We start from the raw sequence: 288,358 nt of genomic DNA on the forward strand, positions 1-288,358 counted from the left end.
TTTCATTTAAGATGATGTCCTGAACACGGTTGAGGGCTTCGGTGGTGCTCCGCCCTTTAGTAAATCCGTATTGGGCTGAGTTCAGTAGTTTGTTTTTGACCAAGTAATACGTTATTCCCTGCGTAAGCATCTTGTAAAGAACTTTGTCCCACTTTGAGAGTAAGCAGATAGGTCTGTAAGTTCCCTCTTTCTGGAACAAGACCAGTTCTGCATTTTTCGATTCCTTTGAAAAATAACCTAATTCAAGGCACTTGTTAAAGATGGCTAGAATTTGTTCGTCGTCCGCGAGCCTAAGCTCTTCTATGGTTTTTCAATCGTGAGGCCATCCAGACCAGGAGCCTGAGTGTTGAGTTTATCGTACGTTGCATTTCTCGGAGTGTGAAAATCTGATCGTCTTCCGAGTTTGGAATCTCGGTTGATTGGGCGTGGATATCTGCGTGATATGTAGAGTCCTAGTTGGGGTCGTCTTCTGGAAAATGGAACCTCATTATTTCCCTAATTGTATCCTCAATTGTATTCGTCATTGTACCATCGTCTTTTTTAACCTGAACCTATCTGTAATGGATCCATGCTCTTCCCTTTAGCTAGATCGAAATATGTTCGGAACGGAGAGCTGACAGTGATTTTGTTCCATGTCATGTCCCATACTTTTTTCTTTTCTTTATACATCTTTTGCCGATATTGTGCATGTACCCTTTGGTAAAGCAGTCTGTATGGGCCCTTTTCTCTCCAGTGGTTTTTTGTAATCTCTTCCTTGTTGCTCTAACCTTTTTACTGATAAAGCAGGAGTGATGAAAAATGAGCAACGCTCTCTCTGGAAATCAAACCACGGACTTCAGGAATATGCGCCTAGAGTGCTGACTACTACACTAGGAAGGCATGCTAAGAAAGGTGGGAGAAATACCTTATAGGGTTATTACTATTATTTTTTTCACCAGCCTAATCTTATGTTTTGGATCTTTACTGTCACTTCTCGTTTCCATTTCCCGACTAGAATATCAATGAGGTAGAATTAGATAGTATTTAAAGGAAAAATCGGGAATTTTATTTCAGAACTTGTTTCTGCCTTTGTCGACGCACGTTACTTTTCTCCCAGTTCTGATATCTTCAATTTCTCGGCTTTGCATTAATTGCTGCCAATATTTCAATATCTACGTCGGTTAGGTTCGTGAGCCAACTTCGCGTTAAAATTAATTGTGTAATACCTGACTTTTATTTAAATTTAAATTACATTTGACTGTTAGTGTGGTGCAAACCACCACACTACGAAGGCGTACGAGGTCCGTGGTTCAAGTCCCGGCGAAAGCGTTGCTCATTTTTCACTTCTTCTTATTCCGAAAAATACTTAATGTCTCTACAAGTTTACTTAACGTTTATGTACAGTTTATGCTACCATAACAAGTCAAACTTCATAAATATTTATTTATATTATATTAAAATACTATTATTAAATATTCATTGCAAAATGTAAATATTTTTCCTCCTAATTGTCACGGATTACTCTCCTCAGTTTCCCAAATATGTGCTGCAACTATTGTTTAAAGCCTTTGAGTACTTGCCTTGTTAAAAGCTTCATCCACTTAATGCTCTGCGAACATACTTTTGGAATCATAATTATTCAGCATGACTCGAACGAAGTATTGCGGATAACATTCCTCTCGTCTGCAGTTTCAGCGGTATGATTATTAACATTCTAGTTTTAGTTATAATCTAATGCGTTTGAAAAGGAATCACACTCAAAGATTCTCACGTCTACTGTTCTGTTCTGATCAATGCAAAAAATCAGCTTTTATTAATACGAAACGTTAGATTTGTAAAAATTAGTGCAAATTTTTGCTTAAGCAAAAAGGCAATTAATCTAACGTGAAGTTGCTTTTATTAGTCACACAAAAACCAATACAAAAATTGATCCAAAATCAGCTAATTAACTGAAAAGGATTAAAAATTCAACTTGCTTCATCGAACCGATATATGGACTTAAGATTACATATAATAACAGCATAATTACTTTCTTTTTTAAGATAATTTCTTTTTTTTTTATATTTTAATTCTGATTGCAAGCCTCAGAGTATCTGTGCCATTTGTATTACTAGGCCACATTTGGATTACAAAAATTTAATAATGTTGATACGTAAAGTGTGTTCTCCGAACGTTATTTAAGGCAAATCCGAACGGTATTTAAGGCTAGATAAACATTATCTGTTCAATTGAAGGACTGATGTCACCTTCTTTGCTTTTTCGTAACAGTAAATGACTATGCTCGTGAGTTCACATTTTCTTTTCTAGCTAATATGTAGTTGTTGTCGCGTCCCTATCACATGGAACAATGATGTCAGAGTCTACACCAAAGAGAGGTTGGACTCCTATTTTCCACCTCAATTTTGAGAGAGTACACCCCGGTCGGTGGTCCGTCCGGGTTCTCTCATTCCTCTTTCACCAAACGACACGAAAGGACTTCTCGGCTCGCCGCATACTCAGAGTCTCCTCCCATGCCGTGCGGGTACTATAAATTTACGAACATCCATATCTTCTCCAGGATTCGAACCCTGGCCCTTCTGTACCGCAGAAGGTGCCCCTATCCACTATATCGTTAATATACATAAGATAATCTAAAATATCTACGAGGAGCATAAACTCATTCACATATTTATATATATTTACTCATATTTTACTTTATAAGTACTCTATTTGTTGGGACAAATTTAGTCTTCCCCAACTGTATGGAACGTCTGATCTTGGAATGTGCAGTTTCCTCCACAACAGTTACGAAAGCAGGTTTCAAATCAGTTACGCTTTCCTATTCAGAAGTGAATCATAAACATCTCTTTTACTCTCCAAATGGAAGGTGGGACTTTTTTGTGAAAATGGTCTAAATTTTTAGGATAGCTTTTCAAAACCACTACGACAAACTGGACATAATGGCTGCCTCCTAATCTGTAAACTGTAAGCGTGATTGTACCAAAATCATTTTCCTTTTCAATAACTTTTTATGGCTGTAGTACGCCCTTATAGCAGAACGTGAGCCCTGCTACGTTCGCCCTGAACGAATATCTTTTCTCAAACTGTAGAATGATTGTCTGTGCAAAAGCTATCTCCTCTTTGCAGCAATTTCTCTCTAGCCATAGCGAAAAGCATATTACGACTATCTTCTCTTCGAGGTATAAGTCATATCTTCCCTTCGAGGTATCAGTGGGATTTCGACTTGATGTATGCTCAGCCATGTGATCTCTAACTCATAAACATGCTAATATATGCAATACAGCAATATATCAATCCGTAAATAAGACTTCCATCAACGGAAGTGTCATAGACCACCCTTTTCTGAACATTTTCAAGTTTATTTTCATATTTTAGTTTACTTCATAGTTTGTTTTTTCTCATAAGTTTATCTTAAAAATCTACTTTTCAACTGCAGAAGAATTTTCTACGTATTATTAAACTGTCGCTGAAACATTTTGATAATTAAAAGAGTTCTATAGTGTTTGATGTCAAGATATAATTTTTGACAATGTGTATATACATCCCATGAATAAGCTTGGAAGAGGAATATATTTCTGAAATAAAATAGGCTTTTTAATCGCTGGATTTCATTCTAAAATCTCTCCTCGAAAGGTATACCAGCATAATTTGTATGCTGAGTTTTGGCAATCCAGTTCTTTTCTATCAGCAAAATTTGTTGCATTTACATACACAAAATTGGCAAGAAGCATTTTTCCAAAATAACATTCATTCTATTTTGTTGGGAGAAAGCTTTAAAAATTCTTCACATAGGTATTACACATTTTAATTCGTTGTCTAGGTGCACATCAGACCCATGTTTAAACTATCTTTCATTTGCTATTAATCTTATCATAGTGGATCCAGCAGAACTACTTCACAACCTTTAATAAACGTAAAATAACCATTTTAGCTAGTGTGCAGTATTGGAGATAATTATTTTTAATTTGTTTTTTTATTTTTATTTTATTTTAGTTTTATTTTAATTTTTTTTCCGTACAGTGCTGCCATTGTTTGCTTTGAAGTTGTTGAACTTGTTAACCAAATTTCATTAAAGTTTTACAAAATATGAAATAGATAATAAAATAAATTCGAAATTCCAAATTTGGGTTTCCAGATGCCCATATTCGGGTGGAAACGTTCAATATTCAAAATTTGATGACTCTAGGTACCTACGTTTCCTCACAATGCGAGAAACATACGCACATTTATGCAGACTCTTCATTACTTTATTTCTTTAAATATAATAGAGGGCTGTAATATTTGGTGGCAACGGTTTGAAAAGTGAACCGACATTTAAAGTTTTCAACGCAAAATGCCGAAACGAAATTAATAGTCCTTCAGAGCTAACGCCTTTTGTGCTAATAATCAGCATTATATCATGCAATATTTATTAACAAGCACGCTATATTAAGTAGGAAATTTTAGATTCTGGTATTTAATTTGAGGTGTTTTAAAAATTTATGACTTAAAACAACCAAGGAAACCCACAGTTCCTTTAGCTTAACTTAGAATTTTAAGGATATTAGTTATTCTGTTTTATCTTTCGATATGAAAGAACATTCTGTTGGCAGTGGCAAAGTATCTGCAACAGAAGCAGCCATTTTCCTGCAAATTGGCTCTTCCGCTTCAAAATGTGCTGGAATTTCATTTGCATTGCTGAGAAACTTTGTTCATCGTGAGCAAACAACAAATGAATTCAGGCAGCGAACGGTACATTTTAGTCGAAGATTATCATTTTAGTACGAACATTAACTCCAACACGACCTCTTTATAGCTAGCTCCCATTTTTTCCCCACACATCATTAATAATTTTTACCCCCCCCCCCAAGCGCAGCTGTAAAGAACAACCGTAAGAAATGACCTTTTATTCACGCGCCAGGATAACTCTCTTTTGTTGAACTTTCTCGAAGATGACTTTTGTGGTACTCAGACTGCAGTGAACGGAAAATAAAACATAAATATGAAGATGCTATATCTATTTTATTATTTCTGGTCAGCTGCGAGCAGTGATACAGGTGCACATTTATGTCACCTTTAATATACATGACATAATAATTATATTTAAATAGAATTAACATCAAGGATTTAGTAACGAGTAACATATTATAAACCATGTTTGAAACATCTTTTATTAATTACAATAAATCTACAAATAGCCGTAAAATATTAATCGGGTATTATATGAGATGCTTTAAATAATTTTTATTTATTTTCCCATTTATTAGATCAGTGCATTAGTTCGAAGTGTTTCGTTACGGGTTATATCTGATCATTGAACACTACTTTGAGTAAGTCATATTTCATAAGAGGTGCCAGCTCTTACGTTGTTTGGCAAAGGGTTTCGCGTGGATATTTGCTTAAGCAATTATCGGGTAAATTTGATGATTTTTATTGAAGACAGACTATCAGGTAAGTATAATCTCTTTCCGTGGAGCAAACATAACGATTTTCTTTTTGTACTTTCAGCAAAGACATGAATCCTGTACAAACTGTTTTCGTCGCTCCTCCTCCACTTAATCCTTCCTCTGTTAAGGAGACTTGGTACCTCAAAATCGATGAAATTACCAATTTTTCAATATTTTGCTAAAAAAAATACCTTAATATCCTTACCACACCGAAGAGAAATCTTTAAACTATCCAACGGTAATAAATGCTATAAAAAGGCTTTTAAAAATATTGACACTCCTTTAAATGACACACCTCCTCAATGTTTATTAGCCCAAAGGACCCAGAAGCCCAGAAGATAACCCAGAAGGGCTATTAATTTCGTTTTGGCAATTTGCGTATGTTCACTATAAATGACGATTCACTTTTTAAATTATTGCCACCAAATATTAGAGCCCTGTGTAATATTTAAAGAAATTAAATAATGCAGAATCTGCATAAATGCATATACGTATGTTTCTCGCAGTGTGATAAAACATTTTCAAAATAAGAGCTTCTTCTTTTAGAGATTTAAAATTATATTTTAAATTAAACAACATTCTTTATTACAGACGCCAATGAGACCTTGAAGATGTTTACGAACCGTACCTGTGCGAATTCTGCAGACAAAAATTATGAAATGATTTGCTTTGTTTAAAGAGAAATATGTAACTAAATGAAGTTTTTGTTCTACCGGGTTAGAAAAGGTTAAACTTTATATTATTCGTTTGATAGTTCTTTCATCTATCCTGTTGAAATAATTTTCTTCTGCCTTTATTAGTCCAAAGGGGCTGAGGGACTTTAATTTTCGTTTTGCAATTTTGGGTCGAATCACTCTGAATATCTGTTTCACTTTTCAAACTGTTGCCACCAAATATTATCGCCCTCGATTATATTTAAAGAAATTAAATAATGAAGAATCTGCATAAATCTATGCATTTTTCTTGCATTGTGATAAAACAAAGGTACCTAGAGCCATCCAATTTTGAATACCGTGATCTTCCACGGAATATGGGCGTCTGGAAGCCCAAATTTGGAATTTGGAATTTGTTTTATTATCGATTTCATATTTTGTAACACTTTAACGAATTTCTGATTAACAAACTCAACGATTTCAAAGCAAGCAATGGCAATACTATATAAAAAAAAAACATTTTTGTGTTCAGCGAGCAAGACTGTGTATTGGAAATCCTAAAGATATGCTCTTTTTAAATTATTTTGCAATATTGCTGTTGAACTGAATTTTATGGTTTAAATGCGAAGACCATGATATTTAATAAACAAGGGTAACACACAAAATGTTAAAAAACGCCCCTTTGAGCGTAATGTAAAATCTGAAAGCTTTCACGTTAATTTTTTTGTTATTCGTCATTCATTCCCATATTTCTATGCGCATTATCAGTCAATGCTGCTATCCAAAAATCCTTCTTCCAAAAATTTATTTATGATAAGACACGAACAAAAAAGGTGGCGTGATAAAAGTGATCAACTTCTTGACTGTATTATTATTGAAAATCGTTTTGAATCAAACATTAAACTCTTTAATTAATTAATATGCACCTAAATTAATTTAAAACGAGATTTATATACGAGACCAAATGGCTAAAAGAAGAGAAGAAATCATATAGATGCTGTTGAGTGGTTTTAAATAAAATGTTTTACGTCTGTTCAAATTTCAGATTTTACTTTTTTGAAAAAATGAATAAAACGACAGATTAATATTATTAATATTGATTATAAATGTTTTAATATTGATAATAAATGTTTAAGAAAATATATCAAAACTAATTCATGTATTAAAATTGTTTTTAACGTGTTTTGCAAAATAAACACATTTAAAGAAGAATTCTACTTGCATTTTATGAATTTATTTTGCAATATTTATGGCCAGATATGGTTTTAAATAATGGCTTATAATTTATATTTATATTAACCAATTGAACAGTACTATGTTTTACTTTATATATATATATATATATATATGTTTGTGTGTGTATTGAAATTCAGTAATTAAATTTTAAGAAATTTGAAATGATTTAATGACCATTTACACACTTTACATTCTTTAAACTGCGTTTTCTCAGTTTACATTTATTTGATAAATCCTTTTACTTTAAGTCCTAAAACTTATAAAGATATGCACTAAATTATTTACTATTTTGAATGATTGTTTAAAATTACATAGTTAATAAAAACAAGGATGGGTTTTGAAAAATTATGAAAAGAAAAATTATTGGATATGAAAATGTGATTGGGATAATTTTTTTTCAAAAATTTTTATAAAACTGTGCTTGTATTTTCTTTTCTTAGAAACTAGTCCATTAATTACAAAATTGATCCTTAAAGTTATAAATGCATTTTTGATAGCTTTTCAAAAAATAAAGAAAAAAATGAGTTCATAAGGAAATACTTTTATTTATTTAAAATCATTGAATGCGTTAAGGCAATGGAGTCTGATTAATTTCTTCCACTAATTAAAGATCATAAGTTTTGAAAAGTGGCCAAACTTAATATTGATTGTTTACGAACACCGATAATGTTACTAGTGAAGTTTCGGATTTCAGAAAACAATTAACTTCCAGTTCGGCTTATGACCTATCTTAATAAGTTTTCGAATTTCAATGTAGTATATTGAAATGAGATTGAAATCAATTCTGAAATTTCTTATTTCTAAAAACCAAAATCTTATTTTTAAAAACCATGTAATGGTGTTATTTTTAAAAACTTTTTTTAAAAACAACATTACATAGAACAGAAATTTAATATTAAAATGCAATATTAAATGACTGGAGAATTATTGTTATTCTATGACATATTAAGGTAATTAGAGATATTTTTCTGGAAGTATATAAATAAATTCTCAAATTGAAAATTGAATACCAAACGTTCACTGGAAAAATTTTGGTAAACATGCCAAAGAAATAAGACCTGTGTACTAATTATATGCATTCGAGTTAAATTCGAGTAAATTCGAATAAAATGCTCTTTTTTTTTTTTTTTTTTTTTTTTTTGAGCTCGTTAAATCATAAAATGGAAACAAAATATTTATTAACAGTAACAGTTCGTTGTGCTTTCCTTTTTTCAATTCAAAAAAGAACAAAGTAAAAAACGAAGCAAAAATAAATATTTTCGCTATTAAAAAAATAAAGTAAAATAAAAAAAAAATGGTGAAATTTGATCATAATTTTCACTTTAATCACTTAAAAAGTCCTCTTAACATTTTTTCTAGTAATTCATTTTTTGTATAAACTTTGGTAATTAACATAAAATAATATTTTTATCTTCAGTTAAAATTTTTTATATTATTTTGTTACAGAACATATACTCTAACATTAAGTAATGCGTGTTATTAAAACTTTATCAAGAGTCTATAGCAATTTAAGCGTAATAATTAAATTTCATACTTTTTCCCTTTAAATAAATAATCTAGCTTAAATCTAATCAGGTTTATTTATTTGTTTTTAAACAGAAAACGCGTGGAATTTTAAAGAGAAAAGTTATTTAAATTGGATGATTTCAGAACAAAGCTTCCGAAGTGATGTTAAGAAACATAAAATATTTCTGAACAACATTATTTTTGAAATAGGAGCATTTTATTGATAATGTTTGAGTAAATTTTGTTTTTCCCTTTGCTTTAAAAATCGGAGGAAATCAGCAAATGCATAGTTAAATAAGATTAATCTCAACCGCTTTTAGATATTGAAGTAGATTCTTCCTTTGCAGAGTGCACGAGGGAAGAAATTTTCCACCTTTGAGAGTCTGTTTGCGGAAAGTATTCTGAAAAGCTCTTAAAAACTGATATTGAATTTCAGACATCATAACAGAGTTTTGCACTTAAAAGAACTTATTTTTGCAATTTGCGTCTATGAAGTTCCGCTTTCTAAGTGCGTCTGCAGAATTTTATAATTCCCCTTTCGGAGCTTACAAAATCTTCTTCTCGGCAAAATATAATTTTATTTCGATATGACAGTGTTTCTTGGAGCAGCTTTTTGAGTAACATTCAGGATTTAGATTGTGAATTGGATTTTCTATAGAGCAGTTTACATCAAAAATAAAATTCAGGGAATGGCATACTTCTCCGAGATTAAAATATTACATTGTTTAGAAATAAAGTAAGATAAAAATGGTAAAGGAAAAGGAAGAAGAAGAAGAAATATAAAAAAAAATGTGTCCATCCAAAAGAAAAATAAGGTATTAAGCTTAGCTAACAGGTGTCTATTTTTCCACTACAGCGGGAAGTGAAGAACGTCACAATTTACTAGCTGTCCCAAGAAAAATAGCCCGAAGAAATAATGGGTGTTACCACAGCAGAAGAGAAAAGTTGTCTATTAAGAATAACAATATTCTTCTTAGTCAGTTTCTGTTTTATATAGTCTTAACACGGTACAGAATGTTTTTGTGCTATAAAAAATACAGAAAAAAAAAAAAAAAAAAAACAGTCATTTTACACGGAAATTGGAATAACTATTGACTGGTAATGAACACAAGGACAAGTCTTTAACCAGTTATCTCTCTAATTCAATGATAATAAGAATCTTATAAAATTTCTCTCTCTCTTGTTATTCATTTATCATTAAGTAAGTAGGGTATAAATGTATCTAATATGAGGGGAATATGTAAGTATATAAATGTATCTAATATGAGGGAAATCTGTAAGTATCTAAATGTATCTAATATGAGAGAAATATGTAAAAACATAAATGTATCTAATATAAGGGAAATATGTAAGTATATAAATGTATCTAATATGAGGGAAATATGTAAATACAAAAATGGATCTAATATGAGGGAAATATGTAAATATATAAATGTATCTAATATGAGGGAAATATGTAAATACATAAATTTATTTAATATGAGGGAAATATGTAAATATATAAATGTATTTAATACGAGGGAAATATTTAAGTATATAAATATATCTAATATGACGGAAATATGTCAGTATGATGGAAATGTGTAAATACATAAATGCATCTATTATGAGGGAAATATGTAAATATATAAATGTATCTAATATGAGGGAAATATGTAAATATATAAATGTATCTAATATGAGGAAAATATGTAAATATATAAATGTATTTAATATGAGGGAAATATGTAAATATATAAATGTATGTAATATGAGGGAAATATGTAAGTATATAAATGTATCTAATATGACGGAAATATGTAAGTATGAGGGAAATGTGTAAATACATAAATGCACCTAATATGAAGGAAATATGTAAATATATAAATGTATCTAATATGAGGGAAATATGTAAATATATAAATGTATCTAATATGAGGAAAATATGTAAATATATAAATGTATTTAATATGAGGGAAATATGTAAATATATAAATGTATGTAATATGAGGGAAATATGTAAGTATATAAATGTATCTAATATGACGGAAATATGTAAGTATGAGGGAAATGTGTAAATACGTAAATGCACCTAATATGAAGGAAATATGTAAATATATAAATGTATCTAATATGAGGGAAATATGTAAATATATAAATGTATCTAATATGAGGGAAATATGTAAGTATATAAATGCATCTAATATGAGGGAAATATGTAAATATATAAATGTATCTAAAATGAGGGAAATATGTAAATATATAAATGTATCTTATATGAGGGAAATATGTAAGTATATAAATGTATCTAATATGAGGGAAATATGTAAGTATATAAATGTATCTAATATGAGGGAAATATGTAAGTATATAATTGTATCTAATATGAGGGAAATATGTAAATATATAAATGTATCTAATATAAGGGAAATATGTAACTATATAAATGTATCTAATATGAGGGAAATATGTAAGTATATAAATGTATCTAATATGAGGGAAATATGTAAATACATAAATGTATCTAATATGAGGAAAATATGTAAATATATAAATGTATCTAATATGAGGAAAATATGTAAATATATAAATATATCTAATATGAGGGAAATATGTAAGTATATAAATGTATCTAATATGACGGAAATATGTAAGTATGAGGGCAATGGGCAAATGCATAAATGTATCTAATATGAGGGAAATGTGTAAATATATAAATGTATCTAATATGAGGGAAATATGTAAATATATAAATGTATCTAATATGAGGGAAATATGTAAGTATATAAATGCATCTAATATGAGGGAAATATGTAAATATATAAATGTATCTAAAATGAGGGAAATATGTAAATATATAAATGTATCTTATATGAGGGAAATATGTAAGTATATAAATGTATCTAATATGAGGGAAATATGTAAATACATAAATGTATCTAATATGAGGGAAATATGTAAGTATATAAATGTATCTAATATGAGAAAAGTAATTTTCTTGGCGATGGGGGAGGCACATGCACAAATTTCAATAATGTGTTCTTTTGTATTGCTCATTAATAAAAGTGGAGAGGGTGTTTGCGTACTTTTGAAATGATTTTTAAGCAGAGAAACAGTTAATTATGACACAAATATATTTTTTTATGTTTCAATTGTAACTGGGACAACTAGTCTTAAGATTTACTATCGGTTAATTTTATATTAATTTCTATCCTATTTCTTCTTCGTTCATCATAATACTCGCTTAAACCAGCGTTTTATGAAAATTGTATGGCAAGAGTTTAGAAATAGGATGTTAATCTTAACCATGACTTTAGTGGAGCATGCACTGTAATGCTGTCTCTTTGTTTGTGAAAGTCGTCTTCAGTAATTGTGAAGGGGATGCCGAGAGGTGTCTGTGTGCTCGACAAATCGATTAAAAAATAAGCTATTCCTTCCCGACCCCATGCAACTTGTAGATTTGAACTTGGGCTATTGTTGCAAACAATTTTTAATCTTAGTTAATAGGCCAATGAAGCCAAACTTTGTGATAGTAGGAGCCGCCTGTTAAGATTCAGAAAATTTCAAGAACACGACGAGATTTTCCAAAAGCATCAGTACCGTATTTATATCATTTAAAACGTAATGAAGCAGAATTTCGTGAAAAGAAACATCTGAAATAAATTAAAGATTTCGCGTTTGTCATTTAATTAATGTTGCTATGTATAAATGTAAATTAGAATTTCATTAATATGGTTACACATAAATAATGTTGGTGGGGTTGCATAAAAATATATTACATATTTTAATGCGTTTACTTTTAAATATAAATAAGAATTTCATAAATGTAAATAAGTATTTCATTTAATGCTCTGTATTAACGAATGTTTGATCATAGGGTATAGAGCTTTGAAAGTATTGTACAATACAAATGACTTTCGAACAGAAAGTTAAATGTTTTTCTTTTTTCAAACAGAAAGTAAAATATTTTCTATTAATTTTTCACCCGTTTATAATTATTGACTGATTTTACCCGAAATTAACTGAAATCGAAAGAACGTGTCCCAAAAGGCTTCGTGAGTGCAATAATGTACTAAGCGTTTCATTTTAATTAAGAATTATGCATTAAATATGAAAAAAAGTGACTTTTCTCTAATTTTAACTCACATGCAGTCCTCTGGGAAGAATAAAATATATTGAATTAAAAAGTATTAGAGCACAACAATGTTTCAAAATCTTTTTTTGATAATTAAATATTTAAGTTAAATAAGGAATACTTTTACGTATCATACCTTAGGGATAACGGATCGAAAAATCTTAAAAGTAACTAAAAATAATGTTAAATAAATATTAAATCATTCACTTGTGGTATACAAACGGAAAAGTAGTGGCCGAAAAAGTACCCGACACGTAAAGACATTTTTTAAAATAATATATTGACCGTATTCTAAGTAATGTGTTCTTGTTTAAAAATGCAACTGACTTGTGTATGTACGAGTATGTTTCTCTCACTGAAGTCTCACTGAAGTAAAACAAAGGTACCTAGAGTCATCAAATTTTGAATAAAGTACGTTTCCACCCGAATATGGGCATCTGGAGGCCCAAATTTGGAATTTGTTTTATCATTTATTTCATATTTTGTAAAACTCTAACGAAATTTTGATTGACAAACGCAACGCTTTTAAAGCGAGCAATGTACTAAAAAATATTTTTATCTCTAGCGCGCGAGACTGTGTATGGGAAATTCTGAAGACTTGCTCATTTAAAACTTATTTTGCGATATTGCTGTTGAATTGAATTTTATGGTTTAAGTGCTAATAACATGATATTTAATAAATAAAGGTAGCACACAAAGCGTTAAAATAAACTCCCCTTTGTACGTAATGGTAATCTGAAAGTTTTCAGATTTTTATTTATTTATTTATTTTTAATGGCGGGCACTTTCCTCTAACGGCATTGGGCTCTATCTACTAAGAGCAGAAGTGGTGGCCATTTTATTGTGGAGGCACCTAATAGGCGGTTTTATTAGTTATATTTCTCATTTACGCGTGCAAACGTGCAAAAAAAAGTTACAACGAGATAAGCCTAAGGCCCGGTCGTTCGGGCACTGCGCCAGATGGAAAGATAACTGAATTGCGTACTTTCGCAGTGAAGTGCTTTAAAGAAAAGAAATCAACAAAACGATCAATTCAATTTTTCATAATTTTGTGGGAAAGTCTTGTTATTATTATTTTTTTTTTCATCCTCAGTACTCTTATGAAAAATTTTAAAAACTACATGAGCCTCTGGTAAGAGCTATTTTGCGGTTTTCAGATCTCGAACAATAAAAACCCATGAATACAAATCACCCGTCGCGCTTCTTTACTTTCCCGAAAAAGTGCTTCGAGCAAATCATAAGCACCACCCCTCTTGCCAACGCTTCATCGTTTCTGCGTGCAGCCGCTAACCTCAGAAAATCCTCAGCTCCCTTTGTTGAGGAAGAAGGCACGGGGAAACGCGATATGCACCTTCCCGCACTTGCCTATTATAATTGACCTTGGGACATTTCATTCATATCTCTCCAATCGTTTTCGTGGATGGGGAAAGGTAAAAAAAAATTCGAACACGATAACAAGAATAAGAGACGGAGGGCCTAACAATAAAAACAGAATATATATGAAAATATTTCGTGTCTATGGTTTGCCGAAAATTCCCTTGCTCATATGCAGTATTATGTTAGGGTGAACAGGGATGGAAAGAAAATACGAACGACTGTTGTAGGGTGAAATTTTCCTATGACCCGGAAATCTTTTCAGAATCTTTTGCCTCAAGGTATGAGGGTAAGGAGTGAAGATAGCGGCAACCCCCCTTCCCGTCTATGACTTCAGGCTATTCTCCAATTTCCAAGCATGGCAGATAGCCTGTGCGGGAACATTTAGGGAAATTGTGAAAAGAAGTTTTGAATTAGCCTTATTATGGAAGCTAGTTACGGAGTGAATAAGGGAGGATAATAACATGTTTCCTTGCATAGGGGTTTTAACAAAACAGAAATGTTTCCACATTTCAGATATCGACAAATTTTAGTGACTTTTTTTTCATTCTCCCCTTTTAATTCCTCCAATTGTCGAGAGTCGAGTATTAAAGCGTTAAAATGAAAGTTATCAAATAAATTATACTTTTTTCAACAATTAATTAAATTTTAAATCTAAAAGTAGTTCTTTTTTTTTTTTTTTTTGGAATGGCAGGCACTAGCCATAATAAGCGTTGGCCACAACTACGGCCAGAAGTAGTGGTCGTTTTAGTATGGAGGCACCTAATAGGTGGGCCATCGTTGCCTCCTATTAAGGTACAGTAAGACCCCGCTTAACGCGGGGGATACGTTCCATCAAAGTAGAGCGTAATGCGAAACAGCGCTAAACGAGGCTATCTTTACATGTAAATATTGGGGTTATGGGAAGATGGCTAGGAAATTGGTTAGGTATTAAATTTAAAAAATATGTTTTTTTAATAAAAATAAAACCAAACATTTATTTCTTAAAGCCCAAATTAATACCACATTATTATTTCTTGCAAAAATAAAAACAAAATATAAATAACAAAACGAATATTCTTAAAAAAAAAACAAATAAAATTCTCAGTCAGTCATATTTAGTTAGCCTTCCGCGTTTTCAGTGTTCTGCCTTTTTGTGACAAAAGCATCTAATGTTGTTTGCCTTTTTCTTTTGCGTTGTTCTCTTAAAAGTTCTTCATAAACGGATAGAGCATCTCTAACACCACGCCTTACTTTTGAGCTCCTGTCAAAATTCGGATCATTTTCAATGAATTGATCCATTATTTCAGTTATGGTAGACTGCTTTTTACAAACGCCATCGAAAGTTCTTTTTGCTCTTCTTCTGAATCACTGTTGTCAACATTTTTGTTTTCTTCTTGTTCAGTTAATTTCTTGAGCTCATCATTAGAAAGACTAGCCGCTGCTTCTTGAATTATTTCTTCGACATCTTCCACATTTACCCCTTCAAAATATGTCTGTACAATACCGCACCAAACAAGAAATACAAGTACACTCTTTCGGATATGTATTTGAAACCTATCGCTGCATAATAGTATTTCGGGGAATCCCCGTATGCTGCGAGCGATTTCGTGGAATCCCCGGGTTGAAATAAAAGAGCGCTAAACGAAACAGCGTTAAGCGGGGTCTTACTGTACAAACAGTTCGCATCCATCAGGACTTAGAAGAGAAGGGCTAGCTCATAGAGCTTTTCCCCCTGAAGCAGAAAGTGAGAAGTGATGACGTAGCCATGATGACGCTGAGCGCGCCAATATAATTCACAGCTTGGAAATTAGCGTTTTTGAACCAGCGTTTAAAATGAGCTGTGTGTGAAAGATAGCTATAATTTGGAAGAGGCAATGTTACTGCTTTATGAATTTTAGACTGAACCATTAAAAAATTTAATAATGCTTACTCAATTTTAAAATAATAGATAAAATGTGCTACTCTTTTAACATAAAGTTCCGTGGTTTTTTTAAATTTTTATTTGCAGGTTTTTTTATTTAATGCACGTTTATTTCTAATCATTTCTTTATTTGCATGCTAACTGAGAGAATTTTTATGCTGCTTCTAAGATAACTATAATAGCAGCTATTTAAATTTACTCAAAAAACAACTTTACATTGACATAGGTTTAAACATATATGACATATATGGCAACATTTCTGCTAACCTACGTTTGATTTTTTGCCTAATTGTAAATTTTACATTGTTATAATTCTCTTCCGATTCAATATAATAGATATTTTTTAAATAATTTTGTAATTTATACTTATATCTATATTACAATTAAATAAATGTATATAAGATTGTTACCTTAATTTTGACAAAATAGCTTTATTCAGAGTACCTAAAATAGTTATTTAATTTTTCAAAAGTGTGAAAAAAAAAGTGTGAGGAAGCAGGTCTTTTTATGCCAATTACTTTGATGTTTTATACTATTATATTTTATCTAGAATGCTAATCTAGCACAAAATCTAATCAATAATTAGTTACAAAGGATACAATAAGAATAACTTTAACAAGTACTTTACAAAATTAGTTTGTTAAATACTTGTTATTCTTCTTGGTACTATTTTGGTACTATTCATAATACCGAAGAGGCCCACCAGCGGCCGAGCGGTAAAGTCGCTGAACACTGGTAGTTCGGTCCGAGGTTCGAATCCCGCAAACGGGCTGGCTGCATGGGTGTTTTCGTGGTTTTCCCCATGTGTAACGTGTATACGAGCCAGTTTCCCTTAGAAAGTCCTCCACGAAGGCATCCCTTCCCTTAGGCAGATAGCCCTAGTGTGCTTTGCCATAATTAAATACACACATACACATAATACCGAAGATATTATCGATTAACTCATAGAAGTCAGATGCTTTCTGATTTCCTGTGGGGTAGAGTATACCTTTTGCGGTACTTTTTGAAAATAATGTTTTCTCTGGAGAGACTTTTTGTCTCTCGTTTCCCTTGACCATTAAATAATTTGGTTTTAGTTTTTGACACAATTTGATTTCTTCTCAATCTCTGTTTAAAACCTCTTTAATAATATCAAAATTTAAAACAGATCCATCTTCTAAAACAAATCCTCTATCTAAAACGCGGTTTCTCAGTAATTTGAGGCAGAGCGCGAAATGAGACCTCTGATTAAAACAAACTGCACATTTTGAAAAGAACCAACTTAGTCCAGTTTAGAGTCATAGCAAAGTTTTCAATCTATATGCATTTCGTCGAAACTGAGAACGCATATTTTTTCTACAGAATACAAATATTCGCCTCCTTCCTTCTTTAGAGTAAGAACATTACTTTGAATTCTTTGACTACACTAAAATTTAGAAAACACTAAAAAATAAAATAAACACCATTTCTTTAATTTGATAATACCAGGTAAAGATATTCCAATTTTTTTTCTTTCCAAAAATCATAGCTTTAAGATGACAGAGCTCTTATGACGATGCTACGTGAAATATTTTCACTAGTCCACCTGATTTTTTTCTTCTTTTTCAGTAATGCATTAATCTGCGTCTTTATAAAAATAAGCTTTAGACATTTTTCAAAATTCTCCGATTTGTGCTTCCCCCCCCCCCCAAATTTCGCTATTTGAGATTTTAATTTCTGATACCAATTTCTGTCTAGATGTCGTCCACCTTCTTTGTCGCTGAACAAACATTCTAAAATTGTTCTTTTCTCTATTTTTCAATACTTTAATACAATTTAATACAATTTTCTAAGGATATTATTTTGTTCTTCAAATTATCAATGCATTCTTGTTTATCCTTAAACATTCAGGATGATCTACATTTTCATTTGTGATTTATTTATAGTTTTATTTCAAAATCATTAAAATTTGATTCATTATTGTCATCATCAATTTCGATTTATTATTGTCATCATCAATTTCGATTTATTATTGTCATCATCAATTTCGATTTATTATTGTCATCATAATTTACTTTCGGCACAGCATTCCATTCCAACAGTTTCTTTTTGTGGCTATCCAAACAAGCGATTTTTCATATCATCTTCATAAACACTGCATAGAAAATGTTCGCTGCAAATTTTTCCGCTCTTCACATTAATAGAATCTTCTCTTTGACATTTGTGTATCCATACTTTCTTCAAAAGCAAACTCTCATTTGGATCCTTTGGTCCCATGAAATAAAATATCTCATCCTTTCATACTTCTGTAAGTGCTACGGCACGTTACTGCAGCGCAAAAAGCCATATTACGTAAACGATACTTTACAATATAGAATTTAAAATAAAAACTGATTAAAATTACATATATATAAATATATACATTATTAGAAAACAGATATATATATTATTAAAATTAATTTGGGATACGTAACCCCTAGAAAATCGTCTCGCAGCTCAATGAAAATACTGTTTTAAACGCGGGAAATCAGGACAGGTGGCATCACAGTGACGTCAGATTATTGCCTGTTACGTCCCCCCATTAGGCTCGCGTCGGCGAGGAGTCGAACAAAGAAATGAGCTAGCCCTTCTATTTATCCCTGGCATCCATGCCTTCTCTGGGATTCGAACCTGATTCAGGTTCACCAACCACCACCTTATCTGGGAGGCAAATGTAAGAGTAGTAATGCTTTCAATTTGTATGATTAACTTGAAAGCAGTCTTTAAAGCTGTATTCAAACAAATTTTCCGTTCTATATTTCAGGGAAGATAATAATAATAATTTCATAGAATTTGGAATCATTACACTCTCCGTTTAGTTTTACATAGCGAACATATGAGCTCAATATATTTTTAGTGCTAATAATAGTAATTAAAAAGAAACTAAATCATATTCATAAGCAAATAGACCTTTCTATTGAATAAGTTGATTTTTAGATTGTTTCACTTAAAAATGCTAATGTCTCACTTTAAAACTACAAATTCACATCAGCTCGGGATTAAAATAACGGCCAGATGAAACAATTTGACAGAGTCTGGGCGATGTTTATGAGCAGTCTTCCTTGAATTTTCTATATGCAGAAATTAAGAATGTAACATTTATATGCTCGACTTTAAATTTTAAGAGATGTAATATATTGCAATTAAAAAATCGCCTTAGATACTGAAGAAAATTCAGTGTGAAAGACAATTATGTTAAAAAAAATACGGTGACAGCTTCTTCTTTTAAGAAATATATGATTTTGGGTTAAAACTAGATTTTGTTTAGTAGTTTCAAAACCGAAACTTACCAGACTGATTTGTGCATCACTGTATAGTTTTCTTTTGCAACTAAATATGAGAAAAAAAAAGGGGGCGGGGGGGGACATTTCTTACGGTAGTGCTTAATCTATTTTTCCAAATTCTCTTTCACTTTTTTATTCCTAGGATTTCAAATTTTTACTCGTAAGATTAGAAGTCCAGAATACTTTAGTTGCGATATCATCTATGTGCAATGTGTAACGTAAATACGAGTCAAGTTTTCCTTAGAAAGTCCTCTACGAAGGCATTCCTTCCCTTTGGCAGATAGCCCTAGTGTGCTTTGCCATAATATACCAAACCAAATAAAGCCAATCATGCAATGTTTATGTTCATTTTTCTGTATTTTTTTTTTAATGTGTTTACGGCAAAGACTCGAGGACCATCTGTCTGAGGTGAAAGATGCCTTTGTGGAGGATTCAAATTCATGGGGAAAAACAGGAAATAGCCCATGCAGTCAGCTCGCTCGTGGGATTCGAATCTCGGACCGAACTACCAGTGTTCAGCGACTTTACCGCTCGACCGCTAGTGGGCCTGATTTTCCTGTATGAGTGAAGAAGAATACCATTAAAATAAACAACGCCGTTGAAATTGCACTTAAAATAGCACACCGATAATGCATAAAATATTAGAAATGATTCTCACAGTTCTTTGCATACTATTAACTTCTGCTTTAAATATGACGTAAAAAAAGGATTATTTAAATTGCTCACCAATAATTTATGGTTTTTCTACATGACATGAAAACAATTATATGATGTATTCAACATCTCATTCATATAAAATATATAAAAGTTTGATTGATCTTTACAAAAACATACAATAGTGTTTATCATTTTTCGTTAGTAGCTAGGTTCCATTAACAATTTAAATGCTGCGCATTACTGAGCAAGATATATCTACGTACAAATTTCGAAGCAGTGTTATTTATTGTTTAAAAAAATATTTTATTGAGGAAAGATATTTTGTTGAGTTCAAATCTTTACACTAGGGGATGGGGAGTTCTATGAGTATTCTATGCATTCTGGGTTTGTATTAAATTTAAACGAATAAAATGAAAACTATGTAGACTGTATCTTTGTAAGAGTTTCTTTCACTGATGAAAAATGCCTAATAGAAACTGAGCATGGTAGTTTGAATTGATAGTGTTTCAAAATACTCTTTTTAATTGGATAGTGCTTGGAGAACATATGATTCAGTGTGTTTATAACCAGTTTGGAGCTAAAATGAGTCCATTGGTAATCGTAAGAAACCGTTCAGCATTTTATATTTTATTAAAAACCGCTGGCATGATCAATAAACGGTTTTTTTTTTCATTATTTGCCATAATTGCTAGTATGTACTTGAAAAATATATGATTCAGTGTTTTTATAACCAGAGTGGAGATGTGTCCATTGGTAATCCTGAAAAACCATTTAGCATTTTACATTCTGTGTTCCGTCAAAAACCGCTGGCATGATTAATAATTTTTTTTCATTATTTCCCATAATTGGTAGTATGTCTTTGAAAAATATATGATTCAGTGCGCTTATAACCAACTTGGAGCTAAAATGTGTTCATTGGTAATTCTAAAACACCATTCAGCATTTTATATTTTATTAAAAATGGCTGGCATGATTAATAAAAGTTTTTTTTTTCATTATTTCCCATAATTGGTAGTATGTACTTGAAAAATATATGATTTAGTGCGTTTATAAACAGCTTGGAACTAAAATGTGTCCATTGGTAATCCTAAAAAAAAAAACCATTCAGCATTTTATATTTTATTAAAAACGGCTGGCATGATTAATAAAAGCTTTTTTTTTTCATTATTTCCCATAATTGGTAGTATGTACTTGAAAAATATATGATTCAGTGCGTTTATAACCAACTTGGAGCTAAAATGTGTCCATTGGTAATCCTAAAAAGACATTCAGCATTTTATATTTTATTAAAAACGGCTGGCATGATTAATAAAAGTTTTTTTTTTCATTATTTCCCATAATTGGTAGTATGTACTTAAAAAATATATGATTCAGTGCGTTTATAACCAACTTGGAGCAAAAATGTGTCCGTTGGTGATCCTAAAAAGCCATTCAGCATTTTATATTTTATTAAAAACGGCTGGCATGATTAATAAAAGTTTTTTTTTCATTATTTCCCATAATTGGTAGTATGTATTTGAAAAATATATGATTCAGTGATTTTATAACCAGAGTGGAGATGTGTCCATTGGTAATCCTGAAAAACCATTTAGCACTTTACATTCTGTGTTCCGTCAAAAACCGCTGGCATGATTAATATTTTTTTTTTCATTATTTCCCATAATTGGTAGTATGTACTTGAAAAATATATGATTCAGTGCGTTTATAACCAACTTGGAGCTAAAATGTGTTCATTGGTAATCCTAAAAAACCATTCAGCATTTTATATTTTATTAAAAATGGCTGGCATGATTAATAAAAGTTTTTTTTTTCATGATTTCCCATAATTGGTAGTATGTACATGAAAAATATATGATTCAGTGCGTTTATAACCAACTTGGAGCTAAAATATGTCCATTGGTAATCCGAAAAAGCCATTCAGCATTTTATATTTTATTAAAAACGGCTGGCATGATTAATAAAAGTTTTTTTTTTTTTCCATTATTTCCCAAGCCCACCAGCGGCCGAGCGGTAAAGTCGCTGAACACTGGTAGTTCGGTCCGAGGTTCGAATCCCGCGAACGGGCTAGCTGCATGGGCGGTTTCGTGGTTTTCCCCATGTGTAACGTGTATAAGAGCCAGTTTCCCTTAGAAAGTCCTCCACGAAGGCATCCCTCCCCTGAGGCAGATAGCCCTCGAGGCTTTGCCATAATCACACTCACACTCACACACTCACACTCACACTCACACATTATTTCCCATAATTGGGAGTATGTACTTGAAAAATATATGATTCAGTGCGTTTATAACCAACTTGGAGCTAAAATATGTCCATTGGTAATCCTAAAAAGCCATTCAGCATTTTATATTTTATTAAAAACGGCTGGCATGATTAATAAAAGTTTTTTTTTCATTATTTCCCATAATTGGTAGTATGTACTTGAAAAATATATGATTCAGTGTGTTTATAACCAACTTGGAGCTAAAATGTGTCCATTGGTAATCCTAAAAAGCCATTCAGCATTTTATATTTTATTAAAAACGGCTGGCATGATTAATAAAAGTTTTTTTTTTCATTATTTCCCATAATTGGTAGTATGTACTTGAAAAATATATGATTCAGTGCGTTTATAACCAACTTGGAGCTAAAATGTGTCCATTGGTAATCCTAAAAAGCCATTCAGCATTTTATATTTTATTAAAAACGGCTGGCATGATTAATAAAAGTTTTTTTTTTCATTATTTCCCATAATTCGTAGTATGTATTTGAAAAATATATGATTCAGTGTTTTTATAACCAGAGTGGAGATGTGTCCATTGGTAATCCTGAAAAACCATTTAGCACTTTACATTCTGTGTTCCGTCAAAAACCGCTGGCATGATTAATAATTTTTTTTTCATTATTTCCCATAATTGGTAGTATGTACTTGAAAAATATATGATTTAGTGCGTTTATAACCAACTTGGAGCTAAAATATGTCCATTGGTAATCCTAAAAAGCCATTCAGCATTTTATATTTTATTAAAAACGGCTGGCATGATTAATAAAAGTTTTTTTTTTTTCATTATTTCCCATAATTGGTAGTATGTACTTGAAAAATATATGATTCAGTGCGTTTATAACCAACTTGGAGCTAAAATGTGTCCATTGGTAATCCTAAAAAGCCATTCAGCATTTTATATTTTATTAAAAACAGCTGGCATGATTAATAAAATTTTTTTTTTCATTATTTCCCATAATTGGTAGTATGTACTTGGAAAATAAATGATTTAGTGCGTTTATAAACAGCTTGGAACTAAAATGTGTCCATTGGTAATCCTAAAAAGCCATTCAGCATTTTATATTTTATTAAAAACGGCTGGCATGATTAATAAAAGTTTTTTTTTTTCATTATTTCCCATAATTGGTAGTATGTATTTGAAAAATATATGATTCAGTGATTTTATAACCAGAGTGGAGATGTGTCCATTGGTAATCCTGAAAAACCATTTAGCACTTTACATTCTGTGTTCCGTCAAAAACCGCTGGCATGATTAATATTTTTTTTTTCATTATTTCCCATAATTGGTAGTATGTACTTGAAAAATGTATGATTCAGTGCGTTTATAACCAACTTGGAGCTAAAATGTGTTCATTGGTAATCCTAAAAAACCATTCAGCATTTTATATTTTATTAAAAATGGCTGGCAATATTAATAAAAGTTTTTTTTTTCATTATTTCCCATAATTGGTAGTATGTACTTGAAAAATATATGATTCAGTGCGTTTATAACCAACTTGGAGCTAAAATATGTCCATTGGTAATCCTAAAAAGCCATTCAGCATTTTATATTTTATTAAAAACGGCTGGCATGATTAATAAAAGTTTTTTTTTTTTTTCATTATTTCCCAAGCCCACCAGCGGCCGAGCGGTAAAGTCGCTGAACACTGGTAGTTCGGTCCGAGGTTCGAATCCCGCGAACGGGCTAGCTGCATGGGCGGTTTCGTGGTTTTCCCCATGTGTAACGTGTATACGAGCCAGTTTCCCTTAGAAAGTCCTCCACGAAGGCATCCCTGCCCTGAGGCAGATAGCCCTCGAGGCTTTGCCATAATCACACTCACACTCACACTCACACATTATTTCCCATAATTGGTAGTATGTACTTGAAAAATATATGATTCAGTGCGTTTATAACCAACTTGGAGCTAAAATGTGTCCATTGGTAATCCTAAAAAGCCATTCAGCATTTTATATTTTATTAAAAACAGCTGGCATGATTAATAAAAGTTTTTTTTTTTCATTATTTCCCATAATTGGTAGTATGTACTTGGAAAATATATGATTTAGTGCGTTTATAAACAGCTTGGAACTAAAATGTGTCCATTGGTAATCCTAAAAAGCCGTTCAGCATTTTATATTTTATTAAAAACGGCTGGCATGATTAATAAAAGTTTTTTTTTTTCATTATTTCCCATAATTGGTAGTATGTATTTGAAAAATATATGATTCAGTGATTTTATAACCAGAGTGGAGATGTGTCCATTGGTAATCCTGAAAAACCATTTAGCACTTTACATTCTGTGTTCCGTCAAAAACCGCTGGCATGATTAATATTTTTTTTTCATTATTTCCCATAATTGGTAGTATGTACTTGAAAAATATATGATTCAGTGCGTTTATAACCAACTTGGAGCTAAAATGTGTTCATTGGTAATCCTAAAAAACCATTCAGCATTTTATATTTTATTAAAAATGGCTGGCATGATTAATAAAAGTTTTTTTTTTCATTATTTCCCATAATTGGTAGTATGTACTTGAAAAATATATGATTCAGTGCGTTTATAACCAACTTGGAGCTAAAATATGTCCATTGGTAATCCTAAAAAGCCATTCAGCATTTTATATTTTATTAAAAACGGCTGGCATGATTAATAAAAGTTTTTTTTTTTTTCATTATTTCCCAAGCCCACCAGCGGCCGAGCGGTAAAGTCGCTGAACACTGGTAGTTCGGTCCGAGGTTCGAATCCCGCGAACGGGCTAGCTGCATGGGCGGTTTCGTGGTTTTCCCCATGTGTAACGTGTATACGAGCCAGTTTCCCTTAGAAAGTCCTCCACGAAGGCATCCCTGCCCTGAGGCAGATAGCCCTCGAGGCTTTGCCATAATCACACTCACACTCACACTCACACATTATTTCCCATAATTGGTAGTATGTACTTGAAAAATATATGATTCAGTGCGTTTATCACCAACTTGGAGCTAAAATATGTCCATTGGTAATCCTAAAAAGCCATTCAGCATTTTATATTTTATTAAAAACGGCTGGCATGATTAATAAAAGTTTTTTTTTTCATTATTTCCCATAATTGGTAGTATGCACTTGAAAAATATATTATTTAGTGCGTTTATAAACAGCTTGGAACTAAAATTTGTCCATTGGTAATCCTAAAAAACCATTCAGCATTTTATATTTTATTAAAAACGGCTGGCATGATTAATAAAAGTTTTTTTTTTCATTATTTCCCATAATTGGTAGTATGTACTTGAAAAATATATGATTCAGTACGTTTATAAACAGCTTGGAACTAAAATGTGTCCATTTTTAATCCTAAAAAGCCATTCAGCATTTTATATTTTATTAAAAACGGCTGGCATGATTAATAAAAGTTTTTTTTTTTCATTATTTCCCATAATTGGTAGTATGTATTTGAAAAATATATGATTCAGTGTTTTTATAACCAGAGTGGAGATGTGTCCATTGGTAATCCTGAAAAACCATTTAGCACTTTACATTCTGTGTTCCGTCAAAAACCGCTGGCATGATTAATAATTTTTTTTTTCATTATTTCCCATAATTGGTAGTATGTACTTGAAAAATATATGATTTAGTGCGTTTATAACCAACTTCGAGCTAAAATATGTCCATTGGTAATCCTAAAAAGCCATTCAGCATTTTATATTTTATTAAAAATGGCTGGCATGATTAATAAAAGTTTTTTTTTCATTATTTCCCATAATTGGTAGTATGTACTTGAAAAATATATTATTTAGTGCGTTTATAAACAGCTTGGAACTAAAATTTGTCCATTGGTAATCCTAAAAAGCCATTCAGCATTTTATATTTTATTAAAAACGGCTGGCATGATTAATAAAAGTTTTTTTTTCATTATTTCCCATAATTGGTAGTATGTACTTGAAAAATATATGATTCAGTGTGTTTATAACCAACTTGGAGCTAAAATGTGTCCATTGGTAATCCTAAAAAGCCATTCAGCATTTTATATTTTATTAAAAACGGCTGGCATGATTAATAAAAGTTTTTTTTTTCATTATTTCCCATAATTGGTAGTATGTACTTGAAAAATATATGATTCAGTGCGTTTATAACCAACTTGGAGCTAAAATGTGTCCATTGGTAATCCTAAAAAGCCATTCAGCATTTTATATTTTATTAAAAACGGCTGGCATGATTAATAAAAGTTTTTTTTTTTTCATTATTTCCCATAATTCGTAGTATGTATTTGAAAAATATATGATTCAGTGTTTTTATAACCAGAGTGGAGATGTGTCCATTGGTAATCCTGAAAAACCATTTAGCACTTTACATTCTGTGTTCCGTCAAAAACCGCTGGCATGATTAATATTTTTTTTTCATTATTTCCCATAATTGGTAGTATGTACTTGAAAAATATATGATTCAGTGCGTTTATAACCAACTTGGAGCTAAAATGTGTTCATTGGTAATCCTAAAAAACCATTCAGCATTTTATATTTTATTAAAAATGGCTGGCATGATTAATAAAAGTTTTTTTTTTCATTATTTCCCATAATTGGTAGTATGTACTTGAAAAATATATGATTCAGTGCGTTTATAACCAACTTGGAGCTAAAATATGTCCATTGGTAATCCTAAAAAGCCATTCAGCATTTTATATTTTATTAAAAACGGCTGGCATGATTAATAAAAGTTTTTTTTTTTTCATTATTTCCCAAGCCCACCAGCGGCCGAGCGGTAAAGTCGCTGAACACTGGTAGTTCGGTCCGAGGTTCGAATCCCGCGAACGGGCTAGCTGCATGGGCGGTTTCGTGGTTTTCCCCATGTGTAACGTGTATACGAGCCAGTTTCCCTTAGAAAGTCCTCCACGAAGGCATCCCTGCCCTGAGGCAGATAGCCCTCGAGGCTTTGCCATAATCACACTCACACTCACACTCACACATTATTTCCCATAATTGGTAGTATGTACTTGAAAAATATATGATTCAGTGCGTTTATCACCAACTTGGAGCTAAAATATGTCCATTGGTAATCCTAAAAAGCCATTCAGCATTTTATATTTTATTAAAAACGGCTGGCATGATTAATAAAAGTTTTTTTTTTCATTATTTCCCATAATTGGTAGTATGCACTTGAAAAATATATTATTTAGTGCGTTTATAAACAGCTTGGAACTAAAATTTGTCCATTGGTAATCCTAAAAAACCATTCAGCATTTTATATTTTATTAAAAACGGCTGGCATGATTAATAAAAGTTTTTTTTTTCATTATTTCCCATAATTGGTAGTATGTACTTGAAAAATATATGATTCAGTACGTTTATAAACAGCTTGGAACTAAAATGTGTCCATTTTTAATCCTAAAAAGCCATTCAGCATTTTATATTTTATTAAAAACGGCTGGCATGATTAATAAAAGTTTTTTTTTTTCATTATTTCCCATAATTGGTAGTATGTATTTGAAAAATATATGATTCAGTGTTTTTATAACCAGAGTGGAGATGTGTCCATTGGTAATCCTGAAAAACCATTTAGCACTTTACATTCTGTGTTCCGTCAAAAACCGCTGGCATGATTAATAATTTTTTTTTTCATTATTTCCCATAATTGGTAGTATGTACTTGAAAAATATATGATTTAGTGCGTTTATAACCAACTTCGAGCTAAAATATGTCCATTGGTAATCCTAAAAAGCCATTCAGCATTTTATATTTTATTAAAAATGGCTGGCATGATTAATAAAAGTTTTTTTTTCATTATTTCCCATAATTGGTAGTATGTACTTGAAAAATATATTATTTAGTGCGTTTATAAACAGCTTGGAACTAAAATTTGTCCATTGGTAATCCTAAAAAGCCATTCAGCATTTTATATTTTATTAAAAACGGCTGGCATGATTAATAAAAGTTTTTTTTTCATTATTTCCCATAATTGGTAGTATGTACTTGAAAAATATATGATTCAGTGTGTTTATAACCAACTTGGAGCTAAAATGTGTCCATTGGTAATCCTAAAAAGCCATTCAGCATTTTATATTTTATTAAAAACGGCTGGCATGATTAATAAAAGTTTTTTTTTTCATTATTTCCCATAATTGGTAGTATGTACTTGAAAAATATATGATTCAGTGCGTTTATAACCAACTTGGAGCTAAAATGTGTCCATTGGTAATCCTAAAAAGCCATTCAGCATTTTATATTTTATTAAAAACGGCTGGCATGATTAATAAAAGTTTTTTTTTTTCATTATTTCCCATAATTCGTAGTATGTATTTGAAAAATATATGATTCAGTGTTTTTATAACCAGAGTGGAGATGTGTCCATTGGTAATCCTGAAAAACCATTTAGCACTTTACATTCTGTGTTCCGTCAAAAACCGCTGGCATGATTAATATTTTTTTTTTCATTATTTCCCATAATTGGTAGTATGTACTTGAAAAATATATGATTTAGTGCGTTTATAACCAACTTGGAGCTAAAATATGTCCATTGGTAATCCTAAAAAGCCATTCAGCATTTTATATTTTATTAAAAACGGCTGGCATGATTAATAAAAGTTTTTTTTTTCATTATTTCCCATAATTGGTAGTATGTACTTGAAAAGTATATGATTTAGTGCGTTTATAAACAGCTTGGAACTAAAATTCGTCCATTGGTAATCCTAAAAAAACCATTCAGCATTTTATATTTTATTAAAAACGTCTGACATGATTAATAAAAGTTTTTTTTTCATTATTTCCCATAATTGGTAGTATGTACTTGAAAAATATATGATTCAGTGCGTTTATAACCAACTTGGAGCTAAAATGTGTCCATTGGTAATCCTAAAAAGCCATTCAGCATTTTATATTTTATTAAAAACGGATGGCATGATTAATAAAAGTTTTTTTTTTCATTATTTCCCATAATTGGTAGTATGTACTTGGAAAATATATGATTTAGTGCGTTTATAAACAGCTTGGAACTAAAATTTGTCCATTGGTAATCCTAAAAAAACCATTCAGCATTTTATATTTTATTAAAAACGGCTGACATGATTAATAAAAGTTTTTTTTTTCATTATTTCCCATAATTGGTAGTATGTACTTGAAAAATATATGATTCAGTGCGTTTATAACCAACTTGGAGCTAAAATGTGTCCATTGGTAATCCTAAAAAGCCATTCAGCATTTTATATTTTATTAAAAACGGCTGGCATGATTAATAAAAGTTTTTTTTTTCATTATTTCCCATAATTGGTAGTATGTACTTGAAAAATATATGATTTAGTGCGTTTATAAACAGCTTGGAACTAAAATTTGTCCATTGGTAATCCTAAAAAAACCATTCAGCATTTTATATTTTATTAAAAACGGCTGACATGATTAATAAAAGTTTTTTTTTTCATTATTTCCCATAATTGGTAGTATGTACTTGAAAAATATATGATTCAGTGCGTTTATAACCAACTTGGAGCTAAAATGTGTCCATTGGTAATCCTAAAAAGCCATTCAGCATTTTATATTTTATTAAAAACAGCTGGCATGATTAATAAAAGTTTTTTTTTCATTATTTCCCATAATTGGTAGTATGTACTTGGAAAATATATGATTCAGTGCGTTTATAACCAACTGGAGCTAAAATGTGTTCATTGGTAATCCTAAAAAGCCATTCAGCATTTTATATTTTATTAAAAACGGCTGGCATGATTAATAAAAGTTTTTTTTTTCATTATTTCCCATAATTGGTAGTATGTACTTGAAAAATATATGATTTAGTGCGTTTATAAACAGCTTGGAACTAAAATTTGTCCATTGGTAATCCTAAAAAAACCATTCAGCATTTTATATTTTATTAAAAACGGCTGACATGATTAATAAAAGTTTTTTTTTTCATTATTTCCCATAATTGGTAGTATGTACTTGAAAAATATATGATTCAGTGCGTTTATAACCAACTTGGAGCTAAAATGTGTCCATTGGTAATCCTAAAAAGCCATTCAGCATTTTATATTTTATTAAAAACAGCTGGCATGATTAATAAAAGTTTTTTTTTCATTATTTCCCATAATTGGTAGTATGTACTTGGAAAATATATGATTTAGTGCGTTTATAAACAGCTTGGAACTAAAATGTGTCCATTGGTAATCCTAAAAAGCCATTCAGCATTTTATATTTTATTAAAAACGGCTGGCATGATTAATAAAAGTTTTTTTTTTTCATTATTTCCCATAATTGGTAGTATGTATTTGAAAAATATATGATTCAGTGATTTTATAACCAGAGTGGAGATGTGTCCATTGGTAATATTGAAAAACCATTTAGCACTTTACATTCTGTGTTCCGTCAAAAACCGCTGGCATGATTAATATTTTTTTTTCATTATTTCCCATAATTGGTAGTATGTACTTGAAAAATATATGATTCAGTGCGTTTATAACCAACTTGGAGCTAAAATGTGTTCATTGGTAATCCTAAAAAACCATTCAGCATTTTATATTTTATTAAAAATGGCTGGCAATATTAATAAAAGTTTTTTTTTTCATTATTTCCCATAATTGGTAGTATGTACTTGAAAAATATATGATTCAGTGCGTTTATAACCAACTTGGAGCTAAAATATGTCCATTGGTAATCCTAAAAAGCCATTCAGCATTTTATATTTTATTAAAAACGGCTGGCATGATTAATAAAAGTTTTTTTTTTTTCATTATTTCCCAAGCCCACCAGCGGCCGAGCGGTAAAGTCGCTGAACACTGGTAGTTCGGTCCGAGGTTCGAATCCCGCGAACGGGCTAGCTGCATGGGCGGTTTCGTGGTTTTCCCCATGTGTAACGTGTATACGAGCCAGTTTCCCTTAGAAAGTCCTCCACGAAGGCATCCCTGCCCTGAGGCAGATAGCCCTCGAGGCTTTGCCATAATCACACTCACACTCACACTCACACATTATTTCCCATAATTGGTAGTATGTACTTGAAAAATATATGATTCAGTGCGTTTATCACCAACTTGGAGCTAAAATATGTCCATTGGTAATCCTAAAAACCATTCAGCATTTTATATTTTATTAAAAACGGCTGGCATGATTAATAAAAGTTTTTTTTTTCATTATTTCCCATAATTGGTAGTATGCACTTGAAAAATATATTATTTAGTGCGTTTATAAACAGCTTGGAACTAAAATTTGTCCATTGGTAATCCTAAAAAACCATTCAGCATTTTATATTTTATTAAAAACGGCTGGCATGATTAATAAAAGTTTTTTTTTTTCATTATTTCCCATAATTGGTAGTATGTACTTGAAAAATATATGATTCAGTACGTTTATAACCAACTTGGAGCTAAAATGTGTCCATTGGTAATCCTAAAAAGCCATTCAGCATTTTATATTTTATTAAAAACGGCTGGCATGTTTAATAAAAGTTTTTTTTTTTTCATCATTCTCATAATTGGTAGTATGTACTTGGAAAATATATGATTTAGTGCGTTTATAAACAGCTTGGAACTAAAATGTGTCCATTTTTAATCCTAAAAAGCCATTCAGCATTTTATATTTTATTAAAAACGGCTGGCATGATTAATAAAAGTTTTTTTTTTTTCATTATTTCCCATAATTGGTAGTATGTATTTGAAAAATATATGATTCAGTGATTTTATAACCAGAGTGGAGATGTGTCCATTGGTAATCCTGAAAAACCATTTAGCACTTTACATTCTGTGTTCCGTCAAAAACCGCTGGCATGATTAATATTTTTTTTTCATTATTTCCCATAATTGGTAGTATGTACTTGAAAAATATATGATTCAGTGCGTTTATAACCAACTTCGAGCTAAAATGTGTTCATTGGTAATCCTGAAAAACCATTCAGCATTTTATATTTTATTAAAAATGGCTGGCATGATTAATAAAAGTTTTTTTTTCATTATTTCCCATAATTGGTAGTATGTACTTCAAAAATATATGATTCAGTGCGTTTATAACCAACTTGGAGCTAAAATATGTCCATTGGTAATCCTAAAAAGCCATTCAGCATTTTATATTTTATTAAAAACGGCTGGCATGATTAATAAAAGTTTTTTTTTTTTTCATTATTTCCCAAGCCCACCAGCGGCCGAGCGGTAAAGTCGCTGAACACTGGTAGTTCGGTCCGAGGTTCGAATCCCGCGAACGGGCTAGCTGCATGGGCGGTTTCGTGGTTTTCCCCATGTGTAACGTGTATACGAGCCAGTTTCCCTTAGAAAGTCCTCCACGAAGGCATCCCTGCCCTGAGGCAGATAGCCCTCGAGGCTTTGCCATAATCACACTCACACTCACACTCACACATTATTTCCCATAATTGGTAGTATGTACTTGAAAAATATATGATTCAGTGCGTTTATAACCAACTTGGAGCTAAAATGTGTCCATTGGTAATCCTAAAAAGCCATTCAGCATTTTATATTTTATTAAAAACAGCTGGCATGATTAATAAAAGTTTTTTTTTTCATTATTTCCCATAATTGGTAGTATGTACTTGGAAAATATATGATTTAGTGCGTTTATAAACAGCTTGGAACTAAAATGTGTCCATTGGTAATCCTAAAAAGCCATTCAGCATTTTATATTTTATTAAAAACGGCTGGCATGATTAATAAAAGTTTTTTTTTTTCATTATTTCCCATAATTGGTAGTATGTATTTGAAAAATATATGATTCAGTGATTTTATAACCAGAGTGGAGATGTGTCCATTGGTAATCCTGAAAAACCATTTAGCACTTTACATTCTGTGTTCCGTCAAAAACCGCTGGCATGATTAATATTTTTTTTTCATTATTTCCCATAATTGGTAGTATGTACTTGAAAAATATATGATTCAGTGCGTTTATAACCAACTTGGAGCTAAAATGTGTTCATTGGTAATCCTAAAAAACCATTCAGCATTTTATATTTTATTAAAAATGGCTGGCATGATTAATAAAAGTTTTTTTTTTCATTATTTCCCATAATTGGTAGTATGTACTTGAAAAATATATGATTCAGTGCGTTTATAACCAACTTGGAGCTAAAATATGTCCATTGGTAATCCTAAAAAGCCATTCAGCATTTTATATTTTATTAAAAACGGCTGGCATGATTAATAAAAGTTTTTTTTTTTTTCATTATTTCCCAAGCCCACCAGCGGCCGAGCGGTAAAGTCGCTGAACACTGGTAGTTCGGTCCGAGGTTCGAATCCCGCGAACGGGCTAGCTGCATGGGCGGTTTCGTGGTTTTCCCCATGTGTAACGTGTATACGAGCCAGTTTCCCTTAGAAAGTCCTCCACGAAGGCATCCCTGCCCTGAGGCAGATAGCCCTCGAGGCTTTGCCATAATCACACTCACACTCACACTCACACATTATTTCCCATAATTGGTAGTATGTACTTGAAAAATATATGATTCAGTGCGTTTATCACCAACTTGGAGCTAAAATATGTCCATTGGTAATCCTAAAAAGCCATTCAGCATTTTATATTTTATTAAAAACGGCTGGCATGATTAATAAAAGTTTTTTTTTTCATTATTTCCCATAATTGGTAGTATGCACTTGAAAAATATATTATTTAGTGCGTTTATAAACAGCTTGGAACTAAAATTTGTCCATTGGTAATCCTAAAAAACCATTCAGCATTTTATATTTTATTAAAAACGGCTGGCATGATTAATAAAAGTTTTTTTTTTTCATTATTTCCCATAATTGGTAGTATGTACTTGAAAAATATATGATTCAGTACGTTTATAAACAGCTTGGAACTAAAATGTGTCCATTTTTAATCCTAAAAAGCCATTCAGCATTTTATATTTTATTAAAAACGGCTGGCATGATTAATAAAAGTTTTTTTTTTTCATTATTTCCCATAATTGGTAGTATGTATTTGAAAAATATATGATTCAGTGTTTTTATAACCAGAGTGGAGATGTGTCCATTGGTAATCCTGAAAAACCATTTAGCACTTTACATTCTGTGTTCCGTCAAAAACCGCTGGCATGATTAATAATTTTTTTTTTCATTATTTCCCATAATTGGTAGTATGTACTTGAAAAATATATGATTTAGTGCGTTTATAACCAACTTGGAGCTAAAATATGTCCATTGGTAATCCTAAAAAGCCATTCAGCATTTTATATTTTATTAAAAATGGCTGGCATGATTAATAAAAGTTTTTTTTTTCATTATTTCCCATAATTGGTAGTATGTACTTGAAAAATATATTATTTAGTGCGTTTATAAACAGCTTGGAACTAAAATTTGTCCATTGGTAATCCTAAAAAGCCATTCAGCATTTTATATTTTATTAAAAACGGCTGGCATGATTAATAAAAGTTTTTTTTTCATTATTTCCCATAATTGGTAGTATGTACTTGAAAAATATATGATTCAGTGTGTTTATAACCAACTTGGAGCTAAAATGTGTCCATTGGTAATCCTAAAAAGCCATTCAGCATTTTATATTTTATTAAAAACGGCTGGCATGATTAATAAAAGTTTTTTTTTTCATTATTTCCCATAATTGGTAGTATGTACTTGAAAAATATATGATTCAGTGCGTTTATAACCAACTTGGAGCTAAAATGTGTCCATTGGTAATCCTAAAAAGCCATTCAGCATTTTATATTTTATTAAAAACGGCTGGCATGATTAATAAAAGTTTTTTTTTTCATTATTTCCCATAATTCGTAGTATGTATTTGAAAAATATATGATTCAGTGTTTTTATAACCAGAGTGGAGATGTGTCCATTGGTAATCCTGAAAAACCATTTAGCACTTTACATTCTGTGTTCCGTCAAAAACCGCTGGCATGATTAATATTTTTTTTTTCATTATTTCCCATAATTGGTAGTATGTACTTGAAAAATATATGATTTAGTGCGTTTATAACCAACTTGGAGCTAAAATATGTCCATTGGTAATCCTAAAAAGCCATTCAGCATTTTATATTTTATTAAAAACGGCTGGCATGATTAATAAAAGTTTTTTTTTTCATTATTTCCCATAATTGGTAGTATGTACTTGAAAAGTATATGATTTAGTGCGTTTATAAACAGCTTGGAACTAAAATTCGTCCATTGGTAATCCTAAAAAAACCATTCAGCATTTTATATTTTATTAAAAACGTCTGACATGATTAATAAAAGTTTTTTTTTCATTATTTCCCATAATTGGTAGTATGTACTTGAAAAATATATGATTCAGTGCGTTTATAACCAACTTGGAGCTAAAATGTGTCCATTGGTAATCCTAAAAAGCCATTCAGCATTTTATATTTTATTAAAAACGGCTGGCATGATTAATAAAAGTTTTTTTTTTCATTATTTCCCATAATTGGTAGTATGTACTTGGAAAATATATGATTTAGTGCGTTTATAAACAGCTTGGAACTAAAATGTGTCCATTGGTAATCCTAAAAAGCCATTCAGCATTTTATATTTTATTAAAAACGGCTGGCATGATTAATAAAAGTTTTTTTTTTCATTATTTCCCATAATTGGTAGTATGTATTTGAAAAATATATGATTCAGTGATTTTATAACCAGAGTGGAGATGTGTCCATTGGTAATCCTGAAAAACCATTTAGCACTTTACATTCTGTGTTCCGTCAAAAACCGCTGGCATGATTAATATTTTTTTTTCATTATTTCCCATAATTGGTAGTATGTACTTGAAAAATATATGATTCAGTGCGTTTATAACCAACTGGAGCTAAAATGTGTTCATTGGTAATCCTAAAAAGCCATTCAGCATTTTATATTTTATTAAAAACGGCTGGCATGATTAATAAAAGTTTTTTTTTTCATTATTTCCCATAATTGGTAGTATGTACTTGAAAAATATATGATTTAGTGCGTTTATAAACAGCTTGGAACTAAAATTTGTCCATTGGTAATCCTAAAAAAACCATTCAGCATTTTATATTTTATTAAAAACGGCTGACATGATTAATAAAAGTTTTTTTTTTCATTATTTCCCATAATTGGTAGTATGTACTTGAAAAATATATGATTCAGTGCGTTTATAACCAACTTGGAGCTAAAATGTGTCCATTGGTAATCCTAAAAAGCCATTCAGCATTTTATATTTTATTAAAAACAGCTGGCATGATTAATAAAAGTTTTTTTTTCATTATTTCCCATAATTGGTAGTATGTACTTGGAAAATATATGATTTAGTGCGTTTATAAACAGCTTGGAACTAAAATGTGTCCATTGGTAATCCTAAAAAGCCATTCAGCATTTTATATTTTATTAAAAACGGCTGGCATGATTAATAAAAGTTTTTTTTTTCATTATTTCCCATAATTGGTAGTATGTATTTGAAAAATATATGATTCAGTGATTTTATAACCAGAGTGGAGATGTGTCCATTGGTAATATTGAAAAACCATTTAGCACTTTACATTCTGTGTTCCGTCAAAAACCGCTGGCATGATTAATATTTTTTTTTCATTATTTCCCATAATTGGTAGTATGTACTTGAAAAATATATGATTCAGTGCGTTTATAACCAACTTGGAGCTAAAATGTGTTCATTGGTAATCCTAAAAAACCATTCAGCATTTTATATTTTATTAAAAATGGCTGGCAATATTAATAAAAGTTTTTTTTTTCATTATTTCCCATAATTGGTAGTATGTACTTGAAAAATATATGATTCAGTGCGTTTATAACCAACTTGGAGCTAAAATATGTCCATTGGTAATCCTAAAAAGCCATTCAGCATTTTATATTTTATTAAAAACGGCTGGCATGATTAATAAAAGTTTTTTTTTTTTTCATTATTTCCCAAGCCCACCAGCGGCCGAGCGGTAAAGTCGCTGAACACTGGTAGTTCGGTCCGAAGTTCGAATCCCGCGAACGGGCTAGCTGCATGGGCGGTTTCGTGGTTTTCCCCATGTGTAACGTGTATACGAGCCAGTTTCCCTTAGAAAGTCCTCCACGAAGGCATCCCTGCCCTGAGGCAGATAGCCCTCGAGGCTTTGCCATAATCACACTCACACTCACACTCACACATTATTTCCCATAATTGGTAGTATGTACTTGAAAAATATATGATTCAGTGCGTTTATAACCAACTTGGAGCTAAAATGTGTCCATTGGTAATCCTAAAAAGCCATTCAGCATTTTATATTTTATTAAAAACAGCTGGCATGATTAATAAAAGTTTTTTTTTTCATTATTTCCCATAATTGGTAGTATGTACTTGGAAAATATATGATTTAGTGCGTTTATAAACAGCTTGGAACTAAAATGTGTCCATTGGTAATCCTAAAAAGCCATTCAGCATTTTATATTTTATTAAAAACGGCTGGCATGATTAATAAAAGTTTTTTTTTTTCATTATTTCCCATAATTGGTAGTATGTATTTGAAAAATATATGATTCAGTGATTTTATAACCAGAGTGGAGATGTGTCCATTGGTAATCCTGAAAAACCATTTAGCACTTTACATTCTGTGTTCCGTCAAAAACCGCTGGCATGATTAATATTTTTTTTTCATTATTTCCCATAATTGGTAGTATGTACTTGAAAAATATATGATTCAGTGCGTTTATAACCAACTTGGAGCTAAAATGTGTTCATTGGTAATCCTAAAAAACCATTCAGCATTTTATATTTTATTAAAAATGGCTGGCATGATTAATAAAAGTTTTTTTTTCATTATTTCCCATAATTGGTAGTATGTACTTGAAAAATATATGATTCAGTGCGTTTATAACCAACTTGGAGCTAAAATATGTCCATTGGTAATCCTAAAAAGCCATTCAGCATTTTATATTTTATTAAAAACGGCTGGCATGATTAATAAAAGTTTTTTTTTTTTTCATTATTTCCCAAGCCCACCAGCGGCCGAGCGGTAAAGTCGCTGAACACTGGTAGTTCGGTCCGAGGTTCGAATCCCGCGAACGGGCTAGCTGCATGGGCGGTTTCGTGGTTTTCCCCATGTGTAACGTGTATACGAGCCAGTTTCCCTTAGAAAGTCCTCCACGAAGGCATCCCTGCCCTGAGGCAGATAGCCCTCGAGGCTTTGCCATAATCACACTCACACTCACACTCACACATTATTTCCCATAATTGGTAGTATGTACTGGAAAAATATATGATTCAGTGCGTTTATCACCAACTTGGAGCTAAAATATGTCCATTGGTAATCCTAAAAAGCCATTCAGCATTTTATATTTTATTAAAAACGGCTGGCATGATTAATAAAAGTTTTTTTTTTTTCATTATTTCCCATAATTGGTAGTATGCACTTGAAAAATATATTATTTAGTGCGTTTATAAACAGCTTGGAACTAAAATTTGTCCATTGGTAATCCTAAAAAACCATTCAGCATTTTATATTTTATTAAAAACGGCTGGCATGATTAATAAAAGTTTTTTTTTTCATTATTTCCCATAATTGGTAGTATGTACTTGAAAAATATATGATTCAGTACGTTTATAACCAACTTGGAGCTAAAATGTGTCCATTGGTAATCCTAAAAAGCCATTCAGCATTTTATATTTTATTAAAAACGGCTGGCATGTTTAATAAAAGTTTTTTTTTTTTCATCATTCTCATAATTGGTAGTATGTACTTGGAAAATATATGATTTAGTGCGTTTATAAACAGCTTGGAACTAAAATGTGTCCATTTTTAATCCTAAAAAGCCATTCAGCATTTTATATTTTATTAAAAACGGCTGGCATGATTAATAAAAGTTTTTTTTTTTCATTATTTCCCATAATTGGTAGTATGTATTTGAAAAATATATGATTCAGTGATTTTATAACCAGAGTGGAGATGTGTCCATTGGTAATCCTGAAAAACCATTTAGCACTTTACATTCTGTGTTCCGTCAAAAACCGCTGGCATGATTAATATTTTTTTTTCATTATTTCCCATAATTGGTAGTATGTACTTGAAAAATATATGATTCAGTGCGTTTATAACCAACTTGGAGCTAAAATGTGTTCATTGGTAATCCTAAAAAACCATTCAGCATTTTATATTTTATTAAAAATGGCTGGCATGATTAATAAAAGTTTTTTTTTTCATTATTTCCCATAATTGGTAGTATGTACTTGAAAAATATATGATTCAGTGCGTTTATAACCAACTTGGAGCTAAAATATGTCCATTGGTAATCCTAAAAAGCCATTCAGCATTTTATATTTTATTAAAAACGGCTGGCATGATTAATAAAAGTTTTTTTTTTTTTCATTATTTCCCAAGCCCACCAGCGGCCGAGCGGTAAAGTCGCTGAACACTGGTAGTTCGGTCCGAGGTTCGAATCCCGCGAACGGGCTAGCTGCATGGGCGGTTTCGTGGTTTTCCCCATGTGTAACGTGTATACGAGCCAGTTTCCCTTAGAAAGTCCTCCACGAAGGCATCCCTGCCCTGAGGCAGATAGCCCTCGAGGCTTTGCCATAATCACACTCACACTCACACTCACACATTATTTCCCATAATTGGTAGTATGTACTTGAAAAATATATGATTCAGTGCGTTTATCACCAACTTGGAGCTAAAATATGTCCATTGGTAATCCTAAAAAGCCATTCAGCATTTTATATTTTATTAAAAACGGCTGGCATGATTAATAAAAGTTTTTTTTTTCATTATTTCCCATAATTGGTAGTATGCACTTGAAAAATATATTATTTAGTGCGTTTATAAACAGCTTGGAACTAAAATTTGTCCATTGGTAATCCTAAAAAACCATTCAGCATTTTATATTTTATTAAAAACGGCTGGCATGATTAATAAAAGTTTTTTTTTTTTCATTATTTCCCATAATTGGTAGTATGTACTTGAAAAATATATGATTCAGTACGTTTATAACCAACTTGGAGCTAAAATGTGTCCATTGGTAATCCTAAAAAGCCATTCAGCATTTTATATTTTATTAAAAACGGCTGGCATGTTTAATAAATGTTTTTTTTTTTTTCATCATTCTCATAATTGGTAGTATGTACTTGGAAAATATATGATTTAGTGCGTTTATAAACAGCTTGGAACTAAAATGTGTCCATTTTTAATCCTAAAAAGCCATTCAGCATTTTATATTTTATTAAAAACGGCTGGCATGATTAATAAAAGTTTTTTTTTTCATTATTTCCCATAATTGGTAGTATGTATTTGAAAAATATATGATTCAGTGTTTTTATAACCAGAGTGGAGATGTGTCCATTGGTAATCCTGAAAAACCATTTAGCACTTTACATTCTGTGTTCCGTCAAAAACCGCTGGCATGATTAATAATTTTTTTTTTCATTATTTCCCATAATTGGTAGTATGTACTTGAAAAATATATGATTTAGTGCGTTTATAACCAACTTGGAGCTAAAATATGTCCATTGGTAATCCTAAAAAGCCATTCAGCATTTTATATTTTATTAAAAATGGCTGGCATGATTAATAAAAGTTTTTTTTTTCATTATTTCCCATAATTGGTAGTATGTACTTGAAAAATATATTATTTAGTGCGTTTATAAACAGCTTGGAACTAAAATTTGTCCATTGGTAATCCTAAAAAGCCATTCAGCATTTTATATTTTATTAAAAACGGCTGGCATGATTAATAAAAGTTTTTTTTTCATTATTTCCCATAATTGGTAGTATGTACTTGAAAAATATATGATTCAGTGTGTTTATAACCAACTTGGAGCTAAAATGTGTCCATTGGTAATCCTAAAAAGCCATTCAGCATTTTATATTTTATTAAAAACGGCTGGCATGATTAATAAAAGTTTTTTTTTTCATTATTTCCCATAATTGGTAGTATGTACTTGAAAAATATATGATTCAGTGCGTTTATAACCAACTTGGAGCTAAAATGTGTCCATTGGTAATCCTAAAAAGCCATTCAGCATTTTATATTTTATTAAAAACGGCTGGCATGATTAATAAAAGTTTTTTTTTTTTTCATTATTTCCCATAATTCGTAGTATGTATTTGAAAAATATATGATTCAGTGTTTTTATAACCAGAATGGAGATGTGTCCATTGGTAATCGTGAAAAACCATTTAGCACTTTACATTCTGTGTTCCGTCAAAAACCGCTGGCATGATTAATATTTTTTTTTTCATTATTTCCCATAATTGGTAGTATGTACTTGAAAAATATATGATTCAGTGCGTTTATAACCAACTGGAGCTAAAATGTGTTCATTGGTAATCCTAAAAAACCATTCAGCATTTTATATTTTATTAAAAATGGCTGGCATGATTAATAAAAGTTTTTTTTTTTCATTATTTCCCATAATTGGTAGTATGTACTTGAAAAATATATGATTCAGTGCGTTTATAACCAACTTGGAGCTAAAATATGTCCATTGGTAATCCTAAAAAGCCATTCAGCATTTTATATTTTATTAAAAACGGCTGGCATGATTAATAAAAGTTGTTTTTGTTTTTTTCATTATTTCCCAAGCCCACCAGCGGCCGAGCGGTAAAGTCGCTGAACACTGGTAGTTCGGTCCGAGGTTCGAATCCCGCGAACGGGCTAGTTGCATGGGCGGTTTCGTGGTTTTCCCCATGTGTAACGTGTATACGAGCCAGTTTCCCTTAGAAAGTCCTCCACGAAGGCATCCCTGCCCTGAGGCAGATAGCCCTCGAGGCTTTGCCATAATCACACTCACACATTATTTCCCATAATTGGTAGTATGTACTTGAAAAATATATGATTCAGTGCGTTTATCACCAACTTGGAGCTAAAATATGTCCATTGGTAATCCTAAAAAGCCATTCAGCATTTTATATTTTATTAAAAACGGCTGGCATGATTAATAAAAGTTTTTTTTTTTTCATTATTTCCCATAATTGGTAGTATGCACTTGAAAAATATATTATTTAGTGCGTTTATAAACAGCTTGGAACTAAAATTTGTCCATTGGTAATCCTAAAAAACCATTCAGCATTTTATATTTTATTAAAAACGGCTGGCATGATTAATAAAAGTTTTTTTTTTTCATTATTTCCCATAATTGGTAGTATGTACTTGAAAAATATATGATTCAGTACGTTTATAACCAACTTGGAGCTAAAATGTGTCCATTGGTAATCCTAAAAAGCCATTCAGCATTTTATATTTTATTAAAAACAGCTGGCATGATTAATAAAAGTTTTTTTTTTCATTATTTCCCATAATTGGTAGTATGTGCTTGGAAAATATATGATTTAGTGCGTTTATAAACAGCTTGGAACTAAAATGTGTCCATTGGTAATCCTAAAAAGCCATTCAGCATTTTATATTTTATTAAAAACGGCTGGCATGATTAATAAAAGTTTTTTTTTTTCATTATTTCCCATAATTGGTAGTATGTATTTGAAAAATATATGATTCAGTGATTTTATAACCAGAGTGGAGATGTGTCCATTGGTAATCCTGAAAAACCATTTAGCACTTTACATTCTGTGTTCCGTCAAAAACCGCTGGCATGATTAATATTTTTTTTTCATTATTTCCCATAATTGGTAGTATGTACTTGAAAAATATATGATTCAGTGCGTTTATAACCAACTTGGAGCTAAAATGTGTTCATTGGTAATCCTAAAAAACCATTCAGCATTTTATATTTTATTAAAAATGGCTGGCAATATTAATAAAAGTTTTTTTTTTCATTATTTCCCATAATTGGTAGTATGTACTTGAAAAATATATGATTCAGTGCGTTTATAACCAACTTGGAGCTAAAATATGTCCATTGGTAATCCTAAAAAGCCATTCAGCATTTTATATTTTATTAAAAACGGCTGGCATGATTAATAAAAGTTTTTTTTTTTTCATTATTTCCCAAGCCCACCAGCGGCCGAGCGGTAAAGTCGCTGAACACTGGTAGTTCGGTCCGAGGTTCGAATCCCGCGAACGGGCTAGCTGCATGGGCGGTTTCGTGGTTTTCCCCATGTGTAACGTGTATACGAGCCAGTTTCCCTTAGAAAGTCCTCCACGAAGGCATCCCTGCCCTGAGGCAGATAGCCCTCGAGGCTTTCCCATAATCACACTCACACTCACACTCACACATTATTTCCCATAATTGGTAGTATGTACTTGAAAAATATATGATTCAGTGCGTTTATAACCAACTTGGAGCTAAAATGTGTCCATTGGTAATCCTAAAAAGCCATTCAGCATTTTATATTTTATTAAAAACAGCTGGCATGATTAATAAAAGTTTTTTTTTTTCATTATTTCCCATAATTGGTAGTATGTACTTGGAAAATATATGATTTAGTGCGTTTATAAACAGCTTGGAACTAAAATGTGTCCATTGGTAATCCTAAAAAGCCATTCAGCATTTTATATTTTATTAAAAACGGCTGGCATGATTAATAAAAGTTTTTTTTTTTTTCATTATTTCCCATAATTGGTAGTATGTATTTGAAAAATATATGATTCAGTGATTTTATAACCAGAGTGGAGATGTGTCCATTGGTAATCCTGAAAAACCATTTAGCACTTTACATTCTGTGTTCCGTCAAAAACCGCTGGCATGATTAATATTTTTTTTTCATTATTTCCCATAATTGGTAGTATGTACTTGAAAAATATATGATTCAGTGCGTTTATAACCAACTTGGAGCTAAAATGTGTTCATTGGTAATCCTAAAAAACCATTCAGCATTTTATATTTTATTAAAAATGGCTGGCAATATTAATAAAAGTTTTTTTTTCATTATTTCCCATAATTGGTAGTATGTACTTGAAAAATATATGATTCAGTGCGTTTATAAACAACTTGGAGCTAAAATATGTCCATTGGTAATCCTAAAAAGCCATTCAGCATTTTATATTTTATTAAAAACGGCTGGCATGATTAATAAAAGTTTTTTTTTTTTTCATTATTTCCCAAGCCCACCAGCGGCCGAGCGGTAAAGTCGCTGAACACTGGTAGTTCGGTCCGAGGTTCGAATCCCGCGAACGGGCTAGCTGCATGGGCGGTTTCGTGGTTTTCCCCATGTGTAACGTGTATACGAGCCAGTTTCCCTTAGAAAGTCCTCCACGAAGGCATCCCTGCCCTGAGGCAGATAGCCCTCGAGGCTTTGCCATAATCACACTCACACTCACACATCATTTCCCATAATTGGTAGTATGTACTTGAAAAATATATGATTCAGTGCGTTTATAACCAACTTGGAGCTAAAATGTGTCCATTGGTAATCCTAAAAAGCCATTCAGCATTTTATATTTTATTAAAAACAGCTGGCATGATTAATAAAAGTTTTTTTTTTTCATTATTTCCCATAATTGGTAGTATGTACTTGGAAAATATATGATTTAGTGCGTTTATAAACAGCTTGGAACTAAAATGTGTCCATTGGTAATCCTAAAATGCCATTAAGCATTTTATATTTTATTAAAAACGGCTGGCATGATTAATAAAAGTTTTTTTTTTTCATTATTTCCCATAATTGGTAGTATGTATTTGAAAAATATATGATTCAGTGATTTTATAACCAGAGTGGAGATGTGTCCATTGGTAATCCTGAAAAACCATTTAGCACTTTACATTCTGTGTTCCGTCAAAAACCGCTGGCATGATTAATATTTTTTTTTCATTATTTCCCATAATTGGTAGTATGTACTTGAAAAATATATGATTCAGTGCGTTTATAACCAACTTGGAACTAAAATGTGTTCATTGGTAATCCTAAAAAACCATTCAGCATTTTATATTTTATTAAAAATGGCTGGCATGATTAATAAAAGTTTTTTTTTTTCATTATTTCCCATAATTGGTAGTATGTACTTGAAAAATATATGATTCAGTGCGTTTATAACCAACTTGGAGCTAAAATATGTCCATTGGTAATCCTAAAAAGCCATTCAGCATTTTATATTTTATTAAAAACGGCTGGCATGATTAATAAAAGTTTTTTTTTTTTTCATTATTTCCCAAGCCCACCAGCGGCCGAGCGGTAAAGTCGCTGAACACTGGTAGTTCGGTCCGAGGTTCGAATCCCGCGAACGGGCTAGCTGCATGGGCGGTTTCGTGGTTTTCCCCATGTGTAACGTGTATACCAGCCAGTTTCCCTTAGAAAGTCCTCCACGAAGGCATCCCTGCCCTGAGGCAGATAGCCCTCGAGGCTTTGCCATAATCACACTCACACTCACACATTATTTCCCATAATTGGTAGTATGTACTTGAAAAATATATGATTCAGTGCGTTTATCACCAACTTGGAGCTAAAATATGTCCATTGGTTATCCTAAAAAGCCATTCAGCATTTTATATTTTATTAAAAACGGCTGGCATGATTAATAAAAGTTTTTTTTTTCATTATTTCCCATAATTGGTAGTATGGACTTGAAAAATATATTATTTAGTGCGTTTATAAACAGCTTGGAACTAAAATTTGTCCATTGGTAATCCTAAAAAACCATTCAGCATTTTATATTTTATTAAAAACGGCTGGCATGATTAATAAAAGTTTTTTTTTTCATTATTTCCCATAATTGGTAGTATGTACTAGAAAAATATATGATTCAGTACGTTTATAACCAACTTGGAGCTAAAATGTGTCCATTGGTAATCCTAAAAAGCCATTCAGCATTTTATATTTTATTAAAAACGGCTGGCATGTTTAATAAAAGTTTTTTTTTTTCATCATTCTCATAATTGGTAGTATGTACTTGGAAAATATATGATTTAGTGCGTTTATAAACAGCTTGGAACTAAAATGTGTCCATTTTTAATCCTAAAAAGGCATTCAGCATTTTATATTTTATTAAAAACGGCTGGCATGATTAATAAAAGTTTTTTTTTTTCATTATTTCCCATAATTGGTAGCATGTATTTGAAAAATATATGATTCAGTGTTTTTATAACCAGAGTGGAGATGTGTCCATTGGTAATCCTGAAAAACCATTTAGCACTTTACATTCTGTGTTCCGTCAAAAACCGCTGGCATGATTAATATTTTTTTTTCATTATTTCCCATAATTGGTAGTATGTACTTGAAAAATATATGATTCAGTGCGTTTATAACCAACTTGGAGCTAAAATGTGTTCATTGGTAATCCTAAAAAACCATTCAGCATTTTATATTTTATTAAAAATGGCTGGCAATATTAATAAAAGTTTTTTTTTCATTATTTCCCATAATTGGTAGTATGTACTTGAAAAATATATGATTCAGTGCGTTTATAACCAACTTGGAGCTAAAATATGTCCATTGGTAATCCTAAAAAGCCATTCAGCATTTTATATTTTATTAAAAACGGCTGGCATGATTAATAAAAGTTTTTTTTTTTTTCATTATTTCCCAAGCCCACCAGCGGCCGAGCGGTAAAGTCGCTGAACACTGGTAGTTCGGTCCGAGGTTCGAATCCCGCGAACGGGCTAGCTGCATGGGCGGTTTCGTGGTTTTCCCCATGTGTAACGTGTATACGAGCCAGTTTCCCTTAGAAAGTCCTCCACGAAGGCATCCCTGCCCTGAGGCAGATAGCCCTCGAGGCTTTGCCATAATCACACTCACACTCACACATCATTTCCCATAATTGGTAGTATGTACTTGAAAAATATATGATTCAGTGCGTTTATAACCAACTTGGAGCTAAAATGTGTCCATTGGTAATCCTAAAAAGCCATTCAGCATTTTATATTTTATTAAAAACAGCTGGCATGATTAATAAAAGTTTTTTTTTTTCATTATTTCCCATAATTGGTAGTATGTACTTGGAAAATATATGATTTAGTGCGTTTATAAACAGCTTGGAACTAAAATGTGTCCATTGGTAATCCTAAAATGCCATTAAGCATTTTATATTTTATTAAAAACGGCTGGCATGATTAATAAAAGTTTTTTTTTTTCATTATTTCCCATAATTGGTAGTATGTATTTGAAAAATATATGATTCAGTGATTTTATAACCAGAGTGGAGATGTGTCCATTGGTAATCCTGAAAAACCATTTAGCACTTTACATTCTGTGTTCCGTCAAAAACCGCTGGCATGATTAATATTTTTTTTTCATTATTTCCCATAATTGGTAGTATGTACTTGAAAAATATATGATTCAGTGCGTTTATAACCAACTTGGAACTAAAATGTGTTCATTGGTAATCCTAAAAAACCATTCAGCATTTTATATTTTATTAAAAATGGCTGGCATGATTAATAAAAGTTTTTTTTTTTCATTATTTCCCATAATTGGTAGTATGTACTTGAAAAATATATGATTCAGTGCGTTTATAACCAACTTGGAGCTAAAATATGTCCATTGGTAATCCTAAAAAGCCATTCAGCATTTTATATTTTATTAAAAATGGCTGGCAATATTAATAAAAGTTTTTTTTTCATTATTTCCCATAATTGGTAGTATGTACTTGAAAAATATATGATTCAGTGCGTTTATAAACAACTTGGAGCTAAAATATGTCCATTGGTAATCCTAAAAAGCCATTCAGCATTTTATATTTTATTAAAAACGGCTGGCATGATTAATAAAAGTTTTTTTTTTTTTCATTATTTCCCAAGCCCACCAGCGGCCGAGCGGTAAAGTCGCTGAACACTGGTAGTTCGGTCCGAGGTTCGAATCCCGCGAACGGGCTAGCTGCATGGGCGGTTTCGTGGTTTTCCCCATGTGTAACGTGTATACGAGCCAGTTTCCCTTAGAAAGTCCTCCACGAAGGCATCCCTGCCCTGAGGCAGATAGCCCTCGAGGCTTTGCCATAATCACACTCACACTCACACATCATTTCCCATAATTGGTAGTATGTACTTGAAAAATATATGATTCAGTGCGTTTATAACCAACTTGGAGCTAAAATGTGTCCATTGGTAATCCTAAAAAGCCATTCAGCATTTTATATTTTATTAAAAACAGCTGGCATGATTAATAAAAGTTTTTTTTTTTCATTATTTCCCATAATTGGTAGTATGTACTTGGAAAATATATGATTTAGTGCGTTTATAAACAGCTTGGAACTAAAATGTGTCCATTGGTAATCCTAAAATGCCATTAAGCATTTTATATTTTATTAAAAACGGCTGGCATGATTAATAAAAGTTTTTTTTTTTCATTATTTCCCATAATTGGTAGTATGTATTTGAAAAATATATGATTCAGTGATTTTATAACCAGAGTGGAGATGTGTCCATTGGTAATCCTGAAAAACCATTTAGCACTTTACATTCTGTGTTCCGTCAAAAACCGCTGGCATGATTAATATTTTTTTTTCATTATTTCCCATAATTGGTAGTATGTACTTGAAAAATATATGATTCAGTGCGTTTATAACCAACTTGGAACTAAAATGTGTTCATTGGTAATCCTAAAAAACCATTCAGCATTTTATATTTTATTAAAAATGGCTGGCATGATTAATAAAAGTTTTTTTTTTTCATTATTTCCCATAATTGGTAGTATGTACTTGAAAAATATATGATTCAGTGCGTTTATAACCAACTTGGAGCTAAAATATGTCCATTGGTAATCCTAAAAAGCCATTCAGCATTTTATATTTTATTAAAAACGGCTGGCATGATTAATAAAAGTTTTTTTTTTTTTCATTATTTCCCAAGCCCACCAGCGGCCGAGCGGTAAAGTCGCTGAACACTGGTAGTTCGGTCCGAGGTTCGAATCCCGCGAACGGGCTAGCTGCATGGGCGGTTTCGTGGTTTTCCCCATGTGTAACGTGTATACGAGCCAGTTTCCCTTAGAAAGTCCTCCACGAAGGCATCCCTGCCCTGAGGCAGATAGCCCTCGAGGCTTTGCCATAATCACACTCACACTCACACATTATTTCCCATAATTGGTAGTATGTACTTGAAAAATATATGATTCAGTGCGTTTATCACCAACTTGGAGCTAAAATATGTCCATTGGTTATCCTAAAAAGCCATTCAGCATTTTATATTTTATTAAAAACGGCTGGCATGATTAATAAAAGTTTTTTTTTTCATTATTTCCCATAATTGGTAGTATGGACTTGAAAAATATATTATTTAGTGCGTTTATAAACAGCTTGGAACTAAAATTTGTCCATTGGTAATCCTAAAAAACCATTCAGCATTTTATATTTTATTAAAAACGGCTGGCATGATTAATAAAAGTTTTTTTTTTCATTATTTCCCATAATTGGTAGTATGTACTAGAAAAATATATGATTCAGTACGTTTATAACCAACTTGGAGCTAAAATGTGTCCATTGGTAATCCTAAAAAGCCATTCAGCATTTTATATTTTATTAAAAACGGCTGGCATGTTTAATAAAAGTTTTTTTTTTTCATCATTCTCATAATTGGTAGTATGTACTTGGAAAATATATGATTTAGTGCGTTTATAAACAGCTTGGAACTAAAATGTGTCCATTTTTAATCCTAAAAAGGCATTCAGCATTTTATATTTTATTAAAAACGGCTGGCATGATTAATAAAAGTTTTTTTTTTTCATTATTTCCCATAATTGGTAGCATGTATTTGAAAAATATATGATTCAGTGTTTTTATAACCAGAGTGGAGATGTGTCCATTGGTAATCCTGAAAAACCATTTAGCACTTTACATTCTGTGTTCCGTCAAAAACCGCTGGCATGATTAATATTTTTTTTTCATTATTTCCCATAATTGGTAGTATGTACTTGAAAAATATATGATTCAGTGCGTTTATAACCAACTTGGAGCTAAAATGTGTTCATTGGTAATCCTAAAAAACCATTCAGCATTTTATATTTTATTAAAAATGGCTGGCAATATTAATAAAAGTTTTTTTTTCATTATTTCCCATAATTGGTAGTATGTACTTGAAAAATATATGATTCAGTGCGTTTATAACCAACTTGGAGCTAAAATATGTCCATTGGTAATCCTAAAAAGCCATTCAGCATTTTATATTTTATTAAAAACGGCTGGCATGATTAATAAAAGTTTTTTTTTTTTCATTATTTCCCAAGCCCACCAGCGGCCGAGCGGTAAAGTCGCTGAACACTGGTAGTTCGGTCCGAGGTTCGAATCCCGCGAACGGGCTAGCTGCATGGGCGGTTTCGTGGTTTTCCCCATGTGTAACGTGTATACGAGCCAGTTTCCCTTAGAAAGTCCTCCACGAAGGCATCCCTGCCCTGAGGCAGATAGCCCTCGAGGCTTTGCCATAATCACACTCACACTCACACATCATTTCCCATAATTGGTAGTATGTACTTGAAAAATATATGATTCAGTGCGTTTATAACCAACTTGGAGCTAAAATGTGTCCATTGGTAATCCTAAAAAGCCATTCAGCATTTTATATTTTATTAAAAACAGCTGGCATGATTAATAAAAGTTTTTTTTTTTCATTATTTCCCATAATTGGTAGTATGTACTTGGAAAATATATGATTTAGTGCGTTTATAAACAGCTTGGAACTAAAATGTGTCCATTGGTAATCCTAAAATGCCATTAAGCATTTTATATTTTATTAAAAACGGCTGGCATGATTAATAAAAGTTTTTTTTTTTCATTATTTCCCATAATTGGTAGTATGTATTTGAAAAATATATGATTCAGTGATTTTATAACCAGAGTGGAGATGTGTCCATTGGTAATCCTGAAAAACCATTTAGCACTTTACATTCTGTGTTCCGTCAAAAACCGCTGGCATGATTAATATTTTTTTTTCATTATTTCCCATAATTGGTAGTATGTACTTGAAAAATATATGATTCAGTGCGTTTATAACCAACTTGGAACTAAAATGTGTTCATTGGTAATCCTAAAAAACCATTCAGCATTTTATATTTTATTAAAAATGGCTGGCATGATTAATAAAAGTTTTTTTTTTTCATTATTTCCCATAATTGGTAGTATGTACTTGAAAAATATATGATTCAGTGCGTTTATAACCAACTTGGAGCTAAAATATGTCCATTGGTAATCCTAAAAAGCCATTCAGCATTTTATATTTTATTAAAAACGGCTGGCATGATTAATAAAAGTTTTTTTTTTTTTTCATTATTTCCCAAGCCCACCAGCGGCCGAGCGGTAAAGTCGCTGAACACTGGTAGTTCGGTCCGAGGTTCGAATCCCGCGAACGGGCTAGCTGCATGGGCGGTTTCGTGGTTTTCCCCATGTGTAACGTGTATACGAGCCAGTTTCCCTTAGAAAGTCCTCCACGAAGGCATCCCTGCCCTGAGGCAGATAGCCCTCGAGGCTTTGCCATAATCACACTCACACTCACACTCACACATTATTTCCCATAATTGGTAGTATGTACTTGAAAAATATATGATTCAGTGCGTTTATCACCAACTTGGAGCTAAAATATGTCCATTGGTAATCCTAAAAAGCCATTCAGCATTTTATATTTTATTAAAAACGGCTGGCATGATTAATAAAAGTTTTTTTTTTCATTATTTCCCATATTTGGTAGTATGGACTTGAAAAATATATTATTTAGTGCGTTTATAAACAGCTTGGAACTAAAATTTGTCCATTGGTAATCCTAAAAAAACCATTCAGCATTTTATATTTTATTAAAAACGGCTGGCATGATTAATAAAAGTTTTTTTTTTTCATTATTTCCCATAATTGGTAGTATGTACTTGAAAAATATATGATTCAGTACGTTTATAACCAACTTGGAGCTAAAATGTGTCCATTGGTAATCCTAAAAAGCCATTCAGCATTTTATATTTTATTAAAAACGGCTGGCATGTTTAATAAAAGTTTTTTTTTTTCATCATTCTCATAATTGGTAGTATGTACTTGGAAAATATATGATTTAGTGCGTTTATAAACAGCTTGGAACTAAAATGTGTCCATTTTTAATCCTAAAAAGCCATTCAGCATTTTATATTTTATTAAAAACGGCTGGCATGATTAATAAAAGTTTTTTTTTTTCATTATTTCCCATAATTGGTAGTATGTATTTGAAAAATATATGATTCAGTGTTTTTATAACCAGAGTGGAGATGTGTCCATTGGTAATCCTGAAAAACCATTTAGCACTTTACATTCTGTGTTCCGTCAAAAACCGCTGGCATGGTTAATAATTTTTTTTTTCATTATTTCCCATAATTGGTAGTATGTACTTGAAAAATATATGATTTAGTGCGTTTATAACCAACTTGGAGCTAAAATATGTCCATTGGTAATCCTAAAAAGCCATTCAGCATTTTATATTTTATTAAAAATGGCTGGCATGATTAATAAAAGTTTTTTTTTTCATTATTTCCCATAATTGGTAGTATGTACTTGAAAAATATATTATTTAGTGCGTTTATAAACAGCTTGGAACTAAAATTTGTCCATTGGTAATCCTAAAAAGCCATTCAGCATTTTATATTTTATTAAAAACGGCTGGCATGATTAATAAAAGTTTTTTTTTTCATTATTTCCCATAATTGGTAGTATGTACTTGAAAAATATATGATTCAGTGCGTTTATAACCAACTTGGAGCTAAAATGTGTCCATTGGTAATCCTAAAAAGCCATTCAGCATTTTATATTTTATTAAAAACGGCTGGCATGATTAATAAAAGTTTTTTTTTTTCATTATTTCCCATAATTCGTAGTATGTATTTGAAAAATATATGATTCAGTGTTTTTATAACCAGAGTGGAGATGTGTCCATTGGTAATCCTGAAAAACCATTTAGCACTTTACATTCTGTGTTCCGTCAAAAACCGCTGGCATGATTAATATTTTTTTTTTCATTATTTCCCATAATTGGTAGTATGTACTTGAAAAATATATGATTTAGTGCGTTTATAACCAACTTGGAGCTAAAATATGTCCATTGGTAATCCTAAAAAGCCATTCAGCATTTTATATTTTATTAAAAACGGCTGGCATGATTAATAAAAGTTTTTTTTTTCATTATTTCCCATAATTGGTAGTATGTACTTGAAAAATATATGATTTAGTGCGTTTATAAACAGCTTGGAACTAAAATTTGTCCATTGGTAATCCTAAAAAAACCATTCAGCATTTTATATTTTATTAAAAACGGCTGACATGATTAATAAAAGTTTTTTTTTTTTCATTATTTCCCATAATTGGTAGTATGTACTTGAAAAATATATGATTCAGTGCGTTTATAACCAACTTGGAGCTAAAATGTGTCCATTGGTAATCCTAAAAAGCCATTCAGCATTTTATATTTTATTAAAAACGGCTGGCATGATTAATAAAATTTTTTTTTTCATTATTTCCCATAATTGGTAGTATGTACTTGGAAAATATATGATTTAGTGCGTTTATAAACAGCTTGGAACTAAAATGTGTCCATTGGTAATCCTAAAAAGCCATTCAGCATTTTATATTTTATTAAAAACGGCTGGCATGATTAATAAAAGTTTTTTTTTTCATTATTTCCCATAATTGGTAGTATGTATTTGAAAAATATATGATTCAGTGATTTTATAACCAGAGTGGAGATGTGTCCATTGGTAATCCTGAAAAACCATTTAGCACTTTACATTCTGTGTTCCGTCAAAAACCGCTGGCATGATTAATATTTTTTTTTCATTATTTCCCATAATTGGTAGTATGTACTTGAAAAATATATGATTCAGTGCGTTTATAACCAACTGGAGCTAAAATGTGTTCATTGGTAATCCTAAAAAACCATTCAGCATTTTATATTTTATTAAAAATGGCTGGCATGATTAATAAAAGTTTTTTTTTTCATTATTTCCCATAATTGGTAGTATGTACTTGAAAAATATATGATTCAGTGCGTTTATAACCAACTTGGAGCTAAAATATGTCCATTGGTAATCCTAAAAAGCCATTCAGCATTTTATATTTTATTAAAAACGGCTGGCATGATTAATAAAAGTTTTTTTTTTTTTTCATTATTTCCCAAGCACACCAGCGGCCGAGCGGTAAAGTCGCTGAACACTGGTAGTTCGGTTCGAGGTTCGAATCCCGCGAACGGGCTAGCTGCATGGGCGGTTTCGTGGTTTTCCCCATGTGTAACGTGTATACGAGCCAGTTTCCCTTAGAAAGTCCTCCACGAAGGCATCCCTGCCCTGAGGCAGATAGCCCTCGAGGCTTTGCCATAATCACACTCACACATTATTTCCCATAATTGGTAGTATGTACTTGAAAAATATATGATTCAGTGCGTTTATCACGAACTTGGAGCTAAAATATGTCCATTGGTAATCCTAAAAAGCCATTCAGCATTTTATATTTTATTAAAAACGGCTGGCATGATTAATAAAAGTTTTTTTTTTTTCATTATTTCCCATAATTGGTAGTATGCACTTGAAAAATATATTATTTAGTGCGTTTATAAACAGCTTGGAACTAAAATTTGTCCATTGGTAATCCTAAAAAACCATTCAGCATTTTATATTTTATTAAAAACGGCTGGCATGATTAATAAAAGTTTTTTTTTTTCATTATTTCCCATAATTGGTAGTATGTACTTGAAAAATATATGATTCAGTACGTTTATAACCAACTTGGAGATAAAATGTGTCCATTGGTAATCCTAAAAAGCCATTCAGCATTTTATATTTTATTAAAAACGGCTGGCATGTTTAATAAAAGTTTTTTTTTTTCATTATTTCTCATAATTGGTAGTATGTACTTGGAAAATATATGATTTAGTGCGTTTATAAACAGCTTGGAACTAAAATGTGTCCATTTTTAATCCTAAAAAGCCATTCAGCATTTTATATTTTATTAAAAACGGCTGGCATGATTAATAAAAGTTTTTTTTTTTTCATTATTTCCCATAATTGGTAGTATGTATTTGAAAAATATATGATTCAGTGTTTTTATAACCAGAGTGGAGATGTGTCCATTGGTAATCCTGAAAAACCATTTAGCACTTTACATTCTGTGTTCCGTCAAAAACCGCTGGCATGATTAATAATTTTTTTTTTCATTATTTCCCATAATTGGTAGTATGTACTTGAAAAATATATGATTTAGTGCGTTTATAACCAACTTGGAGCTAAAATATGTCCATTGGTAATCCTAAAAAGCCATTCAGCATTTTATATTTTATTAAAAACGGCTGGCATGATTAATAAAAGTTTTTTTTTTTTTTCATTATTTCCCAAGCCCACCAGCGGCCGAGCGGTAAAGTCGCTGAACACTGGTAGTTCGGTCCGAGGTTCGAATCCCGCGAACGGGCTAGCTGCATGGGCGGTTTCGTGGTTTTCCCCATGTGTAACGTGTATACGAGCCAGTTTCCCTTAGAAAGTCCTCCACGAAGGCATCCCTGCCCTGAGGCAGATAGCCCTCGAGGCTTTGCCATAATCACACTCACACTCACACTCACACATTATTTCCCATAATTGGTAGTATGTACTTGAAAAATATATGATTCAGTGCGTTTATCACCAACTTGGAGCTAAAATATGTCCATTGGTAATCCTAAAAAGCCATTCAGCATTTTATATTTTATTAAAAACGGCTGGCATGATTAATAAAAGTTTTTTTTTTCATTATTTCCCATAATTGGTAGTATGGACTTGAAAAATATATTATTTAGTGCGTTTATAAACAGCTTGGAACTAAAATTTGTCCATTGGTAATCCTAAAAAACCATTCAGCATTTTATATTTTATTAAAAACGGCTGGCATGATTAATAAAAGTTTTTTTTTTCATTATTTCCCATAATTGGTAGTATGTACTTGAAAAATATATGATTCAGTACGTTTATAACCAAGTTGGAGCTAAAATGTGTCCATTGGTAATCCTAAAAAGCCATTCAGCATTTTATATTTTATTAAAAACGGCTGGCATGTTTAATAAAAGTTTTTTTTTTCATCATTCTCATAATTGGTAGTATGTACTTGGAAAATATATGATTTAGTGCGTTTATAAACAGCTTGGAACTAAAATGTGTCCATTTTTAATCCTAAAAAGCCATTCAGCATTTTATATTTTATTAAAAACGGCTGGCATGATTAATAAAAGTTTTTTTTTTTCATTATTTCCCATAATTGGTAGTATGTATTTGAAAAATATATGATTCAGTGTTTTTATAACCAGAGTGGAGATGTGTCCATTGGTAATCCTGAAAAACCATTTAGCACTTTACATTCTGTGTTCCGTCAAAAACCGCTGGCATGGTTAATAATTTTTTTTTTCATTATTTCCCATAATTGGTAGTATGTACTTGAAAAATATATGATTTAGTGCGTTTATAACCAACTTGGAGCTAAAATATGTCCATTGGTAATCCTAAAAAGCCATTCAGCATTTTATATTTTATTAAAAATGGCTGGCATGATTAATAAAAGTTTTTTTTTTCATTATTTCCCATAATTGGTAGTATGTACTTGAAAAATATATTATTTAGTGCGTTTATAAACAGCTTGGAACTAAAATTTGTCCATTGGTAATCCTAAAAAGCCATTCAGCATTTTATATTTTATTAAAAACGGCTGGCATGATTAATAAAAGTTTTTTTTTTCATTATTTCCCATAATTGGTAGTATGTACTTGAAAAATATATGATTCAGTGCGTTTATAACCAACTTGGAGCTAAAATGTGTCCATTGGTAATCCTAAAAAGCCATTCAGCATTTTATATTTTATTAAAAACGGCTGGCATGATTAATAAAAGTTTTTTTTTTTTTCATTATTTCCCATAATTCGTAGTATGTATTTGAAAAATATATGATTCAGTGTTTTTATAACCAGAGTGGAGATGTGTCCATTGGTAATCCTGAAAAACCATTTAGCACTTTACATTCTGTGTTCCGTCAAAAACCGCTGGCATGATTAATATTTTTTTTTTCATTATTTCCCATAATTGGTAGTATGTACTTGAAAAATATATGATTTAGTGCGTTTATAACCAACTTGGAGCTAAAATATGTCCATTGGTAATCCTAAAAAGCCATTCAGCATTTTATATTTTATTAAAAACGGCTGGCATGATTAATAAAAGTTTTTTTTTTCATTATTTCCCATAATTGGTAGTATGTACTTGAAAAATATATGATTTAGTGCGTTTATAAACAGCTTGGAACTAAAATTTGTCCATTGGTAATCCTAAAAAAACCATTCAGCATTTTATATTTTATTAAAAACGGCTGACATGATTAATAAAAGTTTTTTTTTTTTCATTATTTCCCATAATTGGTAGTATGTACTTGAAAAATATATGATTCAGTGCGTTTATAACCAACTTGGAGCTAAAATGTGTCCATTGGTAATCCTAAAAAGCCATTCAGCATTTTATATTTTATTAAAAACGGCTGGCATGATTAATAAAATTTTTTTTTTCATTATTTCCCATAATTGGTAGTATGTACTTGGAAAATATATGATTTAGTGCGTTTATAAACAGCTTGGAACTAAAATGTGTCCATTGGTAATCCTAAAAAGCCATTCAGCATTTTATATTTTATTAAAAACGGCTGGCATGATTAATAAAAGTTTTTTTTTTCATTATTTCCCATAATTGGTAGTATGTATTTGAAAAATATATGATTCAGTGATTTTATAACCAGAGTGGAGATGTGTCCATTGGTAATCCTGAAAAACCATTTAGCACTTTACATTCTGTGTTCCGTCAAAAACCGCTGGCATGATTAATATTTTTTTTTCATTATTTCCCATAATTGGTAGTATGTACTTGAAAAATATATGATTCAGTGCGTTTATAACCAACTGGAGCTAAAATGTGTTCATTGGTAATCCTAAAAAACCATTCAGCATTTTATATTTTATTAAAAATGGCTGGCATGATTAATAAAAGTTTTTTTTTTCATTATTTCCCATAATTGGTAGTATGTACTTGAAAAATATATGATTCAGTGCGTTTATAACCAACTTGGAGCTAAAATATGTCCATTGGTAATCCTAAAAAGCCATTCAGCATTTTATATTTTATTAAAAACGGCTGGCATGATTAATAAAAGTTTTTTTTTTTTTTCATTATTTCCCAAGCACACCAGCGGCCGAGCGGTAAAGTCGCTGAACACTGGTAGTTCGGTTCGAGGTTCGAATCCCGCGAACGGGCTAGCTGCATGGGCGGTTTCGTGGTTTTCCCCATGTGTAACGTGTATACGAGCCAGTTTCCCTTAGAAAGTCCTCCACGAAGGCATCCCTGCCCTGAGGCAGATAGCCCTCGAGGCTTTGCCATAATCACACTCACACATTATTTCCCATAATTGGTAGTATGTACTTGAAAAATATATGATTCAGTGCGTTTATCACCAACTTGGAGCTAAAATATGTCCATTGGTAATCCTAAAAAGCCATTCAGCATTTTATATTTTATTAAAAACGGCTGGCATGATTAATAAAAGTTTTTTTTTTTTCATTATTTCCCATAATTGGTAGTATGCACTTGAAAAATATATTATTTAGTGCGTTTATAAACAGCTTGGAACTAAAATTTGTCCATTGGTAATCCTAAAAAACCATTCAGCATTTTATATTTTATTAAAAACGGCTGGCATGATTAATAAAAGTTTTTTTTTTTCATTATTTCCCATAATTGGTAGTATGTACTTGAAAAATATATGATTCAGTACGTTTATAACCAACTTGGAGCTAAAATGTGTCCATTGGTAATCCTAAAAAGCCATTCAGCATTTTATATTTTATTAAAAACGGCTGGCATGTTTAATAAAAGTTTTTTTTTTTCATTATTTCTCATAATTGGTAGTATGTACTTGGAAAATATATGATTTAGTGCGTTTATAAACAGCTTGGAACTAAAATGTGTCCATTTTTAATCCTAAAAAGCCATTCAGCATTTTATATTTTATTAAAAACGGCTGGCATGATTAATAAAAGTTTTTTTTTTTTCATTATTTCCCATAATTGGTAGTATGTATTTGAAAAATATATGATTCAGTGTTTTTATAACCAGAGTGGAGATGTGTCCATTGGTAATCCTGAAAAACCATTTAGCACTTTACATTCTGTGTTCCGTCAAAAACCGCTGGCATGATTAATAATTTTTTTTTTCATTATTTCCCATAATTGGTAGTATGTACTTGAAAAATATATGATTTAGTGCGTTTATAACCAACTTGGAGCTAAAATATGTCCATTGGTAATCCTAAAAAGCCATTCAGCATTTTATATTTTATTAAAAACGGCTGGCATGATTAATAAAAGTTTTTTTTTTCATTATTTCCCATAATTGGTAGTATGTACTTGAAAAATATATGATTTAGTGCGTTTATAAACAGCTTGGAACTAAAATTTGTCCATTGGTAATCCTAAAAAGCCATTCAGCATTTGATATTTTATTAAAAACGGCTGGCATGATTAATAAAAGTTTTTTTTTTTTTTCATTTTTTCCCATAATTGGTAGTATGTACTTGAAAAATATATGATTCAGTGCGTTTATAACCAACTTGGAGCTAAAATCTGTCCATTGGTAATCCTAAAAATCCATTCAGCATTTTGTATTTTATTAGAAACGGCTGGCATGATCAGTAAAAGTTTTTTTTTTTTTCATTATTTGCCATATGTACTTTAAAAATATATGATTCAATGTGTTTATAACCAGAATGGAGCTAAAATGTGTCCATTGGCAAACCCTTTATCATTTTACATTTTGTGTTTAATCAAAAATGGTTGCAATGATTAATAAAAGTTTTTTTTTTTTTTCTTTCATTATTTGCCCTAATTTCTAATATGTGATTCAGTGTTTTTATAACCAGCTTTTAGCTAAAATGTGTCCATTGGTAATCCTGAAAACTTTTTACCATTTCATATTTTATGTTTCACCAAAAATGGCTGGCATGATTATTATTTTTTTTCCACTTTCCTGCCATAATTGGTAATATCTACATAACTTGCGAGCTAAAGATACCATTTATAAAATAAACTCTGCCAGACGCAGCCTTAACATTCATCACTGCATTAAGAATTTAGATAAGAAGCACCTGGTTTACAGCATTTGGCGAATCACCTCATAACTTTCATGCAAGTCTTACAGCTGCGAACCACTCAACTGCATCACAAGTGGACGAAACGAAATCCCACCGTCCCCAACTGAAAACCCCACGGTGATGAAACGAGTGATCATACACCGCAGTGGACAAGAGCATCCAGGTGCATTGTAGAGAGGGTCTTTCGTATTGTATTCCAAGTCGGGGGGAGTATGTAACTGAGATTCACGAGATGCCCCCTTCGCCTTTCATTTTTCGGCCAGTGACTGAAAGGGGAAGAGAGAGAGAGAATAAAAAAAAAGAGCTGAAGAAGCTTAAAAACTGCTGCTGCAGGGGTTTAGCCGCTTACACCACAATAAAAAATTTGATGTGACCAGCATATGACTTCCTCCACTCTTCCTTTGCTGCGTAAAAATCACTGACCGTACTGAAAGGGTCATTTTATCTAGCCATAATCTCCAGATTTAGAATAAAAGAACTAGATAAAATCACCCGCTGCTGGTGAATAGAGCCTCAAGATGAGGGTTATATCATTTACGACGGTCGAAACGGTACTACTATTCCAACCAACTCTGTCAGTTTTAAGTTTTATAAAAGAACATCTGCTGAGATATATAGAAATGAAGTTAGTGAACTTTTAAATTTAAAATTAAGCAACATCCAACTTTAGAGTGATGTAGATTTCATGGAAAAGTTCTATATATATATTTCGAGTTAGACTAACACTGACCATTCTTCCTCAAGAAGCAAAAGCATTGAGCAATAATAGTTTGCTGTTTGAAGAAGTGGGACCCATTCCATTATCTTTTGAATATTATTTATTAAACAGGCGTGAGTCAACAGAGCTTGAGTGTTGATCTATTTTTAACTCATTCAAACGTACAAGCAATAGAGTTTCTTACTTCTATTTCTAAAAGAAACAAATGTGTCAAAACAGCATAATCTTTCCTTTTTACAGCAGTCTTGTGCTCGAAGTGACGCAACCGAAGATTAGAACATCATATAAAAAAAAATTGTTTTTCCGTTGACTTTTTGTATTAAAATAAAACACATAAACTTGATTTTTACTTTAAGGTGTGACGTTTAGACTATCTGCTTACTATTTACAGTATAACACATTAAACACATCATAAGCAAATATGTGACGCTAGATACATTTTCTCTCTTTCTAGTAGCTTCAGAAATGCATAGCCATATTTTATGCGAAGTATTGTGTTAGGCTAAATAAAACACAGTGCACAAAATCTGTTTCCTTCATATCTCTTCCCACGAAAAATGGCTACATTATATAAGGCCTATATAATAATTTTAAGCCTAAATAATGGCTTAAGCCGAAACAGGTTTGATTTTTTAATTAGCCTCGTTAAGCAGAATTGATTTTGCTTCCGAGTTTTCGCGAAACTACTATCAACGCCTGATATAAATTAATGTTTTTTGGGGGGAGTGCAAGGGGGTGGATAAAATGGCTACATGGAGTGCACTCTATGTTGCCAGACTGACAATATTTTAAAGTCAAGTCCTAGAAATTTGGTCTTTTCTTAGATTAACAGGAATTTTGGCCCTTTCACATTACAATAAAAATCACCTGAAATCATTTAAAATTGTTCCCTCAAAAAGTTTGTTTATTGCTTTACTAGATTCAAATCTCTTTGAAAACTGTGCGGATATCTCCATGAACATCTATTTAAATACAATTATATCTCATATTTTCACCCAGCAAAACTTAATATGAGTTGAAATTTTTAGCCCAAAAAGGGTTATTAACCTCAAAATGGGATTTTACGGCTATTCTCACCCTTTTCTCAGTTAAAACAAGATAAGTTCAACTCTCAATTAAAACAAGATAAGAAAGATAGTGCTCCTGTGTCACTCCTGTGTCCTGTGTCACTGAGAAAAGGACAAAACTGCTGTTCTGGTAAATATATACATTGTTAAAAACTTCACCAAGTTGCAAATTCCGTCCATTTCTCTGGTGGTTACAGCGAACATTTAAGCCTAAATTTTGATGTGACATATCTAAGTACTTCTGAATGTCTTCGGTTTTTATATTCAGTTTCATGGAATTTTTTTAAAAAGAAAACGCGTAAAACTAAATTTATGCCTTCATAACAAAAAGTTACATTCAAACAGCATAAAATTTAATACTGTCAGAAGTTACGACATAAGGCGCCCATCCGAGAGCAACCCAAAGAAAATATTCAGACGTTCTGGTAATAACACCCTGTCCTTCTTATAGGCATTTTCGAAAGAAAAAAAAAAAAAAAAAAAGGTGATTTATTTTTAATACCTTCCAGCAACTCAGGACCTGAAGGCTTAATATTCGGGCAGTGCATACATGTTCCTCACGTCTGTGATAATACCCTTCCACCCTTCGGTTCCACTACCATCAACTTATCAAGCACTTACCTAAATGAAGAAGGCCCGATACATGTATGGCGGGCTGCCACAAAAGCTGTCGATCGGCGAATCCATGTTTACCCATCACATTATTGGCGTCTTTTCTTTTCTTCAGGCGTGTCCAAACTTGTACCGGAAGGACAGTTTATTACGGAAGGCGAGGATCGAGGAGGTGGTAGGAAAGGCAATAGACGCAAGCCATGTTAAATATGGCGAAAAAAAACCACCGCTGCTTCCAATCTCTGTAAGTGGTGAGTTAGAAGCGTTAGTTTAAGGTCTTTCGAGCTTCAGAGAAAAATGTAATATGTGGGTTTTAGGGATATTAAAGTGAGAAATTTTATGCCCGTGTTTCGCCGATTTATTACGTGTTCCTCTTCTTCCGTATTATAGATCCATGCGTTAGTAAATGAAGTGCGTGGGAAAAAAGATATGACAGATATAAAAATTCGCATAAAAGATTGAATGCGTGTCGCTGTCGGGTGCTGATACTTTTATTAGCTCAGTTTCTTCAAGCTTCGGCTAGCAATAAGAAGTTACGGCATCAGAACCCTACCTGAATTATATTCGAAAAGAAAATAGCCTTGGTTTTTCGGATTCGATATGTACGCATCAGATATTTTTATGAATATGCTTCCCTCATGCGTTTGTTACATCTTGATATGACAGGAAATAAGATGTAATGATAAAAGAAAACTCCAACTCCGATACTTTAGAGAAAATACGAGTTAACCTAATATCGTTTATAACTTCTTTCATGCCGAAGACCTCATTCGTACGTAAAATCAGAATACTAGCTTAAAATCATGAGTTTGTGTTTAAACACGAAATATTTTCAAATGGATTCTTAACTGTATTAACTGCCACTTTGAGAGTAATATTTTTTCTATTGATATTTTAAATAAGAAATTAAGCTGCAAATGTTGTTGCTGGAGGTTTTATGTGTGTCTATTAATATATATTTAGCCTCTTTCAGATATGAATTACCTGGAAAAATACACAAGCATACTTTTCATAGAATAATTTTGCTCTATTTTGTACACAAAAGTGCATGACACACTAGAGTCCTTGTAGCGTGTACGTGCTACAAGGACTCTAATAACATTCTTTCACTTTTCCGCTTATTTTTACCATTGATTTGTTTTAAATTCACTATATATAATTATTGTTAGTCCAAAGGGATTTGAATCCCGAAGGACTATTAGTTTCGTTTTGGCATTTTGCGTCGGACTCATAAATGTCGGTTCACTTTTCAAACTGTTGCCACAAAATGTTAGAGTCCTGCATTATATTTGAAGAAATTAAATAATGAAAAATCTGCATAAATGTATGTATATTTCTCGTATTGTGATAAAACAACGGTACATAGAGTCATCGAATTTTGAATAACTTAATCCTCCAACGAATATGAGCATGTGGAAGACCAAATTTGAAATTTGAAATTTGTTTTATGATCGATTTCTTATTTTTTAAAACTTTGACGAATTTTTGATTAACAAACTCAAGGATTTCAAAGCGAGCAATGGCAACGTTGTGCAGAAAAAACATTTTTATCTCCAGCGCGTGAGTCTCTGTATCGGAAATTCTAAAGATATGCTCATTTTAAAACTATTTTGCGATATTGCTGTTGCACTGGATCTTATGGTTTAAGTGCGAGGAACATGATATTTAATAAAGAAAGGTAACACACAAAATGTTAAAAAACGCCCCTTTGGACGTAATTTAAAATCTGAAACATTCCAGATTTTTTTTTTTTTTTTTTTTTTTTTTTTTTTTTCGATTTTAGCTACAAGACAAATACAAAATATTTGTCGTACGTACGCACTTGCAGTGTTAATAATAAGCACTGTTTTCGTCAATAATAGGCAGCAACAATTTCACGTGGATTAAAAGTGAAGTTAACACTACCTTAAAATCAAAGCAAAAATAAATCTGAAAGGTTTCTTATTTTAACGGTTGCCCAAATGCATTTGTTGAGGTTGTTAACACTCTCGCTGAGGTCGCAAGTCTGCTTTTACACTCGCTCCTATTAACTCATTTGTTTTTTGTCTCTTTAGCTTTAATATTTATCATCATTTTCTTCGCCCTTACGCCATATACAATTCAACAGCAAAATTACAAAAAATTTAGAAAGCAGCACGTGTTTAAAATTTGGAATGAAGTGTTTAAGTGCTGGTATACATTTTTCTATTTTTTTTTTTTTTCAATCTTTTTCCGGTTTACCATATTGATGTACATGATTTTCAGTTTACCATTTGATGATTCTCTTACTATGATGGCTTTGCAAAACTTTTTTTTTTTGGTCTTCTATTTTTATTTTATGCTCACTTATTAACTAGCATCTTCTCGACGTTTGGACGGCATAAAAATCGATTCAATAGCAAAATCAGAAAATATTTAAAAACACTATATCCTTAGAATTTCCGACAGAAAGCCTCGAGTGCTGGAGACAGAAATGTTTTATTCTGTACGGTATTGCCATCGCGTATGAAATCGTTGAATTTTTTAATCAAAAATTCATTAAAACTTTACAAAATATGAAATAAATAAGGAAACCAATTCGAAATTTTAAATTCGGGTTTCCAGATGCCCATGCTCGGGTGAAGGACTGCATTATTCAAAATTTGTTGGCTCTAGGTACCGTTGTTTTGTCACAATGCGCGAAGCATACATATATTCATGCAGATTCTTCATTATTTAATTTCTTTAAAAATAATGCAGAGCTGTAATATTTGGTGGCAACAGTTTGAAAAGTGATACGTCGTTTATAGTAATTCGACGCAAAATTCCGTTTCGAGACTAATATCCCACTGGTAATTAACGTCGTTTTGGGCTAAAAAGATGTTGATTACTGTTACTGGAATTTTGCGCTTTGTTATTCGAAATCATTTTTAAAATTCTGCTTCTTCTCCTGTGATTAATGTTTAATAAAACAGAGAATAGGAAGAGAGAACTGTAAGAGAGAATGGGAATATTTTAAGAGAAACAATCTGAGAACACGAAAGACTACATTAGCGTGTACGGAAGCTACAAATAACTATTCTGAAGTTAATATAAAAGTCAGTAACATCATTTGTGTTGCAAATTCTCCTATCGTCTCATCGTCCCATCAGTGTATGCAATTTTCTTCGTCATTTATCGTAGAAAAACACTAATAATCTTAATGTAAATTTTAAAGCATCCAATGATACTTCAAAGGGGCAATTTGCCCTAAAGGACTATTAATTTCGTTTTGGCATTTTGAGGTCGGTTCACTTTTCAAATTGCTGCCACTAAATCTTATCGCCCTGTGTTATATTTAAAGAAATTAAATAATGAAGAATCTCCATAAATATATGTATGTTTCTCACATTGGGATAAAACAACGGTACCTAGAGCCATCAAATTTTGAATAAGGTAATCTTCTACCGAATATGGTCATCTGGGAGCGCAAATTCGAATTTGAAATTTGTTTTATCATCGATTTCATATTTATAACATTTTAACGAATTTTTGATTAACAAGCTCAATTAAAAAAAAAAAAAAAGCAAAGGCAACAACAACAAAAACAAAATCTCCAGCGCGCGAGACTGTGTATCAGAAATTTTAAAGCTTTGCTCATTTAAAAATTATTTTGCGATATTGCTGTTAAATTTAATTTTATGTTTTAAGTGCAAAGAACATAATATTTCATAAATAAAGGTAATACAGAAAACGTTACAAAAACGCCCCTCTGGGGGTAATGTAAAATCTGAAAGCTTTCGGATTTTTAATAAGTTCTATTATGATAAAGCTTAATACTATTTTAATTTTTTCCTTTGTAATGGGTATATGAAGCTTTCTTAAATTATTTTAACTAACTAGGACAAATCATGCTAACTGTCAAATGATATTAGAAATAGGAAAAAAAAGGAGGTGCGTAAAGTAGCTTTAAATATCTCTTTAGTTTCAGAACGTCAAAAAAGGAAACAAAAATGAAAAAAAGGAAAAAAGAATTAAGAGGATTTTTAAGAGGATATTTGAAAATTCATGATTGCCATTGTCGAACGTTATTCATCGGGACAGATGATTGGTGGTTTCCCGTTTCATTGTTTCCTGTTACATACTGCGGTCAAAGTTTCATATGTTCATTCTCTCAATGAAATCAAAGAAGAAAACTCTACTTTCCCCCTTCGTTATTAACTCCTACTGACGAAATCATTCTCTTTTTATCCTGTTCTCTTTAAATTATTAATTGATAAAGGAATATCATTGTATAAATGCTCAATGACAAGGAACTCAATTGCCCCATAGAAAACATCTCAAGCGAAGTTTCTGTTTTTAATATGTTATATCAAGGGATTCGCCAGTTCTTGGAATTCGATTTACACAGAGGGCAAACATTATATAGATTTCATTAGCAATATTATTTTAAAATATTAATTTTTTTTTTTTTTTTTTTTTTTTTTTTTTTTACATAATGATGCTTCTACTAGAAGCTTTTTGAACTTCAGAGTATCAAAAGTGTTTGGTGGAAATTTAAAATAAACGGCAAAAACAAAATGATGTTGTTGCCTAATTACATAATTTTTTTTAAGTTTTAATTTTATCTTTTTTCTCCCATCTTTATAATATGAACTGCTTAAAAAAGACCATGTAATGTCAAATATTCTTAATCTGATCTCGTTTTTAAATCACTTTGACGATGCTTTGACTTTCAGTCAATTTCCTTTGACTGCTCAGTGTTTATCTAACTTTCAACAATTTTGTCAAGTTCTGTACTAGTAAAGTGTTGATTAATTGCAATAATAAATTCATGAAAATCGGTAGATCTGATTAAAACTGTAGCAGACACACAGCTGCAGGCTACCAGCTGCATATATTTCTAACGATAGCCTACAGTTATCCGAATACAGTGAAACAGAAAATTATTATACAGCATTCACTTTTTTTCACTATAAATAATGAAACAAAAACAGAGAGTGGCATGTTCTTGTTGGAGCTCTATATATTGTGAAAATCTAAAAAGAGTTAAGATCTCTTGCAATTTTCACAAATTTTAACAGACGTAAACATTAAACGGATAATTGTAATTTAATTGCTGTCAAAACCTAATCGCCACAATAGTTGGAATTCTCGAAAAGATATTTTTTACTAATGCTTTTTATAACAATACTACTAATAGCATTATTACGAAATTGTACAGCTGCAATAAGCTAGCTTCTTCGCAAAGCGGGTTTAGGGTTGCTAGAAAATGACATGGAGAGGCATGGTTGCCATATTTGGCAAGAAATCGCCATTTGGCGACAACATCGGCGATATGTCACAGGCGGAAGGAGAGCATTCTAGAACGAATTCTTACCGGTTTACCCCAGAATCTTCTCGAAGGCAGATCAAAAGCTATACATATATAACCCTACATGTACACGGAGTAGCAGTGTCCTTAAAGCATCGTTGAGTTTATCTTCAGTGTATCGTCGAGTTTTATGTTGAGCTCCGAGAGCGGAGTTAGAAGCTGTAGTTTAGTGTTTGGTCGTGAAGCCGCAAAACACTAAACTCTTTCACCTTTCCAGCCTGATAGCTTCTAAAGGCTGTGTTGCTGATTGTTTCAGCTTGTTTGTCGTAGTTTTTCGAAGACTGTAAATGTCTTTTTGAAACTGTCTTGAGTAATACTGGCTAAATAAATTGTGCTTTGTTTCTTCGTCAAGTGTTGTCATCAATTACCCCAAATCCACGAACCCGTAGAACGCAACAATATATAATAAATATATATTATATTAACGACATTAATAATAATAATAATATATTTATAATAAAAGTGCATAATTAGAAATTTATTAGTGGAATTTAAAGGTGCATTATTAGAAAGAGATGTTCAAGAACCGACGATTTCCAACAGCTGTCTTTTTGGAAGACACAATAATCACTGTTTTCATTCAGATATAAATCAATCAATTTTCTAATATGCCCAAATTAATTAAATCTTCCAATCACGTATAAATGTCCGTCGTGTTTGGCAGAGCGGATGCACTGAGCGTATAAGAAGTGTATTACAAAATAACTAAATGAATTTATCCGCATCTCAGTGCAATAAAATTTTGTTCCCGTTGCGTAGTTTGTGAATTTTTAAAATACTTCGCAGAATAAAGAATTATTATCCGTTTAGCACATGCTATTATGTATATGAAGTATACAAAATATAGGGGAGTTTAAAAATTTAATTAAAGAGAGAAGCATTTTTTGTGGTAATTTAAATTTTATTTTCGTAAATAATGTAGCATTAATAAGTAGTAATAAAAACTTACAATTAATGCTCGAAATTTTATTTTTCATTGTATTGTTTATGCATTTTCTTCAATGTAACAATATATATTAGCTATAAACAATAAAATATACGCAGGAAAACGTATAGAATACATGACATTAAAAAAAAAAAAAGGTTTCAACTACATTATTCTCAAATCTTTTCTAAAACAGAATATGTTTAGAAAAATCAATCCTTCATTTAACTCACATTAGATTAAATCAATTTTATTTTCTACTAGAATATAGTTATAGTGAATCTTCTCACTGTGACTACCTCTTTAAGACGACCACCTCTGCAAATGACCAGTAGATTTGAGAATATATACAAATACTGATAAGTTTCTCAGATGATAACGTCCACAGAACACCCAGGCTTCCACAATTTTGGATGGTCACGTTTGGAGAGGGCTTGTTCATTGTACTTTTAATAGAGCACAATTTATCTTACTTGTATATTTATTATACTGCATATTTCTGTTTCTTTCAAAGCATAGGAACCGTAGTTCTTTTCCTTTGAAATCAAACAAAAGTGACAATTAGCATTATTATATTAAAATTATTTAGGATTCAGATTTGCGTATTTTGCACACGCAAGAAACTCATAATTCTACTTGGAATAAATTATTGAAAGAGAATAATTAAATATTATAAATCTTGAGCGAATCCAGGAGAAAATGGTTGATCCCATTTCGCCTAAACTGCTTTAATTCATAAAAGCTAGTGCTCACTCTTTCGAAAAATAACTTTTCGAGGAGCAGTTGAAATGAGAAAAAGGGTATCAATTCGTGACAGCAGAAGATGAATTAGCAGAACTTTGAGCAGAGGATGAATCGGCACTAAACACGATGAAAATGTACTACATACAGCTATTGCTGTCATAAAATATATTTCAAAGTCAATACAAAATAAAATAATCTTTATATGACGTTGGCTTTCCATTACAAAATTCGGGGAATATTTCTGTCATGCTATGAGAGAGTTTCTTTTTAATATTTTGCATTTTTTGAAACGTTGATTAATAATTAATTATACTGCGCTTTTTTATTTTACCTCTTTTTGCAAATAAATGATAGGGAATTGTAATGCACGTAAAGAATGAATCTTTTTATCTCAGATTTAAAACTGAAGGAACAAGCCATGATTTTGAAATTTTAACATACAAATTCAGTATCTTAAATCTTAACTGAGTTAAAATAACAGGCCGGTTAAGATTATTAAAAGTGTTAAAGCAAAAAAAAAAAAAAAAAAAAAAAAAAAAAAAAAAAAAATCAAAATATAATATCGTAAATTTTTAAGAATAGTTTCGGAAACAGAACATTCGAAACTAGTCCCGTAAATTTACGGTGATTCTTGTTGCCTTAATTTCTCCAATGATCTTAAGTCTTCGTTAATTTTAAGGAATTTGATTTAAGTAGCAAGAACTTAATACGAATAAACCGACCTATGAATAAATTCATGAAAGTTTGACATCCCATTTACTTTAGTTTAGTTTAGTACTTAAGTTTGGCGTACTTTTCTTTAAGAACTAAATTCTTTTGCAGTCACTCCCATTTTAGATCTCAAAGGAGAACATGAGGCAATGAATAGTATAAAAAGCTATGATAAATGAAAGAAGAGTTGTACAGTTTGAATTAATATTAGGGTTAAATATGGCAGTTTTACGGTAATTAATCTTATATAATGTTCTCTGATTAGAAAAAGACTAATTAGAAGAGAAACATGCCAGTATAAAATTTAAAAAAAATCTGAAAACAACCTTAGACTGGCGTAGATTTTATATAAAGCTATTGATTTCAAAAGCAACACTTTTTTTTTGGGGGGGGGAAAAAAAAAAAAACTTTTTTTGCAAAGTCAGGAGAAGCGACAAGCATTTTGTATAGTAATTAATGAGCGAAGCAAAATGAAAACGAACGCAGTACCGTAGGACGAGGGAAATAGTAATGCAGTATGAAAAAGGCTGAGCAATTAGAATTTTGAAAGCAGTAAAGAGATTTGGATTGGAATTAATATTGTTCCGTGCGTACGAATTCGTTTGAAATGAATGCACAAGTCCGATGAAAAATGAAGATGAAAAATTTATTATTATCACAAGAAATATGCTTAAATTTCCTCAAATTATCGTGCAGTATTACAATGTCTCACAGCAGTTATCTTTTAACTACTCAAACGTTCAATAGAACTTAATTCCAAAACAGCTAAAGAAAGCTAATCCGCGAATTCGCTACAATCAACAAGAGCAGTTTTCTAAACAACAAACTAAGTAACTACCACGAACTGAGAGGTTTTCCTCCTTTTGTAAGATTTTAAAATCGCGCGCGAGAATTTTCTAGTACTTTCTCGAAATCAAAAAGAGATAATTATTAAATGTTTAATGCACGCGCTCTTGTATTTTAAATTATCCGGCTTAGCTTTCTTTTAATATTCGTCACGCGGGAAATAAAACCATTTAATTTATAATTGAACTAACATTAGCTTTTTAAATACCAAATTCGTAACAATATCATTAACTGAAGAAGATAAATTTGTGAAATTTAAATTCAAAATGTCCAATTTACCAACTGAAAAATACGTCAAGGACAGCTTTCGCAAAAAAAGAAGCTAAAGTGTGGATTAAGTGCCCAATTACGATTAGTTATCGAAGATTTTTTTTTTTTCTTCTACATACATTTTTCGAGTATAAGATTCGTGCTCATTCGTGCTTTAAATTTAGTTTTGCCCACCAGAGGCCGAGCGGTCAAAGCGGCTGAACACTGGTAGTTCGATCCGGGGTTGGAGTCCCGGGGAACGGGCTGGCTGCATGGGCGTTTTCGTGGTTTTCCCCATGTATAACGTGGATACGAGCCAGTTTCCCTTAAAAAGACCTCCACGGGGCATCCCTCCCTTTCCGTCTAGTACCTAAGGGCGGAGCACGTAATCAGGGAAAAAAAAATTAGTTTAACAACATATATAACAAATCACGCCGCCCAACCGGTATAGTGGTCAGAGTTGCTGAGAGCTGTACCGAAGGGCCTTAGTTCGTGGCATGGACGTTTGTAAATGTATAGTTTGACGATTGTTAGCAATGATGTATTATGTTAACAATGACGTATTAAAATGCATGGCGGCACTCTAAATATGCGGCGAGCCGAAAGTCCTCTCATGTGGTTTGGTGGAAGGGGAGAGGGGTGGAAGACCCTCGGACCCGTCCCCCCCCGGTGCTTACCATGGAGGTAGGAAGTAAGATGGAGTCGCCCTAAACAAGTTTCTTCCGTACCCTGCTGTGAAGCACCGGTGATCCCTACGTGGTGACCAAAACATTGGGTCATTTACCATTGAGTTCTATGGGATTTGACGCGTTCGGATGTAAATATTTTGTAATTACGTCGTAAATATACATATAAATGTATATATTTTCTTTTTCTACAACACTTCAGAGTCCTAAGTATGTGAAAACAACATATTTTTAAACAACATTTCATTCTGAACGGAATTAAATGCCATACTTTTCACAGGACAGTTTTCTCAGAATCGTTTAATTTGAATGAAATATTTTCACAAGTTTTCGTAAATTACATTAGAAAAGAAATTAAGGTAATTCGATTTTATTCGGTTAAGGTACAAAAATTAAGATCAAAGTTTACTGTATTATTAATATTAAAATTATGCATTATTTCTTTTCTATTTATAGAGCTTCTTCCTAAAATACTTTCTTAAATATGATGTGATTTTGTGGCTTCTGAGGCATCTTTTAAATCGAAAAATGTAAGTCAATTTATAATTAATGCTCTATTCGATTCATTTTAAATTAGAGAATTATTAAGAATTAGCGAAATACTTTAAATAGTATTTGACTTTCTCTGAACATTTCTGAAAGGGAATAAAATAACTTTTTTTTTTTTTTTAAGTATTATTTAAAACTTGTAACTGAATTATTATAAAATGTAAGGGGAATAATTTTTTTAATTATACTTATCAGATTTTTTTTTACCCTTCATTTCAACAATACATATTCCAAAACTTTTATTACGTTCTTAAGTGCGCATCTCATAGCATTTGCTTTACAATACCTTTTAACAGATTGCTTTCCAATACGAACAATTCTTGCTTAAATAGTTTTATAACGTATTTGTCAACAGGATTTCAATTTATGTTTACAATTCAATATTAAGGTTATTATATATTTGGATAACATTTATAATCATTATAAATTATATACATTTAATAATTAGATTTCTTTACAGTACTTTCACAGTTGTTTATAAGTGAATAAATTCTTCATTTCAAATACATTTATAAATAATTTAATGAATATTTATGTATCCCTCTTCTGTTCCACACATTTGTGTAAAACTGTACATAATTTTACACAAATGTGTGGTTCCAAATCAAGGGAAAGCTAACTTGTTGGCATATCTGTATGTATATTTATTAATTTTGATGAGGATTGCAGCATTTGATGGTAATTTTATTTTTAATTAACCCAAATAAGTAAAACGTGTAAGCCCAAAGTGATTATTTTTCAGATATATAAAATTAAAACGATGTGTTTAAAAATGAGCAGCAGTAAAGCCTCTCCTCTAAAAAATTTTAAAAGGTACATGTTACAATAATATATGGATGTGAAAAAAATTTCTTTTATTTAAAACATTTTGACGTTTGGAAAATAAAATAAAAGTAGCGAATATTCTATCAAGGGTATCGAAAAACGTATACAATTTTAAATGTACCGTAAGGTATTTTTCATTCTTTAAGCATAACATTTTTCTTAAAATCTATATTTTTGTAGTGCAACAGCTTAAAATTTTATAAAACAAATTCATAATCAAAATCGCTGTTGTTAGTTATCGGAAAATAACCAAGATGTGATTTTTGCGTAAATGTCACTAAACTATACAAATTGCTATTATCCATCACACTATGAATGTTTCTTTCATGCGAAAGTGTCCCTTTTTCGATTTCTATGGAACTGTCGTGTGTCGAAATACTATCAGAATCTTGTCAAGCGAGCTTCTGAATGTAAACAAAGAACACCCCGTCTGGTGACCCAAGCTTCAAAGCAGTGCTTCACTTCTAGCGCGGAATGGCCCCTCCTCGCTTTCCTACCTCCATGGGTGCTCACCATCAAAATTGGAGGAGGAATTGAGCAAAATCGTACTGTCACCTGAATGGTGCTCAAGGCTGTTGCCAACGGCAGGCGTATTCTAGCGCTCCTTCCCACGAGGTGCCTCGTAGGCGTGTGCTGACTGCGTCAGACAAGTCAGGCATTAGCAACAACATAACTAATCACACTGACAAGGTACGCTATAAACTGCTCAAGAATTAAAATAAGAGATTGGTTCTTTAAGAATCAAGAATCGAATTTTACTGATAGGGGGAAAATGATTTCAAAATTATATTTGTGGAGATTTCGCGTAACTTTTGAAACTGATGGGAAGGTATGATGACAAAATTGTTATTGTTATTTCTAACAGCGGAGTACCTTTTATGGTGACAAGAGATAATTATTTTAAAGGCCTTTTCCAATGATTGTGACCGAAATTCCTCTGTCAATGGCAAGTGATATCGAAGCATAACTGCGTTATAGAGAAAAAAAAAAAGTTTCTGAAGAACAAACTTGAAAAGTACGTTTTATTTCCTCTACGTTATACATATGCAGCTGGCTGAATTATAAATGTTAGGAATTTCTTCTAAGTATTTGTTGTGTGGAAATTTAAAGTCTTTAACTCTGGCAAGCAAAAGATAAGAGAAACAATAAGAACAGTAAAGAAAAAAAGCTAAACGAATCTTTTATCTCAGAAACTGAAAGGAACTGAAAGAGCTATGCATGTCAGAAATAAAAAATAACTTTATCAGAGTTCCATTCCGAAGTTAAAGAAGTTTAATGATACCGCTCAATCATGGAGAAAAAACTGATAACCCATACAAACGTACAGTTGATATCTGGATTGACTTTTATCATTGATAGATCAGGAGAATTAAAATGATTCCTTCTCAAATGATAAGAAAATACTGACATTTGCTGATTATTTTATTTTACCTAAAAAATATCAAATTATTGACTCAATAGCGAACATTCTAAATGCTACTAAAATATTCATCTATTGTATGAATTGAATTATTTTTAATAATATCAAGACACAAAATTATTTTACCTTAGGAGCACTTTCGACAACATAAAGTTTCATTTTTAATTGCCATGCCAACAATCGTAGTATGAATTTTAAATTTTGACATTTAAAGGTTTTCCGCATTTTTCATACAGAACACAAATATATTTGCTCTTTAGATAGTTAAAAATCCTCTGAATGCAATTTGGCATTACTTATAATACACTAATTTTATTATACATATGGAATTATTACTTTTGTACCCTCTGTTTATATTATGTTTATCGTCTTTTTCTATTTCATGTCCCCGTACTTTAGCACGTCAAGTCAATATAATATATTGCATGTTATACTCTAAATATGTATTTTGCATACTTGTTACGGTTTTATTAATTTTATGCTGATTTTCTCTTGTAGTTTCAATTATAGTTTTTTTTTTTTTTTTTCTTTTTTTTTTTTTCAGGTAAGGTAAATTGAGTTGAAATGATCATTGAAAATCGTGTTTAGAGGTCAAAAATGCATTTCACATTTAATTATTAATTTTTATGTAGATTTGAAGCATTTTAGAGATTTTTTGTAGTCAGTAAACGATGTTTCTAATGCCACATATTATGTACTTAGGTAAGGATTGTTTGTTTTTAAGCTAAATTATAAGTCAATTGTTTTTCTCGAGTAAAGATTATAAGGTATTTCTTCCGCCTTCTTAGCATGCCTTCGTAGTGTAGCAATAAGCACGCTGGCCGCGTATTCCAGATGTCCGTGGTTTGATTCTCGGCGAAGGCGTTGCTCCTTTTTCATCTATCCTGCTTTCAAAAAAACCTAATGTCTCTACAGTGGCGCGCGAACTAAAAGGGTGGTGGATGATGATAGTAGATCATATAACTATAACGTATTTCTACCGCCTTCTTAGCATGCCTTCATGGTGTAATGGTCATCAAACTCGGCGCGTATTCGAGAAGTCAGAGGTTCGAGTCCCGGCGAAGGTTTCTCAAGTCTCTTAACATCAAAAACCCTAATGTCTCTACAGTGGCGCCCGAATTAAAAAAAGGTTGTGGATGATGATTCTCTACCACCAGAATTTGGGTCCCCTAAACCCTAGTCGCCCTTTAAAAGGGGGAGTATATAAGGTATTTCTCCCGCCCTCTTATATACCTTCGTAGTGTAGTGGTCAGCACACTGGGCGCGTATTACAGATGTCTGTGGTTCGATTCCCGGAGAAGGCGTTGCTCATTTTTCATCCATGTCATTTTTCTCATTTTTCATCATATCTCTACAAGACAAACAATAAGTTGCTAATAATGATATTTAACGATAATCGTATATTTTTTCTATTTATAAATTAGTTTTTACATTGCTCATTAGGAAATTTTATATCGTTTTACAAGTAACTGTTTTAACACGCTTCGCTTTTCGGTATTCTGGTAGTCATTAAACTGCATTCGTTTAAATCACAACTTGTAATTAAATCAGAGTTTTTCTTCTGAAGTTATACGAAGCGTTTTGTTATTTATCTATACATCTGTCTATTAATATATAGGTCAAAAGTTGCAATTGCTATAATGTAATAGTTAAAAAATAAAATAGCTGCTTCCTTAAGCCTTTCGAAAGCATATGCTGAAGGTTTGGGAAAGTAAAAGTCAATACAATTAATTAACAAGCAGAAATGTAATAAATGATCAACACAAAAATGTATTAAAATTTGCAAAAGCTATTGTTGCGTGCATATGGGCTCGTAATACATAGATTGAATGCACAAGTCCGTAAATACAATTTACTTTTATCAAAAGAAATATTTCAGAACTCTAGAATTTTCCACAGAATTATTCGTACAAGTGTTCGCAGTATCACATAGTGTAATTAGTAGTTATATTAGTACTTTTCCGTTTCACCGGTGCAAATCTTGCCAAGCAGACTTTATTGGCTACAACATATAGAAAATACATAAAAAATGTTAACAAATGTTAGTTCTAAGAATGTTTTATTTTGAAGGCATAAACATTTTAATATCGTTTAAAATTTTGTAAAAAATCCAATAAATAAAGACAGTAAATTTGTAAAAAGATATCAATTTAAGAATTTATTATGCTTTCATGGTTCAACACCCTGATTCGCCTTTTCATATCACGTGACCCCAAGTGATCTCATCTCACGTAAACTACGCTACAAAAATCTAATTATCTCAGTAATTCCAATTCTTTCTACGCTAATTTCAAGTTAAATCTTAATTTGGAATACAAGTTTAAATGCAAGAATTACTTCAATTCGTACGAATAGCTTACTCAGAAATTATGTAAAGCCGCAGTGCTTTTTACTCCGCAGTGCATTCTCATTAGAACGCATGAATTACCCTTGACTTTCACTATTCTATATTTTCGCCTTCGGGTGAGCTGTGTGGTTGCATCCTAATTGACTTAATTACCGCGAATTGCCGTAGGGCATAAAATTAAACTATCTGGTAAAAATTCTATGCAACTGTATGCCAGTTTTGAAAGAAACAATCAATCTGATAAGAAATGGCTGCGAATTGTTTTGAAAATGAGGTGCAAAACCAGTTACATAACACGTCTGGCATCAGTTGTATCACTATTGGCGACTTTAACGCCTGCGCCGGCAAAAGGAAAAGTTCCATTATATTTCAAACTACTAAGAACGTTAAACACAATGCAATAGAAAGCGCATCTAAAGAGAAAGCTATCTAGGATTTATCTCAGTTCACGCGGAACTACAAATCGCTATAGCAATAACTAAGCAACTGACAGCAGATACTCTCTCTTGGGCTTTAAATAGTTTTCAAACGACCACTGAGATATTTCTAGTACTTTTTGCTTCTCGAAATTACTGGAAAGCTATACGAGGGTGAAATTACGGTTACAGCTAACACAGTAGTCAAATACATTTATTCAGTTACAATGCTTATTACGGTGATAGAGAGAGACCAGACCAAAATGTCACCAAATGGTCGTCAAATTTGGCGACAAAATAAGTCGCCAAAAGCTTTGTCAGCTTGGCTATATCTCGGCAAATTACTGAGATACCCATTTACTCAATGTTAAATGCACTTGCCAGTGTATTCTTACTTTTCCAGCATAGCTTTCTTTTAAAATTTTTCTCGTGCTACATTACACAGAAAAATACAACAATTTTACTTATAATTCTATTAAAATTACCTATCTAAGTACAAAATTCTTAACACTATAGTAAAAGACTGCAGCTACAGTAAAAGTAACAACTAAAGCAAAATGGCAAAAAGTTTGTGAGCGGTTAAAAAGAGTAGGAACAGTATATTGCCAAAGAATATGTGAAATAGCCAACGTTTGTTCATTTATTTGTTATTTTTTTAAAGAACGTAACTGATTGCAAAGTAGTTTATTCTTCATTAGGATAGAACTCTAAAGTGATCTTAATTCTTGCGATGTTATGTTTCTGATTTTGATATGAGTACCTGAGATTGAAAGCTTAATAATAGTAGCATTAATAACAACAATAATAATAATAACAGAAAGTAACAGTAGAATTAATATCAATAATGGCAATAACAACAATAAGAATAATAGCAACAGCAATAGTAAACAATAATAGCAATAACAATTGTAGCAATAATAACAATACAAGACATAAATTTCCAGTGCTTTTCATTTAAAAAATTATTCTTAGCTGATAACAAAAGCAAGTACAGCTCGTACACATAGAAAGATGGGAGGGGGTGGAGCAGACAATAAAATTTTGCGCAGATTTTAGAAAATTTCTTAGTGATTTTTTTTTTTCCCATTCGTTAATTTAGAGTATAAATTTCATTATTTGCTTCTCTAAAAACTAATTATTACATAATTTTAAATGTGTTAGAACTAAGAAAAGATTCGATGATTTATCCGAGAATTTAAACAGATAAAATGACTGCAATGTTCTGATTGCTTTAATTTAATTATCAAAGAACATAAAATATTGTTTTTCTATATGCATATAACTCTAGATTTTAACAACCTCAAAATGTCCATACAAATGGCCTCCCGAAGGATAATGTCCCGTTTCCTGTTTCTTTCAGAGGAAGTCGTCCAACAGCGAAGTTAGTTCTGGACACATGAAAATTCAATATCATATTAAGCATCCAATATCATTGATTTTTATGTTAATGTAAGTCGGAAGAAGTGTTTTCTTTATTTTATTCTTTCTTTATTTAATTAAGAACTTCGGCATCTCATAATCTAAATAAAGGAAACCAGAAGATGTTCTGACAGCAAGCAATGCATTAAAGGCAATAGTTAAATTGATCGGAACTTTATTATTTCTATAGTAAAAGAAATGGCAGATCACATTTTTTATATTGTAAAAAAATTACATACTCATTGATTAAGTAAGATTTTACACTTAAATACATGTAGTTGCCATTTGGCAGCATACCCATATTTAGTCACGTAAATCAAATCAAAACACAAATTTGAGCTTGCTTTATAATGTAACCAATCGGATACATACTGTTTACGTATATAGTTTTGAAAGTTTCAGTATGGTGGCATCACTAACGGTGTAATGGTCATTATTGTCTGAGTCAATGTATAGGGTTGTGAACAACATTCGTGCTTACGAATTTTTGATTTTGTGTTTGTTGTTATTTTGATATATTAAAAGTTTTAAAATTGTTTGAACAAGTTAATAAAGTACCGTATTATTACATAAAATTGTTATTACACATATTTTTTCTTGTAAAAGTTAATATTTTTTTCAAAAATAGGAATAAAAACTTAATTTAGATTTTTTAGTATTTTTACTATTTTATTTGATATCAATTCTAATGTATTTTTGACTTTAAAAAAATAAAAATAAAAATTCCTGCGTTTAAGGGTTGAGGTTTCATTTGGTACTTACTTTGCCAAAGATGTACTAAATCGTAAAACGTAATAAACCATACAAGCACATTCAATAGACCTCGTGATAAATCGGTGGCACTGTTACTGCTATTTTCTGGCCATGATTGTCTCCGAAAACACCTTCACAGAATTAACTTGGCTCCGGAACCTGCTTGTCTCTTGAGAGAATTTTGGCTTTTCTCATGTTTCCTCAGTCCTGCTCGACCTCTTTTGTCCTTCTGGGAGCGATATTATTATGGGAGATATTTATTTCAAGCAGGACAGCCATTTTTAATCATACAGGAAATAATCATTTTAGCCGTCCAAAATTTTAGAAATCACAAGCGAAATTAAATTGTTTAAAACTGAACATTTAAATTAAACTTCATAATTGAGAGATGATCACCTATTTTTACAAGCAGCAAACACCGTCCAAAGATTAGTTTCCTTTTATTCGCTGGTATATTCTAGCCCGCAGACGGTACGGAGAGATTGCAAACGTCTGGGACTGTCAAGGCCTTATGAAGTTTTCAATCATGCAAGATAGTAGATAAGACTGTCATTTACGGTAGAAAGGATACCCTTCTCCATGGGAGACCTGTAGGTAGTAAGTCGATTTCCTTTCTCGATGGCTCTGCTAGTGGTCGAACGGTTGTTTTCAGAACCCTAAAATAGTTGCGTCACTAGTTTATTATCTGCTAATGGAATAGTTATTATCAGCATGAAATTTTCGATTCATATGTACCTCAACCATTCAAATTTTAAGAAATAGGCTAATTTTAAGAATACTTCAGCGTAATCCTCAAAAGGCAAGCGAGAAATGAAAAAATTCAGTTCCTGTACTGTTTATTATAACGCTCTGTTTTGAAGGGATGATGGAAATAAACATGTAATAAGGTTAAAGCGGCAGAATTGAGGAAAAGAAGAAAAGTTTGGAGGGCATGGGGAATTTCTTACTTTTTTTATCCCAAAGGGCGTTAGCCCAGAAGGGCTAGTAATTTCAAAATGTCATTTTGCGTGTATTCACTTTTCAAACTGTTGCTACCAAATATTATCACCATGTATTATATTTAAAGAAACTAAATAATGGAGAATGTGCATGAATGCATGAATGTGTTCTCGCATTCTGAAGAAACAACGGTACCTAGAGCCATCCAATTTTGGAATAACGTAGTCCTTCAACCGAACATGGTCACTTGGAAGTTCGAACTTTTAATTGCGGATTTGTTTTATTATCTATTTAAATTTTTGTTGTAAGGATTATGTTAATTTTATTAACAGTTAAATTTTAAGTTCCTTTCCTGTCAAATTCTTACCTTCAACTTACTACTTCCGACCAGAACGTAGTTTTGGAATCACTCTGAATACTTAATGAGGAGGAGCGGTATTTAAACCGCTTAGTTCTACTTGCTGAGTTAGAGAGAATCAGAGTTTCTGATTTGCACGCTTCTGCCTTTTGGCTATTCTCTCTCAAAGCTGCTATTACGCTCGGCCGTACACAAGCCCTTGATAAGCTTCGTAGTCAAATAGAGTTAAAGGCCCAACTCGACTAGAATCCTGATAGCTTCGGCTATATCTCTTTTAGTTAATCTTAGTTTTAGTTTATTTCTTAGTCTCTTAAGTTCAAGCCCAAGTGTCGGCTTTTATTGTACACTCCAAGTAAGGAGTTTTATTAAATCTTATTGGAATAATAAACGGTTACTAATTCAGAAAAAAAAAAAAAAAAAAAAAAAAAAAAAAAAAAAAAAAAATTCAGTGCTCTATTTTCAAATTTTCACAGAATTAGTTTCTTAGTTTCGATGGTTTTACCGAACCACCATCCTCAGCTGCAAAAGCGCAAATGAACGAGATTTTGCAGCTGAGGATGGTGGTTCGGTAAAACCATCGAAACCAGTCCTGTGAAAATTTGAAAATATAACGCTGATTTTGTTGTTTGTTTCTTGAATTAGTATTTGTTCGGAGTGTTATTGTGTCTTAATTAATAAAGGGTTAGTTACCTTTCCATCTTGTTGTTTCTTGTCACGCGAAATTTAGCGATTATTTGCTAACTAGTTCTTAAGGTTACTCACTCTTGACTGCAATTACATAGTGGTAAACCTCACATTGTAAAACTTTAATTAACTTCTTATTTAAACTTTATTTAACTTTAATTTTTGTTTAAGAAACTCAACGATTTCAAAGCGAGCAATGACAACACTGTACGGAAAAAAACGTTTTTATCTCTAGTACCCGAGACTGAATTTTGGGAATTTCTAAAGATATACTGTTTTGTTGTTTTTAAATATTTTGTTATATTGCAGTTGAGTTGAATTTTATGTGTTTTAAATGAGAAGAACATGATATTTAATCAATAAAGGTTACACAAAAAATGTTAAAAAAACGGCCTTTTGGGAGTAATATAAAATCTGAAAAAGCTTCCAGATTTTTTTCTTTCCTTTTTCTCTATCCCCCCTACACTTATTTTTACTTGATCAAAAGTTTATCAAATTTCAAATCTGATTGCAAAGATCTGTTGTCTGTCAAACATAAACAATATCTTCATTAGAGGTATTGGCTACGAATTCTTCATTTGCTCATCGATTTAATGATTTCTCAATCATGTTCCATTTAAGAATCACAGAATAGCATTATAACTAAGCACATTGTCAAACGAAGCTATTTGAGCGAATTTTTATAACGAAGAAGGAAGATTGTGGGTTTTTTTTTTTTCAAATTTCAAAATTTATACTAGAAATTACTAATCTTATTGACAATATCTATCTTACAACAATACTGAGAAGTTGGACTACTAAACTCTCTGAAAACGTTGAAGCAATCAGGCGTATATACACTGAAGATTTTTGAGTAATGTAAACGGAATGCCCATCGCTTTCAATAGTTTGCACAGTAAACGTAGAATACAATGGACTGCTGGAATCCGTATTTAAGGAACTCAAGCGTGAAATTGGAAAGTCCAGACCATCTACTCCAGTAAACATCTTTTCAATCTCCTCTCAAAGATTTATCCCTACACTGAAATTCCGAATAGTATGTATTCAAAGTGAAAAAAATATATATCTGCTACCATTTTTAGTTATCAGATAGATTCCAATAATAGTAAATATAGTTATCTCAACAAATGATGAAACTGATTGTTACAAAATATGGTGAAAATGTGGTCCTCATAGCATATTGCTATGATACAGCGCATAACAACAATATAATGTCAGTGAAAGAGCTTTTATCTTCTTTCTTGAGTTATAAAGACTTTTAGTAATATCTGACGTTAATAATACGAAAAGCATTTATTGTGTGAGTATGTCACTTTGGAAATTTTTATCTTTAGATCTATATATCTTTTTTGTCTGTATATAATTTTAGAGAAATTATATGTTAAATTGTAGTATATTTTGTTTTAAAGTAATATGAAATGCTTGAAAAAGCGAAGTTCTGCCAAAAAAATAAAGTTGTAGATAAAATGTATTTAACATTGAGATAAATGGCTATCTGGCTAAATTGGCGGGATATCGCCAAGCTGACAGTGGTAATTTTACCCAAGAAATCTTCAAAAGTTGCCAAACTTAACGACCATTTGGCGACAGTTGAGTTCGGTCCCTGTGTAATTGTAATTGAATAACTGTAATTGATCCCTATATGCAGCTATATGCTCGGCCGTACACAGGCCCTTGATAAGCTTCGTAGTCAAATAGAGTTAAAGGCCCAACTCGACTAGAATCCTGATAGCTTCGGCTATATCTCTTTTAGTTAATCTTAGTTTTAGTTTATTTCTTAGTCTCTTAAGTTCAAGCCCAAGTGTCGGCTTTTATTGTACACTCCAAGTAAGGAGTTTTATTAAATCTTATTGGAATAATAAACGGTTACTAATTCAGAAGTAAAAAAAAAAAAAAAAAAAAAAAAAAAAAAAAAATCAGTGCTCTATTTTCAAATTTTCACAGAATTAGTTTCTTAGTTTCGATGGTTTTACCGAACCACCATCCTCAGCTGCAAAAGCGCAAATGAACGAGATTTCTACTTTTGTGACCGTATCCGTCCCTTATATGCAGCTTTTGCCATATAGGTCTTCCAGTAATTTAGAGAAATGGAAAGTACTAGAAATTTCTCGGCGACCGGGGAGTAACTATATAAGCGCGGAAAAGCACGATGTTCAAAGGTGACTTCGAAGTGTTGAGAGCTTCGCCTTTTTGATGAGCTTATGGTGTTTAGCAGTTTGAAGTAGAGATGGACGATTCGTTCTGGAACCAATTCACTGAACTGAACGAATGATCAGAGCTCCGGCGGAATGGCAGTTCTGTAACATTTCACCGAGAGCTGTTGTTTCGAAGCGTGCCAAAAATTTGATTCTTTTTAATGTAAACACTAGCAGTCTTTCCTTTATTATTTACAGGAAACGTCCCTAACCTATTTTTTATGTGTGTATATATGAGTGCTTTTGGCTTTCTTGTATTCCATCTAGTACAAGGTGCGGCAGTGTTCATAGTAGGATATTAAAAACACACCATAAAGCAGTAACTGTAATTTACTTATTACTTCTTATGTCAATTAATAGTTAAAGGTATGCCATTTACTAATGTGTAAGTCATTGTCAATTGTGTGGATTACTTTTTGAATATGATGCCTGTCAAATGATAGACAACACATTCATCTAGGTGGCGTTGGAAGCTTGCCATAACTCGGCGTAACGTATTCTCTGGGACATTGCCGACGGCAGTTCTGATGCGATCCTTCAACTCAGGAATGGTGGCACAAACGTGTTCGGAAAACTTCTTGCTTCAAGTGGTCCCAAAGGAAAACGTTTGCACATGAAAGATCAGTTGAGCGAGGCGGCCAAGAAATGTCACCAAAACGGAAAGTTACTCTATCTGGAAATGTCTGTCGCAATGGCCCGTCCATCTGGAGCTTTCCCATGACGTCCCAAGTTGAAATTTTGCCGAAATAGACGCTGGGTAGTAATAACAGAGTAGTTAGTTTTTCTTGAAATAACTTTCAGCAGCAAAGGCACAATGCTGTGTACTCCACCGATTCATATCACTGTCACACTCGAAATGACAGCTCATTAGTACACGAATGAGGTACGTTCATGCAGTACGTCATTGTACCACATTCATGCAGTACGTCATTGTACCACGCAAGTCAAATTACGCTATAAACGCTGCCGTACCCTGTATTTAAAAAAACAAAACGTCAAATAAACTGACGCATCTCAGCGAAACTGATTACCCCTATTTGCAAATGAATGAAGCTTTTTTCCGCCCATCTAGTAGTGCAAGGATCTGTTTAAAGTACGTAGACTGTAGGAACTAGTTCCTCGGATTCCCAGCTGTCAGCGTTCCGACACTAGTCGCAGATCTGGATCCTTCGGAGTCGTGATTATAGGAGCGGTTTTCATCACTCCTGTGACCACGGTTAGAGAAGCGACTTTCATCACTCTTGCTCTGTAGCTGGGGATCTGTTTCCAACGGAGTCTTCATTATCCGCTCCTTCAAATCTGGCTCCTGCGGAGTCTTTATTGTTTGCTGTTTTCGATGCCTTGGAGCTGTTTCTTTGAGTTTCATTTCGATTATTTGAGTACTGTGTCATAATATGGGCATTAGTCTATTTCGAAGCAGGAGACACGAAAAATGAGCAATGCCCTCGATGGGACTCGAAATTCGGCCTTCTCGAATACACGCCGAGTATGCTGACCATTATACCAGTAAGGCATGCTAAAAAGGCGGGAGAAATACCTTATAAGGATAGCTCTATATTATCCTGCATTACCTTTTTTTATACAATATTACTGTAACATTTATGTAAAATAATAAATAATATTATTTATATTTATTTACTTATTTGACTAACGTCTTGTAATCAAGAGTAGTGAATTTCTCTTTAATCTTTTTTAGAATTAATCTATATATATTAACCTAAGTTATTTTTCATTTAATGTATTTTTTTAGAGTTGCAGAGCAAAATGTGGATCCTACTGAATAGAAGAACCCCGTGCGATATTTGGTATCATTTTGTCAAATTAGATAAAGTATTAAAAAGGAAAGTTCCGGGATTACCAGCAGACAATTTCCTGTTCTTTGGGATCCGCTTCGAATCTAAAAATTAATTTTTACACCTTGTTTTATGGTAGCAACAAAATATCAATTATAATAATAAAATAATGTAATCTTTAACAAAAATGAGTTTAGTTTTCATTATTTTTTAACTTTTAGCACTTTTTTATTCCAGAATTTTATTGTTGTTCTGTGTAGAAAGGTTTTTGTTATGGAATCTTAAAAGTACAGTAGGAAGAAATCAGTGCAGGGTGTGAGCGATTTGGTTGACTAGATTCCAGCGATCCCATTCTTTGTTCAATTCTATCTGCTTTTCCCCCATCTTTGCGCCCCGTTCTTGATCCATGCCTGTTCCGAACGCATTCATCAAGGTCATTGTTAGTGAGCGGGGAATTACTAAAAAGAACTAATTCATTTCAGTGAGCGAACGATTCCGATCTGGTCTGCAACAGAATTAACAGGAATTGTAACCGAAAAAATGTTCCTAAACTTTCTTTCAGTATCGTGTTCTAGGATCTCCAACTCCTCTTCCCTTACCAATAACCTCTCGAGAGGACTTTTGGCTCGTCGCATATTTAGAGTAAACCCCATGCAGCACGGACATTATACATTTATAAACATCCATGCCTTCTCCGGGATTCGAACCCGTGCTCTTCGACACGGTAGCTAGCGACACTAACCACTATACCGGATGGGGGGCGAGAAAGATGCTTCTTATAACGTTCTGCTATCAAAATAGAAAAGCCACTGAGGAAGTAAAAATTAAAGTGAATTTTTAGCTTTTAGGCGTATCTGAGAAATAGAACTGCAACATTTCTGATATCCCAAATGAAATATTAAGAAGAAATGAAGAATACGAGCATATTTCTCTCAAAATAGGTTCGTTGTTAATCCATGTGGCCGTTTATGTATAGACTCAATATATTCTAGACCGGTGGTACTGAACATATCCTGTCCTATTCATCGCTTTCACCATTGCTAGAAGATCCTTCTCTTCACCTCCCAATTTCGAAAAAAAAAAAAAAATATACATTTATTTAAATTCAGATAACTTTTTCATCTGCTTCATAAATTAAACAAGATAATGGGTAGAAAATGTTGATAAGTACCCAAAATTTTAAAGAAAGTAGATTTTTATATTCATAAACTAAAACAAATACTTCCCAAGTAAATAAAGAGGCTGAACATATTTCCCCCATGAAACTATTCGCCCTAGGATGTGTTCCCCTCTTGTTGAAAACTGTTCCACATGTATGATAGAAATTTTTCTTTATTAGTTCAAAAGGGCTTTGTCCCTGAAGGATTGTTGTTTTCGTTTGCAATTTTGCGTTGAATCACTATAAACGGCCAAACACTTTTCAAACTGTTGCCACCAAATGTTAGAGCCCTGCACTATATTTGAAGGAATTAAATAATGAAAAATCTGCATAAATATATACTTATATATTTCTCGCATTATAATAAAACAACGGTACCTAGAGCCATCGCATTTGGAATGATGTTATCCTCTTACGAATATGGGCATGTGGAAAACCAAATTTGAAATTTGGAATTTGTTTTATTATCGATTTCATATTTTCTAAAACTTAAAGAACTTTTGTGTAACATACTCAACGATTTAAAAGGGAGCAATGGCAACACTCTAAGGGGGGACCCTTTTATCTCCAGCGCGCGGAACTGTGTATCGGAAATTCTAAAGGTATGCTCATTTTAAAATTATTTTGCGACATTGCTATTGAACTGAATTGTATGGTTTAAGTGCAAAGGACATGATATTTAATAAATAAAGGTAACCCACAAAACATTAAAAAAAAACGCCCCTTTAGACATAAATTAAAATCTGAAACCTTTCAGATTTTTATCTTTTTTCTTTTTTTATATTTTTCTTTATTACTATAATAATCATGGACGGATTTATGTTAGAAAACGCTATAAAATTCTGTAAAAAACATACCTTCTTGATATTGTGACGGTACTGTCCAACATCTAGAGAAAGCAATCTCATTACGTAATTAATAACTTCCTTTAACAAAGAAACTTTTGAATAAACAGCTAGCATTAATTTGTGCTTTGAGACGAAATAAATATTCTCTGCCCCGCAAACAAATTCTTCAGATTATTACCAAAAAAATAAAGAAAAGCAAGTTTACCGAGAAGGTAAGGAAGTCTGTTACCTTATTTTACATTTGAATTTCATGATAGGCTGGCTTTGTTAACCGATAAGAAATAACAAAATATTGATTTTAAAATTATTCAGTACTATATTCGACAAAGATAAGTATGTGTACTAAAAAAAATGGTTTAGATATACACTTGTTAATATTCAACTCAGCGCCTGCCCGAGATTTTGTTTGTGAATATGTTAAATGTAATAGTTAAGATGAGCTTCGAATACATTAAGCACGACATGAAAATTACTTTTAAATTTTCCTTCCGTTTTGTCTTTGGCAAATTAAATGTAAACAATGTATGTCGCGTTGGAGGTTTTGGGGAACCTGTTTTAGAGAATCACTTGCAAAATGGGAAGACGCTTTTATTAACCTGCTAATGTTTACTGCGAGAAAGTTTAGTATTTTATGCTAGAATGTCAGACACATATACGTTCAGTTACATTACAAATATATTTTAAGGATTGGCTAAGAGAACTTCTTTGTTTTAATATGGCAGTTAGTTATTTACATAGTAATAATCATGTATTTTATTTCTTTTGATTTATGATAACACTGATTGCTATAAATCGTAGAGTAAAAATTTATTTAATTATTTCATGCATTTAATTATTAATGCTTCATTTTTTGTAACATCCCAATTTTTTACTATAGGTCAAAAGACATGGTATAGTATTTTCTCCCTTCTTTCAGCATGCCTTCGTGGTGTAACGATATTACACTCGGCGCGTATTCGAGAGATTCAGTTTGGAATCTCCGCGAAGGCATTGCTCATTTTCTATGTAGCTTGTTTCAAAATAACCTAGTGACTCTTCAGTGGCGCCCGAACTAAAATGTGGTGGACGATAACTTTTGCAGCACCACGATTTGACGATTGGGTTCCCTCCTCCCTAGTGGCCTTTTAAAGGTATATAAGGTAGTTTCGTCTTCCTCACAGTATGCCTTCGTGGTGTAACAGTAGCATTACGCATATTCGAGAATTCGAGGTTTAAATTCCGGCGAGGGCATTGCTCATTTTTCATGCCTCCTGATTCAAAATAACCTAATGACCCTACAATATTTATAAATCAGTTTGACTCCGCGTAAGCATTTGTGTAGATATTGTGTCATCTTTAATCATTAAAGATTGAAATTCGATTTTAATATGGAGATGCGGGCTCAAAAATGACAAAAGTGACTACACTGCAATAATAATACTGATGATGATGATAATAATAATAATAAAATAATAATAATAATTAAATATATATGTATATTTAATTTAAAATTACATTTATCTTTTTATTTATTAATTTTTGAACTCTACCTATCGCAGAGAATTTGTTCTAAAATTTTGTTTTAAAAAAGCTGTACTCAAATGTAGGGGTTCTCAAACGGTGGTACACGTACCACTGGTGGTATTGGTATAAAAGAGAAAAATGGGGATGGCAAAGAAGAAAAGTATTTTTAACAATTAAATTCAAAAATTAAAACCCCAACATCCTGATTTTTTTCTCTAACACTCGTAATTTTATGCGATCTGAGCTTTGTCCAAGAGTGGTGGTGGTAGTAGTATTTTGTGGTGGCAGTAGTTGTGGTGGTAGTAGTATTTTGTGGTGGCAGTAGTACTTTGTGGTGGTAGTAGTATTTTGTGGTGGCAGTAGTATTTTGTGGTGGTAGTATTTTGTGGTGGCAGTAGTACTTTGTGGTGGTAGTAGTATTTTGTGGTGGCGGTAGTGCTTTGTGGTGGTAGTAGTATTTTGTGGTCGCGGTAGTACTTTGTGGTGGTAGTAGTATTTTGTGGTGGCAGTAGTACTTTGTGGTGGTAGTAGTACTTTGTGGTGGTAGTAGTACTTTGTAGTGGTGGTACTAAAGGTTTTCAATTTTTGTTTGGATGGTACACGTTAGTCAAAAGGTTGAAAAACAGCTACTCTAATGCATAGTATACTAATTTTGTCAAGCGTTTAGAAGAACCAAATTGATTGAATCTATAAAAGTGAAAATAAATGTATTTTCGTATACTCAGCTTTCCGTGAATCAGTGAAAACCTAATATATATGTTATGAAACCAGTACGTATGTATCTTACTTATCTTTCGAGTCAATGTATAACATACACCGTCTCTGATACATTGATTATAAAATACACTTTTTTCGGAAAATAAGTAATACAATGCATGCTAATTTTCTTTCAAGGATAATATTCGTGGATGTAAAGATGAAAGAAGATAAGTCCTTATCTCATTACGTCATCGAGTGTAAAATATCACAGTAATTTGCTTTAAAATTACAGCTCTGCCACTTATTTTAATTTCTCATAATATTAAATTTAAGGTTAGTTAATAACTTAGTTCCTAATAATATTACTTTTAACCAATTTAAACTAATCGAATAATTTACCTGCATTGAAAGTGGAGTGGTCTAAAGCTTTTCCAATGCATTCATCCAATACTTGAACTTCTATATTATAATCTAAGAAGTATAAGTCAGTTTCCCTTAGAAAGTCCTCCACGAAGGCATTCCTTCCCTTAGGCAGATAGCCCTCGAGGCTTTGCCATAATCACACACACATACTATAATCTAAGAAGCGTATGAACATGGAAATTATCCACTAAATTTTTATTTTAGTTGAACTAACAATTAATTTATCACTTACCAATTATAGTTTCATTTACTATTTTACTAATAATAACATTTCATTTAATTCATTTCATTTACTTATTTACCTTTTCAATTTGTTTTATGCCAGTAAAAATTAAGTAAATTAGTACAGGACGGTCGAATGTCATTATCATTATATCATTATCATTATGAGGGCACAACTCCGATCCTAGCAGGCACAAGTCGGCCGTTTGTTCAAAAAATGGGACTGGCCAGAAATACCACATATTTATTTTAATCTTTAATTGTTTGATTTAAATCATGACCATATTCCATATTAATAAGCATTTTATTTCGTACGAACGAAGATACTGAATTTATAGTAACTAAATTTATATAGTAATTTAAATTTAACAAATATTATCTATTCGTGAAAAGCTAATTTAAATCTAATTTAAATTTAAATTTTAAATGATGAAATTTTAATTGCAGACAAATAAAAGATTAATTATTGCTGGGAACTAATTCACAATATCATTTAAATTCTGAAAGCGTATGTAAATTAAGTGCAAGTATCTAAAACCATGAACAAATGTATAATATTCCAAAAAATTAATTTAAGACTAAATTAATTTGCATAAGTGAATAATTGTTGAGCAGGCAGGAGACAGATCTTATCAAGGGGAAGTTGCCTCCAAACCTAACTCTTCAATTACTCAATTCGTGTTTCGTCATCTATAAAACCATGAAAAAATATATAATATTCCAAAAAATTAATTTAAGACTAAATTAATTTGCATAAGTGAATAATTGTTGAGCAGGCAGGAGACAGATCTTATCAAGGGAAAGTTGCCTCCAAACCTAACTCTTCAGTTACTCAATTCGTGTTTCGTCATCTATAAAACCATGAAAAAATATATAATATTCCAAAAATCAATTTAAGACTAAATTAATTTGCATAAGTGAATAATTGTTGAGCAGGCAGGAGACAGATCTTATCAAGGGGAAGCTGCCTCCAAACCTAACTCTTCAATTACTCAATTCGTGATCCATATAGGCAAAGGGTATAGTAATATTCAAAACCAGAAGTAAAAACAAATGTAATTACTTAAAAAAGAAATTTAAACTAAAGGAATTTCGAGAAATTTAGAAAGCAAACTGACTAAGAATCAAAATATTAATTAAATGTAAATTGCTAATGTAATAAGAGTAGAAAACCAAAGTAACTTAGAAACTTTTGCCTATTTGATATTATTTATATAGGATTATGTATGATATTTTTCCCTTGTGAATGCAGTCTGTAAATCATGTGAGCATGTGAGTAAAGCCAAATTTGTAAGTACCATTTTGTATAAAAGGCCTAGAAGAATTTATAAAAGTCACTGGTTTTTAAATGTAACTAAAGAGAAGCCCGCTATTCTTTATATCATCTTTTACTACACACAGCAATAAGTTTTTGCAATCGAAAACCCTGTCTTGAATACAATCTAAAATGTAGCCTAGCTAGGAAAAATATTTTATTCTTTGCTGTAACTCGGAAAGAAAACCACGCTGTAGATATTTCCTACTTGTTTTTGATTCTGGAGATGTTGTAATATCTCTCGGGCGAATCGCATGGCAGCTAACAGCAGCAATTCAGCTAAGCGTTAGTACAAATGAAGGTTTTTATTACACAGATGTTATTTTCTTTTACGTCTTGGAAAACAATTGTTTACCAGAGAGCAATCCCATTTCGTTATTTTTACACGCGAGTTTAATGTCGTACCTTCTTCTTCCTCTTAATAAAAAAGATTTTTTTTTTTTTTTTTTTTTTTCTGTAGGCGGTTAAAGCATCGCAGACTAGAATAAATTGTTTTTGAGTTCATTTCGTGTACTTAACAATTTGCTATTTAAATTGTTTTATTATGTAGGAAGTTTTCTACAGCAATTAGGATGAATATTATTATTAAATGTTTGTATTCATTTGTTTGCAGTTAGGGCTTGTACAGTTTTCGGCTTTAGTTGTTTCTGTTTAAATACTTTGCAGATTTTATACTTGATTATAGTACAGTGGATGGACAAAAATATGGAAACACCTTGTGAAATGCATGTTTGAAAAGAAAGATTGATTTTAATGAAATATGTAGGTGGCTCTGGCGTTTTTGACTACTGACGCCACCTATACAACTTCGTAAATGTGCTAAACAGTTCAGTTGTTGTCGGAGTACTGTTATGTGAGGCTGTTATTGCATTATGTTAGAGTTAACAGACTTCGAACGTGGGCAAATTGTTGGAGCACGTATGGTAGGTGCTTCCGTAAGCAAGGTAGCCGAGGTGTTTAGTGTTTCAAGAGTTACTGAATCGAAGATTTATTCCGCATATTTGAAAAGCGGAAAAACATCATCTGCTAAATCGCAGCGCGGACGAAAGTGTGTTCTGTGTGATCGTGACAGACGATCATTAAGGGCAATTGTGACGAAAAATAAGAAGACCACAGCTGCAAAAGTTACTGCTGAAATGAATGTTGTGTTACCGAACCCTGTGAGTACCAAAACAATTAGAAGGGAGCTTCATAAACAGGGAATTGCTGGCCGTGCTGCAATTGAGAAGCCACTCATCAGTGATGCTAATGCCCGTAACAGGAAAAGGTGGTGTTTATGTCATAAAGCCTGGACTATAGAGCAGTGGAAGCGAGTAATATGGTCTGACGAGTCTTCTTTCACATTGTTTCCCAGTTCTGGCCGAGTTTACGTCTGGAGAAGGCCATCTCAAGCTTATAATACAGACTGCTTGTTTCCAAGAGTGAAACATGGCGGGGGTTCTGTTATGGTTTGGGCAGCCATATCGTGGTTCTCTGCTAGCCCCATGATAACTGTGTCAGGGCACATGAGCTCACATTGTCCAGGACTGGTTTTCTGAGCACGAGGATGAGTTGTCCCATCTCCCCTGGCCACCACAGTCACCAGACCTGAATATTATCGAACCTTTGTGGTCTACATTGGAACGGAAAGTGCGTTCTCGTTATCCACCGCCAACATCGTTATCTGAACTTGCCACCGTTTTGCAGGAAGAATTGTATAATATTCTTTTGGCAAACATACAGGAACTGTATTTATCCATTCCGAGAAGACTGCAAGCTGTTTTGGATGCCAACGGGTTTCCTACACCATATTAAGCAAAGAAACATGTTTTTTTAAAGGTGTTTCCATATTTTTGTCCAACCCCTGTATATTTTATTTAAATTTGAATAGATAACTACATATCATGTATTATTTTGCTGCATTTTTATTTGTTTGAAGGTATAAGAATAGTTCAAGTAGAACCAGACGTATGTACAAAATCTCCGCATCGACCATTTCAGCCTTCCAAGTCGAAGACGTCTTTCTTGCCAACCTTAATGACAACTGGAGGTTTCCCGGAAATCGCGTTTTGGAAATCCCTGGGAGGGTATTTTCTGGAAGATTTCATTCCTTCCCTTCCGAGCAAATAAGAGTGAATATCTCTAAGTCAGATGAGTTAAAACTTTGTATCTTACAGATTCCTGTACCACTGAGCTTGCTGCTCGTTCATTATTGCTGTATGTTTTGCTCTATGAGTGATTTTAGCTAGCTTTAGTATTTTTCGTCTGTTCAGGATTGTTTCAGCTCATCTCAGTGTACTCCTTAGGTTATTTATAGCTCAGGAGAGCTATCACTTTCGTTTTGTCATTTCACTGTAAACGGCGTTTCACTTTTCATATCGTTGCCACCTAATATTAGAGCCCTGCATTATATTTAAAGAAATTAAATAATGAAGAATCTGCATGAATGTATGTATGTTTCTCGCACTGTGAAAAAACAATGGTACCTAGAGGTATCAAATTCTGAATAACGTAGTCCTCCATTCGAATATGGGCATCTGGAAGCTCAAATTTGGAATATGGAATTTGTTTTATTATCTGTTACATATTTCGTAAAACATTAAAGAATTTTTGATTAACAAACTCAACGATTTCAAGGCAACCAACGGCAACACAATACGGAAAAAAAAATTATCTCCAGCTCGCGATACTGCATATCAGAAATTCTAAAGATATGCTGTTTTTAAATATTTTGTGACACTGCTGCTGAATTGAATCTTATATAGTTTAAGTGCACAGAACGTGATATTTAATAAATTAAGTTAACGCACAAAACGTTAAGAAAAGGCCCTTTTAGGCGTAACATAAAATTTGAAAGCTTTCAGTTTTTTTAATGGATTTTTATCTCTTTGCCATTCCTGCAAAGTTTTTATCTGCTTGTTTTACCTAGAGATGTTTTTCATCACAGGTTGAAATAAATTTTCAAGTTTTCTATTTGCTTGTCTTAGTCTTTTTAAGAAGAATTCCAAGAAGTCATAGCAAGCAACAATATGAAACGTGTCTTTTATTACTAATTCATTAATTTCTAACTTATTTTTCCAGAGTAATCAGGATATAAGAAAGTAATAGAAAATAAGAAATTAGCTTAATTATAACTAACTAACACTTAGCCGTAGCTGGACGGAAATAACTAACAGAGTTGGTCAGCGAATACTAACAGGTACGTAAAGTTACGGCTGAATGTAGTAAGATTGCCTTAAAGCAACGATGTGGCCAGAAGGTAGCACACTCTCTACTGAGAACATCTGACCTCTCCTACGGAAGTGATTGAACTTCTCATTAAATACTGATTTTACCTCATTTACATTAATCGCGATACTGAAAACTCTTTCTGGTAGGGAATTGTAGATGCGAAACAAAAATGCAAAGGAAAGGGTTTCAAAATTAAAAAAAAAAAAAAAAAAAAAATCTGAAAGGTTTTAGATTTTAAATTATTTCCAAATAAGCCTTTTTTTAACATTTTGTGTGTTACCTTTATTTATGAAATATCATGTTCTTCGCACTTAAAACATTTAATTCAGTTCAAGAGCAATATCGCAAAATAATTTTAAATTGAGCATATCTTTAGAATTTCTGATACACAGTCTCACGCGCTGTAGATAAAAATATTTTTTCTGTACAACGTTGCTATTGCTTGCTTTGAAATCTTTGAGTCTGTTAATCAAAAATTCCTTAAAGTTTTACAAAATATGAAATCGATAATAAAACAAATTCCAAATTTCAAATTTGGGCTTCCAGATGCCCATATTCGCAGTAGGATTACGTCATTCAAATTGGATGACTCCAGGTACCGTTGTTTCATCAGAATGCGAGAAACATACATACATTTATGCAGATTCTTCATCATTTAATTTCTTTAAATATAATACAGGGTGATAATATTTGGAGGCAACAATTTGAAAAGTGAAGCAACGTAGGAAGTGAATGAGCATAAAATGCCAAAACGAAATTAATAATCCTTCTGGGAAAATTGCTCCTTTGGATTAATTAAATATTCAAAATATTCGCACACTCTTAGAACGTAAACGAGCACTTAAAAGGTAAATTCTCGAGTGCCTAATTTCTTCAAATATAATACAGGGCGATAATATTTGGTGGCAAAAGTTTGAAAAGTGAAACGGACTTTCAGAGTAATTCGACGCAAAATCGCAAAACGAAAACAATAGTCCCACAGGGGCTAAGCCCCTTTGGACTAAGAATAACTATTAGAAAATTTAAATAATCCCTGCAATTAAAATATTTACATTTGCTTATGTAAAGATTCTATAATGTCATATATTTTCAATTCCAAAGTTAAATATATTATTAAAAGTAAAATACAGATGCAAATTTAAAGAAGTGCATTTATCGTTTTAAATCCTCCAATTCCTTAAAAATCTTTGAGAACTGTATCTTTGTGAAGCTGAGCGGACAATGATTGAAGTTTTTAATGCCATCTAGTGCAATGCCGGTACTTGTTATATGACATCGCTGATTAACGTTACTTTAGTGTTATGTAAAGCCCCCAAAATTATCGAAACACTTCTTTAACGGCTTTTCTAACATCAAACTTCCGAATAAATTTCATCCTGAGTCTTTGTCTATAATAAAGAGAAACTAGCAAACAATTAATAACTCACCTACTTCACAAACAATGTATCCTTGCAAGTCCGTAGGAAGTGCCTGAGTTTAAAATTATGTACTTGTAGCAAAGGTACGGAATCCCGATGCATGTATATAAATTATGTATCCAACTATTATGCAGAGGCAGTATGCAATTATGAGGCTTAGTTTAGAATGAGTAATGGAGCATGTTAAACGGATTGTTCTCATTATCCACGGGTAATCATGTTGTAGCAAAGTCGAAATGTCAATGAGAGTGGTGCGTGCTTATTTGACAATTAATGTCACACGCACGAGGAAACACGCTAGGGAGAGAGTAGATGGTAAAAGAGGTTTTGACATCTCTGTCTTCCAGAGCTTGCAGAACCCCCTTCCCGTATTTTCAACAGGGAAAATTATTTAGATCCTTCTTTATAGTTTGACAGTCTAGTTTATTCTTTAATCTGAGGTTAATAGGTCCCCCTAACCCGTATGGATGTATTTTCTACGTTCTTTGAAGTTACAGCTTTAATTAACGACATTCAGTTTTAGTTTGCTTCCACTTACTCATCACTGACGCATTTTTTATATTCTTTTAAATTACTAATATAATTGATGATATTCAATCTTAGTTCACTTTGATTTCAAGTGAAAGGATTTAATGCCTTTTGACAAAAAAATTAACTCTATTTATCTTTCTGAAGAGTAAGTTATTGTATGTAGTTTAGTTTCCTCAAATAGAATAAACACTCACATATCTTTCTCTCATAACAAAATACGATAGCTGCTTTAAAAATAATTGGTCACCTCAAATGAACGATTCTAGATTTGGTGCTCTCCCCCGAAATTCATCTGTTCTCCCAAATTCGAGATCCTCCCGTGTTTATATAACAACCTCAAATTAACCAATCATAGCTTGTCTCTACAATTGCATCAGACTTAGTATAAATACCGCTGGCGAATTAGTTACGTCATTCTTCCCTTCTCTAACTGCTGCTCTGTCAATATCGCGCTGCTTTACCATTGCTTAGCTGCCTACGTCATTTCTTTCCAAAAGCTAATGTATATAGAAATTTATCATATTTCAGTATGATTCAATCGTATAAATGTATCAGATTTCATTATGATCGGATAAATATCTACTACGGAATATATACATATGTATGTTTATATATAGTGTGTGTGTGTAAGATACAAAATATGAAAGCCAACTACTAACTTTAATTTGGCAATTGTCCCTTTTATTCCTCATTTTAATTTGGCTACTTCTCCTTCCTGTACTAAAATTACTACCTCTTTATAATATTTGAATCGGAAGTGCATTATTTCGAAATTAATTCGTATTACGTGTCATCTTATATGATACGTAGAAATATAGATATTTTTTACTCCAATCAGATTAAAGGAACTTTTGACAATCTATCTCATGTTTTGGTGAAGGCATGCTTACCTTCCCGTTTTTCCTTCACTCTTGCCAAACCCGCCGCTCCCCTCTTTGTTTCGTTCATTGCCTAAAGTAGAAATTTCAAGGAATGTTATGAAGATTGGGTAAACATTGCGCCCATGATCTAGCAACAAATTATGTTTTATCTTCGATCCGTGTTATCTGCAGTGTCATTATTATATTTAAGCAATCATCCTCTCCAATTCTGTCGAAGCTTAGTCCAGATCATCAAATCATCCCACATTTTATTTATGCAAATATTGAGGTGAATCTAAAAAAGATTGTATACATAATAAGCATATAATCTTGTATATATAATAAGTATATAATATTGTATACATAATAAGATTGTATATAAAATAAGCATATAATCCTGTATATATAATAAGTATATAATCTTGTGTATATATAATACGTATATAATCTTCTATATATTTTTATGAAATGTCAAGGCGCGGTAAGATAGCTTCCCCGCAAAAGCAGTTTTAGGGTTGCCATAAAATGGCAAGGGAAGGCAGGGTTGCCAAATTTGGCGAGAAATCACCCATTTGGCGACAAACTTGGCGATATATCATGGACGGATGGAGAACCTTTTGGAATGAGTTCTTACCAGTTCAGCCCAGAATGTTCTTGAACACAAGCCGAAAGCTATATAAACCCTGCTGGTCCGCAGTCAGTGTGCCTCGTCGAGAGGGCGAGAGTGTGTGCCTCGCATAGAGTGCGAGATAGTTAGTATCGAGTCAATCCCTGCGGAGTCGATCGAGTTGACAGCCGGGCAGCGAGTGCCGAGTGGGTCGCCGAGTGCACCGAAAGAGTCTCGTAGTATATCGCGGTTAGTGCATCGTTCGAGAGAGCGTGTTAAGCTCCGGGAATGACTGAACCGAAGAGTCTGGAGCTGTACTCTGTGTGTCGTCGAGTGCATCGCGAGTTATAGCGTGGGGAGTATCAAGAGTACTTGGAGTTTCGAGAATGACGAAGCAGAGTCGGGAGCTGTACTCTAGCGCTTTGCCGTGAAGCTGTCTCCATCGTGATAGCCTGATAACCTGGAGGCTGTGTCGCTGATCGTGTCAGCGTGTTTATAACTGTTCGACTACTGTAAACAAGATTTTGAAGTTGTCCTGATTAATACCGGCCAATAAAGTGTGTTTCGATACTTCATCAAGTGTCGTCGTTATTCACTCCAAATCCACACGAACCCGTACGAACGTGAAGGATGAAAATAACGTAACAACTGGTGTCAGAAAAAACAAACGTAACAATATAGTAAGTACCGGGTGGCCATAATTAAACTGACAGTGCTCACAGTGTTCTGTAGCGCGATCTATTTGCGAGAATGACGCCACATTTTGTAGGAAGATTAAACAAGACGGGGAACGAAGGTTTCCGCGAAAAAACAAATTAGTTCCAAAAGTCACCGCTAGGGGAATATTTGGCGCTATGTAATAGAAAATAGAGTGTTAACAAATGCAAATTAATACGGAATAAAATTGCCCTTTATTATTGATATGCCTTACAGTACGGTATGGCAAATTTTACGAAAGATTATCAACTTCTGTCCGTACAAGATCAGCCGTGTACAGGAGTTACTGTACCCCGATCATGATAAGCGATTGACTTTTGCTCTCACCTTTCTTGCCAGAATGGAGGTGGATGATGCTTGGCCGTGATGGATGATCTTATGGGGAGACGAGGCCCACTTTTACCTGAGTGGAACTGTGAATACCCAGAACTGCCGAGCTTGGGATAACAAATCACCACTTGCAGTCACAGCAATTCCCTTATATTCACCAAAGGTAACTGTTTGGTGTGGGTTCACAGCGGTATTTATCGTAGGTCCATTCTTCTATGAGAACATTACCCCGACAGGACCGGAAACCTGTTCTGTTTACCGGAGAGAAATATCGCCACATGTTGAACAGCTTTGTCATTCCGGCACTTCAGCAAAGACAATGCCTAGGGATCATCATTTTCATGCAAGATGGAGCCCCTCCACACGTTGCTGTACGGGTGCAACAGATGCTACAACAGAAATTCACAACCGAAAGAGTCATTAGCCGCTACTTTCCAACTGCATGGCCACCTCGGTCGCCTGATTTACCCCATGCGACTTCTTTCTATGGGGTTACCTTAAGTCCAAGGTCTATCAAGGAGTGGTCCAAGACTTGGCTACGTTGAAGGATAACATATCACGGACTGTACGGGAGATTCCTGCAGACATGTTACTTTCTGCTGTTGTGCATACTGTGCACAGAACGCAATATGTGGTCCACAACAACGGCAGCCACATTGAACCTCATTTGAATGCAAAATAAAAGGTAATTTTCGTATTGATTTGCATTTGTTAACACTCTATTTTCTATTACAGAGCGCCAAATATTCCCCTAGCGGTGACTTTTGGAACGAATTTTTTTTTTCGCGGAATCCTTCGTCCCCCCCGTCTTGTTTAATCTTCCTACAAAATGTGGCGTCAATCTCGCAAGATCGCGCTACAGAACACTGTGAGCACTGTCAGTTTAATTATGGCCACCCGTTATATAATCTTGTGTATGTATACCAAGTATATAGTAATCTTGTATATATAATCTCTTACATATATAAACCTAATGCAAAATGAAATAAAATAAAAAGTACGTTAAAAATTCATCTTGCATTCAATTTGAAGTAAACCACACAAAAATTAAAAAAAAAAAAAAAAAAAAAAAGCACAGTGGGAAACTTCAAGAAACAGGGAGCAAAACATGACAAAAAAATTAAAAACGATATTTACATCTTCTATCGCATCGTCATCAGGGGGTTGGTGTAGTGGAAGAAGCAAATGAATAAAATAGCCTGTTTCTGAACTGACAAAAACACAAATTAAAGCTTAAAACTTGAAAATAATGTTAGAAAAATATATCATATAAATTGGTTGATAAAAGTACCAAACTTTTCAACCTTGCAGATTTTTAATGGTGACATTCTCCTCATATTTAGTTGATATGTTTCTAACGCTGTTGTTTGTTGATCCCGTGCGTTTTTTATGCTTATTAAATTCTTATGTTAAAAGCTAGCCCATGAATTTAATAAGCATACTTTTAAATCCTTGCGTTAAATTATGTTCTCACTATTAAATTAAATTATATTCAAAATCATTATGGATTCCTGATAGTTTATTAAACTAGGAGCCTATAAAATTTTAATAAGGAACTCAAAAGTAACGTTTAATTAAAGAGAAATTTTAATTTCAGAATGAGAAAAAATGAAATTATACAAAATTCAGCTTACTATCTTATTTTTTTTTATTAAATTGGCCAATCAGCGGCTGAGCGGTAAAGTCGCTGAACACTGGTGTTCGGTCCGAGGTTCGAATCCCGCGAACGGGCTGACTGCATGGGCGTTTTCGTGGTGTTCGACTTGTGTAACGTGTATACGAGCCAGTTTCCCTTAGAAAGTCCTCCACGAAGGCATCCCTTCCATTAGGCAGATAGCCCTAGTGGGCTTTGCCATAATTAAATAAACTAAACAAATTTATTATTAAATTCCTACCACTATCTCACACTCTCCCTATATCTTGCTCGAATTTTCAATCGTTAATAAAATACTTTTTATTCATCCACTCAAGTTCACACATTTTTTAACTTGTAGTGGATGACACTTGATGTTGATACAGTTTTTTCACATTCTAATTTTTATTTATTATTTTTTTTTTATTTCTAAATATTATTTGTATTTTTAAAATCTTTCTTTGTTGACATAAGTACGAATTGACTTTAAAATTTTTGTATTTAATTAATTATTAAATTACTAATAAATTAGTTTTCAATCGTTAATAAACTACTTTTTATTTATCCACTCAAGTTCAAATACACTTTTTTAAACTTAAAGTGTATGACACTTGATGTTAATACAGTTTTTTCATATATTAAATTTTTTTAAAATTTTTAATTTATAATTTATTTATTTATTTTTCGTATTTTTTAAATTTTTCTTTGTTGACCTAAGTGGACTTTAAAAATTTTTAATTTTATATTACTTGTTTCTTCTTTATTATTTTTTTGTGCTAGATCTTTCTTTCTGAAATGAATCTCTTCTAGTAAATAGAGAAATATAATTACGACTGAGATTTCTAAAATATTATATAAAACAAGAAATTTGCAATTTGTTAAAACAAATCCTGTTTTCCAAATATCATAAATTTTGACTACGAAATTAACTACATGGAATTTTTATTTACCACCTTCACTCCCATTTCCTTTCGCTTTTAGAAGCATCTATTCTGAGGAATTCTGTCTTCTCGAGCAAATGGGACAAAAGTTACCCTCCTCCTTTATATGCATATTTTTTATGCCTGGGAGAGCCGTGAATTGAACTAGAAAATTAATCCTTCCATCCTTCAATGAACTTAATATCCGGCGGCAGCGTGGATAGCCAAGAATATTCCATAAGCCATAGTTCTCCAAGTCTTCCAGCTAACGCGAGACTAATACAGGGTTTGTATTATCGGATATTTGCCGACCCTAATATCCATAATTGCCGAAAATGAGGTTCGACCCAAAACCGCATGCAAGCCGAAAAGGGGGGCGTATACTCACCGTGTAATTTCGTCAAGCCAATTAAGCGAGGCGCACGTTATGCATGCATCCAAAATTTTGCATGCCCACGCAAATCACTGGCTGGTAATGGGGTGAGTCTGGCTTGAAATAGTTGAAGAGACGCTTTTGGCGTTGATTTCCGAATTTGGTCTCAGAAATGGACGTCGGAGAAAGTTCGCGAAATCTAATAAAGATTGTTTTGACTGGTAGGCCATCTGTTTGGGCTCTTGACGAGCCAAGTTCCATCCTCATTTGATATTCAGATGAAAGTTTCCAGATTGGGTTTTGAAGCTGTGAAATATATCGTTCGTGCCGCGCTCGTGATATGCATATTTGATTCCATGGAAACACCTAGAGTGTATTTTTTTATTGTTCTTTCCAACAGTAAATCTATTTCTTTAAAACTAAAAATTTCATTGCATGCAAGTTATTCTTTTTTTTTTTTGGCTAGATTTTAAACTAATGTTCATTTTTTGCACTTTTTTATTTCTTATACGAAGGAAAGGAAATATTTTAATTGCAAAAAATTTCGTGTGTCTAATTCCCTATTTCGACCGCTCTCAAAAATCATTTGAACGTTTCTCTTGACATCTGTACGTACAGAGAGAATAAAGGACTGTTTTTGCCAAAACGGATTGTAAAATGGATTTAAAATAGTTTCAGGAGAGATTTTTTTCCCCTTGACATCTGTACGTACGTCTGTATGTGTCTCGCATAACTCAAGATCGAACAGCCGTAGAACGTTGAAATTTTGTGCATGGGACTATTGTAACATGTAGATGAGCAAATTCCCTTTTCGTTGCAATCGTCTGCAAGTTTTCATTTTCGCTATATTCTGGTGATTGGATAACACGAAACAACGAGTCTCTGTCGGCGATAACGATCCAAATCCCATTTCACCGCAGTGAATGTATGTGATGCTGACGTCTGAAGAGACTTTTCAAATAAACGAGTCTTTCTCGGTAGAAACGGTGAAAGGGTTAAATAATACAGTGGATGGACAAAAATATGGAAACACCTTGTGAAATGCATGTTTGAAAAGAAAGATTGATTTTAATGAAATATGTAGGTGGCGCTGGCGTTTTCGACGACTGACGCTACCTATACAACTTCGTAAATGTGCTAAACAGTTCGGTTGTTGTCGGAGTACTGTTATGTGAGGTTCTCATTGCATTATGTCAGAGTTAACAGACTTCGAACGTGGGCAAATTGTTGGAGCACGTATGGTAGGTGCTTCCGTAAGCAAGGTAGCCGAGGTGTTTAGTGTTTCAAGAGGTACTGTATCGAAGATTTATTCCGCATATTTGAAAAGCGGAAAAACATCATCTGCTAAATCACAGCGCGGACGAAAGTGTGTCCTGAGTGATCGTGACAGACGATCATTAAGGGCAATTGTGACGAAAAATAAGAAGACCACAGCTGCAAAAGTTACTGCTGAAATGAATGTTGTGTTACCGAACCCTGCGAGTACCAAAACAATTAGAAGGGAGCTTCATAAACAGGGAATTGCTGGCCGTGCTGCAATGGAGAAGCCACTCAGCAGTGATGCTAATGCCCGTAACAAGAATAGGTGGTGTTTAAGTCATAAAGCCTGGACTATAGAGCAGTGGAAGCGAGTAATATGGTCTGACGAGTCTTCTTTCACATTGTTTCCCACTTCTGGCCGAGTTTAAGTCTGGAGAACGCCATCTCAAGCCTGTAATACAGACTGCTTGTTTCCAAGAGTGAAACATGGCGGGGGTTCTGTTATGGTTTGGGCAGCCATACCGTGGTTCTCTGCTAGCCCCATGATAACTGTGTCAGGGCACATGACTGCCAAAACTTATGTGAACATTTTGGCCGATCAAGTTCATCCCATGGTACAAACTTTGCTCCCCGATGGTGATGGTGTCTTCCAAGACGACAAAGCCCCTGTTCACACAGCTCACATTGTCCAGGACTGGTTTTCTGAGCACGAGAATGAGTTGTCCCATCTCCCCTGGCCACCACAGTCACCAGACCTGAATATTATCAAACCTTTGTGGTCTACATTGGAACGGAAAGTGCGTTCTCGTTATCCACCGCCAACATCGTTATCTGAACTTGCCACCGTTTTGCAGGAAGAATTGTATAATATTCTTTTGGCAAACATACAGGAACTGTATTTATCCATTCCGAGAAGACTGCAATCTGTTTTGGATGCCAACGGGTTTCCTACACCATATTAAGCAAAGAAACATGTTTTTTTAAAGGTGTTTCCATATTTTTGTCCAACCCCTGGCTGTGAAACCAATATCTGCGAAGTGTACTTTTTAGAGATGTCAACATTTCGACTGTTATTTCTAGTTTACTAACCAAATTTTAGTATAAATTGACTGCTATTGAACTCTAAGCATCACACGGTGAACTGTGGTAGCTAAAATAATATGCTATGTGCATCATGGAGAATATTGTTAAATAAAAACTACTATGTGAGAAACGTGCACATAGCAGATATTGGTTTGGCAACGACGATATACTGCACATAAATAACAGAAAATTACTATAGACGAATGAATATACTATAGATATTACAGAAAAATGAATAAAGTATAAATACCATGGATAGCTTCTAGAATAATGACATGCACTCTTATATGAAAGCTAAAATATAGTTGCGTGCGTACGGGTTAGTAATAAATTGATTGCACAAGTCCGATGAAAAGTGAATAAAATTTATTATTATCACAGCAAATAAAACAACAAAATGCTTAAATTTCCTCACATATTCGTACAATACTGCAATCTCTCACAGTAGTTATCTTTTAAACTACCAAAATGTTCAAAATAACTAGTTCAACACAGAGAAAGCTAATTTTATTTCACAGCGAATTCGCTACAGTAAACAACAGCAGTTTTCTAAAAATTCCGACTTGAGGTGTTTTTATGTCTCTTACATAAGCTTTTTAAATGCAAGAGAATTTTCTGGTATATTCTTGAAAAGCGTGCAATTACGAGATATCTATTTATTTAAATGCGCGTGCTGCTGCATTTTTAATTTTTCCGGCTTAGCTTTATCTTCAAATTTGTCACGCGCTGTATTGCCCGAGAAAATGATACAATTTAATAGCAATGAGATACATTCCGATGACATCAGAGATCACGTGACTTATGCCAGCTAGTGTAAACAAACAATGCAGATCACATGACTTATGTGTAGCTAATGTAAACAAAAAAATTCATTCTTTCTCTTCTTTTCTTGCGGAATGTATCTCATTCTATTAAAAATAACAAACTAAATACAAAAACTGTAAAACTATAATAATGGAATAAAATAAATAGTCCAAGCCGTGCACAGTGTTAAATATATGTTACTCGTCTTGAATGACATTTTGCCTGTTTTTGAGTTTAAAAAAACTTTTTAGCAGTATGCACCTAAGATTTGCATTTGGCTAACGTATGATTAAAGTTTATGATATGCCAATCGCGACTAACTTTTTCATCAAGAGCTAGCGAGTCGTTATCGTTTATAATGAAGCTTGAGATCTCGAGATTTGTTGACATTATGGCGGGCATGTTATCTCCGTTCCGTTGACCCAATATCTTGACCAGTATAATTGGATACTGCAGTGAGTCCTAAACGCCTTTCTGATTTTAGCAACTGCAGCCCATAAAACGAGAGCTTCGAGTCCTAAAGATTGAGAAACCGCAGCGTCAGCAATTAGATTGGGACACCAGCGTTATATGGCAGAAACTTAGAATTCGTAGCGAAAGCACTGAGCTACAGAAAATGATACACCATCTACGGAGCAAATGGATGCGGGTACTAAAATTTTATCTTTCCTCTCGATTGGGCAACCGCTTTTGATAAGCAGGGAAATCTTTAAGGCAAAGAACAAGTAACATTTATTCCTTTTACTCTTACTATAGTAAAAGTAATAGACCGCTCCTAAGGTATTGTAAATAATATTTTAGCTATGGATTTAAATGTTATCAGATATTTAAAGGCATAAAAATTGATATAAGTAACTTACTGAGCATAAGAAGGCACCGTGAGCGTTTAAATAAAGGAATTCCTTAAATTAACTTTTTCACTTCCTTGTACGAAGCAAAGGAAGTATTGTAATCGCGAAAAATTTCGAGTAAATACAATGCCCGAAAAGAAAATACCCATTTTCACCGCTTTCGAATCCATCTGAAAGATATTTTTGAGTGACATCTGTACGTGCGGATAGAACAAAGGACTTTTTTCACAAAACAGATTGTAAAATGCATTTAAAATGGATCCAGAAAAGATTTTTTTCGTGTTACGTACAGACGTAGCGAACAGACAGTACGACGTACAGATACGAACACAGTACACGAACAACGACGCTGGTAAGTATGTACCTCGTAGGTAATTATGCTATGTATGTAGGTATGTATGTATCTCGCATAATTCAAAAACGAATAGTCTCAGAACGTTAAAATTTTGTAAATGGGACTGCTATAACATGTAGTTGTGCACCTCCCTTCCTTTTTGGTTGCAATCGGCAGCACCAAAAGTATACAAATATATATATATATATACAGACGCGCTTTGTTACCTGGCTCAGTGAGCTAAATTTTTATTTTTATATGTTGGTAAATTGTACAATTTTTTACTTAAAAAAGGATTAAATTATGTTTTTTTTAATGTTCTGGCTAAGGTTTTTATATGGTTAGTTAATCGGTACAGACATCATGAACAGACAGTGCGACGTACAGACACGAACGCAGTACAAGAACGACAACATAGGTACGTATGTGTACGTAGGTAGGTAATTATGCGAGATACATACATACCTATTTACACGTACGTAAGTATGTATGTATTTCGCATAATTCAAGAACAAGCAATCTCGGAACGTTGAAAGTTTGTACATGGGACTGCTAAAACGTGTAGTTATGCACCTCCATTTTTGGTTGCAATCGGCAGCACCAAAACTACACAAATATATATGTTACGGCCAAAGCCCGGAGTCGGCCAGTTCCCGAATTGGCCGGCCAAATCGCGAAACACCCAATATCGCCTCACAATGACCGGCCGATGTCCGATCTTTTCTTGATTTCGGGGTTTGGCCAGCGAGTTAGCGAAATGGCATGGGCGATCGGCCAAGATCAGAAGAAAAAGCTCATGAGCAAATTTTGGGTGTTTGTATACCGTAATGCTAATAATAATCATACTATAGCTGCCACAGAGAAGTTTTCTGACGAATCCGTCCCTCTTAGGAGACTAGGATCGCCCTTCAGAACAAAGGTCAAGGAGGTACGGTGGCCCGTAAACAATAACGTGTTGCCAGATTTATAATTCGATAAATGGATACCAGATACAGTAAAAATATAACGCACTGTTCTTGCTACCATGTGCATGCCGTCATCACACCGGGATCGACAGCTGCGCCCCCCTACCGAACAGTCTTGCTTCAGCACATCGAACATTGGCCAGGGAGTTCCGTGCACTTCGGGAAGTGGCCGGCCAAAGTGGCATATACGCCATTCATTTCCAGTACATCGGACATTGGCCACACGTCCTGGCCAATGTGCGAAATGGCTGGCCAATTCGGTAACTGGCCGAACTGCGGGCTTTGACCGTAACATATGTTAATACATATATATACCCACTCTGTTACCTGGCTCATTGAGCTAAGCTTTTTATTTTTATATGTTAGTAAATTGTGCATTTTTTGCTTTAAAAGTGATTAATTATATTTTCTTATGTTCCGGCAAAGTTTTTTATGCCTTAAGTTAATCGATTTGCAATAATTGTAGAATCATCAAAAATTTAAAAGTTGCTAAGTGCTACTAAGCCTAACGAAGTCGCCAACTAATCACATTTAAAACTTAATAGAATAGTGAATTAAAGTCAGTTTCTGCACCAAATTCAATGTCGTTTTGCCGAGTGGGACCCAAAGTAAACTTTTAATTTTGTGCATCGAAAAAATCTTGTTTCTGCCCGCTGGACGAATTCCTCAGTCTCTAATTTTAATCGTAACATCTTTTTAACTGTTTTTTAACTGCATTTGGTGTTTTATGTTTTTCTCAATCTGACAATTTTCAATGAAGATGCTTTGAGTTTTATGTATTTTTGCCTTGCAGTGAATTGAGGACTGAATTAATTGAATGAGAAAGGTATCTCTAATGAAATTTGAGGTCATAAGTTTAAATGAAATTCAGCAAAATATGTGCATAATTTAATATGCCATACAAGGAAATCATGCGGTGTGCACATAAGATTTTCTTAAAGCTAGTTTTGCTATGTATTATATGTACATAAAGCATTCTCATATCCCGCAGACAGCATGAGAACATAAAATTTCAAAATAAATAATGTACTTTCCTGTTATGTGCATCCATTCTTATGATTAAAGAGCATCTTTTTAATATTCTTCAGCATAAAGCGCAGATTTAATCAAAATACAACACCAGATAAAGCACAGATTTAATCAAAATATAGTATAAGAAATTTTTAGCGACAGTTATTCTGACAGCGAAACAGAATTTAAGTACAAAATACAAGGAAATATGTGCTATTTAATCAACTTTTGTGTTTGCATTCCAGAAGATGCCTAAATATGCTTACCATTGATACCACCTTTTCAGATGAAGCGTAATATATTGAACTCGGAGGAAATTAAAAACAAATAAGTATTCAAAGTCCAGACGACAAGTTCTCTCACAAAGGTATTTTGGTGTGTTTCCGAATAATCATCTGTCTGGAAGACTTACAGAAGTCGATTCCAAACGAAGAATAAACTTCTAGCTGTATGTTAAAGAAGTTTCAAAGCAGAGTTAAAAACTGAAATTAGGAAAATGCTTTAAAAGCAAGTGTTTTAGAGGAATAAACGTCTAGGCAAAGAAAGAACCATTTTACAAAGCAAATAATAAATCAGACGGAAGCTTTTCAAATTAAACTAGCAGACAGAGATGTTGTTGCTTCTGAAGAAACTGTCTGCTAGGAATTTATTTTGCTTTGCTGAATATGCAAAGGGGTTTATTATTGCACATAAATTCAGTGCAGCAGTGTTCCAATACGTAGTGTAGATAACAGTTAACACTACATAAAACAGGAAATTTGTGTAACATACATAACTGCAATTATGTTGTAGGGTATCTTATGTTAATTAACTAGTTATTATGATTTAGATAGCAGATCATGTGACTGCAATGAAGTTCTCCCGCCTTCTTAGCGTGCCTTCGTGGTGTAATGGCCAGCACACTCGGGGCCTATTCGAGAGGTCCGATGTTCGAGTCCCGGTGAGGGTCTTAATATCAAAAATCCTAATGGCGAGATCCTAATGGCCGCCCTTTAAAAGGTGCAGTGTATAAGGTATTTCTCCCGTCTTCTTAATATGCCTGCGTGGTGTAATGGCCAGCACACTCAGCGCCTATTCGAGAGGGTCGAGATCTACAATTCAAGTTATACAAGTAAGAAATTACAAACATTAAACAATGTAAGACAATGCATGTATGCTACTAAATGGTATGCTACTAAATAACAGGATAAAAATAATGTATTTTAGTTTACAGTATACGTCCTCTTGTACCTATGTATGTTCTTCTTATACATACCTCTTGCATCTGTGTGAAAGTAAGGCATTCCGAAAGTTTAACGTAACCTTCAAAAGGGTAACAGAGAAATAGAAAACTCAGTCAATCACACTGCTCTAAAGGATAACAAAAATGAAAATTCTGCCTAATTGTAAAAATCCTGCTCACGGCACCAAATGCTGTAAAACGCTGTAAAACCCGCGATAAGACAAAAAGAAGAGATTATTTAAGTATGATTTTTATTATCTTTCCGTTGAGACCAACAATAAACCGAACAGCAGAGAATATTTAGATTTGATACTGGAGTGCCTTATTAACCTAAAATTGAATAAAAAGTAAATGTTCTCTTACCCATCTATAGTACAAAAAGAAACGCTTAATATCTTCCCGTGTAAAACATGTATTTATTTAGAACATCAATGTTGTAGTAGCAATTTAGATATGTATTTGGTCACAAGAAACCTACATAACCTCAGTCACATAATGAGTTCGTCGGAGATGAACAGGACATCGAAGGAAATGAAATCTTGAAACATCATCAAAATCACTACTTAAATTTCGACGTCATGCTTGCAGAATACTGTATACTTGGGAGCAAGGGAAAATATCCAGCTATTTTTCAACAAAATGCGCTGTTGGGTCGATCTCTTTCACAGATAGGAAAATAAGTCATTGTATGAAGAAGCACCAGGACTTGCTGAAGAAAATTCTAGCGCTAAATCGGCGACGGACGAAATGTTACCAGACGCGTCTTGCAGTTTTCATTTGTGTAACACTAAAGTGGGAAGAGAGATAGTACTTTAAAACAGGTCTATTTATAGTCTTTTTAGCCAACATCCATTGCAACACTAGTCCTAGTTTTAATAACACACTGATAGTTCTAAGCAAATTTTTGAGAACCTTTATTACTGAAAACCAACCTTTGATGTACTCGTCAGCTTCCATGATAGTTATTGATGAGAATAGTGATAATGCTAGAAACAAAAGGGGAAGAAAGTCTAAAAAAATAGGAAACATGAATTTGGAACTAAGGTAAGTCAAATACTCTCTGACCAATAGAAAATAATATTTAGATTTGATTCTGGTACATCTAATAACCTAAAATTGGATAAAAGGTAAATGTTGACTTACCCATAGTACCAAAAAGAACGCGTAAAGTTTTCACCTGTGTTATTCAGAACGTTAATGTCGCAATAGCAATTTAAATACGTATCTGGTTACAAGAAATCTAGATAACATCAGTTAAATAATGATTTCCCCGTAGAAGAAACAGGACATCTATGACTATAAGGTCAAGTTTTTTAGACTTCTTTTGACGTTTTAGACTTTTTAGAATTTTAGAAAAGTCTCAGTCAAGATTTTAGTCTTTTTTAGACTGAAAAACTATAGTCTATAGTCTTTTAGTCCAAAAAATCTTTAGAATATAAAGTAAAGCCTAATAGTCTTGATTTTATAGTCTTTGACTGTTTTGAAGACAGTTTACCTATATATTCATAGCCATCAAGATAGGATATAACCTCAGAGGAGTTTCTGTAACCTGATAATACGGATAAGCTTCGTCGAGAAATCTGCAGTAATTCATGGTATTTAATTTCATCGGCCCCCAAACTATGGTGCAAATGCATGAGAAAAGAATACTGGAAGTATTTGAACTACTGGGTGTCTAGGCTATGTTATGGACTTGTCACTTTTCTTGTTCTTAAAATCTTATAAGCTGCGAAACTTAATAGCAAATTTTCCTTTCTCTGCCATTCTGAACTGCAGATGAGTAAAACTGCAGATATTGAATCAGCAGATGTGGAAATACCCACTGTAAATGTATTTATGATTTCGCCTATCAGTCGTTTCTCAAATCTTTGCAAATATTGAATCACATTTTGTTAAAATGGGAATTTAGCTTATTACCGATTAAAATATGACAGTTTATTCATTTAATCAACAGACATGAATGAGACATGATTCTTGAAAAGATATGCGACTGTAGTTTCAGCATAATTAGGTCAATATTTAAATATTTGTTTTAGCTCTTTCGCATCGACAGAGGTGAAAATGTATTCCTATCCCACATCTGAGACACCCGTGCATCCGAATTTCTGTTGGAGTGAATTTTCTTCCCCCCCCCTTGCCAAAGAGAATTCTACACCGTTAAAAATAACCTACTTCAGTGATATGATTACTTCTCTCTTGGGGATCTTTATGGGGTTTCACCCATTGTGCGCAATTTACCCTTAGGATAGGATTGCAACTGGGAGCATCAGTAGCTAAATGCTTACGTTAAACAAAGAAAAGGTGCTTTCAAATAAGAGCATTACTTTAGTCACTTTAAAAGTATGATTGACATGTCTTGCCGAAACCAGTTAGGGATGCACTAACGTGGTGGAGGAAAGCACCATGTAAGAAAATGGATATAGGCCTTCAGCGACCTGCCATTGTCTGTATGCACAGGCGTTACAAATGACTTCACTGTGATAGAGCTAATGTGGGTTACAATTTAATTTTGACTTGGAAACATCTTTAAACAATTAGCTAATTTTAGCTTTAAAGTAAGCTGTAATACTTAACCTAAATCTTTTAATTAGTTCTCATATTCGGACTCATAATTCCGTGAAATAACTCTTTCTTTCTTGTTTAGTTTCTGCTTATATGACTTTAAGGACCGCTTTCGGTCCGATTGTTTATACGTATCTTCCGATATGTTTATTTTCTGTACAGGATTAGTTATACGAATTTTATTTAACCTGCTGCATATTAAGATATACTAAAGATCTTCGTTTATTGGTTGAAGTCCATCGAAGACCTGCAGTAAAAGTAATCAGTAAAGTCTGTTATATATTACATTATCGTCTTAATATATCATATTTGAAATATATTCACTTCCTTTATTGATTAGATACAATACTTCGCTAAATAAAATTTAAAATCGGAGTCTTTCAACACGGTGACCGCAGATTCAAAATCTCCCTACTCTGTCGCGTATTTATTATTCCCCATTCTAGTCCGAATTCGTGATTAGGGCCTTAACGGTACTTTGAACTTGGGGACTTTAATTAATGAAATTATCGCTGCATCGCTCGTGATTCCTCCTGGGCGTTGGGTGGGCCTTTCTTCTCGGACTCTTAATTGACAGTCGGAACTCTGGAACGGAAAATCAGCATCTTGGGGAGGGAGGGGGCACTAGATAGGGAAGAGGGTCCAGAGAAGAGCATCTCTCGAGTACTCGGCTGCTGTGGGTGGAGAATACTCAACGCGGTGAAAAGCTTTACCAGAATTCTCAACGTTTCAGTTCGGTATCTTCATTTTAAAAGGAACAGAAAGGGTTGCTTAATGTGTGTCTTTCGGTCATCCCTCATATGATTTGTTCTCCAACAAAGATTTCTATAATTCTCATTCTCATTAAATAACCCACCTTGAATACTGTAACACTGTTCTATAAGATTTGAATATTATGTTATGCATTTTTCTATTTTTCAGTTCCAAAATAGTATTTTCGGTTTATTAATAGATTTTAAGATATGTTTAACCTACAATTAAACTTTAATTTCGGCTATATGAGTATATTCTACTGAATTCAGAAGTATGAGAAACATATTGTTATGTAGAATGAAATAATACTGGGTGATCAAAAAGTCAGTACAAATTTGAAAACTTAATAAATCACGGAATAATGTAGATAAAGAGGTAAAAATTGACACACATACTTAGAATGACATGGGGTTTTATTAGAAAAGCAGTAATTAGAAAAGCAATAATCTGATCAGAAAAGCAATAATTAGCATAACAAATTAAGATAAAGCAAAGATGATGTTCTTTACAGGAAATGCTCAATATGCTCACCATCATTCCTCAACAATAGCTGTAGTCGAGAAATAATGTTGTGAAATAATGCACTGTAAAGCATGTTATGGTGAGGCATTGGCGTCGGATGTTGTCTTTCAGCATCCATAGAGATGTCGGTCGATCACGATACACTTGCGACTTCAGGTAACCCCAAAGCCAATAATCGCACGGACTGAGGTCTGGGGACCTAGGAGGCCAAGTATGACGAAAGTGGCTGCTGAGCACACTATCATCACCAAACGACGCGCGCAAGAGATCTTTCACGCGTCTACCAATATGGGGTGGTGCGCCATCCTACGTAAAAATCGAACGTTCCAACAGGTGTTTATCAGCCAGGCTGGGGACGATGCGATTCTGTAACATATCGGCGTACCTCTCACCCGTCACGGTAGCAGTTACAAAACCAGAATCACGCATTTCCTCGAAGAAAAAAGGCCCGATAACAGTATTTTTTTTTTTTTTTTTTTGGTTCTTATAAAACCCCATGTCATTCTAAGTATGTGTGTCAATTTTTACCTTTCTATCTACATTATTCCATGATTTATTAAGTTTTCAAATTTATACTGACTTTTTGATCACCCGTTATATCATTTACGATGCAGTTTGAAAAATGAAATACATTCGTTAAAGACTGTAAATCATTTCATCTGCATTGTTAATTATCAACGGTGCTGTTTCATTTTTATGAATCATCAGTAACATCAAAATGTTACTGTTTTATTCAGAAATTATCTTCTTCTCTACTCAGCGATTTTACCTAAACTCTGCATGTTATACAAGACTTTGAATTTGCAGATGAAATTTAGGCATAGTGCATTTGCAGACGTTCATAATGCTCCTCTTAGAAATATTTGAAACAAAAAAATCGAACCTAAAGATCTAAATAACAGTCACGTTTTATTTAAGCTCCTGCATTTTCTAATAGCCTGTTTGGTAAAGTACAGTGGTGCAGCGCGAATCAAGTTCGTTGCTTTAACTCGGGCTTCCTTGCTGGTTTTGACATTAGATACATCTTCAGCAGAGTCTTTCCGCTTTTGCGCGACTGTTTACTTTTGCCGTGTTAAGCAGTGCTGATGTGCCATCTCTCCTCCAAACAATCGCGGAATCGTTGCCGTTTCGGAGAACGTGAGATCTTTAAAACAGTTTCTCGTAGACTGGTAAATTCAGTTTCTAGAATGTGGCACTGGACATTCCACAAGATCTTCAAATTTATAATTACATTACCCCGACCAGAGAGGAAAAGGGTTACTAACACTGACTACCGTACCAAAGATCCAGGGTTCGAATCCCGGAGAGGGCATGGATGTAATTTGTCCATCCCTTCATAACAGGCAATGGTGGCCCACGTGTTAGGTCCCTCCATAATAAAGTGACCAACGCTTCCGGTCTTAGTAGTAGAGAACGCTTATAAACCGCATTGGGGGAAATTACATATATATATGATGAAAGACTGCCTGAGCAATAATTTTTCAAAAAGCAAATTAATTTACAACGCTTTAGAGTCTTACACTGTCAAGAGGAATGAAGCATGTTTTTCAGCACTCATTGGTCAACCAGGTTTAATCTTTTAAATACTTACCCCTTCACGTGTTCTGTTTGAAAAATTAAATAGGGGTAATTAATTTATTATCTGTTAATTTTTTATTGTACATTTACTATTTTTTCATAGCTACGACAACTTTAATGTATAAGGTATTTCTCCCACTTCCCTAGCGTGCCTTCGTGGTGTAACGGTAGCACGCTGGGCCGGTATCCCAGAGGTCCGTTGTTCGATTCCCGGCGAAGGCGGTTGCATATTTTCCTTCTTTTCTGCTTCCAGTTAACTTAATCACTCTACAAATGGTTTCACTACTAATTCAGCAAGTTTCAACAAACCATACAAAAAACTTAGATGGCCATTTTTAACTACTTTTAATTAGCACTTTTACTTTTAAGAGCTATTTAATATTACCTGCTTTACACCTTTTCCCTCAGATAGGATTATCATAATTTCTCTTTTAATTCAGCCCTTTGCAGCTTTAGTTCTGGATTATTTCATTAAAATTTTTAATTTCATACGTACTTTTTATAAGATATATATATATAATTACATTACGTAACAAATTGAGTCATTTGAGAGAGAAAACCCACTCCTCAATAATTTAAATCTTTGTCTCTTGAGTGATATGTATAATTGAAGTAATTGAAATTGCATTTAATTTATACAGTTGATAATTATGGACAGTTACACCTTTACTATAATTACTGAAAAACATATATTCCTAAACAACGTGCTATTTACTGTGTATCGGTTTACAGTTGTTAGGTTTTCATAATTTTTTGAATGGGAAAATAATGCTTAACGGAAAATCTTGATCAAATATAAAAACTATATAAGGTATTTCTCCCACCTTCCTGTCATGCCTTCGTGGTGTAGTGGTTCTTCACGCTGGACCAGTATTCCAGAGGTCCATGGTTCGATTGCCGGCGAAGGCGATTGCGCGCCTAATGTCTCTACAGTGCCGCCCGAACTAAAAGGGCGTTGGATGAGGATTCTCCGCACCCAGGATTTGGCGGTTGGGTCCCCTAAAAACCCCAGTCGCTCTTTAAAAAGAGGATTATATAAGGTATTTCTCCCGCTTTCCTAGAGTGCCTTCGTGGAGTAGTGGTTCTGCACGCTGGGCCGGTATTCCAGAGGTCCGTGGTTCGATTCCCGGCGAAGGCGTTGCTAATCTTTCATCTTGCCTGCTTCCAAGTAATCCTAATGTCTCTACAACTACATAGCTTAATTTACATAATAAATTGAAATAATTAATTAATAGAAATAACTATTTTAGTTTAAATTAATAGAAATGTATCTGTACCTGCAGAAATTTAGCTAAATCTGATCAAATGAAAGCTGTTTATCGTAGTTATTAATCTGCTAGCTTTATTTTATCTTGAAAGCAAATTTGTTTGAGAAAAATATATTTTTTAGTGAAACACACGAAAGCAGATGTAATATAAAATTTCCATATGAAGAAAAATTATTTTCCTTTTCCCCTCACTCCTTCCAATACATTTTTGTAATAATTTTGCTGAAGTTGTAAGATAAGTGGTTATAGACTTCAGTTTCTTTAAAGATTTATAGTAAATCCATACATTAAAAAAAAAAAAAATCTTAAAACAAATAAATAAAGAAAATCTGAACGGTTTTAGATTTTAAATTACATTCAAAGAGGCGTTTTTTAAACATTTTGTGTGTTACCTTTATTTCTTAAATAGCATGTTCTTCGCACTTAAACCATAAAATTCAGTTCAAGAGCAGTATCGCATAAATTGAGCATTTCTTTAGAATTTCCGATGCGCAGTCTCAAGCGCTGGAGATAAAATGATTTTACTGTACATCGTTGCCATTACTCGCTTTGAAATCCTTGAGTTTGTTAACCAAAAATTCGTTAAAGTTTTACAAAATATGAAATCGAAAATAAAACAAATTCCAAATTCCAAATTTGGTCTTCCATATGCCCATATTCGCAGCAGGATTATGTCATTCAAAATTGGATGGCTCTAGGTACCGTTGTTTTATCACAATGCAAGAAAAATGCATAGATTTATGCAGATTCTTCATTATTTAATTTCTTTTAATATAATCGAGGGCGATAATATTTGGTGGCAACAGTTTGAAAAGTGAAACAGATATTCAGAGTGATTCGACCCAAAATTGCAAAACGAAAATAAAAGTCCCTCAGGCTCTTTGGACTAATAAAGGCAGAAGAAAATTATTTCAACAGGATAGATGAAAGAACTATCAAACGAATAATATAAAGTTTAACCTTTTCTAACCGAGTAGAACAAAAACTTCATTTAGTTACATATTTCTCTTTAAACAAAGCAAATCATTTCATAATTTTTGTCTGCAGAATTCGCACAGGTACGGTTAGTAAACATCTTCAAGGTCTCATTGGCGTCTGTAATAAAGAATGTTGTTTAATTTAAAACATAATTTTAAATCTCTAAAAGAAGAAGTTTTTATTTTGAAAATGTTTCAACTAAATTTGTTCAAAAATATGTAGGATCACATCGCTAACAAGGATGGAAAAATTGAGAAGTCAGTAAATTTATTCTTGAATATCTCCAACTGTTTATATTTAGGAGACATGAAAGGTTTGCTAATTAGAATTGCATGGTATACAAAATTTAGTTTTACAGTATTTTCTAATTCTAGTCTATCTTTTTATACTTGAAAAACACATGAAAGGTTTGCTAATCAGAATTGCATGGTATACAAAATTTAGTTTTACAGTATTTTCTAATTCTAGTCTATCTTTTTATACTTTTATTAAATGTCTATCTTGTTTTAATAAATCCTTTAATTAGGATGAGCATTTACTCCAAGATCGATAACAATGGAAATGAGCCCTCAAAAACCCTTTGCGAACGTTCTATGTTCTACGTTCTTTAGACCATTTTATAGTTTCATAGAGAAATGCTTCTTAATATTCACATCAATTGTATTACGTATTCAATACTGAAAATGAAGTTATCACTCGGTATTTAAAAAGAAAGAGAAAAAAAAAAAAAAAAAAAAAAAACATAGGTTTCGTTTTGCCGTTTTGCATTACATTGTTCTGAAATTAATATTCGAAAATATATTGATAAAATATCAAAGTACATAACGATCTCAAGTTGATTGCTATTAAATTCAGCAATAAAAAAATTCTATTTAAAATTAATTACTTTTCAAATTCAATTTATTTAGTTTGTCATAATGAATTCAAGTTCCTTGATTATTAAAAGAACGTTTTCATAATTACCATTTAAAGGAAAAGAATCAACATCAAACTGATTTCATTTTACATCTTATTACTCTAATTTGCATCAAAATTTACAAACCTTTTGAAAAAAGTGCAAAACTCTAGTAATTAATCTACACGTGAATGACAATAAAAATATGACCGTGAATCCATTTTGTCTTCATCATTAAAATTCATTTTGTCAAGCAAGAAAAGTTGTGTCATTAGTTATTAGTTTAAATAAAGGTGCATAGAAATGACTCTGAAATTAATATTTTCTGGAACAAACGCGTCTCATGTGTAGATTTCTTTTATTTTTCTTTTGATTACTTGCATATTAAGGATATTTTTTTAATTTTCAAGTCTCTTATTAAATTTACCTTCATTTTTTTGTTAATAATACCAGCTTTACGTTGAAAAATTTTAAATATTCTCTCAATGAATCTGTTATTATTCCATGATCTACCAATAGTACCAAAAAACCAATTAATTTCAAAAATGAGTGTACAATTTGCTTTAATTTTTTTGTGCTCTGTTGTTTGATTGCAGAAAAATAAAAAGTGTAAATTAATTAAAAAAAAAAATTCTTTTGCAGCATATTGAGCCTGCCTCTCAAATATTTCGAACAACAAATAAATTTAAAATTTATAAATAAAGAAAGTACATCGTATTTATGATAAAACAATATGATGTACACGTTCTTTGTCTTATAATATCTAAGTCTGAAATCTTAAAACAGGTGAGAAAAAGTAAAAAAAAAAAAAAAAACTGAAAGAGTTTTTAGATTTTATATTACTTCAAAAAGTGCGTTTTTTTAACGTTTTGTGTATTATCTTTATTTACCAAATATCATGTTCTTCGCACTTAAATCCCATAAAATTGAATTTAACAGCAGTATCACAAAATATTTAAAAACAGCAAAACATCATATCTTTATAATTTCCGATACACAGTCTCGCGCGCTGGAGATAAAAAGTTTTTTTTTTCCCCCTTAGTGTTGTTACTACTCGTTTTGAAAAAGTTAATTTTGTAGAGTCATTAGGATTCTTTTGGAAGCAGGCAAGATGAAAAATGAGCAACGCCTTAGCCGGGAATCGAACCACGGACCTCTGAAATACACGCCGAGCCTGAAGACCTCTACACCACGAAGGTACGCAAATAAGGCGGAGGAAATACCTTATAAGTTTTTAACTTAAAGATCCGTTAAAGTTTTACAGAATTTAAAATAGGTAATAAAACAGATTCAAAATTCGGGCTTTTAAGTGAACATGTTCGATTGGAGGACTACGTTATTCAAAATTTGATGGCTCTAGGTACTGTTGTTTTCCACAATGCGAGAAACATTCATGCAGATTCGTTATTATTTTGTTTCTTTAAGTATACTAAATGGTGATAATATTTGGTGGCAATAGTTTGAAAAGTGAAACAACGCAAGATACTTTAGACTTTTCTTAGTGGGCTGGATAAAAATGGAATACTTAGCGGACTGGTTGAAAATTCTTTTCTTAGTTGACCGGTTGAAAATTTCTTCTTTGAAGGAATTTTCTGGGAAGATGGACTGGATGGAACGAGACACAACAATCAACGCTACAGCTGGACACTGAATAAGTTACGGCACGAGATGCAGAAGCTGACTTCCGGGATTTTGTCCGTGCGACCACATACTGCATAACGACGAAGCTTCTAGACTCATTTCGCTGGGAGCAATTTTATCGCCTTCCGTTTGAGTTATGTTAGATATATACATACGTACGCACGTACGTACAGACGTCACGAAAATATCTCTACTGAATCCATTAACAATTCGTTTTGAAAAAAAGAGTCCTTTATTTTGTCTGTATGTACAGATGTTACGCAAAATCATCGTTTAGATGGAATCGAGAGCGATTAAAATGGGTATTTTCATTGAACTACGAAACCCGGCATTTTTCTAGATTACAATACTTTCTTTACTTCGTACAATTAAGTCAAAAGGAAAATCATAAATAATTGCCAAGTCTGACTTTTACGAAGCATAGAAATTGTAAATTCTGGTGTTTGGCTTTAATATAGAGTGGTCCGAGGTAAACCTGGCTTAAAATAAGTGATGACTCTCGTCTCCAATACGGTTTATCTTGGACCCCCTTGCACAAAAGCACCTTTCAGTTCTTGGATTCTTCACTTGCTTTCGACTCGGTTTATCTTGGGCCACACAGTACATTCAGCCAGTAAAATACATTTCTCATAAAATGTCATATATTTAAACATTAATTTTAGCTGAGAAAAGAAGTTACTGTTCGTTGCATAAAACTAAAATTTTCTGAAAAATGAATATAATTTTAGGTAGATATACCTCATTCATACAACTGTGCATATACGAATGCGAATTAAAAATCACGAATATCATTTATATCACAATTCGATTCATTAAATAGTTTCGGGAAGTTTAAAATATTCGTTTTATTATCCTAAACTACTAGTTTAACTATTCTAGATAGATGAGTAAAGTGCATTCTGTTGCGTTTTTAATTAATGTATGCACATACTGTAACAAAAATAGGAACTATTTTCTTTACTTATATTGTAAGAAAATACAAAACAACTCTAATAATTTCTTTTTAATTAGAAAATAAAGCAGCTGAAATCAATCCTGTTTGCTATGGGATCAAGCATAAACTGAACACCAAAGTCCCAGCGAACATCTTGGAAGACTATTACGGAACTGGAGAGTAATGGGAATGTTAGTCTAAATTAACAGTGAATTTATTGGGAACACACGCCTACTGCATCTCACGTAAGCGTAATCTCTTGGTTTATAACATTGATTATTTCGATCCCGATACTTTCCGCATACTGCGCGAAATGCTTTTAGAGATTTCCCATCGACAAATCCCACTTCTACAAGACAGAAATTAACAATTCACTGAAGTAGTGATTCTTGAGTCCTTTTAAGTTCTAGGTAAATTTATCCTGTGGTCGTAACCGTAGCAATGTCGAATCTCTTAATTCGGTTGCAATCGGCCAAATATTATACGTTGGTATATACAGGGGTTGGACAAAAATATGGAAACACCTTTAAAAAAACATGTTTCTTTGCTTAATATGGTTTAGGAAACCCGTCGGCATCCAAAACAGATTGCAGTCTTCTCGGAACGGATAAATACAGTTCCTGTATGTTTGCCAAAAGAATATTATACCATTCTTCCTGCAAAACGGTGGCAAGTTCAGATAACGATGTTGGCGGTGGATAACGAGACTGCACTTTCCGTTCCAATGTAGACCACAAAGGTTCGATAATATTCAGGTCTGGTGACTGTGGTGGCCAGGGGAGATGGGATAACTCATCCTCGTGCTCAGAAAACCAGTCCTGGACAATGTGAGCTGTGTGAACAGGGGCTTTGTCGTCTTAGAAGACACCATCACCATCGGGGAACAAAGTTTGTACCACGGGATGAGCTTGATCGGCCAAAATGTTCACATAAGTCTTGGCAGTCATGTGCCCTGACACAGTTATCATGGGGCTAGCAAAGAACCACGGTATGGCTGCCCAAACCATAACAGAACCCCCGCCATGTTTCACTCTTGGCAACAAGCAGTCTGTAAATATCACACAGAAGTTATATTTTAAACTACTCAAACATTAAATAGAACACAATTCAAATACGCAGAGAAAGCTAATCCGATCTTACTGCGAATTCGCTACAGTCACCAACAACAGATAAGTAAACGACTGAACCGAGATACTTTCCTCCGGCCTTTTAGAGCTTTTCAATCATGCACGAGAACATTCTGGTATTTTCTTGAGGTTTCTGGAAAAGCAAAAGAGTACAATTACGAGATATCTATTTATTGAATGTTAAATACGCGTGCTCTTGTATTTTTATTTTTTCGGCGTAGCTTTTTCTTGGTGTCCGCCGATAACATCGCGGCAAAAACATCGTGGACGAAAACGTCGCGGAGAAAACAACGCAAGGCGAAAACGTCATGCTACAAAACATCGTGGGAGAAAACATCGCAAAGAGAAAACATCGCAGTTCTAAAACATCGTGGTACAAAACATCGTCGTCGAAAATAAAGCGGTTCAAAAACTTCGCAGTTTAAAAACATCGCCGTCGAAAATATCGTGGTAAAAAATAAAGTATCTACAAATCATCGCATGACGATAACATCGCAGACATGCTTTTTTCAGGCTTTCATAACTGTAAATCGATATTCCCATAAGGATTTGTGAGCGCAAGATGTAAAGAAGGATAATTTTTACTTTCATATTTTTTATTAAATATTAAATTTTTGCTGAGAAAATAAGAAGGAAACTTAAGCATAGAAAATTAATGCAACTTATAGCCCTTAATAGAATTTTAAACCGACATAGTTAACTAACAAAGACCATTAATAAATCATTTTTTATAAAGTTTTTACAGGTAATTTTTCATAAAAAGTATAATCTATCAAGTTGCATTTAATTTTCTATGCTTAAGTTTCCTTCTTATTTTTTTCAGCAAAAATTTATTAGTAAAAATTATCCTTCCTTACATCACTTGCGCTCACAAATAATTATGGGAATATCCATTTACAGTTATTAAAGCCTGAAAAAAGCATGTCTGCGATGTTATCGTCATGCGATGATTTGTAGATACTTTATTTTTTACCACGATATTTTTGACGGCGATGTTTTTAAACTGCGAAGTTTTTGAACCGCTTTATTTTCGACGACAATGTTTTGTACCACGATGTTTTAGAACTGCGATGTTTTCTCTTTGCGATGTTTTCTCCCACGATGTTTTGTAGCACGTTTTCGCCTTGCGTTGTTTTCTCCGCGACCTTTTCGTCCGGGATGTTTTTGCCGCGATGTTTTCGGCTGTAACCTTTTTCTTAAAACTAGTCATACGCTGCATTCCACGGGGGAATAAAACAATTGTAATTATAATTCTACTAAAAATAACAAATTAAATACAAAATCCGTAACAATATTCTAATTTGTCTTGAGTACTGTTTTACTTTAACATTTCCTGCTGTTCCGTCTTAACATTTCCCGAGCCGCACAATAACAGTTGATTGAGTATGAAACCCCGACATTGTATGTAATGCCGGGTTTCATACTCAATCAACTCATTGTATCTAATGCCGGACGGTTTTAGGCAAAAAATGAAAAAAAAGGTCATGATAAAGCTATTATTTAAAAATCATTCATTCCTCAAAAATACAAATGTTATATTAAAAAATTAATGAAACAAAGCCATTAAAAACAGTTATTCGAAATATGTAAAAAAATAGTGATATGATCTTGATATAACATAATAAATTTGTATTTTCTATCTCGCTGAGATTGGGAATCGGTAAGATCTGCTTGACAAAGGAAATTAAATTCAGAAACAATCGTAAGTTTCACGACAATGCCCTTTTTAATACCTTTTTGTTTTTTTCTGATAGATCTTACAAATGTGGTTGTACAGTTCAATATCATGACGTGTAACGCTTTTGTATTTGGTTGAAAGTTCTTTCAACATTCTGTCCCGTCGTACGTATCCGGTACTCAAATTAGTTTTCAAGAAATACGGAAAATAACTCAGCGTCCGTGACGTAATACTGCACAGTACTGACGCTTTCTTTAACAGGGTAGATGAATGTAATTTTGTTTTCCAAAAATATCACATCCTAGTCAGCAGCCAGTAGTACCGTGGTACCTTCTTAGTAGTCATTAAAATTTTTAGTGGTTCCTTCTTAGTATATATTGGCATTTTTTACACCATTTGTTAATTTCTGGTAAGTAGTTCGGTTCTTCGAAACGTATTCAGAAATATATTTCATACGTTGCCGGTTTGTCATTTGGCATTCTATAAAATGCCTAGGAAATGTATGAAATATGAATCGTTTTATACATTGCCGGTTTGTTTTAGGCATGCCTAGTCATTGCCTAGATATTCTACAGAATGCCGGATGCCTAGGCATTCTATAGAGATAGAATAGATGCTTAGGCATTCTAGATTAGATGATGATGAACAGGTGAGGAACAGATGGATAGAATAGATGCCTAGGCATTCTATTCTATACAGTGATTTTAAACTTTGCCGGTAACATATATTTAATCCCACTTTTGACACCAGTAGTTGCGTTACTTTCTTCCTTCACGTTCGTACCGGGTTCGTAGATTTGGACTGCATAACGACGACACTTGATGAAGTATGGAAATACACTTAATTTAGCCAATGTTAATCAGGACAGCTCTAATAACACTTTTTACAGTCGTCGAAGATCTACTATAAACACGCTGGAACAATCAGTAATACAGCCTTCACACTCAGGCAATAACTTTGGAGACAGCTTCCTGCAAAGCACCAGAGTACAGCTCCCGACTCTGCTTGGTCATTCTCGGAACTCCACGTACTCTCGAAACTCTCCACGCTACAACTCGCGATGCACTCGACGACACACGAACAAAGCTCCCGACTCTTCGGTTCAGTCGTTCCAGGAGCTCAGCACGCTCTCTCGACGATGCACTAACCGCGATACACTAACAGACTCCTTCGGTGCACTCAACGACACACTCGGCACTCACTGCCCGGCTGTCAATACGATCGACTCCGTACGAACTGACTCGCTAGACGAGACACACACACTCGCCCTCTCGACGAGGAACACTGTGAGACACTCACTGATTGCGGACCAGCAGGGTTTATATAGCTTTCGGTTTGTGTTCGAGAACATTCTGGGCTAAACCGGTAAGAATTCGTTCCAGATGGTTCTCCATCCGTCCATTTCATATCGCCAATTTTGTCGCCAAATGGGCGATTTCTCGCCAAATGTGGCAACCCGTTTTGCCTTATGGCAATCCTAAAATTGCTTTGCGGGGTACCGCGCCTGGACATTTCGTAACAATATATATAAAATAAGGGTAAAAAAATAGTGAAGTTCCTTTATATTTTAATTCAGGGATATCGTAATAGAGCGTTGGTGGAAAGATATAATATCGCTTTATTATTATTGGTTTAAGGCGCTTTTGGTCTGAAACTGAACTTTACTTTCAGTTTTGGAGATATGTAAATATCATGGGCCTCTTCATTATATAAGAACCATATGCTAGTGATTATTTCTGGAATAGAGAATTTCAAGAATTTTTAAGCTTACGCACTTTAGCGCTTTTAGAACAGATAAAAGAAAAAATAAAAATTTAAAAAATCCGATGTGGCCCACCACAGGACTTCTTTGTACGGCTTATTAAATTATACACATTTTTTCCTGCATTTCAGGCAGATAGCTTTCGACTGCTTTACCATTATCAAATAAACTAAAGCCAATTTTCTGCACTCCCTTTAAGCTTATTTCTTTGAATTTCATTAGAGATATATTTCTCATTCCATCAATTCAGTTCGCGGCAAAACAAAGATGCAAAAAATCTGAAAACATCGTTAAAAATTGTAAAAACAGAAAAACCTAAAACGCCAAATACAGTTAAAAGCCGTTAAGAAACAATTTTTACAATTGCGAATGCAGTTTCAACGTTAAACTGAAAGTTAAATTTTGGTCCCACTGGGTGAAAAGACACTGAAGTTTGCGCATCAGCAGATTTAATTCACGATTCAGATGCAAACAAATGACGCCCTCGTTAGGCCTAGTGCCATTTAAACTTTTAAATTGTTGATAATTCTACAGCTTCAGCATGGACACTAACTAAAGGTATAAAACCTTAACTGGAATATAAAAACAACATAATTCAATTATTTTTGAAGCAAAATTTACTGTTGTATAAGAGTAAAAAATCAAATTTGACCGTGCCTGGTAAGAGGGTATATATAAAGTGTACCGTAAATTTTGTGACAAATTTCTAAGAGAGGTAGAGCACATCATAAGGATTAAGAATTGCATAGGAACCTATACCCGGAAATCTCAGGGGTAAGTGGTAACAGAGGCCTGTCAGGCATGTCAGGCCAAACATGCCTGACACAGACGGACCATTTGAATGCCCCGAATTATTTGTTCTTTCTGGAGGAGGTTCTTCCCGATTTGCTTGACGATGTTCCACCAAATGTGAGGTTCAGTATGTGATTCAAACATGATTCATGCAATATGTGACCAAATGAGAGACGCAATATGTGATTCAAAAACCCTGCTCATTTTTGATTGGATGTTCGTAGCAGTTTAAACAGATCATTCCTGCATCGATGGATCGGGCGGGGTGGACCAGTTCCCTGGTCTCCACGCTCACCGGATTTATCGAGCCTTGCTTTCTTTTTGTGGGAAGCCATCAAAAGTGTCGTGTATCACGATCCTGTTGTGCCTGAAATGGATCTCGTGGCAAGATTCGCCTGCGCAGCTGCTACAGTCAAAGAAACTCCATGTGTGTTTGAACATGTCCGGCAATGAATGGTCCGTTGTTGTTAGGCATATTTGGCGTCTGATGGTGCAAACTTCGAGCATCTGTTATAAAATTTAAGCTGCCGTACACCATTTGTATTCATGTCCAATAAATGTTTCAAATTAATCACTCTTGTTTCTTTTCCCATCTTCTACCTCTGCTACCACTTACCCCTGACATTTCCGGGCATGGGTTCCTACGCAATTTTTAATCTTTATGATGTACCCTATCTCCCATAGAAGTTTGTTACAACAGTAAAAATCGTGCCGTGTAAATATATATATATACATATGTGTGTGTTTGGTTCAATCGCGCCAAAAAAGGAAGGCACACAACTACAAGTTACAGCAGTCTAAAGAAAATTTTAACATTTTATAAGTAACAGCACATGCCAATTAACTGCTGAACTTAAAACGAACTGCAAATTCTAAATGGGAAAAGAAAATAACAACGATAATAAACTTAATTATGTGGTTATACGATCTAATTTATTGCAGTAGCTTAAATTGTTACGACACTTTGAACTGCATAAGAGTTGCTTCTTTCACAACGCCTATCTGTCTGTCTTGTTGGCTTCTCGTTTCGACCTCCACCAGAGCATATCTGTGCTTGTCATCATACACCAGTGATGCTCCGAATGTTTAAGAATACAACCAAATGTTCGGTCTTTCGCCGAGGTATTTAGTATGTGTTGACATTCACCGCAGAATGTGCACATTCTCCAATTTTATTCTTTCACGGTAACATAACATGTATATTTCTTGTAAGAAAGCATTGAAATTTTCATTTTCCTAACTTCCCGATCCATACTGTCCGCGGACTTAACCCAAAACTGCTTATATACATGTGACTTGAAAAATGCAATTACCATTCCACTTCAGATTTTAAATTAATTGGCTGCCAGAAATTTTAATGCACTGTTATTCGATCGAAATGAGAATCAATCTATTCGAGTTTACTATTTTTCCTGAACTGTTATCAGTTTTGAATCATTTGTTGAACACGCATTTACTATTCACAGCCGCCTCCATTAGTTCATCTTACAGTGAATAGTCATATTGTTGAGAATAAAGGAAGCTCGCATTTCTCATCATTTTCTGTGTTGATTCTGATAGACGAAGCGGCGAAATGTAGCGATTAATGCTGAAGATGAACTCGACGTCGTAGTCCTTTCAGTTGTTTAGTTTAATAAATGGATTAGAACCAGTTCAAAGTTCGGCACGCAACTTCAGCATGCGAATCACGTTCCATCTTTCGCTATTCATTTGATCTTATTTTGAAAAATGGTATTTCTCGTTTTGAAAAATTTTAATTATGCTCTTTCCTTATTCTAGGATATGAGTAAGTATGTATTTTATGTTCCTGAAATTTTATTAGATATCGTTTTCGAGAGCTCTTTATACAGAATCTCAGGAAGCTGGTAAGTAAATTTTTACTGCTTTGAATTCATTTACGGATAAAATTAGAAAGATACATTTTTACAAGAGAGGAGGTTTTGTATAAACAAATCAGTGTATCATAGAATTCCAATTATCCATATTTAATTTATTTTGAGTTAAGATATAGGGATAACTCTCCTCTTTCGAGGCAATTTAAAATTAACCCTTTCATTAAGATACACTGGCGTGCAAAACTTAAGCAATAGCTGTCGTTTTTGCCATAACTCCCCGAGAAATCATCTGAGAGACATGGAATTCAGATATTAGAAACAGCATTTTGTATTTAAACGATGACGAAAGTATAGTAGCTTCAAAAATGAATACAATGCATACAGTATGGAATCAAACAAAAAAGGCTTTATTGAACTCATAGTATCGTTACACATGATTGTTTGTACAAGAGGAAGTACAACAAGCAGATGTTCCTTACTATGGGATTTGTCCTTCCCTTACTGCAATGGTTGCTTCGCACCATGTCTGCATGCTCAGCACCAGATTGTCCAACAGATCTTGAGGTAAGAGTGCCCATTCCGCAATCAGCATCTGTTTCAGTTTTCGGTGTTCCCCGGAGGATGTAATCGTGCCGCAAGGCATTTCCCCAAAGCATCCCATACATGTTCTATGGGATTTAAATCAGGGAAGTGCGCTGGTCAATCCATTCAAGTGATGTCTTCACTTTCCAGTAGCTTCTGGACAGCAGGAATCCTGTGTGGCCGTGCATTGTCATCCATATAAAGGAAGTCTGTTCCAATGGAACGTCGGAACAGACGCACATGGGAAGGATCACCTCCTGACAATAGCTATCTCCGGTTACAGAACCTCTGCCAAAAATTTGAAGCTGTGTCCAGCTTAGTGCCACCTCAGACGATAACTCTAGAACCACCGTAACAGTCTCTTTCCATGGTGTTACTGGGGTTAAGTCGTGTCCCGACCTCTTTCCAAATCAATTGGCGACGAGAATCGTTTGTCGCACTAAACCGACTCTCATTCTAAAGAGGGCACGACTCTATTGGTGAGATGTCCAGTTTTTGTGCTCCTTGCACCACTCTAAACGGTGGCGACGATGGCCATCTTTCAAAGGGATGCAGATTGCAGGACAGCGGGCGAATAGGTGGGAAGGTGTCTGGACACAGTAAACCGCGACACTTGTAGATCCGCTGCTCTGTTCACAGTTGCTGAGCTATGGCGCTTGCTGACGGGTTTCGGGTTCTATTCGCCTGCAGGACGATGTATCGGTCATCCACTGCAGTTGTTTTCCTGGGGCGGCCACCACCAACCTTTCTAACAGCTGTACCTATGGTTTGGAAGGCTTTCCAAGAGCGCGAAACGACACTTTTTTTTTATTCCGAAATCTTCAGCTACACTGGTCACACTACGCCCCTCCTCCAACTTTCCGGTCATTCTTCTACGTGTGAGGTCAACCAGGTGATTTCTTTTAGCCATATTTCACGAAAAAATTCACTTGTACTTGAAGTGAATGCCTTTAATTGCGTCTCTGTCCTTCCTTTAATGGTAGTCTTGGGTGGAGAGTGTCAACCGCACGCGTTTTGCTCACGTCGCCTGTGACGTTTTGTTCCTGACATTTGCATACGCATGACCTTTCTACTGAATTGCGTGTTCATTGTACTGATCGCAAGAACCTCTTTTCTGCAATTTCATGACTATTTGATTAACATTTACATTGTTGCTTAACTTTTACACACCAGGGTACTTATAACTTATGGTGATTTAAATGATGAAAAATAATAAAACAATATAGTACACAATTCAAGGTGTTATTAAATTAATTTAGATGAATAAGCACTTTTATTGACTTAAAGAAAATACTTTAAGGTCAATAACCAGTCTTAAAATATATTTATTTAATTCGACAGTAAGCCATTGCACATCGTTTGGCTCATACAGTAGTTTCAAATATTAATCATAGAGAAATCAAGCTTCCAGTTCATTTTTATTGCTTGGTGTTCTAAGCCATAACAAGTGCACCTATTTTGGAAATTAAACTTTACTAGAGAAAGTACCCGATGCCAGTTAAGTAAGATTGAGAGTAATGCATTATTTTACTTATAATATCAGTTGAAAATTCGTATAATACCATATTACACGTCATAAGGAATGTGATGCGTCATTTTAATGCATAAAAAATTCCAAAGAAATAAAGTAATATCCAATACATATACCACAACTGACTGCTTAATCATAGAATCATATGGTATATATATATATATACCCATATGACATATGGAATTGCCATTTGGGTCAGCAAAAATAAAAACAAATACATCATTATTTTGAGCAAAAGGAATTATTTTGAGCGATATGGAACCCACATAAAAAACTAATTCTAAACCTTAAACTAATTCTCTCTCATTATATTAGCAACAATGGCATGCAGCCATTGTTGCTGATATCAGTACTGTTGCCGCTCGGAAATGAGCGCGAAAATTAGGGTTTTTAATTAATATATCTGATTTTAGCTAATTTTTTTTTTCGAAAAACGTAGATGTCGGCTTTTTCCAGAACCTACAAAAGAATTGTAGAAAGTTTGGGGACGATAGCTGTAGTAGTAACTGAGTTATTAGCGAACAAACAAACAGACTTTCTTCTCTCTCTCTCTCTATATATATATATATATGTAGATTATATTATTAATGCTATTATTATAACTTTACCTCAACAAAAATAATTCGTTAGTGTAAATTTATTCGAATAAAAATAAATTATGCCTTTTGTATCATGCAAAAAATTAAAAAAATACTACATTTGTTTAGTGCAGAAAAAAAGCAAGATTAAAAAAATAAAATTTTGGGCCATATTTTAAGGATTTGGTAAAGTAAAAGTGAATTTACCTCTTCTGCTTTGTGAAAATATAAATGTGTTATGGGCTGAGAAAATGAAAAGTAATTTCATCTTTAGCTGTAAAGTTTATTTTACCTAACAAGTAATTTTTATGATAATTCTTTTCTGATCTTCTATTTTTTCCGTCAACCACCACCAAAATATAAATTAGTGTTAAGTAGAGGGTGTATTTATAGCTTAGACTCCCTGTTTATTCTCAGCCCAGTTTACTTTATCTGCTTGAAGAGCGATAGTTGTAATTGTTAGAGCGTAGAGCTAGAAGTCGCGGTAGTTAGCCCTGGGTTGATTAGGCGTTTGAAAATTTGTTTTGTTGCACATATTTTTTCACACATACTTAAATTTCTAAAATGCTTACTGGTTTCTAGCTTTCAGAAAATTTTAATTGTAGTACAGAATGTTGCATTTAAAAAAGATTTTAATTCAATTCTGGGTATGTTCATACACTTCAGGTTAAATGCAAAAACAAGACTTTGTCTTTGCACTTAACCTCAAGGATGTCTAGAGGGCATTTCTAATGGCCGAGCGATTAAGAACGCACGAGAACGGGCTGGCTGCATGGCTGGTTTCCGGAGTTTTCACCATGTGTATCATGAATACGAGCCAGTTTCCCTTCGAAAGTCCTCCACGAAAAAGTTTCTACTTTTATGCAAATAGTTCTAGTTCTAATGTTAATTGAGTATGTATATGAGACGACATGTATTTGTGCTCCCATGTGCGCAATTCTCAAATAACCGTCTAACTTCATCTGAAGTGTTGGGCGTTTTCGTGGTTTTTCTCCATGTGTAACGTGTATACGAGCCAGTTTCCCTTAGAAAGTCCTCCACGAAGGCATCCCTCCTCTTAGGCAGATAGCCCTCGAGGCTTTGCCATACTCACACACACACACACACATCATCTGAAGTGCAGCAGTCTGATGTAGTTTGACAGTTAATTAAGCACAGCTCTTTGGAAATAAGTGCATGTTTTGAAATTTGTTTAATGAAAAGATAAATATTTTTTAAATTTCAAATTTGTATAAATAAGGCAGGATAAACCGAAAAAGAAAAAAAATTCCTTCCATGCATTACAGGAAACAGAAGCTAGTTATCCGGATTTTTCGGAGTTATTCCGAAATCTGAGTTATTCCGGATAACAGGTCTCTCGTATTTGTGAATAACTGCAATTAGGTTAAGTTCCCTCTTCCAGTGAATCTAGAGAAAAAATAAACATATTTATTTTCGTATAAGTCATATCTTTTACCGTCATACATATTGTTATTTGACAGTGAACAGATTTTTCTTCATATCTCATGTTCAGCTACGTGGTCACTCTTTTTTTCCTGAAGAATTGGTTGGTTTTACAATAGGTAAAGCAAAATATGAACCGTTTCCGGTTGCCACTTTAAAAGCAGACTTTACGTCGTAAAATAGGACACGGGGTTTTGGATTCGGCTTTCCTACTTTTTTTTTTTTTTTTTTTCAGATTTAGCTTCTTTTTATATATTTTACTTCTCGACTTCTATTGTACCTTTCTTTTTCTTCTTCTTGTGCTTTCCAATCACTAGTTGAAAGTGGGTCTTCGAATTTCGTAGAAGGGAGAACGTCCGGACAGAACCTCATAACAAACAACTAAAAGCTTCTTCTCTACTTTCCGAGAGAGAAAATTTTATATCCCTATATTTCGTTACATTTAGAGAAAGAAGTTTTATTGCAAAATCTACTTTCGAATCCATCTGATTTTTTTAACTTACTTTTTTATATTTTGTTGCTGCAGTTCTTTTCTATCATAGTGAGGAAATAAAATCAGGCTGAAAGCAAAATCAAATATGAATTTCAGACCACGTTTGGTACATTTTTTGTTTGTTTGTATTTATTTATCAATTTCTTTTGGGATGCCATTTTTAAGGCGTCTTCAAGGTGTTCTTAGTAATTATTAATTTCAAGGCAAATTTCAGAAAGCTGGTGTTCATATCATGGATTCCAGAAAGATAAATACAAAAATAGTGCATGGAATTTATTTCGATAATAGTTAGCTAGGTAGTCGTCGGCAACAGCAATTCGGTAGCAAAATCATCAGCATTCGTACTTCGAAGCAGTTATTAGCGATTTGACAACAACAGAACATTAGCTAATGTCTACTTTAAATTTCAGAAAGCCAAAACTACAGAAAAGGAATTTGAAAACGCAGATGTGAAGAATTATTACAATTCAATAGCAACAGATTATCAATTAATTTCTGTCGCAAATTTCAGAAAGCATTTCTAACAGAACATAAAAAGGATTCTAAAAATACAAATATGATGTAGACAGATTAGGTTATTTCGAGACCGGAGAGATGAAAAATAAGCAACCACGTTTGCCGGAAATCGAACCGCTTACGTCTGCAATACGCGCCCAGCATGCAGACCACCACACCACGAAGGCATGCCAAGAAGGTGCGAGAAATACCTTATACTGCATTTCCACTTCGAGGTATGCCTTCTTTTGTTCAGAACAGAAACCGAGAAGTTAAACTTTTCTTGTTTTTTCATTATAAGAGGGACTCTAAATATACCCATACGTTTAAATAAAGTCTTGTTCAAGGTAGATTCTAAGTTTATAACAAAATATTTACTGTGAATATAGCTATAAAATCTCGTGTGATTGGCTATAAGACTATTTAGTGAATTATCACTAGGTCTTAAAGTATTACAAATTCAGGAGAAGGGCGTAAATAACCCTTCATTATCTTAAATACGGTTTCAAAGACGGCACCAACTTGTGCTTGCAAAAGCCAACACTTTTGGCTCAAGTTAAATGGTAATGGATAACTTAAAAATTACTGAAGTGTAGCGTAGCATCTTCGCAGGTTAACTATTATATAACCTGGCTCTGACTTAAAAGTCGGCGTAAAAGACCATTAAGAATAGTTCAAAGCCACAGAATTCTAATTGCAAGATAATCAAAGGTTAGAAATGCAGGCAGAACACGCTCTGATTTCACCTTCCAAAACCTTCCCTTACGTATTAACTTAATTAAATAAATCCGCACATCGTTAAGCTAAAATATTAATGAAGAAATTCAGTTTATTATTTCCGAGTCAAGAAGAAACACGCAGCAGAAGAAAATTATAGTTCAAGTCAAATTAAGATTTTTATAGGTCTTAATTTGAGTTAGTGAGTTCTGACTAATATGAATAAATTTCCTTTTAATTCCCTGGATTATGCTGTAAGAATTAAGTATACAAAAGAATAAGAACTTATCAAATACAAAAGAGAATTTGGAAAATTTGGAACCGTAAAAACATTTTCTAGTCACTCTACTATGTTTTATCTGCCTTACAAAATATTCCATTTACCACATACTTGAACCTTTCATATACGTTTATACGAGTATGTTAGGTTTGTGACATTATCTGGTGCAAATATCTTCGTGAAGCATATTATAAGAAATAGTTTTCTGATCGTTTGACCAGGGGATTTATTATTAAAGCAATCCTGCCATCCGATCGTTTCTTTCTTTAACACTGGTTAGAGATTTTATGGAATCGGTTATTAAGAATTATTTCCCAAGATATATTTTTAGTATTGAGTAGTTCCTCTCAAAATATCAGCTGTAATTTGCATCACATTGTACGTAAAAACGTGACCTAGGGTTTACGTGATAACGTAGTGCATGAAAATAAGTTCTTATTCTCAGAAAATGCTAAAAATATATCCCATCGTTATTCACTTGTACGTTCTTGAACATGATACTTCGCACTAAAGCCCTTCAAAAGTGCTTCATTAATATTGTTTTCATAGTCTTTTAATGAGGGAATTTATTTTTGTAAACGGCAACTCCATAAGGCAAAAATAAGAAGAAGCCAAACCGGATGAACAATGTAATGAAAGTCAAATACATATACGTATATTGATTGCAATCAGACAAAAATAGCCACCCGGCTAAAAGCTAATTAATTAGTCGTTGCTTTATCATAAATAACTCTGTTAGGCGTTTAATAATAAAGAAGTTGAACTGAAAATAAAATATCCTTCTGTTGCGTGTTCAGGATAGCGAAATATAGTTAAATCTTTTATCGGACTAATTTGAAACAACATTTAACGGTTTACTTGTGTTTAGGTGGTTACAACCTAAATTATTAAAAAGTAGTTATTAAGTTAAAAACGCCATTAGGTTTTCTTTTTGAAGCACGAGTTGGGAAAAATGAGCAATGCTCTTGCCGGGACTCGAACCCGGAATTCTGGAATCCGCGCCGAGTGTGCTACCTTTATACCACGAAGGTATGCAAAAGGGAGAGAGAAAATACTCTATATTCTCCACCTTTTAAAGGGTGACTGGGGATTAAGGGACCCACTTGCCAAATCCTGGTGGTGAAGAACCATCATCCACTACATTTTAGTTCGGGCGCCATTGTAGAGCCAATAGGTTTATCGATGCAGGAAACGCGAAAAATGAGCAATGCTCTCGCCCCGACTCAAACCTGATCTTCTCGAATACACGCTTAGGGTGCTACCGTTAGCATATTTCACAAGTGCACATCAGCGTAGCCACTGAGGGAGGGGTTTCGAAAATGGACCAATGAGCTTCTATTGCTCTTGTGACGCTAATTCTTCATGCATGTGAGCGTATGTTGTTTATGTTTTAGTTTGTATTTGTTTCGTAGTTATAAATAATACAATAGTACAAAATCTCATAGTACTTTCGTTTTATGATTTTAATTAATCGCTGACATTTCACTTTCGCGATTTTTATCACGCATTAATATTTGGATTGATGTTCACGGCATATTATCGATCTCGAGAAAATGACTCAAGCTACAATTAGCCTCGAATATTATGGATTTACTAACACCTGTGGATTAAGAGAATTCATGTGTATAGTTTTGTTTTAATTGAGCTTAGAAAGGCTGGAAGTGTTACACTGAATCTAGTGTTTTCTTGTTTCAATGCTTGCATTCTTTTTACTTGTTTGTATTTATTTCAAATTCTTTCAGCCAGGTAGCGAAATATTCACAGTTGCTTATATTTGATCTAACTTCGTAATGAAAACTTTCAGAAGAAATCGACGATGCTTTAATTATTTTGTACAGAAAATTGCGCGGCAGAATATTTTCAACCATCTTGCTTAAGTTTTAAAGCACGCGAAAGATCATATAACATGACAGAAATATTACTGGATGCCCATTGGTCCATCCTAGAAGCCACTCCCTCGGTGGCTACGCAGATGTACACTTGTGAAATATGCCTACCGTTACAACACGAAGGCACGTAGAAGGGAGGAAAAATACCTTATAAGTTTTGATTATTTTTATCCATTTTAACAGACATCTATTTTTAAAAATTTAGTAATGACAAATAAATATAGAAAAACACATAAAGTTATAAGGACTTTATTTTACTTTACCAATTTTAATTTTACTTTCCTTTCCCTCATGATTTCAATTTCTTGCCGGAATATAAATTTGTAATGACGTAGTATGCTAATCTAAACGTGTTTCAGAAGCAGTATTTAAGCTGCGTTTCAAAAGTTCGTGAGGAGGAGTAGTTAGTTTCGATGTTTATGTTGCGTGTTTGAAATTAGCTCTCTAGTCGGTGTTAAACGTCTTTCAGTTTATACTGATACTTCTATGCTCGGCTTTGCTGTGTTGCAGCCGATTTAGCGTTTAGTTAAGCTAAGGAGCCAGTCGTCAGCCATTCAAATTGATTAATGTTGTGTTACATTCTTATTTTTTTGTTAATTTTTTAATTCTGTTAATCTAATTTAGCCACAGGTGGTGGTGAATTGTGAGAACCAAATGCTTGCATCTGTTTAATTTAAATATAAAAAAAAGGTTGTTTAAAACTTTCTTCTGCAGTATTTATTCTTCAAAGGCATACTGAGCATTCGCTACTTCGTCTTCTAAGTAGAAGTCCACGTTGTATGCTACCAAAAATAACACGGATTTAAGTTTCGTTATTTTTTCAGCTTTTCTATAAAGTATGGAAAGCTGAAAAAGTAACGAAACTTTAATGAGGAATTTAGAAAAAGAATAGAAGAATATAGGAGGCAAGTTGGACAAAAACATAAAAATTTTTATAACAACATAAAAAGGAAGTGATTTCATCACACTGAAAATTTACAAGATAATGCTAAAATCTGCGTAGTTATAGTATAAATGACAATTAAAAAAAAAAAAAAAAAAAAAAAAAAAAAAAAAAAAAAAACAGAACATTCAGAACGTCAGTGTTCTGCAGCAAAATATTCTATATAAAATTCATACGCATTTATGACTATTATTTTTATTTCATTTACATCTAAAAAAATCATAAAGTTTCTATTTCACGCACCATTTTTAAGAAATTAATTGCTTTTCAAGGGAAACATGACATTTAAGGAGAAAAAATGCTGCTATGAAAGTAAAGTGTCAATTATAAATAAATTATTGTGATTAGCTATAAAAGCATCATAAAATATAGCATATTTGGAGAAACAAAAGAACCAAAGTTTAATAGTTAAGAGAAAAGGCGTTATTTTTATTTAATTACAAAGATTTAAAATTAGGCCTACATTTTAGACAAAACTCTACGAGTTTACTCCTGACTAAGGTAAATATGGAATATATCAATGGCAGATTCGATCACCACTTCGAAATATATACTGCAAAGACCATTTGTGGAATTTCTTTGCCGATGCTTTTGTATTGTTTTTGTTACTGTCGTGTCTATATTACATGAAAGGATGGTTACCAAGCCAACTCCAAAGAGAGGTTGGACTTCTATCTCCCTCCCAATTTTGATCAGCCGGAGTGCTGTCCCTCAAAATCCTCCCACCCCTTTCCCTTTCCATTAAACCACACGAGATAACTTTCAGCACGCCGCATATTTAGAGTGCCTCTATTCCGAAGAGACACTATACATTTACAAACATTCATGTCTTCTCTGTGATTCGAAACCGGGCCCTTTGGTACTGCAGTATGTTCCCCCAACCACTAAAAAGTCGGAACGTAAAGTCGGACCGACCTTAAAGAGTCGGACATTCCATCAGCTCCTAAGAATATGGCAAGAACGTTGGGATCAAGCCTCCACAGGAAGAAGTGTTTACAATCTCATTCCCAAGGCCAAGACAACAATCCAAACTAATAGCAATTACTTGACGTATTTCCTCACTGGTCATGGGCCCTTTCCTTCATACCTCTGCCGCTTTGGCTTGAGAGAGAATGGTAAGTGGGAATGCGGGGAGGAGGGTCTTCCAGATCATTTTGCGTTCTCCTGCCTACACACAGCACTTAACAGCTTCAAGCAACCAGGAGCCAGATTCTGGCCAAATCTTCTCTGTGATTCGAAACCGGCCCTTCGGTACTGCAGTATGTTCCCCCAACCACTAAAGAGTCGGAACGTAAAGTCGGACCGACCCTAAAGAGTCGGACATTCCATCAGCTCCTAAGAATATGGCAAGAACGTTGGGATCAAGCCTCCACAGGAAGACGTGTTTACAATCTCATTCCCAAGGCCAAGACAACAATCCAAACTAATAGCAATTACTTGACGTATTTCCTCACTGGTCATGGGCCCTTTCCTTCATACCTCTGCCGCTTTGGCTTGAAAGAGAATGGTAACTGTGAATGCGGGGAGGAGGGTCATCCAGATCATTTTGTGTTCTCCTGCCTACACACAGCACTTAACAGCCTCAAGCAACCAGGAGCCAGATTCTGGCTAAATTGGTTTCAGAATCTACAAAGTAACAGAGTTGCCCAGCGGAAACTGAAAACAATAATTGACTACTGTACTAGCAATTATTCTTCTGACACTGGAAGATAGTAGTCATAAAAGTCTATATAAGCTAGTTCAATATGTCAGCAAGAGAGTATGTGATATGTATGTACAATATGTAATTTTGTATTTATGCTGTGCCCCAGGTTCTCATACATAAAGTTCGTACTGTATCTGAATGCTGTAATGTATCTGTATATGTTTATATCTTTATTTATGGTACCTAATTTATACTAAGGATCACGCGTACCTCAATGGCATGCTTCTTGTAAACTTAAACTATTATGATAACGTATATGTATGGGTGTATATATCAATATGAGTGAGAGTATGTATACTTTTATTTGTTTCGGAACATATATTTTGATTGTACTCTTCTTCAAGTGCCTTGTATGCACATGTATGTCTCTTTTTTTGCATTTTAAAAATGTCGTCTGCTCAGCCGAGGTTGCCCAGGGCTGCGGCCTGATTGGTAACCAATTCTGCATGGATATATCTATACCTGGGTCGGAAGCCAACTCAGCGGTTTACCTCCCCTAACCACTATACTACTGACGACGCTTTTAATTGAATAAATCGGTTATTTGATTTATACGAGGATAGGCAAGTGAAGGCCAACTGCTTAAATGCAGAGAAGGCTTCGTGGTGGACTTTGAAAGAGCTCATTCATATTCACATTACATAGTGGTAAAACTACGAAAACGCACATCAGTTAAGCTGTTTACAAAGGTTGAGCATGGGTCGAGTTACCGGGGTTCAGCAGTCTTATCCACTCTGGTAGAGACGGTTTTACATGAATGAAAAAATTGAGCAAAAATCCCTTTTTTGTAGCTTTATCATTAAATTACCGAGCCACCAGTAGCCGAGAGGTAAAATTACTGAACACTGGTAGTTCCGACGAACGAGCTGGTTGCATGGCCGTTTTCGTGGTTTTCCCCATTTGTAACGTGTATACGAACTAGTTTCCCTTAGAAAGTTAATCTACGAAGGCATCCGTCTCCTTAGACAGATAGCCCTAGTGTGCTTTGCCGTGATCATGTAAACCTCAAAACCACAAAATTATCATCCATCAGCTTTCAGCTTGCTTTGTGAAAATTTAGCCCCTAGCAAGGTAACGTAAGACTAGAGTGCAAAAGAAAAATAAAACTGCATCTTTAAATTATTTGTTAAATCTATTTAAAAATAAGTGTAGAATATGAAAGAAATTTGTAAAGATTTTTAAGGTTTCTGAAAGAAAAAACGTAAAAATCAGCTGACCTCAGATTCAAACAATTAGTCTTGAAGTTGCTGACTGAATGTACTAACTTACCACATTAGAGCATATACAAGAGAATGCATCAGTTCGTTACATTCTTCCTACTTAAAAGGCAATTGGTTACCCACTTGGGTACCCATTGAGTAACAAGTCATGAGATTCAGTTCACAAAATCCAAGTGGTGACAAAATATCATGAGATGGTTTTACATGAATGGAAAAATTGAGCAAAAATCACTTTTTTGTAGCTTTATCATTAAATTATCGAGCCACCAGTTTATATTTAGTTTCTAGATTTTCAACTCTATTAGACAATAACATTTACACCATAAAAAATTCAATAGAGTTTGTAAAAAAGGTTAAAAACATTTCTCCTAGTAATTTACTCATGGTTTCTTTTGATGTAAAATCATTATTCACCAATGTCCCAGGGGAGGGTGCATTAAAATGTCTAGAAACCAGACTTCGCGAATTTCATTTCTCTTGCATCGAAATTGATGAGCTAATTTCTCTCACTCAACTCTTTTTGAAACAAACGCATTTTGTTTTCCAAAATAAATATTACAAGCACACTGAGGGATTAACCATGGGAAGCCCCCTCAGTCCCATCCTGGCTGATATCTACATGCATTATTATGAATCAAAATTGTTTGAAACTTTAAACTTCCCGGCATGGTTCCGCTACGTAGACGATACTTTTACCCTGTTTGAAGGTAATAAAGATGATTTAAATGAAGTTCTTTCAACAATGAATTCTATTGATCCTTGCTATTCAGTTCACTTTTGAACTTGAGACTTGCAGTTTTCTTCCGTTTCTCGACATTCTGGTCACACGTAACACATCCAACTTCAGTATTACGGTTTACCGTAAACCTTCATCGGTTTGCCTTCCACCACACTTTAAATCATGTCATCCGACTAAACAAAAGTTAGCTTCGTTTTATTCCTATGTTTTCCGTGCTCTTCAAGTTTGCTCCTCCAAACTAGCCCTTGATGAAGAACTGGATTATTTAAAAGCAATAGCTATTGACAGGGGCTTTTCACCTAACATTATTAATCAAGCAGTTAAAAAATTCTCATCTCAACACACTAAAAGGCACACTCTTGTTTTAGGAGATTATAAAAATTCTGTTGTTATTCCCTTCTTTCCATCAATTAGCTATAAAGTTGCACATATTTTGCAGAAATTTAACTTTCGGGTCGTTTATTCTCCCATCAAAAAAATTCCGAGTTCCATACTCAAGGACCCCATTCCGGATATGAATTCCTGGGGTATTTATAGGATTCCTTGCCAGTGTGGTTTAATTTACATTGGCCAAACTAAGAGTGCCTTAAAATTTCGCGTCAAGGAACATGAAGCATATGTTAGAAAAAAGGAAACACAGAAGTCTTCTGTTGCTCAACATTGTTGGTCCGAAAATCACAATTTCAATTTTTCTGCTGCCAAAATTATTCAAAAAATATCTTCCATTGGAGAACGGGATTTTCTAGAGGCATTTTACATTCATAAAAATCTTTCTGTTCTAGTTAACGACCCTAATTCCAATCCAAATTTGCCTTCGGCCTTTAAAAAAATTATGTTTTAGTTCTGATTTCACCAACAGATGGCGCCACTTGCTTATTCTTGTCCAGGCTTTCTTATCTTATCTAATCATTATTTCCTATCTTGTTCATTTGCGGTTTTGCAGCTGAGGATGGTGGTTCGGTAAAACCATCGAAACTAGTCCTGTGAAAATTTTGTAAATATAACGCTGATTTTTGTTGTTTGACTTCTGAATTAGAAATTATCATGCACCAAATTTTAGCTTGAACACCGCTATAAAAACTGTTAAAATTTCCAAAGTAAAAAATGTAAAAAAAAATCAACTAGGTTCTCACCTAGATTTGGATCACGGATATTATACTTCGTAGGTGGACGTGCAAATCACTACTTTCGATGTACAGGGCAACGTGATAACTTCTTGCAACCTTCTTAGTGCAAATGAAATTTATTCTTTGCAGTCTTAAAACATGCAGACAATTTTGAAGCCCAATAAATAACCGGAGGGAGGGAAGAAGGTGTAGTTTTTAAATCTGTAAATTAATCTGTATTTTGGCTAACTAAAGATATTGAGACACTAGGGATTTTGATGCTGGAGACTTGAAAAAGGAGCAATGCCCTCGCAGGGACTCGAACCTGGACCTCTCGAAATACGCGGCAAGTGTGCTAACCGTGACACCACGAAGGCATGCAGAATAGAGGGAGAAAATACCTCATATACTCCCCCTTTAAAAGGGCGACTGGGAATTAGGGGACTAAACTGTCAAATCCTAGTGGCGAAGAATCACCATGCGCCACCTTTTAGTTCCAGTGCCTATGTAGATATTTTGATGTTGGCGACGATAAACATGAGCAATGGCCTTGTCGGGGCTGGAACCTAGACCTCTCAAAATACGCACCGAGTGTGCTAACTGTTACACCACGAAGGCATGCAGAAAGGAGGGAGAAAGTACCTTATAAACAAATCTCCTGAAATTTTCTCTTATTTGAAATATAAAGCTTTCAGCAACGAGTGTGTCCGCCCATTCTGCAGGAGGATTAATAGTAATATTAAGGATAATAATAATAATAACAATAATAACGCTTTCATATAAACTTCAGATAACTACATAAATAAATGTATAGTGTCATATAAAGAAAATATTCTCATGTGAAACTTCTTTTTCATATCAGCTCTAATTCTAATTTTTTGCTACACAACTTTATGAAATGTAACATTATCATTAAAGATTGTTTGTCGCTTTCAAGTTTTCATAAATTTTGAAGTTATTTGTCTGCTACTTAAATATTAACGAAGTGCGATATATCCAACGGGCATTTCTATTTTTTCTTATTTTGTATGTTTGCAAGTATGGCCTTTTGGTGTTACTGATATTTTATTTCATCGTTAAATCATGCAACAGATCCATGTTTTTACTTTTTACTGATATACTGCTTTAAATGAGTGTTCTTTTTTGTACCATCGGTCCTACTAATCTATAATTTTATTCCCTCAGGTAACGAGCATGTGATGTTGGGGCATTATCCTGGAACATTTGCATGCGAGAAGGGATATCGATTGTTTTCCTTAGTCCGCTGAAAGGGTTGGAAAAATCTTTAATTTCGTAGCAGAGCCGGTGATTTTGTGTTTCAGAAGAATGCAAAGATTATTTAGATAAAATTTAAGATAATTAAGTGCTTCATGATAAAATACAAAAGCGTCATTTAATTTTACAAATGTGTTTTTTGTACATGGGATTCAGCTTAGTTTGAAATTATACAAAACAAACCTTACCACACAGGAAGGCTGCTGAACTGTTATAAAAATTATGGCTAAGATAACAGTATTTAGTAACTTCATTTCTCTTATCGATTAAGATGTCCTAAAATTTAAATTCATATTATTGCTTAGAACTTTTCTATGAAAGCCATTCACATAAATTCAGATTTTACAACTTAGTTTCTAACTTTAAGAAACAAAGGTCATATGAAGGTAATAACACGATGGAGACCAGTTTTTGTATCACTGGTTACCAGGTACAAGGATCATACATTTCTAGCATTCTGTCCAAGCATTACATTAGAAATGAAATTTCAGGTCTAATGAAATTACTTCTGTATAATTCAAAATTGCTTCTTATGAATGAATTACTTCTGTGTGGTATAATGAAATTACTTCTATATCTTTGCAAGTATATGAAATTACTTCTATATAATTGATATATTAATGATGATCTAAGTACAGAATTGTGCTTATCATTGTGGGAAATAGTTTTTTAATCATCTTTGGCCCACAATTTATCAATTTTGTACACTGACTTGGGATGTTAATTGCTAATAAGTGAAGATTTATGCAACAATGTTTTAATGTACCTATCACCTAGTCATTCAGTTTCATAGGTAACTCTTTCTAGGAGTTATTTGGGCCCACCAGCGGCCGAGCGGTAAAGTCGCTGAACACTGGTAGTTCGGTCCGAGGTTCGAATCCCGCGAACGGGCTGGCTGCATGGGTGTTTTCGTGGTTTTCCCCATGTGTAACGTGTATACGAGCCAGTTTCCCTTAGAAAGTCCTCCACGAAGGCATCCCTCCCCTTAGGCAGATAGCCATAGTGTGCTTTGCCATAATTAAATACACACATACACACTAGGAGTTATTTGTATCGTGATTTTTATTAGTTTCAATCCAAGGAAGACATATTTAAGTACACCAGAGTTTCAGCGTTTGGGGATAAGAGGGAAAGGGAAGGCTTTTGTGTCAAATAAATTTCTGTTCCTTCATTTCAATTTAGAACAATTTACATTCATTGCATAAATCATGAAAAACGTATTATTAACGGAGAACACATTAATTTATTAATAGCATAAAAGATCAAATGCATACATCGACATTAAATTTTCAAATCAAAGCTATTAGCTTGCTAGCAAGAGAGAGTGTGTGTGTGTGTGATTATGGCAAAGCCTCGAGGGCTATCTGCCTAAGAGGAGGGATGCCTTCGTGGAGGACTTTCTAAGGGAAACTGGCTCGTATACACGTTACACATGGGGAAAACCACGAAACCGCCCCTGCAGCCAGCCCGTTCGCGGGATTCGAACCTCGGACCGAACTACCAGTGTTCAGCGACTTTACCGCTCGGCCGCTGGTGGGCCGCTAGCAAGAGAGAGTAAGAGCAAGAAGATTCATCTCCTCATGGGACAACAGTCACCAACGGCCCTCTAAGCGTTATGGTTGTAAAATTCCATATAAGCGTTATAGACGTAAAATTCCGTCTGTTTTCATTTTATTACACCTGAACATTTTTGCCACATTTTAATGCATCCGATTTTGGGTTGAATATATACTAGAAAAAAAGGGAATCAAGGTACAAAGTTAAAGGATTGTTGTTAAATTATAGTCAAAATGCTTATATTCATAACATTTTGGGACACATTTAAATTTCAGAAAAAAATCCGTAACTCTGAGACGGTAGCATGGATATACGTACATATGTGTGAGTGTGTATGCGCACACACGTATACGCACACATATACATACATCTGGTCCCAATAACAAAAGAGTGCCGGAATCCGTAAAGCGTAATGATATTGTTATTTTTAGGCCAAAGGGGCAATTTGTCTAGAAACACTATTAATTTCGTTTTTGCATTCTGCATTAATTCACGATAAGCCTTTTTTTCACTTTTGAAATTGTTGCTACCAAATATTATCGCCCCTGCATTATATTTGAAGAAATTAAATAATGGAGAAACTGCAGGAATGTATTTATGTTTCTCGCACTATGATAAAACAACGGTACCTAGAGCATCAAAATTTGAATAACGTAATCTTCCATAGAATATGGGCATGTGGAAGCCCTAATCAACGTGCAGGAATACTACACCATGAAGGCAGGCAAGGAAGGCGAGAGAAATACCTTATAAGCTATCAATTTACTAGAAGTAACTATATTATTGAATTGAGTTTTAAAATGATTCCAGTTTCCGTAATTTCCATCAAATTTAAGTAAATCTATTTCTTGAAGTTTTAAGATTTAATTTTTGATTACTTTCAAAATGAAACATGAAATGTGACCATGAGCTTTTGCACATGAGATTCCTCTGAACATAAGATTGATTATTCAAATCTTTTAATTTGCTTAGGTTGTAAAAACTATGTGAATCTTACCTTTAGATTCGTAAGCTTTACAAAGATTTCATCAAATACCCTTTCACAATCTACAATTTCATCTTTTTAAACTTTATAATGCTCGATTATCATCGAGTTAATTTTTTTCTAGATTCAAATTTTGATTATTTAAACAGATTTTTCTCCAGTTCTTAAATTTCTTCAGTACTAAACTCCAAGTTTTGTCTCTTTAGCTTTTATATGCCACGATGTCTGTTTCAAAACAGATACTATCCTTTTTTTTATTTATCCGCATGCAATAATGAATTTCTCCTATGATATGTCACCCAAGAACCCTTAGAAAAGCGGATCGCTGGGCACTTTTATCGTGAAGAATCTACAACCTATTTACTGATATGAATCAAAAAGTATTAAAACTGTCACATTTCAAATTAAAATATTAATCAAAAGTATTAGAATTTTGCTTTTGTTTGTACTGAATGAAAACTTTGCATTCATTGAATAATGTTCATATTCTTTACTTCGTTAATATTGTTCATATTCTTTATTTCGTTAATATTGTTCATTTACTTCGTTAATATTGTTCATATTTTTAATATTCGTAACATCGTTAAGATTATTCATACTCATATTGTTTTGAATATAAAAATTCAATATTCTTTGAATAGATCTGTACAATTTACAACGTATCTGTATACTTCGTAATTCAATGTAACTATAACATAATTTGGTTTAGAACTGCGTAGTTATTGTATAACCTTATAAATCCAGATGGGTCAGAAGTTTATTGAATTTGTTTGAGGATGAAAAAAATTCTTTTAAATGTTGTCTAAGGTTAGGTTTTGTCACCAGAATTTTATGAATATATCATGCTCCGTTTCTTAATCGATTTGGGCGAGGCATCGTGTCCTTCTGAAATGGTTATCAGTTCTTTCTCTTATCTGTTTCTGATAGATTATGTATTTATGCATTGATTGACATTGAACGAGTAAATCGAATTCGTGAAGAAGGAATGGTAAATCGATTCTCTTTCTAACGGCTGGCAGAAAATTTCGTACAAAAGCTGGTTCTGTTCATAGTGATATGCAGGTTGGCTTATTTTATTCCTTTCCGATATGAGAAGCAAATGGCTACATATTCGTAGACGCTGCTAAGAAAGAAATCAGTTTAAAGACAGATATTTGTTACTTTAGAAGCCTGCTAAACGAGACACTCAGGAAATCATTTAGTATGTTTTAAATATAAATCAGTTTCATTAAATCTTGGAAAGCAAATGTGAGAGAATAATTATCTTTAAACCGCATCTGTATATCGCTGTGTGTACATCAATTCCTAGAACTTTTGAAACACGCAAGTTATAGTTGGTATTTTTAATTACTTAATTTTGTTATTATTTTCTTATCCGTGATTTCTTGTTAACGTTACACATCCTCAGCATTACCTCAGTTAACAAAGAAAGTTCTACTATCTACTACATTTACTAAGCATGTTTAAGACAGCGGCTTGTTTAAATTACGAATTCTTGCAAAATAAAAGTAAAATTTGTTAGATACATACATATATTATAATTTTAGAAGATTTTTCAAACATTATTAGCCCAAAGAGCGTTAGCCCAGAACGGCTATTAATTTCACTTTGGCATTTTGCGTGAATTCGCTATAAACGGCAAATCACTTTTCAGATTGTTGCCACCAAATATTATCAACTTCTGTTATATTTAAAGAAATTAAATAATAAAAAATCTGCATAAATGTACGTAAGTTCTCGCATTGTGACAAAATAATGGTACCTAGAGCAATCAAATTTTGAATAACGTAATCCTCCACCGAATATGGGCATCTGGAAGCCCTAATTCGGAATTTGTTTTATTATCGATTCATGTTTCGTAACACTTTAATAAATTTTTCATTAACAAACTCAACGATTTCAAAGCGAGCAAATGCAGCATTGAACAGAGGAAAAAAGAACATTTTAATCTCTAGCGGGCGAGACTGTATCCGAAATTCTAAAAATATGCTGATTTTAAATTTATTTTGCGATATTGCTGTTGAATTGAATTTTATGGTTTAAGTGCTAAGAACATGATATTTAATAAAAACAGGTAACACACAAAACGTTAAAAAAAGTCTCTTTAGGCGTCATATAAAACCTGAGGGCTTTCAGATTTTATATTATGCTCAAAGTGGCGTTTTTTTTTTAACGTTTTGTGTGTTACTTAAAGATCATATTCTTCATACTTAAACCATATATAATTAAATTCAAAAGCAATATCGCAAAATAATTTAAAAACAGCATCTCTTTAGAATTTCCGATACACAGTCTCGCACGCTAGAGATAAAAACTTTTTTTTTCTGTACAATGTTGCCATTGATCGCTTTGAAATCGTTGAGTTTGTCAATCGAAAATTCGTTAAAGTGTTACAAAATCTTAAATCGGTAGTAAAACAAATTTCAAATTAAGACTTCCGTATACCCAAATTCGGTGGAAGATTACGTTAATCAAAACTTGATGGCTCTAGTTACCGTTGTTTTATCACAAGGCGAGAAACATACATACATTTATGCAGATTCTTCATTATTTATTTTCTTTAAATGTGACGCAGGCCAATAATATTTAGCGGCAACACTCTGAAAAGTGAAACAACGTTTATAGTGAATCAACGCAAAATACCAAAAAGAAATTAATAGTCCTTCTGGGCAAATTGCCCCTTTGGACTAAAAAAAAACCACTACCAACTCACTTCGCATGCCGCATTTTCTACGAATGCAATCACAAATCAAGAACAGATAAGTTGCAGAAGTATATATTCCGTTATCCGAAAAATATCTTACCCGGCGAAATCCCTTTGCTAGCAATTAAGAGATGTTTTACTATATTGAGCCAAATGACTAGTTTTGGGTAGTGTTACAAAAAGACTGCAGTATTTTTAATCTATTAGAAAAAAAAGTACAGCTTAATTTTATGGAAAAAAAATCGCTTAAGAGTGCAATAAAAAAACTCAGATAAGCTATACACTTTCTTGGTTCCTCATCAAAGCGCATGTCAGTTTAATAAAAACCTGCGAAATATTTGCGGCATGTTTATCAACTTTAGGAAGAAATTCCTTTCAAGTTCCGCTCCTGCCTTTTGCAGCTGAGGAATATTCTTTTTTTTGTTCGTCCCCATTTCTGAGTACAAATCTGCTATCGACAATCACTCACCCTTTCGATGACATGATGACCGGAAGATGGCGCATGACTTCAAGAATTGGAGTGGAGGAGTTCTTTTCCTGCTTCTGTCATCCAGATAATGATGGGTCCCCTCTGTAGTACCATCATTGATTTCTTTGACCTTTGTCGTGTGGATTCTATGTTTCATTGATTTTCTATAGAAAGGGAAGAATCAAAATTCTTAAGCGTCTGAAGATTAGAAAATAGTTTTTTTAAATATGCAAGTTACGAAGAACTTCGATTCCTGTATGCTGTTTGCGAAAGAGATATCCTTCTACTATTTATTTAAATATAGCAAGGGAGCAATGATATAGAAAGTTACAGTAGCTAAGTATTTATTAGTGATATGATGTCAAGTGAATTTCACATCATTAATTCTTTCACTCGGACCCTACTGTTATCTGTAATTATTAACCCATCAATCATTCATGCAGTTAAGTAGCGTTCTCTGTCAGAAAACTCGATTTTAAACCTTTGCGCATGACTGAAGTGGTTCATTGTCAAAACAGTAATTAATAACTTTCGACGAGTTAACAGGAAGACTTCTTGTTAGTCTAAAAGTTATAACTAAAAATTATGAATTAGTTATTGCTGCCTCATATTACTAGTAAATTACAAATTTCATTCTTAATGATGCTTAGTTTTGTGACGAATGGAGTCTGTAATTCAGTAACCTTTCTTTACATCCCTTTGTAGATGAATAAAATTTACAATTTAACCATCTAATTTAATTAGGGCAGGGTTTACGTATAAGCTACACAAGCTATAGCTAGCCCCACTATCGTGTATCATATAGTGTAACTATAGCATTAAAATATGGTATATCAGACTTATAAATGTCCCCATATCTCAAACAGCTTAAAACCTTATCAAGTCTAAATCCGGCTCTGAATCTAATAATAATATTTTTTTATGTAGCTTTTGCATATGCATTTTATTTACTCCCTCCGTCCCAAACTAGTTGCTCCGTTTCAAGTAGGTGGAGTCATAAATAATTTTCGACGCCTTTTAGTAGATCGACACCAGTAAAATTATACAATGTACTACAATGAGTATAACGCTGCATACTTAAGCTTTCGTTCTCAGTTTTTACTTTCCACAAATGTAGCACTTATTTTGGGACAATTTTTTCGAAGCAAATTTACAAGGTTAGCACGCTCTATTTTATAAGGACTTTACCGCCAGTATATCAGAAAGATCATGTTTTTGTGATTAAGATCTGCTTAAAGGGACTCATACACCTTAAACCTCTCATGATCTTCGAATATGTGACTGTTGCAAGAATTGGGATATTTTATTTATTTTAAAAGCAATTACTTCCAACGTTTTACAGCTGACTACATAATATAGCTGCTTTGGAAACCAGTAGCCAGAAAGTTCGTGTCGCCACAAATATTTTTGTAATTTAATCCTCTTTGTGACAAAATACTTCGCCGTGTTTCCACATTGCGTGCATGATATTTTAAAAATGGCTAATGGTACATACTTGAAATTGGATGGAATTCTTTACATGGGCACTATTTTCTAACTGAACCAACAATCTGATGAATATTTTAATATTGAAAAATTTTATGGAGAAAAACATTTTTTTTTAATAAAATACATTTTATAAACTCAACTCAAAATAAAATTAAAATTTAACGTGAAATTTTTAGAATTTTAGGTTCACAGTAGTTTCCAAATGTTATAAAAGCTATATATTGAATATGGAATTAAATTATGAAACAGAATGTTTTAAACTGTGCGCGCAAGGTGGAAACATGACGAAAAATGTTGTCACAAAGCGAATTAAATTATAAAAATATTTGTGGCAACCCAAACTTTCTGATGACTATTTCAGAAAGCAGCTATATTATGTAGTCAGCTGTAAAAAGTTGATAGTAATTGCTTTTAAAATAAATAAGTTATCCAAGTCTTGCAACAGTCACCTATTCGAACATCTTATGGGTTTTAACGTGTATGGGTCCCCTTAAGGTGAGGGATGTCTTCGTGGAGGACCTTTCTAAAGGGAACTGGCTCGTATGCACGAAACATATAATTGAATTCACAATTATTTAGCTAGAAGATAGTTTTATCCGATTGCTGATGAAGAGTCCTTCCAAAATGGGACGTGGCTTAAAGGTGTGCGATTTTTTTAAAACTAATTTGCCACTAATTTATAAGTCAAACAACAAAAATCAGCGTTATATTTACAAATTTTCACAGAACTAGTTTCGATGGTTTTACCGAACCATCATCCTCAGCTCCCAAAGCGCAAATGAACGAGATAAGATATAGTGATTGGATAAGATAAGGTAAGAATGGCTGGACAGGAGTTAAGCTACTAATGCCATCTATTGATAAAACAAGAACTAAAACATAATTCATAATTTCTTTAAAGGCTGAAGGCAAAGATGGATTGGAATTAGGGTCGTTAACTAGAACAGAAAGATATTTTTTAAATGCGAAACGCCTCTAGAAAATCTAATTCGTTAAAGGAAGAATTAGACTGACTTGACTTAGATGACTTCCACTGGTGAATTAGATTTTCTAGAGGCATTTCACATTCTTCTGTAGATTTAATTTTTTATTAATTTCTATTATCAATTATACTATTGTTAAAAATAATACCTTACTTTCACAGTTTGACTATCTAAAGATTCGTGTTATAAATTATATGCAAAATGAATTTTTTATTAAATACTAGTGTAAGTGAGCGAGATACTCGTATCAGAATTTCATCATTAGTCATACAGGGAACCTCCTTCCCCCCCACTAATTGTGCAGCTCCGCTTTAAATTTAATGGCGAGCACCCCAAGGCGGGAGCGAATTCAAGGGCCTTCCACCCCTCTTTCCCTGTCATGGAGGTAGAGATAAAAGAAGACGCCATTTTCCCACTACAACTGACTCAATGCTGCCGAGTTTTGGTAGCCAAAGAGGGTGTAGTACTACTTCCAGAGCATGTTACCTCAACAGTGGTTTGGTAGTACTTTCATGCATGACAGTTCCGCGCAAATCGAAAAAGTGGGGACACTTCCGCATAAAAGAAACATTCATTGTTGGATGGGTAATAGCAATTTGTATAGTTTAGTGGCATTTACGCACAAATCGCATCATTTGTTTTATAAAATTCTAAGCTACTGGACTACAAAAATATAGATTTTAGCAAAATGTTTATGCTATGTGTGATTCTTACCTCCATGTTCCCTAACAGCAGACTCCTGGAGAGGAATATTCCTTGTTTGTGAGTATTTTAAAGAACCGTTTACACTAGGCTTTATCTGAGCTAATGGCGATATCTGCTCTACCGTGTCGACTAAACATGTTTTTCTTCTGCTGAAAAATCTTAAATTCACGTGTAACGGAGCTAGTCAATGCATGGATATGACTCCGTTGGCTTAGATAAAACCCAGATGTGTGAACGGCTTTTAAGTGTTCTTGTGCCGCACAGACACTATCCACTTACAAACACCTATGCCTTCTCCGAAATTCGAGCCCGAGAGCAAAGATATGGTAGCTAGCATCGTTAATCGCTGTAGCGATTAGGGCGGCTTTGTTAAAAATAGTCAGTTTATTTGGTTAGACTTTATTAAATATAACAATTGAGATTTGCTCCTTAACACTGATTAGGAAGTTAAGACAATATCGATTTGTTTTTCTACTCTTTCCTTTTGAAATAAGTGACTAAATTGTCCTTACGCGTTCAAAATTAGTGCCTATAGTGTACGAGAAAAGATAAACCACTCGATCACTTGAGGGGCTGTAGCTGAACAGATAAAACTGATGAACGCTGGTAGTTCAACCCGCATTTAATTCCAGGTAAATGGGCTGGCTGCAAGTGAGTTCTCTTGGTTTTCTCTATGTTTAACGTGAATTATCCTAGTATACTTTGCTATAATCTGATGATTTTAGTTCTTCCAGTTCTGCTGGCACCAGGAATAATTAAGAGATATGGATTATGACTTTTGTTGGCACTATGAATGATTAAGAGATATGAGTTACGGTTAATATAAAAGAAATGTAAAAAATGAACTAAATGATACTTTTATAGAGTAAAATAATCTTGCTTTGGCAAGTTCTAAATCAAAATTGAAAATAAATATAAATAAGTAATATAAAAAAATTAAAGTCAATTCCTACCTAGGTCAACAAAAAAAATTTAAAAAATACAAAAAAAAAAAAAAAAAAAAAAGTAATATGTGAAAAAACTGTATTAACATCAAGTGTCAATCACTACAAGGTTGTAAAAATGTATTTGAACTTGAGTGGATGAATAAAAAGTATTTTATTAACGATTGAAAATTTGAGCAAGATATAGGGAGAGTGTGAGCTAATAGTAGGAATTTAAAAAAAAACATTCTGTTTTTGTGTCGAAGTGTATTTATTTAGCATAAAATGCAACTGTATACTCAATCCTCACAAAGTATTTGAAAATTAAAAAAAAAAAAAAAAAAAAAAAAAAAAAAAAAAAAAAAAAACCTAAACTTTTCACAGAATAAATAAAAATCCGACAGTTGACTATCTTATCCTTTATCACATCAGTGCTTTGCGTGAGCACATCCGGTAAAGTGAAACAAAAGAGCTGTGAATGCTGATTAGAGATTGTTAGTCAGTTAGTTCTCTGTATCTCATATATCTAGCGAGCAAAAATAAGAACAGCTGAAGTTTTAATTGTATTACAGGTATTTTGCATTTTCATTTTCTGCCTGCGTCAGTTTGTTTAAATGCTGCAGGCAGAAAGACGTCACATATACGGTTTCTCCAACTGTACTAAGGATTCATCTCATATGCATAATGAAATGGGTTGTCTCTAGTCATAAAAGGGAAAAAGCAACGGTTTAAAAAAGAAGGAAAATATTTAAGGCATTAAAAAGTATCCACAAGAGATTAAACTCCATCAAATTTCCTTTTGGCTATTTGCCCTAAGAATAATACCTTCTACGCGAGCTTGAAACATTTATTTGATTAGAGACGGTCTTTTTCTTTTTTAGCGAACTAATTATATTTCCTTCAATTTGTGAGTTTATAAGGCTTTTAAACAATTAGATTAAACAAAAAGTAAATTCATAAAACAAGTTCTCTCGCAACTTTACTCTGAAGACTTAACAGTGGAGTTTTCAGTTTTGAGTTAAAAATTTTGTTATTCTAAATAAACTTTTAATTTTCTTAGAAATTAATGTTCCCAGAAAGTATTTTCGAAACGAAAGTCAATATTTGGATACGTTTCATTCTGTATTTAATAAAATGGGTACCTTCGTTTAAAATGCTTCAGAATGTGTTAATTGGCTGGAAAACAATTTTTAAATGTTTGTGAAACAGCATCAAAATCCTAGGAACGAAGTTTAAATTGCTTTTTTTTCCTACTTCCTTTTTTAATTTCATGACGATTAATTTTTTGAGAAAGAATAATTATCATTTAAATTTTTAGTTTTTGTAACTTGCGAGAGAAACACGAAGACACAGAAGTTAAAGATTTCTTTCCCAGAAAACATTTAGCAATATCGTCAGAGAATCAAATGTAATTTATCTTTAAATGTTTGTATTTGATGTGTAATGTCATCGGTCTAGAGATATAAAGAACTGGAATTTAATTCCAAAAAGTCAGTCTGATTTTCATAAGGCAAATACGCTTCAACACATACGTTTTAAATAGTGTTGCGTTCTACGGGTTCGTGAATTCGTAGTGTATGACGACAACACTTGATGAAGAATGAAAACACAATTTATTAGTCAGTATTACTATTATTATTTTACTCCAAAAACACGTTTACAGTCGTCGAAACACTACGACGAGCAGGCTGAAATAATCAGCAACAGCCTATAAAGGCTATTAGGCTTATAAAGTTGAATATAGTAGCTTCACTGCAAAACACTAATTACAGCTCCCGTTTCGGTAGATCACTCTCGGACCTCAACACACTCAAAATATGAATATGCTGTCACTATGCTGTCAAAGAACACGAGACACTATAAGCTGACAACTATCAATTAAAAATTCGTTGAAAATAAATATTTAGGCTAATTTGATGAAACTACGAAAAACCTCACGAAAAAACTCACGAAAAAACTCACGAAAAAACTCACGATACACTGCTACTCCGCGTACAAGCAAGGTTTATATAGCTTTTGACCAGCCTTCGAGAGCATTCTGACCTAAACCGGTAAGAATTCGTTCTAGAATGCTCTCGCTCCTTCTATAGAATATCGCAAATTTTGTCGCTAAATGAGTGATTTCGCGCCAAATCTGGCAACCCTGCCTCTCTTTGCAACATTCTGGCAATCCTAAAACCGCTTTGCGGGGAAGTTATCTCTCCGCGGCTGGGCATTTCGTAACAATATTATTGTACAGAGTTGGAAAAATGATTTAGAAAGTAGTTAGCTTACGAAAATTCGTTTAGTTTTGTTAATCAGCTACTTTGTGTTACATTACGCTACTGCCATTCTCGCTTCCTATTTTTCTGTCAGAGTGTCAATTTCTAGTTCGCGTGTATTCAAATGAAGTAGAAAGGAATTTGCACTTAAAGGAAGGTTCAGGTGGTAGAATCAGAGCGTGTATCTTATTCTGAAGGCCACGTTTGCTAATTGAATCTCTTGAGAGGAGTATTCTAAAGCGTTGGACTGTTCTCGCCGATAGGCTTGCCATGCCGGCTTTAGGTGAGAGCCAACTTGAGTCTGTGTAGCCGCAGTTTAGATCTTAGAGTTCTCGTCTATGCTGTCAAAGAACACGAGACACCATAAACTGACAACTATATATTAGAAATTCATTGAAAATAAATATTTAGGCGAATTTGAAGAAACAATCGGAGGTGGAAGGAGGATATTTAGGAAAACAGTTGTAGAGATGTTAGCTTTATTTCGGAAGCAGGAAAGATGAAAAATATGCGACACCTTTGCCGGGAATCGAACCGCGGACCTATGGAACACGCGCCTAGCGTGCAGACCACCACACCACGAATGCACGCTAAGAAGAAGAGAGGAATACCTTACGTACTACCCCTTTTAAAGGGCGACTGGAGTTTTAGAGGACCCAATCGCCAAATCCTGGGTGTGGAGAATCATCATCCACCACCATTTTAGTTCGGGCGCCACTTGTAGACACATTAGGTATTTTTTTGGAAGCAGAAGAGATGAAAAATTAGCAACGCCTTCGCCGGGAATCGAACCACGGACTTCTGGAATACGCACCCAGCGTGCAGACCACCACACCACGAAGGCACGCTAAGAAGGATGAAGAAATACCTTACACAGTAATTAATAAAAGATATAAGGATGAACAAAATTTTAAAAGATACTGAAGCAGATAGACAGTAAAGGATAAGTGTCAATGATAGACAGGAGTTTTGTGGATGTTTCATCTTTGACTTTAAGCTTCTACGCAACTGGTCATACTTTCTTTTTATAATTCGAATGCATTTTAGCAGTATTTTTTATTATAATACCAACACAGATACTTTCAGTGTCATGTTAGTTTTAAAGGTGAAGAATAAAGTTTTTAAGAAGCTAAAAACACTTAATAATATGGTGCCTTTGGTTATGCTGCTAAAACTAAAGCATCTTTTGAACAAAAAATTTAACAATAAACTGTGGTAGCGGTTTTTAACATCTTGACTAACGCTTACCACCTAAACAAAAATTGAAAAACTTTCGTACCACTATTGTATTTTACAAGGATTATTTTTCAATTTCTGAATAACTTTCGTACCACTATTGTATTTTACAAGGATTATTTTTCAATTTCTGAATAACTTTCGTACCACTATTGTATTTTACAAGGATTATTTTTCAATTTCTGAATAGAAATATTAAAAAAAAGTATTTTGTCATTTTCACAACCTACTGGATATTTGTATTAAAAAATGCACGCATAAAAATATTCGATTAAAAATTGGTAACCATTTTAATTATCAAAATTTATGTTATAATACTTTAATTCTAAAACTTGGTGTAAAATCTGGGCCTGTTTAAAAGAAATAAATTTGTTTTTGTCTGGTCTTATTTCACTTAGTTTTAACCGTAAATTAGGAACCACTTTTAATTTTGATCCGTATTTATTTTTCAAATACAACATGGAAAAAAAAATCCTTGTTCACACAAATAGGCTGTAAAAAAAGGCAATAAAAATTTAATAGCTTTATTTTCGCCCGCCCAAAAGTTAACAAGTTTGTTATTTTTGAAATCTTCAGTTAAAGCTCGATCACAGAAAATTTCTATCAATTGTTCTTTTTCTTCACTAGACAAAATTTCAGGTACACAGCGGAAAAAAAAAAAAAAAAAAAAAAAAAAAGGACAGTGTTATATCTCCCGTTCTACTGGGCCGATTGCCGAAATTTCACTTGCGTTTTTCATGTCTCAAAACCACGACTTAGGATATGTATTAGATTTATATATAGCATTGTTCTAATAAAGGTATTTTGACACAAAATCGGACTTTTTTTGAAATGACATATTAATTTTTTTCCATATTTCAATTTTACCACTCAAATTACGCCAAACTACCAAGTTTTTGTAAAAATCACACGAGTAGTTTTTAAAAAATTAACTCTCAAAATTTTAGCTCATCAATGTTGATTGAGTTTGGTATATATTTATTAATCTCTCTTTTTTTTTTATTAAACTTATTTGATTCTTCCTTTCACATTTCGAAATTCAGGTTGTTGGGTTTATATTTATTTTAACTAACATTTATTTTAAGTTTAAACTACCTTTCCTGTCAAGCCTTACTTTTCCCCTGGAACTGCAATGCCAGAGTATGTAAATTTTAGTAGAACGCGCAAGGATTCAAATTATCAGCGGAAGTTTCTGAGTTAAATAGAAAGGAAACGAGTTCAAGGTGTGCTGTTCTTACTTCACAAGCGCGGAGGTAGTTGGCCAGAAATTGAAGAACCCCGCGTTTCGGCCTGTGTGCTTGCCTGGAAGTATTGTTAATCTTGCAACGTGATCTTCAAGTTTGCTGAATTAGCAGCGGTATTGTAAAACGCGGTGAGGTTAATTACTTTTAAAGAGCCTCGTAGTTAGAGTCTTGTCTTTAGTTCCTTTTCAGGTTATTATTTTTATTTGACCGCCGAGTTGGCGCAGTTTGTGAGCGTCAAGAGCACGCACTTGTAATTTATTACGTTGAATAAAAAGGGACTTAAACCCTTAACAAGACTCTGTCTTTTATCCAGTTTTCACAGTCACCTCTTGGTTGCGTGCAAGTTGGAGGCGCGCAACGCTACAAGGTTCATTCCAAATACAATTCACCCATTTTGATGATTAATTTTTAAAATTTGTATTTTTAAATAAATTTTATAAATTTTTCAAAAAAATTTTGAATTATAATCTATAAAAATTTTACCATCATCTTAAAGTAGACGCATTTTTAAGCATACCTGCAAAAAATTTCATTTTTTTATTCAAAATTTCTGAAGATAAACTTGAACTTATATATTGGCACGTTTTGAAATTTGGCATTTTTGTTGAAAGCGATAAAACATCAAATTTGGTTTAGACACTTTGTTAAAATTATTTGAAAGTGGGAACGATGTAACTTTTTTTCCGCTCCTGCACAATGTAAAAAGGTAGGAATGAGATGCCTTTTTTTTCCGTCCCGGCATTAATGCATGGAGGTAAGAAAGGAAGGAGTGGCCAACCGGCACTAGAAGTGAAGCACTGCTTCTAAGCTTCGGTCACCAGTGTGGGGTGTTCTTTGTTTACATTCAGAAGCTCGCTTGACAGTGTTCTGATATTATTTCGACACACGACAGTTCCATACAAATCGAAAAAGGGACATTTTAGCATGAAAGAAACATTCATAGTGTGATGGATAATAGCAATTTGTATAGTTTAGCGACATTTGCGCAAAAATCACATGGTTATTTTTCGATAACTAACAACAGCTATTTTAATTATGAATTTGTTTTATAAAATTCTAAGCTGTTGAACTACAACAATATAGATTTTAAAAAAAATGTTAAGCTTAAAGAATGAAAAAGTACCTTATGGTACCTTTAAAACTGTATACGTCTGCGATACCCTTGATAGAGTATTCGCTACTTTTATTTTATGTTCCAAACACCAAAATGTTTTAAATAAAATAATTTTTTTCACATCTATATATTATTGTAACATGTACCTTTTAAAATTTTTTTAGAGGATAGCCTTTACTGCTGCTCATTTTAAACTCATTGTTTTAATTTTATATATCTGAAAAATAATCACTTTATGCTTACGCGTTTTACTTATTTGGGTTAATTAAAAATAAAATCCTTATTTTATTCCTTTCAGAAATGTTTAGAGAAAATAATTCTCTAATTTAAAATGAACCGAATAGAGCATTAATTATAAATTGACTTATATTTTTTGATTTAAAAGATGCCTCAGAAGCCAAAAAAAATCATGCCATATTTAAGAAAGTATTTTAGGAAGAAGCTCTATAAAGAAAATAAATAATGCATAATTTAAATAGAAAAGAAATAATGCATAATTTTAATATTAATAATACAATAAACTTTGATCTTAACTTTTGTACATTAACCGAATAAAATCGAATTACCTTAAATTTTTTTCTAATGTAATTAACGAAAATTTGTGAAAATATTTCATTCAAATTAAACCATTCTGTGAAAAGTATAGCATTTAATTCCGTTCATAATGAAATGTTGTTTAAAAATGTGTTGTTTTCATATACTTAGGGCTCTGAAGTGTTGTAGAAAAAGAAAATATGTACATTTATATGTGTATTTACGACGTAATTACAAAATATTTACATCCGATCGCGTCAAACCTCATTGAACTTAATGGTAAATGACCCAATGTTTTGGTCACCACATAGGGATCGCCGGTGCTTCAGAGCAGGGTACGGGAGAAACCTGTTTAGGGCTACTCCATCTTACTTCCTACCTCCATGCATTAATGGAAGGGAAAGGAAAATTGGTTTCCCTATATTAAGAAGTTCGCCAAATCTTTGGCGTAATCTGAAAAAAATTGCGCCAAGATTTTTGAATTTTTCAGTAAATTTCGCACCAAATTTTACAAAATTTAATATTTATGCATAATTTTACCCGTAGAATCGGAATATGGAAAAAAAAATGGTATGCTATTTCAGAAAAAGTCCGATTTTGTCTCAAAATACCTACGTTAGAACAATGCTATATATATAAATCTAATATATACCCCAAGTCGAGCTCTCGAGACATGAAAAATTAAAATTTTATCAGTAGAACGGGAGGGGAAAATACATGTTGAAATTATTTTTCAATGGAAAACAATGATTTTTTATTTCAAATGCTAATTATTCTTTTATTTTCAAATTATGTTCCGTTACAAAACTTTTTAAATGCGGTAGAAAGCTTAAAATATTATTATCCAATTCTTCGATCCTTAGCTCGAGCTTATTATTAGCTTAATTCCTATCAAATGTTCTTTTCTTCACGATTTTTGAATTTAACGGTTACAAATACTTCGCTTCTTTGTGTACCACCTATGTTTCTTTTGCGTAGCATCAGTGGTACACGGTTGCGAATCGCTGAACTATAGAACATTTATCAATACCTTCATCTTAATTATTCATCGCAATAATTCATCTTAAACATTCGTCGAAATATTGAAATAATTACTCCATTTCTTAGAACGCTATATTTCTTTTACATCTTCCTATTACATAAACACTGAAAATCAAAACCAAAATGTTTAGAATCATATGTCTGATAGGTGCATCTATCTATATACACACACACACACATTCTTCAGTTATATAGTTATATCTAAACAGAAAAGAGCGGAATGGATAGATTGTAAAATCTTTATCTGGTTCATAACATTTCCCATGTGATATTATTTTCAGTGGTGGCAGAGCCCTTTTCTGTAAACTTAAGAGGATCACAGTTTGTGGGGCCATACTTTAGGAAAAAGAAATCTAACATACAATCTTTGAAGGAATCTCAGAAGATCGACAGGAATTTCAACTGAAGCAAATTTCGTGCTTTTGATATACCTATATTGAACTTTTGATATACCTATATTTTTCTTTCTACTGAATAACTAGCAAAAATTCTTGTTGTTAGGAAAAGTACAAAAAAGACTCTAGAATAGATTAAATTTTCCCTCACTTTTTTCTTTATTTGTTTTTTACGCGTCATTTGATAGTAAAAATACTTGAATCCCTGATTCCTGAGCAGTTTATTAAACAGAATTAGGCTTATGGAATCGGCAGCTGTTATGACAAGCGGTGAGCAGGCTAAATGCAGGTCTGCATTTTGTACGCTCTGCACACACACATAAATAAATAAATAAATACATAATTTTTAAATAAAATCTGAAAAATTTTAAATTTTATATTACGCCCAAAGAGACGTAACTATCATGTTCTTCGCACTTAAACCACATAAAATTTAGTTTGTAAGGATCTTAAGTTTTACTAACGTTTATTTTTATTTTAAATCTTTACTATCACTTCTTATTTTCTACTTCCGGCCAGAATTAAAAGCTTTAACTTATTTATACAAATTTGTCTGGCGAACGCCAAGTACTTAAGTTGTGGCTTTTTGCCAAGCGAGAGAGAGGAAGGAGTTAGTCGAAGCAGGCCGCTTACCTTAGCAGTTTTACTCGGTTGCTGGTTGCCTTCCAGGCCAGAGGTTTAATCCTCGTGATAATTTTAAACGTATTGTAGTGTTAACAGTTCTCTGTACTACATACGGCTTCCTGTTAATATCGCCCAATCTTCCACGTAGGCCCTTGTTTATTATTCCAAAGTTAAGTTAGAGTTTAGTTAAATATATTTATATTCTTACGTTCAGACCACAAGTAGTTGGTTTCTGTATTCCGAAGTACGGAAATTATTGTAAAGAGTGAAAAATAAAGGGTTTCGTATACCCTTCCTGTGTATCTTGTCTACTTCCCACATTTATTGAACATAGCTTTAGTAAGCTCCCTGTTCCGAGTCAGGGTCTTTGCATGTTCCCAAAGAAAGTACATTGAACCTGATAAGTTCAACAACACTATCACAAAATATTTAAAAACTGCATATCTTTAAATTTTCTGATAAGGAATCTTGTGCGCTGCCGAAATTTTTTTTTTTTTTTTTTTTCCGTACAGTGTTGCCATTGCTAGCTTTGAAATCGTTGAGTTTGTTAATCACAAATTCGTTAAAGTTTAACAAAATGTGAAATAGATAATAAAACAAATTTGAAATTAAAGATTCGGGTTTCCAGGTGCCCATATTCGGGTGGAGGACTACGTCATTCAAAATTTGATGAATCTAGGTACCATTGTTTTTTTTCACAATGAGAGGAAGATACAAACATTTATGCAGATTATTCATTATAATATATTTAAATAAAATACAAGACAATACTATTTGGTGGAAACAATTTGAAAAGTGATACAGCAATTTATAGTAATTCGACACAAAATATCGTTTTGAGACCAATGGTCTTTCTCGGCTAACGCCCTTTTGGACTAAAAAAAAATCTGAAAGCTTTCACATTTTACATCATTTTCAAACGGGCGTCTTTTTTCTTTTACAGACATTTCGAGAGCATTTGGGCTAACGCCACTTTGGGCTGAAAATATTTAAAAACAGTATATCTTTAGAATTTCTAATAGAAAGCCTCGCGCGCCGGAGATAAGAATATTTTATTTAGTAGAATGTGTCGCCACTGCTCGCTTTGAAATTGTTGAGTTCTTTAACCAAAAATTCATTAAAGTTTTAAAAAATATGAAATGGAAAAAATAAACAAATTCCTGATTCGGTCTTCCAGGTGCTCAAATTCGGGTGGAGGACTTAGTTACTCAAAATAGGTTTTTACCACTTTAAGTACAGTAAGACCCCGCTTAACGCGGGGGATACGTTCCATCAAAGTAGAGCGTAATGCGAAACAGCGCTAAACGAGGCTATCTTTACATGTAAATATTGGGGTTAGGGGAAGATGGCTAGGAAATTGGTTAGGTATTAAATTTAAAAAGTGTGTTTTTTTAATAAAAATAAAACCAAACATTTATTTCTTAAAGCCCAAATTAATACCACATTATTATTTCTTGCAAAAATAAAAACAAAATATAAATAACAAAACGAATATTCTTAAAAAAAAACAAATAAAATTCTAAGTCAGTCATATTTAGTCAGCCTTCCGCGTTTTCAGTGTTCTGCCTTTTTGTGACAAAAGCATCTAATGTTGTTTGCCTTTTTCTTTTGCGTTGTTCTCTTAAAAGTTCTTCATAAACGGATAGAGCATCTCTAACACCACGCCTTACTTTTGAGCTCCTGTCAAAATTCGGATCATTTTCAATGAATTGATCCATTATTTCAGTTATGGTAGACTGCTTTTTACAAACGCCATCGAAAGTTCTTTTTGCTCTTCTTCTGAATCACTGTTGTCAACATTTTTGTTTTCTTCTTGTTCAGTTAATTCCTTGAGCTCATCATTAGAAAGACTAGCCGCTGCTTCTTGAATTATTTCTTCGACATCTTCCACATTTACCCCTTCAAAATATGTCTGTACAATACCGCACCAAACAAGAAATACAAGTACACTCTTTCGGATATGTATTTGAAACCTATCGCTGCATAATATTTCGAGGAATCCCCGTATGCTGCGAGCGATTTCGTGGAATCCCCGGGTTGAAATAAAAGAGCGCTAAACGAAACAGCACTAAACGAAACAGCGTTAAGCGGGGTCTTACTGTACCACGGTATAGCCACAGTGCGGGAAACTTACATACATTCATGCAGCTTCTTCATTATTTGTTTCCTTTCAATATAACACTGACGAGTATTTTGTGGCAACAATTTGAAAAGCGATACAGCTGTTTATAATGATTCATTGCGAAATTCCGTTTCGAGACTGATAGCCTTTTCGGACTCACGCTTTTTAGGGGTAAAAATTGTGTTGGATTTTTAAATATTCCACCCGAGCTCTAATATGCCCAGAAAAGTAGTTTAAAAATTTTCTTCCGTGTACTTATAGAACAGAGAAGTTTGATGCAGTTCAAATTAGAGAGCGTATACTGATTATTACTTTATGATTTTGAAAAATAGGGCAGGTATCTTTTAGAAGTTCGATTTTTTTTATTATTTTGGTAAAGCACGCGAGGGCTATTTTCCTTCGTGGAGGACCTTCAAGGAGAAATTAGTTCGTATCTATATTTAACATGGCAAAAACACGGAAACGCGCATGCAGTCAGCTCGTTCGTGTGCCCTCGAGCCCAGATCAAAACACCAGTGTTCAGGAATTTTACTTCTCTCTCGCTAGTGGCTTATTTATTACAGAAAAAATCTGATGTGTACACCACATGACTTCCTTGCACGGAATATTAAATTATACGTATTTTTTCTTGCATTTCTTTTAAAGGTACTGGATTGAATTAAATATACTTTGCCGACAACGCATAAACCACAATAGAATAAATGTATTCTTTAAGATTCATTCTATTTGTTTACCATAGCGACACTCTGGCGCTAGGTTCACTTAACAGAATTATATTTCGTTCATATTATAACTCAGAATGAACAAAATTTATATCATTCAAAGAATTATCTAATCGTTGCCACATGTTCTATTCAAATGTATAAAAGAAATTAAGCAAACATAACAAAAAAAAATAGTTTTTCACGGACGATTGAGTATTTCTCCTTCAATTAATTCAGTTTTCACTTCGCCACAAAGCCAAAAATACATAAAAACTCAAAATATCTGTATTAAAAATTACGAAGTAAATCTTAAACACTTATTTCCTCGAAAAAATTCAAGAAAGGATTAAGCATGATTTAATTCGCAATAATAAATGAAGGCGTTATCTTTGTTGTTGCGAAGCTAAAATTCCCTAGATTGGCAGGAAATCTGCTATCCTGCTGTTTCAAATGTAAACAAGAGCAATGGCCGCAATCAAAAATATTATTAGGCTTAGCGGCACTTAAAAAATTTTAAAATTGTTGATAATTCTAAAAATATTGCATGCAGATTTACTAAAGGCATAAAAACCTTAACCGGAAGATAAGAACAACATAATTCAATCATTTTTAAAACAAAAAATGTACAATTTACAAACATATAAAATTAAAGAGACTGAGATCACTAAGCCGGGTAACAGAGTGGATATATATATAAATATATTTATATACGTTTGGTGCGGCCGATTGCAACCAAAATACGAGGTGCACATCTACATGTTATAGTACTCCTATATACAAAATTTCAACGTTGTGAGGCTACTCGTTTTTGAGATACATACGCACGTACGTACATAAGTTCGTACAGACGCCACGAAAAATTCTCTTCAGAATTCATTTTAAAGCAGTTTTATAATTTTTTGGATGAAAAGAGTCTTTTATTCTATCCTTACGTACAGATATCATGCAAAACTTTGCTAAATTGAATTCGAGAGCGGTCAAAATGGATATTTTCGTCGAAATATGCTGCCTGAAACTTTTCGCGATTACAATACTTCATTTTTACTTCGTAGAAGGAAGTAAAAATTGCAAAATTTTGCAGCTTGCTTCAATCTAAATGACAAATAAGGGAGCAATAAATAGTTATCCTTCTGATATTAATGAATAATTGTGCAAATGATAGAATCTAACTTCTGGAGTGGCAAAGGTACCATAAAACACTGCGTTCTACTTTAACATACGACCTTATAAAATATATCCTTTAGAGAATGAGTAATTTTTTGGGGGTGGGGGGACAAATGTATAGTTGATAGCAACTTTAGAAGACTTGTACTGAGGCGTAAATAATAAAACATTGTTTGAGATCCTGGATAAGCAAAAAAAAATGTTCTTTGGTTTGGTTTTATGTGATTGCAGCAAATCCTTAAGGGCTATCTGTCTAAAAGCAAAATGCCTTTATTGAGGAATTTTTTAAGGGAAGTTGGCTTGTATGCACGTTACATATGGGGAAAACCATGGAAAAGAAGATGCAGCCAGCCCTTTCGCGGGATTTGACACCTCGAACCGAACAATAAATGTACCGCTTGGCTGCTGGGGGGCCAAAATCAAATTATCATATATTTCTGTTTGTTTAAAATGCTGCTGCTTAAAATTCAGAGTAGTACGATGATATCATCGAAATCCACACCTTATGAAAGGGTGCATAAATTCATAACAGGTTGCATTTATGACAGATTAAAATTCTTAAAAATACTGCATTTTTAATTAACCAAATAAATGTGTATTATGGTTTGAAAAATTAATATATATGTTATTTATACAGGCTGCCTGCTTTACTCATCATCTAAACCGTCTTAAGCCTGGTTAGCCTCTGTGATTCAAACAACTCAGAAATTACTACTAATTATCGAATTGATTAAACTACAAGCTATAATCATATTTCTTAAGTATTTTCTTTAGCGTTTAAGGAAAAGTTTTAAGAAGCAGCAATTAACCTACTGATTCTTACATATATATGCCTTCACATTTGAACATTTTGAAAAGAAATGAAATGCTCAAAGAAGAATTAATCACACGAGCAAGACAACACTCCATTATTTTTGTAAAAATAGATAGTAATTACGAATCTCCCAATGAGAAGAAGTACTTTGAAATGCCATTCACTTTGTGTCTCTATTCAAGAGCTATCGTATTTTAAGCGCGACTTGTTTAACAGGCTTTGACAGGCAAAGCGGTACTTCAAAGATAACCTCTGTCCATATTCTTGCACATAATCGCTTCGCTTTAACGTACTGTGACAGAGGCGGCTCTTTTGTGTGCAGTGCTAAAAAGACTTTTTAAAATGATATTTTAAAAATGCAGTATAAAGTTTTTAACAGACTTCAGAAGTGTTCATGAAATGTCTATTTAAATCAGGTCACATATATCTTTTGCAGCATACGCCTACATCGAAATTTATCAAATTATTACTTCAATTAAATCCCCATATAAGAGTACTAATGACATTCTGGTATACATCTTGCTACGGAACTTCAGAATGCTGAAGAAATGCAAAACAAAGCTACATTGCTAATATTACTTTGTTGAGTACGCACGAGTTCGTAAAGAATTAAATGCACACGGAATCGATGATAGCTTGATTAACTTATATTTTCCCAAAAGAAACATTTTAGAGTGTGTTATGCCTGCTTGAAGGCCACGTTGGTATCGCGAATTACTAGCAATTAGATTTCTGTGGCGTTGAGCGCTTCTAGCCATCAAGCTTGCTACGCCGACCTTTTACGAGTCAGAGCCGTCCTGCTCGTAAAATTATCCTGTGAGCCGTTAGGCCAAACTTACTACATTATATTTCAAATTCATTGTTACTTTTTCTAGTTAAGCCAAAAGTTATCAAAATTTAAGTTATAATACTTTAATTTTGTGTGAAAATTGGGCTTGTGTAAGAAAGATCAATTTCTTTTTGTCTTATTTCATTTAGTTTCAACTGTAAATTAAGATCCACTTTTAATTTTGTTCTGTATTTATTTTTCGAATATAACATGAAAGAAAATCCTTGTTCACACTAATAGGCTGGGAAAAAATGCAATAAAAATTAAAAGCTTTAATTGAAATGCCTTTAAATTCTTTTTTCTCGGTTCAGCGAAAAGTTAACAAGTGTTTCATTTTTGAAATCTTCAGTTACAGTTGAAACACAAGAAATTTCTATCAATTGTTCTTTTTCTTCCCGAAATAAAATTTCAGGTACATTTGAACAAAATGGAATTCTAATCCAATTTTTTTTTCATAATCGGGAAATACATGCTGAATCCATTTTCGGTAAAATACATGCTAATTCTTCTTTTATTTTGAAATCATTTCCGATGAGAAAATTTTCTAAACAAATCAACACGTTGTCATTTTAATCCTAAATTTAATTCATTTAACTTTTCAAAAATATGAGCTAACTACGCTAAACGCGCGAACCAAAATTAACTAAGTAAACATTTTTGCAATTCATATTTTAAATCACAGAGGAAAATTTGAATTTCTGATCGAAGTTCAAAAAGACAATTTAAAACTTTGCCTCTGGTTAAAAACCTTGGTTTCTTGGCAGAAAATCATAAATATTCTTAAAATTAAATCTGGGATTTTAATAAAATTAACAATTTTCATAGCTTGATTCAAAACTATTTTCATGTTTTCGGGTATTGTTTTGGCTACTCAAGCTTCACGATGAATGGAGCAGTGAGTAATTTCTTTATTTGATAAATATCACCGGAATGTTTTCATGTTAAAGCTCGAGCTCCGTCACTGCTTGCGGCAATGCACTTATTTCAATGAATATCATTCTCAGACATAAAATTGTCAATTCCTTTGAAAGTTTCATTTGCAGTTGCTCTATCATGAAGATATTCCCAAAATAAATACTCTTTGGCAGTTCGTTTATCTTCTTTGAAACGTATGTAAACTAATAATTAAACAAAGTTCATTATATCAGTACTTTCATTCAATTGCAATGCGAAATACACACTGTGTTTTATTTTTTGAATAAGTGTATCTTTTATGAAATTTGCCATTTCATGAATTCACCGAATAACTGAATCATTTGATAACGAAATATTATTAGGTTCATTGAATAATGTTAAAACGATATCTTTAGCTACTGGTAATATAAGGTTTTATCCGATAGTGTGAACCTGCCCCAATCTTCGTATACTAGATAACTAACTTCCAAAGCTTCTTAAGTTAAACTCACAAAACCTTTCATTAACTTACTATTTTTACTATTTTTAACTACGATTTACTATTTTTAAACTTTACTATTTTTAACTACTATAACTAACTTTACTATTTTACTTTACTATATTACTATATTACTTTACTTAACTTTACTATATTACTAACTTTACTATTTTTAACTCCGATAATTTCCTCTTAAAATATTTTTTAGATATATCCTTTTAACTGGAAAGATTAGATTTAAGATGTCTTCTAAGAAACGACGGTTTCATACTTTGATTGGATGACAGTTCACTGCAAACTACACACTGTGGTTTAGGGTCCATTTCATCTACATTCCAAGCAATCCCAAACTTTCATTATATTTTCTACAAACAATTTTTCTTTCCTTTTCAATATTCTAAGTGCTGGTATATTATCCTGCATCCATCACCTGTGAATCATCACTTTTTCGCTTAATTAATCCTAGCCATTTTTCCATTTAAAAAATCTAGGTTTGTTTTACTATTTTTTCACAAATATTTAAATGCACAATATATTGCGAGTTTTTCAAAAACAAAGGACGATATTCTCAAATCGCGTATAAAAGTAAGGAATACAAAGCAACAAGAAGACAAAGTACCTGCTATTAGAGACAGGAAATCGATCTTAAAGTGATTGAATAGAGCAATATGAGCCTAGAAATTGTATAGACATGCTAATTAATCGATCAACTCTAAAAGAATTACTGAGAATTTTCAGGAACTATTTGCAGGAATTAATGAGGAGAATTTGCAGGAATTAATGAGAATTTGCAAGACTTTTTTGCAGGAACTTATTTTTATTTCCTATTAAATACAACATCTATTTCTGTTACTTCTTTTAAAAGCATCATTTAATGGCTAGAAGAATATCTGTGAAACTTAAAGCGGATTATTTTGGTATGAACAAAGCTCAGATCGTATAAATTTACGAGTGTTAAAGAAAAAAAACTTAAACAAGATGTTGGGGTATTTAATTTTTTAATTTAATAGTTAAAAATACTTTGTTTGTTTGCGTACCGCCTATTTTTCTCTTGCGTACCACCGGTTGAGAGTCTCTGTTCTAGTGTCTCGTTAGATAATGCTTGCCAAAAACACCCGTGACTCTATAGTACATAGTTTCATTCTTCCAGTTTAGTTTTGGAATACGTTTAAGCATTATTATAAGTAATAATGAAACATGTTCTAGCTAACAATAAAATACATTCATAATATTTTTCCCCCGTTACTTGAGCGTAAAATGTCATCGGAAAAGATGGATCTGATTTTAAATTAGCATATTTCGTTTTATCGCAAAAGAACCATCTCAGTTTTTATATGAAATTAATTATTCATAGCTCAAATGCTTCAAAACTTCATCACACCACAATATGAAATTAATTAGAAAGTACAAATATTTTGACTGAAGGTACAGTAGATAATGACGCCTCCGCGTTTAAACAGTTTGCATGAAGATGACGACCCGGTTGTAAAAGTTGCAGTATGCTTTCTGGTACGCAGAATTTAAATGTATTATATTTATAAAGCATTTTTGCTGAAAGTATGGCACACAACCAACTGGTTACAAATAATTTCTTGTTGAATTCGCTGGAATAATACCGGATATGAATCCAGCCTACAGGATGGAAACACAGTACTGTTTTGATATGCATCTGCAGGTAAATTTAATTGAACTGTATCGAAATTTATTAATTTGTAGAGACATTAGGTATTTTTGGAAGCAGGTAAGTTGAAAAATTAGCAACGCCTTCACCGGGAATCGAAACGCGGACCTCTCAATTACGCGCTGAGCGTGCAGACCACTACACCACGAAGGCTAGCTAAGAAGGTGGGAGAAATATCTTAGAAATTATATGTTGAAAAATTAAATTTTCTTGTTCATTTTGATACAAAAATTGCCTAATTTCCTGTATCTTTTTTTTTTTTTTTCTTAATAGAATTATTTACAACTATCCTTTTCGATGACCCTGTATTTCAAACGAGATAATTTGCATGCATTTGGAACTCTTTCTGGGAACTTTAAATAAAATGTTTGTTGCAACATGTTTGAAACAAACATAAATCATGAATAATGACAGAACGTTCGCTTCAACATTTTTACTGCCTTACATCTAACTAATATGACTAGGTTAATTTATTTTAACAAATGATTGTATACAGTCACCTGTTAAAAATAACTTTTAAGTTAATTAGGAGCAAAGAAGATGTTGAATAGTATGAAACGATAAAAAATCGTGGAGAAAATTGTATAATGAGACTGTTACTAGTGGATTTATTTCATTTAACAAATTATTAGTTTCGCTGAAAGGCATCGTTAGAAATTTCGACGTGGAAAAGATACAATTTAATATACAAAATTTATTGCATTCATCATGAGAACGTAAATCATTAAAAGTGATTTGAAGTATGTCGGGCGCTACATTCAGAATTTTAATCAATGTGTGAGTGACAACATTTAGTAGTTTGTCAAGGTAAACTAATCTACTCTTGACATTATGGGCAAACAAGAGGAGCTGCTAAAATGTTAGGGTGTTGTGTCAGCCATTTTCGACCCCGATCTCGTATGTTAGTCACTTATGCATAATCATGAGCAATTTTTAAAAGATTTAAAATATGTTTTCAGTTTTTATGTCAAGATACAGTTATAGTTTTGTTTGCGAAAATCATTCGCTCCAGAAACATCATCCCAATCCAAAGTACTCATATATCAAAGCGAATTTTCCTAAGAAATATTGGAAACTCGAATAATTGCTTACACAAATAAAATATTCATATACAAAGGATTAATTCAAATGAAATAAAATAAAAAAATTGAAAAGTTTCAGATTTTAAATTACGTCCAAAGGGGCGTTTTTTTTTAACGTTTTGAATGTTACCTTTATTTATTAAATATGATGTTCTACGTACTCAAACTATAAAATTCAGTTCAACAGCAATATCGCAAATTAATTCTAATCTTTAAGAATTTCCGATACAGAGTCTCGCGCGCTGGGGATAATTTTTTTTTTCGTACAGTGTTGCCATTGCTCGCTTTGAAATCGTTTAGTTTTTTAATAAAAAATTCTTTGAAGTGTTACAAAATATGTAATCGATAATAAAACAAATTTGACTTCCACATGCTCCTATTCTATGACAGATTACGTTATTCAAATTTTGTTGGCTTCAGATAGAGTTGTTTTATCACAATGCAGGAAATATACATACATTTATGCAGATTCTTCAATATTTAATTTCTTTCAATATAAGACAAGGCGATAATATATGGTGGCAACGATTTGAAAAGTGATACAGCCTTTTAATGTTTTCGACGCAAAATGCCAAAACGAAATTAATAGTCCTTCAGGGCAAATTACCCCTTTATAATCTGCATTTTACCCTTGAAAAGGAACCTAGCTAGTTATCGGTATTGGCCGCTATCTGTAGTCTCACTAAAGTCTTTTTTTAGTCCAAAGGGATTTGAATCCCGAAGGACTATTAGTTTCGTTTTGGCATTTTGCGTCGGACTCATAAATGTCGGTTCACTTTTCAAACTGTTGCCACAAAATGTTAAGAGTCCTGCATTATATTTGAAGAAATTAAATAATGAAAAATCTGCATAAATGTATGTATATTTCTCGTATTGTGATAAAACAACGGTACATAGAGTCATCGAATTTTGAATAACGTAATCCTCCAACGAATATGAGCATGTGGAAGACCAAATTTGAAATTTGAAATTTGTTTTATGATCGATTTCCTATTTTTTAAAACTTTGACGAATTTTTGATTAACAAACTCAAGGATTTCAAAGCGAGCAATGGCAACGTTGTGCAGAAAAAACATTTTTATCTCCAGCGCGTGAGTCTCTGTATCGGAAATTCTAAAGATATGCTCGTTTTAAAACTATTTTGCGATATTGCTGTTGCACTGGATCTTATGGTTTAAGTGCGAGGAACATGATATTTAATAAAGAAAGGTAACGCACAAAATGTTAAAAAAACGCCCCTTTGGACGTAATTTAAAATCTGAAACATTTCAGATTTTTTTTTTTTTTTTTTTTCTTTTTGGGCAACTTAACAACAAATCTAACCTACGGCAGTTGCCTTTGAATCCTTTTGATGACTTTAGTTAACATTGCATTGTTGTTAAACAGATTCATCGTTCGCACTACTACAACTTTACTCGGGAGGTACTTTTCTTACTTAATTTGCTTTTTTCCCTCATTTCATTTAAAGTTAGGGATTTCTCCCTCTTTTTCCCCTACCTTAAAATAAACAAGTAAGCGAAGTGAGGATTCGCATTTCTCGAAAAGAGGAAAAATAAGTAAAAAATTGAAGCTAATCTATATTATCTATTTTCTTTATCAATTCGGTTTGTTTGATTACGGCGAAGCATACTAGGTCTATCTGCCGATGGGGTGGGATTACATCGTGGAGGACTTCTAAGGGACTGGCTCGTATACACGTTATATATGTGGAATGTGCTCTATACATGTAGAAACCACGAAAATGCCCATGCAGCCTGGAATCAAACCCAGGTCGGAAATACCAGTGCTTAGCGATTTTGCCAGTTCGGACGCTTGATGAGCTAGCCCCCCCCCCACGTTAGAGTTGCCTAAACTAAAATGCCGGAGAAATTAATCCCAGCAAGTATATCTGCTATTATAATATCTGGAATAACTATATCTATTATTTGTATACCTTATAACGAAACAAAATGACTTGTTACTATTAAAATAATTACTTATTTATTAAAAATACACAACAATGTATTGTACATTAATAAATTCCATTTAAAAGCCATTTTGGTGCTGGAGACGCAGAAGATAAATGTATAAATCTCTTCTTTCGCTAGCAAAATGTTTCTTAGCTACATATATAAATATAAATCAATTAAAAAATTAATCTCTCCTCAACTGATGTGACAACTGATATCATTATGATTACCTAAAGGAAAAACTTTTATGATTCGATTCCACTGTGTGCTAAACGAGAATCTGTTCAACCCAAACGAAAGGTGAAAGGTTACAGGTAGAAATATCGCGTTTTCGTATATATACCACGTATATATACGTATATTTTTACCACGATATTTTGTACTACCATGTTTTAGGACTGCGCTGTTTTCTCTTTGCTTTCTTTACTCCTAGGATGTTTTGTACTACGACGTTTTCGTCTTGCGTTGTTTTCTCCGCGACGTTTTCGTCCGCGATGTTTTGCCGCGATGTTTTTCGGCATACACCATTTATAAGACTACTTTTCATGAGTCTTATTCTCGCCTCTTCTCCACTTTTTGCCACTTCTCCCAAATGTTGTTCAGTGACTCTTCATCTTAACAAAGCATGAAGATAGGAGAAATTTTTCCGAGAAACGAACTTCTCCTTTTCCTACCACTAAATGTTTCATAGCCTAAGCAGTTTTGCCGGAATCGATGTCTCGGCTAGCTACGCGGGACATAAATTTTCTGTCTCTTATAAATATAAGAAAAGTATAAATAAATGGATAAATTTAGCTGTACATATTTTTTACTAAGCTTTCACTCAAAAAATTCCATTGCATTAATGCTGAATTAAGTTACTGCGAAATCGATGGGTTGTAAGGAGATTTTACTACTTAAAAAGTGTGTGTGTGTGGGGGGGGTAAGTATAAAATGGCTGATTACCATTGAGCTATACATACTAATAATTACACCACGAGAGCACGTAAGGGGAAAGGTGATAATACCTACAGAATACGATAAGTCCCTATAGAACACGCGTAAAATTTCAGACTTTTAATTATAACCAAGCATTGGTTTTGATAATAATTGAGATCATAAGTAACTTCAAATTTCTAATAATAAATAAATTTACATCTGGATAACAAGTACTGAACGGTATGTGAAAGCATAAATCAAGTATTAGGAAATTCTTGATAAAACTCTCAAAACCTGAACCTGAAAATACTGTAGCACTGCATAGAAACTCGATAAGTTTATTTTCAATGTTCTAAGACTGCTTTAGACTCTTTAGCATTTCAAAAAGAATTTTAATGGACTTGAACACTATAGCCCACGTCAGGAAAAGTGGTCCAAGTTTTAGAAGTTGGCATGATAAATTAAAATTGTGAAGACATTCTCAAGGGTTGATGTGTCAAGAGAAATTAAAAGAAGTACATGAAATGATTTATGAAGATGCAACTGGAGAGTATATGTGCTTTTAAAGAGAAGATACGGAAGGAATATATGTACTTTTAAAGAGAAGATACGGAAGGAGAGAGTTTGATTTCAAATTGTATAGGAAGAAAGGACAGTTTAATAAAATTAAAACTCATTATTCCCAGAAGATTAATAGTAGATTCCTTTAATAGACAGGCATTTAACTTATTCATTCAAAGCTGAGTTAGTAAATATTTTCCTTAGTTATTTATACGTATTAGCTCAGTTTTCGTCAACCGTCATATACTGCATGTAGTAGAATTCCTACATAACATTAACATGTACAAATTTAATACTTTTCCAATGCCTGAATAACAGATCAAGTTAAAAAAAAGTTGAGATAATGTATAATTTAGGCTGTGAGTACATGATAAGTAATGCCATTCGAAATGCAATCCTTGGCTTGGTAAGCGCTTTTGTATATAAAACAAATGAAAATGAGTTTCATTATACATCGTATAACTTTTGTTCCTATCAAGCAAGGGTTTTAATAAATAAATTAGAAATAGTCGAAAATTATCTTTTTGTGGTTGTAGTGACAAATCTTCCTCAGTGATAATCATATCACTGAGGAAGTGAGTGATAATCATATCTGTGTTATCCGAAATATCTGTGCTCAGTGATAATCATATCTGTGTTATCCGAAATATCTGTGCTCAGTAATAATCATATCTGTGTTATCCGAAATATCTGTGCTCAGTGATAATCATATCTGTGTTATCCGAAATATCTGTGCTCAGTGATAATCATATCTGTGCTATCCGAAATATCTGTGCTCAGTGATAATCATATCTGTGTTATCCGAAATATCTGTGCTCAGTGATAATCATATCTGTGTTATCCGAAATAATAAAAACGAGCCCACGAATTTTATCATAGCGTGGAGTGTAAAACTGCGCCTGGCGTTGGCATAAGCCTTGAGCGGTGACAGCCAGACTTTACACTTTTCGGCCCCAGCACTCAAACAGAGCACCCCGGGGAACGAGTCGAGGCTCTAGGGTCTCCAACCCATCTTACCCTGCCATAAAACGACTCGAGAGAACTTTCAGCTCGCTATATGTTTTAAGTGCTTTCACGCAGCAAAGACATTTTACATTTACAAGCATCCATCCCGTTCTCCGGGCCCACGAAACCGGGTCAACGTCATTAACTCCTATACCAACTGGCGGTATAATGTATATATGCTTATTCATAATATTTGAGTACAAAGCAAAAAGTTTTGGTAGAGAGTATTTATTTTTATGTGTTATTTGCCTTTAACAAAGCTAAGTTTTACATTTTCTCAGTGCTTAACTTAACGATTACTTGAACTCATATATTTTTATTTTAACACATCGAGCATCGTGAGGAAAAGACTGACTAGCAAAGACCTTTCTCCCTTTTTTACTTCCTTGTGCGAAGTAAAAAGGAAGTATTATAATCGCGAAAAGTTTCAGGCAGCATATTTCAACTACAATATCCATTTTGACCGCTTCGAATGCAATTTAACTATGTTTTTGCGTGATATCTGTACGTAAGGACAGAATAAAAGACTCGTTTCCTCAAAAAAAAAAAAAAAAAAAAAAAAAAAAAAAAATTATAAAAGTGCTTTAAAATTAATTCTGAAGAAAATTTTTCGTGGCGTCTGTACGAACGTATGTACGTACGTACGTATCTCGCATAACTCAAAAACGAGTAGCCTCAGAACGTTGAAATTTTGTATACAGGACTGCTATAACATGTAGATGTGCACCTCGTATTTTGGTTGCAATCGGCCGCACCAAACGTATATAAATATATTTATATACATATCTACTCTGTTACCCGGCTCAGTGATCACGGTTTCTTTACTCTTATATGTTTGTAAATTGTACATTTTTTGCTTTTAAAATGATTGTATTATGCGGTTTTTATCTTCCGGTTAAGGGTTTTTATGCCTTTAGTAAATCTGTATGCAATATTTTTACAATTACCAACAATTTTAAAGTTGTTTAATTGCCGCTAAGCCTCATAATTTTTTTGATGGCGGCCATTGCTTGTTTACATTTGAAACAGCAGAGTAATGGATTTGTTGCCGATGTAGAGAAACTAAGCTTCGAAACAACAAAGATAACGCCTTCATTTATTATTGCGAATTAAATCATGCTTAAAATTTTCTGGAATTTTTTCGAGGAAATGAGTGTTTAAGATTTACTTCGTAATTTTTAATATAGATATTTTGAGTTTTTATGTATATTTGCCTTGTCGCGAAGGGAGAACTGAATTAATTGAATGAGAAATACTCAATCGTCTGTGAAAAACTGTTTCTTTTTTGTTTTGTTTGCTTAATTTATGCATAGTTCTAGCTTTATTATAGTATTTGAACAGACCATGTGGCAACGATTAGATAATTCTTTAAATTATATACATTTTGTGCATTCTGAGTTATAATATGAACGAAAGAGTGTCGCTATGTTAAACAAATAGAGTGAATTTTAAAGAATGCCTTTATTCTATTATGGTTTATGCACTGTCGGCGAAGTAGATTTAATTCAATCCAATAAGTTTAAATGAAGTGCAAGAAAAATATGCGTATAATTTAATATTCCGTACAAAGAAGTCGTGTGGCGTACACATCATATTGTTTCAGTTTCAGGTTGAGTATGTAAAATTTATGTTTTGCTTCATTATAAAAAACATGATACAATTTGGAAATTTTAGTTTTGCATTACATACAGGCAGAGTATCATGCTTCATGGAATGTGGTGCTATAAGGTATTTTCTCCCTCCTTTCTGCATAACTTCGTGGTGTAACGGTAGCACACTTGGCGCGTATTCGAGAGGTCTAGGTTAGAGTCCTCGCGAGGACTTTGCTCATTTTCATTTTCTCTGCTCCGAGTTAACCTAGTGACTCTTCAGTGCTATGTAATCATAATCACAATTTTTCTTTTATTTTTGAAGTTTGTGAAATTAATAATCATTTATTTACTTTTCAGCTTTTGAAAAATTCATAACCTTTCATTTATTCTTAAGATTTGTAGATTTCCAGAGTCTTTAAGCTCCAACTACACGCAATGTGCACGTAATGTCTGCATGTGCAAAATTAATATTGTAATTCTACTAATACAAACAAAAAAAATCTGATGTGTACACCACATGACTTCCTTGTACGGATTAATAAATTATACGCATTTTCTTCTTGCATTTCATTTAAGCTTAAAGCAGTTTTTGGATTGAATTAAATCTACTTCGCCGACAGCGCATAAACCACAATAGAATAAAGGCATTATTTAAAATTCACTCTAGTATTTGTTTACCATAGCGATACTCTGGCGCTACGTTCACTTAACAGTATTATATTTCGTTCATATTATAACTCAGAAGGCACAAAATTTATATCATTTAAAGAATTATCTAATCTTTGCAACATGTTCTATTCAAATACTATAATAAAGCTACAGCTATGTATAAAATAAATTAAGCGAACAAAACAAAAAAAGAAACAGTTTTTCACAGACGATTGAGTATTTCTCATTCAATTACTTCAGTCCTCACTTCGCCACAAAGCCAAAAATACATAAAAACTCAAAATATCTGTATTAAAAATTACGAAGTAAATCTTAAACACTTATTTCCTCGAAAAAATTCAAGAAAGGATTAAGCATGATTTAATTCGCAATAATAAATGAAGGCGTTATCTTTGTTGTTGCGAAGCTAAAATTCCCTAGATTGGCAAGAAATCTGCTATCCTGCTGTTTCAAATGTAAACAAGAGCAATGGCCGCAATCAAAAATATTATTAGGCTTAGCGGCACTTAAAAAATTTTAAAATTGTTGATAATTCTAAAAATATTGCATGCAGATTTACTAAAGGCATAAAAACCTTAACCGGAAGATAAGAACAACATAATTCAATCATTTTTAAAACAAAAAATGTACAATTTACAAACATATAAAATTAAAGAGACTGAGATCACTGAGCCGGGTAACAGAGTGGATATATATATAAATATATTTATATACGTTTGGTGCGGCCGATTGCAACCAAAATACGAGGTGCACATCTACATGTTATAGTACTCCTATATACAAAATTTCAACGTTGTGAGGCTACTCGTTTTTGAGATACATACGCACGTACGTACATAAGTTCGTACAGACGCCACGAAAAATTCTCTTCAGAATTCATTTTAAAGCAGTTTTATAATTTTTTGGATGAAAAGAGTCTTTTATTCTATCCTTACGTACAGATATCATGCAAAACTTTGCTAAATTGAATTCGAGAGTGGTCAAAATGGATATTTTCGTCGAAATATGCTGCCTGAAACTTTTCGCGATTACAATACTTCATTTTTACTTCGTAGAAGGAAGTAAAAATTGCAAAATTTTGCAGCTTGCTTCAATCTAAATGACAAATAAGGGAGCAATAAATAGTTATCCTTCTGATATTAATGAATAATTGTGCAAATGATAGAATCTAACTTCTGGAGTGGCAAAGGTACCATAAAACACTGCGTTCTACTTTAACATACGACCTTATAAAATATATCCTTTAGAGAATGAGTAATTTTTTGGGGGTGGGGGGACAAATGTATAGTTGATAGCAACTTTAGAAGACTTGTACTGAGGCGTAAATAATAAAACATTGTTTGAGATCCTGGATAAGTAAAAAAAAATGTTCTTTGGTTTGGTTTTATGTGATTGCAGCAAATCCTTAAGGGCTATCTGTCTAAAAGCAAAATGCCTTTATTGAGGAATTTTTTAAGGGAAGTTGGCTTGTATGCACGTTACATATGGGGAAAACCATGGAAAAGAAGATGCAGCCAGCCCTTTCGCGGGATTTGACACCTCGAACCGAACAATAAATGTACCGCTTGGCTGCTGGGGGGCCAAAATCAAATAAACGTCCAGTCAGCGGTGAAAAAAAATACCTCTTTATACCCATCAAGCCATAAAGCCTATTCTTCCTATATCAGCCTTTCCCAATATCGGAAGTACAGGTTTTCCGTCTGCTTTGGCTGATATGAAAGCTTTATATAGGAAGATGTTTGAATTACGCATCTTTCTCTTTCATATTGTTATTCTCTTTACAGGTGGCCGAAGTATACCCCCAAACTGTCCTAAATTTGCTTGCTGTTTTATGAATAAAGTCATATTTTTTTATGAATCAATACGTAACGAAAAGCTGAACGATATATTTTAATCTGCTGCTTTTATTCTTAAAAGCAAAATTTTGAGTTTCTTTCAACAGTCAGGAGAAAAACGTAATAATTTACTTCTTATGTGAAAATAAAATAGCGCAAGGCAAAATTTAAAGAAAACAAAGTATATATATATATATATATATATATATATATATATATATATATATATATATATAAACATATATATATATATATATATAAACATATATATATATATATATATGTTTATATATATATATATATATATATATAAATATATATATATATCTGAATGATTTCAGATTTTAAATTACGCCTAAAGGAGCGTTTTTCAAATATTTTGTGTGTTACCTTTATTCATTAAATATCATGTTCTTCGCACTTAAACCATAAAATTCAGTTAAACAGCAATTTCGCAAAATAATTTTAAATTGAGCATATCTTTAGAATTTCCGATACACAGTCTCGCGCACTCGAGATATATTTTTTTTTTTTTTTTTTTTTTTTTGTAGAGTGTTGCCATTACTCGCTTTGAAATTGTTGAGTTTGTTAATCAAAAATTCGTTAAAATTTTACAAAATATGAAGTAGACAGAAAAACAAATTCCAAATTCCAAATTTGGGCTTCCAGATGCCCATATTCGGGTGGAAACGTAAGATATTCAAAATTGGATGGCTCTAGGTACCGTTGTTTCATCACAATGTGAAAAAAACATACATACGTTTATGCAGATTCTTCATTATTTAATTTCTTTAAATATAATACAGGTCTCTAATATTTGGTGGCAACAATTTGAAAAGTGAACTGACATTTATAGTGAACCACCGCAAAATGCCAAAACGATATTAATAGTCCTTCCGGGCAAATTGCTCCTTTTGGACTAATAAATAGAAATGAATTTCTTATAAAGCATAATTGATTTTAAACTTCCATTAAACTGCAATATGATCAAATAATCAAGATAAATTTAAATTTTATTTTGTATGCTGAACGAAAACATGTAATAATATGAATTCCTTTACCTGGGACTTATTGACAGTTCATAGAAACATTTGTATTTATTTTTAAAAGCCAAAACACAAAGCGTGTTTATCAATATATGTCCCAATCAGATAAGCTAATTTAATTCTCTTAGAGCTGGCCCATTAAATTAAAAATATATTTCTCAAGCACTTCTTACAAAACCCGCACATTCTTCACTACAACTGATATTTTTAGTCGAATATTTTAAAAATCGAACATATTGTTGCGAAATGCCCAGCTGCGGTAAGATTGTAGGGTCATTAGGATTTTTGGAAGCAGAAAAGGTGAAAAATATGCAACCGCCTTCGCCGGGAATCGAACCACGGACCTCTGGAATACCGGCCCAGCGTGCTGAGCCACTACACCACGAAGGCACTCTAGAAAAGCGGAAGAAATATCTTATATACTCCCTTTTTTAAAGGGCGACTAGGTTTTTAGGGAACCTAGTCGCCAAATCGTGGGTTTGGAGAGTCATCATCCACAACCCTTTCAGTTCGGGCGCTACTGTAGAGACATTACGATTTTTTTTTTGGAAGCCAGAGAGATGAAAAATTAACAACCGCCTTCATCGGGAATCGAACCACGGACCTCTGGAATACCGGGCCAAGCGTGCTGCCGTTACACCACGAAGGGACGCTAGGGAAGTGGGAGAAATACCTTATAAGATTGCTTCCCAGCAAAGCGTTTAAGGTTACTAGAAATTGGCAAGGAAAGACAGCGTTTTCATATTTGGCGATATGCCATAGGCGGAGCAAGAACACTCCAAAAGCATTTTGGGATGTTTTCTTCGGGAATGTTCTCAAAGATAGGTTAAAGCTATATATATCCTGCCTGTACGCGTAAAGTAATAGTAAATTGAGTTCAGTAGTAGTGTTTTGAGTTCAGAGATTGGCTTCAGAACGATCGAACCGAGCCGGGAGTTTTATTTTAGCACTTTAGTGCTTTGCTGTGAAGTTGTCTTCACCATTGTAGCCATGTCTTTGGAACTGTCCTGTGTAATACTCGCGAATAAACTGTGTTTAGATTCTTCCTCAAGTGTTATTGCTAATTACTCCAAGTCCACGAAGAATGCAACAATATTTAAAACTGCATAAGAGGAGAAAATACAATATTGTAAATTCTTAACGCAAAATATTAGCTAATTCGCCGCTACTGTAAACACTAATATTAGGAATAAAGACTTGGAAACTTCTCGTCACGTTCACGGATCCCCACACTCAACAACATTCTCTTTCTTGACATTCTTAATGCTATTAATGTCGTCACGTAAGCATTTACTAAAGAATAGAATTTGCGACCTTTATCAGTTCTTTCAGTTTATTATTTTTTTTTTAATTTTTTTTTTTTTTTTTTTATTGAAAATTTTAAATCCTTGTCCACCACATAGTATTACACAAGGCTTACAGAGGTAACTAAAAAAAAAAAAAAAAAAAAAAAAGAACAAACAAATACAACAACACAACACAAAACAAAATAAACTTGCAAATTCACAGATGATACGTAAGAGATAAATTTACAGAGAAAAAGAGAAAGCCATTTTATGTTGGACAAAAACATGAAGAGGGGGGAGGAAATATAGTATTCACAGAGTTTAACTTAGAAATGAGTTCCTTTCGTCCTTCTTTGAGCTTTGAACAATAGAACAACAAATGTTAGACATTTTGCACTTCCCCGAAACTGCATGAACACAAGTCTGTACTAGATAATCTAAATCTCTTCAGATATGAATTGAATTTACCATGTCCAGTTAGAAATTCAGTAACTTCAAAATTGCAGAAAAGGGGTTTATTATTCAGTCTGTGAGGAATGGAAGGAAAATATAGTTTAGTCAAAGGGGTAGTAGTAGAATTCCTGTATAGTTCATTCCACTCGAGTATTGTATCATCCCTACTTTTGTTCTTGTAAAATGACTTAGGAAGTATCATTGGAGTAATTACTTAAAGATGTGTAGCTTGTTTTGCCAACCAATCAGCCCGTTCATTTCCTAGATTGCCAGTGTGGCCACGTACATGAGAAAAGATAAAATCAACACCTTTATTATTAAGGTCTTTAAGAAGAGCATGGGAAGTCACAATTAATTTATTATATGAGAAGATATTCCAAGAGAAAATAAGGATGAAAGAGAATCAGTGCGAATAAGAATTTTAGCACTTAGCGAACAGTTGTTAGATATCCACTTAATTGACACACTAATGCACAGTAATTCGGCTTGGAAAACACTGCATTCATTGGGAATTCTAAAGAGTTTGTATTCCAGTTCAGAACCATTATGGAAAACGACATAAGCTAATCCAACTCGATTATTAATTTTACTTCCATCTGTATAACACACAACAGGGAAATTATCATCAACAGAATTGTCATAAATGATAGTTTGAATTGGCAAACGATTAGCAGGATGAGGAAGATCTTCAAACAACACCTTGGCATCGAACATAAATTTGCCGATGGTATCTTTAAACTTTTTGTCATTCAAAACATGAAGGTCAATCGGAGGAAATCCTGAAATTGCGGAACAGGGTTCATAGCTAATTGTTCTGTAGCCACGCACAACTCTTAGTAAAATTCTTCTTTACTAAGAGTTGTGCGTGGCTACAGAACAATTAGCTATGAAGCCTGTTTCGCAATTTCAGGATTTCCTCCGATTGGCCTTCATGTGTTAATTGTAGCTTAATGCCACTATTCTTGTAAGTATTATGATATACATTTACATAAATAGATTTGAGTCGCCAAATTTGAAACATAGTCCAAATTTTCATTTCGTATTCAATAAATTTTGGGACATTTAAAAAAAGATGCTGTTATTTAAACATTTAGTGTTTTGCGTCAGTTTACTTGCCATTGCATGTTGTCATTATCAACATGTTGAATGTCTCATTAGTGGATTCAGGTTCCTTCACTAAAAAAATAAGTAAAGAAAAATAAATTGTTCTCCTGCGCTCTTTGTTATTTAGCAAAGTATACAGTCTGACATTATTCGCTTAGATGATTTTTCTCTTAATTTGGAGTAATTGTTCTAAATATCGTTATATTCAAAGCGAAAGAGAAAGTTTTTTCTGCTCTTCACATTTCCATGTATTATGAAAATTTCGGTGAACCTATCTCTGAGTTATTTATTACTAAACAAAGAAATCTGATGCCTTAGCTCTTGATTAACCAGAGATTTTGCAGGGAAAATAAACGAAAACCAAACGAAACCATAATGGAAGCTAAGATCTGTAAGCTTTGATAATTGGAAGAAGAATATGCACTGTGACAAATTATGTTAATTTTAATTAGTCTTGGTAATTACTATTTTTATTAGCTGTCGTAATTACTAGTTTTTCAATTAAAACTCCTAATTTATTACTTATTTGTTAAACATTAGTTTCCGAAAAGTATGTAGATGAGAATGAAGAGTAAGTGGGTTTATTTATTTATTTATTTTATTTTTTAAATATGCAAAAGTTACTCATAAATTGTGTTACGAATTTTGTGCATATGTAAATAATTTTAGTGAAATTATATGTAAATTTGTAGTACCTCATGCTTAACATAGCATGCAATACCTCAGAAAAGCAAAGCTCAGCAACAAAAATAAGGTTACAAGGGCAAACCAGTTTAAAATTGGCAACCTCGCCAAAATAACGAGATAGCACAAAGCAGGGGATGGCTTTGGCGAGTAATTTGGCTAGAAGTAGCCAAAAGACGCCAAACGGGGCGACCATTTGGCAACATTTTGTCCGATACCTTTATAACTGTTATTGTTCTGATAAAGGTAAAGCAAATCTGGCCATATAAGTAACTGTAACTGTATAATTTACAGCAATTTCGAGAAACCGAAGGAACTGGAAATTTCTCGGCAGTCTGGTAAAAACTATACAAGAACTGAGAGTATCAGTTCTTAGTTGATTTCGGTGGTGGTGGTGTGGTGTATTTAATTATGGCAAAGCACACTAGGGCTATCTGCCTAAAGGGATTGATGCCTTCGTGGAGGACTTTCTAAGGAAAACTGGCTCGTATACACGTTACACATGGAGAAAACCACGGAAACACCCATGCAGCCAGCCCTTTCGCGGGATTCGAAACTCGGACCGAACTACCAGTGTTCAGCGACTTTACCGCGCGGCCGCTGGTGGGCGCTGTTGATTTCGGAGTATTGAAAGATCTCCGCACGAGCTTTGCTTTTTAGATGAGTTTGCATTGGGTTGTGTTTAGCGTTTTCAGTAGTTTAAAATTGGTAACTACTGATTGTGCTCTGTCGTACTGAGAACAGCTGTAGGAGTATTTTTGTGAAAAGTTCCAGAACAGAAATTTAAACTGTTTCTTTTGAAAAAATAAATTTTATAAAGCTATCATCGGTTCTATATGCATTCAGTCCATTAAGAACCAGTACGTAAGTAACAATAAATGTTATGTAATGCTATTTCTGATCTATAGGTTCTTCATTTCGTCCATACGTAAACATAAATGTAGTATCTAATGAAGATGATGTTGAACAAAATTCTCTCTATTCGCTATTACAGTTAAGATGCAATTAAAAAAATTACCTTATGTATCATTTTTAACATCAAAAGCTTCTTTTCATGACAATGAAATTTACAAAAAATGTAGATATTTTCAATAGTGCTTGCCAAATATTAATTATGATGCATAAAAACATTTTATTGATTTTAGGGGATAAAACAGCCTCAGAATGGTGAAAATTTAAGCAGAACTCTTATTGGTTTTTAAAATTACTAGACATGATTTTTTTCATTTTCAAAAACAAAATAAATAAATTAATTTTAAAAAAATTTAAAAATTTAAAAAATAATAATAAAAAATCTGAAGGCTTTCAGATTTTATATTACGCACAAAGGGACGTTTTCTTAAACGTTGTGTGTGTGACTTTTATTTATTAAATATCGCGTTTTTGGCACTTAAACCACATGAAATTCAATTCAACAGCAGTATCGCAAAATATTTAAAAACAGCATGTGTTTGGAATTCCGATAGGCAGTCTCGCGCGCTGGAGATAAAAATGTTTTTCTCTGTACATTGGAATTGCTCGCTTTTAATTCATTAAGTTTCTTTAACAAACATACGTTGAAGTTTTAAAAATAAAAAAAAAAATAATAATAAAACAAATTCGAAATTCGAAAGTGCAAGTGCCCATGTTCGGGTGGAGGGTTACGTTATTCAAAATTTGATGGCTATAGGTACCGTCGTTTTTTCACAGTGCGAGAAACACACATACATTCATGCAGATTCTTCATTATTTAATTTGTTTAAATATAACACGGGGAAATAATATTTGGTGGACATAATTTGAAAAGTGAAACGGATTTTTATAGTGAAACAATCAAAATACCGTTTCGAAACTAATAGCCCTTCTAGGCTACTGCCACTTTGAGCTGAAAATAGGAAAGACGGTTATTGTTAAATAAATCAAAGCTGAAGCATTTAATTGCTTAGTGTTTAAAAATCTTAAAATTAAATTTGGATTTTCTGAGGATAATCAAATACGGTCTAATTGAACCATCAGTCGATATGAAGTATTAGATATGTGGTATTAGAAAATATTTTCATCTGCAGTGCGCGAGACTGTGTATCGGAAATTCTAAAGATATGCTCTTTTTAAATATTTTCTGATATTGTTGTTGAATTGAGTTTTATGACTTAAGTGCGAAGAACATGATATTTAATAAATAAAGGTAACACACAAAATGTTAAAAACGCCCTTTGGGGGTAATATATAATTTAAAAGCATTCAGATTTAAAAAAAAATTCTTTTTATCGAATATGAATGAGAGTTATAAAAATATTGAACGATAATATTGCAACTTCAAAAGCTGTGTTTAAAGGGCGCTGGCAAACTGCCAAATTTTATTCAACTACGTATAAATTTCAAATATAAGTTAAGATATGAAGTAGGAAAAAAGAACTGAAATGAAAATTGGTCTACCACTATTTTCTGTTTTTGCAATTTCTTTGCAACATTGGTTACAAACAATTAAATGATAGCACTAAAATGTAGAAGATAAAATAGGTGGACAAAAAGAAATTTCTTGAAATGCGCATCCAAATAATTTTTTGTTGTAACAATTAATACAGAAATAAATTTTAAATATGGAAATATCGGCAGTGCGTTTAAAGATGATTAACACACATATGTTATTCTTTACCTTTTACACAACCATTATTTTTAAAAAAATCTACGAAGACACTACTTGCAACATGAACTTTGATTATAGAATCACCGTTGAAAAAACAAATTCCTTCTTAAGATGATGTCATGGATTTGATTAAATCCATTGCTATTATGTAAAAAAGTAATGATAGCAATTATTTGCAACGAAAGCTTAATTAGGATGTCATGGCATTTTTATCATATTTTCGATAATGAAATTTAGCAATTAAATTCCGAAGCGCCAAATAATAATCTTCATTAGCACCATTGCATACAAAGCTACAGCCTCACCTGAGCATCAAAATACACAGTACTTTATACCTGATTTATAACTCATTTTTTTAACATTGTTATATGCTTTGCAAAAACAAAATCATTCAATTAGAGCTTATGAAGGATCGAAATCAGAAATAACGATGCAATTATTTATAATCGGTTATCATGGCAAGCTTTCATCAAAACAAAGAAAGAATATATAACAATAAAATGACGGAAAGAATTTTTTAATGAATGGTTGGAAAAAAAAAGAAGATGAAAACAAAATTGATGAATGGATGAAAATTTATTTCTTGAACAGTCAACGAACTAACTTGTTTTGTGAGAGTAAAACTATGCAAATACCAGTTAAAAAAAATAACACAAAACACAAAAATACGTAAACGATCAAGACATAAAAACGTTTCTTTCATTCAAATTTGACGGTATGATAATTTGGACAACTAAATGCACATCTTGACTGGAACAAAAAAAAAATGTTTCAATTAAATAAACTCGCAGAAACTGTAATCGCAAAAGAAAATGAACACAAATATGTACCTATCGTGTTGGCTTTCAATACAAAATCTTTTGAAATAATTTTTGGATTGACCTGCAATGGAAGAGTTGAAAAGAAAGCATATGTATTGTAGATAGATTACTTTATTTTAATAAATGGTTATGAATAAATGCTGAATAAGTTTTCTTTCTGAAGAATATTTCAATCAAAATTTTAAGATCACGGTGATGTCTAAGAAGATCTCAGCAGAATGCAGTTAATTTGATTTACTTGACTTTGGGCCAGGTTTCTAATTATTATTTCTAGTACAGGTGATGGTAATTAAAGATGTCAAATGAAGGGATTTATGTTTTATAATCTATTTTACGAAAACGAACTGCTGGATATTTGTAATAGCTAAATGAGTATCTCGATATTAAATGTTAGAAGCAGCAACATAAAAGTTTCTTTGGGTAATTGAAAAGCAGTCATCAGGAATGCTGATTTCAATAGGTGCAAATATTAGGAACAAACGTATGTTTTAGTGAATAATTAATTGAGATGGTCTAGAAAAAGCTTCAAGGTAATTATATTATAAGCAATTATTTTGTCGCTATACTTATATAAATTAGAAATCGACAATTTAAAAAAAATTACCTTTATACCATACTAGAAAAAATAAATAAATAAAATAAGATTTCCAGAAAAAAAAAAAAAAAAACGCTTTTTATCGGGTTTTAGCAAACGTTTCTCACCACGACAAATATCTTCTGCACAAACAGTTCGCGATGTCGTGTTTAATCACATTTTGTCAAACGACTTTTGGCATTTGAAAGAAAGAGTCTTGCTTCAGAACAGGTGGCGTGAAATTTGTAAAAAATATCGTTACCATTAAGGTGTCTGAAATGGAACTATCACGCTACCAAATTAGAATCAACATTTACTTCCAATTCTGTTCCAAAAAGTCAGCTACTTAATGTCACCAAATCATGATGTGTACAGCTTTAGTTACTAATATTGTATCATTATGACGCCGTGAAGGTTTGGTATCGAAAATTGAAAAACAGGAGCTATGACATTCAAGAAGCAGAGAACTCTGGCCGGGCTAATGATGTTAATGAGGCCCTAATGCAAGAACTTGTGGAAGAAAATCAGTATGCAACTACTCCAGAGCTTGTTAAGGAGTTAGACGTCAGTGTCATGTCCATTAGTCGCGCTATGCACCGCATAAACTTGACAAGTTCAGTCGCTGGGTGTCGCATGTGCTGACTGAAGCAGATAGGGCAGACCTTTTTTCTGGCCTGCACTAATTTGCTCGAATATCGATGCAGGAACAAAATTCTAGACCGCATCGTCACTTGTGATGAAAAGTGGATTTACTTCAACAACACAACCCGAAAAGAAGATTGGTCTGGCCCCTTCGGCAGCGTCGCAAAGCTCAATTTGACTAGCAAAAAGATCATGCTATGTATCTGGTAGTATTCTCGTGAGATCTACAAAGAATATCTAGAAAAAATTAAAACCTTTGACAGTAAGGTGTAAGATGCTAGTCCGCGCTGACACTGCTATCAAAGAAAAACGTCGAACTGAGTTCTGGTACAAAAAGGTAATACTCCATCAAGATAATGCTAGACCACATGTGTCTGCATACGCCGGCTGGACTCTGTACGATTTCGAATGGGATCTTTTGCCACACCCAACATATAGTTCCGTCATCGCTCCGTCAGACTTCTACCTTTTTTCGCACTTGCAGCTATATCTTGCTCATGCTGTCTTTCATTCTGTACAGGATGTCCGAAATGAGGTTGATCTGTTTTTGGACTCGCGGCCACCAAGTTTCTTGGCCGAAGATTTTGACAACCTACCAAAACATTGGCAGAAAATCATAAATTTGGGAAGGATTACCACACGAACTAAAGGTACTACTTTCATGTGTTTTTTCTAACTTTATTTAGAAAGTTTTTGGCGTAATTCTTTCGTTACAACCAGATATTTTATCCGATAACGGAAATTTCTTCCTTACCATTCAATGCCTTCAGCAACTTCAAACAAAAAGGTGCCCAGTTTCCACTTTCCTCAGTGTGCTATGCTTTTCTAAAACTATTAAGCTTTAGCTTAATAGTTTAATTTAAAAGGAGAAATGACAAGCTCTTCCTTTTACTTGATCATCATAGTGACCCTAATGTCAAAGTGGTAGCAAAATTGTTTGAAATATTACAAAAATGTAACGATTAATGGATTAAAAGGTTAAGGGGACTCATACACCTTAAACCCTTTATGATCTTCGAATATGTGACTGTTGCAAGAATTGGAATATTTCATTTATTTTAAAAGCAATTACTTCCAACTTTTTACATCTGACTACATAATATAGCTGCTTTGGAAAATAGTAACGAGAAAGTTTGTGTTGCCACAAATATTTTTGTAATTTAATCCTCTTTGTGACAAAATATTTCGCCATGTTTCCACCTTGCGCGCATGATATTTTAAAAATGGCTAATGGTACATACTTGAAATTTGATGGAATTCTTTATATGGGCACTGTTTTCTAACTAAACCAACAATCTGATGAATATTTTAATATTGAAAAATTTTATGGACGAAAACATTAAAAATTTTTTTAATAAAATACGTTTTATAAACTTAACTCAAAATAAAATAAAAATTTAACAAGAAATTTTTAGAATTTTAGGTTCACAGTAGTTTCCAAATGTTATAAAAGCTATATATTATATATGGAATTAAATTATGAAACAGAATGTTTTAAACTGTGCGCGCAAGTTGGAAACATGACGAAAAATGTTGTCACAAAGGGGATTAAATTATAAAAATATTTGTGGCAACACAAACTTTCTGATTACTATTTCAGAAAGCAGCTTTATTATGTAGTCAGCTGTAAAAAGTTGGTAGCAATTGCTTTTAAAATAAATAAGTTATCCCAATTCTTGCAACAGTCACCTATTCGAATATCTTATGGTTTTTAAGGTGCATGAGTCCCCTTAAATTCACAGGAATTCTGAAGCCTTCTAATGAAAGAGAAGTTCAGGGCATAGTAAACTTTCGCAGTGGACAAGATTAAATAGAGTAGAGTCTCGCTATCTCTACATTCCGAATAATTCAATGATCACAATTGCTAAATGTTTTCTGCTAGTTTATAATTATACAGCAGAACATTATTTTTGAAATAATGAGGTGGTTTATTAATTTCTAGATATTTATATTTAACATCGCTGTACGGTCTAAATACTGTAAATATATTTTAATTTCTGTTTTATTGCAACTATAGCACATATTTACGCGTATGAATATCCGTATTTTCCTTTGCTGATCAGGTACTATAATATTCTAGCTTTGAAATTTTCTCTCTTATTCTTTGCCACACTGTTTCTTGCAGCCTGCACACCAAATTTGGTTAAGGGGACTCATACACCTTAAAACCCATAAGATCATCGAATATGTGACTTTTGCAAGAATTGGGATAACTTATTTATTTTAAAAGCAATTACTTCCAACTTTTTACAGCTGACTACATAATATAGCTGCTTTCTGAAATAGTAATTAGAAAGTTTGCGTTGCCACAAATACTTTTATAATTTAATCCGCTTTGTGACAAAATTTTTCGTCAAGTTTCCACCTTGCGCGCACAGTTTAAAACATTCTGCTGCATAATTTAATTCCATATTTAATATATAACTTTTATAACATTTGGAAACGACTGTGAAGCTAAAATTCTAAGAATTTCATGTTAAATTTTTATTTTATTTGGAGTTGAGTTTATAAAATGTATTCTATTAAAAAAATCTGTAATGTTTTCGCGCATAATTTTTTTTAATATTAAAATATTCATCATATTTTTGGTTCAGTTAGAAAATAATGCCCATATAAAGAATTCCATCTAATTTAAAGTATGTACCATTAGCCATTTTTAAAATATCATGCGCGGAAGGTGGAAATATGACGAAAACTTTTGTCACAATGCGGATTAAATTACAAAAATATTTGTGGCAACACACACTTTCTGGTTACTAGTTTGTAAAGCAGCTATGTTATGTAGTCAGCTGTAAAAAGTTGGAAGTAATTGCTTTTAAAATAAATAAAATATCCCAATTCTTGCAACAGTCCCATATTCGAAGATTGTAAGTGGTTTAAGGTGTATGAGCCCCCTTAAAGCTTCTGGTCTCTTCGTAGATATTTGCAATCGGCCTTATTCATCCTCTCACTAACTAAATGGCTGAAGAATCTCAAGATAGATTTTTTGAGAGGTGCGTGACCGGTGTGAAGACAAGTCTTCACATTTTCACTTCAAATTCCTTTTCGAGTAGTAACGAACGTTGACTAAAAAGACTATAAATAGACTGATGTTGAATTTTCTTTTCCCTCTTCCTTCTTTACTGTTACGCTCTGTTACTTTACTGTTACGACATTGAAGGCTTGAAGATATGTTTGGTAAATTTATCTCTCGCCGATTCGGCACCACCATTTTCATCAGCAAGTATATAACGTTTTCCCATATGATTTCTATTTTCATCTCTGTGAGCGTGTGTAATATACTTCATCGAGAGTTTCCTCGACGCATGCACTGCTAGGATGAAGAAGATTTCGTAAATTCAGAATTGAATCCAGTGGCAAAATCTTTACGCCATTGTCACGAGATCAACCAAGGACCGTATATTGTCAAAAACAACTGGACATTTTTCGTTCCTACTAAGTCCTGCAGTATTTTGCAAGCATGACGTCGAAATTTAATTAGTGACTTTGGAGATGTTTGAAGATTTCACTTGCGTCTGTACTTGGAAAATATTGCAGCTTCTTTCTGTTCATTTTTGCTCGTTTAGAGTGAATTTAAAATTTCCTTTTTTTATTATGCTATGGATGCCATTTTTCATATTTGAAAAATGACAAAACTAATATCTTGATTCAAGTTTCAGCTTTTAAAAAATTGAAACTTTAATCAAGATATTATTTTTCTAATACTAGAACTTTAAAATTTCCAAGTTTTTATGAAATAGCTTGCTGTATTTTTATCTGAAATCAATGAAGGCAATAGATATATTTCAATCCAAGGGAAGTTAAGGTAAATTTAATACCGCAGCTTTTGCATCATGTGTTAGATCAATTTTCAGGCAAAAAGTTGTTTATAAATTGAACTATTGGGGAGGGGGGGGGAGCTTTTCTTCGAAATATATTTAAGAATTTTATTTATTTATTTATTTATTTTGTACGCTTCAATTGAATTGAATTTAATATGTTTCTTTGTCTTGTTATCATAGGGAGCAATTTCGTATTTAAGTTAAAATTTTATGTAATGGCATGTGAAGCTCCATAAAAGTCTTAAAATACATAAATTCTGTGCAATAAAAATTTTAATTTTTTAATAATAAATGAGTTTTTGAACTGATTTTTGCCTTTTGCCTATATCTTTTTACCATTAATGAATAATATGTCTGTAAGCCTTTGAGAGATTGAAAATTAAATTGCCCTGTATAAGATGCTTTATTTTTATCAGTTTCACTTTCTTATTCGAAGGAAGTATTGTTATCGTGAAAAATTTCGGTTATCATATTTTAACATAATATGGATTTTGAAAGCTCCCGAATGCATTTGGAGGATGTTATTATATGACATCTATAGGTACAGACACAATAAATGAGTCTTTTTTCGAAACGGATTGTAAAATGGATTCAGAAGAGAATTTTTTTTTAATATCTGGCAGAACTCAAAAGCGAGTAGCCTCAGAACCTTGAAATTTTGTATATGGGACTGCTATAAAATGTTGTTGTGCACCTCCCATTTTGGTTGCAATCGGCCGCACGAAACATATATAATCAATTTCGAGGTCAAGGGTATAAGGTAAGAACAATCAACTTCAAGGTCAAGGGTAAAAGGGAAGCCGATTATGTTATCTAGGAAACGTGTGGTGCAGCTATTATTTGTAAGCCTGTTGTACGGGAAACCTGAACCGGAACAACTTAAAAGTGCAGTTAAATTAATATAAAAATTCATCAAAGCAATAGTGAAGAATACATATAAACAATATATTCAAACATATATATTCAAACATTGCAAATTTGAAAAAATAAGTCAGCAAAAAAGAATATATTATAGTACTCCCTTATTTAGCGCTTCAACAGAACTTGCCAAAAGAGAAGAGTTTCCGACTCGGTGAGCTCTGCTCTTTTTAAATTGTGCATTTTTTTGCTTTAAAAGTTATTAAATTATGATGTTTTTGTGTTCCGGTTAAGGTTTTTTGTCTTTAGTTAATCTGCATGCAATAGCTGTAGAATTATCAACAATTTAAAGCTTTTTTTTTAGTGGTTATAAGCCTAACGAAGCCGCCATTTCTTTACATTTAAAACTCTTAGTAGAGAAGGAATTGAATTTGTGCACGAAATTCAGTGTCTGTTTGACGAGTGGGACCAAAAGTAAACTTTGTTTTGTGCACCGAAAAAACTGTCTTTCTCTCCGTTGACCGAATTGCTTGTTTTTGCGTACATATTCTAATTTGTATTATAAAAATTTTTTTAACTGTTTTTAACTGTATTTGATGTTTATGTTTTCCTGTATTTTACAGTTTTTAGTGAAGCTGTTTTGAGATTTTATGTACTGCCGCGAAGTGAGAACTTAATTTGAATGAGAAATATATCTCTAATGAAATTGAAGGAAATAATAAATTGAAATAAAATACAAAAAAGTACGTATAATTAAACAGGCCGTCCAAGGAAGTCATGGGGTGACCACATCAGGTTTTTATTTTAGTAAGTATAAATGGCACAGGAGTTTAATAATAATTTAGAAACATAAATAAAATGCCTGCAAATATTTCTTGCATTCCTATGGTATTTTCTTAATACGTTTAATGTGATACATTCTTTTATCTCTCACATTCCTGTCTTATATTTCTAGTTTTGCCGTTTCCTGATTCTTAGAATAATAATACATTATTCTATTCATTATTTAAGTATTTCAATCGAAGAATTATCAAAATTCCAAATTTTGTAGACATTCGTTTTTTTAAATTTCATCCATTATTGCCAGAGGTACTAAAAAGCAACAAGAATTTCCTCTTTTCAGAGCAAATGTGACGTCAGAAAATTATTAATTACCTGTCAAGTCATTTAGTTGTACGATACGTAAGCTAGTGCAGGCATTTCTTTCTTAATTAGTTTCTCGTCACAAATAGAAAGAGGAAATTTCATGATAGGCAAGGGGAAAAGATTCTGATGCGCTAATTAAGGAACTAATGAACAAAAAATAATAATAATCTCAATCTTGTTAAGCTAAATATACAGCAGAATCAAATTAATTCTTCAGCAATCATAATGTTATTAGATAAAGAATTTCAAGATAAAATCAATTTATTTGCTTCATTTGCATACGACATAGCAGTAAATCCCTAATATAAATTTCCGACATTGAATAACGAGAGCAATACCATGAAATGAAAATAAAATGCTGCAGAATTTCAGTTTTCTAGAATAAAGATTTTTGGAGCGCATATTATCCGGATAGATTGATTATCTTTTTATGAAACGAAAAATCGAGCTGCTCGTTAATGAATTTATTTATTTTAATATTATCGTTGATTTCAATTACATTAAAAAAATCTGAAAGCTTTCAGATTTTACATTATGCCCAAAGGGACTCTTTTTTAACCTTTTGTGTGTTATCTATATTTATTACATGTTCTTTGCACTTAAATCATAAAATTCAATTCAACAGTAATATCGCAAAATAATTTTAAAATGAGCCTATCTTTAGAATTTCCGATACACAGTTTCGCGAGCTGAAGATAAATATGTTTTTTCCCTCCCGGTACAGTTTTGCCACTGCTCGCTTTGAAATCGTTAAGTGTGTTAATCAAAAATTCGTTGAAGTGTTACAAAATATAAAATCGATAATAAAACACATTTCAAATTCCAAATTAGGGCGTCCAGATGCCCATATGCTATAGAAAATTATGTTATTCAAAATGTGATGGCTCTAGGTACCGTTGTTTTATCACACTGCGAGAAACATACATACATTTATGCAGATTCTTTTTTTTGTTTAATTTCTTTAACTATAACACAGGGCGATAATATTTGGTGGCAGCAATTTGAAAAGTGATACAGACATTTTAAAGTTTTCAATGAAAAATGCCTAAATTAATAGCCTTTCTGGGCTAATGCCCTAAAAATATAATACAGTGCATAAGTTTAGCCGCCAAAACGGGATAATGGTTAGCGTCTCTGACTACCATACTAAACAGCACGGGTTCGACTCACGGAGAAGACATTAATATTTGTGAATGTATAGTGTCTTTGTGGAATAGGGGAAAGGTCTAAATATAGGCCAGACAAAAGTCTTTTCGTCGGATCCATTTCCCTCCGGGGGGGTACTGACCATCAAAACTGGAATGAAACTGGGCAACATAGTGCCGTCTTATATGGTGTTCGAAGTTCTTTCCAGCTACAGGTGTAATTTTGTAGTCCTTGCCGCGATGAATTTCGTGGGCTTGGTTTGACGTCAGACAAGCGAGATTACTCTCAACAATAACAAGACATAATTTTTAACACGATAAATAAATTCACATGAATGTGACACATAAACTGATCTGTTGTTTCCGAATTATGTAGCCTATAAACATTTTAATGGAGAAATAATGTATACAGGCATACTACTATTCCTTACTTACTCTGTGATTTATAGTTTAGATATAAAAAACAACAGTACAGATTTTGCATTATCCGAACTCAGAACATCCAATTATCCGAACTCCGACTATCTGAATCGCTGATTATCCGAATAGCTTTCAGAATTTAAGCAAAAAATTAAGACGGAAACATAGTGTTGGACAGTCAACGATTTTAGACATTAAAATGAGCAAAAATACATTTTTAAACTTCGTGTCACTGCTTGAAAATACAGATGGAAGTTCTTCAAGAAAATCAATGCAGCAACAAACTAAAATTGAGAACATGTTCGTTTTCAAGTAGTTTTTGCAGCAAAATTCCACGGGAAACCCAATTTCGTGTACGATTCTTTATGAAAAAGCTAAGATCTTAGCTCAAAGGAGCTCGGTTGTCCATTCTTTAAAGCAAGTAACGTCTTTCTAAGAAATTTTAAGTGCAGGCATGATGTCCGACAAGCAGCTTACTTTGACCAAGATGTTGAGCAAGCAATGACTTTCAGCACTTGTAAGTACTGTACAGTACACTATGTAACACATTCGCTAAAGTGTTGTCAGTAGTTAATGAAAGTGTACGTAGAGCCGCCTTTCTTCGGAAAAATCTAATTATTCGAATTTTTGATTATCCAAATAGGGTCCGGTCCCAATTGATTCGGATACTACCGTACTTTAAAATGCGATCTAAGCAAACGTGATAATATCATGTCAATCCGTCAATTCACCTTGTGTGCAGGAAATTTTGTCTTATGTTCACTGTTACTTTTTATTAAGCTTTCAGAGTAAATTGTACTGTAATTCTTGAGATTAAATTATCTTAGTTTTTGAGTGTGAGTACTTTTAAATTTAATATATTTTATTTGCATAATCTTCTTTGGAATAAAATTCGATTACAGAAGAAATGACTTTCTGCATTAGAATATATATATTTATTTTTGCCCTGCAAAGGGGAAAAAATCGTAATAATAAAAATAAATAAATAAATAAATAAAAATAAAAATAAAAAAAAAAGAAAGCATCTGAATGTTTTCAGATTATATGTTATGTCCAAAACCGCTTTTTTTTTAACGTTTTGTATGATACCTTTATTTATTAAGTACCGTTATTTATTTATTTCTGTACAGTGTCGCCACTGCTCGCTTTGAAATCATTGAGTTTGTTAATCAAAAACTAATAAATGCCTTACAAAATATGAAAAAGGTATTAAAACTAATTCCAAATTTGGGATTCCAAATGCCCATATTCGGGTGGAGACGTACGTTATTCAAAATTAGATGACTCTAGGTACCGTTGTTTTATTACAATGCGAGAAACATACATACATACATACTCCGTGGTGTAAATGGAAGCTGGCTCAACTCGTCTTCGGGAGGTCCTAAGTTCAAATTTCTGCGAGAGCATTGAGGAGTTTTTTTTAATTTCCTTACTTTATTCCTCCTAATTCGTTTCGAAAAAAATTCTAAATACTACTCGACTGTAGCATTCGAACTAAAAAGTTGGTAGACAATAATTGGTCATCTCCATGATTCGGTGACTGTGTCTCCTCATTCCCAATGCCCCTTAAAACGGAAAGTATGTAAGGTATTTTTTTTCTCATTTCCGCGTGCCTTCGTGATCTAACGGGAAGCACTTTCGAAACGCATTCGGGAGATCCAGAGTTCGAATCTCGGCAAAGGCACTAGGAATTTCTTTAGATTTCTGACATCGAAATGGTTCTGGCAAAGTCTGAAATCCGGCTTTCTATTGAATGCTTAGACCTTGTATAAAATGTATAAAACTAGTCGGAAATGTATGAAACGATTCATATTTCACACATTTCCTAGGCATTCTATGGAACGTCAGATGATAAACCGGAAGCATATAAGCATTCTGAACCACGCCACGCGCTGAGGAAAAAAATCCATACTTGTGATTGGACACAATTTCAGATGACATGACTTTCACTTGGTGTAATGACGTTTAGGCAGGATCCTTATGGTTTTGTTTTCGTTGAATGACGCGTATGAGTGACATAGAAGGGTGAAAATTATCGTTTATTTATTTTGAAACGAAAACACTTAACTGCAACGTTATGCAGATGGCTTACGGTTTCATGGAATAACAAAATTATAAAAATCTTTCAAAAATTCTGGTAATATCAAAAGCGAAGCGCATGGATTATATAAATAGTAGCTTGAGTTCATGAATTTAATGTAAATATCAAAAAACAACGATCTCGATCCAATCGTAAAGGCATTGTGTGCTAGTAAGTATATTATTACTGTTTAAATTTTGTTGCATTTTTTTTTTTTTTTTTTTTTTTTTTTTTTTTTAGTCCAAAGGGATTTCAGTCCCGAAGGACTATTGCTTTCGTTTTGGCATTTTGCGTCGAACTCATAAACGTCGGTTCACTTTTCAAACTGTTGCCACAAAATGTTAGAGTCCTGCATTATATTTGAAGAAATTAAATAATGAAAAATCTGCATAAATGATTGTCTATTTCTCGCATTGTGATAAAACAATGGTACATAGAGCCATCGAATTTGGAATGACGAAATCCTACTGCGAATATGGGCATCTGAAATCCCAAATTTGGAATTTGTTTTATTATAGATTTTATATTTTGTAAAACTTTAACGAATTTTTGATTTACAAACTCAATGCTTTAAAAGCGAGAAATGGCAACGTTATATAAAAAAAAAAAAATACTTTTATCTCCAGCTCGCGAGACTGTGTATATCGGAAATTCTAAAGATATGCTTAATTTAACATTATTTTGCGATATTGCTCTTGAACTGAATTTTATGGTTTAAGTGCAAAGAACATGATATTTAATAAATAAAGGTAACACTCAAAACGTTAAAAAAACGCCCCTTTGGACGTAATTTAAAATCTGAAAAATTTCAGGTTTTTTTTTTTTTTTTTTTTTTTTTTTTTTTTTTTTTTTTTAATTTTTTACATTGCAGAAAATATTTCCTTTGCAAATGCTATGTTATTTAAATGTTATGTAAAGGTACAAAAAATGTTAGAAATTAAAAAATGGCCAATATTCATAAGGTATTATTGCTCAATTTAAAAAAGGAGTCTCTTTTTCTCTGTTCCAAATCTATATTAGTCTAACTTCAAAATTAAATTTTACTTTTTCAGACTGATTATAAATGTTGTCAATTTACTGTGTTAGTTTCCAACACCTTTTTTTTACTTTTTCCGAAAACTGACATGTCTCATGCTTTTTGGAGAAAGGATATATAATGAACATGAAACAATAATTTAATAATCATAACATCTTCAATGTGAAGGATTTTAAGTGAAGAATACATTTATTAAAAACATCCGCACTTAATATTAATACATATTTACGAGATAGCACAAGAAAAAATACTTTTTTTTTTCTCTGGGAAAAAAGTAAACTACATTTTTTATATTAAATTCACCACACTACGATGTTGTAAGTAGTGTAATCTCATAGCAACAAAAATACAACCCACGTCATAATTTTGTTGGTACTGCTATCATAATGTAAACAAACGGTTTGGAGGTATACCATCCAACACAAACAAAGTCAAGGCATTCCGACGCGTAGAGGAAATGATGTCATCGGAAGCCATATCCAATCACGAGGAGGGATTTTTCTCTATGCGCGTGGCGCGGTACAGAATTCTTATATGCAAACCGGAAAGGTATGAAATACATTTCCGATTCGTTTCGAAGAACCGAAGCTACTTACTAGAAGTTAATACAATTATTATGCACCTTATTTGAGTACTGGTCACGGACGACGTAACGGAATGTTGAAAGAACTTTTAATTAAATACAAAAACATTACACGTAATGATATTGAAATGTACTGCTACATGTGTGAGCCCTGCCAGATAAAACAAAAAGGTATTAAAAAGAATATTGTCATGAAACTTATGATTGTTTCTGAATTTAATTTTCGTTGGCAGGTAGATCATACCGATTTCGAGTGTCAGCCAGATAGAAAACACAAATTCATAGCGTTGCATCAAGGCCATCTCACATTTTTTTTTACATATTTCGAATAACAATTTTTAATGACAATCTTTCATTAATTTTTCAAAGCAACATTTGTATTTTTGAAGAATGAACGTCTTTTAAATAATAGCCTCACCATAATCTTTTTTTCATACTTTGCATAAAGACTTTGCATAAAGAGCTTTGTCTTAATTAAGACACAATAACACGCCGAATAAATACTAATTCAGAAGTCAAACAACAAAAATCAGCGTTATATTTACAAAATTTTCACAGAACTAGTTTCGATGGTTTTACCGAACCACCATCCTCAGCTGCAAAACCGCAAAAACCGCAATTTGCGGTTTTGCTGATAACGCTGATTTTTGTTGTTTGACTTCTAAATTAGAGCTTTGTCTTTCTATAGAATGCCTAGGTATTATAAACTCTCTGTAATAATTCTTATATTTCATACTTTACCTAAAAACGTCCGGTATTATATACAATGCCTAGGCATTATGGCGTAATTAAAATGCCTTAGATTAGGCCTAATTTAGAATGCTTAGGCATTCTAAAGAATGCCGGCGTTTCATACTTTGACGCTGACAACTCTATGAAATTAAATTTTCGTAATATGTGTATCGACTATAAGTCTCAATTATTTCGTTCGGCTATTTGAATTGCGTTCATGTTCCTTACTTTAATTTTGCTTTTATCTAACAAATCTTAACAATTTGTAACAAGAAAATGTATTAAAGCATTCGTTTTCAAACCGGAAGCGGATGTTACAAAAGAAGTCTTATCACAAAGGCATCGGAAAAATAGCGAGTCTTCAATCTCAAAGAAAGAGCGAGTAAGCATAATTTATTGCCCTCGTGGCAAACATGAATAAAATACTAGCTTTATGAAAGATGAAAATAAAGTTTGTTGTCTGGGGGTGAAGAACCAAAATCAGTTTCTTATTCTAATATAGCTCTATAGAATCTTATTCTGATATTGCAGTGTAAAAGCTTATTCTGTATTGCATTCTTTTCTATATCTCCAGAATCATTCTCTTACTGTATTGTTATTTTTTAACAATGATCAAACAATGAGGAAATAATATTAAGTTTTTATAGTCCATTTAATAATAATAATAAAAAAAAAAAAAGTCTGAAAGCCTTTAGATTTGATATTACTCCCGAAGAGGCGTCTTTTTAACGTTTTGTGTGTTACCTTTATTTATTAAATATCATAGACTTCGCATTTAAACCACATAAAATTCTATTCAACAGAAATATAATAAAATATTTAAAAACAGCTTATCTTTAGAATTTCCGATACACCTCCCGTGCTGGAGATAAACTTTTTTTTTCTTTGTACAGTGTTGCCATTGCTGGCTTTGAAATCGTGAGTTTGTTAATCAAAAATTTCTTAAACCCTTTCCGGCACTCTACCTTTTAAAGTTGGAGTTTGATTTTTTTTAAAAAAAAAGGTTGCCAGTCTAATTAGGCCTAGAGGAGTACACAAGTAAAATTTTGTGAAGATAGCACTTATCGTATAATTCTGCGGGTGTGCCCAAAGTGGGCACACTGATTGATTACAGCTTCGAAAAGAGTGCTGAAACGAGCACTGTTGTCAATGAACTGACCGATGAGATACGGTGAAACAAAGAATACAGACTCTCAGTTGTCCTAGATTATCGGTGAGCCCGGTCTGGGCACACCTAGGTTCGCCGTTTGATTTTAAGCAAGATTTCAAGATAAAAATTTAAAACTAATATAGAATAAGAAGATTAGCATACAGCCAAAAAAACAACAGAGACATTTCTTTTCAAACAATTCCTTTTATACCCTAAAAAAAATCTGGAAGATTTCTTTGAAAAATGAGGATCTTAAAAAACTAAACATGGCTAAAAAATGTATGGATTGGTTTGTGTTGAGCTGCCATCTACTATAAATAAAGAAGGTTCAGAGTAACCTATAAATCCTTTTTCATTCAATTTTTCTGTGCGTACAGAAGGAAATTTTTAGGTGTGTCCAGACAGGACACACTGTAGGTTAACGTTTTACAAAATATGAAATAGATAATAAAACAAATTCCAAATTTAAAATTTGGGCTTCTAGATGCCCATATTCAAGTGAGGATTACGTTATTCAAAATATGATGTCTCTAGGTATTTTGTCTTACGACCATGCGAGAAACATGCATACATTCATGCAGATTCTTCATTATTTAATTATTTAATTTCTTTAAGCATAAAGCAGGGCGATAATATTTGGTGGCAATAATTTGAAAAGTGAAACGCCGTTTTCTGTGAACCAACGCAAAATGCCAAAACGAAATTAATAACTCTCCCGGGCAAATTGCCTCTTTGGGCTAAAAAGGAAAAGAGAGTCACACTGTTTGTTTAGATTCCTATATTTCTGAAATGATATTCCATATTTAAATAATATAAATATATATAATATCTCTAGTTTTTCACAAACTGCTTTGTAGAAGTTTACTGAAATGTTTTAAGATTATAAGGAATCAAATGAATTAACAGATATACTGTATGATATTTATGCAAATCATTTTGCAGGCATTATTGCTGATTATGAAATACAGGCTGTAGGTTGCAATCGCATGTGTAGTACTGTGTATGTTTTTAGTACGACAGAAGTTGTAAGGTGATACGACTACGCTGGATGATCTGGGGCCTAGAAAGGATGGTGAAGTGACTTGAGTAACTAATAACAGAATAGTAGAACTGACTGAAGCTTTGATAAAAGTGAAATGTGTCAACATAAATGCAAAATCTCTACAAATATTCTATATTCCCCTTTTTTCTCATTAAACACTTCTTTGGATGAGATCGCTTAGATCCCAGCGTCCTATATTAACACATTGTTATAAATTAGCAGTGTCCTATGTTAGTACATTGTGATAAATAGCAATAAATGCTGTTGTGTATGTTACTGTCCATGAATTGTTTTTGAACCACTCCCAGTTATTAACGGGCACTCCACTTTAGCTGGAACTTCTCACTAGCGAATGGTTCTTGAATCTCCTTCGAAGCTTCGAAGATGGATGCATTCCCATTTAGTTAATATCCCTTGGTAACGAAGAAAGCCCGTTGATCCTGCAAGGGCCCACAGTTGCAGGATTTTCGACTGCATTTTCAATTTATGAACTTATCTTGTAGAGTCATTAGGTTATTATGAAGCAGGTATAGAAAATGAGCAATGCCCTCACCGGACCCGAACTTGCACCTCTCGAATACGCGCTGAGTGTGTTAACCGTTACAACCGAAGGCATGCGGAAGGAAGGAGAAAGTAATGTAAAACGATGTAACTCTACTTGTCATTTAGCTGTCCCAATTAGTAAGGAGTAATTTTTCATTTTATCTGTTGACACAACACCCCGTATATCATTTCCTACTGAAGACAAGGAAAAAAAATCAATTTGCTAATTTTATACCATAAAATCGATAGATACATATTCTTTTGTAATCTTTTAATTTGCCAACGATTCTTTACCAGATTGCAAAATGAGATTTTTTATAAAGAAAGCTGTGAAATTTTATGATCAGTTTTACAGTTTCTGGAATTATCTTGCGAATTTCTTTCCTCATTTTAAATTGCTGTCATATGTTCCTAACTAATACCTATCTAGCCATTGAACTTACTTCTGATTCTAGAAAGCAACTTCTAATGCATTTTTTAACTTGTCACTATAGTCATCTACATTCTGCTTAGTCATCATATGTATTACGACTTTTGTTTTATTTGCATACGAACCCGTTTAAGAAATCTGATTTTAATGAAACAATGAAAATGATTATTATTATCCGTGTCAGAATTATCTATAATTTAGCTTTCCTCTTTTCTGAATTAAATTATGTTTAATTTATTAGCTGTATAGTTATTATGCTGCAACATCTTTGTCACTCGTTTAATTAAGCACTTCTTGCAAACTGCCAATTCTAGAAAGTATTGCAATTCCATATGTCAAATATTTTTAATTTATCTTTTAAATTTTAAAATGAACTAAACAATAATTGAACGTACAGTAATGCAAACGGAGGAAAAAGGTTTACAATGATTCTAAAACAAAGTGTGACTTCGTTATCAGCTGTCAATTCAGAAACTGATTTCAAGATTTGTTCGAACACAGTGTTGCGTTCTACGGGTTCGTGGATTTAGAATAATTGACGATGCCACTTGATGAAGAATCAAAACACAATATATTGGCCAGTAAGCGCTATTATACAGGACAGTTCTAGAGACACGTTTACCCTCATCGCAAAACCACGATTAGCACCCTGAAACAATCAGCAGTACAGCATTGAGGCTATAACTGTGAAGACGGCTTCCCCGCAAAGTACAGCTCCCGACTCGGTAGATCACTCTCAAGCTAACCTCTGAAGTCAACGCACAATACCTTGTCTGTATTGTGCGTTGACTTCAATACAGACAATAGCTCTAACCTACCTTCGAAGATACGGCTAATAATCCGTTGTAGAATGTTCTCGCTCTGTCTGTGGCATATCGCCAATTTTGTCGCTAAATATCACCAAGAGGGCGATTTCGCGCCAAATCTGGCAACCCTGCCTTTTCTGACAACTCTAAGTTTTCCTGCTTTGCTGGAAATTCCGCAACAAGAGAACTAAACCATATAAAAACACATATTTTGCGAATTCAGATAGCTTTTGGTATAGTTAATACTAACCAACCATAAAAAATTTGCCCCGCCCTCCACAGTTCGAATGAAATTAATTTTGTCGTATTATTCAAATCTGCACTACTTTATGCCTCATCTACAGCGTATTTAAAGTTTAACTCAATACTGCTTGGCATAAAACAAATTATCTAAGATTCACAATGACGTTTTAAATAACTTATTACTTGTATATGCATTCCCTTACTCAACTGTATAAGCCTCCTTAATTAAAACAGGTGTGATAGTTTATTACTTAATAAATTTCACGTGAAAAACTTTCGTAATTATTTGTTCGTATACAAGAATATTCCTTGTCTGACATGAAAGCATGCTTTACTTTTCTAAATTAAGCAACAATTTAAAATAAATGGAAAGTATTTAATCTCTTCCTTAACCCAGTCTCTCACCTGTTCAATTAACACGCGAGGTCACGTATGGACCAGTGCGTGTTGTAAGTGAATGAAACCCTTTTTCATTAGCATATAAGGTTACCTATATATCATCACCTGTATTGATGCAAGGTATTAATTTTGGTGTGTCAGCTGCTACAGGTGCTCCTATTAAATGGCACCATCGCAGTGATGCAAGTGATGAATCAGAAAACTTTTTTTTCCCCTTTTCTAACTTCCTGCATCTCTGATCACCTGTTTGTATTTAAATGAGAAAGATAATTTTTGCTCCTCTTTCAAAGAAAAGATTAAAAAAAAAGTATCTTTTATTCAAATAAAAAACGATTGTATCCAATTTCACTGAGAATATGTTATTCAAATATCTCCCCCTCGAAACGAAAGATTTCACTTTCCTTTACTAAGCTTATTTTATTTATACACTTATTATCTTCTAGTGTTCTAGTTTCAAGTCTTTGCATTTTTGTTTTGTATTCAGCTCTACAAAGGACTTCAGATTGAACCTTAATTGAGCAAAAGGAGATGAAATATGGAATAAAGTTTCATGTATATATAACATCTCTGTCGATATTAGTTGCATGTGAGTGGTGTCCTACTTATGTGTGGTACTGGCTGCAATGGTTTTTATCGTAATTGTTGATATATGTGTCACTTCAAAGATAATTTCCTCCCAGAATTATTCTTTAGAATGGAACCTGAAATAAAATTTTATGTATATGTTACGGTGAAACACCGAAATCTGGAGAATGTCGACTTTCATCGGTGAATGTCAACATTCACATAGTCTCTTGGTGTATGTCCGAAATATTTTCCAAATACTCTTATTTCTGACTTACACCGGTCAATATCGACATTCACCATGTACTAATGGTGAATGTACAGTACGTTCTAAATGAGAAAATAAAATAACAGTCATAAAAAACTTACTAAATTATGTGATTCAAATCTTATTTATTGCAACAACTTAAACTATTATGGCACTTTATAACCTCTCTTTTCGACTTTCACTAGAGCATATCTGTGATTGTCGACATACACCGGTGAGGGTCCGAATATGCAAGAATGTAGTGCAATATTCGATCTTTCACCGACGTCTTTGGTGAATGTTGACATTCTCCGGTGAAAGTCAACATTCTCCAATTTCGGTCTTTCACAGTAACATATATATAATATCTGTGACGATATCAATTGTATATGGGTGGTGTCGTACTTTATGTGTGGTACTGGCTATGGTTTTTATCGTAATTGTCGGTATATGTGTCATTTCAAAGATAATTTACTCCCAGAATTATTCTTTAGAATGGAATCTGAAATAAAATTTCCTGTATTTATAACATCTGTGTCGATATGAATTGCATATGGGTGGTGTCATGCTTTATGTGTGGTACTGGCTGCTATGGGTTTTATCGTAATTGTTGGTATATGTGTCACTTCAAAGATAATTTCCTCCCAGAATTATTCTTTTTAGTGGCACATCCATCAACATATCGACATAAAACCACTATTAGAATTTTATCCTTTCTGTTCAAATTTCTCAATCTCAAACACTCCGTATGGTGCAATATATTAACTACCAGGCAATTAGACATCCATGATAAACCATGCATTTGAGATTAAACTGCAGTGATTGCCAATGATCTTAAACTTCTGCATATGTCTGTAAACAATATCCTTCTTTCAGTAACATCATTCATCATCATTCAACATCATTCCATCATTCCTGTAAACAACGTCCTTCTTTAGTTGTCTAGTGACAATTATAACTCTTCTTTTAGTTTTTCAATTAGTCATGCTGTCATTATATCCACTTTATTATATTTTTTACTTCCTGTTTAAATTACGAAGCTATTTAAAATGATTAATTCGATTTAACTATTCGTAGGTGGCATCCGCATCCTAGAGAATCAGTTGTTTTCTTTACCGAATTGCTTCATCGACGCTATGTCATTGACAGTGGGTATAGTGCTTTGGCATTCACGAGCTAGTTGCTAGTCTCACCAACTTATGCTACGAGAGCGTTTCTCGAACTTGTTCAAGCAGAAACTATTTTTATGAATTAGAATGTTCCGCGGACCATCACACCCTACCTTTCAAATGCACATTTTTTTATCAGATGTTACGAGTGCATACGAGTATACTTATATTTTTTAAATAAAATTAATTATAATTTGTCCAAAGGGTGTTTGCCCAGAAGGGCTATTAATTTCGTTTTGGCATTTTGAGTTGAAAACTTTAAATGTCAGTTCACTTTTCAAATTGTTGCCACCAACTATTACAGCCCGTATTATATTTAAAGAAATTAAATAATGAAGAATCTGCATAAATGTATGTATGTTTCTCGCATTGTGATAAAACAACGGTACATAGAGCCATCAAATTTTGAATAATATAACCTTCCACCAAATATGGCATCTGAAAGCCCAAATTGAAATTTGGAATTTGTTTTATTATTTATTTCATATTTTGTAAAACTTTAACGAATTTTTAATTAACAAACTCAACTATTTTAAAGCAAGCAATGGCAATAGTCTTGGGGAAAAAAATTATCTCCAGAGCGGGAGACTGTGTATCGGAAATTCTAAAGATATGTTCATTTTAAAATTATTTTGCGATATTACTGTTGAACTGAATTTTATATTTTAAGTGCGAAGAACATAATATTTAAAAGGTAACAAACAAAACGCTAAATAAACGCCCCTTTGAGCGTAATGTAAAATCTGAAAGCTTTCATATTTAAAAAAAAAATTCTTTTAGTTTTTATTTTATAATTTATATCATTTAATTTTATCATGAAATAACTAAGTGAACAGAAGAAAATTTATATTTGTTTTTAATGATTTAAGGCTATTAGAGCTTGGATAATCTATATCTTCTTAACTAAAAATTAAATGAATGTTGGTATTGGCTTTAAATGAGATGGATGAGACTACCGATTCTTGCGTAACTGTTTTATATTTGGATGTGTGCTGGTAAGAAGTAGTACCAGAGTAATAGTGCTTTAATACCTCTTTTGTTGTTAAGACTAGAGTAGGAAGTTCATAGGAAGAATGACTAATAGTAAATTTCAAAAAATGTCAGATTTGGAGAAAAAGTGACGAGCGATTGTCTTGCTAAATTTCCAAATTCTGAGGTTCTCAGCCATAGTGTGACATACGCATGTAATTAGAATTTTAGTTTCTGTCATTGTTTGAAACGGTAGGAGCACCAGAATACCAGGATTCAAGGATTACTTGTTATCTGCAGACCACAGAGTGAGTTCTATGCGATCTTTTGGAGATAATTTCAGCTGTCATGTTCACACTAGTTGTCCACAAAGACGCCTGATCAGATAAAGCGCATATGTACTCCTGGGTCAATAACGAAGGATATGCAGCAGTATGTATCAGAGTTTAATTACTACCTAGATGACTTTTGTATATATAAAAGAAGTCGCTTATTTTATATCTGTAAGCAAAGTGCAAAATAGTTCCGCAAGATATCTGGTCATTTGTTTTAAGTAAAAACTGTAGAGTTATTAGATAATTTTTAAGCAAGAGGCGTGAAAAATGTGCAATGTTGTCTCCAGGACTCGAACCTGTTTCTTTCGAATACTCGCCGAATGCGTTACCGTTACACCACGAAGGCATGCTGGAAGGAGAAGAAAATAACTTATTAACTGTATAAACTCTGCCATTCAGTGCAAAATTGCATACAGAACATTCTTCGGGCTGTTTTATATACGTTTCTCAAGCAAAAAAATTCTGAAAGCTTTCAGATTTGAAATTCCTTCCAAAGGGGCGTTTATTTAACGTTTTGTGTGTTACCTTATTTATTAAATAGCATGTTCAACGTACTCAAACTATACAATTCAGTTCAACAGCAATATCGCAAATTAATTTTAAAATGAGCATATCTTTAGAATTTCCGATGCAAAATCTTGCGCTCTGGGAATTTTTTTTTTTTTTTTTTTTTCCTTTTTGTACAGTGTTGGCATTGCTCGCTTTGAAATCGTTTAGTTTTTTAATCAAAAATTTGTTGAAGTATTACAAAATCTGAAATCGATAATAAAAAAAATTTCAAATTCAAATTAGGGCTTCCACATGCCCATATTCTATGGAAGATTGCGTTATTCAAATTTTGATGGCTCTGGGTATCGTTGTTTTATCACAATACGAGATACATACTTACATTTATGCAGATTCTTCATTATTTAATTTCTTTAAATATAAGTAATAAAACTAAATTTTAAATAATAATAAAACTAAATTCTAAATAATAATAAAACTAAATTTTAAAAGTAGAATATTTTGCGTAATCTGTTCTTTGGTTCAACTGGCAGCAGCATGAGTCAGCTAGGAAATGCGAACCAGAATCTGCATTGTGTAAGATTAACAGACTTTCTAGAGCACAATATCGATCCTATTTCGATCCCACAAAAGTACTCTGGAAATAATAATTTAATCAAATTCTTTCCCTTTGGAAAACGAGCCGTTGGTAGTTATATTAAAGCTGATTCGGTGCATTTTCTGTTCTGTGCTAGTCTTATGCTGCGTCGATTCTTCGCCATGTCGACAGTGTGCTAGTGTCGACTCAGCAGGATCAATCCTATATCGATCCCGCGAAAGTGCCCTGAAGATAATAATATAATTAAATTCTTTCTCTTTCGAAAATGGGCCTTTGGTAGTTATATCAGAGTTGATTCGGTGCACTTTCGGTCCTGCGCTAGTCTTATGTTGCGTCGATTCTACGCTATGTCGATATTGTGCTAATGTCGAGACCATGCAGGACCGATCCTATGAGACGTGTGTGGGAAATGAGTAAATGCATTAATGCACTTCCTTACTGACACATTATTGCACCACAATAAAATTTCTCTTATCGATCGTATACTGGTAATCTAGAGTCGATCTTATGCCGACGTCAGTCATATTGGTGTGTGTAGATTTTTCCTCGTGTCGGCGTTCCGCATTGTCGATTTTATGTGCTAGTATTGACCGGCGCTGTCTTAAGAAAATCTTTTACGAAAATAATAATCCGATCTTAATAAAATAAGCCGTAAACGGAAGGTCAGTATAGGATGTATCTTAGACAAGGTAACCCAGAAGAAGTAAAATTCGAATCTTGAATATAGAATCAGGATAATATATTTTTAGTTAAGTTTGGGCTTTACTTAGGCAGTCCAATAACTTTCGCAATAACACCCAACAGCTAAAAAAATATTCAGATTCTACAGCCATCAAAAATCGATTTATATAAACCGCATTCCCCTGAACATGTGCAAAATTTAGCGTTGCGCCGACCGGTCCTGCACTAAAAATATTCATCATAATAATTCATCATGTTCCGTCAGGTTCCCAGGCAGGTGTTTTCTGTCAAATTACTCCGGAAACCTATCTTTCGAATCATTGGAGTTTGGATCTCCTGCTGTTTACCTTAGTTAATGAGTTTTTGCATTTTGACTGAGATGGATGAGCATGTTACTTAATATTATTACGTTCTGGTGTGCCGTACTGTTCGATTTCTATGGGCTTTTCCTTCCAAGATTCTGAACGATTCTCTTTTTCTTACGTGACATTTGTTATTCCCAAAATCGTGACTTAAGATCAATTGTGGTTCATCCTTGAAGGTTGCACTGAAGTAAAATATTCTAGTTCGAGATTGATACAATGAGAATTGTTTCAAACAAAATTATACAAAAAGGCCAGCTTAAGTTAAATTGATTAGTGTTGCTAAAAAATGTCTCCACCGCCTTCAAGATACTTTGCTTGATTAGCAATTGATTTATTTCCCCAAATTGAAAGATTTATAATTGCCTTTTATATAATTGTAAACTTAAAAGCCTTTTTAAACTGGTGTAATTTCAGCGCATTTAATAATATAAGAAAGAAGGAAAAGGATAAGAATAAAAAAGTAAGCATTAAGTAGTACCAGAAATAATATAGAAAATATATATAATATTTAAGAAATAAAAAATCATATGAAATAAATATAAATATTTAAATAGTGTAAAAAAAATTAACAGTATAAGAATAAAATAACACAGAAAAATATAAATAGTGCAAAATTAAAGAAATGATGCTAGAAAAAGGAAAAACTCATTTGATAACTTTATCAAATTATCTGCAAGTTAATTTCTAACTTCTTGCTGATTTCACGAAAACTTAATGTACTTAATAGGCAGAAGTAGAATTGTACAGGACCATGAAAAGATATGTGTCAAATGAATATTTAAATTTAACGTATGTTAACTTGCCCCGAAGAATACTTTTGACGTTAACCCAAGATCAATTTTCTAGTTTTGTCACCATTAACTTTCGTTATACTACCAGAGTCTATATTATCCATATTACGTGATAAATATTGATATTCAAGGTATAATAGCTTTCATTTTTCATTCATATACCTGGAAAACTGCAGCTGACAGAGATGTTGCCATTTGATGTCAGATAAATTTTATAATTTATTATGCGAATTCAAACATTATATTGCTTAGTTAACTAAGTATTTCAAGAAACACTTAAATTCATTTAAAAATTATTATAATTATTATTTCTAATACAGAAACTGTTATTTTCAGGTAATTATTGTCATTAGGGATGGCAGGATTAAAATTATCATCATTCAAGTTATGTCAAAACTCTAATCTGTTTGCAGGTAAGTCACGACTCCTAGTATGTCACTTCCAAGTAAGTCAAAACGCCAATACTGGGTTATAGCCTCAATGTGCCACTAACTAGCTATTTCGCTTGAGCTTTGAAATAGTACATATCAGAATTTATTTTAGTAAATCAGAATTAGGGCTTCTCTTCTACTTCATCCCGGCTCCGAAAAAATCCACATTCAAACAGGAATACCATACAAGATGAGAGCGATACTTCGTTGTACATATCAAAATTAGTTTTAGTAACTGTCAGAATTAGGGCTTCTCTTCGGCTCCGAAGAAATCCACATTCAAACAGGAAAACCAAACAAGATATAAGCCGACATTTCGTTGTCCATATCAATATTAGTTATAGTAACTATCAGAATTAGGGCTTATCTTCAGCTGCATCCCGGTTCCGAAAAAATCCACATTCAAGCAGGAACACTAAACAAGATGAGAGCCGATACTTCGTAGTACATATCAAAATTAGTTTTAGTAACTATCAGAATTAGGCCTTCTCTTCAGCTGCATCCCGGCTCCGAAAAAATCCACATTCAAGCAGGAACACTAAACAAGATGAGAGCCGATACTTTGTTGTACATATCAAAATTAGTTTTCGTAACTTTCAGAATTCGGGCTTCTCTTCAGCTGCATTCCGGCTCGGAAAAATCCACATTCAAGCAGGAACACTAAACAAGATGAGAGCCGATACTTCGTTGTGCATATCAAAATTAGTTTTAGTAACTATCAGAATTAGGGCTTCTCTTCAGCTGCATTCCGACTCGGAAAAATCCACATTCAAGCAGGAACACTAAACAAGATGAGAGCCGATACTTCGTTGTACATATCAAAATTAGTTTTAGCAACTATCATAATTAGGCCTTCTCTTCAGCTGCATCCCGGCTCCGAAAAAATCCACATTCAAGCAGGAACACTAAACAAGATGAGAGCCGATACTTCGTTGTACATATCAAAATTAGTTTTAGTAACTATCAGAATTAGGGCTTCTCTTCAGCTGCATTCCGGCTCCGAAAATTCCACATTCAAGCAGGAACACCAAATCCGATATTTCCATTGTATAACTGAACTGCAGTAGTAGTAAAAAATCTATTATGAACCCAACAATTATTTTAGCAGCTGGTTAAATTAGCATTGGTGTTAGATTTTGAAAAAGCAAACTGCAATGGAATACTTGAAACTTGGGGAAAAAAATCATCCTCGTCAAAATGCAATATCTTCAGAAAGAAGAAAAGGCACGGGACTTAAGCACGGGCCTACATTAACTTTCCCGAAATCCTGGAGTAACCAATTCGGTCAAAATAGGCTTTGAATAAACTAGAAGCTGAAAGAAGGACTTTGACCGCGAAGAATGCAATCGAAATAGTATTTATTTTTCTTTCAATCCTTCGTATCATGATTTGTTGTAGTTTATTTACTCATCTTTTTATACATCCTTAATTTTTGAGAAATGTTATCTTAATTTATTTATCTGTTTATATTAAATATAAACAGATAAATAAATTAAAAATAATTAAATATTAATTAACTTAAAATTAATTTAACTTTAAAAATAAACTACGCATATTAAACTTTAAATTAAATACTAACTTTAAAAATGAATTAAATATTAATTAATTTAACTTGGTCATCTTTTTATTTATCTGTTTATTAGCCTGAAAGGATGTTAGCCCGAATATGCTCTTGAGGGCCTTTCAGACTGGGGTTTATCTGAACTAACGGAGTCAGTTCCAAGTTCCGACTAGCTCCGCTATATGCGTAGTTTAGATTTTGCAACTCGCTGCGCTATGGGAAAAAGTAGTTTTGGAGATGGGTCGGCTAAGTCAATTGACTCCGTTAGCTAAGATAAGCCGCACTCTGAACGGCCTTCTTGTGTAGAAACGAGATTTCGCGTCGTTCACTATAAACGGCTGTATCACTTTTCAAATTGTTGCCACCAAATATTATCACCGTATATTATATTTGAAGAAATTAAATGATAAAGAATCTCCATGAACATAGGTATGCTTCTCTCATTTTGAAAAACCAAATGCACCTACAGTCATCAAATTTTGAATAACGTAGTCTTCTACCCGAATATGTGGCACCTGGAAATCCGAATTTTGAATCTCGAATTTTATATTTCATATTAAGTTTAATGAATTTTTGATTGCCAAACTTGGCGATTTGAAAGCGAGCAGTAGCAACACTGCGCGGAATTAAACATTTTTATCTCCAGCGTGCGAGACGTCTATCAGAAATTCTAAAAGGATGCTGTTTTTTTAATATTTCGTGATTTTGCTTTTGAACTGAATTTTACGCGTGAGTGCAAAGAATATGATATTTAATAAATAAATTTAAATAAATAAATTTAAATAAATTTTGTGCTCTAAATAAATTTAGCGCACAAAAAGTTAATAATAAAAATTATAAAAAAAAAAAAAAAAAAAAAAAGCTTTTTAAGCCTATCAAGTCATACTAACAAAACTTTCAAAATGCAGCTTTTAAAATTCTTGTAACTTTGCTATTACGTTATATATGGCGTAAGTACGAAAGAGTGCTGTTTGATAATAAAGCTAAAAAGACAAAAAGAAATGCGTTAGCAGAAGTGAGTGCAACAGTAGAGCTCTGTGAGCTCTGAAAGAGAATAATGATTACAAAAAACTTAAACAAAACTCTTTTAGGAGAGTGTTAAAATAGGAAACCATTGGGATTTTTCTTATGAGATTTAATTTTAATTAACAATTTTTTAAATTATTTCTTTTGTTTTCTTCTATGCCACCTTTCTGGCAGCTTCCTATGATAGTAAGACATTTTTGAGTATAAAAGCTAAGCCTAATCCCAATATCCATTTTTTTTATTCTTTTCCGTAACTTTTATATAGTATATTGTGTATTGAAATAAACCTGTTTTTATTTTACAGTGATCAAATTCCACTATATATAAGTATTAAATGATAAAAATATGAATTATTTTCTTCCTTCATACTGCATGCCTTCGTAGTGTAATTGGAAAACACATCCGGTCAGCAATCGGAAGATCCGGTGTTCGAAACCCGGTGACAGCATTGTACAATTTTCACGTCTCTTATTGCGGTGAAAAATCCAGAAAATTGAGTGATAATTTCATAAGTGCTGTTACTATGTCGTGTTTATATTATATTACGCAAAGTTAATAAATAAAATGCTTGTTGGAACTCGAACTTGGGCCTGTCTGGGGCTGGGACTCGAACTTGGGTGTATCGAATACTCGCCGAGTGTGCTACGGTTACACCACGAAGACATGCAGAAAGGAGGGAGAAGATGCCTTATAGTTTATTTTTTAGTTGAATACAGTAAGACCCCGCTTAACGCTGTTTCGTTTAGCGCTGTTTCGGTTTAGCGCTCTTTTATTTCAACCCGGGGATTCCAGGAAATCGCTCGCAGCATACGGAGATTCCTCGAAATATTATGCAGCGATAGGTTTCAAATACATATCCGAAAGAGTGTACTTGTATTTCTTGTTTGGAGCGGTATTGTACAGACATATTTTGAAGGGGTAAATGTGAAAGATGTCGAAGAAATAATTCAAGAAGCAGCGGCTAGTCTTTCTAATGATGAGCTCAAGGAATTAACTGAACAAGAAGAAAACAAAAATGTTGACAGCAGTGATTCAGAAGAAGAGCAAAAAGAACTTTCGATGGCGTTTGTAAAAAGGAGTTTGTCTACCATAACTGAAATAATGGATCAATTCATTGAAAATGATCCGAATTTTGACAGGAGCTCAAAAGTAAGGCGTGGTGTTAGAGATGCTCTATCCGTTTATGAAGAACTTTTAAGAGAACAACGCAAAAGAAAAAGCAAACAACATTAGATGCTTTTGTCACAAAAAGGCAGAACACTGAAAACGCTGAAGGCTAACTAAATATGACTGACTTAGAATTTTATTTGTTTTTTTTTAAGAATATTCGTTTTGTTATTTATATTTTGTTCTTATTTTTGCAAGAAATAATAATGTGGTATTAATTTGGGCTTTAAGAAATAAATGTTTGGTTTTATTTTTATTAAAAAAACATACTTTTTAAATTTAATACCTAACCAATTTCCTAGCCATTTTCCCCTAACGCCAATATTTACATGTAAAGATAGCCTCGTTTAGCGCTGTTTCGCATTACGCTCTACTTTGATGGAACGTATCCCCCGCGTTAAGCGGGGTCTTACTGTACTTCAATAACCCATCTTTGTTAAGTCCATGTTAGCTAATATTCTCGTGTAACCGTCTATCATTTAATCCTTTTATATAGAATATTGAGGATTTTATTGAGGATTTGCGTTAGAAAAAACTTTTCAAATTCAGTCGACTGAGAATAGGATAGAGACGATTTTCTTTTTAGCTTCGAAAAAAAATTGTTTACAAAAGGAAACGGTTCTAGATTTCAATTCAGCTCAGTGCTTCTGAACATTTTCCTTCCCCACGGGGGTTGAAAATTTCCGTGGGAGTTTACCTCAGCTCAGTAGTTAGTGTGAAATCTGCTAAACAATTCTGAGAAAAATCTGGTTCATTCGCTATCAACTTCACACGCATCACTGTAGTTTGTTTACCCATAAATCAAGATTAGACTTGCGTATCGGTTTTTTTTTTTCAACACATATACGTCCTGTCAAATGGTTGGTTGCTCTAACCGCAAAACGCAGAAAAAGGTAGTACAGAAGTAAAAATGAAATAAGAAACGGGTATCAAAGCCATATCCTTCATTTAGATTCCTACCAAATCTTCTGACATTATCACCGATGGATTTTTTGGCTTTTGACTTTTAATAAGTGGATTGTTCACACATCCACCTACAATCCACCGCCGTCCTTGGATTTTGGTTTAAGAGGACTGGGATAAAATAGCCCTCCCGATACTTTGTTGTGTTGAAACTTACGGCATTTAAAAATAATGAAAACTAATGTTACCAAGTAGAATCTTTAAGACATAAACATTTTGGGTAATATACTTTTGTAAATACAATGAAAGTCATTTAAAAATTGTGCGAACGCCCCTACATATTCTGTATTTTTAATGCTCTCACAAACAAACAAACAAAAAAAAATCTGATGTGTACACCACATGACTTTCTTGTACGGAATATTAAATTATACGCATTTTTTCTTGCATTTCATTTAAACTTATTGGATTAAATTCAATCTACTTCGCCGACAGCCCATAAACCACAACAGAATAAATGCATTCTTTAAAATTCACTCTAGTATTTGTTTACCATAGCGACACTCTGGCGCTAGATTCTCTTAACAGTATTAATAATTATATAACAGTTAACTTATATATTTCGTTAATATTATAACTCATAATGCACAAAATTTATATCATTTAAAGAATAGAATTATCTATTCGTTGCCTCTATTCAAATACTATAATAAAGCTAGAATGATGTATAAAAGAAATTAAGCAAACAAAACAAAAGAGAAACAGTTTTTCACAGACGATTGAGTATTTCTCATTTAATTAATTCAGTTCTCACTTCGCGAGAAGGCAAAAATACATAAAAAACTCAAAATATCTATATTAAAAATTACGAAGTAAATCTTAAACACTTATTTCCTCGGAAAAATTCCAGAAAGAATTAAGCATGATTTAATTGGCAATAATAAATGAATGCGTTATCTTTGTTGTTGCGAAGCTAAATTTCTCTAGATTGGCAACAAATCCACTAGTGTCTTGTTTCAAATGTAAACATCAAAGTCCGCCATTAAAAAAAGGCTTAGCGGCACTTAGACAACTTTAAAATTTTTGATAATTCTAAAAATATTCCATACAGATTTACTAAAGGCATAAAAACCTTAACCGGAAGATAAAAACACCATAAAACAATCATTTTTAAAAAAATGTACAATTTACGAACATGTAAGAGTAAAGAAACTGAGAATCACTGAGCCGGGTAACAGAGTGGATATATATATATACATTTATATACGTTTGGTGCGGCCGATTGCCACCAAAATGCGAGGTGCACATCTACATGTTATAGCAGTCTTGTATACAAAATTTCAACGTTCTGAGGCTACTCGTTTTTGAGTTATGCGAGATACGTACGTACGCACGTACGTACATATGTTCGTACTGACGCCACGAAAATTTCTCTTCAGAATTAATTTTAAAGCAGTTTTATAATTTTTTTGAAGGAAAAGAGTATTTTATTCTGTCCTTACGTACAGATATCACGCAAAAACATCGTTAAATTGCATTCGATAGCGGTCAAAATGGATATTTCCGTTGAAATATGCTGCATGAAACTTTTCGCGATTACAATACTTACTTTTTACTTCGTACAAGGAAGTAAAAAGCGAGGAAATTATTAAATATTTATTCAATAAGAAATGAAAGCTACTAATTTTAGAGCGAACCAAAAGAAGCTTCTGCTATAGAATACGTATAAAATATTACACATTTTAAAAAATTAATTCAGTTATGCATTCATTTGACATTTATTCCAGCAAATGAAACATCGGAGAAACATTTCACTAAATACTACACAGTAAACAGAACAACAAATTTACATAATAAATCGCATTTACAACATAAAAATTTGAAACGAAAATCATCTTCTCTTATAAATTCAAAACCATCTCTCATAAACTAAAAAACAAGAATCTCTTGGTATATATATATAATATAATATGCATAATGCACCCGGCTAGTTAAGAAAATTTGCCTTTCAATATTCCTGGTTCTTGTTGTCCCTAAAGATCAAGAGTCTGCCATTTAAACGTTTGATGTTTTTATGTGCTACCTACGGTATTAAAACTAGAAGATCATCTTGCAATATTAATGCTATCCTCTAGAATTTGAAATGCATTAAAAGCGTTCTCTCACTTTGAAATTTTGCTAAAATTTTGCATCTAAGCTTTAAAAAATAATGACGATTCAAATATTTACTTTACTGCTTGCTTACAAGGATACTTGCTTTATTCGACATAATTTTAGCTCTGCTTTCTGCATACTGTATTTTTAATTTTTTAGTTAGTTTATTCGAATAGTACGGGAGAATGTGAACCGATTTTAGCAATTTAAATTAGTCGAAAATATCTTAGACGCTTTAATTTGGACTCTGCTTTAGATTTTCAGTTGCCTGCTTATGAATTATTTATTTATTTATTTGTATTTCTAGAAGTAGTAGTCAGCACAAAATTCACTAGTGAGTAGATACATGCAAGTTAAAAAGAGGAAAAAAAAAATAAAAACATGCAGTATAAAATTTAGAAGCACAGATAATTAAAAGAAAATATTAGAAGGGACGAAAAGAATTAAAATGCACTAAAATCAGTCAATATTTTCGTACTATTTTTGAATATGAAATCTCTATTTGTATGTGTCATTATTTATTTAAAATGGCTAGTTATTTATCGTGTCAAGAGACATGAATCAATATGTGATGAATGACACATGAATCTATATGAATCTGCAAAAAGAAGGCCTTTTTGGTGAAGTTTCTATAAAAAACTACCTTATATCTAAATTAAACATGGAAGGAAACGTCACAACTTCAGATAACCTCAGAAACTCTATCACTGTACTCTCTTTGGGCACATAAAACTCTACGAGATCCTACTAAGGAACATGGCAACTTCTCGCACAAGCCTATAGGAAACAACAACATAAGAAGGGAAAAAATAACCCTTTGCTGTTATCACCTATGTTATCACAGAAAGGCACTTACTTTGTGCTTTAACAATAACACCGACGACTTGCGGTGGATCTTAAGAGTCGTTACACAATAATGTTGCGTTTTTCTTTTCTGACACCAGTTGTTACGTTATTTTCTTCCTTCATGTTTGTACGGGGTTTGCAGGTTTGGAGTGAATAACAACGACACCTGATGAAGTATCGAAACACACTTTATTTAGCCAATACTGTCAGGACAACTCCAAAACACGTTTACAGTCGTCGAAGATCTACTATACACTCGCTGGAACAATCAGCGACACAGCCTTCAGGCTATCAGGCTATCACGATGAAGACAGCTTCACGGCAAAGCACCAGAGTACAGCTCCCGACTCTGCTTGGTCGTTCTCGGAACTCCACGTACTCTCGAGATTCTGCACGCTACAGCTCGAGATGCTCCCGACTCTTCGGTTCAATCGTTCCCGGAGCTTAACACTCTCTCGACGATGCACTAACAGCGATACACTAAAAGACTCTTCGATGCGCTCGACGACCCACTCGGCACTCACTGGCCGGTTGTCAACTCGATCGTCTCCGCAGGGATTGACTCGCCAGACTAGACACCATCTCGATACTGACTCTCTCACACTCCAGATGAGGCACTCTGACTCGTCCACTCGATGAACACACACTCTCGCCCTCTCGACGAGGTAAACTCTAACTGACTGCGGACCAGCAGGGTTTATATAGTTTTCGGCTTGCGTTCGAGAACATTCTGGGCTAAACCTGTAAGAATTCGTTCCAGAAGGTTCTCCATCCGTCCATGGCATGTCGCCAATTATCGATAAATGGGCGATTTCTCGCCAAATGTGGCAGCCCTGTCGTCTCTTGCCATTTTATGGCGACCCTAAAACTGCTTTGCGGGGAAGCCATCTCACCGCGCCTGTACATTTCGTAACAATAAATTCAAGGCTAAAGAGTAGTGCTGGACTAGCAATTTACGTTAAGGCTAACTAGGTTGACTTGACAGAACAGGACAGGAGGAACAAGGGACACCACGCCATCGCCATTGACAAAAATGATATAGCCCCCATGCACTACCTCTCTAGCGTACCGCCCCATCCACAGGGGACCTGATTGCGGTAAACATAGGGCATAGCACTAACAACATATAGAACATACCACAACATACTGTTACAACATTCTTACACATAGGACATAGCACTAACATACTGTTACAGATTATTTACAATGCAAGAAGTTATGTTCGTTATAGATCTTGTTGGTTTTGGCACCACCCCTTCCACTGGGGACCTGATTACAGTAAACATAGAACATAGCACTAACAACGTACAGGACATAGCACAACATACTTCAACACATAGCACATAGCATTAATATACTATTACAAATTATTTACAATGCAAGAAGTTATGTTCATTATAGAGCTTGTTGGTTTATAGAGCTTGTTGGTTTATAGAGCACATAGCATTAATATACTATTACAAATTATTTACAATGCAAGAAGTTATGTTCATTATAGAGCTTATTGGTTTTGGCACCGCCCCTTCCACTGAGAAACCTGATTACAGTAAACATAGAACATAGCACTAACAACGTATAGGACATAACACAACATACTTCAACACATAGGACATAGCATTAACATACTATTAGAAATTATTTACAATGCAAGAAGTTAGGTTCATTATAGAGCTTGTTGGTTTTGGCTTAACATATTCTTTATGATACCTAGGGTGTTATATTTGAATTATGTTTTGAATGTTGTAGTGTGGTAATAGGTAGGTAGTGCTCCATTTTGTCCAAGTTGAATTTTCAAGCGATCCATGGTTAGGTTGACTCGACAACCTAACAGAGGTGATAATTATTTAAATGACAAAAATGGCGTATCAGCAACTCCGCGTAACAGCAAGGACAGATTCGTAACGTGTGCTGGCCAGCGAAAACGAGCTCTGAATAAACTCCAAGATTCACAGATTTAAATACTCACTTCACTTACCTTTAAATTTGCATACCGGCGAGGAAATGCGGAGGGAAGTTGAGGAGTTCAGAAAAGATAACAAAAATTTGAATAATTGGTTAATTTACTTAAGGGAAACCCTACAAAACAACTAGCCATTTCACGAGAAAGTGAATCTGAGATGAACTATCAGTGTTCCGTTTTCTCATCCATTCAGCCACAAGTAAGCCTTTAAAAATCATAGCAAAATCTATTTATACACAATTTTTGACCATTTTTCTATATTTTCCATCAATTTTAGGCAATAAACATTTTCATAAGCCGTATTCCTGTGATCTCTGCTTGAATTTATTTTATTAAATTAAAGTGCTTTCATTTCAACTTACAATTATAAGTCCGTAAGACAATTCATTCACCCAGACTGAAGGTGAATGCCCTGGTGCACAGCAAATTAAAATTCCACGCATTTATCAGTAATGAAGTAATAGAAAGCCTTTGTAAACGAAAAGTTGAATTGTTTCTAACTTAACAATACACTCAGCACAACAATTCTTGATTGCAAAGAAGTACGTCTTGTGCCCGAATTATAAGATCACGAATAGAATTTTGTGGATAAACTCTAATTTCATCCTAATCTAACCAATCTGATAAACCCCTTTATAATCTGCATTTTACCCTTGAAAAGGAACCTAGCTAGTTATCGGTATTGGCCGCTATCTGTAGTCTCACTAAAGTCTTTTTTTAGTCCAAAGGGATTTGAATCCCGAAGGATTATTAGTTTCGTTTTGGCATTTTGCGTCGGACTCATAAATGTCGGTTCACTTTTCAAACTGCTGCCACAAAATGTTAGAGTCCTGCATTATATTTGAAGAAATTGAATAATGAAAAATCTGCATAAATGTATGTATATTTCTCGTATTGTGATAAAACAACGGTACATAGAGTCATCGAATTTTGAATAACGTAATCCTCCAACGAATATGAGCATGTGGAAGACCAAATTTGAAATTTGAAATTTGTTTTATGATCGATTTCCTATTTTTTAAAACTTTGACGAATTTTTGATTAACAAACTCAAGGATTTCAAAGCGAGCAATGGCAACGTTGTGCAGAAAAAACATTTTTATCTCCAGCGCGTGAGTCTCTGTATCGGAAATTCTAAAGATATGCTCGTTTTAAAACTATTTTGCGATATTGCAGTTGCACTGGATCTTATGGTTTAAGTGCGAGGAACATGATATTTAATAAAGAAAGGTAACACACAAAATGTTAAAAAACGCCCCTTTGGACGTAATTTAAAATCTAAAACATTTCAGATTTTTTTTTTTTTTTTTTTTTTTTTTTTTTACAATTAAAATTACAGTTTCAGCGCAAAGAAAGCAATTCGTCCAGCGGACAAAAACGCAGATTTTTCTGTGTAAAAAAATAAAAATTTACTTTTGGTCTCACTCGGCAAAAAGACACTGAAGGCGTAGAAACTGACTTAATTTGTTATGTACTGAGTCAATATATGGGATAGTTTAATAACTTAAATGATAATTCCAGAATAGATTAAGCCTAATTTAATTCGCAATAACAAAAAAAAAGTTACTTTGTTGTTACGAAGCTTAGTTTCTCTAGATTGGCAACAAATCCACATTTCTACTAAGTTTCAAATGTAAGCAATTATGGCTGCTATGGAAAAAAAAAAAAAAAAAAATTAGGTCTAGCCGCACTTAAACAACTTTTAAATTGTTGATAATTCTACAACAATAACATGCAATTAAGTTATTAAAGTTATTAAGTTATTAAAATGTTAATTAAAGGCATATAAACTTTAACCTCAAAATAATAATAACATAAGTCAATCATTTTTAAAGCAAAAGATACACAATTTACAAACATATACGAATAAAGAAACTGAACACACTGAGTCGAGTAACAGAGTGGATATATATTTATATACTTTTGGTGTTGCTAATTTCAACTAAAAAGGAATGTGCACATCTACATGTTATAGCAGTCTGACATACGAAATTTTGACGTTCTGAGGATATTCGTTTTTGAGTTATGCAAGATACATGCATACACACATACGCACGGACGTACAGACGTCACGAAAAAAAAAAAAAAAAAGAAAAAAACTCTTCTGAATCCATTTTAAATCAATTTTATAATTCGTTTGTGGAAAAAGAGTCCTTTATTCTGTTCTTATGTACAGATGTAAAGATGTCACACAAAAACTTCGTTAAATTGCATATGCTTATACACAGGCGTTGTATGCCCATTTAATATTTATATTTATATTTTTACACGGAGGAAATATACAAAAAAGTCAGGTCATTACCTCAGGCGGCGCTAACCACTGTACCGGTTGGGCGGCCATGAGGGAATTTAATCTTGTTTTTCGTAGATAACTGGATAGGTAACAAACATGGAATAGGGAAATATAAATAAATATTTTTTTTTCCCTTTAAATTTATTCTGCCACTGAAAAACTCCTGTTTCAAAATCAGAAAATTTTTATTTTGAATTTTCTGAAGGTATTTCACCTGTTGCTTTAAATTTCTCGCTCAAAATGATTTGTATCATTCACTTTAATTGATTTTTCTAAAATGAGGAAATCTGCATTTTACGATTAACACTTTCATTCAATCAAATGCCCGTAAACAAGGACTATATTATAAATCTGCCTGCCGGTATTGTAAAGTGAAAATTCATCCACGTGTGTATATATCTTTTTCGTTCTTTCTTTCCTGCATTCTTTTTTTTTTTTTTTTTTTTTTCTAAATGCGTATTCTTCAATGATTCTCAGAGCTTTCGAAAGTTCGTAGCTTACCACAGGTAACGGTGTCATTTTCTTCTAAAAACCGAACAAGCAAAACAAATGGAGAACATTCTGGCATCGTAAAACAACAAAAGAAATCAACAGGGGGGAGAAGCAAATAAAAACAGAATGGATGCCATTATAGCAAGCTACAAAAGCAACAACATCTGTGAAGATTGGATTTCCCCCCTCTCTTTCAACAAAAAGAAAAACGAAAAACGAAGGGAAAAAAAAAAAATTCTTCGCTGTGCGCGTGTATCAGAGGGAGGTACGTCTGTACAGTGGGTATTTACTACAGGCCTATACTTTTCGCACCTAAAATGCTATCTCAAACTCGGTGATCCTGCACCACCCTTGAAAGAGACGTCAACCAGAAAGGAGAAGAGAAAGGGGAAAAAAAATAAATAAATAAAATGGAAAGAAAATTTCAACTGAAGAAAGAGAAAAGATTTTTCAAATTTCTTGAGGGCAAAAGCAGCTTCGAAACTGTTTCAGGATACAGAATGGAAAAGGAAACGGAAATTTTTCTTTCTTATTTTTCTTTTCCAAGTTTTTTCTTGGGGGAGGGGGGGAAGAAATTGGACTTGATAAAAAAAAGAGGCTGTAAGTTGAGGGCTGTTTTGAGCAAAAGAAATTCGTTTCAGTTAATTTATTTAAAAAAAAAAAAAATCTGCTTCCTTTCCTCACGTGGGCATAGAAAAGTTCGGTATTCTTATCGGCAAAGTAAAAGACTTTTATTGAGATTTCTTTATTAGCTCAAAAACTATTAAGATATAAATTGCACTTTTTATACTTGCTAAAACTGGAAAAAAAAAACATGCATAAGGTAATTTTTTGTCAGGTTTATTGATTCACTTTCGATCTTTCCACACTTTCGAAACTAATTTAATGAATTCCTTATTTATGGTTTGGTCGAGACAACTTATAAATTAAAATGGTGTTTTAAGTATAGCGAATATTAGCATGATTCGTCAAAGGTATGCAGTTCGTTTCATAACGTTTTGCGAAGCATGGTGTAGGAAATTATTGCTGATAATATTCTGCAAATTCTATTTCACTTTAAAACTCAGAAAAATCAAGCATGAGTTCATGTATTCATTACATCGAAATCCTGAAACTGTAGTTGCACTTTAAGATAGTCCCTGAAAAATTTTCAGCATTTTTAAGCTGACCTTGAAAAATACTTTGTCTCGTTACTAAAAAGCTAGTTAAATTTAGGGTTATTACGACTTTTGCTTTCAACAATTTGACTTCTGATTTCTTTTTTAGAAAGAAGTGACTTTCGTAAATTCAAAAACAACCTAAAAGTAATAACTGCTTTCTGATTAATGTTACTGTACGAACTTTTTTTATATAATTTGTAGACACAAATTTTTAACACTAAACCTAGTTAAAACTAATAGACCCTCTTTTACACGTAAAACTTGTCTTAAAGGTACTATAGCAAAAAGTAACAGCTCAAATTGAAAAAAAAAATGACAAAAGGGAAGTATGTGCCTCAAAATAACAATAGGCAAAAAATTCGAGAAAGTTCCTACTGAGAGGGAGAAACAAAGTTACTGGTGCCATCTAGTGGCAAAAAGTGAAAACAACTATGAAATAATTTCTTGAAAAGCTGAGAGTTAGGATGGAAACTGGGGTCATTAACTAGAACTGAAATTTTTTATGAATCTCAGCTTTAATGAAATTATTTCATAATTCTTTTCACTTTTTGGTAACAAAGGACTTTTTGTCAAGAAGTGGATTTCTTCCCTCTCTTTTAGCTAGGAAATATGTTCTACCCATTTTTATTGTGGGAGCTTTCCTTTCTCCATTTTCATTCCTGCAAAGGCAAATTTACTCAACGGCACGCTAATTCTTCTTGCTAAAATACCTTTGTTCTTCTATGTGTTATTTTTACTAAAATGGTATACAGATTTATTCCAAGTACTGTAAGTATTCATCGTATTTCTTTTCTAGGTAACTCAATGAATCGCAAGATCTCATGTACACAGAAGTCAGTATTCTTCCTCCTATTTTTATATTATTATTATTACTACTAACCTTAGTATATATATATATATATGAAACATAAATTTTAAAGCAGTGAAAGAAACAGTATAATTTAAATTTAATGAAATGGGAACAAGATAGTTAGATAAATCCATTGTCTTGTAGTTCAAAAATACAATGTGGTTGTCCAAAATGATGCCACTATCATTGCACTAGTAAAGTTGATTGATAAGCTAAAACTCTGGTCTCTTGCGAATGCCGAAATTTAGACTACGACTAAAGTTCTATACTCAGAGCAATTAAAGGAGAACATTGTAGAGGCCATTAGGTTTTTCAGAGCTTCGTGAGCTTCTTGCACTTATAAAAAAGCAATTATGCCTTTGTTATGCACCTTTTAATTGTTAGGTGGGCAGAGAGAGAGAGAGAGAGATCTCTCTTCCTTTCTCTCTCTGTTCTTCTTCTTTTCTTCGTTCTTCTCTTTCCTAGAGAGAGAGAGAGAGAACACCCCAAGAACATGTATGATGGGATGCGATAATTCCTTATATTTCCCCTCTACTTAAAATACGAGGGGAAGAAGCACAGGATCCAGTCGGCTAAACAGTGGCGTAGCTAGGGTGGGGCAAGGAAGGACATCTATCCCCGGGAGTAGCATCCAAGTGGCGCCAAATTGATGCTACGTAATTTTTTAATAAAATGTTTTTCATTCTTGACACACAAAAAGGGGCTCAGATTCTTCAGTTGTCCCCGGGCGCTGGAAACTCTAGCTACGCCCCTGCGGCTAAATTCAGGCAGTGACGAATTATCCTCTACCCCATCTTATTTCGGACCCTACTTCAGATATCATTAAATTTTCCATAGCCTGAAAATCCGAAAAATTAACTGTGGCTTCTTCGTGATTTGAATCTTTGATCTTTCACTTAGTAGCTGAGCGTGATAAAGTTAAGTCACTTTACACCACAGGAACAAGCACGAGGGATTGCGATAATTCCTTAATATTTGATGAGCAGCATGAGTCTTTCAAACATCGAAGGTAAGGGAACTTAAAAATCAACCCCATGTTTTAAGCATGATGATTGCTTCTCCACTAGATACTGATTTTCTTGTTCATACAACAATGCAAGAGGCATTTTTTTTAAATTATAAAAACAAATAATTGAAATTTTCATACTGTTCTGGGATATACTGCTGACAGGGGTTTTCGGTTTGTAAGAAAGCAACGATATACGAGGGCATTTCGAAAAGTAAAGATACACCGTACGCCAGGGGAAAATAAAAGTTTTGGTGAGCAAGTTGGCAACACAAGTGTTAACCTTGAACCGTTAGCTTTCTCCTCGCGGTCGTTCGGCATTTCAACGTTGATTCTAGTTGAAATAAGTAGTGTTTAAAATGGCTGTGCCGATTCAGAACCCCGCCAAATGCGAAGTGCTCTCCGTCATTCGTTTTCTTCATGCAAAAGGTCAGCAATCAGCGGATAATCACAAAGAAATTGTTTCTGTTCATAGGAACATTATGAATCGACAAAATGTAACGAAATGGTGTCGTCACTTCTCAGAAGGTAGGACCGATGCAATTCGTGCGAATAGGCATCTCAAATTGATTGAAACAATTGCATCAGATCATACGGGAAGTGTCAATGGCAACTCTTTATGAAGTTGTAACTGTCAAGTTAGGGTACAGGAAATTGTGTCCGCGCTGGGTTCCAACAGGCGGCAACCTTCTATGACTGTGCGATACAAAAGCTTGTGCACCGACTTAACAAATGTTTGAATAACGGTGGTGATTATATCGAAAAATAATAAATAATCCAGTTAATAAGATGTAACTGACGTTTTCTAAAGAAACTTTTTTTTTTTTTTTTTTTTTTTTTTTTTTTTAGGAATGCGAGCCATTGTATCTTTATTTTTTTAAAATGCCCTTGTACTTTATAGCAAGTACGAGAAGATAGGAAGCAACTTGAAGCAAAAGATATTTAACAGTTTGGTTTTTAAACCACAAATAATCAAATACAGAAGCAGGGATCTAGAAGATGGATTTTAATTACTTGATGGATTTTAATTACTTGATTTAGGACCAAATACTTCAGATACACGTTTTAATATTTAGAGACTTTTTAGAAGCGATTAATGATTATTTTGTGTCTTCTCTAATGGAATTTTAAACTGTTAGTCCAAATACTTTTGTATGCTGTTATGCTCAACAGGTTTCATTACTGTAAACTTGCTTAGATTAACTTGTTAAAAGGATTTATTACTTTCTTGCTGTTTGCTACACTATCAAAATTATATTTTTGAAGCAGAGAAACAATGGTTAATATAACTGAACGAATTTATGTCTCATTATTCATAATATCATGAGAGTACACGACAATTAACGAAAAATAAAATTGGTATAATGTATGACAGTGAAATGTTTGTAAAAATGGAATACTTTCATTCAAAGAAATTCAGACTTTTACATTAACAGGGGATGCGGTTTCCTATAATTGTAATATCTCACCACGATTTCACGCTTTCGATAAATGACTGTGGCACTCTACAAAAATTCATAAATTCTCCCAAAATTACTTATTTATTTACAAACACCAACTGTCTTAAGTAAATAACAATTTTACCCAAAGATGACTGAGATTTTGAGCCATTGGGAAGTATAAATCTCGATACAGAGAGACGGTATTACTTCTGTATATAGAAGAGGTAAGCAGAGGCAAATTTCTCATTGGGTTTTAATTCATTATCTTCCTATCCCTCCAAAGAGTTTTTACATTTGTTGCCTGTTTTAAGCAATAGAATATGACAAAGGTAAGCAGTAGAATATGACAAAGGTAAGCAATAGAATATGACAATCTCAGACACTCGCCAGGTTTTCGCCATTTTGCATGGAAAGTTGTAATATTCAACAGAATTATTAACGATTTTAACTACTGCACTTCTTTTTCTTTGTGTTCACGAAATTTTCACGTAAAATAAATTACAAAAGGCAATTAAAAGTTAGCATAAACCTGGAACAACTGTAGAGGAAAACATTACTACAAGTACCACCAAACAACATTAACAAGCAGGAAAATATAAATGCCATATAAGGAAGGTTAATTTATTAAGGCATTTAATACTGAATAAGAACTATAATATTTTAGTTTTGAATATAGTTCGATCATTTCATAATACACTGTTGCCTGTGATTCCTGAAGGGGGAAGGTGATACAGAACATGAAACCTTAATCAGACAAAAAGGAATAATCTAAAAATGTCTTTTTATACCTCTTCGTATGCTTAAATGAACAATAAGAAATCTGCTTAAGTTATGATTCATTTAAAGTAATCAGAAAATGTGCATGTAAGATAAAGAAAAGCAAGTAAAGTAAAATACTGATTTTAATACAAAATTTTAATTTGCATTAGCCCCACAACTTTATTTATTAATCTTGTTATTTTCCTTTTCTGTCTTAAAAATAGTAACTGCTTATAATAAATTGCTCTTAAGTATAACCTTTTATACCCTTTTCACATGATTTTTACATAACGCTAAGGACGCAGAGACTTACTTTGCATTTCAGCCAATGGTAGCTGCTCTTTTATTCGCTGAAATTAATTATTAGAAAGACGCAGAAAAAAAACATGCGTAATCAAGAGAGAAAATTGTGCTCGTTGTGCTGAGTAATGCATGTTAAGAATGCGTTTCTCAAGAACAAAAATGTGATAAATAAGTTCACTACCACTGTTAGCATTACTTTTTTTCCCCGAAGTTAAAAAGTTCGGTCATCGTGCTTCCAATTTTTCATGAATTGGCTACAACTTAATCCATCTACAAAGGCTGTTCGCACATTTTTTAGACTATTTTCATTGTAATTACGGAAATACTTTGCCTAAAAGTTTCACAGGATGAAGTGAAAGCGCAGAGAGGCTCTGCCTCGTAGAAGCCGGCGAGACAAGCCTAATGGCTAGAAACATTCAACGCCACAGAATCAGATCACTGATAAGACACGGTAGCAACATTACCTCAAACAGACAGAACAAGCGCTAAAGTTAACTCGCTAAACCTTCTCTTAATAGCACATTTTTCTTCTTTAATGTGAATAAATCGCGTGCTATCTAATTTGCATTCTGGCATGAAAAGCATGGGTGAAATGAAGAGCGACAGGAAAGTTCTTCAATTCAAAATGAAACTGTTAGTCAAAATAAATCCTCTCATGTTTTTATTGGATTTATTTATTTTATTTAACTAGCCGCGATGGAGCCAACCGTCGTCTGGCTTTTAAATGCACCGGTAAAATGCCTAAAGGGAACACCAAACATTAAATTTAAAAACTGCACAGAATTTTACTCTGCAGAACAATTTTATCAAAAACAATTTAATAAAAATGTATTATATATATATATATATATATAATTACAATGAAATAAGCAATATTCCTTAATGTAAATATTAATTATCCTAATAAATTAATTGAACAACATCCCGTAGCAAAATCTTAAGAATTCAAATGGTATAAAGGAAGTTAAAAGCTTTGTTTTCTAAAAAGAATAATGCAGAAGATTTATATAATTAAAGTTATATATAATTATAATTATATATAATTAAAATGAAATAAGCAATAAATTTCATATTTTAAAGAGAAAACAGTCAGCAGTCGAGTATCCAAAGCAATGAATGAAAAGCTGTTGCCAAACTCACATTTCTAAAAGAATGAAACTATCCTCAGAAAATAATAACTAATCAAAATTGTGCTTTGACACTATTCAAAATATACAAACCTCTTTTGCCATTAGCTAATAAAGAGATAGAGTAAAAAAAAAAAAAAATCTGAAATGTTTCAGATTTTAAATTACGTCCAAAGGGGCGTTTTTTTAACGTTTTGAGTGTTACCTTTATTTATTAAATATCATGTTCTTTGCACTTAAACCATAAAATTCAGTTCAAGAGCAATATCGCAAAATAATGTTAAATTAAGCATATCTTTAGAATTTCCGATATACACAGTCTCGCGAGCTGGAGATAAAAGTATTTTTTTTCTATATAACGTTGCCATTTCTCGCTTTTAAAGCATTGAGTTTGTAAATCAAAAATTCGTTAAAGTTTTACAAAATATAAAATCTATAATAAAACAAATTCCAAATTTGGGATTTCAGATGCCCATATTCGCAGTAGGATTTCGTCATTCAAAATTCGATGGCTCTATGTACCATTGTTTTATCACAATGCGAGAAATAGACAATCATTTATGCAGATTTTTCATTATTTAATTTCTTCAAATATAATGCAGGACTCTAACATTTTGTGGCAACAGTTTGAAAAGTGAACCGACGTTTATGAGTCCGACGCAAAATCGCAAAACGAAAACAATAGTCCTTCAGGGACAAAGCTCCTTTGGACTAAAAAAGAAAAAAAAAGGGGGAAATTATTTCTGTTGTGCCTCGCGAGACACATGCGCGTCAGAATAAGAAGACTGGGATGTGCGTGTTGCGTGTCCAAAAATCAAAATAAAAAAAAGCAGCATTTTATTTCATATTTTAACAGTCAGCAGTCCAGTATACAAAGCATTAAATGAAAAACTGTTGCTAAAACTACATTTCTAAAAGAATGAACCTATTCAAAATGATGCGATTTCATCAAAAAAGATTTTTAAAAAAATCTGATTCGAATTTTGAAAAAGTCGTTTCGGGGTGCAGTGGCTCTTGTCTAGATGCACCTATGTACCAAATTTCGTAGCCCTGGGTCTATTAGCTTACGCGCAGCACGAACGAAAGACACACACGCACACGGACTCTTTCTTTTATTATATGTAGAGATTACAGTGTCAGATAAAGCATTACAATTAAAATTGCAGCTATAACAAATGTACTTCTTTTATTTTTAATAGTATTGTATGTAACAGCTGTGCTATGATTACAATATAATAAACTTCCAAATATCCAGACGGTGGTTATCTGAATCGCTTGTCTCTCTACTGAGGCCACGTAAATTTCCATTTTTTCCGCTGATTTAAAAAATCAGAAAGATGAAACAGAGTATAGTGTAGCATTTCAAGAGTTATTAAATTAATTTTAATAAATGTGTAAGAGATTTTTTATTGACTTGCAATAAGAAGTAATTTATTGCGAGCTAATAAGCTTATTGCAAGTAAATAACATCACAAAACTTTAATCACAGATAGGATAATACTTGTAGATCGCTCAGCAATTCCAACTGGTGAGCTGGCAACAGGCGCAGGAGCAGCACAAAATCAAAATACACGCAATCGTTTCAAATATAGCCGTCAGTGACTACCAGGAATATTTTAAAGCTTACTACAGGCCTATTTGCATGTTATGTAATTAGAATTCACAAACCATAGAAGATGATCATCATTATAAAATCAGCGTTCCCCGGTGCAACTGTTATATAAATGAATTAATTTACAGTCGTTAAGCTTTTATTATCTTTTCAGGCTCTATACACTGGAAAGGACTTCAATTGTAAATAATTTTGCTTCTAATGCAATTAAATTAACAGTTGTCTTCAGTGCTAGATACTGATAAAATGAATAGAAGAAAGAAGTATATAATACGTATTAGGTACTTTTCTGTTATCGAGACGGGATTCTATGCATTTCTAAATCCAGTCCGGGTAACAGAAAACTACCAAATATTTAAATTTTGATTTCCCCACTGATTCTGCCAAGCCCGTTCCCTTGGCTGTGGTTTCGCCAGATAAAAGGTAGGGACAGAAGAAATCTTTTTAATCCATTCAATTGTTCATCATGTGTGTAACTAATTAGATAACGAGGCATTTGGCTGCCTTAAGAGCGTCTGTAAGGATCTTAAGTTTTACTAACGTTTATTTTATTTTAAAACTGTACTATCACTTCTTATTTTTTACTTCCGGCCAGAATTAAATGCTTTAACTTGTTTATGCAAATTGTCTTGCTAACGCCCAAGTATTTAAGTTGTGGCTTTCTGCCAAGAGTTAGGGGAGAGAGAAGGAGATTTAGAAAGCAAGCCGCATACCACTGCAGTTCTGTGAGTTTTCACACAGTCGCCGGTTGCCTTTAAGGCCAGAGGTTTAGCCCTCTTGATATTTGAAAACATATTGTAGTTTCAGCAGCTCGGCGTACTACATACGTACCCTTTTAAATAAAGGCCAGTCTTAGTGCTAAGCATTTGTATACTAATTTAAAGTTAGCTTTTATATTCTTACGTTCAGACCACAAGTGGTTGGTCTCTGTATCCCGAAGTTCGGGATTACCTTTAAAGTATTGAAAATAAAGGGTTTCATATACCCTTCCTGCTTCTGTTGTCTACTCCACACATTGTTGAACATAGCTTAAGTAAGCTCCCTGTTCCTATTCAGGACACATCATGTTTCCAAAGCAAATCAAGAGAAATACAAGTCCTGACAAGTCTAAATATTTATCTAATTTATTTGAGTATATTTACATTTATTATATAAGATAGTCTGAAATCTTTATTGAAGTATTTTTTGAGTATATTTATATTTATTATGTAAGATAGTCTGAAATCTTTATTGAAGTATTCTAATAATGTGTATGAACAATTTCTTGTAATCTATGAAAACATATCTGTGTTTACTAAATTATTGTATAATACTGTTGTAAAAAAATAAGCACAGCATATGAAAAGAAACCTCTTCTAGAAGAAATAAAGAAGATTGAGTCTGTAGCTTGAGTTAAAGCAATTTCTTTCTTTCTTTTTTTTTTTTTTTTTTTTTTTTTGATTTGTTCCCGTTATTATAAATCAATTTAATTATAGTCGAGCTGAGAATATTATAGTTAAATTCATTGATAAAGTACAAAATCATTAATGGAATATGTATTTAACTGAGATAGGAACACTAATTAAAGTGTAAAATCTTCATAGTTATTCCTTGAAATTAAATACGATTTAACGTAATATAAATACTAAATGTAGTTTATTCTAACATTTGGGTTCGAATATTTGAATTTAGGAAAGGAAATAAGCGCCAGTTTATTTATCCTGAAAAATGTTTAAATTCCAAAAGTTAAAAGTACCATTGAAAAATATTTTAATCTTAGAAAATTTACTTTTTAATTTTACAAACTATACACACATGCTTTTAAAGTTGTAAGGATCATTTTAATTTTATAATTATTTTTTATGTTACCTCCTTTCTCTATAAAGTCTCATTTCATAAATGCCAGAACGTAAATTTCCATATCGCGCGGTATTCAAATTTGGCAGAAAGTAAGAAGCACTTGAAGGAAGGCTTTGGAGTTTGAAATCAGAGCGTGTTCTGCCTGCTTGGATGCCACGTTGCTAACTTTGATTCTGTAGTGATTAGAATTCTACGTTGAGTTATTCTTGTCACTAAGCTTCTTACGCCGATTTCGGCCAGATCCAACATACTTCTCATTTAAAATAATAAGCTAATGCCGCAAACTTTCATTTTAAAGCATTTGCTTTTTTTTTAATTCTTCATCGAAATCGTTCTAAAATTGTGTAAACGCCCTCTGTATTAATATTACTATATCTGCGATTTTTTAAAAAAAAGTAATCATGTAAATCATGTAACACATGATTCTTTGTTAGTTATTATTCAACCATAAAAAATTATTCTTTTCTAAAAACAGATTACATGAGCGGGACTCACTGTCAACTTAGTTTGATTTTAATTTATTGTAAATGAGTTTAATTTTGCACGAGTAAAAAGTGATTTTACTTGTGCTGCTTTACATATTATCGAAGCTTTTAATTACTGGAAGTAGACCTACTCCGTAACTTTGATATCATTTAATCGAGGTACTGTAAAGACCTCATTTAGTTCTAACAAATTAGTTTTAGTTTATCCCTCCTTCCGCATGCCTACGTGGAGTAATTGTCAACACACTCGGCGCGTGTTTGAGAGGGCCAGGTTTGAGTTCATTTTTCATGTGCTCTGCTTCAAAATAACCTAATGTCTGTACAGTGGCGTTCGAACTAAAAAGTGGTGGATGATGATTCTCCACCACCAGGATTTGGCGATGGGGTCCCCTAACTCCCAGTCTCCCTTTAAAAGGGTAAGTATGTAAGGTATTTTGTCCAACGTTTCGGGATTCTTTCGTGACGTAATATTCAATATCTAGGTGTGTTCAGAAGCAGTATTTAAGCTGCGTTTCAAGAGTTCGTGACGGTAATAGCGGAGTTAGTTCCGAGTTTAGGCCTGCATGTTCGAAATAGCTCTCTAATTGGTGTTAGCCACCCTCTTCAGATTATATTGATATTCTAGGCTCGGCTTTGCTGTGTGCAGCCGATTTAACGATTTAGATAACTAAAAAGCCAGTCGTTTAGCCATCCTAATTTATTGTGATTTCACAGTTTTATTTTCCGTTCAAGTTATTTTAGCCCCAAGTGGTGGTGAATTGTGAGCACCGAGTGCATGCATCTTGTTACCGTTAGTTCAAATAAAAGAGTTATTTAAACCTTCTTCTGTAGTTCTTGTTCTTCAAAGACATACCGAGAATTCGCTACGCAGTCTTTTCACGTAGGGTCTACCGTGAATGCTCCCGAAAAGACATAGACTGTACAGTACCACTGGTCTGCATTAGTTTGGATGATCAATATTCTACTGTGTTAACTTAACAGATTGTGATCTGTTTTGTAGGTATCGAAAATTAGAGAAAACATTGCAAACGTAATTTTAATTCTGTTCTTTTTTTAGTCCAAAGGGATTTCAGTCCCGAAGAACTATTGCTTTCGTTTTGGCATTTTGCGTCGGACTCATAAACGTCGGTTCACTTTTCAAACTGTTGCCACAAAATGTTAGAGTCCTGCATTATATTTGAAGAAATTAAATAATGAAAAATCTGCATAAATGATTGTCTATTTCTCGCATTGTGATAAAACAATGGTACATAGAGCCATCGAATTTTGAATGACGAAATCCTACTGCGAATATGGGCATCTGAAATCCCAAATTTGAAATTTGTTTTATTATAGATTTTATATTTTGTAAAACTTTAACCAATTTTTGATTTACAAACTCAATGCTTTAAAAGTGAGAAATGGCAACATTATATAGAAAAAAAATACTTTTATCTCCAGCTCGCGAGACTGTGTATATCGGAAATTCTAAAGATATGCTTAATTTAACATTATTTTGCGATATTGCTCTTGAACTGAATTTTATGGTTTAAGTGCAAAGAACATGATATTTAATAAATAAAGGTAACACTCAAAACGTTAAAAAAACGCCCCTTTGGACGTAATTTAAAATCTGAAAAATTTCAGATTTTTATTTTTTTTTTTTTTTTATTTATTTATTTTTTTTTTTAAGTCCAAAGGGATTTGAATCCCGAAGGACTATTAGTTTCGTTTTGGCATTTTGCGTCGGACTCATAAATGTCGGTTCACTTTTCAAACTGCTGCCACAAAATGTTAGAGTCCTGCATTATATTTGAAGAAAGTGAATAATGAAAAATCTGCATAAATGTATGTATATTTCTCGTATTGTGATAAAACAACGGTACATAGAGTCATCGAATTTTGAATAACGTAATCCTCCAACGAATATGAGCATGTGGAAGACCAAATTTGAAATTTGAAATTTGTTTTATGATCGATTTCCCATTTTTTTAAAACTTTGACGAATTTTTAATTAACAAACTCAAGGATTTCAAAGCGAGCAATGGCAACGTTGTGCAGAAAAAACATTTTTATCTCCAGCGCGTGAGTCTCTGTATCGGAAATTCTAAAGATATGCTCGTTTTAAAACTATTTTGCGATATTGCTGTTGCACTGGATCTTATGGTTTAAGTGCGAGGAACATGATATTTAATAAAGAAAGGTAACACCCAAAATGTTAAAAAACGCCCCTTTGGACGTAATTTAAAATCTGAAACATTTCATGTTTTTTTTTCAAGTATAAATATAATAATGCGATAATATTAATCAGTAATTTCTAATTATTTCCATAAACCAAGAAAAATTCAATTGAATTCCATAGATGAATAGCAAATGACAGTGTGGTTGAAATTCAAAACATCTCTTTTACTCTTCCGGCTGTTCTCGTTCTCTGTCTCCTTGTCTGCTCCGGAAAGCCATTACGGAAAATGTGCGAAACCGAGAAAAGTATTTTGATGAGATGCCCCTTAAGATTCCTCAGCGAGCTGAGACGAATTCTTGAAGGTCAGAGGCTGTTCTTGGCCACTCTGTCGGAGTGGGCAAAGATTGGACTCGCTTCGAATGCATCACACGCATCCCGACATCGATCGTAAAGGGGAGAGGGGAAAATATCCGATATAGCACTTTTAGCAGTTCGCCTTGCATTTTCTGGATTACTCCGTAGGTGGCGGTTGAGTGACATGGACGGGTCTTTTCCTTACATACCTAATGGGTTCCGAAGCTTCGCAATGGACAATATTTAAATGCAGATCAATAATTTCTAGTTACAGAACACCTGCAGTAAAACATCATACCTCCATCATAAACTGTAGATGGTCATGATGTGGAGAATTGCATAAGCATTTCGATACAGAGAAAAAATAATGATGCCGTGATGATTCAATACATCTGATACTGTTTTTGCGCTAGATAGATCCTGCCAGATGCAGCAAATAACTACATTAAAAATATAGCCTAAATTCAAGAAGCAAAAATTGATTCCTGGTTTTAAAAAAAAAAAAAAAATCAAAAAAGAAAAATAAATAACAGTAAAAAAATCTTAATGCTTTCAGATTTTATATTACGCCCACAGGGGCTTTTTAACATTTTGTGTGATACTTTTTATTCTTCTTTTCTTTTACCTTATTATCATGTTCTTCGCACATAAACCTTAAAATTTAGTTCAACAGCAATATCGCAAAATAATTTTAAAATCAGCATATCTTTAGAATTTCCGATACACTGTCTCGCGCGCTGGAGATAAAAAACTTCTTTTTTTTACGCACGGTGTTGCCATTCCTCGCTTTGAAATCGTTGATCATTCAAACGAGTGACAAATAAAATATTTCTTATTCCTATTTTTCTTTTCATTGAATTTTCACATGGCAGAAAACAATCGTTTATCCAAGCTTTTTTTACCCAACATTTATTAGCTTGTAAGGATTATGTTAATTTAATAACAGTTAAATTTTGAGTTAAACTTTTTTCCTGTCAAATTCTTAACTTCAACGTACTACTTCCGGCCGGAATGTAGTTTTAGAATCACGTCTAAATATATAATGAGGAGGAGCGGTATTTAACCACAAAGTTCTACTTGCTGTGTTAGAGAGAAGCAGAGATTCTGATTAGCGCGCGTCCGCCTTTTTGGCTACTCTCTCTCAAAGCTGTTATTAAGCTCGGCCGTACTCAGGCCCTTGATAGCTTCGAAGTCAATTATTCTTTTATCTTGTTGTTTCTTGTCACACGAACTGAAGCGATTATTCGCTTATTAGTTCTTAATATTCTTCACGTTCAACAATAACTTAGCATTTACAAAGTGAGGAACTCTACGAGCTGAAAGGGCACGTTTAGTCCCTATTGGGATATTAGCCTCGAAACACTTAAATGAAAAGTGAGGAACTCTACGAGCTGAAAAGGCACGTTTAGTCCCTATTGGGATATTAGCCTCGAAACACTTAAATGAAAAGTGAGGAACTCTACGAGCTGAAAAGGCACGTTTAGTCCTTATTGGGATATTAGCCTCGAAACACTTAAATGCGTTGCATCACTTTTCAGATTTTGGCCAGAAAATATTATGGCCCTGTATTTTGTTTAAAGAAATTAAATATTGAAGAATCTGCATGAATATATGAGTGTTTCTCGCATGATGAAAAACAACGGTACCTAGAGCCATCCAATTTTGAATAACGTAATCCTCCACTTCACGAAATAAAAAAAGTTTTTTCTACAGCGCCCGCGAGGCTCTATGAAAAATTCTTAAGATATGCTGTATGTAAAACATTTTGAGATTTTGCTGAAGAATCGAATTTTATGATGCATGAGCGCCAAGAACGTGATATTTAATAAATAAAGTAAGCAAATTAAACGTTAATAACAAAAATATAAAAAAAGTTTTTAAAATCCACCTTAATAAGAAAACTGAACATTAATATGATGAACTGAGGAAAGACTGGGAGTAAAAGAAGACAGAAAAATGCATGTCAACATTTTTCAATGCTGCGTCGTGAGTTCTAAATCTGTATACTGCTTTTAAAATATTTATATTTTTGCTGTTAAACTGCATATTGCGCAAGAGCGAAGAAAATAATGCTTAGTAATAAAGCTAAAAAGACAAAAAAAGTAGTTTAGCAGACTAGAGTGTAACAACAGACTAGTAGACTGCGAGCTCAGCGAGAGGGTAAAAAACCTTAACTTTAATAGTTCAAGTTAACAGTAACTTTAACTTAAACCTCCCTTTAGGACGACCGTTAAAATCTGAAACATTTCATAGTTTTATGTCTTTTTTTTTTCTGTCTCTTTTTTTAATTATGTCTCTTTTTTTTAAATTATGTCTGTTTTTTTAAAAAAATTATGTCTCTTTTTTTTTTTATTCTGTCTGCCTTCTCACGTTACTTCTTTGCTGGCCCAGTCCTTAATTGCCTTTATTTACATTGCCAATCTTCATAGGGGAATACGAAGCTAAACTCGTTGTAGAAACAGATAAGGTGAAAATTAATTTCGTTCATTCCCAACGTTATATTTCTGCCACTTTACTTATTAGTTGAGAAAACGGGTGCTTCTCATAATGTTATTCACAGAATTGCGAACTCAAATTGTACTGAAATCGAATTATTTGAAGGAAGTGCTTGTTAAACTACTCTTTGCTTAGTTTAAATTCGTTTCCTGTCACCTGAATTAAACCTAAACTTGAATCACCCTCTTCAATAAAGTAATTCAGCTCGAATTCAATTTCTTGGAATCTCATTAAATGTGACATTCTGCATCAGCGTGTATAATACTGTTCATTAAGTACCCTTGTCCTTCATACGTTTCAGTGATAAACACTCTGCTTAGTTAGTATATACAACCTAGGGTATTTCATTCCTAATCTAATTGGCTCATTACAGAGCAGTAAATAAACATTTGTTCAGTTATGCTCTGAATGACTTTTATTGAGTTCTTATAATAATCTTTTTAAGGTATCTCATACATTTCATTTTTTAATTTTGATACATAAATATCTGTCAATAAATTAACGCACCCACAGGTATAGTTCTGCAATGTAATCCTAATGGCTGTTTCATTTAAAGCATTGTTACGGGTTCATACTAGCTTGAATGCAGGCAAAACCGATGATATCTTGCTGAAGTTTATTTTACCAAAAGAAACACTTCACAGTCCTGGAGTTTTCCACAAAAATAGTCTTACAGCTATTCACAGTTCAAGTATAATCAGTACATATAAGCACAATCAGTAGTTACATTTCATTCTACAAAGAACGTTAAACACAACGCAATGCAAGGCGCATCTAAAGCGAAGCTTTCACGGATATCTCAACTCTCCTAATTAAGCTCTGAACTAATGAACTGACTGTTTCAGGTTCCGCTAGTCACAGCAATTAACAGGCTAAATGCATGTTGTTTCCTGGCTGTCATGATGCGATTGCCTCAGTGGGAACTTGAAGTAAAGTGAATACTTGACCAATGGATCCAGAAGGACAGCTGGGATGGCAAACTGATTTTTAGGCAACTTGCCTTTGATGGATTTCGAACTCTTGATCTTTGGTTTCCGAATACTACGCCTTACTCACTATGAAACAATATTCTCTGATGAACTGATGCTTTCGCTTGTATTATATAGTTTAACTCCGGCGCCGAGAAATCTTTAATAGTTCTCGAAATTACTGGCATATGAAGGTCGAATACGGCATATGAGGCAGGATACATAGAAGATCATTTACAGTTACTCAGTCACAATACTTATTACAGTTACATAGGAACCAGACTAAAATACCACCAAGTAATAACCAAGTTTAGCACTTTTGGCGATTTCTCGCCAATTTAGCGAGATGGCCGTTTCCTCAATGTTAAATAGACTGGCCTCTGTATTCTAACTTTTTTGGCAAAGCTTCGCTTTATGTTATACTACACACACACACCCAAAAATATCTGCTTTCAGATTTTACATTACGCCCAAAGGGACTTTTTTGAATGTTTGTGTGTTTGTAGAGACATTAGGAATTTTTTTTGGAGGCCGGAGAGATGAAAAATAAGCAACGCCTTCCCCGAGAATCGAATCACGGACATATCGCATACCGGCCCAGTGTGCAGAACCACTACACCACGAAGGCACGCTAGGAAGGCGGGAGAAATACCTTACTCCCCCTTTTAAAAAGCGACTGGGAATTTTAGGGAACCCAATCGCCAAATCCTGGGTGAGGAGAATCATCATCCAACATTCTTTTAGTTCGGGCGCCACTGTAGAGACATCATGTTCTTTGCCCTTAAACCATAAAATTCAATTTAAGAGCCAATATTGCAAAATGAAAAATAACCAACGCCTTCGCCGGGAATCGAACCACGGACTTCTGGAACACCGGCCCAGGGAGCAGAACCACTACGCCACAAAGGCACACTAGGAAGGCGGAAGAAATGCCTTATATGTTACCTTCATTTATTAAATATCATGTTCTTTGCCCTTAAACCATAAAATTCAATTTAAGAGTCAATATCGCAAAATAATTTTTAAATGAGCATGTCTTCAGAATTTCCGATTCTTTTTTTTTTTTTTTTTTTCTTTTTTTTTTCTTTAGAGTGTTGCCATTGCTCTCTTTGAAATCGTTGAGTTTGTTAATCAAAAATTCATTAAAGTGTTATTACAAAATATGAAATCTATAATAAAGCAAATTCTAAATTCCAAATTAGGGCTTCCAGATATTCAGTCGTAGATTACGTTATTCAAAATTGAATGGCTATTATTAATTGAATGGAAAATTGAATGGATTATTCAAAATTGAATGGCTCTAGGTACCGTTGTTTTATCACAATGCGAGAAACATTTATACATTTATGCAGATTCTTCATTATTTTAATTTCTTTAAATATAACAGAGGGCTCTAATATTTGGTGGCAACAATTTGAAAAGTGAACCGGCATTTATAGTGAACCAATCAAAATGCCAAAACGAAATTAATAGCTATTGATTAATTCTGAAATTAATAGCTCATCATCAGTTTTCTCCTTTTACCATTTAAATGTTCGATTACTTGAAAGATAATTGCCATTATCTTGAAAGAGTCTGATGGTAAAAAAATTGTCTACATTATCCAACCTCCACTTTATCTTCTATCCAGGCTTACATACTTAATGTATTTTAAAACAGAAAGAATCTTAATCACTAGACTAATCGTATACAAGCGTAGTCATAGATCACAGTTTACAACCAACTGAAGTAAAATAATGTTCCTTCCAAACAAAAAACGATGCAAATACGGTGTCTTTCGATGTGAATTGTTTGTGAAACTCAGTGACATGACCTTAAAGTTCACACATCGAAGCATAAAAAGAAATCTGTAGTTGTATCTTTATTTACTTGTTGCATAAGATTTAATACGTTAGATGCCAGTAACATAAAATAAATGATTTCCGCATTTAAATCTTTCGATTGATAATCCGTTATATATTTTTTTTTAAATCACAGGTCTAAATTTTGGCTTTCAAAAGTGCCGTTATTTTTGCATTGGGGGTTGACTGGTTTCCGATTATGAGGGGTTTTACTGTATAAAGATTTTGTTTCAGAGTTCTAAGACTCTGTTAAGACGATGGTATATTTTTAACTCGATTCTTTAAAGCTGGAACTCAAAACTTTCTGCCACGAAATAGCATAATTTCTGAAATAAATGCAAGGCCTTTTGTTTGCCAGATAACTCATTGTATAATAAAGTAAATAATGAATTTAGTTTTTGCAGTATAGTAGTATTTGTAATTTTAAACATGATCTAAATCCTCTATTAAATGCATATTCAATATTAGTTGTGCAGCGGTGTGAATGTTTAATGTGCGGTAGAATTAGAATTATTCATCGTATAACCACTATTCGGGAAGGCAAAATAATGATTTCCTTCGTTTGTAAAGTCATGCGTAATTAGATCGGTTCATATTTATTCATGTCCAATAGATCCGAAGCTAGTTCAGGCTTATTCCTATTTTCTGCAGTTCTAAAAATTTTTATATGGAATTTTTATTTATTTTTTTTTTTTTTTGTTATTTTTTTTAAAAAAAATCAGGTAAATAATTTCTAGAAATTTTTACCTGGAAATTTTCTCTGTAACAGCTTCTCAAAAATGGGTTATATACCTTCTTGAAAAAACGTAAAAGATCGATATAAATCAAAATAGCTAAAATTCGCTTGAGACAATGGTATCAAAGATTTGTCCCTGTCAATTCCTTCAACATCATAGTTTCACCAAATTTGTAGGACGCTGCACATTTAAATACACTATTATCCCTATGGGCAATTTGCCCAGAAGGATTATTTGTTTCCTTTTGGCATTTTGCGTTGATTCACTGCAAACGGCAAATCACTTTTTAAATTTTTGCCAGCCGATATTAGAGCCCTCTTATATATTTAAAGAAATTAAATAATAATGACGAATCTGCATAAATGTACGTATATTTCTCACATTGTGATAAAAAAAGGTACCTAGAGCCATCAAATTTTGAATAACGTACGTCTCCACCTGAATACCTGCGTCTGGAAGCAAAAATTTGGAATTTGCTTTATTATCTCTTTCGTATTTTGTAAAGCACTTATGAGTTTTTGATTAAGAAACTCAACGATTTCAAAGCGAGCAATGGCAACACTTTACGGGAAAAAATACCTCCAGCGGGCGAGACTGCGTATCGGAAATTCTGAAAATATGCTCTTTTAAATATATAATTGTTGAATTGAATTTTATGGTTTAAATGCGAAGAACATGACACTGTATAAATAAAGGTAACACACAAAACGTTAAAAATACACCAATTTGGGCGTAATGTGAAATTTGGAAGCTTTCAGATTTTTTAAAAATCTTTTTGTTTATTTAGTTTTTCAGCAATATTGTATGTTTAAATTTCTTTAATTGTTCGATAATGAACTAGAAAACAAGCCTTGAGAGATGGTTGTGTATAACTGGATATATAGGTGTTCAAAAAATGCATCGTTTTCAAAATCGGATGTATAAATCAAAATCGTAAAAACAACCTTGTATTTAGCGTAAGTATATTGAAACAGTCAATCGATTTCGAGGGCAGCTAAAGGTCCCTTTTCATCAGGAGAAAGAAATACCTAGAAAGAAGAAAAATAAAGGGAAGGAGTCTCAGAAACACGTGGTCCTTATCAGCACTGCACGTGGTTATAAACGGATTTTTAATCAGAGTTAACTGGCCGCTTGCTTTTACTGAGCCAGGCTATCTGATCAAACATCTAACACAAAGGACAAGGAAAAATTAGCGAAGTTAAAAATAGGGAGCGACGAGCAACTGCACCTTCACGCTCAAAATCTGAACTTCGATGTTCATATTTTGAGCGTGATGATGTCAAATTTTCGATCAAAATAATTGTAACAAATCCTGCAATGAAGTGATATTTTTTCGTGTGCATGGTTTTCAGGGATGCCATTTATTCCGAATTTCAAGTGTGAAGGTTGATATCGCAGCACGCAGTACACGTGCTGTAGATGAAATATTGGAAAATAAATAAATTTTCTATATGGTATCACAGGGCATCATTATCAGATATTTTATCAAATTTATTAGTATTTCAGAAACAGGAGGCTTTGTGAAATGCTCATGTGTTACGGTGATGGAGCCTGGAAGAACAGAATAATTTTCACAATCCGATAGGCCAATGTGGAACCTCAAGTGTCATTGAATACGCGGTGAACGTAGGTTTTGAGGATTCCTTACGTTTAATCGCGGATGAACGGTTTTTCTATAACCCCCCCCCCCCACAAAAAAAAAAAAAAAAAATTAAGTAAAACTTCCCAGTGCAAATTTTGTTATTTTTACATATGGCTTTATTGGAAAATTAATCCAAACATACAAAACAGCTCAAGTACCACACAAGAACAATGATATATAATAAAAAAGAACAAACATTTAAAGTAAGAATCAGAATAAATGAACACAGAAACAAAAATAAGGAGTTAAAAATTTAAACAACAAGGAAAGGAACATAAGAGATGTAGTCTTTATAAGGAGTTCATGTAAACTGTGGCATTCCAGTATAGTTGACTTATCTCACAACGTTTCGGAGACTCTTTATCTAGTTCTGGGCATATAAGAAGATGCTTTGCATTCAAGATGCCCGAATTGCAAATTTGGCATATAATACATGGATGAATGGCAATTTTATTAAAATGATGTTCCATGCAATCGTGGCCTATTTGCAGTCTGAATCACACAGCCTCGTTACGGGGTTTTTGACAAAACGCTTTCCATGTGTCTTGAACGTTAGCCCAAAATTTGCCTGTTGACTTTGCTGCCTGGTCAGATTTAAGAGTATCCATTAATTTCTCAAAATATGCTTTTTAAGTAACTCGAGGAAGTGTTTGCTGTCTTGTGGTTCAAGAGTTCCTCAAGTGTTCCAGTGCAAATGTTCGCAGAACAATATTGCTCAAAAGGCTCCAGAGCTGATGTTTACGAGAGCACTTACGCCAATTACAACACATAGCAATGCAAACCATCATTTCGGCAGCAGCACCCAAACTGGAATCTGACGAAATGAAAAAGAATGTTCTTTACTGGTAAGTCCCTGTTTTTTTTCATAAAGACTAGACCGAGGATACCATACTAAGTTTCAAAAGTCCGAGACATTAATGTACGACACAATAAACCAGATTATGAGGCACAAATCAGAGGCAATACCGTTTGAGTCATGTTTTGATGCACGTAATGGTGTCTGCTGTCATCTTTAATGAGCATATTGAATTAAAACCATTGTACGTTGGTATGAGGAGTTTATCTGAGGGCATCCAGAATGTTCCATGCCACCATGCTGCAAAATACATCTTTACTAGCATATATATACCTTGCAAGATTAAGGGGACTCATACACCTTAAACCTCTAATGATCTTCGAATATGTGACTGTTGCAAGAATTGGGATATTTTATTTATTTTAAAAGCAATTACTTCTAACCTTTTACAGCTGACTACATAATATAGCTGCTTTGGAAACTAGTAACCAGAAAGTTTGTGTTACCACAAATGTTTTTGTAATTTCATCCTCTTTGTGACAAAATATTTTGCCATCTTTCCACCTCTGATATTTTAAAAATGGCTAATGGTACATACTTGAAATTTGATGGAATTCTTTATATGGGCACTATTTTCTAACTGAACCAACAATCTGATGAATATTTTAATACTGAAAAATTTTATGGACGAAAACATTAAAAAATGTTTTAATAATATACATTTTATACACTCAACTCAAAATAAAATAAAAATTTAACATGGAATTTTTAGAATTTCAGGTTTACAGTAGTTTCCAAATGTTATAAAAGCTATATATTAAATATGGAATTAAATTATGCAACAGAATGTTTTAAACTGTGCGCGCAAGTTGGAAACATGACGAAAAATGTTGTCACAAAGCGGATTAAATTATAAAATTATTTGTGGCAACACAAACATTCTGATTCCTGTTTCAGAAAGCTCTAGGCAGGCTGCTAAAGTAGAATTTCAACTAGCAACGTGGCCTTCAACAGGCAAACCACGCTCTGTCTAAGCAGTCTGAAACTTTTTACTTTGACTACTGTCTCTTAGCTACTGTCCTACCATTTCATTTGAACATGCGCGAAATAAAATTTGCATTCTGGCTGGGAAACGGAAAGGGAGAAATGACAGTATACATATTGAACATAAAATTGCTAGCTAGCTAAAATAAGTAAGTACTTTACAAGTTTATGCAAACTGTACTTAGAAATAAATCTTAGTCATTTCATTGTTTTAGTATTTTTATTGTCTTCTCCCAAGTAATTGAGTAATCTTATACCAGAAACAAAACTTTCAAACGAGAACGTTAAACTTGCGATTGTACACAACTGCCAACATACGACTACGTTCCGCAAGTTTCAGCTTGAGAGAATGGGGAAAAAAAAAAGCGTGCCAACAAAACTTTCAAAGTAGGCAATAAAAAATATAATAACAATAATGTTTCCCCTGCTTCCCCTCCAGTTGCATTTTTCTTTGCTAAAGAAAAAAGAACATATTTTCTAGATTTATTTTTTGAGAAAATTCTGACATTTTTGATTCAATCTATCACTGTCAAGCAAAAGTTCGAAAAAGGAGGTATAAAAATTTAGAAATAAAATTACAATAATACTGCGATATAGAAGGCATCGAAAGCATATAATTTTAGACGATTTTTTTGTCCATTTTTCGTTATAAATCTTTTTTGAAATAACTAAAAGAAGATTTTTTTTTTATATCTGGCTTACCGTTTTCACATTAGTTTGTACCATCATATTTCATGCCTTGATTAAGATGAGAAAACGTCGGTGAAAAACAATCACGCAATAAAAAAAAAAATTTTTTTTGAGCAGCAACTCTATCATTAAAAATAACCCCATTACCAAGAAGAGGACAAATTTCGTTTCATTTATGATTTATTTCACATGTATAATATGGTGTTTAAGGTCTATTTTTAAGCTCTATTAGCATACACGCGTACGTTACTGTCGCCAGTTAGTTTTTGGTTAGTGAATGTTCCATCACTGTCATCTGAACATGCTTGTATATTATTGGCAGAATATTCACGCTAGGTATTGGCTATTTGTAATCTGGAAATCGATTAGATGGGATATTCCTAATATCGATATCATTTTCTTGTTTCTCTCCTTTTCTTTTTTATCTGCACTGAAGAAAAACAAATACTCTTGCTAAAGAACTTTTATTATTGATACTTTCTGCTTTTATTCCTGTAAATATGATAACTGTCTACAGAATATGGAAACAGGGAGAATAAAATATAAAACTTAAACATATTCATTTAAACATATACAAAAGAATTTACGTTTGTTTAAGAAAAAATAAGCATCAGCCATTTTTTAAATTAACACAAATTAGAATTTTCACGCAGGCATTATATAATTGTATCGTTAATAGTTACAACAGTTAGATTTTAAAGTTAATTAATATATGCAACTAATAAGTCTTTAATTTTTAGTTTTAATTTTTTAAAAAAAAATTCTGATATCCTTTTCAGTTTTCCTTTCAGGGATGCTTAAAACATTTTTCTAAAATTAAAGAACTTCAATAAAGTTGGATTTTGGATACATTTTAAGGGAACGCTTTTAATAAGGTCTAAAATAAGCTTTGCATGCAGATACGTGGCGAAACACTTTATTATTTACTTTTTTTAAATAAAACCATCGCTCAGAAAATACAGTAAATTCCTGAAGATCTAAAGGGTATCATTCATCTTCATTGAAAACGCTGAATGCGCACTTAACGGTAAAATATACCTAAACGGAATACCTCCACTATAATTTCTGAATACGATTGTTTCAAATAGAAACTAAAATTAGCAATAAAACACTGAATTCAGACAGCTTTTATTGAAAAGGCAACAAAAAAAAAAAAAAAAAAAAAAATGCTTACCGGTAAAATAAATTATTTAACTTCTCTAACTAGAGTGAAATGTGACTTCCATCAGACTACATGATAGTACTTCATATTACCGCATGATATGAAATAAAAATTAAACCTTAGAAAACCGAAGCCTTCGGTAACCTGCATGCTTAAAACACCGAAACGCAGGTCCCGTCCATTACACATCCCGTCAGTTTAATACCCTCCCCCCCCATTAATACACAAAGAAGTGTGAAGATTTCAAATGATATCCTTTCTGCTTCCTAACAAAGAAGCTGCTAATAGCCTTTTAGGACAAGTTATCTACCATAAACTGATGCAATGTATTTGGGGAAAGTGCACCTGTTATTACACACCTTAGAGGGCAGGAGGAAAACACTGTCTCGGGCATATTGGCCTTCAAACGGTTAAGAGCAGAACCAGTGGCTGTCAAGTAGCTATATTTTTAAATGGTTACTTCAAAGATGGTGAAGAAACAATTTTAGAGTCCAAATATAGAAATTTTTTCAAAAAAGCTCTTTTATTTTCCTTCACTGTGTAAATAAAAACGTACGCTAATATTAAGTAAATACATAGATAAATCTTGTGTAAAACGATAAAGCAACCCGAAATGTTTTCTCTTAGTCTAGATACATGTATATTTTGATTAATGCGAATGAGGATAAGGATGAGGAATGGGAATGAGGAACACTAGCACCGAGTGGTTTCACCCATTTCTAATACATTTCCTCATATTTTCTTTTTTCGCAGGTGGTTGGAAGAGGAAGTGTGTTTCATATTTTATGAAGTGCATTTTATTTGCTGTTACATGTGAAGGTCATGACATATTAAATATCATATATGTTCGAAGAAATGTTTGGCTTCCATTGTTTAATTGAAAAAGTACTTGAAATTATGGCCTTTTTTAGATTAAGTTGTACAAATGTGTTAAAGGTTTAAGTTACTTCTATAGTGGATCTTTACATGGAGTTCATGTCAATATTATCTGTTATGTATGTTTTTGCATAATTTCGTTTGCTAAGTATGATATCCGTGATAGATTAAATGTCAAATGTTCTCAAAGAGCTGTGAGAGTCAGTATTGAAGAAAGTAGTATCCGTTTGATATGTGTATCTTAAGTTAGGATAAACGTGTTACAACTTTTAAGTTAACGACTATGTTCGATTATTGCTTGGAATTTATGTTAATATTTCCTGTTACGCAGGATTTTATTTGCTAAGTACGATAAATTAAATATCATTCTCAAAAACTGTAAGAGTTCAGTATTAAATAACATAATGTCAATTTGAAATGCGTATCTTTCAGCTTAAATTAGAATGAATATGTTTAAAAGCTTTGAGACTTATCAAAAATAATGATGATATTGTTTGAAAAGTATATTCCTAGCTGGGAGAAAAGGAACAAGCTTTCATTTCCTAGCTGAATATTAATTCCATGTGTGTTGACTTCTTCTTTGAGTTCTTCACAAAACTGGATATAATTCGAATTTAAAATAATACATTACAGTGGGGCTATCCTTTTCTGTAATTAAAAATACTTCGATCTCCTGTACTTTGTTAATAAAGGCTGTGATAGGTTCGACTATAGTAGTTGATATGAGGCTCTGTAGTAAATAATGGCGGCATATTAAGAATCCGAGTGATGTTTTCACATGAGGAAAATCAAGGTTTGTCGTATGTTTGAAGATTTAAGATAGCATGTGTAAAAGAAAATCAAAAATACTTTTGTAAAGGGTTTCCAAAAATTAACAAAATATGTTATTGGAAATTTAAACCAATCCTTCTGTGGAATAAAAGAGAGTTTTCCGAATATAATCGTGTAAATGTTTGTAGCATAAAATAACAACAAATGGAATGTTTTTGTTACGTATTTCAACTAAACTGGGGTAAGAATGCACGTGCACTGTTTTAAGTAGACTTTATTTCACAAAAATTTATTATTCCTTTTTTACTTCCTCGTACGAAGTAAAAGGGAAGTATTGTAATCGCGAAAAGTTTCAGGCAGCATATTTCAACGAAAATATCCATTTTGACCGCTATCGAATGAAATTTAACGATGTTTTTGCGTGATATCTGTACGTAAGGACAGAATAAAAGACTCGCTTCATCCAAAAAATTATAAAACTGCTTTAAAATAAATTCAAAAGAGAATTTTTCGTGACGTCTGTACGAACGTATGTACGTACGTACGTACGTATCTCGCATAACTCAAAAACGAGTAGCCGCAGAACTCTGAAATTTTGTATATAGGACTAGTATAACATGTAGATGTGCACTTCGTAGTTTGGTTGCAATCGGCCGCACCAAACGTATATATATATATATATATATCCACTCTGTTACTGTCTGTATTTATATATATATCCACTCTGTTACCCGGCTCAGTGATCTCAGTTTCTTTACTCTTACATGTTCGTAAATTGTACATTTTTTGTTTTAAAAATGATTGTTTTATGGTGTTTTTATCTTCCGGTTAAGGTTTTTATGCCTTTAGTAAATCTGTATGCAATATTTTTTAAATTATCAACGATTTTAAAGTTGTTTACGTGCCGTTAAGCCTTTTTTTTTTTATGGCGGCCATTGATTGTTTACATTTGAAACAGGAGACTAATGGATTTGTTGCCAATCTAGAGAAACTTAGCTTCGCAACAACAAAGGTAACGCCTTCATTTATTATTGCCAGTTAAATCATGCTTAATCCTTTCTGGAATTTTTTCGAGGAAATAAGTGTTTAAGATTTACTTCGTAATTTTTAATACAGATATTTTGAGTCTTTATATATTTTTGCCTTCTCGCGAAGTGAGAACTGAATTGATTGAATGAGAAATACTCAATCGTCTGTGAAAAACTGTTTCTTTTTTGTTTTGTTTGCTTAATTTCTTTTATACATCATTCTAGCTCTATTATAGCTTTATTACAGCTTTATTATAGAACATGTGGCAACGATTATATAATTCTATTCTTTAAATGATGTAAATTTTGTGCATTATGAGTTATAATATGAACGAAATATAATACTGTTGAGTGAATCTAGCGCCAGAGTGTAGCTTTGGTTAACAAATACTAGAGTGAATTTTAAAGCATTTATTCTATTGTGGTTTATGCGCTGTCGGCAAAGTAGATTTAATTTAATCCAATAAGTTTAAATGAAATGCAAGAAAAAATGCGTATAATTTAATATTCCGTATAAGGAAGTCATGTGGTGTACACATCATATTTTTTAATTAAAATTCAGTAGATCTACTACAATGTACTTTCTTCCTTCCTTCTGTATGCCTTCCTGGTTTAACGGAAGTACACTCAGCGCGTATTCGAGAGGTCTACTTTTGAGTCCCTCGGAGGGCATTGTTCATTTCGATGACTCTACACTACTATAAAATTTGTGAAAGTGAGTAATTTGCTTTTGGAAAATGGAATCAGAAGTGTACTATTAGTATGTTTTAAAAGCAGGATAAAAATTAAATACTATTCTTTTTTTTTTTTTTTTCATTTTGTAAGTTATAGTTTGTTTAAATTAAATGGTGAAATTTTGCGCAAGGTTTATTTTTAGTAATAAGTCATTCTTCACCCAAATCTATGCTATTCTTTTCTTAGTTAGTTTCAATTAACTGGTGAAATTTAGCGCAGGGTTTTATTTTTAGTGATAAGTCGAATTCTTCATAAAAACTCTAGGTTATTTTTTTCTTTCAAAAATGCTCAGAAACGAAAAATTTTAAATAGTTAAGATCATTCTTGTAAACTCATACGAATATCTTTGCTTTAAAATTCAACTTAAATATCAACAAGCGCTGGGAAGGAATTCAGAAAATTCATTCCATAACTTGACAGAAGGAAAATAAATAAATAAATAATGTCAGTTTCTTCAATCAAAATTATTCAGACCCCGAACTGTGTATTAAATGCATACTTTAAGCTTTCCTGCATATCAGTTCTTACTTCTTTTTTCAAAATCTGAATCCTTAAAATACGAACTCCAATTTCCCTTTTCAAATAAAATCTCTCTGAGATATTTCGATCTAGGGATTTAGGGGAATTAATGGAGAAAAGGGGAATTGTGTATGAGGGGATACTATACAAATAAGTAGAAAAAAATTAAATAACGAGCTTTTGGTTAAGCCCAGAAATAAGTAAAAGGAGCAGACGGAAAATTAACTTGAATATTGCACTAAATTTACTCAACTCCTCATCGTTTATTGTAAAGAAATGGGATTAAATATGTATGACATATGCTGTAATTTCTGATAAATCTGAAGTTGAAAAGTGGGGAGTATTTTTATTTTCAACAAAACAAAAATTTCGACACTAAAGCTGCCTTCTGGGTAATCTGAATTCATTTCTGAACTGGAAGATGCCATTCAGATTTATTTTACATGCATGAATATCACGATACTTCTGTATTTATCAATACTAATTTTAATTTTCCTCTATTCAGAAAAGAATTATCAGACAGTCGTATCTATTATTCTCTCATTATTTCAGTTTTAGTCGAAATTTACTTTATATAGTTCGACCGCCTCATCCGCGACCATGAGCGCAAACACGCATGCGCCATTCGGACCGAATTATTCTCATAATAGGTTGGAAGGATGGGGACTTTCTCTCTATCCAGCATAGCTCTTTCCGGAGAAGAGAATACCTTTCACGTGGCAGCAAGTAATACCGCCCCTTTTGGACGAGTCTATGTGTTTTGGCAGAATGCCAACCAGGGTTGCGCTATAGACGGTCGAACTATACCAATGAAATATATTGTATCTCCAAACAAGGTAATTAGCATTTACTTATCAAAAATGATCCGAAATGATAACCTGATTAATAGGTGGAAATTAAAAATAATTGCATTGAAAACGTTATAAGAAATAAGCATAATAAATACACGAAATTAGTTTTTTTTATAAAGCATAAATTAATGCACGAAATTAGTATTTTAAAATAGTTTTTTTCCTAATAGCCTACTATTTTTAATTCAATAAAAAAATGCTTTTGTGATATTATTCTGTTCTGTTCTCATGGTTGCAGGAAAGCCGACTGCAATAACCTTGGCCTGAGTTCAAATCCCTGCAAAAGCATAGATGCTTTTAAGTGTATAATGTCTTTGGAGCATAGAGGTATTGAAAACACTGACTTAAGAGGTCTCTTAAGAGGTTGATGGAAGGAGGAGAGGAATGGGAAACAATCGCATCCTTTCTCCACGAAAGATTCTCCTTTAAAACGGAAATAAGTGGGCCAATTCATACTGTCACCCGTGACAAGTCCAAATCTTAAATCAACAATAGGCGTAATCTTTGCCTCACCACGATAAAAATCATGTGCCTGATCTTATGTTATTATCTGACAAGCGATGTAACAGTGCGTAATGTTAAAATTCCGTGCAAGTGTTATAAATGATAGCGCTTACCGTACTACAAAAAACAAGCTTTTACGCTAGCTTTAATTACATGTATAGTTTTACATTTATTATTATTATTTACATGTTCCGCCCTAAGGCACACGGAAGAAATTAATGTCTTCGTAGAGGACTTTCTAAGAGAAACTGTCTTCTATTAACACGTTACACATGGGAAAAACCACGAAAACGCCCATGCAGTCAGCCCTTGGGATTCGAACCTCGGACCGAACTACCAGTGTTTAGGAGTTTTACCGCTCGGCTGCTGGTGGGCCTAAAGTTTTACATTTGAATTCTGTTTGTAAGGATTTTAAATTTTACTAACGTTTATTTTATATTAAAACTTTGTCATCCTCTCGTATTTTCCATCTCCGGCGAGAATAAACGCGAACGGATTTACTTACGCAAATTCAGATTGCAAACTGTTAAGGATTTAAGTTGTGGCTTTTAGCCAAGAGGGTGAGAGAGAGATTTCTCGCTGCCTTACCTCGCGCGTGCTTTTCAGTCAGTTCCTGTCTGCCTTTAAGGACAGAACTTAGTTCTCTTTGATATTTTGAAGACGTATCGTAGTTTCCCTGCATTCTGCTCGCTCCATATGTAGAGTTTAAAAGGCGATGCCCGCATTACTAGTCTTTGTAAAGCATCTGAGTTTAGTTCTTATTTAATTTAGTTAGTTTGTAGTTCTTTTTTTTTTTACGTTTCAGACCAAAAGTACTGGTCTTTGTGTCCCGAAGTGCGGGAACGGCTGTAAACTGTGAAGAATAAAAGGGTAATTAAATCCTTCTCATTTGTGTCGTATCTTCAACAGTCGCACGAAGATAGTTTTAAGTAAACTTCCTGTTCCTACTCAGGACTCCAGTGATGTTGACCAAAGGCAATTAGAAGGAAGAGTAGTCCTGACAGGAATTTCCTAGTAGTTTATGCCTGAACCACCGGCCCGCTAACGGCTAAATGGCTAAAGTCCCGAATATAGTTAACTGTCCTAGATGCACATTCCAGTTCTTTAATAAATAAACTGGTTCGCTGATGCGGTTTTCATTTTTTTCATGTATGAAATGAATTCGTGTCAGTTTCCTTTTGAAAATCTTCTATAAAGTTTTCTTTCCCCTTAGAAAGGTAGTTAGCGTTTCTTGTAATATCATAATCAATAGATTAATCAATTAACCAAAATACTTGATACCTTGGAATAATTAGCCTAGCTGTGAGATCGTTGCCAAAGCAACTACGTTATATTTAATACTGTTGGAAAAGAAGATTAAAATATAGCTAAGTGGTAATATAGCCATGGTGCTATGTGGTGCAAGCTACTGCTTACAATATGGATGTTACCTCTATAGATTGCATTATTTGCCGTCTTACAGGCTATGCTAAATTTCAGTGTTCAGTTAATGCAGAAGGTCCGGCATGCCTATTTGTTTTTTGCTTCAGCTATTGTCAACTTCTATCTGGCATGTCCGGTTTTGAGAAGTATGCAAAAGAAATTCTTGATCGCGACTGGCCTGATATTGACACATGTATGTGTTAAAATTTTCATGTGGATACTAAGTTAATTTGTATACCAGCTGTTGGGCGGCATTTTTAGTAGGAAGTTTCATCCTTTTGTAGGCAGAATATAAACCATATAATAAAAAGCAAGATTTGGACACCTACACAGTTGTTTGCAAATAAATCTATAGCTGTGTATTAGAGATTCCGTACAGCATTCTGTAGTAAATAACCAAGTTTTTCGGAAACAATTTAAAAATCGAAGCAAATTCGGAAAACTTGTCGAATTAGGAGAAAAAAGATTTTAAAGGGAAAGTCATAATTTTGGAGAAGCACATTTTATTTTTCATTTTCCATCTGTAACAACAACGTAAGATAATTTTAGTCACAGTGACATTTTGAAAACTTCAAATCATATAAAGGCTGACTGAAGAGCATTTGTAGAGGGACGAGGAGAAAAAAAAATCTTTTGGAAAATTAAAGCATAATAATTTCTATAGAAGCGATTACGCCTATTGTTGTTGTTGGCTAAATGGGCTCTCACATTTAGCGACGATCCCTGCTAAACGAGGTTCTGGTTTAAACGGGATGATTCCTAGAAAAACAGCTCTCCTGGAAGCGAAGTCCACCTTAGCTGCTAAAACGATGTACCGGCTACGAGTGATTTTTTGGAACCTCGCCGAAAATGTTGGTGTCCGCCGATAACATCGCGGCAAAAACATCGCGGACGGAAACGTCGCGGAGAAAACAACGCAAGGCGAAAACGTCGTGCTACAAAACATCGTGGGAGAAAACATCGCAGTTTTAAAACATCGTGGTATAAAACATCGTCGTCGAAAATAAAGCGGTTCAAAAACTTCGCAGTTTAAAAACATCGTCGCCGAAAATATCGTGGTAAAAAATAAAGTATCTAGAAATCATCGCATGACGATAACATCGCAGACATGCTTTTTTTCAGGTTTTAATAATTATAAATGGATATTCCCATAATGATTTGTGAGCACAAGGTGTAAAGAAGGATAATTTTTACTTTCACATTTTTTTGTTAACTAATAAATTTTTGCTGAAAAAGTAAGAAGGAAACTTAAGCATAGAAAATTAAATGCAACTTATAGATTATACTTTTCATGAAAAATTACCAGTAAACACTTTATAAAAATGATTTATTAATGGCCTTTGTTAGTTAACTATGTCGGTTTAAAATTCTATTAAGTGCTATAAGTTGCATTAATTTTCTATGCTTAAGTTTCCTTTTTATATTCTCAGCAAAAATGTATTAATTAATAAAAAATATGAAAGTAAAAATTACCCTTCTTTCCCTCTTGCACTCACGAATCATTATGGGAATATCCATTTACAGTTATTAAAGCATGTCTGCGATGTTATCGTTATGCGATGATTTGTAGATACTTTATTTTTTATCACGATATTTTCGACGACGATGTTTTTAAATTGCAAAGTTTTTGAACCGCTTTATTTTCGAAGACGAATGTTTTGTACCACGATGTTTTAGAACCGCGATGTTTTCTCTTTGCGATGTTTTCTCCCACGATGTTTTGTAGCACGATGTCCTCGCCTTGCGTTGTTTTCTCCGCGACGTTTTCGTTTGCGATGTTTTTGCCGCGATGTTTTCGGCTGTATCCGAAAATGTTTCGGCTGCAGCTCTGTCCCGGGTTGAGATCAACCAATCAGATGAAAATTCTGCTTCTGAAGGATCACTTGATCCCAATCTGAGCGATAATCGATTACTGTTTGACGTTCAAGTCTTTGTACTAAGTGAAAATGGTAACCTAGCTACGTGGGTTTCCTGAAAATGTGCGGGTTGTAAGAATTGCCTCTTTCGACGTCCAGTCCCTCGTAGCTGAAACGTAATGTGATTGGGACTTAATGCTCACTTGTCTGACCTTATTAGTCAGCCCAAGCCCAAAAAATTCTTCGTCGCAAGGAGCGCAAGATACGTCTCTCATTGGAAACAGCCATGAGCAGGTGACAGTGCGATTTTGCTTAGTTTCGCTCCCCAATTTGATAGACAGCACCGCGGGGAGGGGGGGGACTTTCCGATAGTCTGCCTCCCCTCTTCCTCACCAAACTCTGTAAAGTCTTAAGGTTTCTTTATGTAGTTAATTTGAAACAATGCTATGTTTTATTCTTTTTTTCCAAGTGTTTCGCAGGCGTGTAGGGAAAATCTTGGTACATTTGAGATTAACTTTTTTCGGTTTTATATGAATTTTAATGTAACGAAAATTTGTTTCTTTTTTTAGCTTTTGATCGCAAATAAACCAGGAGAACGAAACATGTTTTCCAAGCTTATTAATCAACTTTTCTGAACCTTTAATTCATTTTCCCCTGATGAGTTCTGAGTTGGAGTTTCTGTAAAGGGAGATTAATTTTTATATTTTTATTTCTTGTACAGTTTTTCCTTTTGCATTTAGTTTTCGAGTTTGTACTACTATGATCCTTTTTTTTTTATTTTGAATTATTTAGACATTGTGTTAAACCTTTTATGCAAGGATGCAATTATTAATATTGTTGAGGAACTACCTTACTTTGACTACAATTTACTTTTAACTTTAGGTGCTCTAAGTTTATTTTAATACTTCAATCCTCCAGCTATAGCGCAGGACGGGTATAAAATGTTTGTTTTTAATTTGTGCCTCTTATTAAGTTTCGTTATGTGTTTATGTACTTACTACAATTAGCAGCTTTCAGCGCTATTGTTTCCTACTTCCTTTTAAGGATTTCTTTCATTTTATGATTGGTATATTTGCAAGGTTTTCCAGGTTTTTGGTTTTCCTTTTCAAAACGATTAACTGTAAAGTAGGTTAGCTTCCTCTTTACTTTTATACCTGAGCTTAGTTAAAATCAATTGAAATAATCGAATGTAAAAATTCGCTTTGAAAAACTTGTAAGTTAAATGCCACTTCTCCGCTCACTAAAAAACAACGACAAACACTTTGAAAAACGCTTACTTGTGTTTACAAAATCACTTGTAATAAATGCAACTAACGTTACCAAGAACAACTTAACAGTAGAGTAAATAAAATGTAATATCTGCCTCAAAAGAAAAAGGAAGATAGCAATAACAATACTGGGGTTCTTCAACATTATCAATTGCACAATTTCGAGCAAATAAGTACAGTAAGACCCCGCTTAACGCTGTTTCGGTTTAGCGCTCTTTTATTTCAACCCGGGGATTCTCCGAAATTGTGCGCAGCGCTAGGTTTCCAAATAACATATCCGAAACAGTGTAGTTGTGTTTCTTGCTTTTTATCATTTGAAACAACATTTGTTGACATTATTGTAAGTTTGTATAATACTATAACGATTAATACAGTGACAAATATTATGATCTTTAGTTTTTATCATGGGTGATAATAAAAAACAAGTAAAGAAAGCAACCAGAAAAAGCATTTCACTGGAAACTCAAATGCAAGTGATTAGAAGATTAGATTCTGGTGAACGTCCATCTCAAATTAGTGCTGCATTGATTTTGGCAACTTCAACAATAAGGACAATTCTTAAGAATAAAGAAAAAATACTGTCATCGGCAACTGCAACTACGTCAAGCTCTGCATCTAGAATTACCCGTTCTAGAAATAACATTATAGAGGAAGTGGAAAAACGACTGTCTATATGGATTGACGACGAAATTGAACGCAATATGCCATTAAGCCAATCTATCATAATGCCTTCTTGACAAAAAGGCAGAAAATTGGAAACCCAGAATAGACTGAATGATCTGACTGAGAATTTTATTTGTTTTTAAAAGTATATGCGTTTATATTGTTTTTATTTTTGTAAGAAATAAATGTTTGATTTTATTTTTATTAAAAAAAACATTATTAAATTTAATGCCTAACCATTTTTTATCCGTCTTCCCCTAACCCCATTATTTACATGTTAAGATAGCCTCGCTTAGCGCTGTTTCGTATTACGCTCTACTTCGATGGAACGTATCCCCCGCGTTAAGCGGGGTCTTACTGTATTTCAATTTGGGATATTATTCCCAACACGAAAATAAGACATTTTAAGAAATCCATTTATATATTACAAGATAAAAACACTTTTACCTTACCGAGTCAGTTCTTATTTACAGAACAATTTAAGAGGTAGAGACAATTCAGTTTATAATCAATTTGGAAGATTCTGTACAAAAACAACTAGAAAAAGAAGAGGACGAGATAGAAATAAAAGACATCTTTGTTACTTTAGATATTGAAAAATTGATTAAAAATTTCTTAATTTTTTTCAACAGCATTTCTTCACCAAAAATATTATCAATTTACTCCACACCTTCAAACACAAACACTTAAGCAAATTCTATACCACTTTCAATTTAAATATGAAGGCCTTTAATTACTTAAAAACATTGTAATAGACTTTTTTAAATACAAACTACATAGCAACAAGGAAATTACCTTGCGTTGAAAATTGAGGAATTGCCTTACTTTGACACCAATTTACTTTTAATTTAAATTTACTTTAGTAACTTAAATTTACTTTAATTTACTTTTTAGTGCTCTAAGATTATTTTACTTCAATCCTGTAACTATAGCGCAGGACGGGTAAATTTTTTTTTTAAATTTCTGCCTCTTATTAAGTTTCTTTATGTATTTAAAAAATCAAAGTATATCTTTAATATCATCCAAACAAATATTTTTCGAAGTAGATTTTTATTAGTCCAAAGGGGCTTTGTCCCTGAAAGACTATTGTTTTCGTTTTGCAATTTGCGAACCCTATAAACGGCGTATCACTTTTCAAATCGTTGCCACCAAATACTATTTCCCTGTATTATATTTGAAGAAATTAAATAATGAAGAATCTTCATAAATATATGTATGTTTTTTGCATTGTGATAAAACAAGGGTGTCTAAAGTTATCCAATTTTGTGTGCCGTAATTCTACTGCGAATATGGGCATCTGAAAGCCCAAATTTGAAATTTGGAATTTGTTTTTATTATCGATTTCCTATTTTGTAAAACTTTAAAAATTTATTTTGATTAACAAACTCAACGATTTAAAAGCGAGCAATGGCAACACTCTATTTTTTAAGGAAAAAAAATAAAAAAAAAATAAAAAATAAAAAATAAAAAAAAAAAAAAAAAAAAAAACCTTTTTATCTCCTGCGAGCGGAACTGTGTATCGGAAATTCTAACGATATGCTCATTTTAAAATTATTTTGCGACATTCCCGGTGAACTGAATTTTATGGTATTTGATAAATAAAGGTAACACACAAAACGTTAAAAAAAAAACGCTTCTTTGGTCGTAGTTTAAAATCTTAAACCTTTCAGATTTTTCTTTTCTTTGAGTTTCTTTTGTTAAGGGGACTCATACACCTTAAAACCCATAAGATGTTTGAATAGGTGACTGTTGCAAGAATTGGGATAACTTATTTATTTTAAAAGCAATTACTACCACTTTTTACAGCTGACTACATAATATAGCTGCTTTCTGAAATAGTAATCAGAAAGTTTGTGTTGCCCCAAATATTTTTATAATTTAATCCGCTTTGTGACAACATTTTTCGCCATGTTTCCAACTTGCGCGCACAGTTTAAAACATTCTGTTTCATAATTCAATTCCATATTTAATATATAGCCTTTATAGCATTTGGAAACTACTGTGAACCTAAAATTCTAAAAATTTCACGTTAAATTTTTATTTTATTTTGAGTTGAGTTTATAAAATGTATTTTATTAAAAACATTTTTAATGTTTTCGTCCATAAAATTTTTCAATATTAAAATATTCATCAGATTAAGACACAATAACCCGCCGAATAAATACTAATTCAGAATTCAAACAACAAAAATCAGCGTTAATTTACAAAATTTTCACAGGACTAGTTTCGATGGTTTTATCGAACCATCATCTTTAGCTGCAAAACCGCAAATGATAAATCTTTTGCGGTTTTGCAGCTGAAGGATGGTTCGGTAAAACCATCGAAACTAGTCCTGTGAAAATTTTGTAAATTAACGCTGATTTTTGTTGTTTGAATTCTGAATTAGTATTCATCAGATTGTTGGTTCAGTTAGAAAATAGTGCCAATATAAAGAATTCCATCCAATTTCAAATATGTACCATTAGCCATTTTTAAAATATCATGCGCGCAAAGTGGAAACATGGCGAAATATTTTGTCACAAAGAGGATTAAATTACAAAAATATTTGTGGCAACACAAACTTTCTGGTTACTAGTTTCCAAAGCAGCTATATTATGTAGTCAGCTGTAAAAAGTTGGAAGTAATTGCTTTCAAAATAAATAAAATATCCCAATTCTCGCAAAGGTCACATAGTCGAAGATCATGAGGGGTTTAAGAGTCCCCTTAAACTATTAGCTGACTTGACGTTTTCTGTTCCTGATCAGGGGAAATATACCCCCTCCCCTCTATAGTGGAATTCAGTAATGTGTGTGTTGAAAACTGACTAAAGCCAATTAGTTGCAACGGCACTGAAATCAACTATTAAAAGATCCACTCATCTGAGACGTTTCAAAAGCTGTGCATCTGCCTATAGATATCACGTACTAAGATGATTACAACGTTGGCGTCTCCTGTTATCAATTGCACCTGCCATGACATTGTCTGCTACCCATACTTGACCAATTTAATAAAAACCGACAACAACCGAAAGCGGTTATCTAAGAATCAACTATTATACAAGGTTTCAAGAAGCTTAACCTGATCTCCAATGATAGGAATCATCACTCTTAACAGCTGGCTGCTCAATGCTTCTCTGACCTCACAATTTCATGTAATTGTCAATTAATTTTTTTGCAAAATCAAATACTGTGTCATAACACATACAAGAGCTTTACTGCGATATAGGGAAGTAGTAATTTCATCGTTCATGTAATTACTTGATTGAGAACAATTTTGATGACAGTTATTAAATGATTTTAGCAAATAAAGACTGAATTGTGTCATTAAAGTAAGATGTCAACTCAAGTCTTTGAGTTAACAGAGATACAGGGTAACTCAAATTATGGAGATAAGTTAGGGATTGAGATAAGAGTACTGGGTTAGTACCCTGAGGGAAGAATGTAATACAGCATTCTCTTCTAGTAAGGTAAGCGGAAAGATAATTACATTTCGTTGAAAGTAAGTTGAAAGATAATTACAGTTCGACGCAAGTAAATATAGTATTGAAAATTAAAATTCTAAAAAGATACTAAGAGTGTGTTCTGCAGTTTTAATTTTTAATAATCCGGAAAATTATAAATGACATAACTGCTTTAATAACATAATTTATAAAAAATACTTTTGTTAATTTCAGCAACAAATTTATTATTTTAAACAGGGAGCAAGACACTTATCACGATAATTTTTTGATACATTTATGTAAACTCGGCGTCTAGGAGATTTCTACGCTGACGACACACATTTAGGTGACTAAGTATTTATTTAGTTATTGATGAAGATACAGTGATGTGTAATTACAAATGAAAAAAGAGTTATAATTGAGAAGTTAACAGCTTCGCCATCTATTAATACGTCTTAGTCGAAAACATTACTGTTCTCTTTCGCTTCCATCATCCATCTTTCGTCTCACTGCAATGCCGTTCGTTGTGTTGAGTTGTTGCACTCCTGCTACTCAGCAATGCCGTTAGTTGTGCTGAGTTGTTGCACTCCTGCTACTCACATTTATTTGAGAATAATACTTTATTTTACACTTCTCAGGAAGAAAAAAAAATAAAATACGGTTTTATTAAATAGGTAACCCTGAAAAATAAAATATTAGTTAAGGAACTATTTAGAGTATATTTTAATTGTATAAATTATAAAAAAAGTTTTTGTTAATTTCAACAACAAATTGATTATTTTAAATGGAGAACAGGAAATTTAACACAATACATTTATTTGGGAATAATACTTCATTTTACACTTCACAGGAAGAAAAAAATTAAAATAAGAATTTATTAAATAAGTAACCCTTTGAAATGAAATATTAGTTAAGGAGCTATTTAGAATATATATTTACATTTGGCTTGGTGCAGATACTTGATAAAGAACCATTGCATCTCTGTATTAGTCTTTACAATTTTTTAGCCCAAAGGAGCTTTAGCCCAGAAGGGCTGTTAGTCTCGGAGTGACATTTTACTTTGAATCACTCTGAAAGTCTGAATCATTTTTCAAAATTTTGCCACCAAATATTATTGCCCTGTATTATATTTAAAAAAATTAAGTAATGAATAATCTGCATGAATGTATGAATGTTTTTCGCGTTGTGAAAAAACGACGGTACCTAGAGTCATCGAAGTTTGAATTACTTAATCCTCTACCCGCACATGAGCACCCGGAAGTCCGAATTTTGAACTTCGAATTGGTGTTATTATCTAATTCATATTGTGTAGAACTTCAAAAAATATTTGGCTATAAAACTCAACAATTTCAAAGCGAGCAATGGCAACACTGCACGAAAAAAAAATATCTCCAGCACACGAGGCTGTCTATCGGAAATTCTGAAGATATACTCTTTTAATGTATTTTGTAGTATTGCTGTTGAATTGAATTTTATATGGTTTAAGTGCGAAGAACATGATATTTAATAAATAAAGGTAACACACAAAACGCTAAAAAAACTCCCTTGGCCGTAATATAAAATCTGAAAGCTTTCAGATTTTTTTTTTCCTTTTCTTTTTTAGAAGTTTATTTATCTTTTTAAATTTAATTGAAACGAATTCTGTTAAATTTGAAACTGATTCAAATTTATTTTGTGAATTAAGTATCCATTGGCATCAGAAATGTGGTGAATTTATGAACGCATTAAAGGTAAATCATCATTTACAATTAAAATATATTATGATTTCTAAAAAGTAGTAAAAATCTCTTAGTAATTCAAAATGGAATTTAAAACTTCCGTTTTCAGATCTCTTTGAAAGTTAATTGATTATCATTAACTATTACTCGATTAATTGCAGATATTGGATAATAAGTGGAATAAAGATACTTCAAGATAATTATAAAATTACGAGAGTATCTCATTCAAAATATATTTGAATGAGGCACCTCGACATTATAATGCATCTTTAAATAAATTAGGTTTTAGTAAAATATTCAATTTTGTCTGGCATGAGAAGATTGCTAGCCACATTGATTCTAACTGTACTTTAATATGTTACCACTTTCGTATAGATCAATTTATATTTTACATATAACATTTAATGTAACATTAAATCATTGGAGATCTTCTCACTTCAAATTTAATAATAATACAGGCGTGTATGATAATTAATTAAGTTTTCAGTTATATGAAACACACACTATATACAATAAAGCTTCAGATTTCAAAAATCATCATTGCCATGCACGCATACTGAGTTTATATTAATTATAATATGCTTTTCAGTTAAAGGTAATATCAGATTTTAATATACACAAAAATATTTATTAAATGCACCGCAGGAGATTTTGATTCATATTCTGTCAATTCATTGTTAGGATTTAATTTGATGTGGAATAATGAATGAAAAGCAAAAAGTAATTTGATTTCGAGTGTAATAGATTTCAACACGTTTATAGCATTTTTGATACTGCAGAATCAATTATACTCTATATAATTCCAGTCAATATCTAGTATTAAGCAGAAAACTTGATGTTTTTATAGCATTCATACACTATAGTTCATAATATATCTTTATGTGTATGTAGACCTTATTTAAGTATTTACGTTTGTCAGAGAAATCCAACAAAAACAATAATTTTCCCAACTGATCTAATTATACCTTTTAATATTAAAAAATTATTATTAGACTTTCTTGAATCTTTTTTTGCGTTCATCATTAAATATATCTTTCAAAATATAGAAATATAATACAGAGTTTGAGACGGCAAGCATACTAGCACAACGATGGGACTTGCAGCATGTAGGCAAACTTCCAGCTCTTTGACATCACCTATGTAGACGGAATTACGGACAGTGCTCTATTATAGCTCTCATTAACCGATTCTAAGCGGTTATATGCAGTTTGTCTAATATGCTTCGGAGCCACGTACAGCATCAATTGAGAGATTTGAATCATCTACGAATTCTACATTCAGAGCACCAGAATTCGAATCCGCACTTCTCTTCTGTGAATGTATATTGCTTTCTCTCAAAGGTACACTGCCAGGCAGCTGTCTTCTAATAACATCACTTAGGTATTAGTTTAATGCTTAAATAAAGCATTAGTGTTATTATGATTCAGCAACAGTGTATATAATATGTAGATATAATTTCAACATCAGTATAATCCTGTCGTAACAACTGCACGTATATATTATTACACAAGTGAACAAAATACATGTCCATATTAAGGTAGCAATTTAACACTGTTGTAACAGTTGTGTGCATATAATGTATACTTCAAGCGTCAGTGTAATCCTACTAAATTATTGTGTGTATACCCTGCGTAAGTGAACAAAGTTTATGAACTGCATGGCCAGGCTTGCCTGATGTTCAATAATCGAACGCAAGTTCACAAATTATCTGTTCCATCTACACAAAAATCTCAGTATCTACTAATAATGTAATCATAGGGCAACCATTAGGCGTAAATAATGTGAATTCAATATTAATGCAATCACATTGTAACCAACAAATTGAATAAATCGTTATCTATGTAATCTATGTTCAAAATCGTAAAATATTCAATGACATTTACGCAACTGTGATCAACAAATCAACAAATGTTCAATCTGATCAAGTTTGCAATGACGTAATTTGAATAACGTAACCAATGAATGTAAATGCTGTACCATAAATGTTTCAATAATACTGTAGGTCTGGACATAAGATGGGACAACTAACGACAACGCAAGCGGTGGCAGAGATTGAGATGTCGGTTGCACTAGACAACATAGCACCTCCGCGCCTTTGGCACCAGGAAGGCATTGTTACTCGGGGTAGCTAGTAAGGGACCTTGCCCTACTCAGGGTAAATAACTGGCGGCCCTTTCACTTATACCTAACCTAACCTGTCTTCTAATGATTCCTACTTACTTATTAAAGAGTGACAAATTTTCTTCTTTGAAGTCTTAGCTTTTAGAGTCATTAAGTTATTTTAATGCTAGAGATGTGAAAAATGAGCAATGCCCTTGCCGGGATTTGAACCTTGACCTCCCGAATACGCGCCGAGTATGCTAACGGTTACACCACGAAGGCACGCTCGAAAGAGGGAGAAAATAAGCGAACCTACCTAAGTACCTTATATACTTTCCGTTTTAAAAGACGACTGGGGATTAGGGAAACCCTTTGCCAACTCCTGGTGGCAATCATTTTAGTTCCTCCACCACCTTTTAGCTTGGGTGCCGGGTAGAATTAGTAGAAGTTTCGAAGCAGGAGACATTAAAAATGAGCAATGCCCTTGCCGGGCTCGAACCTGGACCTCTCGAATACGCGCCGAGTGTGCTGACAGTTATACCACGAAGGCATGCTGAAAGGAGAGAGAAAATACCTTATAAGCTTTGACTTCATATAATCTGGTTTAGTTTTATATAAATACGTAGTAATTAAAATAATAATTCTTAAAGTAAAATATTTTAAAACTAAAAGGCGTAACACTGCTAACAAAGAAAATATTGTGCATCACATAACTCATAGGTAAACCTTAGTGATTTTTATCGCAGAATTCCTTATTAATGGAACTCATCTAATTCTTTATTAATAGGCTGGTAGGTATTTAGGCAAAATGAAAAAGATATTTGTGTCAGAAGTTATGCTATACAGAATTTTCTTGGAGAAATCAGTTCAGATTTGCAGAACACAGAAAAACTCCCATTACAGCTGCTCGTTTCAAGGTAAATCAGAACTCACCTTACATGATATGAAAAGAAATACGGATGACGTTTGGAACAGTATCTTAAATGAATGAATAAATTTTGATAAGATTCAGATTTTAACAATCGCCCAAAATGATTTGTAAAGGTTTTTTATGCTCTCTCTTAACTCGCAGTCTACAGTATACCAGACTGCTGTTGTTTTTACTCCTGCCAGCTTTATTATAAAGCATTATTTTCCTCACGCTTGTGCAATATGTGATTCAACAGCAAAATTACAAAATTTCAAAAGCAGAGTAGCATCATATAATTAGAATATCTGATGCAGTATTAAGCGTTGGCATACTATTTACTATTTTTTTCCCAGATTTTCTCAGTTCTTTTTTTTTTTTTTTTTTTTTTTTTTTTTTTTTTTTTTTTTGTAAGATACCTTACAAAACTTTTTTGTGCGTTTTTATTATTAACATTTCGTGCATTAACATCATTCATTAGATAAAATGTTCTTTGCATTTACGTCACATAAACTTCATTTCAACAGCGAAATCACAAAATATTTAAAAACAGTATATTTTTAGAACTTCCGATAGACAGTCTTTCACCGTGTATAGCGGACGACAATTAAATTTTAAGATAGTGGAAGTTGCACTAGCTAAATAGTTTGGCTTATACACACTTAAAGCCAAACAATCATAAATGACTAAAAAGTAAGAATATGTTGAACCATATTTTGAAACATTTTTCTTGAACAGGTTTCAATCAAAATATGAGCATTTCATTGGATATTGAGAAAAAATAATATGAGCAACGCATATGCGATTTCTGAAAAATAACCCAGATGAAAAAAAATAACTTTGCAGCTGATTTTTTAAAGAAAGAGCTGATGAAATATCTGATATTTTTCCCTCATTTAATATTTGCTTCGTAATCTATAAAAATTCTGAAAAAAATTAGACCTGAAAGTAATAGTGCTGAATTAGCATTGCTCTTATAATGAAGACTATAAATTATTCATCAGTGGGTTAAAATGTTAGATTAGTTTCGTTGATTAAAGAAGCAAATATTTCGGGAAAGTAATAGTTAAAATAAATGCAAAAAGACTCTAAGAACACCCATATTTTACTTATTTAAAATATTTCTTTCAGAAAATTTAGACTAATATACTGCTGGATGAACATCCAAATGCATAATTACATAGCTATGTTTCATTTACTTTCCGATCGCTAAAATGGATGAGTCTGTGAAAAAAAAAAAAAAAAAAAAAAAAAAAAAAAAAACTGGACTGCACGCAAGAAGCTTTTATTTTTACATGAATTTTCTAAGCATTTCCTTTTCAGAAATTCATGAATATTAATATAAAATGGCTTTTGGTAATATATCGAATATAAATGCATTCAAACGTCATTTATTTTAGCATCTGGCTTTTAAAAATATATGGAAAATGTAAGGTAATTAATTACAAAGTAAAGAACGAAACAAAAATTCATCTATCTCCAATTTACGTTAATTATTATTTAATAACTGTATCAGAAAATAGTTAAATAAGTTATTTTTAATGTAAAATTGTACAGAGGATAACTATGCAGATAGATAAAATATAATGAATAATGATAAATATAATCTCGTGAATTTATTTTCAAAAGTTTTCTTCATTGAATTACAACGGATAAATAAGAGATAAGAAATAAAAATACAATATTTTGATATTATCTCTAGTGTGAAACTGATAAAGTTATTATTATATACCAATTCATATTGATTTAAGCATTTTAAGTATTAGTCTTTTATTCCAGTTTCCTTTTCCTTAAGTAAAAAAAAAAATTCCTGAGAAAAGTAAAAAACAAATTTTTTTTCAGAATAATTCTTCATTTTATTGGTTCCAGATTTAATGCATTCTTCTTTATCATTACATGTAAGACTAATAAAAACTCTTAGCATCATTCTTTCTTTGATTTTTGATGGAAGACTAAGAAAATAATATAGAAATGAAAGTAAATGCATATGTTATCTGACATTCTGTTTTCATAACATTGTGCTTTTAATGAGAGAGGAAATTTATTTTTGCCCCTATCAAATTTAGCGAGTACTCATATTTAAGTCCGACCCATCAGTATTAAAATTTGTAGCATATATGTTGTGCAGCATTCACTTGAAAAAATTTTATTATACACTGAAAATATTGTTACTGAAATGTCCAGCCGCGGTAAGATAGTAGCTTCCCCGCAAAGCAGGTTTAGGGTTGCTAGAAAATGGCAAGGGGACGCAGGGTTACCATATTTGGCGAGAAATTGCTTATTTGGTGACAAAACTAGACATATGCTATAGACGGATTGAGAATCTTCTGGAATGAATTCTTACCGGTTTAGCTCAGAATGTTCCCGAACACAAGCCAAAACCTATATAAACCCTGCTGGTACGCGGAGAGTGAGTTAGTCCGTGCGGAATCCATCGAGATGATAGTCAGTCAGTGACTACCGAGTTGGTCGTCGAGTGCACCGAAAGAGTCTCTTAGTGTATCCCGGTTAGTGCATCGTCAAGAGAGTGTGTTGAACTCCGGGAACGACAAACCGAGGAGTCGGGAGCTGTACTCTAGTGTATTGTCGAGTGCATTGCGAGTTGTAGTGTGGGGAGTTTTGAGAGTACGTGAAGTTCCGGGAACGACCGAGCAGAGTCGGGAGCTGTACTTTAGTTGCTTTGTAGTTAAGCTTCTTCACCGTTTTAGCCTGATTGCCTGGAGGCTGTGTTGTTGATTGTTACAGGATGCTTTACTAATTAAATGCCTTACTTAAATTACTAATGCCCCGTGATACGTTAGGAATCACAGGTTACATACTGAACTGAGAATTGACCCAATTAGAATTTTTACTGTCGTCTTGCTAAGAAATTCTACAATGATCTGAAATCTCTCAATAATCCTACTATTAAAGTATATGACTATGACGTTTGTGATCAATAAAGGCCTATGGCCATCATCAGTGACACTGCTGACTAAGTTTATATTGAGTTCCATGGTTTTCTATCTGTAGAGTATGTTTTTTGTGTTGTTTGAACATGTATAGTTTGTTTTTGTGTTCTTTACATCATTTGTCATAATTTTTGTATGCGTTATCTTATAATACTGCACACTGGGTCTCGCATTTGCTTGCATTTGTTTGACGCTACTTTCATGTTTTTTGTCTCACTGGCTCGACAGACTTCTTCAACTTTTCCCAGGTAGCATTTTCACTTTGCTTAACGAATTTTGTACGCTTTACTTGTTATAAATAATTACCTTAATCTCACTTACTATTCTCCTTAACTATAGTTATTTTTAAAAAAAATGTTAAGCCATGTATATTGTACATATTTATATAACACTATTTGTTAAGTTATTGTTATTTGAAGCAGCTTATTTTCGATTAGGGGTAGGGTCTATGACCCAAGCACCCTAGTGCTACACCATCAGTCGTTGTGTACATGTATACAAATATATATATGCTTTACACTTCAGTTTTGTTTTATTTACACCACATTTTTGGTTTGCATTGTTATTATCGATTTTACGAGTATTATTTGCACTATTTATGGATTTGTTCACTTTTGATCTGAATGCTGCTTTAATTTATTTATTCACAGTGTTCGATGCTTAAGCAACTTTTATTTTTTTATAATTACTTGATCTAGGTTAAATATATAATGAATTTAATTTCTCTTTTATTTGTCAGCATATATATATATATATTGGAAATAAAAGAGCGAATATAATTTAATATAATTATATTAATTAAACATAATTAAATTTAATTGCAAAATATAATTTAAACAATTTAATTTTTTTTTTCAATCTGTTTGCCTAATTATTTTAAAGATATTTCAATTTAAGAAATTCTCAGTTTTTTTTTAACTTTAAAAATACACAATAATATTGCTCGAAATTTTATTAAATATAAATTTCATTCAATGATGCTTTATTAATTGAGTTAATGCTTCGACTTAGCGTCACTAATTAACCTTATTTTGCCCTGAAATATTCAAATTTGTATGCATAGGGAGTATCCTCGTGTTGCCTATTTCGGAAACAAATCATTCAATCGTTAAGTAAGATAGCATCAAATCCAATATATTCCCATAATATTCATTTCCAATCTTGCTGAGCAATCCCAGTCCTTCAGTCCAAAATGGCGGGTTTATACCTGGCAAATGCAAGATCCAGCGCCGAGGGATACAAGAATACAATACCGGTTGCCTCCTTTATTTCTTTCGCTACTACTCCATCCCATTTCTCTGTCCAGACTACTTAGGATATCCAGCAGATAGCCTCAACCCTCCTTTCTCTATGTTCCCCAGGAGGTTTGAAAAGAGGAGGGGAAAGGACCATCCCCTTTTCAGGGGATAACGAGATGGGCTATTGTGCTGATTCCTCTTAGGTACTTCTGACAAAAGCGGAGAATGGACCAAGATGCATGGATGCCTTCCATCCGGTTTTTGCAGCCGTGTTCGCTATGATTTATTAATTCGTCCACTGGCTTTGAAAAGCTCGGTTTGTGTGAGGGACTAATGGTTTATTATGTCTGTGATGCTTTGCTAATAAGATATGTTTGAATTTCTGATTTCCCCCGCGTGGTTTCCGCCTCGTTGACGTTGTTAATATGGCGAAATTGAAAGCGATATTATTCGAAATGTTGTTTGTGTCTTTCAAAAGTTCTTGCGGATGGAAAATTCCACACAGTATTTTTTTTTATCCGATGGAGGGCAATTGCCTACAACGGCATTGGCCACAACCAAGGCCAGTAGTGGTGCCCATTTTATTGTGGAGACACCTACTAAGCGGCCACCGTTACCTCCTATGAAGGCATGTGATGTGTGTGTGTGTGATTATGGCAAAGCCTCGAGGGCTATCTGCCTAAGGGGAGGGATGCCTTCGTGGAGGACTTTCTAAAGGAACCTGGCTCGTATACACGTTACACATAGGGAAAACCACGAAAACGCTCATGCAGCCAGCCCGTTCGCGGAATTCGAACCTCGGACCGAACTACCAGTGTTCAGCGACTTTACCCGCTGGGCCGTTGGTGGGCCCCTATGAAGGGACAGAAAATTTTATATCCATTCCTTCTCCGGGATTCGAACCCGGGCCCTTCGGTATCGCAGTCAGGCTCCCTTAACCACTATACCGTCTGGGCGGCAAATTCCATACAGTAAAATGTGCATATAGCGCCATAACTTAAGTACATTTGATATTAGCATCTGATTTTAATATCGTAATATAACCAATAGAAAATCAATATCTAGAGCTTTATAGCTTACAGTTTAGTTTTAATATGTTTCGTTTAACTTTTTAGTTACTGCAACGCAACTGTATGCAAATGTATATTTGGAATGGAGTCAATAAACTGGATTTTAGTGTAAAATGAATTCTAACCGAAATGGTGAAAGAGTTTAGAAAATTATCATTGTTCAAATCTAAAGCGATAAGAAGAAAAGTGTCTTGAAATTTATCTTTCTGAAGATCAAGCAGTTATATCAAATATGTATTTGAAAAGGATAATTCAGAAAAACGGAGAAATATATGCCATCTTAATTCATTTTAAAGCCAACGAAATACATTTTCTCTATAGTTCAAGACAATTCTTGCTCTTATTGTACATTTTATCTCAAATTCCATTTCGAAACGTTTTATACTTCCATGCACAAAGTAAAGGAAATATAATCGCGAAAAATTTCGGGTATAATACTTATACAGTAGTATCCATTTTGACCGTTTCCGAATCCATCTGAACGATTTGTTTTTGAACGATGATAAGGAGTTCTTTATACATTTCGGAGAGAGTAAAGAGACTCTCTTTTTCCGAACAGAATATGAAATGGATTTAAAAAGGATTTTTTTCGTGATCTCTCTACGTATGTATGTATGTATCTCGCATAACGTAAAACCAATTAGCCTTAAAATTTTATGCATGGGACTGCTATAACATCTAGTTGTGTACCTCCCTTATTTATTGCAAACGCAAAATATTCCGACCTCCTTACATGACTCAAAAGTCGTTATCCGGCCTTTATATTACCAATCTTTGGCCCTAATGTTCTACTTCAAATTAAAATTAACGGATTCTTAAGCTCTGATTTTGAGTTGTGGCCACGTAGAGTATTCGAGTGCGTAGTATATTGCAAAATGCTCTAAAATGTGACTTTAATGGTTTATTAAATGTTTTCAATTTATTAGATTACTCTTGGGTATTTTGATGTATTAGAGTTCTAAGCAAAGAAGATATTTGCCACATGCGGACTCATTTTCACAAACGGAACGTTCAATAAAGTAACAGTGAGTATTCACTGTTCCTTTATTGAACGTTCTGGAACACATGTCGAGGATATTTCTAATTTTGAGAAACTTTAGCAAGGCCATATGAGTGCCCATATCTCTGCTGACATTTGATAGGATCTTTAAAGTGATGTTTGTTTGGTTAAGTAAAATTAAAAGTGACATATTTTCCATTTTATATGATCATTTTCTTTGATATGTGAGAAAATTTGCATATATTTGTGAAAAACCTAGCGTGATTAAAAAAAAAGAAAAAAATTCCGATTATTTGAATTCCGATGTGCAAATACTGTCAGATTCGCATACTTCTCTTCGTGCGATAAAGAAAAAGTAAAACTTTGCTATTCAGTGTAATTAAATCCGGTAATTACAATACTTTTAAAAAGAAGGTCTTTAAAAATTTATGCTAGGATTATGTAATGCATGAGTTCATCAAATTAAATACTGAGAACTTTTTATAGTTTTTCAGGAAAATGAATTTGGAAAAAAGTACTTCCTTTACGCTATCTCTGTTCTAACATTATTTGTTAATTATCTAGTTAGTGGTTTTAAAAGTTGTTAAAATATTCCTTTTTTTTTTTTTCCATCCCTTGAATTCAAACACGCTTGCTTCATCCATATTTTTAAACTGAAAATAAATAAATAAATAAATAAAAACTAAAAAATTAAAATACTTCAACTTTAATTATTTTACGGTTAATCTATTAAGTCAATGGATAACATACATTTACGACTATTACACCTAATACATTTTATACGCGAAACTTGATAAACCAATATAAGAAAATATATCAAGATAACGGATCTTTTAAGAAAAATCCTCCCCCCCCCCCAATTTATTTAAGTAAATGCGGATGAATCAACATGCACTGCTGAAATAGAAAGCAGTTGATCTTTCTACGATGTAGGTTTGAACTGGCCGGTCGCAATTATCCTCAGATTATTTTTAAAATTTATGTCTTGAAAATTCTTAATGTTTGCAATATCAAGAGGTTAAAATTGTTGGATTCTAATCGTTCCAGGTTTGAATCCAGGTTTGAAAGGGCTACCTGAATACTGCTAGTTTTCCTTTCAAAGTTGAGGCCTACCAGCGGCAGGGCGGTAAAGTCGCTGAACACTGGTAGTTCGCCCGAGATTCCAATCCCGGCGAAAGGGCTGGTTCCAAGGGCGTTTTCGGGGGTTTTACCCATGTGTGACGTTCATATGAGCCAGTTCCCCTTACAAAGTCTCCCACGAAGGCATCCCTCCCCTTAGGCAGATAGGCCTCGAGTGTTTTGTCATTGCTTAATTAAATAAACCAAATTTATTCGAAAATTAGTGTTTCACAACGACCACCTCCTACGCTTTATCAGAACAGAAACAAAAACAAAAATATAATCTGAGCTCATTTATTTAATTTAAATGCATGATTTGCTTATTTTCAGCACTATTCGATTGGAAATGAACATTATGTTAATAAACTATTTTTTTCTCTAATGATATTTCTATAATAAATGCTGCTGAATTTATTTAAAGAAAGGTTTAGTTTCAGCGACATAAATGCTGCTTAGTTAATCAGTTTCAGCTGATACTGCTTGAGAAGAGCATTAAAAATTTGTATTATGATATGTTTCGAAACCTTTTATTGTTGCAGGAATAAAATGTAAATTTTCATTTCCTATTGTGAATTTAGCCTGTAAAGAAATTTTTTTAATTTGCTAATTTTAGAAAAACAAATATTTAGTCTTTAATTCCGTCAAACACACATCTTTCTAAAGCTTTTCTGTTAAGGTAGAAAGACATCTAGAGAAAAGCTGTCAATAAAAATTCGTAATTTATAGACACCCCTCTTTTGAATTATCCCACGAACTCCAAGAGAGATATGCACAAACGAGCAAATTCTTAAGTTAAATATGTTTAAAGGAATTGGTTAACGCGAGATTTCTAACAAATGCTAATATTGGAAAAATTTTCGAATCTCATTTATATTCAGTATGTTTGAAGTAAGTATTGAACATTAAATAAATGAAAGACGTTCAAAATTCCTACATTAGTGTAAATATCCATCATGTACGTTACTCGTTCGTGTTGTTCACTTAATAAACTTCGAATCCTTCCTACAATATTTAAGTACTTCGTGACAATTATCTTTCAAGATATATATTCTAATTTTTAGGTTGAATTGTTGATAAATATATAATGAAAAACTAAAATAAAAGTGAGAGAATTATGCTCTAAATGCAATAATTTAAATAATAATAAATCAATTTGATAAACAATAATTTAAATTATAATAATATATCAATTTAGGTTTGTGGATCATTATTCACATTTAAAGAAATAAATATGAAATATTTTAAGATAAGTTGCTTCTAGGGTATACAAAATTTAACACGTATAGTTTTAAATGTACTTGAAACATTTAGTTAAATATTAAAGAGCCAATTTTTTTCTTCTGGTAAGTTACGATAAAATCGCTAAAAGATTCAATTGCTTATTGCTTAATAAAAGGATTCTCTGAAATAGAGTATTAAGCTTGAAAACAAAAAGACCTGTAAGTATAAAATATAAAATTATTTCGCGATTTAATCAAAATATAATTTATTAAATTTCGTTAAAATTTAAATAGGGATAAGCATCTTTGCAATTATTTTTAAAGATTTTGCATTAAAAATTAATATATAAATTTACGTTTAAAGAGACAAACGACTGAGGATTATATAATTCTTAATAAATTAATATAAATTTCATATTACCTGAAGTTGTAGAGACATTAAGTATTTTTTGGAAGCAGGAGTCATGAAAAATGAGCAATGCCCTCGCCGAAATCGAACCACGGACCTCTGAAATACGCACCCAGTGTGCAGAATACTACACCACGAAGGCACGCTAAGAAAGCAGGAGAAATACCTTATATACCCCCCTTTTAAGGAGCGACTGGTTTTTTTTAGGCAACCAAGTCATTAAATCCTAAGTGTGGATAATCATCATTCACCAACCTTTTAGTTCGAGAGCCACTGTAGAAACATTAGGTATTTCTTTGGAAACAGGAGTCATGAAAAAGCTGGGAATTGAACCACGGACCTCTGGAATACGCGTCCAGCGTGCAGACCACTACACCACGAAGGCACGCTAAGAAGGCTGGATAAATACCTTATAAAGTCACTAATTTATATTATGGTAAAGGAAGTCAGATTTTTGTATTTAACAAATAGGATTGAATTTCATTTCTCTAAGATCAATCTCTATTATGTGACTTCTCCGTCTACATTATGAGACATAATTTATAACTTGATTGAAATCCTTAATCAAATGTGTGGGTGTATTATTTCACATATATGAGCTTTTACACATCAGGCTCTTCTGAGTAAATAATCTTATTATATACTGTGTGTAGGATATTTACTTAATTTCGACTGCAAAACTTAGTACTTGTATAATCTAATGAAAATATGGGACACTTTTCTTCTAAAGCAGTACGAAAGAGTGGATGCTGAATTACCGTAAATCATTAAGACAGGAGAAGATCGAAATGTTACACCCCGTCCTCTACTTGCTAACGACAAAGAGACAAAACAAGAAAACAAAGCATACACGTAGTTAACCTATAATTCTTAACTAGTTTTTAAATAACAACTTAGACTTTAGAGACAACTTTTTCATCAAGACATCACTTTCGATGCATTATCGATTCTGTGTGTGCCCAAACTTATCATAGCTCTTCTCACCTGCTTCTTTGTTGTGATAATTGTAGACAGTTGCCATTGCCAGTACAATGTTAGGTTAGGTTATTTACATAGGGCATCCTGCCTAAAAGAGGGATGCCTTGGCGGAAGGCTTTCTAAGAGAAACCGGCTTGTATTCACGTTACATATGGGAAAATCTACTAAATCCACCTATGCAGCCAGCGCGTTCGCATGAGTTCGAATCCAGGATGGATTACTAGTAATCAGAGACGTTTGACTCCTCTGTCACTGGTGAAGCCCATTGGCAGGACAATAGCCATGAAGACATGTAAAAGAGATCATCGAGATACATTCTCTTTGGCACAGAATGGCAACAGTGGACGCTCATCTACCACCTTAAATACTTTGTGAGATATTTACTCAGTTTAAATTGGTAAGGAATTTCGAGTTCGTTTAATGGCGTACGACAGCTTGAATGTTACACAACAGTTGCTCTAAGTTTGTACCATCATACTACAAACATGCCTGGCACCGATAGACCATTTGAATGCCGCGAATTATTTGATCTTTCTGGAGCAGGTTCTTCCCGATTTACTTGAACGATATTCCACCAAATGTGAGGCGCAACATCCGATTTCATCATGATGGGCCCCTACTCATTTTGAACTGGATGTTCGTAGTCATTTGAACAGATCATTTCGCATCGATGGATTGGGCGTGGTGGACTAGTTTCCTGGCCCCCCACGTTCACCAGATTTATCAGCTTTAATTTATTTTGTGGGAAGCCATCAAAAGCGTAGTGTATCATGATCCTGTTGTGTCTGAAATGGATCTCGTGGCAAGACTCGCCTGCGCAGCTGCTACAATCAAAGAAACTCCCGGTGTGTTTGAACATGTTTGAACATGTTCGAAAATAAATGATCCGTCGGTGTCAGGCATGTTTGGCGTCTGATGGTGCAAACTTCGATCATCTGTTGTAATATTCAAGCTGTCGTACACTTTGTATTCATGTCCAATAAATGTTTCAAATTAATCACTCTTGTTTCTTTTCCCATCTTCTACCTCTGCTATCACTTACCCCTGACATTTCCGGGCATGGCTTCCTATGCAGTTCTTAATCCTCATGATGTGCCCTACCTCCCCTAGAAATTTCTAGCAACATCTACGGTACACCCTGTATATCATGAGAGTATGATAAAAGAGTAGCTAAGTTGATCAGTTTTTAATTTTGATAATTTCGATAAGCCTATAAATTTAGCTAAGTTCATAGCAATTTGTTGTTATTTGCAGCTGAAATTTCAGCTAATTTCAGAAAAAAAAAAAAAAAAAAAAAAAAATGGTTCGATTCTCCACTCATTTATTCAGCATGTGTTCTCGAAAGTTCTTCATTTCAGAATTTCTTACTTCCGAGGCTTATGTGATCCTTTAATGATATCTCCAGATACATGAAAACTATCTTCAACCCTTCCATTACTGCTTACTGGTTATAAAGTATTGCATAGTTGTTGGTTGCTTAAGAATTAATTAAGGCAACTTCTTACTAATGTTCGAATTATTTATTCTAGATATCATTCGTAATCCCCTGAAGTCGTAATAAATAGAGATGGGAATAGTATCCTCTGAAAGTCAATTACGAGTATGAAAAAGACGAAATATTTTCAGGCGAGTTTAAAATGTCATTACAATTAACAAGATGCAAGATAAGTTTAACATGGAGGTTATTCTAGATATCATTCGCAATCCCCTAATAAATAGAGAAGGATTAAAGACCTCTGAAATTCAATTACGATTATGAAAAAGAGCTGAAAATAATTTCAGGCATGTAAACTCGATCTGAGATCGAGTTTAGAATGTCATTACATTTAACGAGATGGAAAAGAAGTTTAATGTGGAAATTATTGCTAATGAGGATTAAATTGAAGTAACTGAAAAAGAGAATTAAGAACTGTTAACATATTCAGAGAGAATTAGGTGGAACATAAATGGCATATACAAACTACAAGATAAACTTACAGCAATAGTAAACTATGGACGATTTTGTAACGTGCAAGGATTATGTTACTTTTATTAACAGTTAAATTTTAAGTTTCTTTCCTGTCAAATTCTTAACTTCAACTTACTACTTCCGGCCAGAACGTAGTTTTAGAATCACTTTGAATGCATAATGAGGTAGAGCGGTTTAAGGGGCCAAATCGGTTAGAATCTTGATAGCTTCGGCTATATCTCTTTTAGTTTAAATTAGTTTTAGTTTATTTCTTAGCTTCTGAAGTTCAAGCCCAAGTGTCTGCTTTTATTGTACACTCCAAAACGGAGTTCTGTTAAATCTTATTTGAATAATAAAGGGTTATTTACCCTTTCATCTTGTTGTCTTTTGTCGCACGAACTCAAGCGATTATTCGGTTAACAGTTCTTAAGATTCTTCACTTTCTACAATAACTGAGAAATACACAAGTGAGAATCCCACAAACTAATCGAAATAATGAAAAATTCTTGTTGATAAAGAAGTCACCTATGTTGGCAAAAGGACTTAAGTTTGACTTGACCAGTAGGACCTTGACTTAAGTTTCGGATTTGCTATATTCACAAGTATATGAAGTTTGATTCATAAATCTGTCAAGGAATTCTAAATATCGTCAATGATTCATCTTTTCCTTTGATATTTGAAGTTATGCTAATATCAAACGGAGCTTTATTTTAAACTTTCTGTCCGGGGACAAATTTCTCACTTTGCGTAGTTTTATTTATTATTTTTGGCGGCCGTGAGGGTAGTTGTATATTCCAAATTGTTCATTTAAATTGCCCAGAAATACTCGTAGCGTATTTATTGTTATTCAGTCGCATATGTTTATTTAACTAGGTTATTAAACTAGGTTCTGTTCATGAAGCACCTGCTTAGAATTCTTCTTGAAAATTTTCAATTTATTTATTGAACTTGCGTCAGTGTCTGAAAATGTTGCGGACAACATTTTCAGACTAGTGCACCCTTAATGAATTGGATGCTTTTATTGATAAGCCTTACAAATTTATTTAGCATGAAATCTCTTAAGTTTTTGCTAAGATATCATGGAAGAAATTCTAGAATAGTTCAAGCTGCATGTTTTACATCTATCCAGTTTTCAAGTGCATATTTGTCAATTGCTCCTGAACAGAATCCGTCCCAGTTTCCTTTGAAATGAGCAAGTTATTCTCTGTGATACGGTGAGTTTTACATCCACATAGTAAATCCTCCGCAAAGTAATTACCGACTTATTTCGTAGCAAATAAATAATTATCGATTTGATAATCTTATCTCTATTGAAAGTTAAAAAGAAAATTTATTTGAAAATATCATTAAACAGAAAAATCTTTGAATGAAATGTAGCGATGAGAGGGGAAAAAAAAAAAGACATATATAATAACAAAAGGGGGGTTTCATAAAGTCATACGCATGGAAAAATGGGGAATATAAAACGAAAATTTAGCAGGAAGGTGGAGGTTACGATTCGTTTACTTAGCAAACATTCGTCCTGATGAGTATGTGGATAAATATTCAGCAATGCGAAATTAGCATTTGCTTAGCATTCTATTAGCATTTTACAAGAGATAGAGTTAATTTATTGAATTAAAGCCTAGATCAAATAAGTTCAACGATATTTTTTTCTTCTAAGAGGATTATTCATCTGACTGAACGCACTGAACACTTGTATTTTTATTAACATGATGTACAGATGCATTTATCATTAATTCTCCAAGGGTTTCTTTAAAAGTGTTAATGAAATGAAAAAGATGTGCAAAAAGTGTGAAATTATTTTCAGTTGGAAAGACTCGATTTCACTCAACAGCTATTAACATTTTCCCTCTTTAATATTTGTGATAGGCATTAAAAGTTTTTAAAATAGCTTGTCGCTTGCAGTTCATTAGTCAATATAGACAACTAATTACAATAAGCCGGATGTGTGTAATTTAATTTTATGTTTATGGTTTTTTTTAGGAGTTGTTGACCATATGGTAAACTGAGTGGTTGGCTAATGGGCTATGACAAGTAGAAAGTGCGGTGTGGTTATTCAAATTAAATTAATGCCATCTAAGGTTAAAATTACAGTGTCGCAAGAAGTTTGTCAAATTCTAGCAACTGGGGATTTGAAATAGAAGTTTTGTGTAAGTATATTATCCCACTTTGATAAGAAACGCTAATAATTATTCATATATGTCTTTCTTTTAATTGCTCATCGTTTACATGGCTCCTAGTTCCTTTTTTTGACTATTTTCCTTTCTTTAAACTTAAAATGTCATCACTATTCCATTTGTTTCCATCTACAATATCAGCATATAGCTTCTTTAAACTGGTATCTTTTTAATATTCGCGTAAACGTGGAAAGGTTCATCGAAAGCAACTTTTTCTTTTGTAATAAGTTATTTTAAGTTTTCTTGTTATCATATTATAATATCCTAAGCTAATATTGAAGTTCTTGAGGGCTAGAATATTGAAGAATTGCGTAGCCATTTATCGCGGAGTTCTAGTCAGTAATAAGTCCAAAGAAGTGTTAAATTCACCCTTTATTCCAACTTAAAATAAGTAAACAGATGGTATCTTCTCGGGCTTATAATAAGCCTCCACTTGGGCTTTAACAAGCTAGTAAATAAGAAAACTACTCTAATGCTAACTAAGATAAAACCAGCCGAAGTTATACAGAATTAACTAGCAGAGTTCACCCTTATTTAAGCTCATCGCCGGATACTGTCAGACACGTAACAATACGGCCGAATAGTACAGTAAGATTAGACTATTAACAACAACGTGGCCGGAAGACGGAACATGCTCTCCTAGCTCTTCTAGTCTCTTCTAGAGAAGTGATCCAGACTTCAACTTAAATGCTTGTTGCTACCTCATTTACATAAAAAGTTATCCTGAAAACTCATTTTGGCAGGGAGTCATAGTTGAGAAACGAGAAAGTAAAAGAAAGGCGTCTTCAAAATAAAGATAACTGTACGAAAAATAAAATAAAACCCCTACAATATTTTCCATTTATTATAGATTCGTACTATCTATGTCTAACAACGTCTTTTCTGAAATCTGTGCGTTTCCAATAACTGTGAATTTTTACTTATGAAACATAATTATAATACATAAACAAATAATACGTATATCAATATTTATTACTTGGGATTTCCACAGACTAATTAAAACATTTCGTTAATTAGTTAAACAAACTAATTAAAGCATTTTTTAAGCACAACAAGCTTGAAACGTGGTGTGTTCAAAGCACCCTACAGATCACACGTTTAAGTTGCGCCCAATGAGATCTAATCCATAGGTGTTGAACTTTCTTCCGTCGAGTCGAGTGACGGATGACGAATAACTGTACATTTTAGGAAAAATATGATTGAGAACTCTGAAACAACCGAAATAATTACTGAAACTGGAATCCTCGTACAGTTACCAAAAAATTAATAGTTTCTGTAATGAAAATACTGGGATCTCGTTTATGCGATAAAAAACAGCAAAGCCAGATAAATGTGTTGTGTCTCCCAAATAATACAGTGAAGAGTAGAATCATAAAAATAGATGATATCGAAGAAGCTATTGTAGTTCTGTGTTTTAGGAGGTATGATTTCGAAAATACATCTAATAAAATCAATAAAACAATTAATAATCAAAACTAAAAAAAATTGAACAGATAAACGAAAGTTAATAAATTATTGTATGAATGATAATAATTAAAAAAATTGAACAGATTATAAGGTATATCTTCCGCTTTCCCAGCGTGCCTTCGTGGTGTAGTGGTCTGCGCGCTGGGCCGGTATTCTAGAGGTCCGTGGTTCGATTCCCGGAGAAAGCGGTTGCTAATTTTTCATCTCTCCAGCTTTTCCGAAAATATACCTAATGTCTCTACAAGATAAACAAAAGTTAATAAATTATTATATGAGTGATAATAATTTTAATAATTCAATTAAGATGGCGGACCTCGTTTTATTTGGGGTTCTGAGTGGAATTACAATTTCACTAACAATATGTGTAATAGCTCAGATGGACTCTAACTAAATGTAAACTCTCTCTATGTATATTTGGTAGTATACAGCGTGACTGCTAATTCATGGTACAAGCTTTGAGGGCTGGTATAGGACACTGTAAGTGTCACATTTTGTATAGGAATGTATAGTTAAAAGTGAAGCGTCGAAGCACAAACACAGGAAAGAACAAATGATAGGGAAAGTATTTTACTTTCACAACCTCGTTTACAAGTGGAAATTAATTAAAAAAATGTGAATAATTTACAAAAATAATCAATTTACAAAATTAAATTAAAATATAATTTAAATTAATTAAAAAATAACTACAATTAATTTACAAAATGTGATTATTACAGTGTCCTGTACCAGCCCTCAAAGTTTGTAAAATGAATTAGCAGTCACCCTGTATATAAATAAACGTGTTACATATATATATATATATATATATATCAAGCAAAGCAGTAAAAACAATTTTGGTCAAGAAAACATCTTGCGCAATATGCTGCAAAATAAGTAAAAAATAAAAATTGTAGAAAGCTCGCCTAAAAGTTACCAAGAGCTGCCGCTCCAAAAGGTTAAAGACGTTTTCAAAAATCAATACACATGAAAAGCAAATCATTAGACATGTAAAACATAAATACAATAAAATTAAATAACAGAAAAAGTTAAAAAGTAAGCGGAAAATGGTAAATTAGCCCAATTCGATATCCAAACAGGCTTTTCAAGGGAAATTTCATTGTTTGAACGTCGAATCAAGCTAACCCCATTACGCGTTTCGCCGAAACAGACAATTGAAACTTTTACGCTAAAAAATTTTTTGACAAAGTGTCTTGGAAATTTTAATAGTCTCAATTCTCTGTTCCAATTTCCCGACGCGTCCGCTTAGAAAGACACATTAAGGTGTTAAAATATGTAAATCAAAATCAAACTTTCTAAATCTAGTCTAAAATTAAAATCAAAACGAAAATAAATAGCGATGAGCTATTAGTCCTAAAAATACAAATACATTCGGGCTGGGCCTGCAAGCTTAAAGATTAACAATTTAATTTTTAAATTGTAGATTTTATAAAACTGTAAGGAAACCTGTAGTTAATAATCAATATAAAATTTAAAAAAAAAAAAATTGAGAAAAGAACAACTCGGTCTTGCTAAGACCAAGAAAAAGTTGTAACAAAAGAAACAAAAAACTGACCTTGGCGATGTAAAGCTGTCCCTCTGAAAACATGTAGTAAAATGGCTGCTAACTTTAAGCGTCTTATTTTTGGATGACGTAGGTAGGGGGGAGCGAAGAGTTGTGGGCGTTTAGCCAATGCGAAGTGATTTTCGTTATCTGTAACTCGTCTCCTATTATCGGAGGGGGCCGGAAACCTCGTGAATCGCGTGAAGAGCTCAAAAAATGGCGCTTGGCTTGTAGAAGGATGGAAAAAAAATTTTTCGAAGTGAAAATGGCAAATTCAGCTAAAACTATAAAAACTTGGCCATTAAAGCATGAGAAAAAGGAAAAAACAGTAATATGTTAAAAAAGTCGTAATTCTTCAAGCTAGCGGGCGATCAAGCTACTATGAAAAATGAAAAAAGCCCGATTTGTTAATAAAAGCAGTAAAATTGGCCACTAAAGAAATTTAAATTTAAAAATATGTACATAATAGTATTTAAGATTAAAGTGCCAAAATTTTTTTGGAGGAAAGAGAATGAATAAACAAGAATTATCTGTACATTTTTACAATAGATTCTCTGAATTAGTCATCCTTCTTAAACCGTCCGTAGCTTTAGGTATAAAAAATCATTATCTAACTCAAAAAATCTATAATTAGGTAAGGTTAATGCCAGCTTTGGTCAGGGAATTTTTAATTATTTTATGTGGTATTTGGTTACTTTTTAAAATAGTTACGAAGTATAGTATTTCTTCTTGTAAGTGATCCGCAGTATTGCAAATTCTTTTCATTCTAAGTAGCTGTGAATAAATTGTGTTGATTATTACTCTTTTGGAAATATTTGAATTCCAGTTAGTGAGTTTAAGTGTGGAAAAATTAAATTCTCTTCTTTTATCGTAAACTTTAATAAAACGGTAATCAATAATATGTAAATCAAGGTAGACTATATCATGCTGTTCTGTATTGGTTTTATTAAGTTTTAAGCAAGCAGGGTAGATATTAGCGTTTTCTATTTTGTTGTAGTTATTAAATGCTATGACATCATCAATATATCTATAGATGTGTTGGAAAAAGAGACTTTCTTCCGTTCTGAGTGAACGTACATAGGTTAGTTCTTTAGTGAACAGGAATAATTCACAAACTGAAGTTGAAAAATTCCCGCCCATAGGTATTCCCTGTACTTGTTTATAGATGTAATTGTCAAACTGAATAAAATTATTGAAGAGAACGCTGGTAAGGAATAGCTGCCATTTTTCGTTGCTGAGAATGGTAGAAATTTGTGGAAATAAATCTGGAAGAGCAAGTAAACTTGTAAAAATTTCTTCGAGTGGTAGAGATGTATAAAGGTTTTCAAAGTCGTAGCATTGGATATGTTCTATTTGAAGGGAATTCAGAGTTTTAATAACTTGTTCATTACTAGAGATCATCCAGTTGCAATGCAAACCTTTAAAATCATAGTTATTGATTAGTTCACGAATCATACGAAGTTTTTGCGCAAAGAGATAATCTATTTCTTTGAGATAACTTTTAGTACTATTAGCTATGAACCTGAATTTAATTGGAGACTTATGAAATTTCGGTAAGGCATAGAGATTTGCAAACCTGTTGTTATATTTCTGGGGTTGTATTTTAAGTCTTTTATGTAGTGCTTTAAATTTATTTAGAAGAATCTGAGTACTGGAAGTTATTTTTTGGTAAGTGCAAGTGTTATTTAACTCTTTATGCAGAAGGTTGTAGTAGAAGTGTTGTCAAAGAATACTAAAATTGTTGCTTGCTTTGTCAATCTTCGTGATGATAAAGTTATGTTGCAATTTTTGAATGAGATCCTCCAGGTGTTTTTTATTGTGTAAAGAGTTGAAATTAGGCGCCTTGAAAAGCAAACATTGAAATTCTTTTATAAGTGCAGCTTTCCATTCAAGAAAAGTTGTAGTGGGTAAATTGGATCTTGTACTAGCAATAATAATAAATTTATCTAGATCATTATTGAATTGTTTGAGGCAGACGTGTCTATTAAGACTGAAAGTAGGACGAAACTTGGTGCCTAGTTGCATAAGGTTACGTAATTCAGTATTTTCTACAATATTAAGATCTCCTGTGACTATATGTTGGTGGAAAGGATCGACATATTTTTTGTAGACAGGCATTTGGCAGTAACAAGTGCTATTATCTTTTATAACGTGGTGGTTTATAACTTGTTGACCCAAGGTTTTTTCAAATTTAAAACAGGGTTTAATTTGGACTGGTTGGTTAGGAAGCAAGTGCTGATATTTTTTGAAAATGCTAGGAATTTTGAACTTATCGTAAGAAGGGTGTTTGAACTGAATAGTACAAAAAAGTTTTTTGCGAAAGAAACTACTGTTTTTTAGTTTAAAATTGCAGAAGTCTAAAATAAGATCCTTGACTATTTTGGAGCATTGAGACGGTTGATTTACTGGTTTAATCAGATTCCATAAGGTAGTATTCTTAAAGGTATGAAGAAGTTTTATGGCATTTTGAACGAAGTCTTGATGTCCAAGGTAGGAATTAAGATTATGAATAATTAATTTCAGATCTTGTGTCGAAAAAAATTTTTTGTTTTTAGCATCACCTCCTCTAGTTCCTCTGTTAGTAGTAGTGCTAAAAAATCTGAATTGTCCATATATAGAAATCTCGTGCTGCCTATTAGTGGTATTACTGAGATATGCATTCAGTCCGTAAGGATAAAGTGACTTATTTTGAAGTATGTAAATCGACTCCTTAAACAGTCGAAGTTTGGTGTTAGGAACAATATCAAGCACGTTAATTTCTATGTGATCAAAATTATGTTGATAATAATGTTCAAGAATAGCTGTAAGTTGATGATCTTTGGTGCTATTATTGTTATTATTTTTATTTTTAAATCTTTTAATATGAGATCTATGGTTATTAATTCTGAGGTTGAGAGGGTTTTTAGTTTGACCTATGTATGCGAGAGAACATTCTTTACAGGTGATTTGGTAGATGCAATTGTATGTCTTTCAAAGTGATTGTGTTTTACTTGCTGTAGAAGGAAGCGTAGTAGCATTAGCCTTACAGGTTTTTCAAAGCTGGTTGCTTCATTTAATTATTTTTATGTTATTTATCTGAGCCAGTGATTGAAAGTAAAGAGGGAGCTAGCCTGCTTTACAGTGTTTTTTGGGAGGAAGACTAACCTATCGTGAAAGTGGAACTGTTAACAGTTCCCGGCAACTTATAAGCTAAAGCTCAAAAACCTGAAAAACTGAATATATCAGAACTAAATGACACTTTTTTGCGCTAAAAGCTGCGAAAAAGAAATAATTTATCAAGCAAAGCAGTAAAAACAATTTTGGTCAAGAAAACATCTTGCGCAATATGCTGCAAAATAAGTAAAAAATAAAAATTGTAGAAAGTTCGCCTAAAAATTACCAAGAGCTGCCGCTCCAAAAGGTTAAAGACGTTTTCAAAAATCAATACACATGAAAAGCAAATCATTAGACATGTAAAACATAAATACAATAAAATTAAATAACAG

Source organism: Stegodyphus dumicola, chromosome 4 (genome assembly GCF_044657685.1).
Source record: "Stegodyphus dumicola isolate Sdum_Otavi_A_Nest chromosome 4, ASM4465768v1".
Classification (NCBI taxonomy): domain Eukaryota; kingdom Metazoa; phylum Arthropoda; class Arachnida; order Araneae; family Eresidae; genus Stegodyphus; species Stegodyphus dumicola.